The sequence below is a fragment of the Amblyraja radiata genome, chromosome 1 (genome assembly GCF_010909765.2).
Source record: "Amblyraja radiata isolate CabotCenter1 chromosome 1, sAmbRad1.1.pri, whole genome shotgun sequence".
Classification (NCBI taxonomy): Eukaryota; Metazoa; Chordata; class Chondrichthyes; order Rajiformes; family Rajidae; genus Amblyraja; species Amblyraja radiata.
Window position 1 is genome coordinate 106985254 of NC_045956.1, and position 288358 is coordinate 107273611.

Sequence of the window (288358 nt, forward strand, 5' to 3'; positions counted from 1 at the left end):
CACAGTCTTCTCGGTCCTAGATGCCAAGAGCTCTTTTTGGCAGATCCCTCTGGATGAACGTTCATCCTTCCTGACCACCTTCAGCACACCTTTCGGCAGGTTCCGTTTTCTCCGCATGCCCTTTGGGATCAACTCAGCAAGCGAGGTTTTCCAGCGGACCATGGAACAGCTGTTTGCCGGGTTGCCGTGCGCTATTATTGTTGATGACATTTTGGTATACGGGAGGGACGTCGCTGAGCACGACCTGCACCTCCGCCAAGTCCTGGACAGGGCTCGTGAGATCAATCTCAAGCTTAACCCGAAGAAGTGTCGGTTCCGCGTTCAGGAAGTCACGTACGTAGGCCACGTATTCACGGCCAGGGGACTAAAGCCAGACCCCCAGAAGACTGCTGCGGTCACCGAAATGCCCGCTCCCACAGACGTGCCCGGCCTGCAGCGCTTTCTGGGCATGGTCAACTACCTGGGTAAGTTCATACCCGACCTCAGCGAACTGAGTGCTCCCCTGAGGGAGCTGATCAAAAAGGACAATGCCTGGGTCTGGCTACCGCATCACCAGTCGGCATTCGTAGCCCTGAAGTCCAAGCTCGCACGCACCCCGACTTTAACGTACTTTGACCTGAACAGGCCAATCGTCCTCACCTGCGATGCATCTCGGTTCGGACTCGGTGCTGCCTGCCTGCAGCTCCATGACGATCGGCAGCTGCCTGTTTCCTATGCCTCTCGCACCATGACCCCTGCTGAGCAGCGCTACGCTCAGATCGAGAAGGAGCTCCTTGCCGTGGTTTTCGCATGCTCCAAATTCAAAGACTACATTCTGGGCAACACTTTCACCATTAAAACTGACCACCAGCCGCTGGTCTCTATCTTGAACAAGCCCATCCATGCGGCCTCCTCACGGTTGCAGCGAATGATGCTGCAGCTCCAACGATTCACGTTCAACATTGTGTACCGCAAGGGCAAGGAAATGTTCGTGGCCGACACATTGTCCCGTGCGCCGCTCCCTTCCGTTGCCCGCCATCCATACGAATCGTCTGACCTGATGGTACTGAACGTTAACATTGTTCCTTCTTGGCAGATGCAGTCCCTGGTCAAACACACTGCCGCTGATCCTGCCCTGCAACAGCTTGCGGGCGTCATCCGCCGTGGCTGGCCTGACCGACGCTCTTCCCTACCGGCCGGTGCCGTGCCCTACTTCCTGGTTCGGGACGAATTGGTGCTGCACAACGGCGTGGTGGTGAAGGGTCACAAGGTCGTGGTGCCGGACGCGCTGCGTGATCACTACTTCCAAACCGCACACAACGGTCACCCCGGGGTGGAGGCCACTTTGTCCCAGGCCCAAGCCCAGTTTTTCTGGCCGGGCATGGTTCAGGAGATTCGGGACAGGGTCTCCGCCTGTGCTGCCTGCAACAGTCTCCTGCCTCATCAACAACGCCAACCTCTCATGCAGCAGCCGGCTCCCGAGTTGCCGTGGATGGCTGTCGCCACTGACATCTTCGAATGGCGTGGCAAACACTTCCTGGTCCTGGTGGACTCCTACTCCAGCTGGTTCGAGGTGGACCAGCTGCCTTCCCTCACGTCTGCTGCCGGCATCGGGAAGCTTCGCCGCCACTTTTCTACCTTTGGTTCCCCGGTGACTCTCCAATCCGACAACGGCGGACAGTTTACCAGCGCAGAGTTTGCCGCCTTCGCCACCCAATGGAACTTTCGCCACATCACCAGCAGCCCCGAGTACCCGCAGAGCAACAGCCTCGCGGAGCGCGCTGTCCGCAGCGCCAAGGAGCTGCTGGAACATTGTCGTCTTGCCCATTCGGACTTCTACCTTGCCCTCCTCAACCTCCGCAACATTTCCCGGGACCCCGCACTTGGTTCGCCTGCCCAGCGCCTCATGTCCCGCACCACTAGACCCCTTCTCCCGGTTTCTCAGCAATCTCTAAAGCCCGCTGTCCGCAGCCCTGCCGCTGTCCAGGAGCGCATCATCGAGAAACAGGCCATCCAAAAGCGCTCCTTTGACAAATCTTCCCGACTGCTTCCCCGTCTGTTCCCAGGCCAGGTTGTCCGGATGATGTCCAGCTCCGGTCATCACCGGCTGGCCGTTGTCGTCGGCAATGCCGACTCTCCCCGGTCCTACCTGGTTGATTACGAGGGCACCGTGTACCGTCGGACACGCCAGCACCTGCTGCTTGTCAACGAGCCTGCTCCGCCTCCCGCGGACCCTTATTCGCCGCCTGTCCATTCACCGCCGCCTGTAACTCCTCCTGCCCCTGTCACTCCTCGCATGCCACGGACTCTTCCTTCTCAGCTCATGGTGCCCAGCCCACGCGAGCCTCTTTCTCCTGCTTCACCTGCTGAGGTACCCGTTCCTTCCCCCCGTTCTCCTCCTTCCCTTGGGCGTTTGTCTCCCGGTTCTCCCATCTCTGTCCCTGCCCCCGTTCCTGTAGCTCCTGCGGTTGAAGGGGAAGGCGGGTTGCGCACCCGCTCTGGGCGTTTGGTCAAGCCGCCTGTCCGGTACGGAGTGTGCGAGTAGTCTGCGTCATAATGTTTTATAACTGTTTCTGGTTTGCCTCTAGCGTATGAGCCGTGGTCGCTTTGTTTCCAAGAGGAAGGATGTAGATCAGTGCATGCTCCTTTAACATAGTGACCTCACCACTACTAACCACTCCCCATTGTCTCCTGTATAATTGTAGCTTCCCCGCCTCTAGCTCTCTCTCTAGTCCCAGTGATGACCACGGACAGCTAGAGCACAATGTGTGTAGTGACTTTAATAAAGATACTTAGTAAGAGACTTTGTGTGTCGAACAAGTCCTTTTACATTATGTAGGGAAGAGTGTTCAAGGTTGTTCAAATAGTTATTAGTAGAGCCAGGATGTTTAGGCACTAAAAAACTCCGAAATAGGCATGCAAAAAAGGCATAAAATTACAAAAAAAGGCACGAAACAGGCATTTATTGACCAAAAAAGGCATAAAAAGGCATGTATTTCCACCACCAATATATGACAAAAAAATGATAATATAAAGGTATACTACATTAAATGACCAAAGTTGCCTGGTTGCACATAATTACTAGTATTTTTTTCAACTTATCTGGTGTTAAACTATGCTGTCTGACAGACAGAATGTGCTTCAGTTGTGAAAAACTTCTTTCTACCTCAGCTGAGGTCACTGGTCCATACCCGAAACAAGCTACAGACTCTATATTCATGTCGATATCTTGCGCATTACAACTACCTTTGAGAACTTTAGCTATGTTTTGTATTTCTTCAAGATCTTTGTTAGCTAAAATCACTCTCACATTTTCCTTGTATGTCTTTACCTACATCGCCAAGAACATTACGAATATCATCAGTTACTTTGTTGAAAATCTGCAAGTTATTCACTAATGTTTTGCCACATTTCTCAAGGGAAGTGATAGCTTGTGGGAAGTTTGCAAAATTGGAAGCAATAAACACAAGATTGTGGTGGAGGGACCTTTTCTGCATGATTTCACTGACGAGGCTGACTGCAGCAGATTCTTCTTCTTCAAAACAGTTGATAATTTATTTTATCTTTTCAAAATTTGCAGCATAGTAGAGTACTGCAGAGAGCTATGTAGCCCACTTAGTCAAAACAGGCTGAGGAGGTAGCGTAATCTCGGGTGCCATTTCCTTCAACAACTGCAAATGTGACGGTGCTTTGAGGAAGATTTTCTTGACATTGGAAACAAGCTACGTATGTGCTTGGCCATTTTATGAAGACCTTGAGCTAAGCATGTCTAATGCAACATTTTGGGGAATAAAACTCTAAGAGCATGAGCAGTTTTTTTATGTCCGGAGCTGCATCAGTCACAAACAGAAGAACATTCTCGTGTTTTATACCTTCTGGCCAAGTACAGCAAGTGAAGATGTAAACTGTAATAGTTGAGCTGTTTGACTTCTCCAATACTTCCGATCTCAATAAATACTCCTTTGATGGTTGACCTGCCTCCAATGTACCGATGACCACATTGGCAACATATCTCCCCATAGCATCGGTTGTCTCGTCTATTGAAATCCATATTTTGTTGCTTGCAACTTCATCTCTAATTTTCTACACACCAATGTTGAAGTTGCTGTCAACATAATTTTTCAGTAATGATGACTCACTTGGTATATGTTCTTCTGTGTATTTCTCTAAAAAACCTGAGAGATTTGTTTTCCAATTTCCACAGTGGAATTCCAGCATCAATGAATGCCTTGCACAGATCACTCGAAAACTCAGATTTGCGACTGGAGCCAGCAGTAAATGTAGTGAGGAGACAAGCTTTGTTATTTCGTTTGGGTAGTCTACACCCCAGCGGTATCAACATTGACTTCTCTAATTTTAGATAGCCCTTGTCTTCTCCCCTCTGCCCTTTCCCTTCCCAGCTCTCCTTCTAGTCCTACTGTCTCCGCCTCTTGCTTTCTTTTTCCCGCCCCTCCACATCAGTCTGAAGAAGGGTCTCGACCTGAAACGTCGCCTATTCCTTCTATCCATAGATGCTGCCTCACCCGATGAGTCTCCAGCATTTTTTGTCTACCTTCGATCTTGGAAAGGCACATGGCATTTATGGCAAAATCCTGGCTCTAGTCATTAGCCAGCAATTTGGCTCACCCACCAGCCACTCATGTTTACCAGTTATCCACATTCACCAAGTAATATTGCAAATCAAAAAACTGCAGATGCAATATTTATCACTTATGTTGCACAGATCTTGTGCAGGCATTATACTGAATGAGGCCAGCTCCAAACTAAGCCTTCTGCTTGCAAATTGTATAACGTGGAGAGGGCCTGAACAATATCCTATCTTCAAAAAAGTGGAGACATTTTGACAGCCAACTAGTTACAGATCTTCATTTAATATTGGCAAAACAAGAAATATTTTGATATTCAAAAACCCTTAGAAGTTATTATAAATATTCAAACATTGAAAGAATAAAGAAATAACACAAAATAAACAACGCATAAATTAAACATAAATTGTTTAAAATAATTTTAAAAAGTCAACAGTTGCTTTCAATTCAAATGAATGCAAATGCTGGAATTAGTGAGGAATTTCTGCAAATTTGCACTCAACTCTTGCACTCCACCAGCAATACATTGTTGAAGAAATGTTGGAGACCTAATAAAACTATATACAATCATGAAAGGCATAGATAGGGTAGACAGTCAGAACTTTTTTCCTGAGAGTGTGAATGGCAAAAGCTAGAGTGCATAGCTTTGTGATGAGAGGGGGAAAGTTTATGGAGATGTGCAGAAGCTTTTTTTACACATATAGAATTCTGGAATTCACTGCCAGTAGTTAGAAAGACAGATATGATAATGGCGCTTAAGAAGCCTTTAGTTAGGCACGTGGATGTGAGGGAAACGAGGGATATGGATCATGCGCAGGAAGAGATTAGTTTAACCTAGCATAATAGTAGCATGGACATTGTGAGCTGAGGGGTTGTTCCTGTGCTGTTCTGTTCCATGTAGTAATCACAGAATCTTAGTGAACAGCTGCCAGGAATGCCAGGGATATTGAGGCCATGTCAACAAGATTCTTAGGGAAAATTCTGCTTATATTTCCAGATTTTGGACAAAAAAAATTGTTAATTTGTTGATAGAGGATGAGTTAAGTAGGATAGTAGTGAGATGGAGCTGAGTATCAGCAATTGCCATGTGGCAATTAATGCCATTGAGGCAAAATGTAACAAAGAAATATAAGGGAGGCAAAGATATTTCTGCAGGAGGCATCAGAGTCCATGATATTCGTGTTTCTTTTCTTCTGGAGGAAATTCTCCAGCCCCCAAAATGAGAAAATAAGGACAAATTAATGTAACTGCCTTCCAATGCAACTGGACAACAATGGAGAGTCCCTGGAGGAGAATGGTGTGGTAAATCATCTCAAAAGTTGCATAGGTAAGGAATTATGGAGTTCTGGAATCAATATAAACAATTCTACTTGTAAACCATTTTTATCAATTAATATTAATTTTGCACACTATTCTCAGCTGCAGTAGGGCTGAAATTAAATAGAAAAATTCTGACAGAGGCTCCTGGCTTGCTGAAACAAAGCAAAATTAAAAGACTGAATAAGATTCGTCAAATGTTGCTCGCATCCACCTAGGCTGGATTCTGAGGGCTGAGTGAACTGATTCTAACACTTGGGATGTGTCCAGGGAACATACTGAGGTCTGAGCAGCTACTTGGCCTCAGGCTGGGTACGGCTGAGGCCCAATGGTGGCAGCACTTGTCAGGAGAAATGCTGTGGACTGACCCTCGCCCTCTGTAAGCTGTCAAGTTCTTAAATATGTTTGACATTCAAAGACCCTTAAAAGCTACTTGGATTGTGTAAATATTAATCTAAAATAACTGTAAAAAATAAAAGATGCACACTGAGAAATAATTTAAAACATTTAAATGAAATAATGTAAAAATTAAAATGACTTACCTTTGTCACTAAATCTTCAGTCTGCTGCCTGCAGCTCTGCCTAATATGTCAAATTGTTGGCCTTTAATCAAAACTGAAAACAGTTGTAATACATTTTCAACCAAATGGCAGAAAGAAATGATCGGAGGAGATAAAGTATGACAGAGAAAGATAAGGGGATGGAAGAGAAGGATAGGGGGTTGTTTACTGAAAAACAAATGGTAAGGTCTTTGATTGTCAAGGATCAGTGATAGTGAATTAAATGGGAAAAAAATGAAGTGTAACGGTAATGTGGCAAAATTTGAGTATTTTGTCTGCAACATGACTGGACTCCTTTGGTCTTTTGTTAATTATCTGCATATACACAATCTTTACATGCTTGCTACTTTGAATTTAATTGCACAAATTAAAACACCAGTAATAACCAACTATTTTCATGATTTCGCTTTTTTGCTTGCTTAACAATTAATAGATGCCATTAATCTGCCAAATCTGTATATTGTGCGGCTCTTGATGGTGGTTGTCAATTCCATGGTATAATCTGTGCTGGGTGACTTCATATTCAACAAAGCAATATCCCACAACATGACAGGCAAGAAATCAGAAATTGGTGGAGTTGGAGATCTCTTTGAAACTTTAAATATTTGTCACAAAAAATGGACTAATCAATTAAGTCAATTAATACTATAAAAAGTCGATCGGCATCTGAAATTTAAACAAAAATGTATATATGACAAAAAAAGGCTGTGGGGCGAGGAGCTTTTTCGTTCAAGTTTGTGACCTAACTCATGGAACTACCTGAATTTTTAACATATTGTGTAAAAATATTATGGAAATCATACCTGAAACTTGTCAAGAACAAAACCTGCATTTTAAAAAAATAATTTTTATTGGACTCCATAACTGTCCAATCAATGCACGTTTGACATTGAGGTCGGACGCAAATTGACCAATCCCGCGCTCTGTTTCATGGTCGCTTGGCAGCGAGGACCCTGGGATCATGGCTGCCTCTTCATTACATCAAAACAATAGCAAGGTTTCCAAGGAATAAAGGCAATGCTAACCTTGCTGATAATTTTGTTTTTCAATTGATTTATCTTTATAAAGTTATGATGTGAACTGTTAAATAAAAACGATAAATAACAAATGTAGAGCTAGGGTTAGGGTTTGGGTTAGGGTCAGAGTTAGGGTCAGTCGGTCTGTCGGTCGGGCTTGTCGGTAGGCCGATGAATGCTGTGGAGGATCGGTCGGGCTGTCGGGCCGCCGGTGGGTCGTGAGAGTGTTCAGTCCGCCGGTGGATGGTGAGAGTGGCTGGGCCGCCAGTGGGTGCTGCGAGGGGTCGGTCGGGCTGTCGGTATAAACATACATAGAAACATAGAAAATAGGTGCATTCGGCCCTTCGAGCCTGCACCGCCATTCAATATGATATAGGCCGGTGTTGCAGTGAGCGAGCGGGCGGTCTGACGGAGCCAGCGCTATGGTGGTGCTGAAGGCGGCCCAAGCGGCGTGCAGGGCAGTGCTGCTCCCCATCATCATCACCACGATGATCGAGAAGGGCATGCTGGCCGAGGTGGACATGCTGCAGGGCCACACGTATGGAGCCCGCAGCCAGTACCAAAGCGGGTCCAGCCGTGGGCAGCTCTAGAAGGGGGGCGAGTTAGGGTTAGGCATTTTCCTGTCAGTGGTAGACGCCTTAGTCTTCCCCCAGCCTGGCACTGCCTCAGTCCCACTATGGTCATGACCCCCCACTCTGCACACTGGCAGTCAGTGGGGTTCAGTAAATGGGGGAACGCAGAAGATCCGCCCTCACCCATTAATTAGGCTGGTTCAGGAGTCGGACCTCTGCGGCAGTCTCGTTCAAAAAACACACTCACAATCATATTAATTATTATTTTTATATACTATAATTATATATGATTAGTCATATTCACGAGTCACATATATATATTCCGTGTTTCAGTCTATTTAAACCATATATTATTATATATTATATTATATATGGTATATACACGCGGAAATAGGCTCCCCATGGTGTAATATGGGCATTGGACACTATATGGCACTTACTTTTTTGATCTCATTTTCTAATTAGTTTAATTAATTAATGTGCAACTTTTGGCACCGACGAGTTATAGAAACAAAGAAACATAGAAAATGGGTGCAGGAGTAGGCCATTCGCTGATCATCCAACTCAGTATCCTGTACTTGCCTTCTCCCCATACCCTCTGATCCCTTTAGCCACAAGGGCCACATCTAACTCCCTCTTAAATATAGCCAAATGAACTGGCCTTAACTACATTCTGCGGGAGAGAATTCCAGAGATTCACCACTGTGTGAAAAATGTTTTTCTCATCTCGGTCCTAAAAGATTTCCCCCTTATCCTTAAACTGTGACCCCTTGTTCTGGACTTCCCCAACATCGGGAACAATCTTCCTGCATCTAGCCTGTCCAACCCCCCAATAATTTTGTAAGTTTCTATAAGATCCCCCCTCAATCTTCCAAATTCTAGCGAGTATAAGCCGAGTCTATCCAGTCTTTCTTCATATGAAAGTCCTGACATCCCAGGAATCATTCTGGTGAACCTTCTCTGTACTCCCTCCATGGCAAGAATGTCCTTCCTCAGATTAGGAGACCAAAACTGGATGCAATACTCCAGGTGTGGTCTCACCAAGACCCTGTACAACTGCAGTAGAACCTCCCTGCTCCTATACTCAAATCCTTTTGCTATGAATGCTAACATACCATTCGCTTTCTTCACTGCCTGCTGCACCTGCATGCCTACTTTCAATGACTGGTGTACCATGACACCCAGGTCTCGTTGCATCTCCCCTTTTCCTAATCGGCCACCATTCAGATAATAGTCTACTTTCCTGTTTTTTCCACCAAAGTGGATAACCTCACATTTATCCACATTATACTGCATCTGCCATGCATTTGCCCACTCACCCAGCCTATCCAAGTCACCTTGCAGCCTCCTAGCATCCTCCTCACAGCTAACACTGCCCCCCAGCTTTGTGTCATCCGCAAACTTGGAGATGTTGCATTCAATTCCCTCATCCAGATCATTAATATATATTGTAAATAGCTGGGGTCCCAGCACTGAGCCTTGCGGTACCCCACTAGTCACTGCCTGCCATTCTGAAAAGGACCCGTTTACTCTTTGCTTCCTTTCTGCCAGCCAGTTCTCTATCCACATCAATATGGAACCCCCAATTATGATTTCCTTCTCAATTATATTTTATCTAAATGTGCAAAATTTCATGTAGTTCAGAGACATGGGTCACGAAAGTTGATTTCTAGACACATTTTTGGTGCTCAGCCCACAGCCTAATAAAAATTTATGTTTACATCTTAACTTGCATATGAGCAGCATTACAGAGGAATCCCAAAACAACCGTCACAAGATAAGAATGTTCAAACCTATATACAAGATGAGAAAGTTGCCTTGAATAATTAAGCCAATCTACCAACCCAAAACTATTGTTCCTGGAACACCAAATAGAAATTCATAGTACCAATCAGACATGTGTTAAATCTACAATTTTCAGGATGAAACAACCATCTTTTCTTTATAGTTTCTACTTGTTTTCCAATTAAATATACTTGCACGAAAATAATTTTTCTCTTTGAAGCAGTTCCTCAGAATGATAATTAATCAGCTCACTGTATATTATGTGGTCCTTGGTGATGGTTGCATATATCCCTATGTTTTAATCCATACTGGGTGACTTAATATTCAACAAAATTACTGACGTGCAATGCTATTGAGGTAAATTAAATTTGAATCAATCACCACTTGTTTAAGTGTACTGTATATAACAATATATGCACACAATTCCAGTTACCATAACTCATGATTAAATATTTGTAAATAATTACATTTAAATTGCCTGTACATAAAGTGAGAGATATGACTAAACCAGTTATGTGAAACTAGATCTTTGTGGCCGATAAGTATATTACTGTGTTATGAAAACTTCTTCCAACATTGTTACCATCGCCAGGATTCACTATCAAAGTAATAGCAAAGCTATTATTGGTGCTTACGCCATTAGGTGCTGGTTGCTATTTATAATAAATACAATAATGAGGGGCAGAGTATTATTTAAATGTGAATGTACCCGATATATACGGGTCCAAGTTGTACTGCTCCACCAGCAGCGTTGCAAATTACAGTTCTAGCCTTAGACTCCCTTTAACCTTTAGGAACATTACATTTGCTGATTAATCCCAAGGATAAGAACCATCTCAACAAATTCCCAGTCAATTTCTGAAGCACATAAAATAAACATAGATCTTATTCAATAAAATGAGCAAAACGAGACAAAAGTAGTAAAAAAATGACAAGAATGGTAAAAAAAAACGGAATATTTTCCCAAAAGTTTCAAACACAAAGTTAATGAGTTTCTGCACCATTAAAAATCCTGTTCACTCTGTTTCAAGACATAATTTCTATGATTACATCAGTATCAGTTTGTGACTCCAGAACGTTATGACCAAGAGATCTTTTGAACTAAAGTTGCTAGAATAGTCTAACTCATGCTATCAGATTCTTCTTCTTATCGGGTCCACACACAAGATTAGAAGTTGTTCAGCCAGAGCTGAACACACTTCTCGGCATCTGCACAATGGTGTCTGTCTTGCGCTTCTTGTGCGTCTTGTGCGTGGTGGTGGAAAGATTGGTTGAAACAGGGCCGTGACGTGAACGCTCTTTCCTTGACCCCATGCTATCAGATATCAAGACACAACAAATATTGAGTCAGGGCCAATTAAAAATAAAATCAACATGACTGGAAAATTTCATGGGCAAATTTCTAGCAACTAGTAAAAACAAAGATATCATGATTAGAAATAGAGAGCTGTCCACGTCCATTATAGGTACTACTGAGAGCTTGCAGTTTACTCTATACATTGTTTTATAGACCTGATGTTGAGATAAACCTCTTGGATATGTATGTGGTCATATTACGAGCAAAACAGCTTATGGCACAGAGGCCAAGTAGCATGAGAGGCATACAATTGCAAATCTTACCAAATATGTTCAGCAATATTCTTGGGTTGAGTGTAATAACTCAAATTTTAAACGTTCTTTCATGAACTGTCTCAGAACTTTAACAAAAATACATGGAGTAAAAACAAAATCAGCACAGTAAACTCGGATACATTGCGGAATTTCAGATGCTGATTTTACACCATAAACAATATAAAATAGATTTATTTTTCAAAACATAACTCCAATTCCGTATTGTTATATAAAAGCAATTAATGTAAAAATTGTGGAAAGTGTTCAATAAATCTAATATGACTGGAGTAAAATAAAAAAGTTTGTAAAATTCCACTTAGTCTTTCCAGAACTGATCTATTAAATTGACATTTACATCACAGCTCTCTCTCAGCCCTCTGGCTCCTCCTCTTCCTTTCTTCTTCCCGCCCCCCCCCCATCCTACATCAGTCTGAAGAAGGGTTTCGGCCCGAAACGTTACCTATTTCCTTCGCTCCATAGATGCTGCCGCACCCGCTGAGTTTCTCCAGCACTTTTGTCCACCATTGAAAAATAAATGTTTTATTACACATCTATCTATCTATCTATCTATCTATCTATCTATCTATCTATCTATCTATCTATCTATCTATCTATCTATCTATCTATCTATCTATCTATCTATCTATCTATCTATCTATCTATCTATCTATCTATTATATAAAACTCTCGCCCCATGCGTCCGGCTGGCGTCCGGATCCCTTCCTGCCTTTCGATTCGTTCCCGCCGTGCGATGTCACAATGCCCGATGCCTGGAATGTCAGAACTTTCATATGAAGAAAGACTGGATAGACTCGCCTTGTACTCGCTAGATTTTAGAAGATTAAGGGGGTATCTTATAGAAACGTATAAAATTCTTAAGGGGTTGGACGGGCTAGATGCAGAAAGATTGTTCCGGATGTTGGGGAAGACCAGAACAAGGGGTCAAAGTTTAAGGATAAGGGGGAAAGCAGAATCGCCGACATCTTTTCCATTTCAGTAGAGATTTCACTTTTCTTTCAAAGTATCCGCACCTCATTACATTTTGTCGTGTTTAAGTACACGTTTTAATCAATTCCTTCTCCCCCCCCCCCCCCCCCCCCCCCCCCCCCCCAGTTTTTCCAAAAAAAAACTGGCTTCTCACCCATACAAGCAGCCATTTCGGTAGACATTTCACTTTCCCTTCCAGCTATCCACTCCTCATTACATTTCGTTATGTTTATGTCCATTTTTTTCATTAAAACCTTCTCCCCCCCCCCCACTCATGTTGTCGCCTCCTGCTGGTCAGCGACCATAACGGCTGCTGGCGCCCGCAGCACAACCTCAAGCGACGCTATTTAAAAACGGCCTTTCGGGAACGGCTCTACTTCGAGGACCACGTCTCCCGTGGGGGCTGTGGGTAGGCAACGTCTGCGTTGGGGCATTACACTTTTAAGGCTCTGTGTGTGGGGATGCTTCGTGTGTGTGATGCCGCCCCGCCACCCCCCCCCACCCCCCGCGTTGCCGAGACGGACCCGACTTCGACGACTTCAAGATACGCTATTTTAAGACGGCCGGGACCCGACTTCGACGACCACGTCTCCGCTGGGGGCTACAGGTAGGGAATGGTGTTTATACACTTTTCCAACTCTGTGTGTGGGGGTGGTTAGTGTGTGTGATGCCGCCCCCCCCCCCCCCCCAGTGGGGGCTACGGGTAGGGAACGGCTGCGTTGGCTAAAGGGATCAGGGGGTATGGAGAGAAGGCATGTACATCACTCCCCCTACCCCTCCCTCACTCCCCACTCTTCCACTTCTCTCCCTCCCCCTTCCCCTCCACTCTCCCTCCCCACTCTTTCCCCTCTCTCCCCCACCCCTCTCCCTTTCCCTCCCTCCTCCCCATCTACCCCATCCCCCCTCCCCCACATCTCTCTCCCCATCTCTCACCCCCTACCCCGCTCTCCTTTCCCTCCCAAATCTATCCCGTTTCCTCCTCCTCCTCCTCCTCTCCCCTCCCTCCCCTCTTCTCACACCCCCCCCCCCCCCTGCAAACGCCGTTGGGGAAGCAGACCCAATGGGTCTGCACTTGGTCTAGTTAATATATAAAACTCTCGTCCCATCCGTCCGGCTGGCGTCCGGATCCCTTTCTGCCTTTCGATTCATTCCCGCCGTGCGATGTCACAATGCCCGATGCTCGCAGATGTCCAATCGCAATGCCCGACGCTCGCAGACGTCCAATCGGAATGGATCCATTTACATGTACGGCTTCCGGCCGCATTTCTTCCTTTGATTCCCTGCAACTCCGAAACCAGACGCAGAATCGCTGACATCTTTTCCATTTCGGTAGAGATTTCACTTTTCTTTCTAAGTATCCGCACCTCATTACATTTCGTCGTGTTTAAGTACACGTTTTTAATCAAATCCTTCACCCCCCCCCCCCCAATATTTCAAAACTAAACTGGCTTCTCACCCATAGAATCAGCACCAGCCCCAGCCCCTGCTGAACGTTGCCCAATGCTCAAAGATATCGTTGCCATAGAGAGGGAGTACAGAGAAGGTTCACCAGACTGATTCCTGGGATGTCAGGATTTTCATATGAAGAAAGACTGGATAGACTCGCCTTGTACTCGCTAGATTTTAGAAGATTAAGGGGGTATTTTATAGAAACGTATAAAATTCTTAAGGGGTTGGACAGGCTAGATGCAGGAAGATTGTTCCGGATGTTGGAGAAGACCAGAACAAGGGGTCAAAGTTTAAGGATAAGGGGGAAAGCAGAATCACCGATATCTTTTCCATTTCGGTAGAGATTTCACTTTTCTTTCTAAGTATCCGCTCCTCATTACATTTCTTCGTGTTTAAGTGCACGTTTTTAATCAAATCCTGCTCCCCCCCCCCCCCCCCCCCCCCAATATTTCAAAAATAAACTGGCTTCTCACCCATAGAAGCAGCACCAGCCCCCACCCCGATGAACGTTCCATCGTGTGATGTCACAATGCCCGATGCTCACAGATGTCCAATCGGAATGGATTCATTTACATATGCCTTTGCAGGAGCACAAGCATTTGGTGAACGTTCCATCGTGTGATGTCACAATGCCCAATGTTCAAATACATTGTTTCCATAGAGAGGGAGTACAGAGAAGGTTCACCAGACTGATTCCTGGGATGTCAGGACTTTCATATGACGAAAGACTGGATAGACTCGGCTTGTACATGCTAGAATTTAGAAAATTGAGGGGGTATCTTATAGAAACGTACAAAATTCTTAAGGGGTTGGACAGGCTAGATGCAGGAAGATTGTTCCAGATGTTGGGGAAGTCCAGAACAAGGGGTCACAGTTTAAGGATAAGGGGTAAATCTTTTAGGACCGAGATGAGAAAAACATTTTTCACACAGAGAGTGGTGAATCTCTGGAATTCACTGGCACAGAAGGTTGTTGAGGCCTGTTCATTGGCTGTATTTAAGAGGGAGTTAGATGTGGCCCTTGTGGCTAAAGGGATCAGCGGGTATGGAGAGAAGGCAGGTGCAGGATAATGAGTTGGATGATCAGCCACGATCATATTGAATGGTGGTGCAGGCTCGAAGGGCCAAATGGCCTACTCCTGCACTTAATTTCAATGTTTCTGTTTCCCTCTCCACACCCCTCTCCCTCTCCCACCCATCCCTCTCTCCCCCACCCCTCTTCCCTCTCTACGCCACCCCCTTTCCTCTCTCCACCCGCCCCCTTCCTCCTACCCCTCTGTCCCTCTTCCATCACTCCCCCTACTCCTCTCCACCTCCCTCCCCACTCTTCCACCTCTCCCCTTCCCCCTCCACTCTCCCTCCCCACTCTTTCCCCTCTCTCCCCCTCCCTCCATCCTCCCCTACCTCCCCATCCTCCCCCTCCCCCACATCTCTCTCCCCATCCCCCTCTCTCACCCCCTACCCCGCTCTCCTTTCCCTCCCAAATCTGTTCCGTTTCCTCCACCTCCTCAACCCTCCCTCCCCTCTTCACACCCCCCTCCCCCAACCTGTGTGTTTGGGGGGTGGTTAACGTGAGTTTGATACCGCAGCCCCCCCTCCCCCCCGCAAAACGCCGTTGGGGAAACAGACCCAACGGGTCTGCACTTGGTCTAGTTAATATATAAAACTCTCGTCCCATCCGTCCGGCTGGCGTCCGGATCCCTTTCTGCCTTTCGATTCGTTCCCGCCGTGCGATCACACAATGCCCGATGCTCGCAGACGTCCAATCGCGATGCCCCACGCTCGCAGACGTCCAATCGGAATGGATCCATTTACATGTACGGCTTCCGGCCGCATTTCTTCCTTTGATTCCCTGCAACTCCGAAACCGGACGCAGAATCGCCGACGTCTTTTCCATTTCGGTAGAGATTTCACTTTTCTTTCTAAGTATCCACATCTCATTACATTTCGTTGTGTTTAAGTACACGTTTTTAATCAAATCCTTACCCCCCCCCCCCCCCTCCCCAATATTTCAAAACTAAACTGGCTTCACACCCTCAGAAGCTTCACCAGCCCCAGCCCCTGCTGAACGTTCCATCGTGTGATGTCACAATGCCCAATGTTCACATATTTCCAATCGGAATGGATTCATTTACATATGCCTATGCAGGAGCCCCAGCCAATGGTGAACGTTCCATCGTGTGATGTCACAATGCCCAATGCTCAAAGACATCGTTGCAATAGAGAGGGAGTACAGAGAAGGTTCACCAGACTGATTCCTGGGATGTCAGGATTTTCATATGAAGAAAGACTGGATAGACTCGCCTTGTACTCGCTAGATTTTAGAAGATTAAGGGGGTATTTTATAGAAACGTATAAAATTCTTAAGGGGTTGGACGGGCTAGATGCAGGAAGATTGTTCCGGATGTTGGAGAAGACCAGAACAAGGGGTCAAAGTTTAAGGATAAGGGGGAAAGCAGAATCACCGACATCTTTTCCATTTCGGTAGAGATTTCACTTTTCTTTCTAAGTATCCGCGCCTCATTTCATTCCGTCGGGTTTAAGTGCACGTTTTTAATCAAATCCTGCTCCCCCCCCCCCCCCCCCCCCCCAATATTTCAAAAATAAACTGTCTTCTCACCCATAGAAGCAGCACCAGCCCCTGGTGAACGTTCCATCTTGTGATGTCACAATGCCCGATGCTCACAGATGTCCAATCGGAATGGATTCATTTACATATGCCTTTGCAGGAGCACAAGCATTTGGTGAACGTTCCATCGTGTGATGTCACAATGCCCAATGTTCAAATACATTGTTGCCATAGAGGGAGTACAGAGAAGGTTCACCAGACTGATTCCTGGGATGTCAGGATTTTCATATGACGAAACACTTGATAGACTCGGCATGTACATGCTAGAATTTGGAAGATTGAGGGGGTATCTTATAGAAACGTACAAAATTCTTAAGGGGTTGGACAGGCTAGATGCAGGAAGATTGTGCCAGATGTTGGGGAAGTCCAGAACAAGGGGTCACAGTTTAAGGATAAGGGGTAAATCTTTTAGGACCGAGATGAGAAAAACATTTTTCACACAGAGAGTGGTGAATCTCTGGAATTCACTGGCACAGAAGGTAGTTGAGGCCTGTTCATTGGCTGTATTTAAGAGGGAGTTAGATGTGGCCCTTGTGGCTAAAGGGATCAGGGGGTATGGAGAGAAGGCAGGTACAGGATACTGAGTTGGATGATCAGCCATGATCATATTGAATGGTGGTGCAGGCTTGAAGGGCCGAATGGCCTACTCCTACACTTAATTTCTATGCTTCTATGTTTCCCTCTCCACACCCCTCTCCCTCTCCCACCTATTCCTCTCTCCCCCACCCCCCTTCCCTCACTACCACCACCCCCTTCCCCCTACCGCTCTGTCCCTCTTTCACCACTCCCCCTACCCCTCCCTCCCCACTCTTCCACTTCTATCCCCTTACCCCACTCCTCTCCCACCCCCACCCCTCTCTCTTCCCCTCCCTTCCCCTCTCTCCCGCACCTCTTTCCCTACCCCTCTGTCCCTCTTCCACCACACCCCGTCTCTCTTCCTCCACTCCCGTTACCCCTCTACCCCTCCCTCCCTCCCCTCGTCTTCCGCTTCTCTCCCCCTTCTCTCCTCCCCCTCTCCCTCTCCTCACCCCTCTCCCTCTCCCACCCTCTCTCCCCTTCCCTCTCTACCCCACCCCCTTCCCTCTCCCCCCCACCCCTTCCCCTATCCCTCTTCCATCACTCCCCCTACCCCTCTCCTCCTCCCTCCCCACTCTACCACTTCTCTCCCCATCCCCTCCACTCTCCCTCCCCACTCTTTCCCCTCTCTCCCCCACCCCTCTCCCCCTCCCTCCCTCCTCCCAATCTTCCCCATCCCCCCTCCCCCACAACTCTCTCCCCATCTCTCACCCCCTACCCCGCTCTACTTTCCCTCCCAAATCTATCCCGTTTCCTCCTCCTCCTCTCCCCTCCCTCCCCTCTTCTCACCTCCCCCCCCCCCCCCGCAAACGCCTTTGGGGAAACACACCCAACGGGTCTGCACTTGGTCTAGTCGATTAATATATAAAACTCTCGCCCCATCCATCCGGCTGGCGTCCGGATCCCTTTCTGCCTTTCGATTCGTTCCCGCCGTGCGATGTCACAATGCCCGATGCTCGCAGATGTCCAATCGCAATGCCCGACGCTCGCAGACGTCCAATCGGAATGGATCCATTTACATGGACGGCTTCCGGCTGCATTTCTTCCTTTGATTCCCTGCAACTCCGAAACCAGACGCAGAATCGCCGACATCTTTTCCATTTCGGTAGAGATTTCACTTTTCTTTCTAAGTATCCACACCTCATTACATTTCGTCGTGTTTAAGTGCACGTTTTTAATCAAATCTTTCCCCCCCCCCAATATTTCAAAACTAAACTGGCTTCTCACCCATAGAATCAGCACCAGCCCCAGCCCCTGCTGAACGTTCCATCGTGTGATGTCACAATGCCCGATGTTCACATATGTCCAATCGGAATGGATTCATTTACATATGCCTATGCAGGAGCCCCAGCCAATGGTGAACGTTCCATCGTGTGATGTCACAATTCCCAATGCTCAAAGACATCGTTGCCATAGAGAGGGAGTACAGAGAATTTAGAAGATTGAGGGGTTATCTTATAGAAACGTACAAAATTCTTAAGGGGTTGGACAGGCTAGATGCAGGAAGATTGTTCCAGATGTTGGCTAAAGGATCAGTGGGTATGGAGAGAAGGCAGGTACAGGATACTGAGTTGAATGATCAGCCATGATCATATTGAATGGTTGTGCAGCCTCAAAGGGCCGAATGACCTATCCTGCACTTAATTTCTATGTTTCTATGTTTCCCTCTCGTCACCTCTCCCTCTCCCACCCATCCCTCTCTCCCCACCCCCCTTCCCTCTCTGCCCCACCCCCTTCCCTCTCTCCACCCACCCCCTTCCTCCTACCCCTCTGTCCCTGTTCCATCACTCCCCCTACCCCTCTCCTCCTCCCTCGCCACTCTTCCACCTCTCCCCCTTCACTCTCCCTCCCCACTCTTTCCCCTCTCTCCCCCCACCCCTCTCCCCCTCCCTCCCCATCCCCCCTCCCTTACATCTCTCTCCCCATCCCCCTCTCTCACCCCCTACTCCGCTCTCCTTTCCCTCCCAAATCTGTCCCGTTTCTTCTTCTTCTTCTTCCTCCTCCTCCTCCTCCTCCTCCTCCTCCTCCTCCTCCTCCTCCTCCTCCTCCTCCTCCTCCTCCTCCTCCTCCTCCTCCTCCTCCTCCTCCTCCTCCTCCTCCTCCTCCTCCTCCTCCTCCTCCTCCTCCTCCTCCTCCTCCTCCTCCTCCTCCTCCTCCTCCTCCTCCTCCTCCTCCTCCTCCTCCTCTTCCTCCTCCTCCTCCTCCTCCTCCTCCTCCTCCTCCTCCTCCTCCTCCTCCTCCTCCTCCTCCTCCTCCTCTCCCTCCCTCTTCTCATCCCCCTCCCCCCACCTGTGTGTTTGGGGGGTGGTTAATGTGAGTGTGATGCCGCAGCCCCCCTCCCCGCATACGGCATTGGGGATACAGACCCAACGGGTCTGTACTTGGTCTAGTTAATATATAAAACTGTGTGCCTGCCGCCTGCCGTCCGGCTGCCTTTCTGCCTTTTGATTCGTTCCATCGTGTGATGTCACAATGACCAATACTCGCAGATGTCCAATCGGAATGGACCCATTTACATGGACGGCTGCCGGCCGCCTTTCTTCCTTTGATTCCCTGCAACTCCGAAACCAGATGCAGAATCGCCGTTATCTTTTCCATTTCGGTAGAGATTTCACTTTTCTTTCTAAGTATCCGCTCCTCATTACATTTCGTCGTGTTTAAGTACACATTTTAAATCAAATCCTTCTCCCCCCCAATATTTCAAAAATAAACTGGTTTCTAACCCAGAGAAGCAGCACCAGCCCCAGCCCCTGATGACACAATGTGTGGTGTCACAATGCCCAATGTTCACATTTGTCCAATCGGAATGGATTCATTTACATATGCCTTTGCAGGAGCCCCAGCCCCTGGTGAACGTTCCATCGTGTGATGTCACAATGCCCAATGCTCAAAGACATTGTTGCCATAGAGGGAGAACAGAGAAGGTTCACCAGACTGATTCCTGGGATGTCAGGACTTTCATATGAAGAAAGACTGGATAGACTCGGCTTGTACACGCTAGAATTTAGAAGATTGAGGGCGGATCTTATAGAAACGTACAAAATTCTTAAGGAGTTGGACAGGCTAAATGCAGGAAGATTGTTCCAGATGTTGGGGAAGTCCAGAACAAAGGGTCACAGTTTAAAGATAAGGGGGAAATCCTTTAGGACAGAGATGAGAAAAACATTTATCACACAGAGAACGGTGAATCTCTGGAATTCTCTGCCACAGAAGGTAGTTGAGGCCAGTTCATTGGCTATATTTAAGAGGGAATTAGATGTGGCCCTTGTGGCTAAAGGGATCAGGGGGTATGGAGAGAAGGCAGGTAGAGGATACTGAGTTGGATGATCACCCACGATCATATTGAATGGTGGTGCAGGCTCGAAGGGCCGAATGGCCTACTCCTGCACTTAATTTCTATGGTTCTGTTTCCCTCTCACCCCTCTCCCTCCCATCCCTCTCTCCCCCACCCCCCTTCCCTCTCTATGCCACCCCCTTCCCTCTCTCCACCCGCCCTCTTCCTCCTACCCCTCTGTCCCTCTTCCATCACTCCCCCTACCACTCTCCTCCTCCCTCCCCACTCTCCCACCTCTCCCCTTCCCCCTCCACTCTCCCTGCCCACTCTTTCCCCTCTCTCCCCCTCCCTCCCTCCACCCCATCTCTCTCCCCATCCCCCTTGCTCACCCCCTACCCCGGTCTCCTTTCCCTCTCAAATCTGTCCCGTTTCCTCCTCCTCCTCTCCCCTCCCTCCCCTCTTCTCACCCCCCCTCCCCCCACCTGTGTGTTTGGGGGGTGGTTAATGTGAGTTTGATGCCGCAGTCCCCCCCCCCCCCCCCACACAAACGCCGTTGGGGAAACAGACCCATCGGGTCTGCACTTGGTCTAGTATAATATTAAAACTGTGTGCCTGCTGGCTGGCTGGCTTTCTGCCTGACTTGTGGTTGCCAGCTTGCCTTTGATTCGTTGCTACGCCAACGTCAGACCCAGAAACGCCGACTTTTTTTCCATTTCGGTAGATTTCACTTTTCATTCCAAGTATCCACTCCTCATTAAATGTTGTCGTGTTTATCTACACAATTTTTAATAAAATCCTTCTTCCCGCCCCCCCCCCCCCAACACCCCCACTCACTCATTTTGTCGCCTCCTGCTGGCCAGTGACCAAAACGGCTGCTGGCACCCGCATCTCGCCTCAAATACGCCACACTGCTGATTCCTGAGCCGCTTGAGTTGGTGGACCACGTCTCCCGTGGGGGCTACGGGTAGGCAACGGCTGCGTTGGGGGAGCAGACCCAACGGGTCTGCACTTGGTCTAGCTCCACTTAAAAGTTTCATCTGCTGTAATAGCTGATGTCCTTTGATCTATTTAAATTGTTTTTGTTGGAGTTTCTCAGATTGCTACATCTTCTTCAGTCATGGTTTATATAATTAAATATGTAGCTTCCTCATTATAAAAAGTGTAAGGTCCTTTATGAGATGATATGCACGTATTGTGTTTATTTTTTACAGATGAGGGCACCAACGGCGAGCCAGCACCTATTGCCCTTTCCCAACTGTGCCTGATAAGGTTATGGTGCACCACCTTCTTTCATCTTTACAGCTTTTTCTGCTTGAGATTCCCAAAGTAGTTTTGGGTCGGGAGTAGCTGGAATTAGTGCAAATAAATGAAGGGATTGTGATGTATTTCCAAGTTAGGAGGCTGTGCAATTTGGAAGGAACTTGTAAATGTTGATGTTCCTTGTGCTTGCTCCCCTTGGCGATAGAGGTAGCACCGTACTTCAAAAATGACTGCATTTTTAAATGTACTTCATAAGGTGGAAGGCACCCCGAGGGACTGAGAGGTCATAAAAGGTACTTTTGGCTCAGAATAAGATGATGTACCTTCAAAATGGACATGAGGAGGAATTCCTTTAGCTAGCGGGAGGTAAATCTGTGGAATTCATTGCCACAGATGCATGTGGAGGCCAAGACATTGGGCATTTTTAAGACAGCGAATCATAGGTTCATGATAAGGAAGGGTGTCAAAGATTACGAGAAGGCAGGAGAATGGTGTTGAGGGGCAAAAATAGATCAGCAATGATTGAATGCCGGTGTAGATTCGATGGCCTGAATGGCCCAATTCTATTCCTGTTTTATAGAGTTAAATATCCAAGCCCATTTTAACATTTCTAAAGTGATAGCAAATGTACACATTAAGGATCTAGAAGATGAAATATGATAATAATCAAATTTTGCAAAGTTAAATGGACTAAAATTTGTGAATTTTAGTCCATTTAAAAAAAAAATTTTTAAACGTTTGCACCAAATTTCACAAAGTACAAAGGTCTCCGTTTTGTTGTTGAGACCTTGGTTCCAGTTTAGGTATTCCCCAGATGTGGTTTAATCATAAAGTCACTGTTCTTATTGAATAGAAATATGACCTCATATGCAATGATATTTGAAATTACTGCCTTCTGGGCAAAAATAAAATCCACTGGTATAGACATGTTTACAACAAAATGAAACAATTATTATTATAAGGAGTTAAAGTCCTGTTGTTTTGCTCACATGCAGTCAGGGGATATGATTCTATACTTCAGCAAAAAAAAGAAAGTGGGTCTATAGACATTAGACAATAGGTGCAGGAGTAGGCCATTCGAGCCAGCACTGCCATTCACTGTGATCATCCACAATCAGTACCCCGTTCCTGCCTTCTCCCCATATCCCTTGACTCCACTATCTTTAAGAGCTCTAACTCTCTCTTGAAAGCATCCAGAGAATTGGCCTCCACTGCCTTCTGGCACAGAATTCCACAGATTCACAACTCTCTATGTGAAAAAGTGTTTCCTCATAACCATATAACAATTACAGCACGGAAACAGGCCATCTAGGCCCTACAAGTCCGTGCCGAACATCTCTGTTCTAAATGGCCTACGCCTTAGTCTTAAACTGTGGCCCCTGGTTCTGGACTCCCCCAACATTGGGAACATGTTTCCTGCCCCTAGCGTGTCCAATCTCTGTCCGTCCATCCATCCATCTCTGATTTTGTTATCTTCCAGTTTGGTTGCCTTATATTTGCGCAAAAACAGTTTGCGATTGTGCTACAATTTTTCGGCAGTTCACTCGCCATTCTCCTGTGCTGCGAGTCCACCAAGTTTCATTCCGATCGGTTAAATGTCGTAAAAGTTAGCGAGGTTTAAAAATCTTAAAAACCGCGAGTGCGCAGATCGATCTCTTCTGCCATTAGGCGCCGTGCGGATTAGTCTCTTTCCCTGTCACTCCCCAGGACAGTCTGCCCCTTTGTGCGCCATCGCGGCGGAGGTTTCCAACCGGACTTTCGGAGGGACCCAAATCAGTCCAGCCCCAAGCAGCAGCCCCGCCCCACCCCTCTCATCCTTCTAAATTGCAGTGTATACAATCAGTCGCTCCATTCTTTCAACATATGACAATCACGCAATCCCGGGAATTAACCTTGTGAGCCTATGCTGCACTCCCTCAATAGTAAGAATGTCCTTCCTCCAATTTGGAGACCAAAACTGCACACAATACTCCAGGTGTGGTCTCACTAGGGCCCTATGTTCCTATACTCAACTCCTCGTTATATTAGCTTTCTTCACTGCCTGCTGTACCTGCATGCTTACTTTCAGTGATTGACGAACAAGGACCCCGAGATCTCGTTATACTTCCTTTTTTCCCCAACTTGACACCATTCAGATAATAATTGGCCACCAAAGTGGATAACCTCACATTTATCCACATTAAACTGTCTGCCATGCATCTGCCCACTCACCCAACCTGTCCAAGTCACCCTGCATCCTCATAGCATCCTCCTCACAGTTCACATTGCCACCCAATCTTAATGAATATTGAGGAACATAGACCTTGGTAAAAAAAATCCAACAATCCCTGAAGGTGGCAGCACAGGTAGATAAAGTGGATAAAATGACACATGGATTATTTGCCTTCTTCTGACAGATGGGTCATAGAATACAAGACCAGGGAGGTTATGGTGCAATTCGATAAAACATTGTTATTGGCCATAAACTGATTCTAGGCAATTCCAATTATATCAATTTCTTGGCAACCCATTTTACCCCAAAACGCAACTTTCAGCCTCATATCCTTTCACGACTACCTCCTTCTTTCAACTATGGTCCATCAGCACCTCCTTCCAAAGATAGTGTCCTCCATAATGTTTGGGACAAGGACCAATCATTTATTTATTTGTCCCTATACTCCACAATTTGAGATTTGTAATAGAAAAAAAATCACATGTGGTTAAAGTGCACATTGTCAGATTTTAATAAAGGCCACTTTAGTTTCACCATGTAGAAATTACAGATGTTTATAAATAGTCCCCCCCCCCCCACCCATTTCAGGGCACCATATTGTTTGGGACACAGCAATGTAATGTAAATGAAAGTAGTCATGTTTAGTATTTTGTTGCATATCCTTTGCATGCAATGACTGCTTGAAGTCTGCGATTCATGGACATCACCAGTTGCTGGGTGTCGTCTCTGATGATGCTCTGCCAGGCCTGTATTGCAGACATCTGCAACTTAAGCTTATTTGGGGGGCTAGCCCCTTCAGTTTTCCCTTTAGCATATAAAAGGCATGCTCAATTGGGTTCAGATCGGGTGATTGACTTGGCCACTCAAGAATTTACTATTTTTTAATTTGAAAAACTCCTTTGTTGCTTTAGCAGTATGTTTGGGATCATTGTCTTGCTGTAGAATGAACTGCCGGCGAATGAGTTTTGAGGCATTTGTTTGAAGAGCAGATAGGATGTGTCTATGCACTTCAGAGTTCATTATGCTACTACCATCAGCAGTTGTATCATCAATGAAGATAAGTGAGTCAGTTCCTTCAGTAGCCATACATGCCCAGGGCATAACATCCCCACCATCGTGTTTCACAGATGAGATGGTATGCTTTGGATCTTGGGCAGTTCCTTCTCTCCTCTATACTTTGGTCTTGCCATCACTCTGATATGTTAATCTTCGTCTCATCTGTTCACAAGGCCTTTTTTCCCATAACTGTGGTTGTTCTTTTAAGTACTTCTTTGCAAACTGTAACCTGGCCATCCTATTTTTGCGGCTAACCAGTGGTTTGCGTCTTGAAGTGTAGCCTCTGTATTTCTGTCCATGAGGTCTTCTGCGGACAGTGGCCATTGACAAATCCACACCTGACTCCTGAAGAGTGTTTCTGATCTGCTGGACAGGTGTTTGGGGATTTGTCTTTATTATAGAGAGAATTCTTCTGTCATCAGATGTGGAGGTCTTCCTTGGCCTGCCAGTGCCTTTGCGATTAGTAAGCTCACCAGTGCTCTCTTTCTTCTTAATGATGTTCCAAACAGTTGATTTTGGTAAGCCTAAGGTTTGGCTGATGTTCTATTCTTGTTTCTCAGTCTCATAATGGCTTCTTTGACTTTCATTGGCACAACTTTGATCCTCATGTTGATAAACAGCAATAAAAGTTTCCAAATACGTTGGAAAGACTGGGTGCCGAGAGCTCTCTGCATTAAGGAGGCAATTAAACACACCTGAGCAATTACAAACACCTGTGAAACCATGTGTCCCAAACATTATGGTGCCCTGAAATGGGGGGGACTATGTATAAACACAGTTGTAATTTCTACAAGGTGAAACCAAAATGTATAAAAATGGCCTTTATTAAAATTTCACAATGTGCACTTTAACGACATGTGATTTTTTTCTATTACAAACCTCAAATTGTGGAGTACAGAGGCAAATAAATAAATGATAGGTCTTTGTCCCAAACATTATGGAGGGCACTGTATGCTCTTGATTTGCTGAAGAGAATCCAAACCAAGATGAAGTCATATTAGGGATTATTTCACTGTGGGCATTGCTGTAAAACTGTAAGGTAGTGCTAATTCTACAAAAAAAAATCAAAGGATTAGTAAAAACATCAAACAAATTAAACGATTCTTCAGTATTTTTAGGGGTTACATCATTCGCAGTGTTGTGTTGTAAAACTGGAGCTTATAATTCCAGTAGATAGAAAAAACAATCAAACCCCAAGCCTGGTTAAGCACTGGAATTTGTTTATTGATTGCTGTTAATTAACAAGTTTGATTAAATAGGAAGTCTTATCCAAAGATTTTTTTTAACCAAATTTAGTATTTGTATGGGTTGTACTCGGGAGACTGTAACAAATGTGCCAAGATCACTTAATAAACATTTTCCAGTATTCCGAATACATAGTTTAAATTTAGGTGATGATACCCTACAAAGAACTTCAATGAACAAGTTCGGAAAGTGGAAAAAATTGATTTTATAAATTAAAAACTGAAAGTGGCTTGCAATTCTTGATAACTTCACAACATATTTCTCATTCAATCTTCGTAAGTCAAGAAAATTGCATCCAAATATGAGAAAACCTATTAACACACCTCAAGGTAAAATCCTTCATGGCTGTACAAGTTCAAAAAAAGCTTTAGTTTCTTAACAGAATCAAGTACAGAAATTAGTACTTAGTAATTAGTAGATAGAACGCTCAGACATTTATAAAGCTCTCCTTCCTCATGGTCTGCAATGACACCTAATCTAAATGCACAAGGAAACTGATTACATTGCAAAGGATCTTTACGCCACTTTTCTAGTAAATTGATTATCTTCAGTTTTATTCTGCAGAACAAAAGTTACTCAGTACAGTGGAAAAGATTACTGCTATAAATCCAAAACAAATAAATCACATATCAATTAAAAATAAGGTAACATTTAGCAGAATGCCATTAAATTCCAGTTCAGGGCATACAATATGACTCACAATATAAACCATTTGAGTTTTCCTTGATTAAATACCCTCAATGCTTTATTTGATGTTTACCAGTAATTTCCTGCAGAAATTACAAATTTACAGTCTGCTTTTAGGCAATTTTTGAATTATTTTTAAATTAATGGTATATTCAAATTACTAATTAAAAAGTAAATAGAACTACATAACCAATGTATCAAAATACAAAGTTTAACACTGATCTAAAAGACAAAATCTACTTTTGGATGGTGAAACAAAGGTCATGATAAATTGGTAGTTTGCCAACATGGGCATACATGTTAAATGATTACATGCTTGAAAAATACCATCCATGTTTCAAAGCTTTTTATTTTTCATGTTGTTGTTGTATTTTGATCATTCAAAGCACTGTGCGAACTGTGCAAAAGAATCCCAACTATTCGTTTGATCTCAAATCACAACGATAATTCAAGGAGTGATTATCAATTTACAGATTTTTAGTTGGCTTGGGTCATCTACGTTGACAATAATTATTTTTGATTGCACTTGCACTGAACAGTAAACAGAAAGAATGAAAAATAAAAATGCTATATTAGCCAAAAAAAACAAAGTGGATATTTTAAATTGGCCAGTCTAAATACAGATTCTCAGAGGAAGAAATAAAATAAACAGCTGTAATATAATTTATATAAGTAGCCTTTTTTGCAACAAATTTAATTTCCATATGTGTAGCAATATGATCCAGACGCTTGCTCAAGATTTCAATGAAATTTTATCACAACATATCTAAGTAGACAAAAAATGTTACCTCAGCTTTCATACAAATTCAAGTTAAGAACTATCACATGCATTAATCATTTTTAACATTATGAATGCTGATATTTTCAAATCTTTGTAGGGTTTGAGGAAATTTGAGTTAAAAAAATCCTTGCATGGGATTCATCCTTCTGTAATTTTTGAAAAAGTTCTTAAATAGATATTTCTGCCTCCTAATTATCTATGGCCATACCATTACTTTTTATCTTATCAATTGAGTTGCAATAGATAAAATGCAAGCATTGCCAGAACAATTCCACAGATAGGGATCATCAGATATTTCCTGTACTTCTGCCAAGCCGTCTCTTTCGTCTCTACTGCATCCCGTCTCTTGTTCTTCTTACGACGGCCTTTTAGTCTTTTCTCAAAGGCTTCTAATTCCACCTGGGTAAAATGCCAGACAAAACAAAATTTACTTTGAAATAAAATTTAAATGTTGAAGATACCTTGTAGGAGAGATAAAACAAGTATACATTTCAGGTTAATCACTTTTAGAGAGCTTATCCATGGGCAACATACAAAATATAACAAAGCGAAATAGCCCTGCCAATTATTTGGTTGCAATAGAAGAGTTTAGAATAGGTGCACCTGTCTCAGCTGGAAGGACTGCCAGAGGGCGGAGGTACAGGGAAATGTGTTACATCTCCTGCAGTTGCAGGGGAAAGTACTCAGGGTGGTTTGGGTGGGAAGGGCTGAGTGAACTAAGGAGATGAAGGAAGAGAGGCGGAGATGGGAAGATCAAGGTTTCAAGGTCAGTTTATTGTCACATGTACCAATTAAGGTGGGTTCACATTGAAGACAGCAGTCACGCAAGAGAACGACGTGTTTGCTGCTTTGTACCCCACCTGGGGGAAACATTTCTCCCCTCCCCAATTCACACTTCTATCCTTTTGTCTTTTCAGCATTACCTTTGTCCAACCATTTTCCTATGAAAACACATGACACGCCAGGCCAGTCTCTTCCAGCTTCCACCCCCCCCCCCCCCTTCTGCCCCCATGATCACCGAAGAAAGGCTCCGATCCAAAATGCCACCCTATCCATGTTCTCCAGAGATGCTACCTGATCCACCGAGTTAATCCAGCACTTTGTGTCTTTTTTTGAAAGCCAGCAACTGGAGTTCCTGTTTCTCAGGCAGAATAGTGTTGGTGACAATAAAAATGTCATCAGTACCCTTTGATTTCCAAGGTTAAAGAAAAGCTAGCCCAAGATTTTCACTTGAGCATCGTCCAATGATTTTACTGAATGTGTGCAAACTTACCACTTTGGCAAAAAGGAATAGAAATATGCTCTGCTATTAGACCTGCCAGAGTGAAAATGATTCAGAGGATATTACCTTTACTTCCCTTTTAAATTACAGCCAGAAAACTGATTTGACTGAGTTGCTAGAAAGATTAGATAACAAAACACGATTTTAGGAATATGACAATCATCCAGCATTGACCCTAGCCTTTAAATTTAGACGTACGTGGGTGAGTTTTTAATTTTCCATCATTCACTGATTACTCAAACTGTAAATATCACGATGACATTACTGGAATTGGTTTTCAGGGCAAATGCTCAACAATTGAGATACAGAATCAGAGATAGACCAGACATCATAGTTTTTTTTTACTGGAAATGGGAACTAGACAAAAATATGGTTTTTATATACAATATCGTTGAATAAACAATAAATAATGTTCATCAGCAAAAGGGGGGGGGGGGGGGGGGGATTACAATGCCGTTTTCTCCTGCCTGTCCCGAGATATATTTTCTCAGGCTACTACCTAATGCTGAATAATCGTTCCGACTGCTGTTCTGTGAATTATTTTTTTTAAACCGCGGGACAATTTAATGGCTGGAGTAAAATAAAAAAGCGACTTCTAACGCCGTCAACGGGACGGATCTCCCGTACGGGACAAAACATAAGGTAAGTCATTTATTTTACATATAAACTTGCTTCTTAGGATTACTTTAATCAAAATCAGCGAAAATGTGATTATGTAAATATACGAACCGGCAGTGTTTTTCCTGCCGATATGGGGTTTAAATTCACTGCAAACCGCAACGTTCCAATCGATCGCGTTCCACAAAACTCACTCGCAAGATGATTAAAATGGCCATTAATTTATGGGAATTAAACACTAAATTGCTTCCATTTGGCCTATAAATTCATGACAATAAGATTTAAAAATCATGTTATATTGTGAATTCTTGTGTGAATGTTATTTGGACACTTAGGCTATTTAACCTTTTCTTAAGAAATGGATAGATGTTTAGATCTAGTAATTGAATTTTGTAATTAGCTACAATTAGGTAACTAACTAAATTATGCTTTAATTTCAGGTCATCCAAGTAAGATTGTTTCATATTTGTTTCAGAATGCTTCAATCCATAATAACTGAACATTTCATTCAGTTCTCTTAATTTTTAAGAAAGTTATGGGCTTTTGACTGTCCTCGATCACAGCTTTTGAGTTAAGTCAATGGAAAAGCAATAGGGAACAAGATGCTAATTTCAGTATGAAAATGGCCATAACTTTTTTAATACTGAAGATATGTCAAATTAAACTTATTTTTATGCTTAATCTGTTGGGATAAATTGCAGACTTAAAATGTTGTAACATTGCTATATTTAGCACACAAAGAGCCAGTGGTGATAATTACGTTTCCTTTCTTGGAGTTTATTGTGTAATTGTATTATTTGGCTATGCACAATCCATGCTGTTTTAAAATGTATATAATAACTATGTTAAATAGGTTGAAGGCCAAGAGCAAAGTCAGTAACACCGCCATCATGGAGCTTCAGTACGCGGATGACTGCGCCATTGCAACACACTCTGCAGAAGACATCCAGGGCATCCTGAATGCCTTTGCCAAGGCATACAGAGCCATGGGCCTAGCCTTAAATATCAAGAAGATCCTGGTCCTACATCAACCTCCACCCAACCAGCCGTCTACCCAGCCCACTATAAAAGCGGACAACACCACTCTTGAAAATGTTGACCACTTCCCCAACCTTGGCAGCATTCTTTCCTCAAAAGCTGACATCGACTGGGAGGTCAACCATCGCCTGAGTTGTGCCAGCGGAGCCCATGCCAGACTCAGGAAAAGAGTCTTTGAAGACCGAGACATAAAGGCTGTAACAAAACTGCTGGTCTACAGAGCTGTTGTCCTCTCCACCCTGTTGTATGGAGCCGAGTCATGGACCATCTACAGCAGGCACCTGAGAGCCCTGGAACAATACCATGAAAGATCCTTACAAAGATTCTGAGGATCAGCTGGGAGGACAAACGCACCAACATCAGCGTTTTGGAGGAAGCCAACATGACCGGCATCACCACCACAATATTGCAGCACCAACTTTGATGGACTGGCCATGTCATCCGCGTGTCTAACACACGTCTCCCTAAACATATCCTGCACTCTCAACTGAAGGAAGGTCGACGAGCCACCGGTGGGCCAAAGAAACGCTTCAAGGTCAACATCAAAAACAGTTTGAAGAAATTCCACATCACATCGAGCAACTGAGAGCAAATTGCACTCGACAAGCGCTCCTGGAGGAAATCCGTGCAGGAAGGAGCTGCACGTCATGAAACGGAGCTGCGCTGTGTTGCAGAGACAAAGCGACAGCACCGTGAGAGAGAGGAGGCCTGACAACTACCAACCACCACCAGTCTCCACTGCCCACTTCACACTAAGGTGTGTGGATCACAGATCGGCCTTTACAGACATCTGCAGATCCATAAGTAGACGATCCTATGGAGAGGAGAGGACAGTCATACTTGTTTCGAGTGATCGCCAATGATGATAACTATGTTAAAACGTAACTAATTTGACAATTTTATTTTGCTCCATACCTCGCAATTGGTTCATATTAGCCTAGATTATTAAGCCAGCAGTATGAAACCACCTGCATTTTACTAAATTTTACACAAATTGCTGCACGTCCCAAGCCCTGCAGAAATATAGACAGGGAATGTCAAGTGTTTTCAAGATCCCCAAAACAACAAATATATTTGTAATGGTCCTAGTTGAAAATAATAGAGCAGGAAACCAGGAAAACATGTTGTTCTTCAAATACTGATGTGGGATCTTTTCAATTCACTGAACAGGCAGTCAGAGTCAAGAGTCAAGTCAAGTTCAAGTGAGTTTATTGTCATGAGTGTTCTATTGGCTTATTACCCGAAACAGAACAAGAAATTCTTATTTGCAAAAGTACAATAGATATGTAAACGTAAAAGTACTCTCTAAACACAATAATAAACACGCCTCTAACAATCCCCTGCTCTCTTTATTCTCAATTAACTATCAAACCAGATAACGTTTACTTTTACTTCGGGCCACAATATTCAGATGCATTAAAGAACAATTGCCAGATCTCTCTTTGATTAAAAATATGCCAAACTGACTGCTCAGTTGAAACGCAGATGAATTAATGAAATTCATTTCCGACTGAATTACGTTGACGCACTTGTAGATTATTTCAGTCAACACATCAGATAAGGATGTGACTATAGATTTCATTTTGTGTTCATCTGCCAGTGATTTCTGCTCTTAATATTCTGGATTTTGCAGATAAGTTACCAACATTTCCCCCAAGTGCATGCCAAGAAAAAAACTCATGAATGAATTTGGACTTTTTAAACTTGCTAGTCACTGCCTAGCACCATTCCTCTCACCACAATCTGATGTCAGCACGGGACCATGCCAACATTTGCGTTGGGGCAACTGCTTGAACAGCTATGCGATTTTGGTCTTGACACCTGAACCTTAGTCCACATGGTCTAAGGGACGTCTTATTTAATTTACATTTTGAATTGCTCAAATTTGTTATTTTAATTTTCATATGAGCACATGTAATTGTTTGGCATAATGGTTCAGTTTTGAATATTAATAAACAACTTATTAATTGCTAAATTAGTTCATATTTCTGAATACTTTTAATGGATGTAAATTATCATAGACTTCAAACAACATCAAATGCACGGTTTAGCTCACAATAAAATAATTTAAGAGGCTCTATGCACCAGCTGCCTGCAACTGATTGAACATAATCAAAGCTATTCCTGCAGTTCATGAGGAGGCATTCACTGCCTACATGCACTGCAGGCAGTCATTCCAAAGCTTTAGGAGACTACACTGTAGAAAAGAAAACCAGGAATGAAAACTAGTAACTCAGATTCAGCACAATAGCAGAAGAGATGGAGACCAGGAGTAGACCTATTAATTTTGTGAACTGAAGACTGCCAGAGGGATTGACAACAGGATCAATGCCCCAAGGACATGGGTGCAGAGCTGGAAGTTTAATCGCAAAGTCATTGAACACATCATCAAATCACAGAAACCAACAGCTGCATCACGATGCTTGGATACTACTCAATGCATTCCACCGCCATTACTTATCACCATACAAATATAACCAACACACAAGTTAACCATCAGACACCTAGATAGTTGCCAGTGCTACATGCACGTCAATACAGTGTCCTCCATAATGTTTGGGACAAAGACCCATCATTTATTTATTTGTCTCTGTACTCCATAATTTGAGATTTGTAATAGAAACAAAAACCACATGTGGTTAAACTGCACATTGTCAGATTTTATTATTTTTATACATTTTGGTTTCACCATGTAGAATTCTACAGCTGTGTTTATGCAGAAATTCCCCATTTTAGGGCACCATAATGTTTGGGACACATGGCTTCACAGGTGTTTGTAATTGCTCAGGTGTGTTTAATTGCCTCCTTAATGCAGGTATAAGAGAACTCTCAGCACCTAGTCTTTCCTCCAGTCTTTCCATCACCTTTGGAAACTTTTATTGCTGTTTATCAACATGAGGACCAAAGTTATGCCAATGAAAGTCAAAGAAGCCATTATGAGACGGAGAAACAAGAATAAAACTGTTAGAGACATCAGCCAAACCTTAGGCTTATCAAAATCAACTGTTTGGAACATCATTAAGAAGAAAGAGAGCATTGCTGAGCTTACTAATTGCAAAGGGACTGACAGGCCAAGGAAGACCTCCACAGCTGATGACAGAGGAAATCTCTCTACAATAAAGAAAAATCACCAAACACCTGTCCGACAGATCAGAAACACTCGTCAGGAGTCAGGTGTGGATTTGTCAATGACCACCGTCTGCAGAAGACTTCATGAACAGAAATACAGAGGCTACACTGCAAGATGCCAACCACTGGTTATCCGCTAAAATAGAATGTCCAGGTTACAGTTTGCCAAGAAGAACTTAAAAGAGCAACCACAGTTCTGGAAAAAGGTCTTGTGGGCAAATGAGACGAAGATTAATTCATATCAGAGTGATGGCAAGAGCAAAGTATGGAGGAGAGAAGGAGCTGCCCAACATCCAAAGCATACCACCTCATCTGTGAAACACGATGGTGATGGTGTTATGGCCTGGGCATGTATTGAAGGTACTGGCTCACTTATCTTCATTGATGATACAACTGGTGATGGTAGTAGCATAATGAACTCTGAAGTGTATAGACACATCCTATCTGCTCAAGTTCAAACAATTGCTTCAAAACTCATTGGCCGGCTGTTCATTCTTCAGCAAGATAATGATCCCAAACATACCGCTAAAGCAACAAAGAAAGCTAAAAAATGGTCAATTCTTGAGTGACCATGTCAATCACCTGATCTGAAAACAATTGAGCATGCCTTTTATATGCTGAAGAGAAAACTGAAGAGGACTAGCCCCCAAAACAAGCATTAGCTAAAGATGGCTGCAATACAGGCCTGGCAGAGCATCACCAGCGAAGACACCCAGCAACTGGTGATGCCCATGAATCGCAGACTTTAAGAAGTGCTTGCATGATAAGGATATGCAACAAAATACTAAACATGACTACTTTCATTTACATGACATTGCTGTGTCCCAAACATTATAACAATAGACAATAGGCAATAGACATTAGGTGCAGGAGTAGGCCATTTGGCCCTTCGAGCCAGCACCGCCATTCAATGTGATCATGGCTGATCATACCCAATCAGTACCCCGTTCTTGCCTTCTCCCCATATCCCCTAACTCCGCTATTTTTAAGCCCTATCTAGCTCTCTCTTGAAAGCATCCAGAGAATCTGCCTCCACCGCCCTCTGAGGCAGAGAATTCCACAGACTCACCACTCTCTGTGAGAAAAAGTGTTTCCTCATCTCCGTTCTAAATGGCTTACTCCTTATTCTTAAACTGTGGCCCCTGGTTCTGGACTCGCCCAACATCGGGAACATGTTTCCTGCCTCTAGCGTAACAATCTTATATGTTTCAATGAGATACCCTCTCATCCTTCTAAACTCCAGAGTGTACAAGCCCAGCTGCTCCTTTCTCTCAGCATATGACAGTCCCGCCATCCAGGGAATTAAGCTTGTAAACCTACGCTGCACTCCCTCAATAGCAAGAATGTCCTTCCTCAAATGAGGGGACCAAAACTGCACACAATACTCCAGGTGTGGTCTCACTAGGGCTCTGTACAACTGCAGAAGGACCTCTTTGCTCCTATATTCGATTCCTCGTTATAAAGGCCAACATGCCATTCACTTTCTTCACTGCCTGCTGTACCTGCATGCTTACTTTCATAGACTGATGTAGAAGGATCCCCAGATCCCGTTGTACTTCCCCTTTTCCCAACGACGCCATTTAGATAGTAATCTGCCTTCTTGTTTTTGCTACCAAAGTGGATAACCTCACATTTATCCGCATTAAACTTCATCTGCCATGCATCTGCCCACTCCCCCAACCTGTCCAAGTCACCCTGCATTCTCATAGCATCGTCCTCACAGATCACACTGCCACCCAGCTTTGTGTCATCTGCAAATTTGCTAATGTTACTTTGAATCCCTTCATCCAAATTATTGATGTATATTGTAAATAGCTGTGGTCCCAGCACCGAGCCTTGTGGTACCCCTAAGGGCGGAAAACCTTGAGAGGTGGAGGACATCCCCCCCCAAGCTTTTGTCATCCGGATTTTAAAATCTTCGCTTTCTGCAAGACAGTGGAGGTGGGACTGCTGATCGAGGGTGCCGATTGGACGAGAGAGACGTCAGTCGGCAGGCAATGGGGACGGGACATAATGATTCAGCGCAATGATTGGAGGAGGAGTGGGGGGGTGGGACTGAGGATAGAGTGCGGTGATTGGAGGAGGGAGACGTGGCACAGACCTGCGCCTAATCCGTAGCCAGGATCGATCCCGGCCGGCTCTCCAGTGTTGTCCCGTCCCCACCCGAGTGCCCCACCCCCCCCTCCCACGGGTGGCCAGAGACGTCGGCAGTCAGACGGGAGATGTACCCCCAGGCCTACAGCCAGCGCAGAAAAGCAACGCTAAACCCAGCTCAACGCTGCCTGTCCCGCCAGGTTAACCTGCCTGGGCTTGCAGGAAATATGGCCATCGTGGAGAAGCAGCGCTGGTATCCCGTCAGTCCAGTCAGGGCTTGTAGGTTAACCCGGCGAGACAGGCAGAGTTGAGCTGCATTTAGTGCTGGATTGAGACTCCGAAGCCTCGCGCATGTGTGTGTGAGTGTGCGCAGGCGTGCGCAACCGCCAAAAATTTGTGTCCCCCCTGTCTCCTCCATATTTTGATAGCGAGTTCCGTGCCTGGGTACCCCACTGGGTCTGCCATTCTGAAAGGGACCCGTTAATCCCTACTCTTTGTTTCCTGTCTGCCAACCACTTCTCTATCCATGTCAGCACTCTACCATGTGCCCTAATTTTGTCCACTCATCTCCTATGTGGGACCTTATCAAATGCTTTCTGAATGTCCAGGTACACTACATCCACTGGCTCTCCCTTGCCCATTTTCCTAGTTACATCTTCAAAAGATTCCAGAAGATTAGTCAAGCATGATTTCCCCTTCGTAAATCCATGCTGACTCGGACCGATCCTGTTACTGCTATCCAAATGTGCGGCTATCTCATCTTTTATAATTGACTCCAGCATCTTTCCCACCACCGATGTCAGGTTAATTGGTCTATAATTCCCTGTTTACTCTCTCCCGCCTTTCTTAAAAAGTGGGATAACATTAGCTACCCTCCAATCCACAGGAACTGATCCTGAGTCTATAGAACATTGGAAAATTATCACCAATGCATCCACGATTTCTAGAGCCACTTTCTTAAGTACCCTGGGATGCAGACCATCAGGCCCTAGGGATTTATCAGCCTTCAGTCCCATCAGTCTATCCAACACCATTTCCTGCCTAATGTGGATTTCCTTCAGTTCCTCTGTCAACCCAGATCCTCTGGCCACTACTATATCAGGAAGATAGTTTGTGTCCTCCTTAATGAAAACAGATCAAAAGTAACTGTTCAACTCATCTGCCATTTATTTCCTTGTTCCCCATAATAAATTCACCCTTTTCAGTCTTCAAGGGTCCAACTTTGGTCTTAACTAATGTTTTCCTCTTAATATACCTAAAGAAGCTTTTACTATCCAGCTTTATATTCTTGGCTAGCTTACCTTTGTACCTCATCTTTTCTCCCCGTATTGTCTTTTTGGTTATCTTCTGTTGTTCTTTAAACATTACCCAATCCTCTTGCTTCCCGCTCATCTTTGCTACATTGTACTTCTTCGCTTTTATTTTTATACTGTCCCTGACGTCCCTTGTCAGCTATGGTCGTCCCTTTCTCTCCTTGGAATCTTTCTTCCTCCTAGGAATGAACTGATCCTACACCTTCTGTATTATTCCTAGAAACACCTGCTATTTTTGTTCCACTGTCATCCCTGCTAGTGCATCTTTCCAGTCAACTTTGGCCATCTCCTCCCTCATGGCCCCATAGTCCCCTTTATTCAACTGCAACACTGACACCTCCGATCTACCCTTCTCCCTCTCCAATTGTAGATTAAACCTGACCTTGTTAAGGTCACTGCCTCCTAATGGCTCATTAACCTCGAGATCCTTTATCAAATCCGGTTCATTACATAACTAAATCCAGAATTGCCTTCTCCCTGGTAGGCTCCAATACAAGCTGTTCAAAGAATCCTATCTCCAGGCTACTGATTGGGGGCCTGTAGATTAGTCCCATTAGGGTCTTTTTACCCTTACAATTCCTTAATTTCTATCCATACTGACTCCACATCTCCTGTTTCAATGTCACCCCTTGCAAGGGACTGAATTTCATTCCTCACCAACAGGGCAACCCCACCCCCTCTGCCCACCTGTCTGTCTTTTCGATAGGAGGTATACCCTTGAATATTCAGTTCCCAGCCCTGGCCCTCTTGCAGCCATGTCTCAGTAATTCCCACAACATCATACTTGCCAGTTTCTAACTGAGCCTCAAGCTCGGCCACTTTATTCCTTATACTTCGCGCATTCAAATACAGTATTTTGACCTCCGTATTCACTTCCCCCCTCGCAATTGGCCCTGACCTTACTCTGTTGTCCATTCTCAAGCTTTCCTTCCCATTAATTCGATAATCTTTTGTAATTTTTCCTGTAGCCACTTCCCCTTCAACTCCATCTTTATACACCCAAGTTGTCAATCCCTCCCCCCCACTATTTAGTTTAAACCCACACGTGTAGAACTAGCAAACCTGCCTGCCAGAATGTCGGACCCCCTCCAGTTAAGGTGTAACCCGTCCCTTTTGTACAGATCACCCCTACCCTAGAAGAGATCCCAGTGGTCTATAAATCTAAATCCTTGCTCCCTGCTCCAGCCCCTCAGCCACACATTCAGATCCCCTATCTCCCTGTTCCTGTCCTCACTAGCACGAGGTACTGGAAGCAATCTAGAGATAATCACCCTAGAAGTCCGGCATTTCAGTCTTCTTCCCAACTCTCTGAAGTCATGTTGAAGAACCTCCTTCCTCTTCTTCCCGATGTCGTTTGTGCCTACATGCACAACTACTGCCGGCTGTTCACCTTCTCTCTCAAGGATGTTCAGAATTCGGCTCGTGACATCCTGAATCCTGGCACCAGGGAGGCAACAGACCATCCTTGCATCTCGTCTGCTGCCACAGAATCTCCTGTCCACTCCTCGGATAATGGAGTCACCTACCACTAGGGCTCTGCCCGACGTCGGTCTCGCCGGTCGAGTCATCTCCAGGATCGGAACCACTGGCGTGTCCGCCGCTCGGACTGGAAACATCGTCTCCCCGGACAGTTCCCTAGAGGGTGTACCTGTTTACATTAGGCACAGCCACCTGAGTCTTCTGCACTCCACGATTTCCACCCTTTCTCTCCGTCACACACCCTGGTTCTTCCCGTAACCTCGGCGTGACTATCTCACTGTAGGTCCTGTCCAGGAAACGCTCGTTTTCCCGGATGGCCCTGAGGTCATCCAGCTGCTTCTCCAGTGCCCCAACACGGTCCTTTAGGAGCTGAAGCTGGACGCACTTGCCACAGTTGTAGCAGCCAGAGGCTCCATCTGTGTCCCTGAGCTCCCACATTCTGCAAGCCTCACACTGTCTCATCTGCCCCGACATCTGTTGACCACGCACAGTCCTCTCGAGCTTTAAGCGTAGCTTCCTCGCTGAAGACTCTTGAGCCAAAGACTCACATTTTACTCACAAGGCCGCTCCCTCACTGCCGCGCCCTAAGAGCAGTCTTGCTTATAGTGCCTGATAAATTGCCTAATTTACAAACCAAATTCCTCAGTTTTAAACATTCCCCCTCTGACTCACTTCTAACTCTCCTCCCACTCGGGCTAGAGCCAATCAGTGCTTTTTCCTGCTTCTCTTTGTTGCTGTTTCTTCAAAATCCACGGTGGTGCCCTAAAATGGAGGGACTATGTATGAACACTGCTGTAATTTCTACACAGTGAAACCAAAATGTATAAACATGGCCTTTATTAAAATGACCGTTATTAAAATCTGACAATGTGCACTTTAACCACATGGGATTATTTTCTATTAGAAATCTCAAATTGTGGAGTACAGAGACAAATAAATAAATGATGGGTCTTATAATAATGTCCCAAACATTATGAAGGGCACTGTACCTGTACACCGTTTAGCAGTTACATACTGCCTGCTGCTCAACCATGACATGGACATGGCAAAACAATGTTTATGACAAAGAGAATTGCTGCCAGAGACTGTGGCCAGTGGCATAGTTGAGATCGCTGAAAGGAGTATATCTATTCCACATTCAACATTAACAACCATTTTCCCAAGTCATCCCACAATTTGTTCTTGTTTGCATAATGCAGATGACTTAAACATGCCCCACACTTTGCTAGTTGCCTATTCTCCTTACAAACACCGTAATAGGCATCGTTCTCTCTTCAGATACTGAAAAAATCCTATCTACCAGTCGAGCAAGATGAAATTTATGGGAGGGCATCTCGTCACTCAATCTGATATTTGCTGACACCAGCTCAGATCTTGGAACACTTCGTCAAAGGATAGTTTGGAGAGAATATCTAATATATAAAAGTCTGTGCCTGTCGCCTGCCGTCCGTCCGGCTGCCTTTCTGCCTTTTGATTCGTTTCCATCGTGTGATGTCACACTGCCCAATGCTCGCAGATGTCCAATCACAATGCCCAATGCTCGCAGATGTCCAATCGGAATGGATCCATTTACATGTACGGCTGCCGGCTGCATTTCTTCCTTTGATTCCCTGCAACTCCGAAACCAGACGAAGAATCCCCGACATCTTTTCCATTTCGGTAGAGATTTCACTTTTCTTTCTAAGTATCCGCTCCTCATTACATTTCGTCGTGTTTAAGTACACGTTTTTAATCAAATCCTCCCCCCCCCCCCCCCCCCCCCAATATTTCAAAAATAAACTGGCTTCTCACCCATAGAATCAGCACCAGACCCAGCCCCTGGTGAACGTTCCATCGTGTGATGTCACAATGCCCGATGCTCACAGATGTCCAATCAGAATGGATTCATTTACATATGCCTTTGCAGGAGCCCCAGCCCCTGGTGAACGTTCCATCGTGTGATGTCACAATGCCCAATGCTCAAATACATTGTTGCCATAGAGGGAGTACAGAGAAGGTTCACCAGACTGATTCCTGGGATGTCAGGATTTTCATATGAAGAAAGACTGGATAGACTCGCCTTGTACTCGCTAGATTTTAGAAGATTGAGGGGGTATCTTATAGAAACGTATAAAATTCTTAAGGGGTTGGACAGGCTAGATGCAGGAAGATTGTTCCGGATGTTGGGGAAGACCAGAACAAGGGGTCACAGTTTAAGGATAAGGGGGAAATCCTTTAGTACTGAGATGAGGAAAACATTTTTCACACAGACAGTGGTGAATCTCTGGAATTCTCTGCCACAGAAGGTATTTGAGGTCAGTTCATTGGCTATATTTAAGAGGGAGTTAGATGTGGCCCTTGCGGCTAAAGGGATCAGGGGGTAAGGAGAGAAGGCAGGTACAGGATACTGAGTTGGATGATCAGCCATGATCATATTGAATGGTGGTGCAGGCTAGAAGGGCCGAATGGCCTACTCCTGCACTTAATTTCTGTTTCAATGTTTCCCTCTCATCACCCCTCTCCCTCTCCCACCCATCCCTCTCTCCCCCACCCCCCTTCCCTCTCTACCCCACCCCCTTCCCTCTCTCCCCCGCCCCCTTCCCCTACCCCTCTGTCCCTCTTCCACCAGTCCTTCTACCCCTCCCTCCCCACTCTTCCACTTCTCTCCCCTTACTCCACCCCTCTCCCTCCCTCACCCCTCTCTCTTCCCCTCCCTGTCCCACCCCTTCCCCTCTGTCCCTCTTCCACCACTCCCCCGTCCCTCTTCCACCACTCCCGCTACCCCTCCCTCCCTCCCCACTCTTCCACTTCTCTCCCCTTCTCTCCTCCCCCTCTCCCTCTCCTCACCCCTCTTCCATCCCTCTCTCCCCCACCCCTTCCCTCCCTACCCCACCCCCTTCCCTCTCTCCCCCGCCCCCTTCCCCTCTGTCCCTCTTCCACCAGTCCCCCTACCCCTCCCTCTCCCACTTCTCTTCCCTTACCCCACCCCTCTCCCTCCCTCACCCCCCCTCCCTTCCCCTCTCTCCCCCATCCCTTCCCCTACCCCTCTGTCCCGCTTCCACCACTCCCCTGTCCCTCTTCCACCACTCCTGCTACCCCTCTCCCCCTCCCTCCCTCCCCTCTCTTCCACTTCTCTCTCCCCCCACCCCTCTCCCCCTCCAATCCCACTCTCCCCCTCCCTCCACACTCTTCCCCCTCTCCCTCCTCATTCCCTTACCGTGCACAGTCTCTGTCTTTAAGAAGGAACTACAGATGCTGGAAAATCGAAGGTAGACATAAAAAAAGCTGGATAAACTCAGCGGGTGCGGCAGCATCTATGGAGCGAATGGAATGGTCAACGTTTTTGGCCGAAACCCGGAAGAAGGGTTTCGGCCAAAAACGTTACCCTTTTCCTTCGGTCCATAGATGCTGCTGCACCCGCTGAGTTTATCCAGCTTTTTTGTTGTTGTACCAGCCTCTCTCTCTCTCTGCCCATTTCTCTTCTCTCGACTCATGCACGCCCGCTCCAACCCCTCCCCCCCCTTCACCTCTCTCTCCCATCCTCTCCTCCCCCCCCCCCCCTCTCCCTCTCCACCCTCCTCCTCCCCTTCCTCACAAAATATTTTTGTGGAGGCGGCCACGCGCTCTCCATTCAAGAAGACGCTCATCTGTTTGTGGAGGCGCGTGCTTAGTATGTGACCAAAGATCTTATAGCGGAGCTCTCCGCTACAAGATCTTTGTGTGTGACGACACACACTCCCCCCCCCCCCCCCCCCCCCTTTGGTGCAGGAGGCGCGCGCAGCATCTGAACGCTCAGCGAATGTTCGAATTCTTCACTAATCGTCATTCTGACTTTGCTTGTGAAGTCAAAAGTCCTGAATTGCATTTGTCTGATGCAGGAAGATTGTTCCCGATGTTGGGGAAGTCCAGGACAAGCGGGTCACAGTTTAAGGATAAAGGGGAAATCCTTTAGTACTGAATGAGGAAAACATTTTTCACACAGATAGTGGTGAGTCTCTGGAACTCTCTGCCACAGAAGGTAGTTGAGGCCAGTTCATTGGCTATATTTAAGAGGGAGTTAGATGTGGCCCTTGTGGCTAAAGGGATCAGGGGGTATGGAGAGAAGGCAGGTACAGGATACTGAGTTGGATGATCAGCCATGATCATATTGAATGGTGGTGCAGGCTCGAAGGGCCGAATGGCCTACTCCTGCACTTAATTTCTATGCTTCTATGTTTCCCTCTCTTCACCCCTCTCCCTCTCCCACCCATCCCTCTCTCCCCCACCCCCTTCCCTCTCTACCACCACCCCCTTCCCCTCTGTCCCTCTTTCACCACTCCCCCTACCCCTCCCTCCCCACTCTTCCACTTCTATCCCCTTACCCCACGCCTCTCCCACCCCCACCCCTCTCTTCCCCTCCCTTCCTCTCTCGCCCACCCCTTCCCCTACCCCTGTCCCTCTTCCACCACTCCCCCGTCTCTCTTCCTCCACTCCCGCTACCCCTCTACCCCTCCCTCCCTCCCCACTCTTCCACTTCTCTCCCCTTTCTCTCCTCCCCCTCTCCTCACCCCTCTCCCTCTCCCATCCCTCTCTACCCCACCCCCTTCCCTCTCTACCCAACCCCCTTCCCTCTCCCCCCCCACCCCTTCCCCCTATCCCTCTGTCCCTCTTCCATCACTCATCCTCTCCTCCTCCCTCCCCACTCTTCCACTTCTCTCCCCCTTCCCCTCCACTCTCCCTCCCCACTCTTTCCCCTGTCTCCCCCACCCCTCTCCCCCTCCCTCCCTCCTCCCCCACATCTCTCTCCCCATCTCACCCCCTACCCCGCTCTCCTTTCCCTCCCAAATCTATCCCGTTTCCTCCTCCTCCTCTCCCCTCCCTCCCCTCTTCTCACCCCCCCCCCCCGCAAACGCCGTTGGGGAAACAGACCCAACGGGTCTGCACTTGGTCTAGTCTACATATAATGGTCGCAAGGGACCTGCAGGCAAACACGGATACTTTACACTAAGACTTGCTTGTGAATCAGCTCCCTGCACACGTCCTTATGCTATTTCCCTTCTGCAAGACATGGATCATGCTATGGCGAGAAACCCTAGAATAATAATTGTAGACACATCCAGGTGTTTGGGGCAGAATTAAGTCTTTCTAAAAACTGAAGCTTAGGGAAAGCCAATGTTATATCTGGAACCCATTCTTTGTAGTGCAGAAATAGCATCCATCTCCATTTCAACACTTGGGTCCAAACCAATGTGGCAGTATTTGATGGATAAGGCCCTGCTTCCACTATAGCATGGGCAGAAGCCAAGTAGTGTCAGAGCTATGAAACTTAAAATGCTGCCAATAAAATTTTATATATCAGTATTTTCAAAAGTGTTTTGAGGTAATAAAACTCCAGAAATCTGTCCTCACTCTCCATGGCTAGTGCAACCTTCTCTATGAGGAGATCTGCAGAGAATCGTATAGGAAGGCTAAGGAATGCAAAATACAAGAAATTAAGTACTTGCACAAGAGTAATTTGTCAATTACTGTGATTTTGGTCGTAATCAGACATAAGATATTGCTACTTTGCTTGGCTTGTGCTGAACATATACGATTAGCAGAAAAGCTATGGAGACCTCTGTCAGTATGAAGAATCAGGTTCTTGTTTTCACATCTACTACACTCAGTGAATTCACCATAGCAGTGCTAAAAGACCACAATGGATTACAAATTCTGCAGTGAGGTGCACAACTGATGACTTTACAAGAAGAATTTCAATCATATATTGTATACACGTTAAGGTTGCTAAGTAACATTTTCCAAGATTATCGGTCCAAACATATCAAAACAGCATTCTGGACAAGTCGTACTGTTGACTGCTAGCCTCATCCTAAGTGTTCAATGTGTGTGCATTAAACAAAATGGAAGACAACAATTGTCCAGGCTTTCTTGGCAGCACAAAGAAAAGTTCAATCTCTCCCATCCAAAAGGAAGGATGTGGGTATCAATTATTTAGTTTGAAGCATCTGAGATGTGGTCCCCAAGGCACACATTATATGTAATCACAATTTCTAAATGTGTAGAAGACACACAATTTAGCAGTACTGTGAACTGCAAAGAGTACAGTGATAGATGGCAGCAGGATACAAACATATTGGTGGAATGGGCAGGTGCAAGGCAGGTTAAATTTAATGCAGATAAATGAGAGATGAAGAATTTTGGAAGTAAGAATGAACAGAGTCAATATAGAATAAAGGATATTGTTTTAAAAGTGGTACAGACAGAGAGACCTTGGAGTATGTATGCAGATGTTTGTGAAAGTGGCTGGGCAAGTTTAGAAAGTTGTTAATGCAGCAAATACATTTCTGGGTTTTATCAACAAAGGCACAGAGTATGGAATTTATGCTGAATAGTCTAGTGTCAAATTTTCCTAAATTTTATGCTCTTCTTCTGTAAAGGGCTATTGCTGTTTATCATGGTAACTCAGAGTTTTAAGTTTATGTATTCTTGGACCATCATTACTCCACTCTATGTAGTAATCAAACAGAACTGGTTATTGAATAGCAGCAAGTTTATAATGAACAAAATGATGTACACAAATATACAGACACCAAGAAGAAAACAAACTTACAAACAAAATGCAATCCCATCATTGTAAAAGAATGCAATATCACCAATACTTGCCTGACAATAGTGTAAGCATATCCTTGATACCCTGAAAATCGAATTTAATTGTTCTGAACCAAAGTAGTGATTGAACTACTTTTTGAAAAAAAAAATGTCTTCTAGTCTCAATCATGAATGGCTGACTGCTAGCTCCAGACATGCCAAGAAGGGGAAACATCATCCCCGCATCTACTCTTGTTCAAACACTTGAGAATTTTGTCTGTTTTAGTGAGATCATCTAATTCTTCTAAATAGAGGTTCAATTCATTTACGTTCTTCTCAAAAGACAAACCCATCATGCCCATAATTGATCTGACAAACCTTTGTTGCACTTGCTCTCTCAGAAGTCTATCCTTCCTTAGATAGGGAGATCAGACAATTAAACAGGATTTCAAATGTGGTCTCACGTTACATAATTCTGGTGAGTTAGCTTTCCCTTTTGATTAACCTATATGCATAAGGTTGCATGGTAATTAGCAAAAAAGGATCGCAGTTCTACTAACAGCCAGGATAAATTCAATGACAAAAAGTAATTCTCTTCTGCAAGGGCTGAAAACCTTCTGAACCATACTCTTCAGCTTAGTAGTAGCAAGGGTCCATCAAATTCAATGTGGTTTTTCCAAGGAAGTCAGCTCACCATGTAACCATGAAATGGAACATTATTTCAAGAATATGCAAAGAGGAAAGAAAAATTCACATCACAGGAAACCATTAGAACAGAGAATTTATAAAATATTTTTCATCATTTAAAAGCATCTTTCAAAACTACCCCGTTCCTGCCTTCTCCCCATATCCCCTAATTCTGCTATCTTCAAGAGCACTATATCTAACAGCTTACCTGCTGTTTCAATTTTTCTTTTTCAAAAGCTGCTTTTTCTTCAGCTTCTTTCATCTAGAATTACAAGTTTAAAATATGTATTTAATTTGTCGCTAATAATATAGAAATAATTTTACTCTTTTTTCCTGCATTTTGAAAAGTTGCATTCAATTAATTTACTTAATAATATAGAAACAACATTTCAAAAAAGCACATTACTGTTATGTAGCTATTTGCAATTTTTTTACCCTTGAAACTTGCAAATCAGATCTGACCCTTTTAATTAGATGTACTGTTTGGGGAAAATAAAATCATCAATATTTTCTCAGTAATCTGAAAAATTACTGCACGTTTATTTCATTAAATCACTAGCCATTACTAAAGTTTAAATAATTTTATATTCTCACCACCTAAATGGTTTAATTTTTTTCCACAGATGAAATTCCACAGACCATCATCAGACATGTAGTCAGCATCCAGCTTACAAAAGCTGGAAGAGGAAATCTAAATTGCCCCATTTAAAACATAATTTTTCTGTTGGTCTAAAGGTAAAGGGAGCAAAATGAAATTGGAGTCGATCCATGATAAATCTAAGCCACCTGGCCAATTCTAATGAACTTGTCCCATATAATGAACACAATTCTGCATGTAACTTAATATAGTTCTTGAGCCTCTTTAATTTAAAATCCTGTCTTTGTGATGAAACACTAGTTCCATAATGGCAACATGATTACAAATTCCTCTCCTGCATTTAGATTAATACTACAGTTATTCAATTTAACAGTAATTAGTTGACTTCATTTCCAGCACACGCTATTATTTCACTATTTTCTCTATTGCCTAGTTGTCAGTTGCAGGGAAGCTTTAAATCTGAAACAAATTAATGTTTCGATACCCAATGAATTGTCAAAGGTACAAACACCATCACCAGAATGTGACGCAGTGGTAGAGTTGGTGCTGCCTTACAGCATTTGCAGCGCCAGATACCCAGGTTCGATCCTGACTATAGGTGCTGTCTGTACGGAGTTTGTACATTCTCTCCGAGATCTTCGATTTCCTCTCACACTCCAAAGATGTACATGTTTGTAGGTTAATTAGCTTTGAAACGTGTAAATTGTCCCTAGTGTGTATAGGATAGTGTTAATGTGTGGGGATTGCTGGTCGGTGTGGACTCGGTGGGCCGAAGGGCCTTTTTCCGTGCTGTATCTCTAAACTAAAGAAAATTAGGTTTCAGCAAGAAATAGTCTCCATTTCTCCAGGATCCCTTTATTCCTGCAATTCCGACCTTTCATCAACTCTTCCATTCTTTAAAATATTCCTAATTCCCACAATTTCAAACCAAGGTTCTGGCCATTTTACACTAGTAACTCGTGGCAGTGTGTCATATTAAAGATCTTGTGAAGTACTTGGGAATGATTCATTATATTAAAAGCATCGCGTAAATACAAGCTATTAATAACGAATGTTGTCAGATAATATTGTTCGTCCAAACAATCTTTGTTTTAGCTCTAATTAGAGCAAATATCAATTTGTGACACATTCCCAATGTTCAAATTGGGAGTATATGTGGCAAATTCAGCAATTTAAACTATTTTCAAATTCATATATTTTATATTCAGGGTATAATAGACAGATGAAACCGGATCAGGCAGTGCTGTAACCTTTACCAGGCATCATTGCTTCAGATCCATGTAAAATGCATTTAATTTTATCCCAACTACTTCTTGATGAACAAGGCTATTATTGAAATTCTCTGATCAATTTGAGACGACAAATATCATACTTGAATTATTGAATTTTAAAATATAGGAGGACTGTATAGCTATGCTAACTTTCTGAAACAATTTTAAATGTTTGTTCTCATTTCTCTGCTCTTTTAACCACACTAATCAAACAGGATATGGAGGTTTTGGAGAGGGCATAGAAGATGTTTATGAGGATGCTGCCTGGATTAGAGGATTATGCTGCAGGGAGAGGTTGGACAAACTTTGACTGTTTTCTCTGGCGCATCAAAGGCTGAGGAGAGACCTGAATTTTATAAAATCAGTGGTGCACAGATAGGGCAGTCAGAATATTTTTCCCAGAATGGAAATGTCAAATATTAGAGAGCATAGCTTTAGGTCAGAGGAGGAAAGTTTAATGGAGGTGTGTGGGTCAAGTCATAGGTGTCTGGAACACACTGGCAGAGGTGATGGTGGAGGGAGATATGATAGTGGTGTTTAGGAGGCTTTTAGATCATCTATGGCAGAAGAGATTATTTCAATTTGGCATTTTGGGTGGGGTTCTAAGCACGTTTCATTTTTTCCCCCAAACCTTTATATTCTCATTTAAATGTTGCATGGACCCTGCTTTTACAAGGAATTCCGTTGGCGATAGCAATCTTGATTAAATATCCTGTGAGCAATTTGATATGACATGCGCGTTATAGTAGCTTAATTTGCTGAATACCTTATTCATAACAGTTCTACAGGAGAGTTCATTAGTTTGCAAAGTCTGTTCCTTGTACCCCACTTTCTAGGAAAACTGTGAGAGTATAATGTAACAATTCAGGAGACATTACCTCAGATGCCTTTTGCTTCATTTCCTGACAGACATCATCACATTCCACCAGGACCTGCTCCTCAGTCACCACCATGCACAGTATTTCCTTACAGAATACAGAAAGCGTCTGGTGTTAATTCTTCAAAGAATGTTGTGTTAATTTAAAAGGAAACAATCTATTATGCAAGAAGGATGTAGTTGATGTTTTGAAATTAAATCAAACATTTCCTTGAATGTGCACACTTAACAATTGGTCACTTGACTTTTGGTCGTTGCACAATAATTGAATAATGAGATTTTTCATGTAACAAAGATGCTCCAGTGGAGGTTATACTCATGCATGGTTATTTTTCTGGCATTTTAAGCAAGTAGAATATAGTTGAATCTTGCTGAACAAAGTACAAGACTGAATTACAATAGAGACATAATTCCACAGCTAAATTTAAATAGTTTTTCCCTGCATGCACATAAACAAACTAATTGGAAGTAAAAACAAGGATTATTTTTCTTTACTAATTACATGTAGAAAATATTCTTGGATCAAATAATATTATATTTCATACATAATCACCAGAATTTAAATTCCTCAAATTAATCTTATTTGCCGTGAGGAATGTATCATTATTTTGGAAGCCTATGTTTCCTTCTATCACATCATAGTCTGACTAAAACCTCTTCAGATGCAAACCATTTCAGTAGAATCAATCTTCACACTATCAATCACTACATTCTGATATTTTCATTTGTCTTTTTTGTATTTCCTTTCCTCAGAGAAGGGGGTCATTCTGCCCATCTTGTCTATGCTAACTTTCAAAACCATCCCACCAACCCCAATCTCCATCTATTTTTCCTGCAATTCTATCTCAATGCCCACCCCTTCTGCTAGTTCTCACCAACACTACTATAGCCAATTAATCTACCAACTGCACATCTTTAGTATGTGGAAGCAAACTCAAGCTCCGAGGGGAAAGCTGTGTGGTCATAAGGGGATGAGTAAGCTTCATAAGACAGCACCAGAGGTCACAATAGAATCCCGTTCACCGGAATTGAGGCAGCAGCTCCAACTTCTGTGCCACTCTCTGGATCTCTTTAATTCGATGTACTTTGCATTTGCTGCAAAGTATTGACAGAAACTAAATCTGAAAACAATGAGTACCCAAATATTCATAAGTAAAGCAGTAATCTTCCTATCAACCTTCTATTAGGAATGTCAAATATCTATACACATGGATTATTGACATTGCTGAGGAATACATTTTGACATCACATTAATGCAGTGAAAGAATGGGCCAGAATGCAGGGACCTTCAGCCGTGAACCATTGGCTAACTGCTTTGCACTGGAAAACCAGTCTGTCTTCCACATCTGTGCACAGAATGTGGAAATCCGAAATAAGCTGGCATCTGACTTCCTGCCACTCGACTGGATTCAGCATCATGCCCAAATGCAGAGGACAAGCTTCCACTTCCAGCTTTCCAAAGTTGAGCTTCCAGAAGCTGAAGCATGACCCCATTTGAATTGCAGGGCTGCCAACTCTCACGCTTTGAGCATGAGAATCACGCATTTGAGCAAATTCTCACGGCCTCACGCTGATGACAGAATTCTCACGCTGTCTTCAGTCCCTGCACAGCAAAGATCCTATAGCGGAGGTGAGTAAAAACCATGAGGGTGAATGCATAGTCTTTTTCCTGGGATATGTGATTCAAGAACTAGAGGGCATTGGTTTAAAGCAGGGCTGTCAAACTACCGGCCTGCAGGATGATTTTTGGGGAAAAAAAGTAGTTTAGTTTCTCCCGTGCAGATGGTGTGATAGGTGAGACATGGTGGTGGTTCCAGCACCAACCCCCCCCCCCCTCCCCTCCGGAGCCAGGAGCGGACCAGGTGAGTGGGGGAGTCGATGCCGCCTCCTGAGCCACGGAGATGAATCTCGGCTAAGGCTCTGCTCCGATGCCCGACCCCCGGGTCATTGACCCTCACCTCTCCCGAACTCCAGCTGGACAAGGAACACCTGGGCCGGCACGCATTCCCGGGGGGGGGGGGGGAACACTTCCTGGGCGTTGCCAAATATCCGCTCACTCCAGATGTTGTCGCCACTTCACTGACACACACTCTCACGCACACACAAGGTTTAAAGGGATATAGGCCAAATGCGGATAAATGGGACTAGTTTAGATGGGGCATCTTGATCTGCATGGACAAGCTGGGATGAAGGGCCTGTTTCCATGCTGTAAGACTATGACACGTTGTAGAAAGGGTGCAATTGCTGTGGAGAGGATCAAGGGGCGATTTTATGAAGATGTTGGCTGGGCTGAATTTTTTTTTTCATTTTGAAGAAAGATTTGATAACTGGGATTGTATTCTCTGCAGCAATGGAGGTGAAGAATAAACTCAGTTGAGGTGAATAATATTATGTGAATAGGACCTGTTTTAGTTAACAAATAGTGTAGGAAGGAATTGCAGATGCTGGTTTAAACTGAAGATAGACATTAAAAACTAGAAAAAAATCAGCAGGACAGGCAGCATCTCTGGAGAGAAAGAATGGATGATGTTTCGGGTTGAGACCTTCAGACTGAAGAGGTTGAAAACCAGCCATAAAACACAATGACTGGAGATGTGTGTTATCTAACCAAGGGCAGAAATCAGAATCATGTGTTCATCTTTATTGACGTGACACCATAATAAATATATTCCAGAAAAAAAGATTTAATGGGGTGGCACGGTGGCGCAGCGGTAAAGTTGCTGCCTTACTACCACATGGGTTTACTCTGGATATTCTGGTATCTCCCTTATCCGAAAGAAGTGCAGGTTTGTAGGTTAAATGGTTTCTGTAAATTGTCCCTGGCGTGATGGATGGAACTGGTGTATGATAGATTGCTGGTCGGTGTGGACTTGGTGGGCTGAAGGGCCTGTTTCCATATATATTTTTTACATATATATCGTAATTTCATTGAACCATATATGATTGAATATGTGGCATTATTTTCATTTTGTTTCTATAGTCAAAGGGTAAGGTTGATTGATTTATTTGTGCAGAACAGTGATGGAAGTCCAACTCTTGCCTTGTTTCCCTGTGTTTTTCTCTCTATATATGCATAACAGCATGAATTATAATCTGGTGGCCATACATGAATATAGTCATTCATGTGCGGCACCTGTTGATCAGAGCCTGGCTCTACTGTGGAATGTAATTAGGAATGTAATTTAGCCTTATTGTCAAAAAGGGTAAATTAAAATGGAAATATTGAAATTTAATGTTTAAAATATTTTTAATTCGGAATGTAATTTAGCCTAACCTTATTCATATCTAATCCAATTTAAAGCATAAATGTTCAAGTGTAAATTAAAAGACTCGCTACAGTATGCACCAGATTGCACAATTGCAAGCTGAAAAACGCAAAAACTCCCTGCCTCCCTAAGGGGACACCCCCTCCCCCCCCCCCCCCCCCCCAGTCGCTACGCTCCGTCGCAATTTCTCACTCTCAACTCTCACCCAATGTTGGCAGCCCTGGAATTGGATCACTTTTATAAATAATGATTACAATTTAATCATTTGGATTATTTTATAAAAATCACTCAAAGGCATTTGAGAGAAGCAAGTTGTTGAAAGTCCATCAAGATCCACTGTAGATCCATCAGGATCTCCCTTCTTTGACTTTATTCTTTCTTCCCCATGGTCAGTCACTCCTCACATATCTGTGACACCCCGATACCCTCTGTCACCTTGAGTCTTAACTTTCATAACTGAAAAACTGAAAATGTGGCACATGCTGGAAACCTGACAGAAAACAGAACATGCTGCAAATACTCAGAACGGGATAAATGCCTCATGTTGAAGATCCCTCATCAGAATTCAGAAAGCGAGGAAAGGTGCAAGTTTTACAGTGAAGACAGCGCAGAGAGGGGGGAGGGGGGGGGGGGGTGGATATGACACAATATAAATTGATACAATGTACAATAATTAAGCTTTACCTTCTTTAACCGCTTACAGGGGCATTTCATCTTCACTTTCTGGTTGCAGCCCTCTGGACAGTTACCAGGGTGGCAGGTTGCTTTGCACCGATGTCCACATAACAACTGGTTAAAATGAGAGGGATGAATAGAGAATTTTGTTCAATAAATAAAAAACATAAAATGAAAAAAGTGATGAGCAACCTAATTCTTATTTAAAATTGTCCAATTTGCCCACAAACAAATGTTCTCGTGTTTTCATCTGAATTAGCCAACCACCATCACAACAGTCAGAACAAATAATAGATAGGAAGGGTTACAGATGTGATAGGATCTGAAAATAAAAATGAGAATTTACACCAAAAAAGGGAGAAAAAAAAGAACCGAGACATTTCTGACTTGGAATCCATTGCCAATCATTCTTGTTATTGCTGATCTGCAAACATAACTTCAGGCTGACAGCACTCACTTTCAAGGAAAGATTTGGACTGGAGATGAGTGACTGCAGAGGCTGGAATCTGGGGCATCAACTAATCTATTGGAAGAACTCAGCAGGTCAAGCAGCGTCTGTGGGGGAAGGAGTGGATGGAATCGTTGATGTTTCGGTCAAAACCTTGCTCGACTCATTGACCTCCTTTATCAAGATCTGGGCTGGGCAAGCTGGCCATTTGTATTTTTGAATAAAGTCTGGAAGTGATGAGGCATGGATGAGAGTTTTGACACCAGTCGACATAATGCAAGGATGGAGGTTGTGAGAACATTGAGGCAGACCTAGGTGGCCTTGATGTGATCCAAATTCAAGTTGGGTTCAAATATGGCACCAAGGTGACAAACAGTCTAATTTGAGAAAATTCACCGAGAGGTAGAATTGAGGGTGAGTAAATTGAGCGCAAAAAACAAAAGAATTATGGCTTTCATTTACTGTAGCCAATACTTGATTGAAACACATTTCTGCTCACCTACTTTTGTTATCAGGCAAGCATTCCAACAATTTAGTCTAAGAGGGATCACTCATCGTTGTGATAAAATAGTCCAGGGCATTACATGTGGAAACGGTCTTTTCTGAAAGTCAGCAACTCCATTTTCAGCTGACACTGAATGGCATTGTGTCGACAAGGAACTGACCATGGATACATTTATACAGGGTACTGGATGGTACATATATGGGAGAAACTAGATAGCTAAGTTTAGAACCGATTGTAGTCCCTTCTAGATGAGCCAGCGTAGAGGCAATATAAAGATATTAAGTCTGATGAAAGGACAAGTGAAACATGGAGGATAGCTTTGTCGTCGCCACATTGTTTGCCAGTGGTAAACTTTGATATCCCTTTCAGTATCCGGGAAAGAGTGGAAGCACCTCAGGAACACCTCATCCAAGTGATTTAGCAGCAAAGGATCCTGATTTAAATAAATATAAGCTAAGATTTTTCCCCATGAAAATGCATGTTGGAATACTTGTCTGATTACAAATGCATTTTCATTTAGTTCCCACACTTGGCTTCCGCATCAAATGATAAAAGTTAAAGCACCATCCAACTGATTTTCCAGTCCTATAAAGTGCACACCACCTGTTCATTTCCGGGTTCAAATTATCTACAAAAGCCAAATACAGCACAGGACCTAGCAACTGGAAGCACGGGAGGAAAGTCAATCATGGTCAAAACGTCCCAGAAGCTCAAAGCAGCAGGAATGCATTGTAAGAGTAATCTGGCGGCTAACCAACTTCCTCACTCGCCCACTTTTCCAGAGGCATTTTATCCCTCAGGATAAAGTAGAGAAATTTCAAGGCACTACAAAAGTGGGGAAGAAAGGGCGAGACCCAACATCATGATTCCACACACTTCCATTACTTTATGTGTGAGCAAAAGGAGAAATCTGCCAATACTCAGTACAGGTCTGAAATAAAAAATTAAAAAATTAAGCTCTGTGATTTCATTCACTAACATATTCTGATATAACCGTGAACTACATGATTCAGGATATGGCTGAGCAATTCTTCAATTTTGGTGAGTGGACGTATGTGTGATTATAAAAGGCATAGAATTAAAAGCATAGAAACAGGCACTTTGGCCAAATGCACCAACTATGCTAGTCCCACCAACCCGTGTTTGGCCCATATTCCTCTGAACCTTTCCTCTCCATGGGGCCTGTCCAAAATGTTGTTATAGTACCTGCCTCAACTACCTCCTCTTGCAGCTCATTCCACATACCTACCACACATGTGGAAAGGTTGTCAATCAGGTCCCTATCAAATCGTCCCCCTCTCATCTTAAACCTATGTCCTCTAGTTGATTCTGGGTTAAAAAAACTGCATTTACCCTGTCTATTCCCCTCACGATCTTATACGCCTCTACAAGATCACCCCTCAATTTCCTGCGCTCCAAGGAATAAAGTCCTGACCTATCCCACCTCTCCATCAGCCTAAGTCCTCGAGTCCTGGCAACATCCTTGTAAATCTTCTCTGCACGCTTTCCAGCTTAACTATACCTTTCCAATAGCAGGGTGACCAAAGCTGAACACAATAATCCAAATGCGGCCTCACCAACGTCTTGTACATTGTTCCAATTTCAATTCCAAATACCTTGACCGATGAAGGCCTATGTACCGAAAGCCTTCTTGACAACCCTATTTACTTGTGACGCCACTTTGGAGGAAGTACGTACCTTCACTCCCAGATCCCTCTGCTCTATAACACTCCCCAGGGTCCTGTTATTCACTGTGAATGTGCTGCCCTGGTGTGACTACCCAAAATGCAACACCTGCATTAAACTCCACTACCCGTTTCTCAGCCCACTTGCCCAACTGATCGAGATCCTGCTGCAATTTTTGATAACCATCTTCCCTATCCAACTTCTCTAAGCCAATTCTCTATCCAGTCGGCTAGCTCTCCCTGGATGCCATGCGATCTTAGCTTCCAGAGCAGCCCGTCATGCAGAATCTTACCTACAATGTTAGACTCAGTAGTCTAGAGTTCCTAGACTTTTCCTTGCAGACCCTCTTAAATAGAGGTACAACATTAGCCACATTCCAGTCTTCCGACACCTCACCCATGTATAATGATGATTCATACAATTCAGCCAGGGCGTTTGCAATTTCTTCACTATCTTCCCACTGGGTCCTCAGATCAGGCCCACGAGATGTATCTACATTCATACATCTTATAACGTCCAGCACCTCCTCAACTGTAATACAATCAGTCCTCAAGACATCTCCATTAACTGTCTCAAGTTCCCCAGTCTTCATGTCTTTCTCCATGGTTAAAACAGGAGAAATACTCACTGAAGACCTTTCCCATCTCCAACAGAGATGACTGCCTTGGTTTCTGAGGGCCCCTATTCCCCTTTTGGTTATATTCATTTTGCAGGACCTCATCCTCTGCCTGACATTGCCCTTCCCCACTGTGCCTCAGAGCCAGGCTCAGTGCCACAAACCTGACTGCGACTACTGCCCACACCTGACAGGTCATTGCCTTCAACATTATCCAAAAGGATATACAAGTTTTGAAGGGGAATGGCCACAAGGGTCACCTGCACTCTCTGTCTACTCCCTTTCCTCATGGTCCCCCACTTACTCTCTTCCTGTCCCTTAGGCATGACCATCTTACTACAACTATCTATGAAGCTCTCATTCTCCCGGATGCTACTGAGGTAGTCCAGCCGCAGCTCCATTTCCCTAAGGCAGTGTGTAAGGAGCTGCACCAGAATATAATTTCCACAGGTGTAAACATCAGGGACACCAGCAGTTCCCCATACCCCACATCCTGCAGGAGGGACATTGCACCAGTCTACCACCCACCACAACTGCACTAAACCAAGAGAGAAATAAACACAACAATCAGACACAAAAAACAGCACACTGTACCTTTACCTCCCGTCTCTCTCTCCATCAGCCTTCACACCAGAGCCTCATGAGCCAAAGCCTCTCACTTACCCTCACAAAGCCCTTAAAAGTCTTGAGCTGAAGCCTCACACTTACCCTGCACACAGCACTTCACCATCACCCAGCCACTCTCCCAACACAACCACTCCACTACATCTTGCCTTATTTTTATTTACTCCTCAATTAGCCAATAGTGATGACTCAACCAATGCAACGGTAACCTTCTGAAATCTCTCGCTGCTGCTCAGACATTGAAATAGACTGACTCAACCAATCCAATGGCTGCCGCATGTCAGTATTTCCAAGATAGCTAAAGTCATTTGCTTCTTTTATCATTAAGATGTATAACTGTTGAGATTGTGAGCAGATCCCTGTTTCTGGGCACCCACATTAGCAATTCCAGGTTAAAAACTGCACAGTCTAAAGTGTTAAACGTCCCATGATACTGTCCTTTACGAAACAATGGAATATTTCCCCCTATTAACCACATGTACTTGCAACGTGCATTTATGGTAAGTATCACTGGGCACTATAATGGTGTGATCTGCAGTCAATAAGAAAATGTTCAACTTAAGAATTTCACAGTAACGGAATAAAATGAAGACTAACATTTGGAATTCCCCGACAAAACAGGTGGTCCTACATAAGTCTGCAAATTGTGTTGATGTTGTCCACACAGAAATCCAACCCATCTGTCAATTTGCCAAAGCATTGAGTTTGGGACGCTTCAGGACAACAAACGGGTCATTGATCTGGGCAATGTATGGGAGATTGGTGGTAATTACCACAGGCAGCATTTCAGAGGGTGGGCTCTGACCCAAAAGAAAATGCTGTTCCCAGATAGATGTAACATTTGACAATTAAAATAAATTACTGCTTCTTCCTTGGGACAATTGACCAATCGTTTAAACTACAGGACTGTCTTTACTGCTGAAAATTCTTCCATCGTACTTTGACATAATCTCCTGCATATCAGGTTCATCATGCATCCATAAATGTAAAACACGGTTGAAAAGTGAAATAGTAAATTTGATCAACAAAAACTGCTAATACTTTAGACACATGCTTCACTGTTTTCAGCTTTTTCACCATGGATAATAGTTTTTATGTCACTTCCCAGCACATTGCATGTTGACATTTGTTTTGTACTCTTCAAAATAATCCAACAGACTGAAGGGGCAGAACACCCTGACCAGAAAGTTTGAAAATAAATTGCCAGCTGGTACCGATTAGGGTAATGAGGCTGAGTGGAGCTCCACAGCATGTTAAACAGACATTGCACAATTCAGCAGATAATTACACAAGCATTTTTCAAATTTGCCATTCCAATCTAATTTTAGCCTCTTAATATTAACCTCAATTTAATGCAGATTTCCTGAAATGTTAATATAATCCTATTAAGTGTTAAAGTCTTTTAATGTTAGAATTTTAATTTTATTAGTTCCAAGAATATCCTTATTAGTTCTAATATAAAGTACAAAAATAAGTACATTTTCAAGTTATTGCCATTTATCAAGATTCAATATCATCCAATTAAAGTAACAAAAAGGTAACTGTGCTGCAACGCATCAGAACAATTGCAGAATATATCACATGTGAATGATATAATGTATAGAGCCAATTTCATATTCTCACTTATTTATAAGACTGTTCTGATAAGTATTTCCACTCTCACTTTCTGCCTTCTGAGAAAAAGAGCTGGTGAAGGGTTTGGCAAAGGAATGAAACACCAATGTAACCCATTAAATTTAGGAAATTTAAAGACTTTGCATCATAGTTAGCATATGGCTCTTCACATTTGAGTGAATGATACCTAAAAATCTCCCTTGACAGCTGCTGTTATATTAAGTGATGAGACAGACAGCATGCTTAAAAGAGAAAAAAGTCAAACATATAAGTAATTTTTAATACATGGTATCTGGTAACAGAATAGCTGAATATTCAATTTCTTAACAGACAAACTCTTTGTTCACTTCTAAAGGACTTTGTTTGAACATACCTGCTTAGGACATTGATTTTTGCAGGAATTAAGGCAAATTTTAGTTTTAGCATCAGCTGTAGTCATTTTTCTAAAAGAAGAAATAACATATATGATGTTGACAGAAAAATGTAGTATAACAATAGCCTTCAACAAGATTAGTTCACAAAGCAATAGGTTTGAGGGTTATATATGTTTGTCTTTCCAGAATATTAATCAAACCTTTTTCCAAAAGCAGCTCCTTAAATAAACATTCATTATTCACTTCCTGCCCTTCAACATAATTACCACAAAGGTAGGCAGACATCACACTCCTGGGCTTATTCTAAATTAGTTTTATGCCCCATTTTTAAGGTTTCTTAACTTAGCAATGTGTTCTTAAATTATTTAAACATATCGATGTCATGAATATATCGTACAAATTTTATAATAACAGCAATTGCAATTCTTTCCAAAATACATTAGTTAAAATAAAAGATCCAAAGAATATAGTTTGCAACAGTCAAGCCATAATTTTCTATCAAATTCGCAGCATTTAAAGTAAGTATTCACTAGAGTCCCCAGCTGTGCCTCTTTTTACCTTGCCAAGTAGGTTTTTAAGGTTTCTTAACTTAGCAATGTGTTCTTAAATTATTTAAACATATCGATGTCATGAATATCGATGGCTATCACAATTAAACTTTGCCAATCATTCTCCAGGATGTCAACAGTGAGGAACTTACTATGTGGGACATGATAATTTATGTTGTTATTTGCACCAGTTGGCCATTATCGAAGCAGAGTTAATAGTTCAGACAACAGGAAGATTGGAAAAGGGGCTGTGGTTGCTGAAATTGGATAAATGGAACACAGCTTTAAATTTGCATGGAATGGCAATGATACTACATGTACTGAGAATGCAAGACATGATATGTGGAATGTACAGATGGCCAAAAGCAAAGGAATTGAAAGTGGTAGAGAGGTGATTGAAAGAAAATCGCTGTGGGTGGATGATTAAAGTAATGTGATTGAAGAAAGGAAAAGCAAGTACAACAAGGGTAATAAGGATGGGATGGGTTTTTTTCCAGTTTAGAGACAGCAAAAATGGGAAAAGACAATGGATTCTCATGAATTTGCTTTTCGGCCATTTCTGAATTTGAATTAGCACGTAATTCAAAATAAGGAATTTTGATGGCACTTAATATAATTTGTAATCTAAATAAAAACTATTTACATTTGACTATAATAAACAAAAGACAAGAGAAGGAAAAATATGTATTTAAAGAAGTTGGGAGTCCAGAGGATGGAAATCAAACAAGGGAGCAGAATTGCTCTGTTTTGTGAATGAGCACATTAATGTGTGGCTGTTGAAGTCAAACAATGAGGTTTTACAAGTGAAGTGAAGAAACAAGGAGTCTGAGTGAGAGGGATCTGGATGGAAAGAACCCAGGTTGTGGTTGAAATTAAGGTAGTTATTCAATTGTGCCAATTTGGAAAAGACAAGATAAAGATCAGGAAGTATATTTAAGGAGGGGTTGGGAGGGGGGAGGGGGGAGTTGTGCACTGATAAACCATGCAGAATATCATACCCACAACTACTGATACAGTCATTATTCCTAAGAAAGTAAATACTCTCGATGAAGGGGAAGGGACAACGGGATAAAGAAGGTGGGGGTGACATGAAAGGCTAATGGTTGTTATCTAGATTTAATCAGCATCACCCAAGCAAAAAAACATTCAGAATGGCCTAGTTTATTTAGCTAATAGTTCTCTGTCCTTGGAACAATATAAGTAATTTAGTTTCAACATACGTGCATTCCACATAAAGGGTTGCCATCTTGCAATAACATTTTGTTCGGATCATCTGTGAACATGGGGCACATGTATCTTCGTGACATGGCTGAGTGCACGGATGAACGCAACCAGGTGGCCGAGGATGGCTACACACTTCTTCACACATCTGACATTCTTTACCAGCCTATTCAAAATAGAAAAAAAGTGTCATGCAACATTCATGAATTCACTATAATTACAGGCACAAGTGCAGAAGTTCAACCTAATTAAAATGTGATCAGTTATTATGTATTAATCAATAATACTAAATGGATTGATAGCATCAGTTTGTTCAGATAGGATGTAATAGATTAGTCAGAACTTCAACATTATTTGTGGGAGAGTACAGAAGAAAAGATTTCAGCATATTAAGATCATTGGGATGTCTAATTAAAACACTTGAAGAGCGATATCTCTCCTCTCGACTGAGACTGGGCTTGCCAGTGAAATCAATCAATCAGTTCCTATCCAGTTTCCAAATAGGGAGTAGTCCTTTGCCTTCCAATAATCCTGCCGCTTTCTAGCAAAAAAAAGTTGCAGACTGTTGTGTTCATGCACTCCAGCAGAGTTTTACATTACACTAATGAGTCAATGATCTTATTAAACAGCATGATAATAGTTTGCCAATTCTACAAAGCTGTCAACCCCTGAAGAGAGGAAAACAATTATTTCTATGGCCAAATCTCTTCTCCAAATGGAAATTTTCAAATGTAAAATGACATCAGGTTTATATCAATTTTAAATTTAATGTTAATTTAATTTTAATCTAAAAAAACATATCTAGATTTCATTAAATTAGCAAATTAATGTAATTTTACCATTATTACATTACTATAACTGTGACCATGTTAACTAGATACATATGGCGACAGAGACGCAGGTTGATTTTAAGCAGAAATTGTAACATTTACCAATCAATGAAAGTAAATGTGCTTGCCATCTAAATTTTAACACTATAATTTAGTCATAATTGAATTGAATTGAATTTCTTTATTTGTTATTCAAAAACAAGATTGAACCAAATTTCGTTACCATGCAGTCATAACAGTAAAAAAGCAACAAAACACACAATTAAACACAATTTAACACAAACATCCATCACAGTGACTCTCCTCCAGGCACCTCCTCACTGTGATGGAAGATAAAAAAAGTCTTATTTCTTCCTTGCTTCTTCTCAGGCAGTCAAACTGCTGCGTCGAGGCGATAGAGGCTCCCAATATTAAAGCCCCTGCCGGGCGATGGAAGATCCTGCGGCTGATTTTAAGCCGCGCTGGGCGATGAATGGCCCTATGAACGAGCCAATTACGATTCGGGGCGGACGAAGCTGCTGTTGCTGGAGCTCCCGAAAATCGGTCGCCGACTAGGGACCTGAGAGCTCCCGATGTTACAGTCCACAAGCCTCCGAAGTCGAGTCGCAGCCACAATCGCAGTGCCACCACAGCCACCAAAAGTCCGATGGTAAGTCCACAGGCTCTACGACCGGAGCCCTCAAGGTCGATTCCAGTTAGAGGCCGCCAGCTTCTCGATGTTAGGCAGCAGCGCGAACGGAGATACGACACGGAAAAAGATCGCATCTCCGTTGAAGGTAGAGATAAGAAAAAGTTTCCCCACCCCCCACATAATACACAACTAAAAATAGACTAAAACATACATCTAACATTAACAATAAGGCAAAAAAGAAAAACAGACGGACTGCAGGCGAGCAGCAGCTACAAACGCAGCGCCACCACAATTATGAAATACAGGTAGTTCTGCTATAACACATTATATCCTTAACACTCATTGGATATAATGTAAGTGATGAATTAGGGAATACTATTTGTATTACAGTCCTCCATATGGTTTGGGACAAAGAACCATCATTTTTTATTTGTCTCTGTACGCCACAATTTGAGATTTGTAATAGAAAAAAATCACACGTAGTTAAAGTGCACATTGTCAGATTTTAATAAAGGCCATTTTTATACATTTTGGTTTCACCATGTAGAAATTACAGCAGTGTTTATATGTAGTACGTTTGGGATCATTGTCTTGCTGTAGAACCGCCGGCCGATGTGTTTTGAGGCATTTGTTTGAACTTGAGCAGATAGGATGTGTCTATACACTTCAAAATTCATTGTGCTACTCCCATCAGCAGTTGTATCATCAATGAAGATAAGTGAGCCAGTACCTTCAGCAGCCATACATGCCCAGGCCATAACACCCCCACTACCATGTTTCACAGAAGAGGTGGTATGCTTTGGATCTTGGGCATTTCCATCGCTCCTCCATACTTTGTTCTTGTCATCCCTCTGATACAAGTTAATCGTCGTCTCATCTGTCCACAAGACCTTTTTCCAGAACTGTGGTTGCTCTTTTAAGTACTTCTTGGCAAACAGTAACCCGGCCATCCTATTTTTGCGGCTAACCAGTGGTTTGCATCTTGCAGTGTAGCCTCTGTATTTCTGTCCATGAGGTCCTCTGCGGACAGTGTTTCAGATCTGTCGGACAGATGTTTGGGGATTTTTCTTTATTATAGAGAGAATTCTTCTGGCTTCAGTTGTGGAGGGCTTCCTTGGCCTGTCGGTCCATTTGCGATTAGTAAGCTCACCAGTGCTCTCTTTCTTCTTAATGATGTTCCAAACAGTTGATTTTGGTAAGCCTAAGGTTTGGCTGATGTTTCTAACAGTTTTATTCGTGTTTCTCAGTCTCATAATGGCTTCTGACGTTCAGTGGCACAACTTTAGTCCTCATGTTGATAAACAGCAATAAAAGTTTCCAAAGGTGATGGAAAGGCTGGAGCAAAGACTAGGTGCTGAGAGCTCTCTAATACCTGCATTAAGGAGGCAATTAAACACACCTGAGCAATTACAAACGCCTGTGAAGCCATGTGTCCCAAACATTATGGTGCCCTGAAATGGGGGAGCTATGTATAAACACAGCTGTAATTTCCACATGGTGAAACCAAAATGTATAAAAATACTCTTTATTAAAATCTGACAATGTGCACTTTAACGACATGTGATTTCTTCTATTACAAATCTCAAATTGTGGAGTACAGAGGAAAATTTAAAAAATGATAGGTCTTTGTCCCAAACATTATGGAGGGCACTGTATGGTGTCCAAATTAGTTTTTACTGTAATTTTGATCTGGTAGTAGAAAACCACTTTGCAAATTGACAAGAAGAAAAAATGTCACAGATCTAAACAGTATAGGGGTGAAAAAAATCCTGTTTCTATATAACCTCCCCAATATAATCAGACATACATCGTCTCTTAAGATTGATTAATAGGACTGGGTGTTACATTCCCTAACATTTCACTACAATTGACATTCTTGGGTATGACCACTAGGTGAATTTGCTAACAATCACACATCTTCAGTTGTGTACCTCAACGTCACTGGGTGTTTCGGCCTTTTATCACAAGACACCCTCAGTCGAGGCAGGCCCACCGCAGGTTGATCAGACCTGGGTGTGTGTCTTATTGTTAGCCTCTAGATGGTCACGTGGCAGCCCAGACAGCATGTTTCCTCTTCAGCCACAGCCAGTGACTGCTCCGTTCGGCGGCATTGGCAAGTTATTTTATTGCCCTCCTTTGTGCCTGCCCTATGACTCCTACTTCCCTCAGGAGCCTTGCGGTGGAACTGGCTACAAAGCCCCTGCACCCCACCTCCACTGGACACACCCTTACACTCCAATTCTCTCCTCTGCCTCTGCTGCTAGGTTTAAATATCAAAGCTTTTTCCTTTCATAAGCCTCGTCCACAGCCTCCTCCCATGGGACCGTCAACACAGATGCTCCTTCACAAATTTAATTAAAATGTAACACATTCATACCCCTCTTGATCAGTATTGTGTCTCTGTTGTTTTACACTGATGCTTTCCCTAGGTCCAGATTCCATATTTCACCCCTTTTCCTTCCTCTAAACACCAACCTGCACAAACTTTACTTTTTTTTTTTTTTAAATGCCATCAGCGTCGATTGTGCACTGCTCTGGTGAGAATCTCCCGCAAAGCCCTGCCCTCCCAACTGCTGCAAGCTGCTGTGCTGGAAGCTAGGTGAGAATCTCCATCCTCTGCTGGGACTACGAGGACCCAGGGCTGCACCATGGTTAGCACAGGCTTATGTGGGGACTGGCTATGCTCCATGTATCCAACTGTGCCTCTCATGACCTCACATTGGATGTGATGGAACCCAGCTAGAGATTTATTTATGACCACGTCGCACCCTTTACTTATGCCTGCCAAACACCAGCCCTCACAAACAGCCTCTCCACACCAAGCCTGGTAATGATTCATCAACACCAAAATCAGTAGAGTTGAACCAGGTTCCAGGCACCCACATTCCTGTATAGCAGCTGTAACACGCCAGGTTACTGATACAGCAGCACTGACAGTAACATCTCGCTTTCTCCTTTTCTCTTGCCATGACCCTCACCTATCCAAATTTTTTTTTTTAAATGGTCTATATTTATAACCTATTTTTAAACTCTGGGCATTTTATTTTTCTAAAACAGATTATATCTACAGCCTAGATTCAATGTCTCTTGTCTTTTGGAAGAGAAAGGGGAAAATAAAACGAGAGGAAGTGTCATTCTCCCTCTCTTCACTGCCTTTCATGGCTCAACAAAATTGCATTATTAGGCCAGAGCCCCAGAGGAAGAACAGTGAACACTTTCCCAGCAGGCCAGAACTGTTGAGAGTGGATCATAGGTCAGAAGAGACCAAGGCAGGATGAGCATTTAAATTTAATTTGATGTTTTCTTGTAGGTCAGACACAGCACAAATATACTGTAGCTCCAGGCCCTGTTAGACTGGTATTGAGCACTTTTTTTGCATCAGGAGCAGTCTTGTAATTTTGTGTTAAGCAATTTCTGTCTTTGTAATGATCTGTCAAAAAACTTGTAAGTTGACAAGAAACTTTCCAGACTCCACATCCATGCATCAAAATAAAGACATTTATTAAACAGCCACAAGACCTATTTTCTTAAAATAACTATTAAGCAAAGTTCATCTTCTCATAACATCATGGAGACCAAAACCACACTTTTTGTTTGGAGATCAGAATCAGAAGATACAAAGCTGATCAATAAAGTGGTTCCGAGGCACAGTATCAGCAATGATCAAATTGAATGGCTGAACAGGTATATAAACCCAAAAAGAGAAACTTGAATATTATTCATCCTTCACAACATAGGCTTGAGCGGTCAATTTATCTTTCCACTTCGTAAAAATATATTTTATACATTAATTTTGAATTATCTGCAAGATACCGTTAAAAATATTGAATGTTTTATCTGTGGAATCTACTTAGTAAAATCAGAACTCTGAATTTTTAAAAGACTTAATGAGAATAAAGATAAAGTGCGCATGCAATAAAGTGAAGGAATTGTCCCGAAACAATAAATAGATTTTTAATAAAACATATCACAAAGTAGAAGTGACAGTATTGTACATGTGAATATATGCTATAAAGAGAACTGATGTGCATTGGAAAGAAGTTCATAACAGAATGAGAGATTACTATTACATTAAGAAGCTTACTACAAAGGTGTAGTAGTAAATTCTGGATAAAGTGAAAAGAAAGGAGCATGATTTAAGAGACGTAGTGAAGAGGAAGTTACACAAGAATGAATCACATGGATTTTATGACATCATTTCCATAAATATAACACCATATGGATAAATATTAAACACTAGAACCCTCTTTCAAGAGCTCAAAATTCCACTCTCGAATACCTTTTGTTCATCACCTCCATCCGCTGTAGTGACTGCATGGCATTCTATTGCACAGGTGTGATTTCCACATGACAAGTGCTGTCCACAAGGTCTTTTACAGGAATATGGCCTTGCCGCATGACAAGGTAAAGGGCTTATCTGAAATGAAGAATTAATCATACATCAAAACTGTCTTAGTATAAAGTACTAAAATTTAAATTAAGTAACGCTTAAGGAAAAAGAACATTCATTTTTATCTTAAAGTCAGAGTTATACAGGACAGAAGCAGACCCTTCAGCCCAACGCGTCTTTGCCGATCAAGATCTATATCTCAGCAAATCACATTTTTGCGTCCATGTTCATGTAGAAACATAGAAAATAGGTGCAGGAGTAGGCCATTCGGCCCTTCCAGCCTGCACCGCCATTCAATATGATCATGGCTGATCATCCAACTCAGTATCCCGTACTTGCCTTCTCTCCATACCCCCTGATCCCCTTAGCCACAAGGGCCACATCTAACTCCCTCTTAAATATAGCCAATGAACTGGCCTCGACTACCTTCTGTGGCAGAGAATTCCACAGATTTACCACTCTCTGTGTAAAAAATGATTTTTTCATCTCGGTCCTAAAAGACTTCCCTCTTATCCTTAAACTGTGACCCCTTGTTCTGGACTTCCTCAACATCGGGAATAATCTTCCTGCATCTAGCCTGTCCAACTCCTTAAGAATTTTGTAAGTTTCTATAAGATCACCCCTCAATCTTCTAAATTCTAGCGAGTACAAGCCGAGTCGATCCAGTCTTTCTTCATATGAAAGTCCTGCCATCCCAAGAATCAGTCTTGTGAACCTTGTCTTGTAAACATTGTAATTGTCCCCACCTATACCGTTTCCTCTGACAGCTCAAGTTCAAATTTATTGCCACATGCACCAATTAAGGTACAGTGGAATTTGACTTACAATGTAGCCATACAATCAAAAAGAGCACAATACACAATAGAATACAACATGAACATCCACCACAGTGGAATCAACATTCTTCACTGTGGTGCAAGGCAATGACGTTTGTTCATCTGTAATCGGGGCCATGAACATTATATATACTCACTATCCTTTGTATCAAAAAATATAATTTCCATCTGAAGATTAATTCATACAGGTTTCCATATATTCAGAAATTACTGCTGCATGGCTATGGAGGTTAACTTGAAAACATGGGCCAGATGTTAGGAGCATGGTGGGCTTCCAGGCAGAACCAGCAACTGGTATGCAGCTAGCTGGTGGCCAGGGAAGAAGTGAATGAGTTGGCCCAGCTTTATCTTTGCATCAAAGTATTAATTCACATTTAGCCGCTTGAAGCCAGTGTAATAGCTGAGTGCAACATCTACCCTAATGAAAACCCCATTCAGGCAATTATTGTCCCTTGGGTGAAGTTCTGAACAGGGAATATCAGTACTCTCATGGACAATCTCTACAGCAATAGACCTGAATGCCACTTGCTCTCATAGCTTGGGAATTCAGATGCTATTGTTGTTCCACCGAGTGATCTACATTTGGCAGCTGGCAGCCATTTTAAAGAACAAAGCTGTGGGTATATATTCTTCTGTAGGTGATACCAAAGTAGGTATGCTGGAATAAACTGCATAATCAAGAATGAGTCAATCTCCTGTCTCATACAGAATCAGACTCTCCCATTAGAATTAGCAAATTCCTTATGAGCCTCTGGTTTACTCCAGCACATTGCAGTCCCAGTACCTGGGTCCCAGCCCTGAAAGTTTCAGATGAATTATGCTCTGACCCCAGATCTCATTCCAAAGGTAAACAAACTGATCCTGACAAATGGCTATTCCCAGACAACTTCAATATATGGGCAGAAATGGATGCAACCCTCTAAACACGTGTAACAGACAAGAGGGAAGACTTAAGGGCCTGTCCCACTTAGGTGATTTTTTAGGTGACTGTCATAGTGGTAGCAGGTCGCCAAAAAACTGGTGACTGGACCCCCCTACGACAATGTCTACGATAAGCTACAACAACCTACCACCTAGTCGACGACAACCCATTAGGACATCCACCTACGACCACAACTTCGACAACCTACGACAACCGAAGTCAACCTACGTCCACCCGCAACAAGCTATGACAAGCTACGACCCTGTCGGCGACAACTGAAGACAATTCAGTCGCCGCTACCTGTCACCGTTTTACGTAGGTAGTCGCCAATGGAATTCACCGAAGTGAGCATCGGCGACAACCTACATCAGAAGTCAAGCTACGCAGATTGGCGTCAACCCACTGTCGCCAAAAATTTTTGACCATGTTGAAAATCCAGCGACAACCAGAAAGACGCTACGACTCTTTGGGCGACTGAGGAGACTACTCACATCCATACAGGCGACACCCTGGCGACTATGTGGCAACAGCCTAGTCCCCTATAGTCGCCTAAAAAAAGCCTAAGTGGGACAGGCTCTTTACTCTAATTGTACCCTTCTCTTGACAAAATGATTGAAGTGTGGACTTGGCTTCATGAATACTGTATTTCATCAGAAGGGTAAGCTCAAGATGTCATGGCAATACTTTGGTCCAATTATACCATCATCTAATCAACGAACCACAGGTGTTCACCAAGACAGGCACTAATGAATACTGGACAAACCACTGCTTAACCAGTTCTATTTTCTCCATCAACCTAACCCTAAAACAACAGCATCGACAAAAATAGTGCCATGAGAAGATCAATACTGAAACTCTCAAGGATCCCACGAAGACAGCTCTTCTCAGACATCTGGTCACAGCCAACTTGTGAAATTCAGAGCAAGTGATGCAAGGAGCACATCACCTCCTAAACTACTGAAACAGAATCATCCTTAATCCTCTGAGAAAGATTTTTTTAAAGGAAAAGAACACAATAGTGTTTTTGTTCATCATGCCTCAATGTCTGTACAATATCTCATTTGTATCCAATTTTGCCAATACATACTCAAATTATAGTTACAATTTTCTCATTTATTCTCCTTCCTTAGAGTTTTTGACAACAGGGGAAAAAATTAATACCATGTTGAACCATCTATAATGAAAACCGTTTAGACACTGGAATGTAAGATCCCAATTTAACAAATTTTTATACAATTCACATACTTCCAGCATCTAAGACAAAATAAAAATCACCAATAATTCTTCCATTCTTTACATAATTCTGATCTCACCTCAAATAGTTTCATCCAACATAAACATGGAAACAAATTATCTTGTCAGGTCCCTACTCTAGCTGTAGTTTACAGTAGCCAACTGACCTACTAATCAACATGGTTTTAGAATCAAGGAGAAAATGGAGCATTTGGGAAAAGTCCACAGTAATCGTATGAATGTGTATTCTCCAAACAATACTTTAAGACCTATAACTCACTTTCTAAAAGTTACCCTGAAATGAAAAAAAACAGATATTGTATTCTCCCCACCCCTATAATAATCACAACCTACGTTGTGGGATTATATACTGTATCGCAATCTATCCCAAATGTTATAAGAGGCAATAAAATTTTGAAATCTGTACCACTAGGAAGTGGTCATTCGAACAATGAAATCCCTTTGGATTATGCCGTGCCAAGGTGTTAAATCCAAACAGTAAATTTCCAAAGGTTCAGCTGCTTTTCAGATTTTAAATACCCGTAGTTTCTCATTTTTTCCCCATTTACTAATGTCTTCAATGGTATCATTCCTTCCTGTAATAAGTAAATGACATTTGGTACTACAGCAGTATATTAAAAATATTGGAATTATTGTCACATGGCAAATGCATAAGTTGATTGAAAAAAATTCAGTTCATTTGACAAAAATAAAGCAACAACTTACAATTAACAACAAATTAAGTGAACATCACTGATAACGTGCATGTAAGGAATTCAGACAACAAAGAAAGCTCCAGTTATAATTTTAATATTGGTTAAGGAAGGGGTGCCATGTAGATTGACTAGAATGAAACCTGGTTCCAAGAGTTAAATTTGAAGAATATATTACAAGAATTAGAGTTCTACTTTCTGTAACCGAGTAGGTTAAATCATAATTCAATTGAAATTTAAGATGTCAAGGGGAATTGAAAGCATAGCCGTTTGCGGCTTATGCTGGTTGGATCTTGGGGATGAAGAAATGTAACCTTAAATTAGGAAATGCATTTACAGGCAAAGAGTGGTAGATATGTTGAAAATATTTCTGTAAATGCCAATTAATACACATTTATTGTTATCAAATAGACCATGCAGTTACGGTGGAATATGGTCACTGAATCGGGGGGAAATTGACAAAGGATGAAAGCTTTCACTTCCAGTTTCTGTTCTCATTACTAGCGCCGACAGGTCTGGTGAGAAATTGCTTAAGTGGCTAATGGAAAATACAGGGTAGTGATGCTGAAGATCATCAAATGCTGCAACAGTGTTGGGGACAGACAAAGAGAGAAAAGGGAGACAGAGAAAGAGAGAAAATGGAGAGGAAGAGGAATCAAGAAAAGGGAAATAGAGGAAAGGAACAAAAAAAGGCAAAGAGGTGAACAAAAGAGGGAGAGGAGAGAAAATAAGGAAGGGAGAGAAGGGAGAAAAAGTGGAGAAAGACCAGAATGGAAGCAAACTACAGAATTCAACTCTGACTAAACAAGGAAAATGCAGAAAATTGGGATAGATTAGATGACTGCTTCATGGTTGTGTTTAGCACATTGATATAATCACGAAGACAGCACACTAACGCCTCTACTTCCCTAGCTTAAAGAGATTCAGCATGTCACCAAATACTCTCCTGACTGGTGGAACCATGGCCTGAAAATGCAATTTTAACGTACAGGAATGCCAGAAGCTGCAGAGTGGTATGCTCAGCCCAGTCGGTCACAAGCACAGCCCTCTCCACATTCAAAAGTATCTAAAGGAGGTGCTGCCACAAAAAGACAGCATCTATCATCAGCACGTAGTCCATGCCCGATACTGCCAATGGGCATGAGGTACAGAAACCTGAAGTTGCACATTATCCGATTCTTGGAACAGCTACTTTCCTACGACTGTCAGGTTCTTGAACAAACCTATACAACCCTGAAACTACCTCAACAATGGAACACTAACTACGGACCATCTCTTCCACTACTATGGACTTTTTTTTCCTAATTGTGCTTTGCATTAATGTCTACGTTTTTGCAGTCTTTTTCTTTTTACTGTCTTGCAGTCTCATGCATTTCATACATATGCAGAATTTAAGTATATTTTTTGTTTTTGTGTGTTTTTTTAGTATATTTGCCCATGATGCTGCTGCAAGTATTACTTTCATGTAATTGTACCTCACTGTCCATGTACATATGACAATGAATTCAACGACTTCAAATCTACATTCAGTACATTAATGTAATCACAATTCTTCAATTTGCCTTTTATTATAATTCTCCACTTCATTCCCACTGACCTCTTTTTCCTTTACCTCACAGTTGCAATAAAAAATAAGTGAGGATCAGTGCCCCATTATATGATCAAGCATCTTGGAGACTTGGTTCCTTTTTTCCCCCCAACAAAGCAGCTTTTGATATTTTCTACATGATCTTGGCTTACACCATCATTCTTTGCTACTCATGTCTTCCAAATTGAATTGAATTGAAAGATACAGCATGGAAACAGGCCCTTCGGCCCACTGAGTCCACACTGACCACCGATCACCCGTTCACACTAATTCTATGTTATCCCACTTCCTCATCCACTCTCTACACACTAGGGGCAATTTACAGAGACCAATTAACCTGCAAACCTACGTGTCTTTGGGATGTGGGAGGAAACTGGAGGAAACCCACATGGTTAGATGGAGAATGTGCAAATGCCACACAAACTGCACGCAAGGTCAGGATAAAATCAAAGTCTCTGGTTCTGTGAGGCAGCAGCTCTACCAGCTGCACCACTGTGTCGATTGATGAAGACCTTTCTGTTTTGTCCTTTCCATTACTTCCAAATTTCTCTGTCCCATACTTAATTAAAATCTGTCCCATCCTCCATTCTAATTCACAAACAGAAATGTAGGTAATTAAACAATTATGAGGATGTAAACATAAATGGTTTGCAACAAGGAGCTAAATTGATTTTGAATTAAGGTTTTGATAAATATTCTTGGTAGACTATGGAATCCAGTTAACATTGGTGGCTTGTCTTCAGTGCAGACAAAATGGAAACACTTTAATGACAAGAAGAAACTGCAGATGCTGGAAAATCGAAGTCTGAAGAACGGTTTCGACCCAAAACGTTGCCTATTTCCTTCGCTCCATAGATGCTGACTCACCCGCTGAGTTTCTCCAGCATTTTTGTCTACACTTTAATGACATCAGCCTGGGAGGCATATTGCCTCTTTTATTATCCTGGAGTTCCACATCCATGGATAGGTCAAACATGCTGTATCCAGTTCCTCCTTCACTTAGGGCTGCCCCATGAAATTCATTGGAACTAAAGAACTAAATCTCCACTTCAAAGAAATATTATTTTTAAAAGAGCGCCTTAAATATTTAAATTAACTGGCAAAGTGAACTACTTATAAATTACACAATACTTATAATAATAATAATGGATGGGATTTATATAGCGCCTTTCTAATACTCAAGGCGCTTTACATCGCATTATTCATTCAATCCTCAGTCACACTCGGTGGTGGTAAGCTACTTCTGTAGCCACAGATGCCCTGGGGAAGACTGACGGAAGCGTGGCTGCCAATCTGCGCCTACGGCCCCTCCGACCACCACCAATCACTCACACACATTCACACACAGGCAAAGGTGGGTGAAGTGTCTTGCCCAAGGACACAACGACAGTATGCACTCCAAGCGGGATTCGAACCGGCTACCTTCCGGTCGCCAGCCGAACACTTAGCCCATTGTGCCATCTGTCGTCCCAATACTTGTACTGATCTCTTCATTTCAAAGGTTATTGAAAATAAATTTAAAATATTAAACTGCGTATCTATATTTTGAACCTAACTGGAAGTTGTGTGGTTTAAGAATAAGGAGTAAGCCATTTAGAACGGAAACGAGGAAACACTTTTTCTCACAGAGAGTGGTGAGTCTGTGGAATTCTCTGCCTCAGAGGGTGGTGGAGGCAGGTTCTCTGGATGCTTTCAAGAGAGAGCTAGATAGGGCTCTTAAAAATAGCGGAGTCAGCGGATATGGGGAGAAGGCAGGAACGGGGTACTGATTGGGGATGATCAGCCATGATCACATTGAATGGCGGTGCTGGCTCGAAGGGCCGAATGGCCTACTCCTGCACCTATTGTCATATTAATGGTTAGAAATCCACGCATTTTGACTAAAATCCAATCAGACAAATTCAAGTCTATCCTTGACAGCTGGGGAATTTGAATTCTAAATGAAATAATCTGGAATTAGAAGGAAATTAATATGGGTATGCAGAGCATGGCTATCAAAAAACACACGAGTCATTACTGTATTTCTAAGGAGGAAATCTGCCATCCTTGCTCTATCTGACCACAAGTACAAACTACAAACTTAAGGCAATATGGCAAACGTAATGCCCCTCTGAATGACCTTACAGGTCACTGGATTTCATCAAACTGCTACATCAAAATGTACGAATAACTATAAAAGGTTGTTACCGCTTTCAGCGGCAGATACAAACACAACTGATCCTGCAAAACCTTCCTTACATCAGAACATCTGCCTAAATTGGGAGCGCTATTCTAATAACTGCTAAAGCAACGGTTTGACACAGTCATACTCCGAGAAACATGACATAATGCCAAAATGTCATGACTCCTCTACTACACACACACACTTCCCCACTCTCTAGTGTTGAACATTTCCATCCTGAGTGAAAGGTTTTGACTGCCTACCCTATCTATGCCTCTCATAATTTTGTATACTTCAAGTCCCCTCAACCTCCAACATTTCAGAGTAAAACCATCCATCTATCCAACCTTTTCCTGCAGTTGAAACCCTCTAATCAAGGCAATGTTCTGGTCAGCCGCCTCTGCACTCTCTCCAAAGACTCCACTATTTTCCTGTAATGGGGTGAAGAGAACTGCAAGCAATAATCCATAAGCAACCTATCCAAGGTCCAATAGAACATAGAATGTACTCAGGCTGACCATCAACATCTATCACCAACAGTGATTTGGTAGCACCATCATTGAATAAGATGCTCCCGATGCAGATTGAACCGTGTGCATGTGACTGATGGAAGAAAATTAAGGGGAATAAACTTACTAACTTCATCATTACCATTTGATCTGATGTAGGTATGTCTGTCAATGACAAAATTCATAGAGAAAAACATCAACTTGTCCTAACTGAAAAATCAGCTAATGAGCAAGTGGCCACATTGTTGTGGGTGTGGAAGCAAAAAATATCCAGAACCACTTTCATCTGCGAAGGATGTTATTGAACCATATAAGTTTGTAAACTGATGAATGATGATGATAACTATTACGAATGGTGGATTTACATTCTTATTTATCTAATTACTTTAAATTTAAGATCCTTAATTGCCATGATAGGATTTGGAAAAAATGAGCTCTTTAGGTAAATTCCCACTTCCCAGTTCTTGTTCCACGGCTTTTTAAATGCTTATTCAGGCATCTTTTAAATGTGCAATTCTGCCTCCACCTTGTCTGGATAGAGATAAAGGTTTTCACGGGGTGTCATTACATCTTTAAAAAAGTAGGCAAGAAATTAGACTATGCTGAACAAGAGATTAAATATTTCTAAAAGACTGGAAAAGGTACAAACAAGTGGAGTGCTTAAATTTTACTCTCAGCAAAATGTTGGTTCAAGTATTTCATTAGCATGATTCAATATAACAATATATAAATTAATATTGCATTGCATGAACTAAAACATATCTGACCAGTAGAGAGAAAGTAATTTCCAAAACCTGTTGGTAATTCAAGGGTTAATATTTCATCAGACTAAACAAAGCCAAAAATCACAGCCTTTGTGTAATATATTCACCAATCCAATTCAGAACATCAAAAAAAAAAAAAAGAATTCCCTTATGTGATCAAAAACACTAAAATGTTCTCACCAAAAAAAAATCAAAAGGCCATATTGAAAAATAATTATCTGCAATAATCCCCTGGATAAATCAGGTAATGGTAATATCATTTTGCACTATATCCCTCAGTCAGCATTTCTGCAAAAATGTGACAAAGAGTAATTGTTGAAAAAAATGTGCATTCAAAGTACTCAGTGACCCAATAGAGACGTTTACTTATGTATCTGGGGCCTTATTCCATAACTAAATAATCAATTAAGTTTCAAATAAGACGAATCTTCAGCACAAGATTTTTAATGCACATACCAAGACCAACATTTTCTTGGTAGACAACATTTCCTAAAATTACTTGAAGATTATAAAATAAGTATGCCCATGCAATATTATAAGTTATGTGCCGTACCATCTCCAGGTTTCAAAATCTGTGGCAGCGATAAATCTGACATTTGAAGAATGGCTGATTACAGATGCCACATTGACAGACTTCAAAGGAGCATTTACTATAACTGAATAACTGACCTTTGCAACACCAAAGGCAAACGAGACATGTCACACTATCTCTTGGCTGTCAGCTTGAACCTGTCTGTTGCAAATGCAAGCAAAACAAAAGGGACCAATTTCTATGAACATTTTAGATAATGACCTTGGTTTTGTACCCGTCATGACATTTTACTTGAGAGATTGGCAAACTATGATTAAAAAGACATTTATGAAATTGTCACTTTAAAATTTACATCTGTCAAAGTAAATGTTGCTTTCAAGATGCATATTTTGAATGAGGAACTAATACATTTATATTATCAATAAATTTAATTAATGAAGCCCTCACAGTAGGCTGGTCACTTGGAATCAAAATGAGTTGATAAATTGAATGCAAAATTGGCTTGGTCATCGAAGACAGAGGTTGGTGATAGAGGGAATATTTCTTACATAGGCAGACAGTGAAGTTCTGCAAATATCAGTGCTGGGATTTTGTTGTTTGTAATGTCTATTAATGCTTTGGATGAAAAAGTAGGTGTTCTGATTAGTAAATTTGCAGATTACATAATAAACAGCAATGTTGTGGATAGCAAGGAAGGATTCAGCTGGATATAGATCAGATGGATTATATGGGCGTAGAAATTGCAGATGGAATTTAATTTAGGCAAGTATGAGGTGTTAAACTTTGGGAAGTCAAATGCAAGAGGAAAGTGTATAGTAAATAGCAGAATCTTTAGCAGCATTGATATAGAAAGGGACCATGGGGTGCAAATCTATAGATCTCTGAAAGTGGAAACACAAGTGGATAGGGTGGTAAAGAAAGCATATGACATGCTTGCCTACAATGGTCAGGGCATTGCATCAAACGTTGGCGAATTATGCTGCAGCTGTTTAAAGTTTGGTTCGGTCACATTTAGAACGTTGTGTGCAGTTCAGGCTGCCATATTATAGCTAGGATATGGAGGCTTGGTGTATATTAGCTATTGGGACAGATTGGACAAACTTGGATGGTTTTCTCTGGAGTGTCATAGGCTGAGGAGCGAACTGATGGAAATATGGAAAATTTTTGGAGGCATGGATTGCGTCGACAGAATCTTTTTCGCTGGGAGAAAATGTCAAACACTAGGGGCATACGTGTAAGGCAAGAGGGGGAAAGTTTAAAGAAGATTTGAGAGCTACGGTTATTTTTAAACAGAGGTGCAAATGCCCTGATCGGCTTGGTTCCTCCAGTGCTTAGTCTCTGCACAAGATTCCAGCACCTGCAATTTCTTGTGTCTCCAAATCTTTTTATTTGCTGGTTCAAAATTACAATGCTTCTTGGATGAGTTGATAGGTTCATAACAACTATTTCTTTAAACTTACACACACACACAACTATGTATTCACGGTTAATATTTGCATCTGGTGTCATTTTATGGATTTATCAAATTCATTTGCAATACTGTTTAATACAGATACAAATATTGATTTCATTTTTTTATGATAACTTATGTCTTTACCTACTTAAATTCAGTATGGGTGTTAATCTATCTATACATAACTAAAACTCTGATCTTGTGCTCTTCCGGTTTGCGTGGTTTTCCTATTTGCGCAAAAAAGGTACACGATACCGGTACGATTTTTCGCCACCTTACTAACCATTCTCCTGTGCTCAAATGCAACGTTTTGTTCCGATCGATGGTATAGTATAAAAGTTATTAAGGTTTAAAAATCTTTAAAACCGCGCATGCGCAGAATGGTCTCCTCTCCTGTCAGTCATTCGGGGCGGCAACGCCCCTTCCGGTGCAACATCGCCGCACAGATTGGCCGGGTCCTCTGTCACAAACTGGTGGGGAGACTAAAGCTGAAGGAACGGAGTGAGCAGAGTTTGTGCATCACCGCCGGCTGGAGCGCGGCAAGAGCCTGGCCAACTCCAAGGCCGACTGCTGCAACCTTGAGATCCTGATGAGGAGAGGTGAGGAGGGAGAGTGGGGAGATTGAGGGAGGGGAGGGACTAGGGAGGGTGAGGGGGGAAAGTGGGGGAGATGAGGATGGAGAGTGGGGGAGGAGGGGGGAATAGATGGAGAGGAGGGGGGAGTGGGGGAGGTAGGGAGTGGGTAATAGAGGGTGAGGAGGGCAGAGGAGGAGGTCAGGAGGGATAGTGGGGAGGACAGGGGTGGTGAGGAGTGGAGGAGGTGGGGATAGATGGATAGGAGGGGGGTAGGGAGGGGAGATGAGTTATGGAGGGAGGGAGGGAGGCAGTGACTGAGGGTAGGGGAAAGGAAAAGGAGATGAGGAAGGGATTGAAGGAGGGGAGGAGGAGAGGAGATAGAAGAGGGAGGATGTGGGAGGGAGTGCTGGGGATGAGGGGAAATGTGCCGCACCTGCGCAGTTAGGGGCTTTCGGTGAGTGGTGGAATATTGCGTTGGGGGAACGGGTGAGTGGTGGAATATTGCGTTGGGGAACGGGTTGCTTTGGGGGACCAGGCCTTCCGTGTGACTGGGGTCCCACTTAGTCCAGTAGCTGCTAAAATCAATGCACAAAGATCTAAGAAATCTCAATCAATCAGCAATTTCTACACTTGATGGAACAAAGAATAGCAGTAATAGAGCAGAAAATCTCAGGTAACAAATAGTGATGGGCAGCTGTAGATAATAGGTGGTAATGTTAAGACGACCATGCCCAGATAGCCAACTTAAGTGACTGAAACTAAGTTTGTTGTCAGCTGAAGTAATTATTCGTAAAGTCAGAGTCATAGGACACGGAAACTTCCCCGTGCCGACCAAGATGTCCCATCAATGCTAGTCTCTCTGGCCTGCATTTGGCCCATATCCGTCTAAACATTTTATATCAATAATTCACTTCTGTAATAAAAATTAACTGGAACCAAAGTATATAATTGTGTACTAAAATTACAGATTGAAAATTTAAAATGGTACTGATTGATCCTCTGATTCAGACAGTTGCAATCTGCTAATTAATTCCAGTAACCATTCTGGTTGTTCAGAGACATTTAGGTTAATTTCTCACATCAACAACATTCTGATAAAGTCAACAGGAAAAGAATCTTAAAGGGCCTGTCCCACTTAGGCTATTTTTAGGTGACTGTCATAGTCGTCGAAAAACCAGCGACTGGACCCCCCTTCAACATAAAATTTGAAAGAGAATCATTACTTTAACAACAAAAAAAACAAAGTCAGCACCGGCGACAACCTACGTTAACCTGGCGACAACTACGATAGCACCTACGTCAGGAGAAGTCAAGCTACGCTCGTTGGCGTCAAACCCACTGTCGCCGACTATCTCCGAAAATGTTTCAACATGTTGAAAATCCAGCGGCGACCAGAAAGATGCTAAGACTCTTTGGGCGACTGTGGAGACTACTCATGACCATACAGGCGACACCCCGGCGACAGCCTAGTCGCCTGTAGTCGCCTAAAAAATAGCCTAAGTGGGACAGGCCCTTAACTCTGAAAAGTGGTGCAGTAGAAGTGTCACTCATATTGACAATAAATACTCTTGCGAAAATATATTTTACCTTAAATCTTTTAAAGTAAATTTGCAGATTGCACAATAAACAGCATTATTGCGGATGACAAGGAAGGATTCTTTGTCTGAACTATGCAGAGCAAAATACTATTTTATATAGGCTGTTGATATTTAAAAGCTGCCTAGCTATGCTATAATGGTGAAAATACGATTCAAACTGGATTGCAAGTTGCGTTCAAGGATTAAAACTGAACTTATCACAAATCTGTCAAAGTATCTTTAAAATAAAATGCAATAAACTCCATCAAAATGTCAACAAGTATTAAAATCCAACAGCTTTAGCTGGGGCATTTTCAACCTGATTTTCCAGAAAGTCACAATGAGCATTAATAATCAACCTAATTATACATTTTACTGCAATTGCTCTACTTGTACCCACCTCATGTTTTCCCAGGCAAGACCTGCAAGACAAAATAATGAATTTTATTGAAGAATTAAATAACCAAACAAAAATACAAAGATATGAGTACATTTTATACTGATGAATCACATGTATGAAATTATTCCAAATGTTCATACAATAAGCATTCGTCTGGTTATCCAAACCATTCACAAATAACTCAAAAGGAAATGAAAATAAGAAGAGCATTGTTTATTTACTTTCCTGCACTATTTTAACACAATTGGTGAAAAGGAGAAAAAGACCTTTACTTATCTTGCTAACGAAAACAAAACTTCACTTTGTCAATAAATTCCTTCTGAAAATTTAAAGTTTTATGTGCAGTTACATTTTTTGAAAAATGTAACTGAACTATTCTTTAGTAGGGACATTTGTCAGCAGACGTTTCTCCAAGTCTGTTCTCCATTCCCAGTAAGCTACCTCCATCTTTGAGGACAACGTTGCATGGGCAATAAATGTTGGCTTTGTTATCGATGTTCAGATTCAAATAAACAGATTTTTAACTTTAATATCTCTCTTCAACAAATCAATCATTCTTTGGCCTAATGGACCCTCGCTCCATCTTTCTCAAAATTCCCCTTTCAAAATCCACCGATCTCACTTCCAAATTAAAAATCCTCATCTTACCTGCTAAATTCGACCTTCACATCTAACTGTCTAATCACAATTTTCTTCTTCAAGTTGATATCAATGTGTTAATGAAGTTCAATGTTTCCACTAATATTGCAAAGCTTTTTTGGCATTAAATTGTAAACATGAAATGAAAATGGTATTACATGCATTGTTATGAAAAAATACTCTTGATTATCTGTTATCTGATTACATGGAAATGTTGATGCTTTAGCATCGGGTCTACGGATCAATGTGGAGTCGAAGCTGTAGGTCCAGAGTGCAGGCCAGATGTGTGGCCAGGCTTCAGAACATGAGCCTCCAAAGTTTCCGTCACCTCCAACGAGATCCTACTACTAGCCATATTTTCCCATCTCCACCCCTTTCCGTCTTCCGCAGAGACCGTTCCCTCCGCAACTCCCTGGTTAACTCATCCCTTCCCATTACAAGGGTGTTATTTCAAACCACCCCCACCCCAGTACCTTACCCTGCAACCGCATAAAATGGAACACCTGTCGCTATACCCCCTCCCTCGACTCTGTCCAGGGACCCCGACAGTCCTTTCAGATTACGCACCTCCTCCAACCGCATCTACTGTATCCGTTGTTCAAGATGTAGACTCTTATACCTCGACGAGACCAAACGTAGACTGGGTGATCGTTTCGCGGAACACCTTCGCTCAGCCCCCCTGAACCTACCCGATCTCCCGATTGCCGGACATTTTAATTCTCCTTCCCATTCCTACAGACCTTTCTGTCCTAGGTCTCCTCCATTGTCAGAGTGAGGCTAAACGCAAATTGGAGGAAAAGCATCTCATATTTCACTTGGGCAGATAACAGCCCAGTGGTATAAGTATTGATTTATCTCACTCCAGGTAGCTCCGGCAATCCCTCTTTCTCTATCCCTCCCCCACTTAAGTCGCATTAGCTTCTCGTTTTCACCCTACAAACAGCTAACAATGGCCTGTTTCCTTTTATGCATTCATTGTTTTTTATCTCTACACATCATCGTCTATATCTCTTGTTTCCCTTATCCCTAACCAGTCTGAAGAAGGTTCTCGAACCGAAACGTCATCCATTCCTTCTCTCCAGAGATGCTGCCTGTCCCGCTGAGTTACTCCAGCATTTTGTGTCCATCACCAGTACATGAGGGGTCAGTCAGTGGAAACGTACAAGCTGAAACACACTAGACTCTACTTTCTATTCCCTTTAAACTCACTGGGTTCTCTGAAAGATCTATTATTGTGTAACAAGCAAAAAAAGGACATTGTGTTGGGATGTCTGTAGGAGTTGCATCCAGTAGTTTAGATTAACTCTAGGGTGCAAGATTATTTGAGTTTTACTGTACCTATTACTGTTATTTCAAAAACTGGGAGATTGACAAAAGAGCACCTTAATATATTGGAATCAAAGTTATGATACTATTGTATAGACAAAACAGTTACGGAAATAAATTTTCATGAGTACCGTGGAAATTAAATCATTAAAGTTAATAATCAATAACAGCATAGTTCATAACTAATTGAATATGCAGTGCCCTCCATAATGTTTGGGACAAAGACCCATAATTTATTTAATTGCCTCTGTACACAATTTGAGATTTGTAATACAAAAATAATCACATGTGTTAAAGTGCACTTTGTCAGATTTTAATAAAGGCCATTTTTACACATTTTGGTTTCACCGTGTAAAAATTACAGCAGTGTTTATACATAGTCCCCCCCCATTTCAGGGCACCATACTGTTTGGGACACAGCAACGTCATGTAAATGAAAGTAGTCATCTTTAATATTTTGTTGCATATCCTTTGCATGCAATGACTGCTTGAAGTCTGCGAGTCATGGACATCACCAGTTGCTGGGTGTCTTCTCTGGTGGTGCTCTGCCAGGCCTGAATTGCAGTCATCTTTAGCTTATGCTTGTTTTGGGGGCTAGTCCCCTTCAGTTTTCTCTTCAGCATATAAAAGGAATGCTCAATTGGGTTCATATCGGGTGATTGACTTGGCCACTCAAGAATTTACCATTTTTTAGCTTTGAAAAACTACTTTGCTGCTTTGGAAGTATGTTTGGGATCATTGTCTTGCTGTAGAATGAACTGCCGGCCAATGAGTTTTGAGGCAATTATCTAAACTTGAGCAGATAGGATGTGTCTATACACTTCAGAATTCATTATGCTACTACCATCAGCAGTTGTATCAATGAAGATAAGTGAGCCAGTTCCTTCAGCAGTCATACATGCCTAGGCCATAACACCATCACCACCGTGTTTCAGATGAGGTGGTATGCTTTGGATCATGGGCAGTTCCTTCTCTCCTCCATACTTTGCTTTTGCCATCACTCTGATATAAATTAATATTCGTCTCAGCTGTCCACAAGAACTTTTTCCAGAACTGTGGTTGCACTTGTAAGTACTTCTTGACAAACTGTAACCTGGCCATTCTATTTTTGCAGTGAACCAGTGTTTTGCATCATGCAGTGTAGCCTCTGTATTTCTGTTCATGAAGCATTCAACACCATTGTGCCTGAGCTACTACACTCCAAACTTTCCGAGTTGACTGTGCCTGAACCCCTCTGTCAGTGGATCACCAACTTCCTGACAGACAGGAAGCAGCATGTGAGGCTGGGAAAGCACATCTAGGACCCGCAAATGCTCAGCATAGGAGCACCGCAAGGCTGCGTATTCTCTCCTCTCCTCTCTCTACACCAACGACTGCACCTCCAGACACACCTGTCAAGCTTCTCAAGTTTGCGGATAACACAACGCTGATTGGACTGATCCAGGATGGGGAGGAATCTTCCTACAGACAGGAAGTGTCACAGCTGGCGTCCTGGTGCCATAACAACAACCTAGAGCTCAATGCTCTTAAGACAGTGGAATTGATTGTAGACTTTAGGAGAGCTCCCCCTCCCCTCATCGCACTCTCCATCAACAACACCACAGTCACATCTGTGTACTCTTTTAAGTTCCTGGGAACCATCATCTCCAAGGATCTTAAGTGCGGGGCTACCATCGACTCCACAGTCAAAAAGGCCCAACAGAGGATGTACTTCCTGCTGCAGCTGAGGAAACACAATCTGCCACAGGCAATGATGGTCCAATTCTACACGACCATCATAGAGTCTGTCCTCACCTTCTCTATCATGGTCTTGTTTGGCTCAGCCACCAAGCACCACCTGGAGGCTGCAGCGAATCGTCCGATCAGCAGAGAACGTTATTGGCTGCAACCTTCCCTCCATTGATGAACTGTACACCGCAAAGGCCAGGAAGCGAGCGGGTAAGATCATATCTGACCCCTCTCACCCTGGCCACAAACTCTTTGAATCACTTCCCTCTGGAAGGCGACTCCAGACTGTCAAAGCTGCCACAGCTGGACATAAAAAGTTTTTATCCACGAGTAGTTGCTCTACTCAACAGCCAAAATCTGTAGTCTCCCTTTGATCTGGTATTTTGTTGGTTCACATGCTTGATCAATGGTGTTTTATCATTAATGTCTTATTATTATTGTTTAGTGTTTTCTGCGTCATTCGTAATTGTCACTGTATGTCATGTTGTTACTTGTGAGCGGAGCACCAAGGCAAATTCCTTGTATGTGAATACTTGGCCAATAAACGTACTTACTTTCTTAAACTTACTTACTTCTGCGGACAGTCGTCATTGACAAATCCACACCTGACTCCTGAAGAGTGTTTCTGATCTGTCGGACAGGTGTTTGGGGATGTTCCTTTATTATAGAGAGAATTCTTCTGTCATCGGCTGTGGAGGTCTTCCTTGGCCTTCCAGTCCCTTTGCGATTAGTAAGCTCAGCAATGCTCTCTTTCTTCTTTATGATGTTCCAAACAGTTGATTTTGGTAAGGCTAGAGCTTGGCTGATGTTTCTAACAGTTTTATTCTTGTTTCTCAGTCTCATAATGCCTTCTTTGACTTTCATTGGCACAATTTTGGTCTTCATGTTGATAAATAGCAATAAAAGTTTCCAAAGGTGATGGACTGGAGGAAAGACGAGGTGCTGAGAGCTCTCTTATACCTGCATTATGGAGGCATTTAAACACACCTGAGCAATTACAACACCTGTGAAGCCATGTGTCCCAAACATTATGGTGCACTAAAATGGGGGGGGACTATGCATAAACACAGCTGTAATTTCTACATGATGAAACCAAAATGTATAAAAATGGCCTCTATTAAAATCTGGCAATGTGCACTTTAACCACATGTGATTTTTTTCTATTAAAATCATTTTAAAATGTAACGAATGAATTTGAGAAATCACTGAACAGCATTTTTTTTCAAAATTAGCTGCAGCATTAAAATACTGATTTCACAACCAGTCAGAGTCAAAGACTCTTACTTACGTGGGAATAGGAACCATACAGGATGGGCAAGGGATCGTAGTTAGAATGAAGGCTGGTTCAGAACGTCGTTCCCAAGGACCAGTGGGTTGGCACTAAGAGGACATAAAGGTCATCATAAACAACGTATTACAACATGCTAGAAAACCTTTTAGTAACTTTTCAGATAACTTTTGCTAAAGAGCTTTGACCATTTGCTCATGGCACATGGCACACTGAACATAAATCTTTGAATTAATTTCAATTTTACTTTCAGTTTCTTTCTTTACTGCTCTGAAGTTGGAACTATGTAACAATGTACCTACTGCTTACTGATCTTAAATCAAGGTTTCAGAACATCAAAATAGGAGCTAAATTTGCGCAAGGTGCACGGGGCAGGGATTTAGATTCTTAGATCACTGGGATCTGTTTTGGGGTAAGGGGGAATTGTACAAAAGGGACGGATTGCATCTTAACAGGTGTGGGACCAGCATTCTGGCAGGCAGGTTTGCCACTGCTACACAGGTGGTTTTAAACTGAATAAGGGGGGTGGGATGTCGAATGGGATAGTGGAGGATGGCGTTAAAGGGAAAGGGTTTATTAAATGTGTGAGCGTAGAGACAGAGGGGTGTAAAATGAGGGTAGAAGCAATAGGTAGCAAGGTGAAAAGTAAAAGCGGCAGGCCAGCAAATCCAGGGCAAAAATCAAAAAGGCCCACTTTTCAACATAATTGTATAAGGGGTAAGAGTGTTGTAAAAACAAGCCTGAAGGCTTTGTGTCTCAATGCAAGGAGCATTCGTAATAAGGTGGATGAGTTGAATGTGCAGATAGCTATTAATGACTATGATATAGTTGGGATCACGGAGACATGGCTCCAGGGTGACCAAGGCTGGGAGCTGAACATCCAGGGATATTCAATATTCAGGAGGGGTAGAGAGAAAGGAAAAGGAGGTGGGGTAGCGTTGCTGATTAGAGAGGAGATTAACGCAATGGAAAGGAAGGACATTAGTTTGGAGGATGTGGAATCGGTATGGGTAGAGCTGCGAAACACTAAGGGGCAGAAAATGCTGGTGAGTGTTGTGTACAGGCCATCTAACCGAGATGGGAAGAACTTTTTTCACAGAGAGTGGTGAATCTCTGAAACTCTCTGCCACAGAGGGTAGTCGAGGCCAGTTCATTGGCTATATTTAAGAGGGAGTTAGATGTGGCCCTTGTGGCTAAGGGGATCAGAGGGTATGGAGAGAAGGCAGGTACGGGATACTGAGTTGGATGATCAGCCATGATCATATTGAATGGCGGTGCAGGCTCGAAGGGCCGAATGGCCTACTCCTGCACCTAATTTCTATGTTTCTATGTTTCTAAGACAAAACAAAATGTGTTTTGTGATGAAAAAAATAAATGTAACCACCAAACAAGAGCATTAATGCAATAGACAATAGACAATAGGTGCAGGAGTAGGCCATTCGGCACTTCGAGCCAGCACCGCCATTCAATGTGATCATGGCTGATCATCCCAATCAGTACCCCGTTCCTGCCTTCTCCCAATATCCCCCGACTCTGCTATCTATAAGAGCCCTATCTAGCTCTCTCTTGAAAGTATCCAGAGAACCGGCCTCCACCGCACTCCAAGGCAGAGAATTCTGCAAACTCACAACTCTCTGTGAGAAAAAGTGTTTCCTCGTCTCCGTTCTAAATGGCTTACCCCTTATTCTTAAACTGTGGCCCCTGGTTCTGGACTCCCCCAACATTGGGAACATGTTTCCTGCCTCTAGCGTGTCCAAACCCTTAACAATCTTATATTCAATAAGGCCCTCTCATCCTTCTAAACTCCAGAGTGCACAAGCCCAGCAGTTTTAATTAATTCCTACTCCCACCCACCATTTATTGGCTTTGACATAGAACAGTATAGCACAGGAACAGCCCCTTCAGCCCACAATATCTCTGATGAACACAATGCCAAGACCAACTGTTATCTACATGCATATAATCTATACCTCTCCATTCCTTGCATATTCATGTGCTTATCCAAATGTCTTTTAAATGCCACTATCATATCTGCCTCACCCTTGACAGCACATTGCAGGTATTCACCACCATATGTGTTAAAATTATTGCCTGTATATCTATCTATCTTCTATGTAACAACAATTCTGATCTTGTGCTCTTCCGGTTTGGGTGGTCTTTCTATTTGCGCAAAAACGGTACGCGACAGCGGTACGATTTTTCGCCAGCTCACTCGCCGTTCTCCTGTGCTCGAGTGCACCAAGTTACGTTCCGATCGGCGGTCTGTTTTAAAAGACAGCTAGGTTTAAAAATCTTAAAAACCACGCGTGCGCAGATCGATCTCCTCTCCTGCCAGTCAGCGCCGCGCAGATTGGTCGCTTCTCCTGTCACTCCGCGGGCAGGACGATCCGCCCCTTCCTGCGCCACTCCGTCTTTACTGGAGCCGAGGATGGCCGCTGGAGGTTTCCAACTGGACACAATTTTCGGAGGGACCGGAATTGGCCCAGCCCGGCGCAGGAGATGTCGCCAAACGGAAAGTGGAGACTGATGCCGGAGGAGAACGTTTAGCACAAACTGTGAGTCCCCAACACTCTAGCCCCTTGCCCTCTGGTCCCCCTCGCTGTCTCCTGCCGTCCCTCCCCCGTGATACCCCCTCTCCCCCCACAACAACAGTCTTTTCTCCAAGCTCTCGCACCCCCCATCCAAACACCCTCTCCCCCCCACAACCCCCGCATACCCTTCTCTCCCGCCCGTCCACACCCCCTCTCCCCCCACAACCCCCCCCCCCCTCCACCAGGCCCACACACCGCACTCCACCCACACCCCCCCTCCTCCCACACCCCCCGCCCACACACACCCTCTCCCCACAACCCCCCCACCACCCCTCCCCCCGCCCCCACACCACTCCTGCCCACATACACACCTCCCCTCCCACCCCACCCCCTCCACACAACCCCCCTCCCCCACACCCCCTCCCCCCACGCCATGCTCTCCCCATCTCCTACACCCCCTGCCCACACACACCCCATTCTTCCCATCCCACCCCACACCCCCCTTCCCTCCCCGCCCACACATGAAGGCAGAGGGAGTGTTCGGGGATGAGGGGAAATGAGCCGCGCCTGTACAGTTAGGGCTATGGGTGAGTGGTGGAATATTGCGTTGGGGAAATGGGTGTGTGGTGGCATATTGCATTGGGGAATGGGTTGCGTTGGAGGACCAGGCCTCCCATGTGACTGGGACCCAATGGGTCCCACTTAGTCTGGTCTCCTTTAAACTTTGCCCTACTCATGTTAAACCTATGCCATCCAGCATTTGACATTGCCACCATGGGCGAAAGATTCTGACTGTCTACCCTATCTATGCCGATTAATGTTATATACTTATCAGGTCTCCCCCATAACCTCTAGAATTCCAGAGAAAATAATCCAAGTCTGTCTAACTTCTCCCTGCAGACAATACCCTCTCAAGGCATTATTCTGGTAAAGCTCCTCTGCACCCTTTTCAAAGCTCCACATCCTTCCTGTAATGAGGTGACTAGAACTGCACCCAATACTCCAATTTACCTTGGTTATTTTTAATATAAAGAAATCAAATGCTTGAAATTATTTGTTACATCTTGAGAAAGCAACACAAAAATGATTGTTCCTTCTTCAATGCAATACTAAAATACAACAATAATTAGAATCTGGGAAGCATTTAGTAACAAGCTGTTTTATAATACAAGCATTTTCTTTATTCCTTTTTATCCATTAGCAGTTTAGTTTATTTGTCAGATTGTCTTTTTTTCCCCATCTCAAGAGCACAGCAGAAATAATAGCAAATGACTGGAGTCAACCATGCAACAGGATTTGAAAATTGGTTGGTAGGCAGGCAGGAGACAAAATGAAGATAGTGAGGATTCTAGTTGGTAGCTTTCTGATTAATACTGAACAGGCAATAAAAGATAAAAAGACAGTCAAGACTGTCCTTAGGAATAAGCGAGTTCTGTATTCCGAAAAACGCAAGGATTCATGGGATTTGTGAAAGGTCATTCGCCATAAAAAAAAGCGAACGAAACGCTGGCTGAATAAACTGTGTATAAATGCTTATCTTTATTCATAATTTATGTGTAAAAATATATTTAATCTGAGGAACGGGGTTACCAGGTAGCGTGAGAGCAGGGTGTAACAGCGAGAGAGAGGGGGCAGATGCGAGTGGGAGACAGGGGAGACCGCGCACAGACCCGCGCCTCATCCGCTGCCGGGGCGACCCCGGAGCAGCGGCCCACATGCCTGCGGCCGGCATGCCCCTGCTCTAGCCCAGCCCCGCTCCTACTCCCGAGGAACCTGCTCCCTGCCGGGCCAGAACAGCCGGCCGCGCCCCCATTGCACCCAGCGGCCGCCGGCGTGGTCCGATCGCCGGCCGTCGGCGGGGATGCGCGCGGGGTGTTGCAGCGGCTCGGTTGGACAGGCAGCATCCCCGGAGATAAGGAAAGGGTGACGATTCGGGTCGAGACCCTTCTCCGGAGATGTTGTCTGGCCCGCTGTGCCACTGCATGTGCATCCCGCCGGTGGCCGGCGCTCGGACCCTGCCGCCACGAAACCTCTCCATCTGAGTCTCTGCCTCAGAGAGCGGTGGAGGCCGGTTCTCTGGATACTTTCAAGAGAGAGCTAGATAAGGCTCTTAAAGATAGCGGAGTCGGGGGATATGGGGAGAAGGCAGGAACGGGGTACTGATTGGGGATGATCAGCCATGATCACATTGAATGGCAGTGCTGGCTCAAAGGGCCAAAAGGCCTACTCCTGCACATCGACGACATCCTGTACATCGACGACTGCTTTGGTGCTACCTCCTGCACAATACACACAACTAACTGACTTCATCCGCTTCACCACTAACTTCCATCCGGCACTCAAATACACCTGGACGATTTCCGACACTTCCCTCCATTTCTTGACCTCACTATCTCCATCACAGGTGATAGACTTCTGACCGACAGCCACTATAAACCCACTGACTCCCATGGCTATCTAGACTACCCTGCTTCCTGTAAGGACTCCATCCCCTACTCCCAATTCCTCCATCTACGCTGCATCAGCTCCCAGGATGAGGTGTTCCACACCAGGGCATCGGAAATGTCCTCATTCTTCATGGAACGGGAGTTCAGATTCAGATTCAGAAAACTTTATTGTCTGTCGCAACAGAAAATCTTCTTTGACGCGGCTCCACATACAAACATACGGGAGCAACGCGCCGCGAGTCGCTCACAGAGTAGCGCCCCGCCCCTTGGGTTGTCAGCAGCGATACAATAATAAAGAACACACAAAATGCAACACAAACATCCACCACAGCATTCATCACTGTGGTGGAAGGCACAAAAATTTGGCCAGTCCTCCTCCACTTCCCCCCCCGTGGACAGGACCAGAGTCCAGAGTCAGTCCAGGATCGGCTCTTCCTCACCGGAGACCGCGGCTTTAAGTTGTTGTAGGCCGCAGGCCGGCGGTCAAGATTTAAAGTCCCCGCCGCAGCCAGAAGCACCGTAGACTGCAGGGCCGGCGGTCGAAGCTCCCCTCCAGGGGTGATGGTAAGTCCATGCTGGCCCCGCGGTAGAAGTCGGCCGCGGGCCGGCAGTGATGGCTTCTTCTTCCCCCGGGTCCCCCACGAGGGATCACGGGCTGTAGACGCCGCACCAGCTGGAGCTCTGCAGACCGCGGCTTCAGGCTGCGACTTCAGGCTGCCGGCTGCCTCGGGCCAGCGAAATGGAGCACTCCCCTCCAGCGAGCCCCAGCGAGGGCTCACCCGCTCCACATCGAGAGTCCACGCTGCGCCCGCCACTGAAGCCCCGGGCGCGTCTCCGGGAAAGGCCGCGCCGATCCTTGATGTTAGGCCACGGGGGAGGCGACCTGGAAAAAGTCGCCTCTCCATGGAGGAGGCGACCGAAGCGGTTTCCCCCTTACCCCCCCACACCACCCCCCACACAAAACACACCGAGGAACACAAAATACATACTCTAAAACACACTAAAAATAAGAAAAAGTTGAAAGAAACTGACGCGCTGCTGACAAGGCAGCCGTCAGAGCAGCGCCCCCACCCCCTATAGTTCCCCTCCCCACTATAGATGAGGCTCGCACCAGGGTCACTTCCATACCCCGTAACACTGCTCTCTCTCCCCATCCCCCCCACTCGTAACAAGGGCAGAGTCCCCCTCGTCATCACCTTTCACCCCACTAGCCGTCACATAAAACAAATAGTCCTCCGTCATTTTCGCCACCTCCAACGTGACCCCACCACTCGCCACATCTTCCAATCTCCCCACCTGTCTGCTTTCCGCAAAGACTGCTCCCTCCGTAACTCCCTTGTCAATTCTTCCCTTCCCTCCGGCACCACCCCCTCCCCTAGCACTTCCCCTTGCAACCGCAAGAGATGCTACACTTGTTGCTTTACCTCCCCCCTCAACTCCATTCAAGGACCCAAGCAGTCGTTCCAGGTGCGACAGAGGTTCACCTGCATCTCCTCCAACCTCATCTATTGCATCCGCTGCTCTAGATGTCAGCTGATCTACATCGGTGAGACCAAGAGTAGGCTTGGCGATCGTTTCACCGAACACCTCCGCTCGGTCCGCCTTAACCAACCTGACCTCCCGGTGGCTCAGCACTTCAACTCCCCCTCCCATTCCGAATCCGACCTCTCTGTCCTGGGCCTCCTCCATGGCCAGAGTGAGCAACACTGGAAATTGGAGGAGCAGCACCTCATATTCCGCTTGGGCAGTCTGCACCCTAGTGGCATAAACATTGAATTCTCCAATTTCCGGTAGCCCTTGCTGTCTCCTCCCCGTCTCAGCTCTCCATCACCCATCCTTCCCCCCCTCGCCCCTCTACCACCCCCTTAGCCTACCCCCGTCTCCCCTTCACCCTCCCCGCTCTCCTCCCCTCCCCCCCATCCTCACCCCCTCTCTCTCCCCCTTTCCCTCCCCTCTCCTCCCCCTTCACTCCCATCTCCTCCCCCTCCCCACTCTCTCCCCCTCCCCCACCTCTCCATTTGTGTGTGTGTTGGGGGGGGGTTGGTTAGTGTGTTGGGGGGTGGTGGTGTGTGTGTGTGTGTGTGTGTGTGTGTGTGTGTGTGTGTGTGTGTGTGTGTGTGTGTGTGTGTGCGGTTGGTGGTTAGTGTGTGTGTGTGTGGGGGGTGGTGGTTAGTGTGTGTGTGTGTGGGGGGTGGTAGTTAGTGTGTATGACGCCGCAACCTCCCCACCCCACCCCCTCAACCGTGCGTTGAATGGACGGGACCCTCTCCCCTTCCCCTCCCCACTATCGCCCCCCTTCCCCGCCCCCCTTCCCCTCTGCCCCCCTCACCCCTCCCCCCCACTCTCCTCCTCCTCACCTCCAACCCTCACTCCCCTCCTCCAACCCCCTCTCCCCTCCTCCAATCCCCTCTCCCCTCCTCCAATCCCCTCTCCCCTCTACCCACCTCCCTTCCCCCCATCTCTCCCCACTCCTCCTCCTCTCTTTCCCCTCATCTCTCTCCCCCCCCCCCCCCCCATTTCCCTCTCCCTCCCCTCCCACTCCGTCTCCCCTACCCCCCTCTACCGTGTGTGTGTGTGGGGTGGGGAGTGTGCGTGAGAAGCTGCATCACCTGCCCTGTCCCCCCCCCCCCCCCACCCCTCCGCGCGTTCCGGGAACAGACCCAGCGGGTCTGCACCTGGTCTAGTATACTTTAACGTGTGTGTGTGTGTGTGTGTGTGTGTGTGTGTGTGTGTGTGTGTGTGTGTGTGTGTGTCTATGTGTGTGTGTGTCATTTTGCATGTGAAACGTATCTCCTCGAAAACCAGACGCTGAAATGGGAAAAAATTTACATATTTCAGTAGAGATTTTCCTTGCGAGTTTAGAAATCCACTCCTCTGTACCGTTGGTACATTATTTTCCTGGCTATAATTAAAATTGTTGACCAATTTTTTTTAAAATCTGACCGCTGCCAAGCTGCTGACGTTACAATAACAGTGAAATTTTTACATCTTCTGGTAGAAAATGTCCTTATGATTTCAAATATCCAATCCTCTATAAATTTTGTTGATTATTTCCAGAGATATTTCCTAAAATTTATCGCAATCTGACATTTAAAAAAAATATTAAGTTTGCCCAGCTGCTGACCTCACAATGCCTTTGCACCTGGCCCAACTGCTTCCTGGCCCCGCCCGGCCTGGCCTCCAGCCTGCCAGGTTGTTGATTCCATTGTTTTTCATTGAATTGAATTATTTCCCACTTAACATCACTAATTCTTAACATTAACTTTGAATTTCAAAGAACGTTTAAAAAAAAGAGAGAGAGAGAGAGAGAGAGAGAGTGTGTGTGTGTGTGTGTGTGGTTCCCATGACTTCCATAGAGCTGCCGACAGCTTTCGTGCATGAGACGCGGACGCTTCATTCCAGAACATTCTGAACGCGTGACGCACAGTTGCATTTCGCTCTGTCTCTTCCCCTCACTCTCTCTCTCCCCACATCTCTTTATCTCCCATCTCTCTCCCCCCCCTCTCGCCCCCCTTCCTCTTCCCCCTCTCTCTCTCTCCCACCGTCTCGCCCCCCTTCCTCTCCCCCACCCCCCTGCCTTCCTCCACCCTCCCTCCCTAAACCCCCTTCCCCCCCTCCCCTACCCTTCCCCGCCACCTCTCTCCTCCATTTCCCCCCTCACCCCCCCCTCTCTCATCTCACCTCTCTCACCCCTCCTCCCCCACCTCTCTCACCCCTCCTCCCCCACCCTCCCCCCTCACCTACCCTCCCTCTCCTCCTCCTCTCCACCCCCCTCTCCCTCTATCTCTTGCCCTTCTGTCTCTGCCCCTTTCTCTGTCTCTCCCCATTCTCTCTCTGCCCTCACTCTACCCCCCCTCCCTCTCTAAACGCGCCTGCGAGTTGGGGGCTCTGCGTCAGTGTATAGGGCAGTTATGGGGTAAAAGGAGCAAATTAATAATACAATACAATACAATACAATACCTTTTATTGTCATTTGAACCTCACATGAGGTTCAAACGAAATTTGGTTTCTGCAGCCATACAAGAAAAGAACCAAGACACACACCAACACAATTCAATTCACATAAACATCCATCACAGTGAGTCCTCCTCACTGTGATGGAAGGCAAAACTTAAACATATCTCTCCCCTGCACTCCCCTCTCCCCCCCCATGTCAGAGTCAAAGACAGAGTCAAAGCACCCGGCGGGCGATGTTAAATGTCCCGCAGCCATTAAAGCCACGCTGGGTGATGCAAGGCCACGCACCGGGTCTTGGTGTTGGAGCCCCGGCGGGCTCTTGGTGTTGGAGCCCCGGCGGGCGCTCACAAAGTCCCGCGGCCATTCCAAGCCGCGCGGGGCGGTGATGTAGGCCCCGCTCCAGGTAATCTTCAACCCCGCAACTCAGGCGGGAGAAGTCGCCGTTGCGGAAGCCCCGAAAAGCGGTCTCCCACCAGGGACCCGCGGGCTCCCGGTATTACTGTCCAGACCTGTGGTAAGAGCCTCCGAATCTCCGGGTGTCGGGTCACAGCAGCGCTCCACCACAGCTCCACCCGCTCCGGACTCGGCCAGCTCCGTGATGGTGAGTAAATCCGCAGCTCCGCGACTGGAGCCCCAGGTCATTCCTGTTGGAGGCCGCTCCACGTTGCAGCCCCAACGACAACGGAGACCCGACAAAGAAAAGGTCGGGTCTCCCGTGCAGGGGAAAGACCTTAAAGTTCCCCCACCTCACCCACCCCCACACACATACCCCGACAAAAAAAACAATAAAAACTACATAGAACAAGACAGAAAACAATAAAAAGACAGACGGACTGCAGAGGCCGCTGCTGACAAGAGTCGCGCCGCCCACTAGTATATTATAGTATAGTACGGTATAATATTAATATATCAAAGGGGGTAGTTAGCGTGTGTGCGGGGGGTAGTTAGTGTGTGTGACGTTGCATGCCGCCGCCCCCTCCCCTACCCCACAACCACACGTTGGGGGAACAGGTTGATGATTCCATTGTTTTTCATTGAATCGAATTGAATTATTTCTCACTTAACATCACTAATTCTTAACATAAACTTTTAATTTCAAAAACAGTTGTTAAAAAATAAATTTGCTGTCTTCATTGAGTGTGTGTGTGTGCGTGTGCGTGTGCCCTCCCCGGCGGTGGGGGGGGGGGGTCCTCCCTTCAATTCCATAGAGCTGCTGACAGCTTTTGTGCATGAGACGCGGACGCTTCATTTCCAGAACATTCTGAACGCGTGACGCACGGTTGCATTTCGCACTCTGTCTCCCACTCTCTCCCCATCTCTCTCTTCCCATCTCTCTCTCTTTCTCCCCCTCCTCTCTCTCTCCCCCTCCCTCTCTCTCCCCCCTTCCTCTCCCCCACCCTCCCTTAAACTCCCTTCCCCCCTCCACTACCCCCTTCCCTCCACCCTATCCCCTCCCCACGCTCCCTCCCCCTCCCTTTCCCCCATCCCCCCCTTCCCCCCTCTCTCCTCCCCCCTCTCTCTCCTCCCATCTCTCTCACCCCTCCTCCCCCACCCTTCACCCTCACCCACCCTCCCTCTCCTCCTCCCCGCCACCCCATCTCCCTCGGTCTCTTACCCTTCTGTCTCTGCCCCTTTCTCTCTGTCTCTCCCCATTCTCTCTCTGCCCTCACTCTCTACCCCCTCCCCCCTCTCTAGACGCGCCTGCGAGTTGTGGGCTATGCGATAGTGGATAGGGTGGTTATGGGGTAAAAGGAGCAAATTAATAATATTAATATATCAAGGGGGGTAGTTAGCGTTTGTGCGGGGGGTAGTTAGTGTGTGTGACGCTGCATGCCGCCCCCCCCCCCAGCCCCCCCTCCCCCGCAACCACACATTGGGGGAACAGACCCAACGCGTTTGCACTTGATCTGTAAAGCAATTAAAACGACAAAATCATCGTAGCTTTATACAAAGGAACAATAAATACAGCTAATTCAGTTTGAAAGCCGTATTTTCATACCTAGAAGAATCAAAGCTGGAAAATACGGATGAAACGAAGGTCTGATAACTCACAGCAGATCCGTACCCGATAATGTTTATGGCAAGTGACCTATGACCTGGGCATGCGCCGTCGGAATACCGAACTCGCTTATGGAGGCAATGACACACCAATGACTGGGGCAAGCAGGCTGTTAACTGTTTGGCATAAAGCCACATAGTCCATCAAGTCAAATGGCATTTCAAGGGCTAACCAAGATGAAAAGGTGGCAACACTGGAAGGAGACGAGGACCAACAAGAGGCTTAAATTTCTGCTCCTCTGAGCAACAACATAGCCAATACAACTGAAGAACCTGCACCCAGAACAAAGAAACAAAACAGATAAGCTGCAGTAAAAATTACAACTTAGCTAGAGCCAAATGTGATGATGATCAAAGATTTTTTGAGACAAGAAAGAAAAGGGCTTAAATCATCAGGGAGAATGGAAAAATAGCTGTAGACTATTTCTCTAATACATTACAATGTAATTAATAGAAATATCAGAAATTAGACTTTTTCTGTTATAGCTTTGGCGCAAATAAGCAAATTAACAGCTTGCATGCAAAACTATTATGGAACCTTCAGTTTTATTCATTACCAAAATTCTGTGAGACATGAATTTGCTTTGACAATGCCGATTTGGGTATGTTATGTTCTGGAGCATGGATTAGAAGAAAACTAATAAATCAGTGATTAAGCTCAAACACACACAGAAATCTTTCAATTAAACAAATCAATGCCCACCTTTTCCTCAAAAGGAAGCTGCATTGATTGTTTCCTGATTAATCACAAGCTGCACAAAAATTTACCTCAAGATATATTTGATGATAAAAACTATGTATTCTTACAAGATTTTCTTGTTTAACCAGCACTTCATCGTGACATGGTTTAGGGCAAAGATGAGCACATGTGGTTTGTGCATTTTGGCAGGACTGCTTGCATGGAGGGCAAGGACCAAAGTGGCATCGGTGTTTCTCTCTACTCGGATGATGACATGTGGATGGCTTCCTGGAGATAAAAATAACGTCTTCAGTTAGATGGGGTCACAAGAAACTGAAGATGCTAGTGTTAAAGTCCGATTCGCTTCAACAGAAAACACAATTAAGTTAGTATTAAACCAATGACCTTTTTATTTCGCATGCGGAAGTGGGGAGATAAGACAATAGACAATAGGCAATAGGTGCAGGATTAGGCCAGTCGGCGCTTCGAGCCAGCACCGCCATTCAATTTGATCATGGCTGATCATCCCCAATCAGTACCCCGTACCTGCCTTTTCCCCATATCCCTATCTTTAAGAGCCCTATCTAGCTCTCTCTTGAAAGTACCCAGAGGCAGAGAATTCCACAGACTCACAACTCTGTGTGAAAAAGTGCTTCATCATCTCCGTTCTAAATGGCTTACCCCTTATTCTTAAACTGTGGCCCCTGGTTCTGGACTCCCCCAGCATCTGGAACACGTTTCCTGCCTCTAGCATGTTCAAAACCTTAATAATCTTATATGTTTCAATGATCCCCTCTCATCCATCTAAATTCCAGAGTATACAAGCCCAGCCGCTCCAATCTCTCAGCATATGACAGTGCCGCCATCCCAAGAAATTAACCTTGTAAACCTACGCTGCACTCCCTCAATAAGGATTTGAGTATAGGAGCAGGGAGGTTCTACTGCAGTTGTACAGTGTATTGGTGAGACCACACCTGGAGTATTGTGTACAGTTTTGGTCTCCAAATCTGAGGAAAGACATTCTTGCCTTAGAGGGAGTACAGAGACGGTTCACCAGACTGATTCCTGGGATGTCAGGACTTTCATATGAAGAAAGACTGGATAGACTCGGCTTGTACTCGCTAGAATTTAGAAGATTGAGGGGGGATCTTATAGAAACTTACAAAATTATTAGGGGGTTGGACAGGCTAGATGCAAGAAGATTGTTCCCGATGTTGGGGAAGTCCAGGACAAGGGGTCACAAGGGGAATAAAGGGGAAATCCTTTAGGACCGAGATGAGAAAAACATTTTTCACGCAGAGTGGTGAGTCTCTGGAACTCTCTGCCACAGAAGGTAGTTGAGGCCAGTTCATTTGGCTATATTTAAGAGGGAGTTAGATGTGGCCCTTGTGGCTAAAGGGATCAGGGGGTATGGAGAGAAGGCAGGTACAGGATACTGAGTTGGATGATCAGCCATATTGAATGGCGGTGCAAGCTCGAAGGGCCGAATGGCCTACTCCTGCACCTATTTTCTATGTTTCTATGAATAGCAAGAATGTCCTTCCTCAAATTAGGGGATCAAAACAGCACACAATACTCCAGGTGTGGTCTCACTAGGGCCCAATACAACTGCAGAAGGACGTCTTTGCTCCTATACTCAACTCCTCTTGTTATGAAGGTCAACATGACATTTGCTTTATTCACTGCCTGCTGTACCTGCATGCTTACTTTCATTTATCCGGTAGGCGGCGCGACTCTCGTCAGCAGCGGCCTCTGCAGTCCGTCTGCGTTTTTATTATTTTATGTCTATGTTTTTATGTAGTTTTTGTTATTTTTGTTGGGGTATGTGTGTGGGGGGGTGGGGGTGGTGTGGGGGGTTGGGGGTAACTTTTAAATCTCTCCCTGCACGGGAGACCCGACCTTTTCTTTGTCGGGTCTCCGTTGTCGTTGGGGCTGCAACGAGGAGCGGCCTCCAACAGGAAGACCGGGGGCTCTGGTGCCGACTACTCACCTCACCGTCGCGGAGCTGGCCGAGTCCAGAGCGGGTGGAGCTGTGGTGGACGCTGCTGCGACCCGACCCCCGGAGATTCGGTGGCTGCAACTGCGGGTTTGGCGGACGGTGACACCGGGAGCCCGCGTTTCCCTGGAGGGAGACCGCTTTTCGGGGCTTCCGCAGCGGCGACTTCTCCCGCCCGAGTTGCGGGGTTGAAGAGCTCCTGGAGCGGGGCCTTACAGCACCGCCCCGCGCGGCTTGAAATGGCGGCGGGACTGCTAGCGCACGACGGGGGCTCTAACACCAAGACCCGGTGTGCGACCCTGCATCACCCGGCGTGGCTTTAATGGCCACGGGACAATCGCCATCGCCCGCCGGGGGCTTTGACTTTGACTTTGACTCTGACATCGGGGGGGAGAGTGCAGTGGAGAGAGAAGTTTTTTTGGCCTTCCATCACAGCAATGTGATGGATGTTTATGTAAATTATGTTGTGTCTTGGGTCTATTTGTTTGTAATGTATGGCTGCAGAAACGGCATTTCGTTTGGACCTCAAGGGGTCCAAATGACAATAAATTGAATTGTATTGTATTGTATTGTATTGACTGATGAACAAGGCCCCACAGATCCCGTTGTACTTCCCCTTTTCCCAACCTGGCACCATTTAGATAATCTTCCTTTCTGTTTTTGCTACCTAAGTGGATAACCTCACATTTATCCACATTAAACTGCATCTGCCATGCATCTGCCCACTCACCCAACCTGTCCAAGTCACCCTGCATTCTCATAGCATCCTCCTCACGGTTCACACTGCCACCCAGCTTTGTGTCAACTGCAAATTTGCTTATGTTACTTTGAATCCCTTCATCTAAATAATTGATGTATACTTCTAAAACTACAAGCAGAGTGTTCATTTTGTAACCTACGTAACATAATTATTTTAACTCTTTCACTAGATTCTGAACTATAAATAATGTGCTAGAGGAATTCAGTAGGTCAGGCAACATCTGTGGAGGGAATGAACAGCTGTTTCAGGTCAGAAACATTCTGTTCATTCCTTCCAGATACTGCCTAACCTGCTGAATTCCTCCAGGACTTTGTCTTTTGCTCAAGTCTTCAGTTAGAATCCTTAGAATAGATTTTTTTAAATTGGCAATCATCAAAAAATTATTTTAATGAAGATAATGCAACACTGATAGATGTTGTTTGGTTGATAGATTTGTAATACTAAGAATTTCTGATGGATAAAAATAATAAACTGATTGGAAGGGGTTGTGCCCTGCAACCATTGCATTGGTAATACCAATCTGGAACTGTTGGATCTGGAACTGTTTTGTAACAGGAGAAAAATAGGGAGAGGAAGTGGTAGATGGGATAAGAAGGTGGGGTGGGGGGGGAGGAGGAATGAGTCACTTTAAATGATCCAGGACATTACAAATTGTAGAGAGCAAACAGCATGAATTCAAGTTCATGGATTAGATTACGCCTCCTTATAAAACATCAAACGCACAGTAAATTAAAGTGTCATCCATATAAATTATCCTCAAATAAACATCTGTGAAATTTACTTTCCTTAATTTCAGGTAACATGAGTAAATCAAAATTAAACTTTTTTTTAAACTGACTAATACAATATATGACATGTTTCATAGTTTAAGCAGCACTACCTCTTGTATGAAATGTTTATATAATGGAACAGGATGTTTACATATCTCAAACTGTTATATTTTCAAAAATTGTTCAGTTTCATGCAAGACCGCCATCCTCTTCTTTATGTAATGTGACTGAATGCTGAACTAAAGTGGCAAAGTACTCAGAACCACAAAACACACGCAGTTTTAACTTGACACTGTCTGCATCAAAAACCTTTTTCACAAGGTCCCACCAAGATCTTGGTTACCTGAAAATTAACAGACTTTTTTGTGCAAGCTATACCACCATATTGCTCCAAACCATGCAAACCCTATCCTTAATTTACTAGAGCACCACTTCACAAGGCTGGTTTACAAATATATCCTAGCTGTCCTGCAAGGTTTAACATTTCTTATCCGATAGGTTGAACGTCATTATATACAAATTACATCTTCATTGTTAAAGTCAATTTCCAATATATTGCAGACTTACTTGCATTGCTCTTTACACCTTGGAGGCTTGGTAGTACGTTCTCTGCCACAAGGTACAATTATAACAGTTGCACTGCAATTACATTTAACTTCTACAGTCTCTGGACAAGGGTAGCAAGTACCTAGGAATTTGAAGAAAAAAAAATTAAACAGGGCCACGGTGGCGCAGTAGTAGAGTTGCGGCCTCACAGTGCTTGCAGCGCTGGAGACCCGGGTTCGATCCTGACTACGAGTGCTGTCTGTACGGAGTTTGTATGTTTCCCCGTGACCACGTGGGTTTTCTCTGAGATCTTCGGTTTCCTCCCACACTCCGAAGAGGTACAGGTATGTAGGTTAATTGGCTTGGTGTATGTGTAAATTGTTCCTAGTGTGTGTAGGATAGTGTTAATGTTCGGGGATCGTTGGTCGATGCGGACTCGGTGGGCCGAAGGGCCTGTTTCCGCGCTGTATCTCTAAACTTAAACTAAACTATATAAATTCAATTTACACAGTAACTTAAATAGCAGATTTAATTCCATAGTATTTTAATCAAGTAACTTGAATTAAGATTAATATATATTTTCTGCCTCACTTTTAACTCCGTTCAAGTTGCTCACTCTGCCACCTCTAGATTAAAAAATTGTGAAGGGCACTAACATTTAACACATTTAAGGCATGGAATTATTTTTTATAATCAGGAGTTCCTGTTATCACTCAGCATTAAGAGCACAAAAAGGTGGTTGGGGGATGGGGGATAGAATGTGCCTGGACTGGAAGTATGCTTTGCAACATAAAACTGGATCAGCAGACATGTTGTGTTATGATTAATTCTTAGAAATATAGCCATTTCTCTTCAAGTCTTTTCATATTTCTCAGAAGGAACTGCGTTTAAAAAATATGCCGTCAAATCATCAACAAAGTATAGGCGGCTTCTACATTATGGCTGTTCGAGTAACGGAAATTCAGTGTTACAGAATTCACAAATCTGCAAAAATTTGAGATGTTGAATAAAATCCATTCTTACATAATATGTGAATAAAATGTAAACAAATAAACAATTTTTTTCACCATGTGGTTCTTGACGAACACACAATTAGGACGGTTTTGCTTTAAAAAGATATGGACGATTTTTTTTTAACAATGTACCACCATTCCCCCTGTCCCTCCACAGTGCGGGATTCACCTATACTGGTGAAAATGTTAGATTTTTTTAAGTCCTACAAAATCAAGTAAATAATTGAAGGCAAGACTTGTGGTGTAGGATACAAGATACATTTATTTGTCACATGTGCCAGATGGCACAGTGAAATGTGATTACATACAACCATATAATAAAAATAAAGAACACAACACACGATAGAGTTCAACATAAAAACATCCCCACACAGCAGAATCAAAGTTTCCCACTGTGAGGGAAGGCACCAAAGTCAGTCCTCTTCCTCTAATGTTCCCCAATGTTCACCCGTGGTCGGTGCCTCCCCGAGCCCTCCGCAGTCGCCTCTAGGGGCGGCCCGATGTTCAGGCCCGCTCGCCGGGTTGATGTAAGTCCGACGTCGGGGTTGGGGGACATCCTCAGCGGCCTAAACAACAGTCGGCCACCTCCTACCGGAGTCCGTGGCTCCCAAAGTCCGCAGGCCGCGCTGGGCGGAGATGCAACACTGGCGGCCCTCGGCAAAGGGCCCCAGGACTCCGCGATGACGGTCAGCACCGCCCGCGTTGGAAGCTCTCCCAAACCGCAGCTCCACGATGTTGGAGCAGCGGCCCAACGCTCCGGAGCTCCAAACGGCGATCCAGTTAGGCATCGCCCGGTCCGCGGTGAATTCAGCGCTGCGCCGCAGCTGTTGTAACTCTGGTCCGGTTCCCGGTCCCCGGCAGGAAAGGCCGCTCCGATCCAGGTGGTAGGCAGCGAGGAGGGGGCCGAGGACGCGACTCCAAGAAATAGTCGCGTCCCCGCCAGGAAGCGACTGAGAAACAGTTTCCCCCTTACCCAACCCGCCTCCCCCACATAGAAAAGTTAAAGTTTCCCCCAAAACCAGACTTTAAACTAAATAAAAATTAAAAAAAGATTGAAAAGACAAACAGGCTGTAGGCAGAGGCTGCCGTCAATGCAGCTAATAGATCTTCTGGACTATTGGATATCTTTCCTCTTCATATTCCCGCGCATTTCTAATTCACTTAATTTTTTTTAAATGTTACACCACAGTTCATGAATTTTCCAATGAACCCAATCAATTTCATGGGAGCAGGGGAACTGAGGCTCCAGTATACCATGTAGCAAACCATTAGGATTTTAAAAAAACGGATCGTCAGAGTTTCAAGGTGAATGTATAGCTATACAGAAGGTACAGATAAGATATTGAGGCTGTCAAGAAAGGAGAACTTCAGTCACCAGGAAAAGTTGATTCGTCAAAGGTGGAAAGTACATTTAAATGAGATGTAAAATTAAGAGGTTAATTTGGAGTGGATAGTACAGACCCAATTTCCTCAGCGGAGATGTCAATAAATTAGTTAGGTTAGATTAAGAATATTTAGTGCTAGTGCTAAAGGGGAATAGAGGAAATACAATATTCACCCAGCGTGCGGTTGGGATCTGGTACTCACTGCCTCAATGAGCAGTAGAGGGCATTATCCTTCATTGCATTAAAAAAAATAATAATGTACTACAACATAACAAGCTGCTATCTTAAACATTACAAAATGGTACAAGCAAGATGACAATATTTTGCCCAGCATGAACAAAGTGCTCTGATGGGCTTTTGTTTTGTAAATTTGCATAGTGAAATTCACCTTCAATGTGCAATCAGCTTTTGACTGAGAAAATTTGCATCTGAAGATCAAGATCCAAATCATGGCACAAAGCTCATGATCTATCATCCAAAAGAAATCCATGCAATTTTATATGCATGCAGTAGCTCAAAAGGACTGAAGAGATACCATCAATGCTCAGCAAAATTCTCCAAGTATGTTGGTAGGATATCTGTGATCAGAACCTTAAAATGGATCCAGCACACAAATACCATAGCTGAGTTTCTGTTCTTTTAATGGCACAGAGTCTAAATCCTGAATCTCCACGCCCAACAACACTCTTGGGATACCAGCAGCCCAAGGACTGGAGCAAGGTTTGCACCATCAGTCAAGGACAATTTGGGAATGCAATATAAGCTACAGGCTTGCCAGCATACTCATATTCTGTTATCTATATAATCAAAAGTCTCATTTTGACCACTTCCTGTCTGCGCTGTATATTGAATTTAGAAAAAACGCTACCATATATCGCCATGATTTTTGGCCATCTTACTCACAATCCTCTTCCGCTGAGCAGGCCTCGAGGATTTTTTCCAACAATGAGTGTGAGTGTAGTCTCAGTGACTGAGCTGTCAGCCAAAGAATCCGTTCGGCCCACAATGCCCATACTAGCCCTCTGGAAACCAGTCCCTTCGGCGCACAACACCATGCTGGCGCTCCAGAAAGCCCCCCCCCCCCTCCCCCACCACTGGCCAGCAATATTGGAATTGGTGGAGAGGTGGAATATTGCATTGGGGGACCAGCCCTCCCGTGTGAAGCTGGGTCCCAACGGGTCCCACTTAGTCTAGTTAAAGATAACAGCAAAACATCCGTGGATGTTGTTTACCAAGAATTTCAGAAAGCCTTTGAAAAGGTGCCACACGTGAGGCTGCTAGGGAAAATGAGAGCCCATGGTATCAAAGGGCATATACTACCATGGATAGCAGGTTGGCTGGATGGCAGAAGGCAAAGAGTGACAATAAAGAGGGCTTTTTCTGCTTGGCTTACAGTGACTAGCGGAGTTCCGCAGGGGTTGGTTCTGGGGCTGCTACTCTTCACGTTGTATATTAATGATTTGGATGAGGGGATTGAAGGTTTTGTGACCAAGTTTGCAGATGATACGAAAATAGGTGGAGGGGCAGATAGTGTAGAGAAAGCAGGGTCTCTGCAGAAGGACTTGGACAGGTTGGGGGAGTGGGCAGAGAAGTGGCAGATGGAATATAGTGTAGCAAAGTGTGGAATCATGCATTTTGGTAGTAGGAATAAAGGCGTAGACTATTTTCGTAATGGGGAGAGAATCCAGAAATCGGAGGTGCAAAGGGACTTAGGAGTGCTGGTGCAGGATTCCCAAAAAGGTAATCTGCAAGTCGAATCGGTAGTAAAGAAGACAAATGCAATGCTAGCATTTATTTCAAGAGGGCTAGAATACAAAAACAAGGATGTAATGCTGAGGCTCTATAAGGCACTGGTCAGGCCACAATTGGAGTATTGTGACCAATTTTGGGCACCATATCTGAGGAAGGATGTGCTGGCCCTGGAGAGGATCCAGAGGAGATTTTTACAAGAATGATCCAAGAATTAATGGGTTAACATGTGATGAGTATTTGACGACACTGGACCTGTACTCGTGGAGTTTAGAAGAATGAGGGGGGACCTCATTGAAATGTACCGAAAAGGCTTGGATAGAGTGGATGTGGAGAAGATGTTTCCACTCGTGGGGGTCTACGACTAGAGGTCATAGCCTCAAAATTAAAGCACGTTCCTTTAGGAAGGTGATGAGGAGGAATTTCTTTAGTCAGAGGGTGGTGAATCTGTGGAATACTTTGCCACAGAAGGCTGTGGAGGCCAAGTCAATGGATAATTTTTCAGCAGTGATAAAATTATGATTCTTGATTAGTACGGGTGCCAGGGATTATGGGGAGGCAGGAGAATTTGGGGTTAGGAGGGAGAGATATATCAGCCATGATTGAATGGTGGAGTAGACTTGATGGGCCAAATGGTCTCATTCTGCTCCTATCACTTATGACAATCTTAATTCAAAGCTTTTGGGAAACGAAAATCAAATGCAGAATTACAACCACATTTTTGGCACAGCATCCCTTTGGAATGGGATAATGTGCAAATAGTCTTCAAATTCCACCACACCAGACTGAAAATGGTGCTTTTGTTATCATGTTTAAAAGGGAAATGGTGATTATGAAAACGTTATTCAATTGCGGCATTTTTTAGAATACATAAAATTCACCTCCATCAACACTTTCTATATGTGGCATTTTTCACATCTGATCATCTATACAAATGCTGAACAAGAGCATTCTTCACAAGAAGTAACCTTTACCTCCACGTTCAATCAGATTTTGCAAAGAGCAGGTTTTAAAATCAAAAATAAGGTCACTAGAATTAATTACATTTAATAAAGGTACAAACAGATAGTAAAAGCAGAATTTTTCCATTTGACATTATAGAAATGTGAAATGTATTGCAAAGCTACCTTTGTACTGGAATCCTTTCGTATCAGAAAGCTTTGCACTCTGTTAAATTATCTAGCTCCATAACTCCATTCTCACCTCCAACAATGTAAATGCCTGAAAACAACTTATTTGTCATCAAGGCCAAGACCATTTGTGTCCCCCTAGACACTTTGCTCCCCCCTAGCTCAGACCAATGTGTATGGCTTCTCTTGGCTCCAACCCCAAATTCAGATATGTTTATTGTCATATATACCAAGATGCAATGACATTTCTTGTTCATGTGAAGCTCAGAGAAATCGGTATACAGTTATGATAAATATAACATTACAATGACGAGTGCTAAACAGTAGAATGGTGCAAGGTTGTAGAGCAAAATCAGAGTCATGTAAAATAATTTGCACTATAATGGAATTTGTACAATAATGGAATAAATGTATGAGGTAGAGTTAAAAGCAAGAGTACAGTGTGTGTGGCAGCATCCCTAGGAAGGGAGTGTGAAAGAGCTGATTGATTTGGGAGTCTCACAGCAATGGGGAAGAGGCTATTCTTAAATCTGGAATTCAGAGCATTCAAGCTCCTGTATCTAATCTCAAAAGGTAGAAGGGAGAAAAGGGAATGATCAGGATGACATACTTCCTTGATAATACTTTGGGTCTTCCTGATGAACACACTGTGAAGATGGACTGGATCAAAGGAAGTGACAAGCCTGTGATGAACTTGGCTGTGTGTTCTTCAGATTCAGCCAGTCAAAAGGTTTATAGTGCATCTTCTGCAGAAGCTCTCTTCTTAGGTACACAAAATTGCTGGGGAAACTCAGCGGGTGCAGCAGCATCTATGGAGCGAAGGAAATAGGCGACGTTTCGGGCCGAAACCCTTCTTCACGAAGCTCTCTTCTTAGGTACCAGCCTCTCATCACTTTTCTCAAAAATTCCAATCTTTTGACACACGGTTCTTGCATGCAGCCTCATCGCCTCCCGTTTGACTATCATTTTTGTGAAAGCCCAATTTCCATATAAATCGATCTTGAGCTTTTTCAGAATTCCTAGTCTAAACCTATCAATGTAGTTTGCAACCATACCACATCTCTGAAACAGCCCTTATTAAAGTAAATAACAAATAATCAATAAAAATATTACATGATGGTTAAATACTGGCCAGGACCCTCATGATAATGTCCCTGCCTCGCTTTACATCCATGCTGTGGGATATTTTATGTCACCCAAACAAAGCTTATGAATAAAAGCCGTTTAAGACAGGGAATCATATTGTAGATTTTCTTTCTGGCCTGGCCCAGCCTTGACAGCGAAGATCATAATAGTCCAGTAACAATTAGCTCCTATTCTATTGTTTCAGTTCAGATAAACCCCAGTGACATTCTTGTATGGCAATCTAGAATTCCATCCAGGTATTTGCAAACACTGTACCATGGACTTAGAAATGTAGTTGTAATTCAAGATTCATATTATTCAGTATATCAATAGCATTTGTGTTGCTAATTTCAGTTTGATAACCTATTGTTGTCTTGAGATGTTAACTTCATTTGTCTCTTCACGGATATTTCCTTACTGAAATGTTACCAATTTTTAATTCAAATTTCCAGCATCTGCAGTATTTTACACTTGGAGGTTGAGGCAAGCAAGATTTGTGGAGAGATTTGTGAAGTGTACCAATTAAAGAAGTTCTGCAAGTTTAAATGTTTTCAAAGATGACTGTAATTTCTTCAAGCAAAAAAAAGAAAAAGCAAGACAAATTTACTTCAATAACCGAGTACAAATGACCAAGAGATAAAGCATTCCTTATTTGGAACCTTATTGCATGCTTATCTGCAATAAGATGACCACAAACTCAGAAGCATTTTTCACATAAATAATTTCATGTTTATGAAAACTAAAGGCATTATCTATAAACTCACAGCACTACATAAATTTTTGAATTCTAAAAGTAAGAAATCAGGAGCAAAGTTTTCAATGGAATTGTTATAATTCCAGAGGTTATAGAATATTAGAATAATCTAAAAATATTAGATTTCCGCCATGAATTCTTTGTCAAAAATGTAATACCGAAGATCTTGAGTCATTGTTCAGAATGGAAACAGGCCCTTTGGCCCATCTTGACTTAGTCCCATTGCTTGCTTTTGACGCACTCTGTCCATATATCTGTCCAAATGTCTTAAAAGCCACATCTGCTTCTAGTTTCCTCTGGCACCTTATTCCGGGTCTAGACTACCTCCGGTGAAAAAGTTTCCCTTGATATCCCTCTTAAACCTTCCCCTCACACCTTTTAAAAATCAAGTTGAGATGCTGTTGTGATGAAAAAACCCTGACTGTAATTGATCTTCCATGACTAGGTAAGAGCTCTAATGCACATGAAGAAAATTATGCTCCAAATGTAAAAATGCTGATCACAATTCAATGTGCAATATCTGTGAAAGCTATTATCTTGCTGCTTGGTAACAATCTAAACATAAACTAGACTGTTAATAAAATAACTTTAAATCTTTGATACAACAAAATTATACTATCTTCATTGATGTAAACAACAATTGATGTACAGTGCATTCAGAAAGTACTTTGTGGAGGCAGCTTTGGCAGCGATTACAGCCTCAAGTCTTTTTGGGTATGACGCTACAAGCTTGGCACACCTGTATTTGGGTAATTACTCTGCAGATCCTCTCAAGCTCTGTCAGGTTGGATGGGGAGCATCGATACACAGCTATTTTCAGGTCCCTCCAGAGATGTTCGATCGGGTTCAAGTCCCGTCTTTGACTGGGCCACTCAAGGACATACCGACTTGTCACGAAGCCATTCCTGTATTGTCTTGGCTGTGCGCTTAGGGTCGTTGTCCTGTTGAAGGTGAACCTCCGCCCCAGTCTGAGGTCCAGAATGCTCTGGAGCAGGTTTTCATCAAGGATCTCTCTGTACTTTGATCCGTTCAACTAGTGGACTGGTGCGGCAAAAATAATCTAGAATTAAATGTCGACAAAACAAAGGAGATGGTTGTCGACTTCAGGAGGGCGCAGCCAAAGCATACACCCCTCAACATCAGTGGCACCACAGTGGAGAGAGTGAAGAGCATAAAGTTCCTCGGTGTGCAAATTACAGACAGCCTCACCTGGTCCAGGAACACCACTGGGACCATCAAACGGGCCCATCAGCGACTGCGCTTCCTGAGGAAACTAAAACAGGCCTCACTCCCCACCAACATCCTCAGGACTTTCTACAGGGGTACGGTGGAGTCTGTACTCACGTACTGCATAAATACGTGGTACTCCACCTGCAACTGCTCGGACAGGAAGGCTCTGCAGAGGGTAGTGAGGGGAGCAGAGAGGATCATTGGCGTCTCCCTACCCTCGGTACAAGAACTGTTCCAGAGCCGCTGTCTGAAAAAAAGCTCGGAGAATTGCTAAGGACAAACTGCACCCCCTCCACATACACCTGGATCTCCTGCCATCAGGCAAGAGATATCACAGCAACTACAAGACTGCTAAACAGCTTCCTGCCACAGGCTGTGAGGCTGCTAAACAGTCACTCTGTACTCACAGTCACCTGATTCTGCGGCTTGGCACGGACACTTTAATAACTGGCACTGGCCACTCAAATCAGCTGCACCGGACATTTTTATGATTGGTTTTACTGTATTTTAATGTTGTTGTTTTTACCTGTTTTTAACTATTTATACTGTTCCATCAGGGACAGGACTGTTTTTAGTGTTATTATGTGTGAAATGTTTTAAATTTCATGTGCGATGCACTGTACAACTGTTGCTTGCAAGATGACAATAAAGGTTGATTGATTCATCTTTCCCTCGATCCTGCCTAGTCTCCCAGTTCCTGCCACTGAAAAACATCCCCACAGCATGACGTTGCCACCACCATGCTTCACCGTAGGTATGGTATTGGCAAGGTGATGTGCAGTGCCTGGTTTCCTCCAGACGTGACACTTGGCATTCAGGCAAAATAGTTCAGTCTTGTTTCTCATGGTCTGAGAGTCCTTTAGGTGCCTTATGGCAAACTCCAATGTGCCGTTTACTGAGTGGCGGCTTCCGTCTGGTCACTCTATCATAAAGGCCTGATATAGTCCTTCTGGAAGGTTCTCCCATCTCCACAGAGGAACTCTGGAGCTCTGTCAGAGTGACCATCGGGTTCTTGGTCACCTCCCTGATCAAGGCCCTTCTCCCCCGATTGTTCAGTTTGGCCGGGCGGCCAGCTCTATGAAGAGTCCTCATGGTTCCATTCAAGAATGACGGAGGCCACTGTGCTATTCGGGATCTGCAATGCTGCAGAAATTGTTTTATACCCTACCCTAGATCTGTGTCCTGACACAATCCTGTCTCGGAGGTCGACCGACAATTCCTTCGTCTTCATGGCTTGGTTTTTGCTCTGACATGCACTGTCAACTGTGAGACCTTATATAGACAGGTGTGTGTCTTTCCAAATCATGTCAAATTAATTTAATTTACCACTGGTGGATTCCAATCAAGTTGTAGAAACATCAAGGATAAACAACGGAAACAGGAAGCTCAATCTTGAGTGTCATAGCAAAGGGTCTGAACACTTATGTAATGTGACATTTCATTTATTTATTTTTAATTACTTTGCAAAAAATTCTAAACAACTGTTTTTGCTTCTTCATTCTGGTGTATTGTGTGTAGATTGATGAATTTAATCCATTTTAAAATAAGGCTGTAACGTAATAAAATGTGGAAAAAGTGAAGCGGTCTGAATAATTTCTGAATGTACTGTAAATCACCATGTTTGGTACACACTTCGTTCTCCTCATGTTAAAAAATGTTTAAAGAAGTAATTCCTTCATAGTTTATGAACATATTGGACCAAATTACAAGATACAGTAAAATTCAAAAATAATTATTTCCTGATCAAAGTACATAATGGATCGTTTATGGACTGCGACGGTGTCAGCTTATCTGGAACACTTTCCAGGGCCGTGCAGCCCACGGCCAGGCCCAAGCAGTCGCCACCGACGGCGGGTGAGGTTCAGTACCGTGCAGCACAGGCCCGGCAACCGCCACCAACGACAGCCGAGTCTCCAGCCCGGCCGCAAGAGACGGCCGCGAGCAGAGTCAGCCCGGCCGTGAGTAGAGAAAGCCCGGGCCGTGAGTAGAGCCGACCCGGCCGCGAGAAAAGCGGGACACGGCAAAGCAGCAAAAGCCAGCAACAGCCGGGCCAGCCGCGAAGCAAGCTGGTGTGTGTGTGTGTGTGTGTGTCTGTGTCTGTGTCTGTGTCTGTGTCTGTGTGTGTGTGTGTGTGTGTGTGTGTGTGTGTGTGTGTGTGTGTGTGTGTGTGTGTGTGTGTGTCTGAGGGGAGAAGGAGAGAAGGGAGAGAAGAAGGGAAGGGAGGGAGGAAAGGGAGAGGTCCAGCGGCGGGAACGGATGCCTGGGTCCGGGCGTGAGCTGAGTCCGAGGTTTGTAAACGTTGCTGCAACCCCCGGCCCGGCCCTCCGTGTATTGTTCACCGCGTCTTCCTGGAGAGAGGGGGGAGGGCGGGAGCCGGGGCTTGGTGCGTGAAGCACGGCGACTAGAGGGACGGGAGAGCTGCCCCGGGAGCGTGAGGGCACCTCCCCCTTCTCCATTCCCCCTCACACCCCCCTCCCCATCTACCCCTTTCTTCCCCCTCTACCTTTCTACTCTCTCTCGGCCCGCAGCGATCTGCCGGACATGCTGTGTGTGTGTGTGTGTGTGTGTGTGTGTGTGTGTGTGTGTGTGTGTGTTTGTTTGGCGGAGTCTGAGGGGAGAAACGCCGGCACTAAGAGCGAGCGAACGCGCGGACAGAACGGACAAAAGCAACGATCATAGGTCGGAATAGGTGACCAAAGATCTTTGTAGGTGACATTTCGGGTCGAGACCCCTCTTCTGACTGACTCAGGGGAAAGAGGAGCACGAGCTATGGAAGGTACTAAGGACAAGTGAATGGAAGATATGCCGATATCTCCCGTTTCCCTTTCCATTGACTATCAGTCTGAAGAAGGGTCTCGACCCGAAATGTCTACCAAACGCCGCTCTAGGAACGTTGCTTTCGTCCATCTGTCCACGCTTTCGCTCGCTCTTGGTGCCGGCGCTTCTCCCCTCATGGCAGCTATTGAAAAAGTCGACCCGAAATATCACCTATTTCCTCCTATTATCACGTATTCCTCATCAGAGATGCAGCCTGATCCGCTGATTTACTCCAGCCTTTTGTGTCTGTCTTCGGTTTAATCAGCATCTGCAGTATGTGCCATTTAAAAAGTACAAGGCATGTGCCGTTTAAAAAGGAAGTGATAAAAAACATTTAAAACATTTAACAACACCTAAACTGTTCCCCCGCAACGCTGCGAGAGGCATAACTGAAGTCGGGTCGGGGTTACTGAAATGACGGAGGTTACCCTCCGGTGCGGACTACGCGTCAGTTCATTGTATTTCGCAGGAGTGGACCATCTTGCGCTATAAGATCTTTGCTCCAATTGATTTGATTACTCTAGCGCGGGGCCCCCTTAGGCGCGGGGCCCAATTGGGAGAAATAGGTCCTATCGGCTAAAGGCCGGCCCTGACCAGGTAACTGCCGGGATCGAGGCGCAAACTCGCGACCTTGCGGCCACGAGCCGAGCACGCCACCACTGAGCCACATGTTAAAATCTACGCTAAAAACCGAAAAATCCCGAAATCCGAGAAGTGTCTGGTCCCAAGGCTTTCGGATAAAAGGTTGTGCACCTGTAACATGAAATGTTGGTTTATTAGTATAAATCTATTATTATAAGAATTAGTAATAGTAAGTGGGCTGGATAACTTCTTAGTGTGTAAAAGGATTAAGTCCAGGGCAGAGAACACAGTGAGAGAACAGAACATAGCAACAGGGTAGCATGGCTACTTTAATTGTAAGAAATGTGCCACAGTTAGATATGGGGTATAATTTTGAGAAATGGACCGAAGTCTTGGAGGCTTGGTTTATTTTCAATGATATCACTGCGGAGGAGAAGAGAGATTGGTTCATTGTAGGCTTTGGAAGCAAGGGTTATCACACCTTACATGTGTTGCTGCATCCAGCAATGCCCACGAGTAAAACGTACGAGGCATGTAAGGAGGCATTAATGGCTCATTTCTCGCCAAAACCTCCAAGAGCATCCAGAGACATGTAGCCTGAACTAAAGAAGGCATGGAGTCCCTCAAGGGCATCCAGAGACAAGATTCACAACTCCAAGAAGTGTTGGAGATGTGGAGGCAGCCATGAGCTGGCGATGTGTAAAGTCAGAGATAGTAGGTGTTTCAGGTGCTCACACCAAAAGCTAGTGTGATGCTGTTAGAGCTTACCAACAGCAGTACAGGGCACATGTACTGGACAGAAGTCAAATGCAAAGGGACAGAAGTCAAATGCAAAGGGTCATTGCCATCCAGAGGGCAACCCTAACTATTCAAGCTGCCTTCAGGGGTATGAAGGTACGGAGAGAGACCCGGGACAAACAGAAGGCAGCAATGGTAATACAAGCAGCATTTAGAATGCACAGAGTATACCGTCCATACAGGGCAATGAGATTGGCAGCTATAATAGTACAAACCCATTATAGGGCACACCTTCAAATGAAAACTGATCGCAAAACGTACGTGAAGGTACACAGCAGCGTTGTGCTGATTCAGGCTGCCTACCGAGGAATGGTTGTTCGAAAGCATTTGCCATGCATGCACAAATCTGCCAAGGTCATACAGACTTATTAACAAATGCATAAACAGCGCCAGTATTTCAAGAAACTCCGCTGGTCCGCCACTGCTGTACAGCAACGATACAGGGCTTGGCAGATAAGAGATGTCCACGTGATACATTATAATAGTTTGAGAAAAGCAGTGGTTTGTATTCAGGCCTACTACCGCGGGGTCAAAGCCAGAGAATTGGTTGAGAAAATCAAGGCAGCACGCCAGATTAAGTCATTCTTAATGATGTGTATTCTACAAGTAAACATTTCTTGATTCAAAAGGCGGCTGTAGTCACTTTGCAAGCTGCATAACGTGGTTACCGATCAAGGGTACACTACAGAGCTATGCGTCAAGCAGTCATTTCGATCCAGAGATGGTACAAAGCATGCAAAATAGGGCATTCCCAGTTTGTGCAATATCAGTCAATGAGGTATGCAACCATTACCATTCAGGCTGCCTACAAGGGTATTGTGGTTAGGCAGTGGGTTAAGCAAAAGAGGGCTGCTGTAAAAGTTCAGTCAGTACTCCGTATGAGTCGGTATAGGAAAGACTTCTGCAAACTGAAATATACAGCAATTGTAGTGCAGTCTCACTACCTTGCTTATGAAGCAAGAAAACTATACAGAGCACAAATCAAAGCCACTGTTGTATTGCAAAGACAATATAGATCCTACTTCTTGATGAAGAACCAGAAATGTGACAATGAGACAAATAGATGAACAACAGAAAAGGCTTAAACAATACAAAGAACGGTTAAATAAATGTGTGACAATGAGTAAAAAGCTGCTAATAGAAAAGTCTAAACAAGAGAGGCTTGTCGATCGAGACAAAAGTACGCAGAACCGATTGCGACTAGGACACTTCACTACAATCCAGCATGGAGCCTCCTTACAAAATAAACACTAAGTACAACAATTATTGGAAGCATAATGAAAAAATAATTAACCTGAAACATTAATACTCTCTTTCCCGAAATATGCCACTTGCTTTGTATTTTGTGTATCCGTGATGATGAAGTGCTTAGAGAGGTTGGTTACGGGGAAAATCATCTCCAGCCTCAGCAAGAACCTGGGCCCATAACAAATTGCCTATCACCACAATAGACTGACCGGTGATGCGATCGTGCCGGCTCTCCACTCTGTAGTGGATGCTCTCATTTCACTCCTGCCATCGGGAAGAAGATATAGCAGTCTGAAAATTGCAATGTCCAGGTTCAGGAACAGCTTCTTTCCAACAACCATCAGGCAATTGAACACTACGAAGTCCAATCAAACTGAAATTATGAACTGCCGGGGTTGCACTAGAGATTTTGGTCTTTATTTTGTTTTTGCACTATATATGTTTTTTTTTTAATTTATTGAAAATATTTAAAAATTGTTTGTCATGTTATTTATTGAGTACTGTATAGCAAACGTGTGGTGCTGCTGCAAGTAAGAATGCCAAAGTTACACCGAGGGACATACAACAATAAAACACTGTTGACTTTATTTCCAACCTTCAGCAATATATAAATAAATTACTGCATAGCTGGGAAGAAACATAATGTCTGACTTCTTGAAATTTTGCTCCCTAATACCAGGTTAGGGATTCCAGATTTCCCAGGTGGAAGCAAAATCCATCATAACATTTTAAAAACAAATGGATATAGCTTAGAGATAACCAATTTTTGTTGCATGATTTAATGTTATGATGTTGACGTTTGATGTTGATGTTTACCTCGACGGAGATGCGATTTTTTTCCATATCGTATCTCAGTCCACACTGCGGCCTAACATCGGGGAGTTGGCGGCATTTGCTGGAGACCGACTTCGGGAGCACCAACCACGGGATCCTGTGGACAACATCGTGGAGCTGGCTGTCCCTGACTTTGGAGCTCCAACGATGGGAGCCTGTGGACTTTAACATTGTGGAACTCACGGTCCCTGGTTCGAGACCGACTTCGGGAGCTCCAAGCCGCAGGAGCTTCAACTGCCCTGACGCAGGAACTTCGACCGCCCTGACGCGGGGGCTCCGACCGCCCCGACGCGTGAACTTCGACCGCCCCGACGCGGGGGCTTCGATCGCTGACTGCGGGAGCTTTGGTTGCCCTGACTGCAGATGGTTCAACTGCCCCGACCACGGGAGAATAAAGAGGAAGAAGTTTGAACTTTATTGCCTTCCATCACAGTGAGGAATGTGGGGAATCCGCTGTGGTGGATGTTTATGTTAACTTTTATGCAGTTGTGTGTCTTGTTGCTTTTTTTTTTTTTAAGTATGGCTGTATGGTAATTCGAGTTTCACTGTACCTTAATTGGCACATGTGACAATAAACTGACTTTTGAACCTTTATTGCATTAAAAAAAAAACCTTATCAAATTTGTGAAAATTACCTCTGTGACAGGCTGATGGGCACTTGTGATTTCTACAGCCAAGAGTTCGACCACAGCTTTGGTCACAAGGAGGGCAATTGCCAGAACAGCACTAGAAGCAAACAATACAAGAGGATTACTTTTGCTTTGTGTCTTTTTAATAGGTGGTTAAAACACAATTAAATAAAAACTTCAAAATTAAGCATAGCAAAATCTTCAAGTCTTAAAAATTCTTAACTTTAATTAGTTTGAAAGCATTAAGCTGTATAGGATGAAGTATTATAATCACAGTAATACCATTTCCAAAATTGTACAAATACCAAAATAAAGACAGTTTAATCTTGCAATTTCCCATTCCAATATTTATCCACAGAGACTAATATTAGAAAAAAACAAGCAATTGCAATACTGACACCTTCTGCTTTTGATTTTAAATCAGCACGCAATGTGTGATTTAATGTTTCTTCAACATATGGACAAATCCAAGTAAACACATTACAATACTTGTCACTTAAACACTTTTGGTTATTATATGCTATGTTTATCTTATAAAAATGTTTAGAATGTTACAGCACAATAATAATGTTTGCCAAACACCCGCCCAAATTATTTAATTAAAAAATGTGGTGACCCAAGGATGAAGAAAGGAAAAAAATATTTGCTAAAACCCACCAAGAGCTAATTATGGATGTTTGTGTACCCGACTATTCAATCAACAGGAGCATCCTGCAGGGGATCTTTGGTCAAAAGTACATTATGGGAATTCAAATTGTATACCAGTTAGAATATCTTATATATAAATTCTGTTCATCCAATCACACAACACTGACATCTGGTGTAAGGTAAGCCAAATGACAGGTGTACACAAATTAGTGTAAAATATTAACTGGACAACTATTGTAAGCAAAAAAACAAAAAGGCTGCTGAAAATACTCAGTATATTATTTTTACCATTTACCAAATACCATTTTTGAAATACTGATTCAGGAAAGAAAATTAGTGAAAACATCAGAAAATATTTTCTTCAAATAATGGCATAAGATCACAAAGATTTTTGTGTGTGTAAATGAAAGGGGCACTCGATGATAATAGGATTGTATTGGATTGGTACGACAGTAGCCTTATCCCCAAGAATTTATCCTGCCGATATTCATCCTAACCCCAATCTTAAACTGCAGGGTAAATAGTTACTTGGGGGACGGTACTATATAGTAACAAACTAGATGGAACAACCCTTCTTTACAAGATTCTGACTTCATAGAAATGTGATCATTAGATTCATTTTATTTTTAAGTTTAATGTTTTGTCAATACTTCCATAAATTTATAATTACACCATGAGAAGTTTATATTAGCAAATTCTTGGAATAGAATTAGGCTATTCGGCCCATCGAGTCTACTCTACCATTCAATCATGGCTGATCTCTGCCTGCTAACCCCATTTTCCTGCCTTCTCCCCATAGCCCTCGACACCCGTTCTAATCAAGAATTGGTCTAACTGCCTTAAAAATATCCACTGACTTGGCTTCCACAGTCCTCTGTGTTAATGAGTTCCACAGATTAACTACCTTCTGACAAAAGAAGTTCCTCCTAACCTTTCTCTAAAGAGCGCCCTTTAATTATAGAAACATAGAAATTAGGTGCAGGAGTAGGCCATTCGGCCCTTCGAGCCTGCACCGCCATTCAATATGATCATGGCTGATCATGAGTTATGACCTCTGGTCCTAGACTCTCCCACCAGTGGAAACATCCTTTCCACATCAACCCTATCTATGCCTTTCATTATTCTGTAAGTTTCAATGAGGTTCCCCCCTCCACCTAAACTCCAGCGAGTAGAGGGCCAGTGCTGTCAAACGCTCATCATACGCTAACCCACTCATTCCTGGAATCATTCCTGGAAACCTCCTGTGGACCCTCTCCAGAGACAGCACATCCTTCCACAGATAAGGGGCCCGATTTGCTCATAGTACTCCAAATGCAGCCTGACCAGCACCTTATAGAGCCTCAACATTACATCTTTGTTTTTGTATTCCAGTTCTCTTGATATAAATTTGCTTTCCTTACTACCGATTCGACTTGCAAATTAACTTTTTGGGAGACCTGCACCAGCCCTCCCAAGTCCCTTTGCACCTCCGACTTCTGGATTCTCTCTCCATTAGAAAATAATCTACTCCTTTATTCTTATTACCAAAATGCATGAATCCGCACTTCGCTGTACTGAATTTCATCTGCCACTTCTCTGTCCACTCTCCAAACATGTCCAAGTCCTTCTACGGAGTCTTTGCTTCCACTACACTGCCATCCCCTCCACCTATCTTAACATCATCTGCAAACTTGGCCACAAAGCCTTCAATTCCCTTATCCAAATCATTAATGTACAACGTGAAGAGAAGCGGCCTCAGCACCGACCCTTGCAGAACTCCACTAGTCACTGGCAGCCAACCTGAAAAAGCGCCTTTTATTGCAATTTTGTCTTCACGTGCAGCCTCACAAGCGGCATCTTATCGAAGGCCTTCTGAAAATCTAGGTAAACAACATCTACAAACTCCCCTCTGTCTGTCCTGCTATTAACTTCCTCAAAGGTTCGTCAGGCAAGATCTTCCCTTTGCAAAACCATGCTGGCTTCAGCCTATTTTATCATGAACTTCCAAGTATTGCGTAACCTCATCCTTTATAAGTGACTCTAAAATTTTACCGACCACCAAAGGCAGGCTAACCAGCCTATAGTTTCTGCTCTTCTGCTGTGCTCCCTTCTTGTACAGCGGGACTGATATTCACAATTTCCCAATCTTCATTAACAATTTCATTTACAGGGAACTCAGAAGAAGGTTCCTTATCTAAAGAGTGATGAAAGTATCTAATTTACTACCATAGGGAGTGGTCAAAGCCTATAACATTAATATATTTAAGGGGCAACTCTAGGGCATCAGAAGTTGCTCTGAGATTTAGATAAGGAAAAAGAAAAGGAGGATTGAGTGGAGCATAAATATTGGCATATTCTGGTCTGTTTCTATCCTATGTAAACTTAGATGAAAACAATCAATTCCATCCTTTTCATTCAAATCAATCATTCATGGTTATGCACATCAACTGCTGCTTTAGTAAGGACCTGGACCTACTCCAATAAGCGAGTTCGGTATTCCTAAAAATGCAAGGAATCATGGGATTTGTCAAAGGTCGTAAGCTATAACAGTAAATAGATGTCAGCGCAATAGCTACAGTGAGTATACTTTTGGTCTGCTTTTTTGTCATTTTTCAGTGGGAGACCGGGCGGGGTGGGGGGTGAGACCGGGCGGGGGCGAGACCCGCAAGCGCTGCTGAACCGCCACTGGACCGTCCCCGGTCTCTCCACCCCCCCCACTCGAGACGTCCGGACCGACGGGACACCGGCCCCCAGGCCCAACGCCGTGCAGCGCCAACCCCAACACCAACCAGCGGCCTACAGAACCAACAGCCAGCGCCAACTCCAGCCCAACCCCGCTCACACCACAGACTTCTGTCACTATGGTACCCGTTGCCACTTCATCCACAACCCCGAGGAGCGAGGGCCACGGCAGCGCCTGCGCCAGAGCGCCAGCCTGGGCTCAGCCTCCTCCAGCCCGGCGTTAGACTGGACCACTCTGCAGGCGGCCTTCAGCCCCAACCTGGAGTTGGAGCTGGCCTGGACTCTGGGCTTGGGGCTGGGCAAGAGAGCGGGAGGAGGTTGCTGCTGCCGCCAGCACCACCAACAGCACCAGCAGCTCCAGCGGGCGCCCGGCCTGCCCATGGCCAGCAGGAGCCCGTCCGCAGACTCTCTCTCCAACCAGGATTTCTCCAGCAGCAGCGGCTCCGAGTCACCCGGCGGTTGCCCATCTTCAGCAGGATCTCGGTGTCGGATTGAGGGGAGGAGGGTGGAGGTGGAGAGCTGCCGAGGCCAACCCGGTGAGAAAGGCAGAGCCGAGCTGGAGCCAGCGGCTGCAAGTCCATGGCTGCCCCGCCAGCCCAGGGCTACCCCGGACACCTCCAGACAGGGATGGGACAATGGGGAGAGGACGGGGTGGCCCAACAGCACCCGCAGCGTCGGAGAGCCAACCCCGACCCCGACCCCGAACGAAGCACAAGCCTGCACACAATGCAGCACCACCGTTGCCAAGACTGGTTTACAGCTAATGACCTATGACCTGGGCATGCGCAGTCAGAATACCAAACTCACTTATCGCCAACTGCCACAGTTGATCAAGAGGTGAAACGATCTTGCTAGGATAGCTCCCCATTTTGCACTGGATCACTTGAACAAGAACACATACATCAGGCTGTTGTTCATCAACTAGTTCCACAATCATCACAATATTCCCCTTAAACTCAGAAAATTGATGTATTTGCTCGTCCCTCCTTAATGGATCCTCAACTTCCTCACCCACCTCTTATAGACAATAGGTGCAGGAGTTGGCCAGTCAGCCCTTCGAGCCAGCACCGCCATTCAATATGATCATGGCTGATCATCCCCAATCAGTAGCCCTTTCCTGCCTTCTCCCCATAGCCCCTGACTCCATTATCTTTAAGAGCCCTATCTAGCTCTCTCTTGAAAGTATCCAGAGAACCGGTCTCCACCACCCTCTGAGGCAGAGAATTCCACATACTCACAACTCTCTGTGAGAAAAAGTGTTTCTTCGTCTCCAAATGACTTACCCCATATTCTTAAACTGTGGCCCCTGGTTCTCCCCCAACATCGGGAACATGTTTCCTGCATCTAGCGTGTCCAAACCCTTAATAATCTTAGGTACACAAAAATGCTGGAGAAACTCAGCGGGTGCAGCAGCATCTATGGAGCGAAGGAGATAGGTAACGTTTCGGGCCGAAACCCTTCTTCAGACTGATAGGGGGTGGAGGGGAGAAGGAAGGGAAAAGGGAGGAGGAGGAGCCCGAGGGCAGGGGGATGGGAGGAGACAGCTCGAGGGCTAAGGAAGGGGAGGAGATAGCAAAGGCCAACAAAATTGGGAGAATTCAATGTTCATGCCCGCCGGATGCAGGCTCCCCAAGCGGAATATGAGGTGCTGTTCCTCCAATTTCCGGTGTTACTCACTCTGGCAATGGAGGAGACCCAGGACAGAGAGGTCGGATTGGGAATGGGAGGGGGAGTTGAAGTGCTGAGCCACCGGGAGGTCAGGTAGGTTCTTGCGGACCGAGCGGAGGTGTTCGGCGAAACGATCGCCCAACCTCCGCTTAGTCTCACCGATGTAGATCAGCTGACATCTAGAGCAGCGGATGCAGTAGATGAGGTTGGAGGATATACGTTACCTATCTCCTTCGCTCCATAGATGCTGCTGCACCCGCTGAGTTTCTCCAGCATTTTTGTGTACCTTCGATTTTCCAGCATCTGCAGTTCCTTCTTGAACCCTTAATAATCTTATATGTTTCAATAAGATTCCCTCTCATCCTTCTAAACTCCAGAGTATACTTAGCACACAGAGTTGCTGTGCTCTGGTGCCAACCACATTCAGCACAAATCGACAACATTTCCTCCTCGATAACATCAAGGTTGTGCATTGAGTCCCTTGCTCTACTCGCTCTGTACCCATAACTACGTAGCCATTTTTTAATTTGCCAACGATACCATCACTGTTGGAATAATAAGTAATGATGAGTCCGAGTACAGGAGGGAGATTGAAAATCTCATTGAATGGGGCCTGATCGACAATCTTGTTTTCATTGTTAACAAAACAACGGAGCTGATTTGTGAAGGGAAACCCAGGGATCCATGATCCTGTCTTCATCAATGCGGCAAAGGAGAGAGACAGCATTTCATAGTTCCATTGCTGGGTACTTATGACAATTAAACACACTTTACTCTTTTTTCTGGCAATCAAGGATGAATCTGTTTACAATTTTGGTATCAACAATGATGAGCTTCTCACTATAAATCATCTAAATCCTAAAAATCATGTCATTTTATTTCATCCTGCTCCATAAAATGTTAAAATTGTACTTTAGTCTTACTTTCTTTTTACACTGATGCCTTTGGCAATCCCGCAATTTGGCACATTTTGTTTCACACAGATATTCCTTATGACAAGACAACATCTTCACATGCTTCCCACAGCGACATTGCTTTTCAACTTCCTGGAAATAAAAAAAGCATGGATATGCAAGAATTCTGATTTACAAAACTTGTTATTTTACTACACAGAAAATATCTCATAGCCATTTTCTTTCCCAAACATCATCACAGTAATGTAGAGAAAGTTATATATTTATTCAGGTAAAAGATCCTTAGTTGCATGATCTAATTTTTTTTTAAATACTTCTGAATGTTGTACCTGAGAAATAAACGGACTGGTAACATTATACTTAATTATGCAAGTAAACCATAGAATGCCTATTTTCTTTGAACATTAGAAATGCAATTTTTATGCGGTCTTGTGATTTTCTTCAAAGAACCCAAAATAATCCTTAATTCAAACACACTAACACGCTTGTTCAAAATTATCCATTTTAAGGCTTCTACTCTATTCCAATCAAGCTCAATGCAAGGAACAAGGCCTCATTGAGTCAGTCATACAACACGGAAACACACACTTTGGCCCAACTCATCCACACCAATCAAGGTGCCCATCTACGCTAGTCCCATTTGCCTGCATTTGGTCCATATCTATCCAAAAATTTTCTAACCATGCACCTGTCCAAAGTAGACAAAAAAATGCTGGAGAAACTCAGCGGGTGAGGCAGCAGCTATGGAGAGAAGGAATAGGCCTGTCCCATTGCGGCGACCTAATTTGCGAGTTTAGAAGGGTTTGCCCTCGACTCGTGCCCGTCCCACTTAGGAAACCTGAACGGAAACCTCTGGTGACCTTGCCCGCGACCCCCCAAGGTTTCCATGAGGTCGCCGGAGGTTTTGGTCACTCGCCTGGAAAGCCTCGCCCTGGATCGGGGGGAGACGGGGGGGGGGGGGGGTGAGACATGGGGGGTGAGACATGGGGGGGGTGAGACATGGGGGGGTGAGACATGGGGGGGGTGAGACATGGGGGGGTGAGACATGGGGGGGGTGAGACATGGGGGGGTGAGACATGGGGGGGGTGAGACATGGGGGGGTGAGACATGGGGGGGTGAGACATGGGGGGGTGAGACATGGGGGGGGTGAGACATGGGGGGGTGAGACATGGGGGGGTGAGACGGGGGGGAGGTGAGACGGGGGGGGGGTGAGACGGGGGGGGGTGAGACGGGGGGGGGTGAGACATGGGGGGGTGAGACGGGGGGAGGTGAGACGACGGGGGGGAGGTGAGAACGGGGGGGGGAGGGGACGACGGGGGGGGGGGGGGAGAGGGGGGGGGGGGGGAGGGAGGGGGGGGGGGAGACGGGGGGGGGGGAGAGACGGGGGGGGGGAGACAGACGGGGGGGGAGACGGAGGGGGGGGAGACGGGGGGGGGAGAGAGACGGGGGGGGGAGAGAAGGGGGGGGGGAGGAGAGGGGGGGAGAGGGCGGGGGGGAGGAGAGAGAGACGGGGGGGGGAGAGAAGGGGGGGGGGAGAGACGGAGGGGGGGGAGAGAGAAGGGGGGGGGAGAGAGACGGGGGGGGAGAGAGGGGGGGGAGAGACGGGGGGGGAGAGAGACGGGGGGGAGAGAGACGGGGGGGAGAGAGACGGGGGGGGGAGAGACGGGGGGAGAGAGACGGGGGGGAGAGAGAAGGGGGGGGGAGAGAGAAGGGGGGGAGAGAGAGGGGGGGGGGAGAGAGACGGGGGGGAGATAGACGGGGGGGGGAGAGAAGGTGGGACGGGGGGGAGAGAAGGTGGGACGGGGGGGAGAGAAGGTGGGACGGGGGGGAGAGAAGGTGGGACGGGGGGGAGAGAAGGGGGGGGGGAGAGAGAGAAGGGGGGGAGAGAGAAGGGGGGGGGAGAGAGACGGGGGGGGGGGGAGGAGAAGGGGGGGGGGAGAGAGGGGGGGAGAGAAGGGGGGGGGGAGAGAAGGGGGGGGGGGGAGGGAGGGGGGGGGAGAGAGGGGGGGGGGGGGGGGGGGGGGGAGAGAAGGGGGGGGGGGGGAGAGAGAAGGGGGGGGGGGAGAGGGAGGGGGGGGGGGAGAGACGGGGGGGGAGAGAGAAAGGGGGGGGGAGAGAAGGGGGGGGGGGGAGAGAGGGGGGGGGGAGAGAGGGGGGGGGGGGGAGAGACGGGGGGGGGGGGGGAGAGAAGGAGGGGGGGAGGGGGAAGAGAGGGGGGGGGGGAGAGAGGGGGGGGGGAGAGAGAGGGGGGGGGGGAGAGAAGGGGGGGGGGAGAGAAGGGGGGGGGGAGAGAGGGGGGGGGGAGGAAGGGGGGGGAAGAGAAGGGGGGGGGGAGAGAGGGGGGGGGGGAGAGGGGGAGGGGGGGAGACGGGGGGGGAGAGAGAAGGGGGGGGGAGAGAGGGGGGGGGAGAGAGGGGGGGGGGGGGGGAGAGAAGGGGGGGGGGAGAGACGGGGGGGGGAGAGAAGGGGGGGGGGAGACGGGGGGGGAGAGAAGACGGGGGGGAGAGAGACGGGGGGGAGAGAGACGGGGGGGAGAGACGGACGGGGGAGAGAAGGACGGGGGGAGACGGGGGGGGGAGAGAGGGGGGGGGGGAGAGACGGGGGGGGAGAGACGGGGGGGGAGAGAAGGGGGGGGGAGAGACGGGGGGGGGAGAGAGAGAGGGGGGGGAGAGAGACGGGGGGGGGGAGAGACGGGGGGGGGGAGAGAGACGGGGGGGGAGAAGGAGGAAGGGGGGAGACGAGACGGGAGGGGGTAGAGAGACGGGGGGGAGACAGACGGGGGGGGAGAGAGAAGGGGGGGGAGAGACGGGGGGGGAGACAGACGGGGGGGGGAGAGAGACGGGGGGGAGAGAGAAGGGGGGGAGAGAGACGGTGGGGGAGAGACGGTGGGAGAGACGGGGGGGAGAGACGGGGGGGGAGAGACGGGGGGGAGAGAGACGGGGGGAGAGAGACGGGGGGGAGAGAGACGACGGGGGGGGAGAGACAGACGGGGGGAGAGACAGACGGGGGGAGAGAGAGCAGACGGGGGGGGAGAGAGACGGGGGACGGGGGGGAGAGAGACGGGGGGAGAGAGACGGGGGGGGAGAGAGACGGGGGGGGGACGGTGGGGGAGACGGGTGGGTATAAGACGTTGGTGAGCCGCATTTAGAATATTGTGTTCAGTTCTAGGCACCATGTTAAAGGAAAGATATTATCAAGCTTGAAAGTGTTCAGAAAAGATTTACAAGGATGGTGCCAGGACTAGAGGGTGTAAGCATTTGGGAGAGTTTGAGTAGGCTGGGTCTCTATTCCATGGAGCGTAGGAGAATGAGGGGAGATCTTACAGAGGTATACAAAATTATGAGAGAAATAGATCGGGTAGGTGCAGAGTCTTTTGCCCAGAGAAGGGGAATCCAGGACCAGAGGACATAGGTTCAAGGTGAAGGGGAAAAGATTTAATAGGAATCCAAGGGGTAACTTTTTCACACGAAGGGAGGTGGGTGTATGGAACAAGCTGCCAGAGGAGGTAGTTGAGGCTGGGACTATCCCATAGTTTAAGTAAGAGTTAGACCGGTACATGGACAGGACAGGTTCAGAGGGATATGGACCAAGCGCAGGCAAGTGGGACTAGTGTAGCTGGGACATGTTGGCCGGTGTGTGTGAGTTTGGCCGAAGGGCCTGTTTCCACATTGTATCACTCTATGACTCGAGAGAGGCATTCCTGGCCAAAATCATTGATGAACGTTATACAGTTATAAATGTGATTCCAGCTTAGCAAATGTCTCAATCATCATGAATGTCAAGAATCACTGATCAAGAATCAATAATTAAAATAGACTTGTGTGCATATTTTATCAAATTACTTTTGAAGCAAAAAGTTTAGTTGGGCAAGTGGATATCAATTAATCTTACATCCTATAACATTAGAATACTCAAATGGACAATCTGCTCCATCCATTATTTATTTGCGAGGCAATGTGTGCTTCCTGGACTTTTTTCAGTGACTATAAATATATTTTTACACCAGTCATAGTGATAAGAGTTTTAAATTTCCCCACCCAAATAACAGGGATAAATTATTAACCAAGCAGATGTTTAAGACTTCCTAATTCACAGACTCCCAGTTATTATGCTTCTTTCCACAACATACTTTATCAATAATCAGGAACATTTACAACTTTTCAACTAATAACTTAGAAGAAACCAAAATCAAAACCAAAAGTGTAGAAGTGCGTTTTGTGCTTTTCTCACTACCCTGGTACACTTTTAGTTTAGGTTTTAATAGTCAGGTGGGGTAAAGAATGACTCTTTTGAAAACAGAAGAAATAAAATCAGATCATTTTAACTCCTTTCACTTAAATTGCAAAAACAGGTCAACTCTGGGATATGTGGATGGCATGAATTATATGAATGAATTTGACATTTTTTTCCAAATCTATGTTTTATTTTAAAATAAGTAATTAGGGCAGAACACTACGAAACTAATACATCCTCTCACCTGTCGGCAGATCTCACAGGGGGCTCGATGGCAGCGCATTGAACATCTATGTAGGCCACACTCTAATTGTCTGTCACATGTATCACCACAGGTTGGTACATCCTCTGTGCAGGGCAGTGCAGATTCTGGATGAATAGTTAATAAACGACTTCAATTCAGCGAGAACCTTCATTGTTTGCCCAAGATTTGCCCAAAAAAGAGCAAACCATTTAAATCACCCTTTAAGGCAATTAAAAATTATTTAAAAATACGATTCAATAATCATGTAGATTCCTAATTTGCTCATGATAGCATCTTGCAGTTTGACATGTAATGGCATTTTTTTTTTTAAACAAAATGTGAAAGTACACATTCAGTCGAAGTGATCTAAAGTCTAATAAGGGAAGACTTAAGATGACATTGGAGAGCGGCAACACTTTACATAAAGCTCCTCTTAAAACAGTTAAAATGCCCATTGGAATCGTACTTCCTTAATATCTATCCTTTTGAGCTCTACGAAAGTAATTACTTCCAATACTGATACTCTCCGAACAATGATTTTTCAAAGGAACTCTTGGATCTACTGATCTTTATTGATAAAGATGTGGGTTCCTGGTAACGTTCAATCACTTGAGTGTAATCTTGAAGATCTTATAGCAAAACTACGGTTTGAAAAACGAGATCACTGAAACATGGCTCAGCCCCAACTCTCCTGGCCCTGCCATACAACGCAAGAGTTTCTCTGCTTATTGTACAGAATCTTCAGGCAAGGAGATAGGCAGCAGAGTCTGCTGTCTGATCAACGCTTCTTGGTCCAGTCAAGTCAAGTCACATTTATTTATATAGCACATTTAAAAAACAACTCTTGTTGGCCAAAGTGCTTTACATTTGTTATAAGAATAGTATAGACAAACAAACCACATACATATATACATATAACCCTCGCTCAGTGGACGTCAGGAAAGGCTTGGGAGTATAGATAAGATTTTAGTCTTGACTTAAAGGAGTCGATGGAGGGGGCAGTTCTGATGGGAAGGGGGATGCTGTTCCACAGTCTAGGAGCTGCAACCGCAAAGGTGCGGTCGCCCCTAAGCTTATGCCTAGACCGCGGGATATTCAGCAGCCCCAAGTTGGCCGATCTGAGGGACCTGGAGGTGGAGTGGTGGGTGATAAGACTTTTAATGTAGGTGGGGGCAAGCCCATTGAGGGCTTTGTAGACATAGAGGAGGGTCTTGAAATGTATACGGAACCGCACAGGGAGCCAGTGGGAGAGAGGCCAGGATCGGGGTGATGTGGTCCCTTTTTCGGGTGCCCGTCAGGAGTCTCGCTGCGGCGTTTTGGACCAGTTGCAGGCGGGACAGGGAAGATTAGCTGATGCCAGTGTAAAGAGAGTTGCAGTAATCTAGGTGGGAGGAGATAAATGTGTGGATGATCTTTTCGAGGTCATCAAAGTGGAGGAATTTTATTTTAGCTATCGTCCGAAGCTGAAAGAAGCTAGCTTTTAACACGGCATTGACTTGTTTGTCAAATTTCAGTGCTGAGTCAAATATCACGCCGAGGTTTTTGACGTGAGGTTTGAGTAGTGGGGTAAGGCTTCCAAGACTGCCTGCTATCGTTTTGATTGAGTCCGAGGGGCCGAGAAGGATGACCTCAGACTTACTCTCATTTAGTTGGAGGAAGTTCTGGGCCATCTGGGTAATGTGACAGTCTTACTTCAATTCCACACCCTTGACCTGGAATACTTGTTTATAAAATTCTGTCGCTTTTATCAACTGAGGAGATTCACGGGCAATCTACATATCGCCCCAAGCCAACACCAAGGAGACACCGGACGAATTATATCTGTTGATTCTGTTGAGATAGAAAATCCTGGCCCTATTCCCCAAGTACACCAGCATGCCACCCCCATGCGGGATGTTAACACTCTTTCCAACAATCAAGTATACCTAATTTTAACCAGTCTGATCATCTGTTGGTGCTTCTCCTGCCAGCTTGTGGACAGATTGAAGTGCGAGTCACCAACGAAGAGAGCAACAGCAGGACTGCTCTGAGTCAGTGGAGTGGAACATGCTCAAGAGAATTTCATTAGCCTGAATGAGTATACCTCGGCCATCATTGGTTTCATCTAGATATTCGGTGACGACTGCTTTCCAACAAAGACAATTCCAATCTATTCTAACCAAAAACCAAAGTCCAGATCTGAGGCTTTCAAGGAGTATAATCCCACACAGGACAAGAAGGCCAAGGATGATCTCCGCAAGATCGTCAGGAATGGCAAGCGATAATTCCAAAACAGTTGGAATCACAATTCAATCAAGAGGATGCCAGGCAACTGCAGCAAAAGCTGAATACCATCACAAGCTAAAAACCGAAATGAGAGGCGATCTCTGGCAAACAACACATCTCTACCAGATGAGCTCAATGCCTTTTAAGCAAGATTTGTGTAGGCAAACAAAGTTCCGGTTTGGCATGTGTGTCCCTACAGCTTGGTGGCAGGTCAGTTCTGCTTTCACGAGGGTAAACTTATGAAAGCCGTTGCCTGGATGGCATCCCTGGACCTCTTCAACCTCTCACTTCAATAGTGTACTACCACCACCTTCAAGGAAACCTCAAATTCCAGTCCCCAAGAAAAATAAAGTTACCTGCCTCAGTGACGATCATCCAGTAGCTCTAGCATTGATTATAATGAAGTGCTTTGAATGATTGGTAGTGCCCTACATCTGTGCTAATCTTATAGACAATCTAGACCCTTTACAATTTGCATAGGGGAAAAATGCAATTTCTCATGCATCACATTCGGCTCTGAATAACTTTAATAATTCACGGACTACAACTCAGCCTTCAAGAACATAATACCAATTAAGATCATCCCTAAATATCTGGACCTTGGCCCGAGGACCTCCATATGCAGCTGACTTCTGGACTTCATGACCAGCGGACCTCAGTAGGTTAGAATTGGCCTTAACATTTCTTCCTGACCTTAAATCTTGGTGCCTTCAAGTTTGTGTGCTCAGTCGCTTGGCCCACAACTGTGTGGCCAAGAATAATGCCAACTTGATTTTTAATTTCGACAATTATTCGCTAGATCAACAACAACGTTGAGGTGAAGTACATGTGATATGTTTTCAGGACAACAACCTAACAATTAATATCAGGAAGAAGAGTTATTTGTTGACCTAAGGAAACAAGGGGGAAACAAGTCCTCGTCAATGGAACTGCTGTAGAGATATTTACTAGCTTCAAACATATCCATTTCATCAGCAATCTAGCCTGCTCCCTTCACACTGTTGTGGTGATCAAAAAACGCATCAGCGTCTTTACTTTCATCGGCATCCAAAAAGATTCAGCATGTCCGAACAAACCACACAGAAAAAACGAGGATAGAAAAAAATCAAATCAAGGAACAACAGCAATATTTCCCCCATTATCTAACAGCTGTTTATTGTACTTGAAAGCATCACATCAAAACAGCAATTTGCAATTCTATAGATGTATTAAAGCAGCAAATGTCTAAAACCTAAAGAAAATTGACTCAAATTGGGAAGAACCAGGCCACGCATATCTTGTTCTACAAACTGTCTGTCTTCTGCTCTTTTCCAATTTATGAGTTTAGACCATTAAAAGTAAGGAAAAATTCCAGGTGGAACATGATTCCAGTGGCTACATTCCAAAGTACAATCCAATCATCATGGCTTTTACTTGATGTTCACAATTGAAAATACGAATTAGGAGTGGAGGTAGGAGAAATTACATCCTCTACTTTCCCCAAAGTAGACAGAACGCCCTGGCAATTCCATCCCAGCTCAAAAGCAGTAATGCTAACCAGGAATTCAGCCAACTAGAGTCAATATAGGTCCTGTAATAACTTCAAGCAGCACAGATTAGGAGAAGAGGGTGAAGCACAAGCGGCTATAACAAAGGGAGTTTACTTGAAATTGTATAGACACAAGGACAGGAAATAGCTACACAAAAAATGTCAAAGAGAAGCAAGATGTTCTAGATTGGAAACGTAAATATAATAGGTAAATAAATGACACAAGTATACATACTTGATTTTCCACATGGACAAACCCTGAATCCTGATCGTGGGCATTTTCCACAAGCCCCACGGTGACAGACCAGCTCACATGTATGATGACCACAAGGTAAAGTTTTTCTGCACACCTAAGTGACAATAAATTTGCGTTACATATACCTTTTGTTAATCCAAATATTCTAAAAAATATTATTGTTATACTGAACCATATGCAAATACACAACAGAAAATGATAAACACCAAATCCTATCAACCAGCAAAATGATATGCCAATATGGTTATTTTAAAAACTACTTTTTTTTGTCTACAAAAGTCAGGAACAGACATGGTAGAATAGAAGGAAATCTGAAAGGTATACAAGGAGAGGTCATGCAAGACAGCACACATGTCAATGTCGACCATATCAGGCAGGAAAATCGCACTTGTAAGAGAGAAGAGTCAAGAGTGTTTTATTGTCATATGCCCCAGATAGAACAATGACATTCTTACTTGCTGCAGCACAACAGAGTATGTAAACATAGTACATAACGGGATAAAAAACAGTTCAGTGTGTATATATACATATGCACACATTCTCAATAAACAAACAATTATAGTGCAATAATAACAATAGTCTATTGTAGTTCAGTGCTTATTTGTTGTAGTGTTTAATAGCCTGATGGCTGAAAGGAAGAAGGTGTTCCTGAACTTGGACGTTACAGTTTTCAGGCTCCTGTACCTTCTTCCCAATGGCAGTGGCGAAATGAGTGTGTGGCCAGGATGGTGTGGGTCTTTGATAATGTTGGCTGCCTTTTTGAGGCAGTGAATTTGGTAAATCCCTTCGATGGTGGGGAGGTCAGAGCCGGTGATGGACTGGACAGCGGTCACAACTTTTTGAAGTCTTTTCCGCTCCTGGACGTTCAAGTTGCCGAACCAGGCCACAATGCAAGCAGTCAACTGTGCACCTGTACAGGGTTCTCGCTTAACTTTTTTTCCCTGTTGCCAGCCGGGCAACCTTGGCAGCTTTTTAGGTTGTCAAATGACAGTTTAGGTGGTCATTTAAGATGGCTTGCATGACGCGTGCGATAATGTGCTCGGACAAAGTGCGTAGTTACCAGTCGGAATTATACTCAAAGAAGCATTCACATATTATTTCTGCTTCAAATAAAGTCACAAACTAAACATTCACCAATCAAGACATGATATATCCCACAATGACAAGCAGCAAAATTATAAGACAGTATCTCAACTCTTTTTACACATTGCAATTAATGCAATTTCTATTAGTTCTTTCCACTTCCAAACAAAATTGTGGTTGGATTATTCAGCGTATGATCAACCTGTGTCAATAGATCCTGGACCACGGTAACATATATGCATACGTATAGTTCTGACTGTTGCTCATTAAATAACTACAGTACTGATACTCCATATTAAGAGCATTGATTTGCCGTTAAAATGAATAATGAAATAACGTGTCAACGGTAGCAGTGACAATCGAAGACTGCGGTTTTAATGTTTCACGTCTTCACAATATAATTAATCCATCTTTATAGATTAAAACAAATATGAACATTGGGAATTAAAACGGGAGAGGGAGAGGGAGAGGGAGAGGGAGAGGGAGAGGGAGAGGGAGAGAGAGAGAGAGGAAGGAGGGTCAGCGCTCCTCGGACAACATCGCCCCGCTGCCTTGGCCGTTGGGAACTCCTCGCCACCGCCTCCCTCCTCCGCCAGCCAACAGCAAGGTGCGGGGCCACTCAAAGATCCTATAGCTATAGGATCTATGGTGCAGCTGCTTTAGAAGTGTCGGGGCGAATGACGGGTCCCGCACAGCAGCAGCAGCGGCTCCATTTCCTCCTCCTCCCTGATAGCAGCCGCTGCTTGCAAACCTGCTAACGGCGATAACCGCTTTAAAAACAAACCCTCCCACACGCCGAGGCCTCCCTCTCCCTCCTCCCGGTCTCGGCGTGCGGGAGTTATTTTTTTTTTAAAGTGCCGTTAGCGGGTTTGCAAGCAACGGCCCTTATCAGGGCGGGCGGGGGGTGGGAGGAGGAGGAGATGGAGCCGCTGCTGCTGCTGTTCGGGGCTCGTCATTCGCTGCGACCCTTCGTCACCCCGCACCAAGTATCTTTCCCACGCAATACAGCCGTCACCGCCGACACAAAACGTTGCGTTCCTTTTCTCCTGAGATGCTGCCTGACCCGCGGAGTTACTCCAGTTTTTCGGTACAAACCAATATCTGGTTGCCAAGCCGGGCAAAATGACTCGATGTTTAGGTTGCCCAGCGGCGCTTTGATGGTCAATGGCACCCGGGCAACCGTTAATTTCGAGCCCTGCTGTAGATGTTCAAGAGAATCCTCTTTGACATACCGAATCTCCATAATCTTCTCAGGAAGTAGAGGCGCTGATATGCTTTCTTTATAATTGGATCAGTGTGCTGGGTCCAGGAATGATCTTCGGTAATATGCACGCCCAGGAATTTGAAGTTTTTGACACTCACCACCATTGTCCAATTGACATAAATAGGATTGTGGGACCTTATCCTTCCTTTCCAAAGTCCACAATCAGTTCCTTGGTTTTACTGATGTTGAGAGCCAGATTGTTGTGCTGGCACCATTTGGTCAGTCGGTCGATCTCACTTCTATACTCTGACTCACCACCATCTGTGATTAGTCCAACAACAGTGGTGTCGTCGGCGAACTTGAAGATGGGGTTCGCACTGTGTCCAGCTACACAGTCATGAGTATAGAGCAGGGGGCTGAGCACGCAGCCTTGAGGTACTCCCGTACTGATTGTTACTAAATATTAAGTATTTCTTCCAATTCGAACAGACTGTGGTCTGTGGATGAGGAAGTCGAGGATCCAATTGCAGAGGGATGCGCAGAGACCCAGTTCCGTAAGCTTGGTAACCAGCTTGGAGGGGATGATAATAATGAACGTCAAGCTGTGGTCTATAAACAACAGCCTGACGTAAGTGTTTTTATTGTCCAAGTGGTCCAGTGAGATCGCATCCTCCGTTGACCTGTTGTGGCAGTATGTGAACTGTAGTGGGTCGAGGTTCTTGTCGAGGTAGGAGTTGATGTGCACCATAACCAACCTCTCAAAGCACTTCTAATCACCACAGACATAAGTGCCACTGGTCGATAGTCGTTGAGGCACGTCATCTTACTCTTCTTGGGCACCGGTATTATTGATGACCTCTTAAAGCAGGTGGGAACCTCAGACCTCAGAAGTGAGAGGTTAAAAATGGCCGCAAAAACTCCAGCCAGTTGGTCTACACAGGTTTTGAGAACATGACCGGGTATACCATCAGGTCCAAGCGCTTTCCGAGGGTTCACCCCCCCTGAAGGATCTTCTGACTGTGACTGTAATACCATCAGGGCGAATGGGGCTCGGGAAGGCACATCAGTGTTCTCCCTATCAAATCGTGCGTAGAACGCATTGAGCTCGTCATGGAATGATGCTTCGCTGTCGTTTGAGCTGCCTCCTGATTTCGCCTTGTAGGAGGTGAAGGCATTCAAGCCCTGCCACAGTTGTTGAACATCCGCCTCATCCTCCAGCTTAGAGTAGAAGCCTCTTTTGGCCTTTTTGATGGCCTTGTCAAGGTCGTATCTAGACTTATAGACTTCTGCGTCACCAGACCTGAATGCCCGGGATCTGGTCTTCTGAAGAATGTGGATCTCATGGTTCATCCAAGGCTTCTGGTTAGGAAACAATCAGAAGGTTTTTGTTGGAACACAGACCTCCACACATTTCCTTATGAAGTCTGTAACAACTGTGGCATATTCATTCAGGTCCGATGCCGAGTCCTTGAACATTGCCCAGTCTACAGACTCCAAGCAGTCCTGTAGTTGTTCCTCTGCCTCCCCAAACACATTGGAGCACAGTATTTTTGTTTGCAAGGGGGGCTAGGTTTACAACCTAAATCACTTCCAGGATAGCTTTTTTTTACAAGCCATTTAGAAAGATTAAAATGCCTTGCTATTTTGTTTCAAAAAACTCGCTGTTTACACCTTCCTTCCAAATATTTCTCATTCCTCTGGCTAGACACTGGACAAATGTCATCTAGTTCCAACTCACGTCCACCTCATCCAACGTCAATAACCATTGTACATCACGTACATATGCCCATCTCTAATATGAGCAAAAAATGGGCAGGAAGCTATTGTTGGAATGATGATTCCAGGAACTTTACAACTTACAAAGCATGCAACAGCTCTTTAAGAGATCTTCAGGCATATATCTTCAGGTATTCAGGGTTATAGGGACAGATCTATGCCCCCTAGTGCAGTAAATGTTCACCTAGACTTGGATTTTGGCCTAACAGAAAAAAAAATCATGACAGCGATTTGAACCCAACTCTACCCTGCAGCCATCGCAGTGCTTCTCTTAACCCTTAATTTCCTTTATTCTTTTTTTAATTTTTTTAATGTTGCATTTCTTTCCCTACCAATATACACATGATTTATATAACCAATTATTTAATACAATTTAAATACTTAAACAAAAAAGGTTAACTTGCAATTTGATATCCAATTTTTCCTATTTCGAATGAAAAATCATTCGTCAAGTCGTCAATTTTATTTCTATAGCACATTTAATAACAACTCTCATTGACCAAAGTGCTTTACATTAGTGCAGGTACTAACTTGCTACAAACAGTGGTACATAGATCAACAATACATACATAAATACATACACCGCTCTCTCAGAGGACCTCAAGAAAGGCTTGATAGTAGAAATAAGTTTTAAGTCTAGACTTAAAAGAGTTGGCGGAGGGTGCAGTTCTGATGGGAAGCAGGATGCTGTTCCATAGTCTAGGTGCTGCAACCGCAAAAGCGCAGTCGCCCCTGAACTTATGCCTAGACCGCGGGATGGTCAGTAACCCCAAGTCGGATGATCTGAGGGACCTGGAAGTGGTATTGTGGGAAAGCAGATTTTTGATGTAGGTGGGGGCGAACTCATTAAGGGCTTTGTAAACAAAAAGGAGCTTGAAATTGATTCGGAACCGCACTGGGAGCCAGTGGAGAGAGGCCAGAATCGGGGTGATGTGGTCCCTTTTTCGGGTGCCCGTCGGGAGTCTCGCTGCGGCGTTTTGGATCAATTACAGGCAGGACAGGGATGATTGGCTGATGCCAGTGTAAAGGGAGTTGCAGTAATCAAGACAGGAGGAGATAAATGAGTGGATGATCTTTTCGAGGTCGTCAAATCGGAGGAAAGGTGTTATCTTTGCTATTGTTAGAAGCTGGAAGCTAGCTTTTACCACGGCATTGACTTGTTTGTCAAATTTCAACGCGCCGTCAAATATCACAAGGAGGTTTTTGACGTGAGGTTTGAGTAATGGGGTAAGGTTAGCAAGGTTGCCTGCTATCGTTTTGATGGATTCTGAGGGGCCGAGTAGGATGACCTCAGACTTACTCTCGTTTAGTTGGAGGAAGTTCTGGGCCATCCAACACTTTATATCCTCGAGGCATTGACCAGAAACATTCAATTCTGTTTCTCTCTTCACAAAAGCTGCCCGACTTGATAAGTATTTCCAGTCGGTTAGAGTTTTATTTGTTGTTAATTTTTTTTTTTAAAAGACATTCCTTCATTATTACCACATCAATTCAGGAACTCCCAAGCTAACATTGCTGCAGGAATATTTCCATCAACAATGACCTCAATGACTCTTTTCCAATGGCACCTAAAAATCAGCATTACATGTCAACTAAGCACAGAATTCAACATATATGAATATTAAAACCATCACTACCCTTCTGTTTCAAATTATCCAAAGGTAACAAATTATTTGATCTAATGTCATAATTGAGTTCAGTTTACCTCTTCACATTGCCATTGAGGACTAGCACATAGCTGCTCGGCTGTTTTCCTGCCACACAAACATCGTTGCCAGCTGACACGAGGACACTCTGGACAATTGCCTATAAAAAGCAACCAAAGGCAATTTTTGATATTTTTAATTTCAAACCACAGCATTTAATTTTTTATTTAGTCACAATCACGATAGAGCTGAATTTTCATTTATGTCAGGCATAGGCCATTATTTTAACATTTCCTCAAATGAATTATCTAATTCTAATAAATTATGTACAGGGGCAGGCATCTATATAATCGTGTTTTGATGAGCAGAATAAAAAGCAAATTTTAAATTACTCAACTTGTATGCTTTTTTATTTTTAAGCCACAAGAATTCATCAAGATAGGATTTGGAAATATGTAGAAGTGGGTTACGTTCGGTCAAATACATTTTCTGGCCATTTCCTCCCCACCCCTCCTGCCACACCATCTTACTTGACACTTTCAAGAGAGAGTTAGATTTAGCTCAAAGCTAAGGGAATCAAGGGATATGGGGAAAAAGCCGGAACAGGGTACTGATTTTCGATGATCAGCCATGATCATATTGAATGGAGGTGCTGGCTCGAAGGGCCGAATGGCTTACTCCTGCACCTATTTTCTATGTTTATATTTCATCTTTTTCCCTCAAGAGTGGAAGGAGCGCGAGTACGTGATGGACACGTGAACTATCCATTGTTGTTTCCTCACAACAAATAAGGAGGCCATTCATCAACGATTGTGTCCATACCACTGGCAACTTTAGACCTATGCACCTCCACCAGTGCTGTTCAGTCCAGGGTCATGGTGGAATGCAAAGATATCTACTTTCTTTGATGAACTGCCAAATATCTCTCCAGCTCCTCTATTCTCATTTGCATTACCATGCAAATAATTTACAGATTTATTTATACCTAATTAATCAGCTATCTGAGAAATACTTGCCTGAATCCTTTCAATCAGGTTTCCACCCATGCCACAATAGCAACATGGCACCAATAAAAGTCTGTACTTTTATAAGCCTCCAGGTTCATCTTGTCTACAATCAATGATGCAGTCAATCAAAGCATCCTTCTCTGCTATATCTCCTGGCTCAGCCAGCAAAATGGATTATATTTCTTTATTTCTATTCATATCTATCCAGTTTTATCCAGAGAATCATCCTCCCCCTACCTCTGTGTTATCTCAGTGTAGCCCAGAATCGATCCTTAACCTTCACACAAGAGCTGTCCTTCTGCAACAGCACTGAAAAGCAGTTTCCATGATTGCTGATGTTACAGTTTTACCTCACCTTTTCAACATTTCATATTGCTGTTCTCTTATTACCAAATGTTGGCAGCCATCCTTTCATCTGCGCGAGTCCAAAGCTGTGAAATTCTTCCTAAAGCACTCCACCTCATCCTCCACCTTCAGGATTATGCTGGTGAGCTTCTACAGGTCAGCCATTGAGTCAGTTCTTACATACTGCATCACAGTATGGTACTCTGGCTGTACCGCAGAGAACAGGAAAGCTCTCCAACGCGTCATTAAGACTGCTGAGAGGATCACTGGCACCCAGCTCCCCAGTCTGGAGGACATCTACCGGACCCGCTGCATCCGGAGGGTCAAGGGCATCATTAGAGACAGCACACACCCTGGACACTGTCTCTTCACCCTCCTGCCCTCAGGAAGACGATACAGGACACTGAGCGCCCGCACGACAAGACTGAAAAACAGCTTCTACCATAGAGCTGTGACACTACTGAACTCTATCCCCCTCCCACACTGATCCCCCCCCTCTCTCTCACACACCCGCCAATACTCCTGTATGTTTATGGTTATAGTTAAATTTTTTAATAGTTCTTTTTTTAAATTGTATTTTTATACTTATATTCCTGTGCAGCTGGAGGACTGCTCCAACAGAATTTCGTTGTCTTGTACAATGACAATAAAGATTATCTTATCTTATCTTATTCTTAAAACCTACCAAATTAGTCTTAACTGATGCTTTATCATTAAGAATCTATAGCAGGATAACCTATCCTTCATACTCATCCATGGGAAAGCCCAATTGCAATTTAACCCGTGTCAGGTGGTTGGGAAAATATTGAAAACAGAGACGTAAGATTTACCTTGCTGAGATTAAATGGCATCTCTGAATAATAGATATCACTTAAAATGTCCCTATGTATTTGGTTTCCAAACGCAAGGTCCATAGAAATCGAGATATGATCAGTTATCGTTTTACATCTATGCCCCATTTAGGTCAGGCATTAATACTATACGATATAACTTTATTTATCCCAGGAGAGAAATTGGACAAAGGACACAAAGGACAAAGGACATTTATTGTCACATACCACCAATTGGTGCAGTGAAATTTGAGTTACCATGCAGCACACAAATAAGATAAACACACTATAGAATTTAACATAAAACATGAAACATCTGCCACAGAGGAATCAACGTTTCCCACTGTGAGGGAAGGCAATAAAAGTTCAGTCCTCTTCCTCTCGTTCACCCGTGGTCGGAGCCTATTGTGGCCTACACAGTCGCCGCTACGGACGGCCCGATGTTTCAGGCCCTCTCGCCGGAAGAACACTATCAGCGGCTTGGAGTTTCCGAATCTGCCGCTTCCTACCGGAGACCCCGGCTCCCGATGTCTACAGGCGACCTTGGCGAAAGATCCCAGGCCTCTGCAATGTTAAAGTGAGCGCCGCCCGCGGCTGGAGGCTCCACAGACCACAGTGTTAAAAGTCGGCATTCCCAGCACTCCGGAGCTTCCAACACGGTGGCCCTAGTAAGGCATCGGCCGCTCCGCACTTCAGTGCTGCGCCGCCGCTACTGAAACTGATGCTCTGGCTGGTCTCCGGCAGGAAAGGCCGCCCCAATCCAGATGGTAGGGGGCCAAGAGGGAAAGACGCATCCTCGACCCAAATAGCGACTGTGAAAAACAGTTTCCCCCTCCCCCCCACATAAAAAGACTAAAAGACCTCTACAACAAAACCTTTGACGGACTAAAAATAAAAAAGAGGATGAAAGTACGAATAGCTGCAGGCGAGGCTGCCACACTCGATGGCGCCACCACTCGGAGAGTGATCTGCCAACAATCAGAAAACACAAGATACATGAAATGAAAGTGACAAGTGAAAAGGATTGGGGATGTGCAAAGATTGGGGGGGGGGGGGGGGGGGGGGGGAGTCAGTCTACCTCACGACAGAAGGGGGAGGAGTTGTACAGTTTGATAGCCACAAGGAAAAAGGATCTCCTGTGGCGTTCTGTACTGCATCTTGATAGAACCAGTCTGTTGCTGAAGGCACTCCTCAGGTTGGCCAGTGTGTCATGGAGGGAGTGAGCTGTATTGTCCAAGATACTCCGCAGTTTGAGGTTCCTCCCCTCCAAGATCATCTCCCATGAATCCAACTCCACCCCCAGGACGGAGCCAGCCTTCCTGATGAGCTTGTTAATCCTGTTGGTGTCCACGGCCTTCGTCCTGCTGCCCCAGCACACGACAGCGAAGAAGATGGCACTGGCTACCACCGATTGGTAGAACATCTGCAGCATCTTACTGCAGACATTGAAGGAGCGGAACCTTCTGAAAAAGTACAGCCGGCTCTATCCCCTCTTGTAAAGGACCTCAGCGTTCCTGGACCAGTCCAGTTTACTGTCCAGGTAAACTCCAAGATATTTGTACTCCTTGGTAAACACCACATCCACACCATTGATGGAGACAGGGGACAGGGGTGTTCCTCTCCTCCTAAAGTCCACCACTAACTTCTTAGTCTTGTCGGTGTTAAGCTGCAAGTGATTCAGCCCACACCACTCAACAAAAATACAAATATATGTCAAAAATTAAAATATCACGTTATTTTCAGTTAAAATTAAAGCAGATGGATTCAAATTGAGCACAATGCTTTGCCTATACTAGTATATATATGTTATATTATGTTTACTGAAAATTACACACAGGAGTTTATGCCACAGACTAACCTGCATGACATAAATGTTCACATTTATGCTGTCCACAAGATAACAAACGAACACACGGCTGTTGACAGGACCATCCCTTAGCACTACATCGCCTGGATAGTGCTTTAGCCTTTTCACAGTAGCACGTTATAGAGACCATCTTTGGACAAGGTGGGCAGGGACCTAAATTAGAAACACAAACATCATTCTTAATTATGACTAGGTTTATTAAGACCGTGCAAAAAACAATTAGCCTAATCTAAATTACTTTACCAGGATGGCATAAAAGAAGACACTTGTGTCCACATAAAGGCTTAAATTCTTTGTCACAAACTTGGCCACAGGAATGTGGGACAAGCCAAGGGTCTTGTGGTGGATCTTCAACTTTTCGACAGTAACAGTAGTATCTTGTCGGAGTTTGAGATTGTTCATACTGATGCCTACATTTAGGACTAAATAGAAAATCCAACATTAATTTCCTGAACTGCCAGAAATATTGTATACATTGATTTCTACTTACAATTGTTTCTAAAAAAATAAACTACAGTATCCAGCATTTTGCACATAAAAATGGTTTGTATTGTGGTACCCAATATAATGGATAATATAGCAAAGTTATTTAAAATATGATTATTCAAAGCCCACATATTAATTAAAATATTTTATTAAATGTTTTTTTTTTAAACAGTTATAAGAATTATCTCCAACAGAATCCAGTAACATGTTTCATAAGATTGTTGGAAAATATATAATTGAATGTTGATTCACAAATATCTGCATAGTCAATAAAAGTCCTGAGTGACTGGTCCACACTTAATGAATTTTGCATAATGGAAGCTATGTGGAGACAACGCTAGTAAGAGCTTCTGCCTCAATTCTTTAGCAACCTGGATTAAATCCCAATCTCCAGAGCTGTCTAGGTGGAGTTTGCAAGTTCTGCCTTTACCTGCTGGAGTTTTCTGCAGGTTTCTTCCCACAAGCCAAATATGAACAGATTGGTGTGCTGGAGACACAAGAAACTGCAGGTGCTGGATTCCTAACAAAAATCAACATGCTGGGGGAACTCAGTGGGTCAGACAGCCTGGGTCAGAAGGGAATGAGCAGATGATGTTTTGGTCTAGATACTTTTACAGACAAATGGGTTGATGTGTTGATTGTCACTGTAAATTATACCTGGTGCGTGAGTGGTAGAATCTGTGGAGAGTTTAGGAGCACGTAGGGAGAACAAAATAGAACTCACATAGGATTAGTGCAATATGGGCTAAAAATGGTTAACATGACAAAAATAAATAAATATGGAGATTTCAGGGTAACAATAGGATCCAAATGATTATATATTTTTTATTTTTTTATTTACTTTTTATTAGAAGCAATTGTACAAAGATAAAACATTCGGCATCTAGAATTATACAATGATTGTACAGCTTCATTTTTAACCTTATAACCTAAATTATAATAATGAAAGAAAGAGAAAGCAAGAAAGGAAGAAAGGAAAAAGTGAAAGGATAAAGTAGAGAACAAGGAAAAAGTCCCTTAAACTACCAAAGCAGTGTAGGTATGTTGCAAAGCCTACCTGAAGCGTCGCTGAAAATCTGTCGCTGCGGGTGTGCGCGATTTTGGCGCCGTTTAGAGGGGGGCGGGTTTTAAAACGCGATTTTCTCTAGGCTGTTCAAATCGAAGATGTTCAGCCTTGTTAATTATTAACGAAAAATCGCTGGAAGACCCCGTCGCAAAAGCTATTATTAGTTTTAAAGGCCTTGGATAATAGTTATAGTAGTTTAAAAATCAATCTCTAAACCCGCGACCACCGACAGCCGTCAGGGTCTCATAGAGCAAACCACAGAAGGTATGTAGCTTATTTTTACATTAAAAAGGGCTTCTTAAGATCCCTTTATACAAAGTTTAATATTGCGAGTAGCTCATTTTGGCCCCATTATATCCCGCAGTATTTTTCTGGGCATTTGAGGGCACAAATCTACCGCAATGTGAACGTTCTAAACCAGCGCGTTCACAGGAACCCACTAGAAAGCTGATTTAAAATGGACTTTAATTTACAGCAATTGAACACTAAATTCCTTCCATTTGGCCTATAAATTAATGTAAATGAGATTTTAAAATCATGTTTTATTGTGAATTATTTATGAATATTATTTGCACACTTAGGCTATTTAAAAATGTTAATCATTTATTAAGAAATGGATAGATGTTTAGATCTAGTAATTGAAGTTTGAAATTAGCTACACTTGGGTAACTAACTAATTATATGCTTTAATTTCAGGTCATCCAAGTAAGATTATTTTATATTTGTTTCAGAATGGTTCAATCTATGATAACTGAAAATTTCATTCAGTTCTCTTAATTTTTAAGAAAGTTATGGGCTTTTGACTGTCCACGATCACAGCTTTTTTGTTACGTCCATAGAAATCAATAGGGAACAAGATGCTAATTTCCAAGTATGAAAATGGCCATAACATTTTAAATACATGAGATATGAAAGTGAATTAGGTGTCAAATTAAACTTCTTTTTATGCTTTATATGATGGGATAAATTACAGACTTGATTTTTTAAATCTCAAAATTTTGTAACATTGCTAAACAGTGTAGCAGAAAAATAGAGGAATAAGGAAAAAATGGAGATATACCTTGCCCCTTGCCCCTCCCCCCCCCCCCCCCCCCCCCCTCCCCCCAGCCTCACCTAACATAGCATCGGATTTAAATTTAATTTTGTGTTTCACCATACTATTGTTGTAAAAATTCAGTAAAGGGTGTCCATGTCTTAAGAAATTGATCTGGTTTTTCCGCCAAGACAAGCCTAATGTTTTCCAAACGTAGTGTCTCGGACATATCTGTGATCCACATCTTCACTGTGGGGACTGTTGTCTGTTTCCAAAATTTAAGTGTTAATTTTTTCGCCGTTATTAGGCCATAGTTGAGGAAACGTCTTTGAAATATCGTTAGCTTAGAACAAGTCTCTGACATACCTAATGTGATCAGTTTTATCTCGGGGTCCAATTTAGTTTTAAGTATTTTGGAAAAGGTATCAAAAATTCCCCTCCAGAAGTTTTGTAACTTTGTGCAGGAAGCAAAAGAGTGGGTTATAGTCGCTTCTTGGAGGAGACATTTATCACAAATAGGAGACATTTGGGAGAATCTTGTTAAATTTAGACTTTGAGTAATAAAGTCTGTGCAGTATTTTAAATTGTATCAGGGTGTGCCTAACATTAAGAGAACAGTAATGTATATATAAAAGGCTATCCTCCCAACTATCCTTTGAAATTGCTAAACCCAATTCGTCTTCCCATGCTCGCCTAATTATTTCCGAAGATGGGATATGTGCAGTTAAAAGGGTATTGTAAATATAGGATATTAACTTACTTGTATCCGCCTTTCTATTCATGCATTCGTCTAATATATCTGGGCCCATAGAGTGACAGTCTTGCGTGTGTGTTTTCACATAGTCTCGGATTTGAAGATATCTAAAAAAATTACTAACTTTCAAATGATATTTCACCTGTAATTCTTGAAACGAGAGGAAGATCCCCTTCTCATAAAGATCTCCCAGCTTTTTAATTCCTAGACTTTCCCATTGTGCAAACACCTTATCTAAAGTAGACAGTTTAAACGAGGCGATTGGTAAGAGGAGAGAGAAATTTCTCAATTTCAGGGTTGATTTCAACTGTTTCCAAATTCGTAGGGTGCTATGAATTATCGGATTTTTCTCATACATTGATTTCTTCAGATGTATTGGAGAAGAATCGCGCCTATATTGAAAGGCGAACAATCTTCCCTCGCCATTTTTAACCAGTTTACTTGTTGACATGCATCTTCCATCCAGTAAATTAAATTTTTAATATTAGTTGCCCAGTAATAGAAAATAAAATTAGGGAGAGCCAGTCCACCGATTTCTTTAGGTTTGCATAAATGTCGTTTATGAATTCTATGAGTTTTATAATCCCAGGTAAAGTTTGTAATCACAGTCAAGTTTTTTAAAAAAAAGTTTTTAGGGAGGTAAATCGGTATTGATTCAAACAGGTAAAGGGTCCAAATTAAAGAAGGGCTGTGCGGACTAGATGACAAATTATCCTAGACCTGCAGGTGACTATTAACATTGGACTCCTAATTAACTGAGTTAGTCACTAATTCACAACTTTATAACGTGCAATAAATATACGATATTGAAACAAAGACCATCAGTTGAGTAAATATCCAATGATTACCATGGCCATGGATGATCCTTTTTTCCAAAATCATCATCCAGCACTGAGGATACAAGGAAAATGCTGTCTTTTGCCCACTTTTGAATACATGGCATGTGAAATATGCAATAACAACGAAAACAACTCCAAACCTAGAGGAAACAAATGGAATCTTTAATTTAAAATAAAAATCTGAATTTTAAATAAGATGTTTGAACAGTGAATGAACACAGATATATTTGCATATTTGAAACCATGGTCACTCTCAAGGGAATTGTTTGATTAATAAGCTCTCAAAAAATAAAATAAATATTAATTCATAAACACTGTCAACAAACTTGCCAATAAAGGAGGCAATGAGTAAATAAAATAAGATGTGTGCACAGGTCAAGTCAATGGATATTTTTAAGGCAGAGATAGATTTTTGATTAGTACAGATGTCAGAGGTTATGGGGAGAAGGCAGGAGAATGGCGTTAGGAGGGGAGATAGATCAGCCATGATTGAATGGCTGTAGACTTGATGGGCCGAATGGCCTAATTCTACTCCTATCACATGATCTTTGAAAAAAAATTATCAGGTTATTTTTAGGAAACCGTTGACATTCCCAAATCAAGTCACAGATCTTCAGCTTATCATGTCTTCCGAAAGTCAATCACAATTTGATCATTAGGACCAACAAAAAGATATGAAAAAAATATCTAAAATTAAGAACACATAAATTTGTGGTATAATATTTCACAGTACTCAAAGGATTATCTACAGAATAGGATTGACATTGTAAAAACATACTTCAATATAACTTTTGAGATTTTAACTGTTACAATACTTACAGCTTGGTTCCTCTTTACAGAGGCAATGCAGATGAGACATGTTTGAGCCCCCGACTGAAATGCGTCATTCAAATATTGTTTTGTACGTTCCAGTTCTCTGGAAGACTCCTCACCTTTATAAAATCAAAGAATCAATTAATGAAACAAGGTAGTTTTAAGTTTTGCAATCCATCTGGTATTAAGAGATGTTTTAATTTGTAAATGTTGATACATGCAATATTGATTCCTCCATTTTAACCAAACATGAGAATGTAACTACGTCTTTTACAATGCATGCACCCCACAAATCAGCATAAATTGTGCACTACATTGTGCAGATCAAGGTAATGCCAAGACTATACTTAGCCATTGCATTTTCAAAATCATTTAGAAATTCTCACAAGGTGTATTTGATCCATTTTTAACAAACAAATCATTTTATGTTAATGTTTCAGGATTCAAAGTTCACACTGAACAATAAGCATATTTATAATTTATGATCCTTATTTTCACACATTGTGCATTAACCATTATTAAGTACATTTGTTTTATCTCACCTATATGATCTGAATATGAGGTAAATGTTGATGCAACAATTTTCCCTCGCTGATTCTCAAAATCATCTCCTCCTTCTTCCTCAGAGGAAGTGTCTTCATCAGCAAACCTGTGAACTGCAGCTTGATTAACCTTACGGATTTCTTCAAATCTTTTCAGTGATGATAGCTCTACCAAAAAAAAATATTATTATTAGAACTTAAATTGCAAGTGTTGCATCAATCATAGGAACTTCCATTCACTCTTTTGATAATGCTGTGGTGCGTAGGTCTCGAAACGAAAGAGAGGCGTCAGGTATTTCGAGAGGCACCTTTATTTGTGTTCCTCCCGGTTGTAGGGAAGTCCACACGAGAGAAGGATGGCACCCAAACCCCTGCCTTTAAACCCTCTGGTTAAGGGCCGCCTCCGGACTGAACCACTCCTGTGCCGAGGGGTTCAACAGTTAGGATGGCCCGACCCTTGGCATGAAACGCACCGGCGGGCGCACAACCCGGCCGGCCCACTTGCGGAAGTCAGCCGATCGTGGGGCTGGCGGAGGCATAGGTGGAGGGACAGGTCGAGAGACCGGCGGGAGGACAGGTGGAGTGACAGGCGGAGGGAGCCGTGAAGGGGGGCGCCCTCGAGGCCGAGGTTGGGCAACCAGCACCGGCTGGTCAATGTCCAGGTGTGCCGGCTTCAACCGGTCAATCAACACGGCCTCCGGCCGGCCCCCCATGTCCAGCACAAAGGTCGTCGGCCCGTGTTCCAGCACCCGGAACGGGCCCTCGTACGGCCTCTGGAGTGGCGTCCGGTGGGCATCACGGCGCAGGAAAATGTATGGGCAGTCCCGGAGGGCTGATGGCACATGCGGGCGAAATGTCCCATGGCGGGACATCGGTTTAAGGTGGATTAGGGCGTCCCCTGCTGCCCCAGCGCCGACGGCATGAATCCCCGAGCACCGTGAGTGGCGACCCGTACACGAGCTCCGCTGATGATGAGGCCAAGTCCTCTTTAGGAGCAGTCCGAATGCCCAGCATGACCCACGGCAACTCGTCCATCCAGTCCGGGCCGGAGAGTCGCACCTTCAGCACTGCCTTGAGCTGCCGGTGGAACCTCTCCACCAGACCATTAGCTTGCGGGTGATAAGCCGTGGTGTGGTGCAGCCGCACCCCGAGCAAGCGAGCCATGGCCGACCACAGCTCGGAGGTGAACTGTGGCCCCCGGTCCAAGATGTGCGCCGGCACCCCGAAGCGAGCAACCCAGTGCACGGACAACGCACGTGCGCACGTAGCTGTTGAAGTGTTGGCCAGCGGAATGGCCTCCGGCCACTGCGTGAAGCGGTCCACCATCGTGAGGTGGGTGATGCCCCGGGACGGCGGAAGAGGCCCCACAATGTCCACGTGGAGATGGTCGAATCGCCGGTGAGGTAGACCGAACTCCTGGAGAGGCACCCGGACATGGCGCTGGATCTTCGCCGTCTGGCACGGAATGTAGGTGCGAGCCCAGTGGCCAACCTGCTTGCGCAGACCGTGCCATATGAAACGAGCGGCCACTAGTGCCGTTGTCGCCCGGATTGATGGGTGAGACAGTCCGTGAATAACCTTGAAAACCAGGCGGCAGGGACGATGGGGCGCGGCTGACCGGACGATACATCGCACAGGATCGTCACTCCTCCAGGACCGAGAGGGACATCCTCGAGGCGGAGGCCAGAGATTCAAGATGGCGGCGCTGGCTTAACAGCTGCGGCCCACCTGCAGTCCGTCTGTTTTTTTTCTTTCTTTTTGTTCCTTTGTCATGTTTTAGTTAATTTTGTTTTATTAAGTTGTGTATGTGTGTGGGTGGGGTGGGAGAAACATGTTTCGGTCTCTTCCTTCGGGGGATGCGACTATTTTTCTGTCGTATTCCCCGTTCCCGTCTCCGTCTGCGCCGAGGCCTAATGGCGGAGCTGGCGGCCTCGGAGCTGTGGCGGCGGCTGCGGCAGCGGAGACCCGACTCGGCCTCGGAGCTGTGGCGGCAGCACCAGCGGCAGCGGAGATCCGACTCGGCCCCGGAGCTGTGGCAGCAGCAGCGGCGGCGGCAGCGGAGACCCGACTCGGATCCAGAGCTGTGGCGGCGGCAGCAGCAGCAGCGGAGACCCGACTCAGCCTCAGAGCTGTGGCGGCGGCAGCGGAAACCCAACCCGGCCCCGGAGCTGTGGCGGCGGCAGCAGCAGCAGCGGCAGCGGAGACCCGACTCGGCCCGGAGCTGTGGTGGTGGCAGCAGCGGCAGCGGAGACCCGACTCGGCCTCAGAGCTGTGGCGGCGGCGGCGGCAGCGGAGACCCGACTCGGCACCGGAGTTGTGGCGGCGGCAGCGGCAGCGGAGACCCGACCCGGCCCCGGAGCTGTGGCGGCGGCAGCAGCGGCAGCAGAGAACCGACTTGGCCCCGAAGCTGTGGCGGAGGCAGCGGCAGCGGAGACCCGACTCGGCCTCAGAGCTGTGGCGGTGGCGGCGGCAGCGGCAACGGAGACCCGACTCGGCCCCGGAACCGTGGCGGTGGCAGCGGAGACCCGACTCGGCCTCGGAGCTGTGGCGGCGGCAGCGACCACCCGCAGAGTTTGAACCGACCCGTTCGCAGAGCACGGTTGTGCCTCGGGATTTACCATCACCCGGTGGGGTCACAACATCTGGAGCCTGGATCGCCTGGGCATCTCACCGTTGGTGAGCTGTGCCTCCGCCAGGGCAGAATAATCAATCCTGGGCGCCACCTCGAAAACGGCGTCGATAGCGGGCGGGACAATGCGTCAGCCACCCGGTTCTCTTTCCCCTCGACGTAGCGGATGGATGTGGTATATTCAGAAATGTAGGCCAATTGCCGCTGCTGTCGTGCGGACCAGGGCCACCTCCGGACTGAACCACTCCCGTGCCGAGGGGTTCGACAGTTAGGATGGCCCGACCCTTGGGAGCCGCCACAATGTGTTCAAAATAAACCACCGGTGGTTTGAGAAACATCTACAAATGTTATAGCTTTGTAAAACAAAATTATGAAAGCCATTATACTAATTGAAAGGTTAACACAGCAAGTTCAATTAACTTTTCACCCAGAGAGTTGTGAATGTGGAATTCTCTGCCACAGTAGGCAATGAATGCCAATTCACTGGATGTTTTCATTCTGTTTTGTAGTTTTTTTGCACAATCCGCAAGCATTGCCACTTTTCATTTCACTGCATCACAGGCGACAGAAAAAAAAACTTTAGAATGTAATTTCTTAGTTTTAATCTGGTGGAAAACAATTATGTTCCATTTTCATAAACTTTAGTTTCATTATTAACCACTACCAATTTCCATCCTGCACTCAAATTCACTTGGTCCATCACTGACATCTCCCTTCCGTTTCTTGATCTCACTGTCTCCATCAGAGGAGATAGACTAACGATGACAACCTACTGACTCCCACAGCTATCTAGACTACACTTATTCCCACCATGCCTCCTGCAAAGACTCTATCCTCCACTCATAATAAGTCCATACTAGTACGTCTGAGATATCCTAATTTGTTAGGGAACAGAAGTTCCCCTCTTCCATCATAGCTGAGGCACTCACAAGGGTCTCCTCGATATCACGCAGCTCCGCTCTTGTTCCCATTTCCCCCAGTCGCAACAGGGCCAGAGCCCCCTAGTCCTCACCTTTCACCCCATCAGCCGTCACATACAGCACATAATCCTCCGACATGTTTGTCACCTCCAACGGGATCCCACCACTAGCCGCATCTTCCCATCTCCACCCTTTTCCATTGTCCGCAGACTGTTCCCTCTGCAATTCGCTGGTTAACTCATCCCTTCCCACCCAAACCACCCCTTCCCCAGGTACTTTCCCTTGCAACCACAGGAGATGCAACACCTGTCCCTATACCTCCTCCCTCGACTCTGTCTAAAGACCCCGACAGTCCTTTCAGGTGAGGCAGAGGTTCACTTGCACCTCCTCCAACCTCATCTACACTATCCGCTGTTTCAGGTGTGTGCTCCTACATATCGGCAAGACCAAGCGCAGGCTCGGTGCTCGTTTCGCTGAACACCTTAGCTCAGTCCGCCCCGGTTTTCGCGATCACCCGGTGGCCAAACACTTTAACTTCCCCTCCCATTCCCATACTGACCTTTCTGACCTCGACCTCCTCCACTGTCAGAGTAAGGTTCAACGCAAATTGGAGGAAAAGACCCTCATATTTCTCTTGGGCAGCTTACAACCCAGCGGTATGATATTGATTTCTCTAACTTCAAGTAACCCTTGCGTTCTCTCTTTCTCTGTCCCTCCTCCACCCTACTTCCCCGACTAGTTTCACTGTACTACTGATTAATTTTACTAATTGTATGCCTCGTTCTCACCTTCGCCGTAGCTTACAATGAACTATTCTATATTTACTTGAGCAGCATCTGCTTTGATATGTCGTTTTCACATTACCCTTCCGTATCTCTAATCTCCCTCTCCCCTGACGCTCAGTCTGAAGAAGGGGTCTCAACCCAAATCATCACCCATTCCTACTCTCTGGAGAAGCTGCCTCTGTCAGCTCCAGCCAGGCAGAAGTTCTAAAGCCCTGGCGGCAGGAGGCAAATTCGACCCGTCAATCAGTCGCAGAAGTCCTGATGAGATCAAAAGATCAGCCGCCTCATCTGACCTGGTCACCAGATTTTCTGGGGACCTCCTGGGGAGATTTCAAGTTCACTCTCCTGATTTTGATGGGATTAAAGGAGGCACCAGACAATCAGTTGCCATAAAATCAGTGGTGGACCAGGCTGTAGTATGCTTTCTTACCACTCCTTTATGCTGGTTATCTGCCCTCTGTTGTTCTAGTCTCGATGAAGGGTCCAGACCCAATATTGTACCTGTCCATTTCAATCCACAGATACTGCCTGACATAGAGTTCCACCTCATTTTATGCTCCAAATTCCAGCATTTTTCTTCTTTTCCATTTTATCCATTTATGGATACTATCAGGTACGATGTATACAAATACTCCCAAGAGTCTGCAACTACTCCGTACTTTAACGCAACCTCCCAAAATGACAGTTCTCCAGATTAAACTTTATCTGACATTCTTCCATCCGTATTTCCAACTGAGCTAGATTGTGCTGGGCACAACTCCGTTGAAGTGGCAGGCAGTGCACGGGATTATTTACCATTGCTTGCGTCAGGCTGACTCCTTGACCTGGTGATGGCGGCGGTGCTGAGACTGCAGCCCCTTCCATTTGCGGGCCTGACATCGCTCCTGCCGGCCTGCGATGCTCCTTTGGTCCCGGGCACTTGGTCGGCGCTTGTTTTGCCTCTCCCACGTCCTCGCCCGCGGCCCCGACCAGCCTGTCGCCAGGCGGGCTCCATGGCCCCTCTCCCTCGCCTCTACAACTGCAGCGTCCCCACACTGGCCACCGGACCCTCCATCCAGGTCCCAGCACCACCAACTGCGCATGCCCGGCAGACACGCGGCATCGATTCACTGCGCATGTCCGCTGCTAACCCGGTGCATTGCGGGGATTGTAGTTCACATTCGCCAACGTCCATCCAACGACGTGCGGGGCGACGGAGTTGCGGTGGGCGTGCGCGCGAGAGCGTCAGGGGGCGGGGTTGGGCGACAGGGTGCGCGTGCGTGCGGGCGGGCGGTGAGCGCGCCAAGGGGCGGGGGTGCGCGTGCGTGCGGGCGTGCGCGCGGGTGGGGGCGAGCGTGCGCGTGCGTGCGGGTGGGGGCGGGCGTGCGTGCGCGCGGGTGGGGGCGGGCGTGCGCGTGCGTGTGGGTGTGCGCGTGCGTGTAGGGGCGGGGGTGGGGAGGGGGAGACTGTCGGCGCGTCTCCTTCAGCGGACTCGCATGACTTCCCCTGACACCAACGTCGCTGTCAGGCTGCTTGCACGCTCCCCAGCCAGTCTGAAGCGGTGAGTGAGTGTCCGCCCGCCCGCCCTTAGTTACCGAGCCGCGACTGCACCAGCACCACAGGGCCCGGCCACCCCGAGCGGGGCCTCGCCTGTCTGCAGCCCGGCCGGCCGGCTGCAGTTACCGGGGTCTGGCCCTGCTGAGTTTCGTGCGGACAGCGTTTATTTTACTTTCCTGTTGCGGGAATCTCTCAGTTTTCTTCTTGCAAATTTCTGAATTTGCTGCAATTGCGGTCATTTCCGCATTCTTCACAGTGTTAAATTAATAAATTCGGAGCACTTGGCAGCGTCAATACTAATGAAATGCCGGTTGATGTTCAATTAATTGTGAATTGTCAATAGTTAATCACACCACTTCAAATGTGCAACGGTTCTTGTCTATTTATGCATATAACCTATATTTTCAGTTCAATCAATCGGATGCCAGGTGACTGTGGCATCATTGATTAACCTCTCACTTCAACAGACTTCGGCTTTAAGGAAGCCTCCATTATTTCAGTACCCAAGAAAATAAGAGATTTGTCTCAATGCCAACCAATAGCTCTAACAACCAACCATAATGAAAGAATTTTAATGACCCACCAGTGGTCCGGCCAATCTAGACCCCTTTCAAATTTGCGTACACGAAAAATAGGTCTACAGAGAACACCATTGCCCTTGCACACCATTGAGCTCTGGATCATCTTGACAATAAGAACACTTATGTTAGTATAATATTCACTGATAACAACGTGGCCTTCAGGACAATAATACTGAATAAGCTCTTGTCTAAACTCCTAGATCTTGGTCTTAGGACCTCCATCTACAACTGGCTTCTGGATTTCCTAACCAGCAGACATCACCCTCTACTTCCACTATTGTGTGGTCACGTGTAGCACCAACCCGATGTAGGTTGGCAATAATACCACTGGTGTTGGCTGGATTAACAATAACGATGAGACAGAACACAGGAAAGAAGATCAAGAACCTGCTGTCATGGTGTCAGAAGAATAATATAGCCCTTAACATTAGCATGAAGAAAAAGTTTGGAGTTGGCAGTTAACCAAAGGAACCATGGAGTGAGAGGGAGAACACAATCATGTCATCAATGTAGCCTTTATAGAGATGGTTAACTTCTTCAAGTGCCTCGGCATCCATATTATTAGCATTTGATCTTTTCACACTGATGTAATGTTCAAAAAAGTAGATAAGTTTATAAAATGTTGGAGTACTCAGTGGGTCAGGCAGCATTTCTGGAGAATATAAATAGGTGATGGTTCAGATCTGGACCCTTCTTCAGACCCCTTCTTGAGTTTGAAGAAGAGTCCCAACCCCAAACACTACCAATACTGCCTGATCTGCTGAGTTGTTCCAGCACTTTTTGGTAAACCAACACTTCTTCGTGTCTCCACCTTGAGCAAATTACTTCAGCGTCTGAGAGATTTGGTGTGAGCATGAGGATTTTCTGGAACATGTGCAGCTGCACTGCAGAAAGTTTCTGATGGGATACATCTCAGCCTGGTATGACAACCACGCTGCTCTTAACTGTCCGAACCTACAGAAAGTGGTGAATACAGAACATAACAGGCTCGTAACTTCTTTCAACCCAGTCCATCTTAATGGTGCATTACATCAGCAAGATTGGAAGTTTTGTCAAAGATGTCAGCTATCTTGGCCATTCCTTTTTCTCCCTTCTACTTTCTGGGAGAAAGTACAGGAACTTGAACAGCCAGACGTCCATACTTAAGAACAGCTTCTGCCTCACGACTGTCAGCCCCCTGAATTTATCAACTTTCAAATTTCCTTCACAGAGGTGCTGCCAGCCTGCCACTTACACTTGCTCTTCTTAACTCTCTCTAATTCCTTGTTGTACTCTCGTATTTTTTGAAATACTACAGACTGAAGAAGGGTCTCGACCCGAAACGTTGCTTATTTCCTTCGCTCCATAAATGCCGCCTCACCCGCTGAGTTTCTCCAGCATTTTTGTCTACCTTCGATTTTCCAGCATCTACAGTTCCTTCTTAAACATTTTGTCTACCCCACTGCAAAATCTCCTCAAGGTATGCCTACTTTGAAGAAGTTCTCCTCTCTCCAAAATGAAGAAGGGTCTCGACCCGAAACGTTCCCTATTTCCTTCGCTCCATAGATGCTGCCTCACCCGCTGTGTTTCTCCAACATTTTTGTCTACCAGAGATTCCATTACAATCTTTGCACCATTTTGCCTATTGCATTTATTGATTTTATTACTTTATCATCATGTATGCTGTGTACTCTTTATGTGAACAAGGAATTATGTTGCATCCTTGTTTATATGATAATAAACTAACCTGAACCTGAATCCATTCACATTGTTTTCTAATGGTCTTGTTCAGGAAAAGTGATTTGCAATTCATATGATGCAGCGCCTCGACCCAAAATACAAATTATCCCTTTGGCTCAACAGATGTTGCTTGATCCATTAAATTTCTTTGCAGTTTGTTTTTTGCTCCAGATTTCAATGCTTGCAGTCTCTCGCATCTCTGTGTATGCATTTCACTGGCTCTTTTCGCAGACTGGAACTTACTTTGTGTATTGTGACTGATTAGGAGGTTCTATCTAAATTCTGTTAATCCAAAAAAACTGCATATGCTGGAAATCTGAAATAAAATTGGAAAACAGTTAAAGTTCACTGCATGGTATGCAGCAACAATGGTAAGATAGTTTTTGCACAGAGGATATCTGGCCACCTGATTGTTTCTAGAATTTTCTGTATTTCATGTCTACTTTTGATAGGAGCAATTAGTTGAATAAAACAATCAACCTATTTGTTTTTGGGGAAAGAACCATAATCATGTAATTAAGTTGTCTGTGGACTGTTTACCTGAGCTTAGTTGTTTATGTCACATTTCACAATTGTTTTTTCCCACCAAAGACATATCCCTTGATGTATTAGAATTAGTAGTTAAAATCCAGGATGTGATTGCTATGGGATTGCATAGTAATACTTCAGTATGTGGTTGAGGAGGCCTGAGATCAACAGATGTACAGTGCCCTCCATAATATTTGGGACAAAGACCCATCATTTATTTATTTGCCTCTGTACTACACAATTTGAGATTTGAAAAGGGGGAGTACAACGGGATCTGGGGGGTGCTTGTTCATCAGTCAATGAAAGTAAGCGTGCAGGTGCAGCAGGCAGTGAAGAAAGCGAATGGCATGTTGGCCTTCATAACAAGAGGAGTTGAGTATGGGAGCAAAGAGGTCCTTCTGCAGTTGTACAGGGCCCTAGTGAGACCACACCTGGAGTATTGTGTGCAATTTTGGTCCACTAATTTTAGGATGGACATTCTTGCTATTGAGGGAGTGCAGTGTAGGTTTACAAGGTTAATTCCCAGGATGGCGGAACTGTCATATGCTGAAAGAATGGAGCAGCTGGGCTTGTATACTCTGGAATTTAGAAGTATGAAAGGGGATGTTATTGAAACATATAAGATTATTAAGGATTTGGACACGCTAGAGGCAGGAAACATGTTCCCGATGTTGGGGGAGTCCAGAACCAGGGGCCACAGTTTAAGAATAAGGGGTAAGCCATTTAGAACGGAGATGAGGAAACACTTTTTCTCACAGAGAGTTGTGAGTCTGTGGAATTCTCTGCCTCAGAGGGCCCTGGAGGCCGGTTCTCTGGATACTTTCAAGAGAGAGCCAGATAGGGCTCTTAAAGATAGCGGAGTCAGAGGATATGGGGAGAAGGCAGGAACGGAATACTGATTGGGGATGATCAGCCATGATAATATTGAATAGGGGTGCTGGTTTGATGGGCAGAATGGCCTACTCCTACACCTATTGTCTATTGTTTATTATCTATTGTAATACAAAAAATCGCGTGGTTAACGTGCACATTGTCAGATTTTAATAAAGGCCATTTTTAAACATTTTGGTTTCACCGTGTAGAAATTACAGCAGTGTTTATATATATATATATATACACACATAGTCCCCCCATTTCAGGGCACCATAATGTTTGGGACTGCAATGTCATGTAAATGAAAGTAGTCATGTTTAGTATTTTGTTGCATATCCTTTGCATGCAATGACTGCTTGAAGTCTGCGATTCATGGACATCACCAGTTGCTGGGTGTCTTCTCTGGTGATGCTCTGCCAGGCCTGTATTGCAGCCATCTTTAGCTTATGCTTGTTTTGGGGGCTAATTTTCTCTTCAGCATATAAAAGGCATGCTCAATTAAGTTCAAATTGGGTGATTGACTTGGCCACTCAAGAATTGACCATTTTTTAGCTTTGAAAAACTCCTCTATTGTTTTAGCAGTATGTTTGGGATCATTGTCTTGCTGTAGAATGAACTGCCGGCCAAAAATTATGGAGGACACTGTAACTGAATGAATGTAAGACCCAAATGTAAGTTGCACAATTTGCACATTAGGTTGGACCTCAATATAATACATTTTTAAAATATTGCCATGTGATTTTGTGCAGGCAGTTAAGAAGGAAGTAGAGGTTTTGTTGTTTGCCTAAAGGAAAATATGGCATCTACAACTGTACACATTTTGTGATATGTACTTGTCATATCCCATTGCACAGATGAGTTCAGGATGTAAATGAAAATTGTGCATAGTCAACATGTAACATTGCACAACAGGATTTATATTATGCTGGTTACGATAGTAGCAATTTATTCTGCTGCCCTCAACCTTTCTGACACACTCAGCTGTCCTGCTGGGGTCAGCTATTTGCAGCTCGTGTTTTAAGCTACCACGCATGTGCAGCCAAATGTGGAAGTGGGATACGGGGTGAAGTTAAGACAATGTTGCATCTGATCTCTGCTCAACTTACTATTGAGTAGTGGAGAGCTATTGTTGACGAGAGAGGGCAGATGCATTTTGCATGCAAATCTTCAGTTTTATATCAAGGAGGACCATGGAAGAAAGTAGAATAATCTGTGGATATAGGAAAACATTTTACTCTGAGTTAATGTTTTCTTCAGTATTCATTTATTTCTTCAGGTGTGTGTAATTGCATTTAAATTTTACATGTGTAATTTTGTAAATGTATTTAAATATATTTGGATTGCTTGCAAATTTCTTTGACTATCAGAGGTGTTTAATATCTGTCCAAAAGCATTTGATTGAAACTGCTCGAAACTATCAGAGCAATCTGCTGCTGGTGGAGACTGAGGAAAATTAGGGCTTTAGTGTAAATTCGCAATTGGATACATATTGGAGGCTGCCCTGTCTCACACGGAAACATCTTGGGTGCACAGAGTCAGCTTGTTCAATTCTGCATCCAGAAAATAAAAGTTGTCTTCATGGTGAGTGCACATGATGGGTTGGGTCGAGCATCATCTGCTTGTCCTGGGATTTTGCTTTGATTAATGTTTGATATTTTGTAAGCGATTCCTGTAAAGTTTTATTTTCAGCTTTCTCTAAGAACAGGCAAACTTTACAAGAAATATTAACAACACTCAGTCCGTTTGGCTCAACTTCAGTGATGTAAGGCAAGCTATTATTTTGAATATGCGTATGCCAGCAGAAATAACCATATAGAAATAGAATAATCTAATGGGTTCTTGGATCTCATGGAAAAACCTTGAACTTTGTTTGCAAATAAAATAATTGCAAATTGAGGAATTTTATTTGAATTGTTATATAAAATGTTATCACTCAGTAGTTCATAATGATTCATCTGCACTGAAAACAGTGAATACTTAGTGTTAAGTAAATTCACATGTAAATGATTTAAAGTAATGAAATAAAACATATAATCAATAAATGGGAGACTTTAACACTAACCAAAACAACTTTTTATTTCTTATAGGAAACGTGAAGTTGCCAAACAATTGATTGAAGGTTACTACTGTCAGTTAACAAAAGGCTGTGGAAATGAGTTCTGTGCAAATGGCAACTGTGCTTCCTGCCCAGGGTTCAAGCAGTTGGACAATAATCAAGCTGCGGCCAGAGCTCTGGAGTTATATCGGACCAGGGCAGAGTTATGTGTAGGTTGGCCGACTAAAAAGCTGAGATCATTGCTTTGTCAAAATATTTCACACGACAAGTTTAAACATAAAGATCTCAAATCTGTTGCGGAAAATGACACTGACGTAATCTGCAGTGAGAAACAGAAGCAAGACAGCTTTCAAGGTATAGTTTTTTCTTGTAGAGTACATGCTAATTGAGAAAAGTTGTTCTTTTAAAAATTGAGTTACTATTCTGCTTATCTTAAAACATTAATGCTAAATAAGAATCAATTTTTAATATATCTATTTTGTCTATGTACATTTAAATCATTGCTGCTTCATTGAGAGGCAACTCCAATAGTGTCTCGTCCTCTCGTGCTTTTATCAAGCACTCTTGTTGCTGAATGCTACCACCCCGATCTCCTTTTTGCTCAGCCCACTAAAACCATTGTTGTGCTGCTGTGTTGACAAAAAAAAGCCACATCTCTAATTTTCAAAACATTTCAAAGATTAAAAAATGACCAAAATTGGTTTTAACGTGAGGTTCAAACAATTTAGAAGATTATAAAATATTAATGGTTTATCAAATTCCCCCCAACACCTCTTCCCCATTCACTTCCACTAAAATGTAATGCAAAGCACCCATGTCAAGCCTAAAGTGTAAGTTATAGGGAATTTGCTCTAAATTCGTGCAATGCTCACTGCATTGGAATGCAAACTGCAAAATGACTAACTGCTGATCAGAATAAGATTTCAACATTTGTTAACGTGTGAAAATCATTAAGATGTAAACATTTACACAGGAAAAAAAATCACGTGCCGTTAAACGATAGGATCTAGCATGTGTTTTTAAGACATAATAAAACACCTATTATTTTCCATATGTCACATTTCATATTTTTGTGTGACATATAAGGAGACCATTTGGCCCATTCAGTCTGCTTGTCTTGGAGAGTCCCATCAATCTCATTTCCCTGCTTACTTTCTTTGTCCTGTTTGCTCTCACTTGCCCTTCAACTCTACATTGATTCTTCGCCAATCTGCTTACATTGGGGCAATTTACAATGGCTGTTTAAGTCACCAACGAGCATGTCTTGGAAAATAGGAGGAAACTTGAGCATCTGGGGAAAGCTTAACATACACAGGAATAAATTGACAACTCCAGACAGCACCCTAGGTCAGGATTGACCCTAAGTCACTGGAGGCATGTTGCAGCAGTTTACCTGCCAATATTAGAGAAAAAATAAATTAGAAACATGTAAAAGTTACTTTAGTTATTTCACGAGAACCAGAATTAAGTTTTTTTTCCCTTTATAAAGGTTTTTCTCAAAATGTTGTCATTTGCATATCAGAGCACGGTGAAATAAGGTGCTGATCTACTCCATTGTTTCCCAATGATTGTAAAGTAACTGGTGATAATTATTTCTTATTGACAATCATATAGTTCTGATAAAGTTCTGATATAGTTCTGATGGCTTCTTTTATGAAAAGTGAAATGTCTACAAACGTAGATTGATTAGGTCAACATTGTATTGTAGTTATTTATGTTGAGATAATCAGATATCTTTCCATCTATGTCCTCTGATTTCTGAATAATTTACTTTAATTTCTAGACATAAGCTACCTTACTGAAGAAAAAGTAAATGAAATTCTTAATGTTTGCAATGAAACTGGAGACTTTTCACTTCTGGTGCGTGTTATTGGTCGGATATTCTCCAGTGCGGAAAAGCTTGTTAAGAGCTTTAGGAAACCAGAAATGCAGAAAACATGCTTGAACTGTCTACCAAAAAACACACCAGCTGATGTGGAAAAAGGTGATAAAACAATAACCGTGTTTGGAAGCGAAGATTCAGTACCTTGCTGCTCTCAACAGAAATCATGTGATTGTCTTGCACAATCAGTTAAGCCAGAAGATGTAACTGTTGATGTGAAATCTGTTCGGAGAGTGTACAGAAAACTACTTTTACATAACCGGATTGAAACTGCACTGATTAATGCTTTGATGTATCTGTCACCAGACGTGGAATGTGATTTAAGTTATCATAATGCTTACAACAGAGATTCAAACTACCTAAATGTATTCATAATTGTCATGGAAAATCATAACCTTCATAGCCCTGAGTATCTGGAATCAGCCTTACCTATGTTCTGCAAAGCAATGTGCAAGCTTCCGCTGTCAGCACAAGCCAATCTAATTCAACTGTGGTCAACATACAGCTCGAATGATACCCGCAGAATGATTGAGGTCTTTCAGCAGCTTATTACATACAAAGTTATAAGCAATGATTATAGTTCTCGAAATTTGGTGAATGAAGATGATGTCGTAGTTGCAGCAACTAAGTGTCTGAAATTGGTGTACTATGCAAATTTGCTGGGTGGAGTGTTGACCTTAGAGAATGATGACGAAGAGTCCTCACAAGAAACCAGAGAGAGGAATTTGCAACAGAATCTTTTAATCGAGGACACCAATTACAAGAAAGGTCCCCGGGTGGACCCGTTGGAAAAAATACTTAATTTTAAGACTATTGACTGCTGTCGACCAGTCGTACCTTATGATGAATTTGTTAATGAATCATTAAATAATGTCCTTGCAGTGGATAAAGACTACATATTTTTTAAAGTGGATAGCGAGAAGAAATTTTCTTTCTTGACTTGTCCATTCCTCCTTACTCCCTATACAAAAAGTCAAGGCCTCTATTATGACAACAGAATCCGAATGTTCAGTGAACGCCGCATAACTGTGCTGTACAACTTGGTACAAGGACAGCAAGTTCAACCTTATCTTCGACTAAAAGTAAGACGTGATCATATGATTGATGATGCACTTGTACGGGTATGTACTTTTTTTTTGTGCTAAGCTATCTTTTCTAATTGCCAATGCCAAAGAAATGTAATTATATTTGTTAATAGATTTAATTTAAATTCCCTACAATCACTAGCTTAGTTTGGAGATACATCGTGGAAACAGGTCCTTCGGCCCACCGAGACTGCGCCAACCAATGATTACCAGAAGCCAATTAACCTACAAACCTGCTTGGCTTTGGAATGTGGGAGGAAACCGGAGCACCCAAAAAAAACCAGGCGGCAATCACAGGGAGAACGTACAAATTCCGCCCAGACAGCATCCGTAGTCAGGATTCATCTCTACCACTGTGCCGCCAACTAAATGGCTAAAGAATCATTTTATTTCGAATAAAACACATCTTTAAATTAATTTCTATTGTTTTGGGTAATATCATAAAAGCAAAAAAAAAAAACAGATTTGGAATATAAACAAAGTATTAGAAAAAACTATAGAAAAGGCAGTATGTGGGGAGAGAAACAGAGGTGTAAATGCCAGTTTTTGGCAGCATTTTCAGAATCAGAATCACACTTTATTCGCCAAGTATGTTTTACAACATACGAGGAATTTCATTGGCTAGGTCAGTCATACAATTAAAAGCAACAAATCACTCAAAAACACATTTTAACATGAACATCCACCACAGTGACCCCTACACATTCCTCACTGTGATGGAAGGCGAAATAAAGTTCAAGTCCATCCTAATGTTCTTCCTCGGTCGGGGGCCTCGAGCCCTCCTTTGATGGGATGATCTTGACTCCCGTAGCCGGCGGCGTTCGGGCCCTCCGCATTGAGGCGTTCAGCTCCTGCATTAGGGGAAGGTCGGCACCCCCGCACTGGACGATCGAACTTCACGTCGGGGCTGGTCAAGCCTTCCACGATGTTGGAGCTCCTGACTAGCCTCTACCGAGACTGCGAGCCCTTGATGGTAAGTCCGCGGTGGGGCGATCCCAGGCAAGGGATTCGCTCCGATGTTAAGTCTGCGCCCCGCGGTGGGGCTCACCACAGTCCGAGGAGGCTTCCAGCTCCATCGATGGTAGGCCGCAGAACCCGGAGAATGTGATCCGAAAATTGATCACATCTCTGGGAAGGTAAGAACTTGAAAATAAGATTTCCCCGATCCCCTCCCCCCTCCCCCCACATAAAACAAACCGAAGAACGTTAAAACAAACTTTTAACAAACTAAAAAATAACAAATAGAAAGAAAAAACGAACAGACTGCCTGCAGGGCTGCCATCTTCCCGGCGCCCCTGGTGGTCTTTTAATTCTATTTGACCCCTTGCAAACATTTAGTCATTATTCTTGGTTCTTTCCAGCCTGCAGTCACATTATCTGGACTTTAAAAAGTGGTGTTGGTGATTTACATGACTTTGCATTCCGTATCAAGCATTCCGGATTAGGAAGGCACAGTGGCTCAGCTGGAAGAGCTGCTGTCTCACAGAGCCAGCAACCCGGATACGATCCTTACCTCGGATACTGTCTGTGGAGTCACTCCGTATGTTTTCACCCACATCTCGTGTGGGTTTTCATTCACATTCCAAACACGTGCGAGTTTGTAGGTTAATTGGCTTCTGAAAATTGCCCCTAGTGTGTAAGGAATGGATGCAAAAGTGGGATAACATAGTACTTGTGAGAATAACTCATTGATGAAAGGTGTGGACTTGGTGGGCTGAAATTCCACTATTAAAAATAGTTTAAAATATTTAATAATAATATGAGAAACACTAGTCTGGGTTTGTTTTCTTTGGAACTGAAAAGGCTGATAGTTTGCATGATTGAAGTGTATACAATTCTGAGATCATAGGGTAGATAGAACCTTTTTTTTTCGATTGGTAAGGGTGTCGAGGATATGGTTTTAAAATAAAGATTAGGAAATTTGAAGAATTCTTTCTTTTCGAAGGTGATTGAAACTAGGACCTCCATGTCTGAGGCCACGTTGTAGGCAGGTACTCTCTCAACATTTGAGTTGGTGTACATTTTAAACAGCAAAGCACCAAAGATTATGGCTAGTGCTGACAAATGGTTTAGTCGTGATGGCTGGCACAGACATGGTGTCTGTTTCTGTGATATATAATTCTTAACTCTATGACCAATAGAATAATAATTTACTTCTCGGGCAACCTGAAATATTAACTATTTATAGACACAAAACGCTGATGTAACTCAGCGGGACAGGCAGCATCTCTGAAAATGAGAGATCTCTCATTTTCACACCTTACCCTTCCATGTCGCTGTGTCTCCCTCTCCCCTGACTATCAGTCTGAAGAAGGGTCTCAACCCAAAACGTCACCCATTCCTTCTATCCAGAGATACTGCCTGTCCCGTTGAGTTACTCCAGCATTTTATGTCTATCTTTGGTGTAAACCAGCATCTGCTGTTCCTTCCTACATATTAACTGTTTATGTCCATGGATTCTACTTAATCTGCTGAGTGTTTCCAGCATTTTTTGTTTTAATTTCAGATTTTGAGTTCCAATATTTTTATTTTATAATATTGTCAATAATGTATTTTTAATGTAGATTTAGACTAGATATGGCGATAACATTTGCTTTCTCCTGCTATTCCTTAGCTGTAATCACGGAGCAGTACATAAATAGACAATTGGTTCACCCACTGAAATTATATTTCATTGCACTATTGCTGTATGCTATTCAGCCCTATCAATCTGAACTATGTTTAATAATAATATGCTGCTGTTAGTTTTGGCAAATTTCGGCTCGTTCATTTGAAAGTAACTTGATTTTTAGCTTTCTCTTCCACTGCTATTTATCACAGTTTTGTTCTAAAATAGTTGGTGATTTAAGTGATGCCGATTGTGCATGTTACCACGGAGGTTGATCCTGAAGTAGGCTTGAACTTTCACTGTAGGGCCACCAAATTTTGATTCACTGGTCACCAAAATGAGTATGGAAAAAAGACAAATTGTTAAGTGGACAAACGCAACCTTCAACCTCCTGCATTTGTAGCAAAATGGCCATTGGATTAGGGAAGCCCCTAAATTACAAATTTGAGATCTTTCAGTACGTATGATGTAATTTTTTACATTGAACCACCTTTAAAATAAGGTTCTAATGTGTCTGAAGAAGGGTCTCGACCCGAAACATCACCCATTCCTTCTCTCCAGAGATGTTGCCTGTCCCGCTGAGTTACTCCAGCTTTTTGTGTCTATCTAATGTGTTTGCAGACTTTGATCAGAAACTCAACTGTGTAAGAGCAGGTCAGGAACTGGCCATCCTATAGAGAGTGACTCTTTTCCTTACACCCCAAAGCTTTTTCATCATTCACAAAGCACTAGTCAGAAGTGGTAACATACCTGATTGTGCTTCTTTAGATCACATACGTAATTTGTCCTGTGCCTTTTATCATTCTTTTAAATGATGGAACCATGTTGGGGCACAGTGAGACTTCTGTTGCTTGAATTCCTAAAGTCCCACGGTCATGATATTTATTCCCTCAGGAGCATGTTAGAGTAATATTATGAAGCGCATGTGAAGTTTATTATTTCAGTTGCCTTATTTATATCATTTGCAGTTGGAAATGATTGCCACAGAGAATCCATCAGATTTGAAAAAGCAACTGTACGTGGAATTTGAGGGTGAACAAGGAGTGGATGAAGGTGGCGTTTCCAAGGAATTCTTTCAGCTGGTTGTTGAAGAGATTTTTAATCCTGATATAGGTATTATTTTTCCAACATTCGGACATTGATTATTTCAGTAATCTATGATTGCAGATTTCTTGGACTTAATAGTCATGGTATGAAAGGAAGAAATAAAATGTGTTGAAGGCATCATCCTTGGATTATAACATTGATAGTTCAAAATGTTTTTCGAAAGAAATTCTGGGAAATCGGGCATGATTCAAATGTGATGATATTTGTAATTCAGTGTACTGAAAATCCAATTTCAAACATTTGCCATGTTTCTTTTGTGCTTGGAAATTGCCACTAATCTCAGTTTAGATGATGCATTTCTGTAATTAAAAATGAACTAGTAAAAAGGGATGAAGGAAGAGAAGAATGTATCATGTTCAGTAGAGGATTAGTGCACAGCTCTTGACAGAAAATTCCATGTTGAAGATTACATATTATAAACCTGTATAGGAAGAGAACGAAAGATGGATGCCAAAAGACCAATGCATCAAGCATTCTCCTAAGTGGTTAGATTATTGAAATTGTCTTATTCCAATGGCCACATTTTTGATTTTTTTTCTTCCCGTAGGAATGTTTACTTATGATAGCTATACAAAACAATTTTGGTTCAACCCTACCTCTTTTGAGAATGATGGACAATTCACACTAATTGGAATAGTGCTGGGTCTAGCAATATACAATCACTGCATTCTTGATGTCCACTTCCCTATGGTGGTTTACAGAAAATTGATGGGCAAGAAGGGAACTTTGGAAGATCTTGCTGATTCGCATCCAGTAAGTTAATCCTGTAATTACTATGTTAAGGTTAATTTTCATCATCTTTAATTAAATACATATTGCAATATAAAATAATAAATCAACATAAAATTATTTGTGAATCAACAGGTGATTTGATAGCAAATGGATTTCAGCAAACAAAGCTATTGTATAGTTGGATGGATCAAGTGCACAGTGGTTCAGCTTGCAGAGCTGCTGCCTCAAAGTTTTAGAGACTGATTCAATCCTGGTCTTGGGTAGTGCCAATGTCGAGTTTGACTGAGTTTCATCTGGGTGTCCCGGTTTCCTCAATCATCCCAAAGACATGGGTTGGTGGATTAATTATCCATTGTAAATTATCCCCCGTGAGTAGGTAAATGGTAAAAACAGGGGAGTTGATAAAAATGTGGGAAGAATAAGATAGGATTAATGTAGGATTAGTGTAAATGAATGGTTGGTGATTTGCATGGATTTTGTGGGTTAAAGGGCCTGCTTTCGAGTTAACGAAACTTCCTTCATCTTGGAAATGTAGGTATTCTAAAACAATCCTCTCCTCAACACATCTCTTCCAGTAATTTGGACCCAGGCTGCATAATGGACCAACGGCATCAGCTTTCTATAATCCTCAGTATAAATTGTAATCTACAATTTATAATATCTGTAATCTATGTGTTTAATATTTGTAAGAGAGAGACCTTTTACAAATTAGAAGACAGGTTATGGCCAACCACAGAAATTGACTGGAAGTTGTCAAGAAAAGGTTGGTGAATTGTTAAAAGGGGCCACAATCCATAGAAGTATTCAGTGTAACTTTGTAAATGTGTTATTTGCAGAGCTTGAGCTGTTGAACAGTATCGCTTATTAGGAATATCATTCTTAAAGTGACTTGATGAACAACCATAGCAATTGTGAAAATGTCTAGTTAGTGCTGAGTTGGTCAGCATGAGACAACTTTTATTGTGTCTAAGTCATAAAGGGAAAACGGGTCACATTTTTGTTCCTGAGTGTGATCTTGCAATCCTTACAGAAACTTTGACTGGGGACATTGCCAGGTTTGATTACAAAATTGATGCCATTGGTGTATTGGGCAACCCGTGTCAATGTCCAAATTATTGAACGAGGTGGAAAATGAGTTGAGCAGAATTTTTTGGAATACCTTTATTTCTAAGCACAATGAAGCTTCAAGTTAACTTGTATTAGTGCGTGTTTCAGGGGTTAGAAGGCAGGAGAATGGGGTTAGGAGAGATAGATCAGCCATGGTTGAATGGCGGAGTGGACTTGATGGGCCGAATGGCCTAATTCTGCTCCTATCACTCATGACCTTAAATTGAGTTAACCATTTAAAATCTAAGTCTGAAGAAGGGTCTCGACCCAAAATGTCACCCATTCCTTCTCTCCAGAGATGCTGCCTGCCCCGTTGAGTTACTCCAGCAATTTGTGTCTACCTAAAATGTAAGTGAAGCATACAAATGCACTTTTGGGTCATAATTAGAAAAAATGCATTTTTGCAATACTGGCACACAATAATGTAACAAAGGGGGTCAAATTTCAAATTCCTTCAAAAAAGTTGTCAAGCACTTTATTTGGTTCATGACTAACATAGTATCAACAAAAAATATAAGTAAAGGTAGCACATTGATGACAAGTTTCCGAAAATGGCATCAGAATACACAAATACATTTTGTGTACGAGTTGGCGCGTGGTGACCACCAGTGACCTGGTTGGCACAGTAAGTGCACGTATTTCTTATTCCTTTCTTTGTTTATGAATACCACATGGAACAATAAAATTACAAACACCATTTCCACTTCATTCACCTGATCATGTAGTAGAATACTGCATCCATCTGAGTGGACACCGCAACGCGCGTTACACGATCATACACACGTTGCGGTGGACCCGCAAAGGTTTGGTGTCCCAGAAAACGAAAATTACATTATTAGAGCAAACTAAATTATATCCGTAGTTAGAAAAAAATGGTACATTACCTTGTGGATTTGAGCTATATCGATGGCCGATCATTCGTTGGAAGGTTTTATTTGGGATGATTTTTAGTAAATTAAATGTCTCCATAACGGTCGTTGTGGAGATTCCGGAGGTTGACACGAAGGATTGAAGTTAGCGACTTGGTCCGTACGAAAGGTAAACAAGAGACAGTGTGTTGCCAAATTGAAGATCGGCTCAGTTTCTTCGTTTTGATGACCAATTTATGCACAAAAAATGTTTTATTGACTAAAAATAAGTCAGAAAATATATTATAAACGGTCGTCGTGTTTTTTACACCACGATGTTTTTAATATATTAAATGTGAATATAAGAAAAATAATTTACTCGCCCAAAAATCACTACTACCATAGGATGATGAAAATTTGTTTAAGAAGGAACTGCAGATGCTGGAAAATCGAAGGTACACAAAAATGCTGGAGAAACTCAGCGGGTGCAGCAGCATCTATGGAGCGAAGGAAATAGGCGACGTTTCGGGCCAAAACGGTCTGAGGAAGGGTTTCGGCCCGAAACGATGATGAAAATTTGTCTGTTATGAAAAAAGTTTTTGACGTTCAGTTTTGAAGTTATCTAATTTATATCTGTTATTTGTGCGGTTTCACATGATGGGTAGATTTTTGTTAAGAACAGTGTATTGGTGTAAAAACCTGAATTATAATCTAATTCCTCAAAATCTCTCCAGTATTGTAAAAATACTCAAATACATACATATTCATTTCAGCAAATAACATATACATTCAAGAGGTTGGAATGGAATTATTTACCATCAACAATTTATACTGATTATGGGATTGGATAGAATTAGACTAACATACATACAGATTGTATTTGAGGGACCATTTTTGATATATTATACATTGATTATATGAAACTAATTTTTTGCAGGTACTATATCGAAGCTTAAAAGATGTCCTGGAATATGAAGGGAATCTCGAAGAAGATATGATGATCACTTTTAAAGTATCGTACAATGATTTATTCGGAGTGCCAATAACTCATAACCTAAAAGAAAGCAGTGAGGACATTCCAGTAACAAACCAGAATAAGAAAGTTAGCATCACATTGATCTTATTTGTCAAATATATAGTCATTAAGATGCATAGAATGAAGCAGTTATGTTGTGTTCCAAAGCATGTCTAGGCATATGGGATGAGGTTGGTTCCCATTATTTTTTTTAAAAAGCCTACAGTCAGAAAGTGGAGAGACAGTGCTGATGTGTAAGTTATATCTCCGTTATCTTGCACATTACTCCACAACTTGTTTGAAAGTTAATGGCTGTGTGCAATAAAATATTGAAAAGTGCTGGCAGACACAGGGTAATAAGAAACAATTTCTAACTTCTGAAAATTGAAGCCATCGGTTGTTTTTGTTTCAATAATTTGATTTCAGCTCTTGAAAGTATAACTGCAAAGAAGTGCTTCAGAAGTAAAATTGATGGATTCCCAAATACATTTGCACATGGATTGATGTAGTCTAGAGTTCCTTTGCTTCTAGCTGACCAGATACATTTGACATTGAATGATTACATTTGCTCTATATCATCGATACCAAAATATCTGAAATAAAATTAAAATAAAATTGGCTCCAATTAATGTTTTACAATGTACTCACTGTTTTTGTGAATAAACATGGTCAATTCAAATTGGCAAGTAGCAACGATAAAGCAGTTGGATTTTTTTGAAGAATAAATTTGAGTCAGAAAATTGAGAGTTCCTTGACCTTCAAGAATTATTTAATATCCACTTGAATGGATTCTAATCCAAAAGATGACCGCGTAAATGTTCATACTTTCCCCAATTCTCCAATGTTTACTCATGACAATAAATTGAATTGAATTGAATTGAACTTTGCACGTAATAGTATTTATTCTCGCCAAATTGTATGTGTTGTGTTATATTTCAAACATTAACTGTCTGATTTAATTTCTCTCATGCAGGAATTTGTTCAACTATATACAAATTATATTCTGAACCAGTCAGTGGAAAAACAATTCAGAGCATTCAATCGGGGTTTCCATATGGTTACAAATGAGTCCCCCTTGAAATACCTTTTCAGACCAGAAGAAATTGAACAGCTAATCTGTGGCAGCAAAGTAAGTACTGTTTAAATTATTCTAAATCTGGATGCCACCAGGTGAATATTTTTCTTATGTTTATCTGTTGAAACTAGTGACATAGTATGTTGTTAACACAATATGTTTGGCTTTGAGACCAGGAAAAGATGGTCCACTTCGGGAGCCTTCTCTTAGCAAAGGCAGATGTTAATGAAATACACCACCACTTTCAATGCTCCCACAGAGCCTTTGATCTATCATCAAAAATATAATCAAAAAGAGGATTTGAAGTTCAACACATGAATCAGCACTGATACATATCCTTCTAGATGCTTCTGAGACCTAGACAACCATAGCACCATCTTAAGGCACTGGAAAAATATCACCAATGCTGTCTTCACAAAATTCATTAAATTCTACAAAAGAGTAAGCGCAGCAATGCCCTCATCCTTTCTCAGAACAATATCCTCAGGATTAAAGCTGCAGTGGATGCATTGGGTGGGCCATATCAGTTGCAAGGCCAACACCAGTTTTGTCAAATAGATACTCTGATATGAGCTGTGTGTGCAAAACAAATATACAAATATTTCCTCAAAGCTTTCTTGAAGAAATGCAACCATCCTTCTGACTTGTCGGTGGGGGCGCTGCGAGACGGCTGCCCTGCCACCTGCGGCCTACGTCATCCTGAAGCCGCGGTTTCCGGTAGGGAAGCACCGATTCGGGACTTACCTTCCAGACGAGAGGGCCTGTCATCTGGCCGCCCGTAGCGGCGACTGCGGAGGTTATGGCCCCCACCACGGGGGGAAAATGGAGGAGGACTGACTATACTTTCTGCCTTCCACCACAGTGAAGAATGCTGTGGTGGATGTTTGTGTTAAATTTTTTATTGTGTATTGTGCATGTGGCGTCACACACACTATCTACCACCCCGCACACACACGCTAACTACCCCCTTGATATTATATTAAGGGGGGAAGGGAGAGAGAGGGGGATGAGGATGGGGGGAGGGGAGGAGAGCAGGGAGGGTGAAGGGGAGACAGGGGTAGGGGGAAGGGGGTGGTAGAGGGGGGAGGGGGGTTGAGAGGGGGAGGGGGGTAGAGAGGGGTGAGGGGAGGGAGGTGTGGGAGAAGAGGGGAGAGGCGAGGGGGAGGAAGAAGGGGAGGGGAGAGAGTGGAGGGGGAGAGGGAGAGAGAGAAAGGGGAGGGAGAGAAGGGGGAGTGGGGGAAAGGCACGGGGGTGGGAGGGGGAGAGATCTCCCACCCCTGTCCCATTGTGATATCATATGTAAATGAGATCCATTGTGATTGTACATCTGTGAGGTGGCACTGACTCATGCAGCAGTTTGATTTTAGCGGGACCACGTGAAGGTTCCAATCTACCACCGCTGTCGCATTGTGATGTCATATATGTATATGAGATCCATTTGATTGGACATCTGTGAGGTGGCACTGTGATTCATGCAGCTGTTTGATTTTTTAATTTGCCTCGATAGTTTCCTTTGACAGTTCAATCTAGATACGACTAGCCTCAAGTGAGAAAGTTGCCTGTAAGGTCCCTTTACAATTTCTCACCTCTCAGCTTAATCCTATGCCATCTAATGTTAGAATCTTCTACCCTGGGAAAAAGATTGCGAGCGTTCACCTTATCCAATAAGGTCACCCCTCAGCTTTCTACACTCTAAAGAATAAATATTTCCCTGTAAGTTAAGCCTACAGGCCCAGGTAACATCCTGGTGAATCTCTTTTGGGCAATCTTCAAATTAATAACATCTTTCCTATAGTTGGGTGTCAGAAGTGTGGTCTCACCAACGACTCGCACAACTGCATCATAATGTCCCAACGTTTGTATTTGATACCCTTGCCAATGAAGGCAAACATACCAAATGCCTTCACCATACTGTCCACCTAACTCTCCAGTTCTATGTCCTAATCGAACACTATCGTCTTCATTTAATCAGGACAATTATCACCTCTGCTCTTCTTACAAAATGCCAATTTTCTCCCATTTCAGATTGCATTGGTTTATTGTACTTAAAGTTATTCTAAGATCTACATCCTTGTCTTAATTCTTCAATTTTATCACTTTATTCTAACTCCACTGTTTTTCCTCAGCATTATGACCTAGCCTCAAACTTCTGCTCTTCAGTGCTCCATTACTGATTTATTTCTCAAGTCAATGTTTTTTTTGGTGGATGTTTCTACCCAAACCATTATTGCCTTTCCTTCTTGCTTTCAAAACACTTTCAAAATGTTATTTCTTGATGTGTTTGATTTCTCCCCTATTCTCATTCAATCTTACGTCCTTGTTAATACCCTTTCTTACACCTTGTAGAAAATGTATCTGAAGAGCATAATAAAATAGCAGGAGTAAGTCATTTAGCCCCTCTTGCTTGTTTCACCATTTAGTGAAATCATTTTTGACTATCAGCCTGATACCACTTTCTTATAGTAATGCTACTGTCCCTGCAAACCTGCACTGTCCCTGCCTGCTTCAAAATCTCCACTATTGTTCCTGTACCCAAAAAGCCAAGGATTACTGGTCCTAATGACTACAGGCCTGTCGCACTGACCTCTGTAATCATGAAGACATTTGAAAGACTTGTGCTGGCCCACCTGAAAAATATCACAAACCCCCTGCTGGACCCCCTGCAGTTTGCATACCGGGCACTTAGATCTGTGGATGACGCAGTCAACCTAGGCCTGCACTTCATCCTCCAGCACCTGGACCGTCAGGGGACCTATGCAAGGATTTTGTTTGTGGATTTTAGCTCAGCATTCAACACCATTGTGCCAGAGCTACTACACTCAAAACTCCCAGTTGACTGTGTCTGAACCCCTCTGTCAGTGGATCATCAACTTCCTGACAGACAGGAAGCAGCATGTGAGGCTGGGAAAGCACATCTTGGACCCTCAGCATAGGAGCACCTCAAGGCTGCGTACTCTCCCCTCTCCTTACTCTCTCTACACCAATGACTGTACCTCCACAGACTCCTCTGTCAAGCTTCTCAAGTTTGCGGACGACACAATCCTGATTGGACTGATCCAGGATGGGGAGGAATCTGCCTACAGACAGGAAGTGACATATGTCCTGGTGCCATCGCAACAACCTGGAGCTCAATGCTCTTAAGACAGTGGAATTGATTGTAGACTTTGGGAGAGCTCTCCCTCCCCTCACCCCACTCACCATCAACAACACCACAGTCACATCTGTGAAGTCTTTTAAGTTCCTTAGAAAAATCATATCCAGGGACCTTAAATGGGTGGCCACCACTGACTCCACAGTCAAAATGGCCCAACGGAGGATGTATTTTCTGCAGCAGCTGAGAAAACACAATCTGCCGCAGGCAATGATGGTCCAGTTTTATTCTGCCATCATAAAGTCTGTCCTCACCTTCTCCATCATGGTCTGGTTTGGCTCAGCCACCAAGCATGATATCCTGAGGCTGCAGCGCATCGTTCGATCAGCTGAGAGGTTGTTGGCTGCAACCTTCCCCCATCAACGAACTGTACACTGCAAGGGCCAAGAAGCGAGTGAGTAAGATCATCTCTGACCCCTCTCACCCGGGCCACAAACTCTGAAGCACTTCCCTCTGGAAGGCGACTCCGAACTGTCAAAGCTGCCGCAGCCAGACATAAAAACTGCTTTTTTTCCACGAGCAGTAGCTCTACTCAACAGCCAAAAGTCTGTAGCCTCCTTTTGCTCTGGTATTTTATTTCATGCTTCACATGTTTAAATTATAGTGTTTTATTTTTAATTGTCTACTGTATATCGTGTTATTACTTGCGAGCAAAGCACCAAGGTAAATTCCTTGTATGTATACATATTTGGCTCATAAAATGTATTCAATTCAATTCAATTCAGCCCTTGATGTCCAAAAATCTGTCAAACACTACTGTCAATAAATTCAGTGACTGAGCTTCCCCAACCCAGTTAAAGTAGGGCATTCCACAGTTTAACTAGTGTGCTCTGTATGGATAAAACATGTTCATGTTCTGAATAGACGTTTTTATTTTGAGAAGGTGACTCCAGCTTCTAAACATTCCAACCAGAATCATCATCCTTATAACTCACCTTGTAACACACACAAATTTAGTACGTTTCGATTAATTACCTCTCGTTCTTCTGAACTCATGAAGAGTTATGCTATGTTTAATTTCTCATACGAAAGTAGCATCCACCTCAGGAATGAATCTGGAGAACCTAAAGCATTGCAAGTATTTCCTTCCATTGGGAAACCAGACCTATACACAATGTTATAAGTTCATTCTCACCAGGGCCCCTTATAATTTCAGTAGGATGTCTTAATTCCTGTACTCAAATCCTTTTGCAGTAAAGGCCAACATTCAATTTGCCTTTCTAGTTGCTCACTCTACCTGGCATGTTCAATGATATCTGTAAAAGTCCACAAAGTTTCCAGTCACCGCCAACACAATTTAATATTTAAGTTTGTTTTTAACTATTTTATTCTACCAAAGATTTTTCCACATTATATTCCAAATCCTATATATTCATCAATTCATATAGCATATCTATCTCCTTCAAAACCTCTCTGTCAACCTTCAAAAAACATAGCAAATTTGTTTAACAGATTTTTCTTTTTCATGAGTCCATGCTCACTCTGCCCAATCTTATTATTATTTTTTGGGGGTCTTGTTAATAAACTGTTAACAAATTCCAAATATTAGATTCCAGCATTTTCCTACCACTGATGTCAGATGATCTAGTCTTTAGTTCCCTGTTTTCTCCCTCCCTTATTTTGCCCAATAGTAAAGCCACATTTGTTAAATTTAAATCTGTTGGAATCATTCGAGAATCTACAGAATTTCGGAACATGACAACCAATGCATCCAGTATCTTTGGACCGTACACTTTTCAAAACCTTGGGATGTGGTTAATCTGGTCTTGTGGATTTATTAGCTTTCAATCTCAATATTATTTACTCATGTTAATTGTGTTCAATTCCTTATTCTCTTCAGATCTGTTGTTTCACACTTTTCCTTCTTGGATGAAGATACACACAAAATATGTGTTTACTTCCTCAATATAATTTCTTCAGTGTTAGTTTGAAATGTGGCCACATTAACTTTAGCTCATCTCTTTTATGCTTATTATTAATTAAATCTTTTACAGACAGCTTTTATATTTTTTGTTTGCCTATCATATTCTATCTTCTTTTACCTGTTCAATGCCTTGGTTTTCTTTCGCTCACTTCTAATATTTTTCTTTGGCTTACTACTCTTTGGCAACATAAGCCTTTTTCTTGTGTCTAATTTTGTCTTTCATTTAGCTTCATGTTAACCATGCATGGACAAGTGTACCAGTTGTGTGTTTATACCTTATAGGTATTTTTAAATGTTAGCCATTGCTCATTTATGCAAACGTTTGATGTTTAGTTTAGTTTAGAGATACAGCACGGAAACAGGCCCTTTCGGCCCACCGGGTCTGAGCCGACCAGCGATCCCCGCACATTAACACTATCCTATACCCACTAGGGACAACGTTTTTTTACATTTACCAAGCCAATTAACCTACAAACCTGTACGTCTTTGGAGTGTGGGAGGAAACAGAAGAGCTCGGAGAAAACCCACACAGGTCACAGGGAGAACGTACAAACTCCGTACAGCCAGCACCCGTAGTCGGGATCGAACCCGGGACTCCGGCGCTGCATTCGCTGTAAGACAGCAACTCTACCGTTGCACCACCGTGCTGCCCTATCTCCTGTAGCCTATCTCCTCTGCTCCCTACCCGCAGATTCTTCCACTCATTTACAATCTGCACTGGCCACTTAATCTCCCAACCTACACACCTTTGTGATGTGGGAGGAAATCAGAGCACCTGGAGGAAACCCAGCTGCTCAAAGGAAGAATGTGCAAACGCCACACAGACCGCACCCAAGTCAGGATTGAATCTGGATCTCTGGCGCTGAGAATCAGTGGTTCTACTACTTGCTCCACAATATCATTTAGTCTGAAACCAGTATCTTAAATCTGAATAAAGTAAATATGAAGCTAGAATTGGCTATGGGAGTTGATGAGAATGCAGGGAAAATTAAACATATTTTAACTAACCCTTTTTCATAGTAAAGTGCTTGATCTAAAATAGCCTGTTACCTTGTCCATTCTTTACTATACTGATCTGTAGGTATGTTGCAAAACGTACCTGAAGCGTCGCTGAAAATCTGTCCCAGCCCGTGGGCGCGATTTTGGCGCCGTTTAGAGGGGGGCGGGTTTAAAACGCAATTTTCCCTAGGCTGTTCAAATCGAGGTTTTTCAGCCTAGTTAATTATTAACGAAAAATCGCTGGAAGATTCCCTCGCTTGAGCTATTATTAGTTTTAAGGGCGTTATTTAATTGTTATAGTAGGTTAAAAATTAACCTCTAAACCCCCGACCGCCGACAACGGGCCAGATTTCATACAGGGGAAAACGGAAGGTAGGCTGTTTATTTTTACGTTAAAAAGGGCTTCTTAAGATCCCTTTATACAAAGTTTAATGTTGCGAGTAGCTAATTTTGGGCCCATTATATCCCGCAGTATTTTTCTGGGCATTTGAGGGTACAATTCTACCGCAATGTGAACGTTCTAAACCAGCGCGTTCACAGGATCCCACTAGAAAGCTGATTTAAATGGACTTTAATTTACAGCAATTAAACACTAAATTCCTTCCATTTGGCCTATAAATTAATGTAAATGAGATTTAAAAATCATGTTTTATTGTGAATTATTTGTGAATATTATTTGGACACTTTGGCTATTTAAAAATGTTAATCATTTATTAAGAAATGGATAGATGTTTAGATCTAGTAATTGAAGTTTGGAATTAGCTACAATTGGGTAACTAACTAATTATATGCTTTAATTTCAGGTAATCCAAGTAAGATTATTTTATATTTGTTTCAGAATGCTTCAATCTATGATAACTGAAAATTTCATTCAGTTCTCTTAATTTTTAAGAAAGTTATGGGCTTTTGACTGTCCACGATCACAGCTTTTTTGTTATGTCCATAGAAAATCAATAGGGAACAAGATGCTAATTTCCGAGTATGAAAATGACCATAACTTTTTAAATAATTGAGATATGAAAGTGAATTAGGTGTCAAATTAAACTTATTTTTATGCTTTATCTGATGGGATAAATTGCAGACTTGATTTTTAAAATCTCAAAATTTTGTAACATTGCTATGATCTGGCGATCTATTTATTGCATTTCTCAAAAACTCACTGGTTTTGTTCTTCATACTATTATTGTACATTGATTTTAAATCTCCCCATAATTATTGTATTCCCCTTGTAACATTTGCCTCCAATTTCCTAATATGCTTTATGGTTTTGGAGCCTAAAAGCAACACCCCCATTATGTTGCTCTGCACTACCCAAAATTAATCTACTTTTTGATTTTCCAAACTCAAATTATTTTTCTCCATTGACTTTATTCCATTTATTTTTAAATCGGGCCACCTCTCCTTTTCTATTTTACCTGTTTCTCTTGCACATTAATTACCCAGGAATATTTAATTCCCAGAATTGATCACTTTACCAAACCTTCATGACTATTAGATCATACCCATTCATTTTTATTTGTACTGTTAATGTTAATTTACGGTCTTATTACAAATGCTGCATGTATTCAGATAAACAGACTTAAATTTTGCCTTTACTGTTTTCCCTGCTGTGCTGTGACTCTAATTGGAGGAATACTAGTTATATCTCTTGTCAAGTGGGGGCGCCGTCGAGTATGGCTGCCCTGCCTGCAGCTGTTTGTCCTTTCAACCTTTTTTTTATTTTTAGTGTGTTAGTGTGTTTTATTTTGGAGGTCTTCTAGTCTTTTTTGGAACTATGGGGGAAGGGGGCAACTGTATTTCTCAGTCCCTACATGGTCGGAGATGCGGCTTTCCTCCGAGCCGCATCTTCACCCCTTCCTCGCTGCCTACCAACGGGACTGGAGCGGCGTTTCCTGCCAGGACCGGCCAGAACTTCATCTCCGACGGCGGCGCAGCGCTGAAGCACCATCGCGGAGCGGGCGATGCCTTACCAAGGGTCGCCGTGTGGTAAACTCCGGAGTGCTGTGACCGCCGACTCCTACATCGCGGAGCTGTGGTTGCGGAGCTTCCAGCTGCAGGCAGCGCTGACTCTGAACACCGCGGAGCCTGGGATCTTTCGCTGAGATCGCCAGTGTTGGAGCTCCAACCTGCGCGGCCTGTGGACTTCGGGAGCCGCGGTCACGGGTAGGAAGCGTCCGTTCCAGACACTCCAAGCCGCTGAGAGTGTTCTCCCGACGCTGGAGCTCCATCATCCGGCAAGAGGGCCTGAAACATCGGCCCGCCGTTGCAACGACTGTGGAGGCCTCAATAGGCCCGACAATGGGTGAACAAGAGGAAGAGGACTGGGCTTTGTTGCCTTCCCTCACAGTGGGAACCATTGTGGGAGGATGTTTTTATGTTCAATGTTAAATTCTTTAATGTAGTGTTTTCCGTTTAGTAGTGTGCTGCAAATGGCAACTCAAATTTCACTACACCAATTGGTGTACGTGACAATAAATGTCCTTTGTCCCTTCATTATAAGCTTCAGTTATTGTCCACAATTTTGCTGTGCATTTTTTTCTCTTTAACTAAGAAATTTCCTCTAATCAGAACACTTGGTCATTCTGTCCGTCCCCCTCCCAACTATTCCTTGTTAGTTGATTTGCTATGACTGATTTGGGTGTTCCAGTGGAACAATATTAAGTGCTCTATCTCTATTTCCTGCAGCAGATTGAAGTGGTATCTTACATTCTAATTATTATTTACAATTTCATTGCATTCCAGAATCTGGATTTCCATGCACTGGAAGAAGCTACAGAGTATGATGGAGGATTCACAAAAGAATCTAGGATAGTAAGGTATCTGCCTTTTCTTCGTGTTAATCTACAATTTGAGAGGGAGACGGGTAAATCGGAGGTGTCAGTATTAGTTGAACAAAGGGGACTATGGAGCCATGAGGGAGGAACTGCCAAAGTTGACTGGAAAGATACCCTAGCAGGGATGACTGGAACAACAATGGCAGGTATTTCTGGGAATATTACAGAAGGTGCAGGATCAGTTCATTTCAACCAGGAAGAAAGATTCCAAGGGGCTACAAGGGAAGTCAATGACAGTATAAAAATAAAAGAGAAAAAGCACAACATAGCAAAGATGAGTGGGAAGTCAGAGGATTGGGTAATGTTTAAAGAGCAACAGAAGGTAACTAAAAAGGCAATACGGGGGGAAAAGATGAGGTACGAAGGTAAGCTAGCCAAGAATATAAAGGAGGATAGTAAAAGCTTCTTTAGGTATGTGAAGACGAAAAAAATAGTTAAGACCAAAGTTGGACCCTTGAAGACCGATAAAGGTGAATTTATTATGGGGAACAAGGAAATGGCAGAAGAGTTGGACAGGTACTTTGGATCCGTCTTCACTAAGGAAGATACAAACAATCTTCCTGATGTACTGGTGGCCAGAGGATCAGGGGTGACAAAGGAACTGAAGGAAATCCACATTAGGCAGGAAATGGCGTAGGGTAAACTGATGGGACTGAAGGCTGATAAATCCCCAGGGCCTGATGGTCTGCAACCCAGGGTACTTAAGGAAGTGGCTCTAGAAATCATGGACGCATTGGTGATCATTTTCCAATGTTCTATAGATTTAGGATCAGTTCCTGTGGATTGGAGGATAGCTAATGTTATCCCACTTTTTAAGAAAGGCAGGAGAGGGAATACAAGGAATTATAGACCAGTTAGCCTGACATCGGTGGTGGGGAAGATGCTGGAGTCAATCATAAAAGATGAAATAGCTGCACATTTGGATAGCAGTAACAGGATCGGACAGAGTCAGCATGGATTTACGAAGGGGAAATCATGCTTGACTAATCTTCTGGAATTTTTTGAGGATGTAACTCGTAAAATGGACAAGGGAGAGCCAATGGATGTAGTGTACCTGGACTTTCAGAAAGCATTCGATAAGGTACCACATAGGAGATTAGTGGGCAAGATTAGAGCACATGGTATAGGGGGTAGGTTACTGACAAGAGTAGGGATTAACAGGCCCCTTTCAGAATGGCAGGCAGTGACTAGTGGGGTACCGCAAGGCTCGGTGCTGGGACCGCAGCTATTTACAATATTTATCAATGATTTAGATGAAGGGATTCAAAGTAACATTAGCAAATTTGAAGATGACACAAATGGCAGTGTGAACTGTGAGGAGGATACTACGAGAGTGCAGGGTGAATTGGACAGGTTGGGTGAGTGGGTAGATGCATGGCAGATGCAATATAATGTGGATAAATCTGAGGTTATCCACTTTGGTATCAAAAACAGGAAAATTAACTGAATGGTGTCAAGTTGGGAAAAGGGGAAGTACAAAGCAATTTGGGGGTCCTTGTTCATCAGTCACTGAAACTAAGCATGCAGGTACAGCAGGCAGTGAAGACAGCTAATGGCATGTTGGCCTTCATAACAAGAGGATTTGAGTATAGGAGCAAAGAGGTCATTTGCCAGTTGTACAGGGTCCTAGTGAGACCACACCTGGAGTATTGTGTGCAGTTTTGGTTTAATAATTTGAGGAAGGACATTCTTGCTATTGAGGGAGTGTAGCATATGTTCACAAGGTTAATTTCCAGGATGGTGGGACTGTCAAAATTAGGGCACATGGTATTGGGGGTAGAGTGCTGACATGGATAGAAAATTGGTTGGCAGACAGGAAACAAAGTGTAGGGATTAACAGGTCCCTTTCAGAATGGCAGGCAGTGACTAGTGGGGTACCGCAAGGCTCGGTGCTGGGTCCGCAGCTATTTACAATATATATTAATGATTTAGATGAAGGGATTACAAGTAACATTAATAAATTTGCAGGTGACACAAAGCTGGGTGGCAGTGTGAACTGTGAGGAGGATGCTATGAGAATGCAGGGTGACTTGGACAGGTTGGGTGAGTGGGCAGATGCATGGCAGATGCCGTTTAATGTGGATAAATGTGAGGTTATCCACTTTGGTAGCAAAAACAGGAAGGCAGATTATATCTAAATGGTGTCAAGTTGGTGAAAAGGGGAAGTACAATGGGATCTGGGGGTCCTTTTTCATCAGTAAGCATGCAGGTACAGCAGGCAGTGAAGAAAGCGAATGGCATGTTGGCCTTCATAACAAGAGGAGTGGAGTATAGGAGCAGAGAGATCATTCTGCAATTGTACAGGGCCCTAGTGAGACCACACCTGGAGTATTGTGTGCAGTTTTGGTCTCCGAGTTTGAGGAAGGACATTCTTGCTATTGAGGGAGTGCACATAGGTTCACAAGGTTAATTCCTGGGATGGCGGGACTGTCATATGCTAAAAGAATGGAGCAGCTGGGCTTGTATACTCTGGAATTTAGAAGGATGAGAAGGGATCATATTGAAGGCTTTCGAGACTTTCAGAAGGCTTTCGACAAGGTCCCACATAAGAGATTAGTATACAAACTTAAAGCACATGGTATTGGGGGTTCAGTATTGATGTGGATGGCAGAGGAGGTTCTACTGCAGTTGTACAGGGTCTTGGTGAGACCACACCTGGAGTATTGCGTACAGTTTTGGTCTCCTAATCTGAGGAAAGACATTCTTGCCATAGAGGGAGTACAGAGAAGGTTCACCAGACTGATTCCTGGGATGTCAGGACTTTCATATGAAGAAAGACTGGATAGACTCGGCTTGTACTCGCTAGAATTTAGAAGATTGAGGGGGGATCTTATAGAAACTTACAAAATTCTTAAGGGGTTAGACAGGCTAGATGCAGTAAGATTGTTCCCGATGTTGAGGATGTCCAGAACAAGGGGTCACAGTTTAAGGATAAGGGGGAAATCTTTTAGGACCGAGATGAGAAAAACATTTTTCACACAGAGAGTGGTGAATCTCTGGAATTCTCTGCCACAGAAAGTAGTTGAGGCCAATTCATTGACTATATTTAAGAGGGAGTTAGATGTGGCCCTTGTGGCTAAAGGGATCAGGGGGTATGGAGATAAGGCAGGTACAGGATACTGAGTTGGATGATCAGCCATGATCATATTGAATGGCAGTGCAGGCTCGAAGGGCCGAATGGCCTACTCCTGCACCTATTTTCTATGTTTCTATGAAACATATAAGATTATTAAGGGTTTGGACACGCTAGAGGCCCAATGTTGGGGCAGTCCAGAACCCGGGGCCACAGTTTAAGAATAATGGGTAAGCCATTTAGAACGGAGATGAGGAAACAAATTTTCACACAGTTGTGAGTCTGGAATTCTCTGCCTCAGGGCGGTGGAGGCCGGTTCTCTGGATACTTTCAAGAGAGAGCTAGATAGGGCTCTTAAAGATAGGGGAGTCAGGGGATATGGGGAGGAGGCAGGAATGAGGTACTGATATTGGTTGATCGGCCATGAAGGGCCGAATGGCCTACTCCTGCACCTATTGTCTATTGTCTATTCACCAACCTACAGCATTCTTTGCACTCCCCATATCCAATGTCTACATCACCCATTAAGAAATGCAGCAGGTTAAAATACAGTGGCAGTGCATTCATCTTAAATACACCCAGGTCTTTAAAAATATTACGTAATTGCTTTATTATGAAGCATTAAAACATTTTTAGATTCAGGTTTAGTATTTGTTTTATTCTCGGTTGAGTTGAGTAGGACACTCACAGAAGAAAACGTAGCGCTGCCATTTAGATGCAATTTGTTTCAAAAGCATCTTCCTCATCTGACTTCTATGAAGATGTTTTATTTTTCCTGCGTGACTGGAGCAACAACAATGTCATGTTTCTCCTTTGTTTTTACCATGGAGAAAGACAGGAGGACTGGAGATATTGGGTTAGTCACTGGAAGTGTCTTGAGAGCAGTCAGTATTATGGTCACAGAAGTGCTGAAGGTCCTGACATGTATGAAGATTAACAAATTTCCCAGGCCTGATCAGATATATCCGAGGACTCTGGGAAGCGAGAGAGGAATTTGCAGGTCGGAAAGTTACTAGAGAGTATTCTGAGGGATAGGATATATATGCACTTAGATGGACATGAGTTGTTTAGGGATAGCCAACATGGCTTTGTACATGGGAGGTTGTGCCACACATCTGATTGAATTTTTGGAAGATTTTTTGAAGATATGACCAAAAATGCCGATGAAGCCAGAGCTGTAGATGTTGTATACATGGATTTTAGTAAGGCATTTGACAAGGTTCCACACTGTAGGCTGCTCTGGATTCCATGGGACTCAAGGAGAGATAGCTGAATGGATAGAAAATTGGCTTCATGGAAGGAAGCAGAGGGTGATGGTGAAAGGTTACTTTTCGGACTGGAGGCTTGTGGTGTGCCTCATGGTTATGTGCTGGACCCATTGCTGTTTGTCATCTATATCAATGATTTGGATGAGAATATACATGTTATGGTTAGCATGTTTGCAGATGACACTTGAGTGGGTGATATTGTAGATAGTGAAGATGGTTGTCTAAAATTGCAACAATATTTTCATTGTTTGGGCATGTGGGATGAGGTGTGGATGAAGGAACTGCGGATGCTGGTTTAAACTGAAGATAGATCCAAAATGCTGGAGTAACTCAGCAGGACTGGCAACATGCCATTCCTTCTCTCCAGAGATGCTCCCTGTTCCGCTGAGTTACTCCATCATTTGCCGTCTACAGGTGGGCTGAAGAATGGTTGATGGAATTTAATACAGAAATGTGAGGTGTTGCATTTTGGGAGTACTAACATGGGCAGAACCTACAGTGAACTACACAGTAGGGCTCTGGGTAGTGTTGCAGAGCAGAGGGATCTAGGAGTACAGGTGCTTTGTTTCTTTGAAAGTGGCATCACCGGTAGATACGGTGGTCAAAAAGGCTTTGGCGCATTGGCCTTCATTGGTCAGAGCATTGAGTATAGGAGTTGAGAAGTCATGCTGTAGTCATAAAAGATGTTGGTGAGGCCGCATTTAGAGTATTGTGTTCAGTTTTTGTATGGGATTTTGTATGTTATAGGAAATATGTTGTCAAGCTGGAAAAGGTGCAGCCAAGATTTACGAGGAAGCTGCCAGGACTAGAGGGCCTGAGCTACGAGAAGAAGTTGAGCCAGCTAAGACTCTATTCTTTGGAGCGCAGGAGGATGAGGGGTGATCTTATAGAGTGTATATTATCATGAGAGGAATAAATCGGGTAGATGCACAGTCTCTTGCCCAGAGCAGGGGAATCGAGACCAGAGGACCTAGGTTTAAGGTGAGAGGGGTAAAATTGAAGAGGAAATCGAAGGGCAACTTTTTCACACAAAGCGTGGTGGATATAAGGAACAAGCTGCCAGAGGAGATAGTTGAGGCATGTACAATGACAACATTTAAAAGATATTTGGGCAGATATATAGATAGGAAAGGTTTAGAGGGATCTGGGCCAAACGCAGGTAATTGGGACTAGTGTAGATGGGACATGTTGGCTAATGAGAGCAAGTTTCCATGCTGTAAGACTCTATGACTATGTATAATATTCCCAGAGAATTGGTTTCTGAAATCATTTTTGTTTTTTACTTGGACCATTTCCGACATCTACCTACCGTTTCTTGATCACACCGTCTCCATCACAGGAGGCAAACTATTCACTGACATCTATTATAAACCCATTGGCTCCCATAGCTATCTGGACTACACTTTTTCCCACCCTGCTTCCTGTAAAAACTCTATTCCATACTCCCAATTCCTCTGTCTGCGCCCCATCAGCTCCCAAGATGAGGCGTTCCATACCAGGTCATCGGAGATGTCCTCATTCTTTAGAGAACGGTGTTCCCTCTTCCATTATAGATGAGGCTCTCACTAGGGTCTCCTCAATATCCAGCATCTCTGCTCTTGCTCCCCCTTCCTCCTCATTCGTAATTGGGACATTTTCCTCACCTTCCACCCCACCAGCCGTCGCACACAGCACATCATCCTCTGACATTTTTGCCACCTCCAACGGATCCCTTTACTTCCCATCTCCACCCCTTTCCGCAGAGACCATTCCCTCGGCAACTCCCTGGTCAACTCTTCCCTTCCCACCCAAACCATCCCCTCCCCAGTACTTTCCCCTGCAACCGCAGGAGATGCAACACCTGTCCCTATAGCTCCCCCCCTCGACTATGTCCAAGGACCTCAAAAGTCTTTTCAGGTGAGGCTGAGATTCACTTGCACCTCCTCCAAACTCATTGACTGTATCCATTGTTCCAGGTGTAGACTGCTGTATATCAGCGAGACCAAGTGCAGGCTCGGCGATCGTTTCTCTGAACACCTCTGGTCAGCCCGTCTAAACCTACCTGATCTCCCGGTTGCTCAACACTTTAAGTCCCCCTCCAATTCCCACACTGACCTTTCTGTCCTGGGCCTCTTCCATTGTCAGAGTGAGGCCCAGCGCAAATTGGAGGAACAGCACCTCATATTTCGCATGGGCATTTTACACCCCAGCGGTATGAACATTGAATTCTCTAACTTCCCAGTTTTCTGACCAGTCTTACTGTCTCTGACTACATTTTATTGCTGTTTGCTTTGTTACTACCTTCTCCCAACTAACTATGATCTATTCTATATTTTCCTTGAAAGTAAGCATGCAGGTACAGCAGGCAGTGAAGAAAGCTAATGGCATGTTGGCCTTCATAGGGAGAGGATTTGAGTTTAGGAGCAAGGAGGTCCTACTGCAGTTGTACCTTATGAGACCGCACCTGGAGTATTGTGCGCAATTTTGGTCTCTTAATTTGAGGAAGGACATTATTGCTATTGAGGTAGTGCAGTGTAGGTTCTCCAGGTTACTTCCTGGGATGGCGGGACTGACATGATGAAAGAATGGCTTGTATTCACTGGAATTAGAAGGATGAGAGGAGATCTTATAGAAACATATAAATTTCTTAAAGGACTGGACAGGCTAGATGCAGGAAAAATGTTCCCGATCTTGCGGGAGTCCAGAACACAGGCCACAGTTTAAGAATAAAGGGTAGGCCATTTAGGACTGAGATGAGGAAAATCTTTTTCACCCAGAGAGTTGTGAAACTGTGGAATTCTCTGCCACAGAAGGCAGTGGGGGCCAATTCACTGGATGTTTTCAAGAGAGAGTTAGATTTAGCTCTTAAGGCTAAAGGAATCAAGGGATATTGGGGAAAAAGCAGGAACGGGGTACTGATTTTAGATGATCAGCCATGATCATATTGAATGGTGGTGTTAGCTCAAAGGGCTGAATGGCCTCCTCCTGCACCTTATTTTCTATATTTCTATGATCTCCATTGCCTTTGTCCTGTTTTCACACACTACACATCCTTATCGATACACTTCCTAATCCATGTACCGCCCACTCCAATGACATCCGTCTGAAGGGTCTAGACTCGAAACATCATCCATTCCTTCTCTCCAGAGATGCTGCCTGTCCTGCTGAGTTACTCCAGCTTTTTGTGTCTATCTTTGTTTTTCATATTTGTTTTTTATTCTATTATTAAAATTGTTGTTAATTACTGTAAAATTAGCATTTTAATATTTTAACATGTGCACTTGGTTAAAAATGTATTGCTTGGTTTGTTTAAATTTACCCCTCAGTAATCTAGCTCATGGTGAACTTCAAAGTAAGCTAAAGAATGGCATGAGTCACAATGTATTGCTGCAAATCACCACACAAAGTATTGGGCAGCACTGAAATTTTTTCTTTTTCAACCTAATTTTACTTTTTGTTTCCTCTATCCTCCTTTTATCATGAACACCTTTCAAGAGATTTCTGGGGTATAACTCACAGTCTTCCAGAGGAACAGAAGCGTCAGTTCTTGCAGTTCACCACAGGCTCTGATCGCGCCCCAGTCGGCGGCCTTGGCAAAATTAAGTTAATCATAACCAAGAACGGACCAGATTCAGACAGGTATGTTTTAAGATAACTTTTTTTGTGAATAATTTATTTATCTTTAACTTGTTGGACTGACTATATGATAAGATATGCAAACAAGCTAATGGAGAAAATGCAAGTCATATTCTTTAATTTGGATGTAATCTAAAACATCAAAGTAAGCAATTGATGGAACTGATCAATGTTTGTGTACGTACATCACACAAGAACCTTCTCACTGTATGGAGTATTTTCCAGTAATTGATTAAACCCTAGTCATGTACATGTTTTCTTTAAATTAACTCCTGGGATCAGACTATTCATAAGGAGGATGGGTAAGATTAAAAGATGGTCACTTGGCTTATATTTTACATTTTTAAACTTTTTAAAAGAAATCAAGTGTTGAAATTGTGCACATATGATACCTTGAAATTAACTATTTTAATCAACAACTGCCCTATCTGCAACCTCTTAAAATTCGGTAAGCATACGGATAAAGCAGCAACCAGCAGCACAGGCATAGAGATTCAATACAGCAAAGCACAGACAGATTTAGGAAGTCAGGAGGTAGGTATAAATAGGAAATTATGAAGGCAAAGATAATGTGCAATAAAAGATTGGCAGCTAAAATCAAGGGAAACATAAGAATATGTAAGACATACATAAGGGATAATAGACAATAGGTGCAGGAGTAAGCCATTCGACCCTTTGAGCCAGCACCACCATTCAATGTGATCATGGCTGATCATCCCCAATCAGTACCCTGTTCCTGCCTTCTCCCCATATCCCTTGACTCCGCTATTTCTAAGAGCCCTATCTAGCTCTCTCTTGAAAGCATCCAGAGAACCTGCCTCCACCGCCCTCTGAGGCAGAGAATTCCACAGACTCACCACTCTCTGTGAGAAAAAGCGTTTCCTCATCTCCGTTCTAAATGGCTTACTCAAGATAAGAGGTTAACAAATAAAAAAGGTTTGTCTCTTGGAGACCTATAAGGAAATGGTGAGAACAAAAGAGCATGAGCTGGCATACTCTATATAGCCCCAAATGTCTTCATTATTGAAGAAGATAATATTGATCTGACCTTAGCTTTGGAAATAGAAGACTTTAGTATGTGAATATTTAGTCTGTCTTCAAAGGAAAAGGACTATATAAGCATTGTGGTTTAGCATCTTCGAAAGTAGCTGTATCATCAGGCCAGAAAATATATATCTACGATGTTATGAGATGCAAAAGGAAGAAGATAGTGGGGATTCTGATAAACATTTTCCAGGTCCCTTTGCCTCAGGGACAGAGTTGCAGGGCATATAGGAGATCATATACAGCACATTCAGCCTGACATTGTAATGGGAAAATTACTGCAAAAAGAAGACGCATTTGCCTATTGCTATAACATTCTTCCACACCCTGCAATCATTTAAAGCAATGGTTGAAGGATTAGAAGGTGGTTGAAAATACTCTTAACCCAGTGGTGAAAATAAATACATGAAAGGGTGGAAAAGATAAAAGCTTTCAATAGATTCAAAGATAATTTAGATTAGCAGGTAATGTGTCATAGACGACAGGGCATCAGAGATGAACCATACAGTTAATCTAAACAGCTTCTTCTAACAGCAGGTATGGACACCATAGACCAAATGACCTCCAATGATATTTCAGTGTTTCTTTTCTCCTGGCAGACTACCAACAACACATACGTGCTTCAATGTACTGCTACTTCCAGACTACTCTACCAAGGACAAGCTGAAGGAAAGGCTTCTTAAGGCAATCACGTACTCAAAAGGATTTGGCATGCTATAATTACGTTTTGGCCATAGAAGTGTTGTAAATTCAATTGGAAAAAGCAATCACCTTTCAAAATATAGATCAGCCAATTGTATTTTTAATTTGATTTCAAAGTTTAATTTTGACATCGAGTTAACCAGAACAGCTTTCAACCCTTTGCAGGTTGTGAGATATCACAAACAATCATAATATTGCTTGATTTCACAATGAAGTACCAAACTTCAAGAACATTTGTCAGAGTGTTTGTAATTTGAAAATCGCTTACTTTTCGAGAGGTCACTTAAATGTTAGCCATCTCGATTTCTTTCATCATTACACATTCAAAAATCAATTGATGGAAAGAGGGAATGGTGCACATTTACAGAAGAAAATATTTTCTAAACGTTCCCTGCAGCTTTGCTTTTCCCTCACGATTCACCTACTATTTCAAAAAACAATGTGGTGACGGAAGATCTTTTTGCTCATTTGACATGACTTCATAATTTGGGGTAGGAGTTGTGGGACCTCCAACCTAAGGAAGAAGGAGATTGGAATGGGAGCATTACTAACGGTGCTTTCTTTAAACCAAACTCATGAAACCTTTCCGTAGCTCAGGGTTTCTCTTAACCTAATTTCTTCGGATATTTTGAGTAAAAGCAGCCACTTTGTTTTGTACGATTTTCAACTGACTCCTGAAGAGGATCAGTGCCAAGCCACTTAACTAGAGAGTGCTTCTAGTGCATGTAATGACTCTTGTTTCATAGTGACTACTATGACGCGATGTACAATAAAACATCAAAATATTGTAACTTTAAAAATACTTGGATTGTCAATATTTATTCTCTATTAAATGAAAATCATGTCTCTAAAAGAAACAGCTGTTTAAATTTAATGTATAAATTCAATTAACAGCCAGGTGTATAGTTGTTATGTGACATACTTTGATTTGGGGTGTATTTAAAATTAAGTATTAATCTGTATTATTGGAATTAAAAGGCATTCAAGTTTACATCTTGTCTTTAATCTCTAATCCTGTTAACATAAGGGGGGGAGGAAGAGAGCGAGGGAATGTAAAGTCACATTGTTAGTATTTACTGCAATCCAAAACTGTTTTTCTTTCATTTTTCACATAGGCAAAAATCAATCTGTCGGTAAATTATCCTTTTATGGTTGATTCTACTACATATTCTCTTCCACATACGTAAAAGATTTAGTCTCCAAAATTAGTATCACAGATTTTGGTAACATTATTAATGAATTTTACTTCGGAGTCACGTGAGTGACTACGCGAAGAAGGCCGTCCAGGCGCACGCGCGTCATCTCGTCAGACGCATTGCGCTGTGACCGCGGTAGGAGGTGCGGAACCTCCAAGCGGTGAGTGAAAGAAAACCTGAACGTAAGTATTTTACTTTCATTTTCAGGCTGCTTTTCTCCGTGGAGACTGCGTTCAGAGACACAGGCAAGTCTTAATATATGGAGAAAGGTGGGAGGAATAATGGTAAGCGCACCGCAGTAAGCACTCAATAAGACAAAATGTCTGAGAGTAGCGGGCGCCCGACTAAAAAGTCGATGGTAAAGAAACAACTATTTTTACACGGGAGAAAAAGTCCCGTTGAAACTCCCACAGGGAGCAAGGCCATAAAGAAAATAATAGGCCTGTAGACTCGGAGGAGTATGAACTATAAATCATGTCAGATAGAGTTATCAACTGAAATTCCTCATGGGTAAAATATTGATAAAGCAAACTCCAGAAGGAGTATAAAAAACGCGGGCCTAAAGAGCCAGCGCATGGAACACCCAGAAGAGGTCCTGGGAAACGTTGGAGATTAATATGTATGTAGGCCTAGCACTGAGCCAGCAACAGAAATGTCTGAAAGACAATACAGACGTTGGTCTACAGGAGACCAGAATGGAGCAGCACCTAAAAGTGGGCTGTCAGTATACGGCTCTATGAAGAGCTTGAGATACCCCAAAGATGGTCAAAGAAGCGTAGGCTTATCAAGCCAGCGCATGAAATACCTGATGAAAAATACCAGGTGAAACCCATTATGAGGAGGAATATCCAGAATATTCTGACAATGAATCATATAAGGACCAGAGCCCACACAAAAAAGAAATGTACCAGGGCTGGCCCATAAGTTCTCTAGTCCCAGAAAAAAGGGACAACCTCTAAAAGAGGATATAGCAGAAGTATAAATACCTGCTTTCCCATCATTCGGAAGAACCAACGATGGATGAGATTAAGAACAAATATGAAATCCCGCAGAATTGCGCTCTGCTAGTAGTCCCATCTGTCAACAGTGAAGTGTGGAGTTATGGGCACTGCAGTATGCGTTCAAGAAATGAGGTTACAGCGGGTACTAAGATTAATGTGGTCAAGCATCACGGCATTTGCCAGAGACCTGGAAGAGGAAATGTGACAACGGCACATCAGGATGTTATGGGAATGATGTGTAATGCACAATTTGAAATAAACTGTATTCATAAAAATGCGATAAGACCTAACATACATCCTAAGTTTGCAGGGCTCTGTAAACCATCTAATATACAATTGCCATAACGAAGACACTATCCATACCAAAGGGTGGCTGGAACTGGTGAAGGAACAAGTCGCTCGTATTCACCTCCGGTGGGCGGCGCGACTCACGTCGCAGCGGCCTCTGCAGTCCGTCTGTCTTTTTATTATTTTTTGTCTCGTTTCAATGTAGGTTTTATTTTTTTGACGGGGTATGTGTGTGTGGGGGGGGCGGGGGGTGGTGGGGAAACTTTTAAAATCTTTCCCCTGCACGGAGAACCCGACCTTCTCCCTGTCGGGTCTCCGTTGTCGTTAGGGCCTAGCACCGTGGAGCGGCCTCCGGCAGGAACGACCTAGGGCTCCAGTCCCGGAGCTGCGGAGCTACTCACCATCGTAGAGCTGGCCGAGTTCGGAGCGGTGGTGGCGCTTGGCTGCGACCCGACCCCCGGAGATTCGGAGGCTTACCGCAGGTCTGGTGGACAGTAATACCGGGAGCCTGCTGGGAAACCGCTTTTCGGGGCTTCCGCAACGGCGACTTCACCCGCCCGAGTTGCGGGGTCGAAGAATACCTGGAGCGGGGCCTTACATCACTGCCCCATGCGGCTTGAAATGGCTGCGAGACTTTGCTAGCGCACGCCGGGGGCTCCAACAATAAGACCCGGAGCGTGGCCTTGCATCGCGCGGCGTTAATGGCCGCGGGACAATTACCATCGCCCGCTGGGGGCTTTGACTCTGACATCGGGAGGGGAATGGGGAGTGCAGGGGAGAGATAAGTTTTTGCCTTCCATCACAACGAGGAGGAGATGCGCTGTGATGGATGTCTGTGTAAATTGTGTTGTGTCCTGGGTCTTTTTCTTGTGTGTATGACTGCAGAAACAACATTTCATTTGAACCTCGAGGTTAAATGACAAATAAAATTGTATTGTATATCGTACCCGCATACACGATATTGGCGTACGACCCCAGGACGTGGAGGACATGGTTATTCCCACAAGGGGCAAGGTACAAAAAGTGACACCAGCAAATCCTGAGGTAGGTGGTTCTGGTTCTGAGACAAACATATCAGATGTGTCCTATTCACAAATTTGGGGAAAATTACAATTCTTCCTAAAAGAAGGGCAACAAATAACATCTGATGCTTATATACTGTGCAGTATAATGGGGTTTAGAATTGAATGCTACCAAAAAAATGAAAATTCCCCTACTCAACATATTCCAAGACAAATACATGTTCTCTAAAGAAGAGATTAGAATTATTCAAGTAGAACTTGACATATTGAGTTAAAAAAAAGGGGTAATTGAGAAAACAACTTATCAAAACCACCAGTTCATATCTAGTATTTTCTCTATACCTAAAAAAGGATGGTGGCAGTACAATCATTTAGAACTTACAAGTCTCAACCCTTTTGTACAGTATAAACATTTCAAAATGGAGACATTTACTAATGCTTTGCAGTTAAATTCAACAGAATGCTATATGGCAAGCATAGATCTCCAAGATGCGTATTACTCTGTGGCCATGCATGGTAAAGATCGTAGATATTTGAAATTTATCTGGATGCATCAGTGGTGGCAATTCAAAGCATTGCTTAATGGTTTAACCTCAGCCCCTAGATTGTTTACTAAATTGCTAAAACCAATCTTAGCATTGTTAAGAGCCCAAGGCCATTTGATAATGGTTTATTTGGTTGACATTTTAGTTGTGGGAGACTGAAGCCATAACGACGGCATCAGTTTAAAAAGTCAAACTAACATTCAAAATCTGGGCTTCTTTATCTATCCAGATAAATCTAGATTGACACCTAACAAAATAATTGATTACTTGGGGTTCACTATTAATTCAGAGCACATGACAGTGACCTTACCCAAGGACTAAAAGCTGCAGTGAATTGAGGGTTGTAAGGAACTAATTGCAGGCAAACAACCATCAATCAGGCAAGTGGCAAGCCTAATTGGCAAACTAATTGCTTCTTTTCCAGCTGTTCAGCTTGGCCCACTGCATTACCAACAACTGCAGCGAGGTATTAGTATTTAAAAGACATTCCGGGTATTTGATAGACCCATGCAACTACCAAACACAGCAATTAATGATATAAAATTGCGGATTAAAAATGTTGATTGGTCTTACAGAAAAAATTCTGGTTGAATCACCAGCTATCAGCCTACAAACCGATGCAGGTGCACTAGGTTGGGGAGATGCTGATACCATCTCAAGCTGTGGAGGTAGATCGAATTCAGAGGAAGAACCTTTGCTCGAGACACATGGCATTAATTATCTTGAATTACTAAGTGTATTTCATGGGCTTAAAGCCCTTTGCCGCAAGGTACAAAATTTGCATGTACACGTTCAGATTGACAACACTACGGCAGTAGCATATGTCAATCATATGGGTGGAATCAAATCTGAAGCATTTGACAGATTAGCAAAGATGAATTGGCACTGGTGCATTAAGAGAGACATTTGGTTTCTGCAATTTACCTACCAGGTAAATTCAATATAATTACAGACACTAGGTCACGCAAATTTAATGACAATACAGAATGGATGTTAAATCGTGACATTTTCCATAAGATTGTGAAAAAATTTGGGAAACCAGAAATTGACTTTTTGCATCCAGATTGAACCACCAGTTACCTCAATATGTTTCGTGGGAACCAGACCTAGGTGCAACAGGAGTAGATGCGTTTACGTTAAATTGGGGTGGAATGTTTTAATATGCATTTCCTCCCTTTTGTCTGATCAGTAGAGTCTACAGAAGATCAAACAAGATAATGCTTCAGAATTGTTGGTTCCAGACTGGCCACACAACCATGGTATCAACTAGTGTTAAAAAAAAAATGATGACAGAACCTATAATGCATGTCTCAAGACAAGAAAACCTACTCGTGCATCCTGTAACTGGTGATTTCATGTTTTACATGATCGTATTGATTTGCAGATTCAAAGAAGGCCATATGTTGGAAGAAGACTAACAGATCGCAGTATGGATGTAATTACAGGATCCTGGAGGGATAGTACCCAGAAGCAGCACATCTCTTACATTAAGAAATGGGAGCAGTTTTGTTCAACACAAAATATTTCTTACCACACTGCAGCAAGTCAGATGTAGAATTCTTGTGAACATTACATTTTGATGCAAATTTAAGTTATAGTGCGATCAATGCTGCAAGGAGTGCCCTCTCTGCATATGTATCGAGAGCATCTGAACAACAAGTTCTAGGATCACACCCCTTGATTTGTAGATACATGAAGGGCATCTTTAATGCTAAACCTCCCAGACCGAGATATACGGAATGTGGAATGTGAGGGATGTACTCACACTACTTAGGGATTGGAGTCCCATCTTAAATTTGTCTTTAGACAAAATCACTGAAAGTAGTCATGTTAATGGCTTTAGTCTCAGCCCAAAGAGTACAAACTTTACACAAGTTACGGGTAAACAGAATGGGAATGACAGCAGAGGAAATTACATTCTATGTCTATGACCTGCTAAAACAGAGCAGACCAGGAGTCTCGGGGTGTAAATTGTTTTTTTCAGTATATCCTACAGATCAAAGATTATGTGTAGTTACATATTTGAAACACTACATTGAGACCACCAAGCACCTTAGAGGTGTAGAATCCGCATTATTTATCAACCATAAAAAAACACACAAAAAAGTGACAACACAAACAATTTCAAGATGGCTGAAGAAGGTGCTATTGGATTCAGGAATTGATACTGACAAATTTTAATCTTATTCCACCAAGACGGTGGCAACATCGGCGGCCAAGGATTTGGACGTTCCAATAGACCATATCCTCACGGCCGCAGGATGGTCAAATGAAAGGATGTTTTACAAGTATTACCACAAAGAGATTGCAGACCCTGATGTATTTGGTGGTACTGTTTTGGATTCAGTATTAAATGTTCCCAGTGATTAAAATGGGACACATAATGTTTATCATAAAACAAACCATTAACTGATTAACAAATGTTATGGTTGCATGTTAATGAGCATTTTCACTCATAGAGTCAATCAAAATGCAGTGATACGCCGGAATTGAATCTACGGCCTGAAATCACAGAAGCTTTAATATCTTCACGTAGTCACTCACGTGACTCCGAAGTAAAATAGTAAGATTAAACGAGAACTTACCAGTTTGAAGTTTGATCTTTATTTTATGAGGAGTTACGTCGAGGGACTACGTGCCCTCCGCTCCCACCCTAATAAAGATCAAAGGTAAGTTAAGTTTTGTATCACGTAGCTTACTATTATGCTTCGGTATATATCATCTGTGATTTCACCGCTGCTTTGAAGTTTGACACGCGTGCGCCTGGACGGCCTTCTTCACGTAGTCCCTCGACGTAACTCCTCATAAAATAAAGATCAAACTTCAAACTGGTAAGTTCTCGTTTAATCCCCCCCCCCAACACCACAGCTGCAGCACCTCCTATGCCGGCATCTCCTCAACTGTTCTTCACGGCGGACGAGGTGAGAGCTGAGCTGAGGAGGTTGCGCCCTGGTAAAGCAGCTGGCCCTGATGGTGTATGTCCCAGGCTACTAAAAGACTGTGCGGCTCAGCTGGCGGAGCCGCTCCAGACCATTTTCTACCTGAGCCTCCAGTCAGGGAGGGTACCAGGTCTGTGGAAAACATCATGTCTCGTGCCGGTTCCCAAAGCAGGGCGGCCGACCGAGATCAACGACTACAGACCGGTGGCCCTTACATCCCATATTATGAAAACAATGGAGCGGCTACTCATTCATCTCCTGAGACCACAAGTCCAGCACGCACTCGACCCACTACAGTTTGCATACCAGGAGAACATTGGGGTGGATGACGCAGTCCTCTACATGCTGCACCGGATCTACTCCTTTTTGGACAAACCCGGTGGCTATGTGAGGATTATGTTCTTCGACTTTTCAAGTGCGTTCAACACCATCCAACCCCTGATTCTGAATGACAAGCTTAAGAAGATGGGGGTGGATTCCACATTTATCTCCTGGATATACGACTACCTGACGGGTCGACCACAGTTTGTCAAGCTGGGGGACAGTGTGTCTGGCACAGTGGTGTGCAATGTTGGAGCCCCACAGGGAACGGTTCTGGCCCCGTTCCTCTTCACCCTGTACACAGCAGACTTTAACTATAAGTCTGACACATGCCACGTACAGAAATACTCAGATGATACAGCGATTGTGGCATGTGTAAGGAACGGGCAGGAGGAGGAATACAGGAACTTGACCAGTGCCTTTTGTGCCTGGAGTGAAGAGAACTGTCTCACCCTGAACACAACAAAGACTAAAGAGATGGTGGTTAACTTTGGCAGGTCCAAGCTCCCCCTTCAGCCGGTCAACGCTGCAGGGGCTGACATTGAGGTGGTGCAGACATATAAATACCTTGGAGTGCACCTTGACAACAAACTGGACTGGTCTGTCAACTCTGACTCCCTCTACAAAAAATGCCAGAGCAGACTCTTTTTCCTCAGAAGGCTCAAATCCTTCAATGTGTGTAAGGATATGCTGCACATGTTTTACAACACAGTGGTCACAAGCGTTATTTTCTACGCTGTTGTCTGCTGGGGCAACAGCATTAGTGCAAAAAACAATAGGAAGCTGGTCAAACTGGTTAAACGAGCTAGCTCAGTGCTGGAGGGGAGAGTAGACTCTGGGATGGAGGTACTTGAGAGGCGTATGAGGCACAAGGTGCAGGTCATCCTGAAAAACCCCGGGCATCCCCTCCATATAATTCTGGAGAGTCAAAAGAGCACTCGGAACAACAACCGGCTCCTCTCCCTGCCCTGTAGAACGGAGCGGTTCAGGAGATCCTTCACCCCTGCAGCCATTAGATTTTATAATTCGGACCGCTAGGCTGTAGGGGGATGCATTTTGCAATTATTAATTTTTAACTGTTAATTATTGGTCTTTTTAAGTATTTATTGCTCTCAGGTAGTGTCCACATTGTATTCTATGTATTTTCTGTCTGCGTTCGTTTTGAATCTGTGGGTTTGTTGGTTGGGAGCTTCTGGACATCTGAATTTCCCTGAGGGGATCAATAAAGTATTTATTATTATTATTATTATTATTATTATTAATCTTACTAGTGTAGTGCATAATTTACACTTGTTTCATGTTTCAGCTAACAATACTATTATGGTAAAAAGTGAACCTTATTGGATTGGGAAAACCTATAACATAACATTGGATGGACATTTACATTGAATATGTTTAAAGGGCTCTCCACACACATTACCAAGCTTAAATTTGGCAGAAGGCTCAGTGGTCATCAATGACTTTAGATTTCTAATGTGGTTAGTCACAACGATAAGTCAGCCTGCTGTTTCTCTTTGTCTCTCTTTATGTCTCTGTCGTTCCATGTTTATCTTATATGACTGACTTAGTTATTATATTTTATTTGGAGGATTGTGAAATCTCATAACAATCACAAATTATATTTATTTCAGTTCAATTACATGAAAATAATCTTCATAATATCTAAGGCATCAAACTTGAAATAGTTTTTCCCTATTCTTTCCTTTATTTGCAGACTTTCCCAAGCTAAGCATAAAACCCCTCTTATAATGATACTTGTTTCCCCTCTATCTTGAGACCATACATTTAGCAAATGACAGTGCATTGGAGGGAGACTTACCAAAGTTACTGTGTTCCAATAGCTCAAGTCGCAGAACTGCTCACCTTGTTATGAGTCCAGTATTTGCAAGCAAACTGAGGGAGCCTGTAACTCTTAACAATAAGACTATATGTGAATACATTTTAATTATCACATTTAGCATTATCAATCAATACAAAATATGGATGTGTATGATTTGGTCTAAATAGTCCCCTGGATTCCAAATATTGCAAGAGCATATGAGCCCCATCAATTTTATTGACCTTTGTTGGAACTAGATTACCTCCACATAACACCCCTCTGAGCAAAATGAAAAATAAACACCTCAACAATTAATCAGTGCACGTAACACCAGACAAAGAATTCCCAGTTTAAATTTGTGAAGGAAGGAACTGCAGGTGCTGGTTAAAATCGAAGATAGACACAAAATGCTGGAGTAACTCAGCGGGATAGGCAGCATCTTGAGAGAAGGAATGGGGTGATGTTTTTGATCGAGACCCCTTCTTCAGACCAATTTCAATTCCTAGTTAGTAGATATCTAAAATTTTTATGACTGAATTTATTAAATATTTAATCCCTTTGGCGAGTAAGACTATTGATCGTCCTTGATCAATGAGTTTTGGGCTATATATCCAATTTGCATTTCAGAGGTACCTGGTTCAAGGGATTTAATTGTGTTAGGTACTCAAACCACAATTTATTTCATTCTTGCTTCAGATTTTTGCCTGTTTCTACACTGCACCTATGATTGCACTATCTAAGTGAAAGTGAGAGGGAAACTAATCCCATCAGAAATCTGTCCGAAAAGTGCTTCCAATGTAATAATAATCCTGATTAAAGTTTTTGCCCACACCTATTTCACCTTGGCTTGTGGAATCTTTGACATCCTGTTTCACAATTTTAAAGATTCGGATGTGCTCAAATTTGCATTATGGATTGGATAAGCAATGTTTACTCCAGGTGCCAATAGTAATTCTATGCTTCAAGGTATTTAACTGGTAAATAAACCTAAATATTAATGTTACATCGCTTTATTACAAAGTGATAGTTAGCTAGGAAAGCAAAGATGAACATTTTAAACTGCTGCATTATTGGCTTTGGCAGTCCTTAAAGAATACATTTCTAAACTGTAAACTCAATAATGATTTAATGCCTATTATTTTTTTCAAACTTTGAATAGGGTTAAAAAAAAAATCCTCATCAAATTTCTCGATCTCTCACTCACTCACCCTGTCGTTTCGGCATTCCCGGAATCATTGATGTTTTGCGGTGACGGCTGCATCTGCGGTTCCTTTCTGTTGGGGGGGGGGGGAAGAGTCCTGGCCCATGGCGACTCCTGGTCCGTTCCCTCCGCGGGTGCCGCCTTGCCCGCTGAGTTCCGCCAGCACTCTGTGTTTTTTGTTTGGCTCTGGATTTGAAGGTGGACATGGGCTGTGGTGGCTCAGCGGGATGAGCAGGGGCTCTGGGGAGAGGGTTGCGTTTCTGGTCGAGACCCTTCTTCAAACAATCACAAGTACTCTCAGCGACGAGAGTTCAGTTCAGTCTGAAGAAGGGTCTTCTCTCCAGAGTCGCTGCGCTGCCTGTCCTGCTAAGTTACTCCAGCTTTTGTCTATCTTCAATTTCAGAGTTAGATTAAATTTCTCATGGGGGGCTTAATAGCGTCTACCCCTCCTCCCCCAACCCCCACCCCCTTCCTTCCATACATCAACCTCACGGACCTTCTTTCGAGAGGGAGGGAGAGAGCGAAAGACAAAAGCGGCTGTAAAAGAGCGCTGCTGGGGGGGGAAAGAGTTCCTTTCACAGAGTGTGAGTAGTCTGGCCAGGAGTAAAGTTGTGGGGGAGGGCAGGAGTGTTGAGAAGGAGGGGGTAGTGGATCATGCCAGCATCCAGCTCGAGAGCGGGTCAGCGGGCGATGGATAACAGGACAGCGGGCTGTGGAGCTTACTCCATATGTCAGTAACCTCAATTGGTCCCTTGTTCGCGCTGACATAGGAGTAAGCTCCACTGCCCGCTGTCCTGTTATCCATTACCCGCTGACCCACTCCGCTCTATGATCTTTGCTCTTGAGCTGGTCTCCTCACTGTTCAGATGGAGATCATTGCCAGAGGTGAGCGGGCCAGCAGAAGGTGCTGAGATGGCAGTCGGTTCCGCAGTCTGGTCCCGACGGCCACTTGTAGCCATGCGAGCTGCTTCCCTCCCCGGCCACAATGTGGTGGCTCCACGCCTGGAGCGCCGTGGCAGCGGTGAGTGAGTGGGTTACTGGCATGATCCCCGACCCCCTCCTTCTCAACGCTCCTCTCCCCGCAACTTTACCCCTGGCCAGACTCTCCACACGCTGTGAAACGAACACTCCCCCCAATTGGTCCCTTGAACTAGTGTTGTCATTCAATAAGATCACAACTGATTCAACTTGTCCCGGTGTGCTCCTGTTTTTCCCACCATCTCGCCACCTGCCGTCACTGTCCACCCCCCCCCCCCCCCCCCCCCCCCCCACCCATTCAGTAATTCAGAAAGAAAGAGATTTGGAAGCCTTGGGCAAATTGAATTGTTACTTTTTTTTTTTTTTTTACGGTGAGGAGAACAATCTGCACATGTGCGGTTTAAGATTTTTTAAAAGCCGACTGACTGCCTACCCTGAGTAATTACTCACGGCATGCGCGTGAATATTTATAATTATATTTATATGAAAATTTTTCCCAATTGGGCCCCGCACCTCCTAAGGCCGGCCCTGCTAGAACTAGTCACTAGCCGACTGGCTGGGACATCTTACAATGTTCACATTCTCAGAATGCACCTAGGCCAAACTCTTTGTTTCAGATGAACCCAAGATTATCTTGAGGTTTAAATCTTTGTTTAAAATTGTAATCTGTGCTCCATGAGGGAGAGTGTGTCAGTAACTTTGTGTAGCTTCACTTATATCTTGCTAATCTTTGCAGCAGCGTTTCTAGCAAGAGAATCTGTTTCAACTCTGGAGCCATGACAATGGCTTCACTGGCTGTGCCTCTCTTAGTTTGATTAAACAAAAGCTGGCCACAAAAGTATCATTATATTTATGGTGTGGATTTCATCCCCTTTATTATTTCTTCCTTTTGATCCCAATTCTAGGAGCTCTCTGATGCTTACGAACTGGTTTTAGAAATCAAACTGAACAGGCTATATTTGACTAATTTTAAATTAATCAACAGGATCTATAGATAGGAAATATAGACTGAAATGCACTGCTGAGGTTTAAGGTGTTGAAATTTCACACTTTAACAAATAATTCTGAAAAATATACACTTTTTATATTGATCGAGAGAATGACAATCCACACTTTTTATGGAATGAAATAAGTGAAGCAGTGAAGCAGTAATGCTTACCATTTAAAAACACATATCACCTGCATTATGTAATCAGACTTTACAGTGCAAATGTAGTCAGTACTGTAAACTGCTCTAAACTAAACTGTAAAAGGGTGCTAAACCACACTAGTGAAGCAATGAGGAACCTTTACATTTTAACTACATGTAAAAACTCTGGCATGTAGAAGTCGCAGAAAAATAATGATGAATGGCATAGTTTTACTGTTATTTTTCACCACAGTATCTGAGCCTGCATGCTTTGAGGTCATCGTTTTGAAAAATAAGTTCAGATTACATGCGCAAGCTAATGACAGTCAACTGCAACAATTACATGATGACTGCTCAGCTGGCAGACAATTCAAATGAGCAATCATTTTCTTTGGTTAAAATTTGGCTTCCATTACCAAAATATTCATCTTTCCTTTGTCAATGTGAAGCTGAACCCAACCTGTGGGCCACCCTCCTCCCCACAAAATATTACCTTGTTACCTGCATGTGGATAATTATAGATAACTAGACTAAGTGGAACCCGTTGGGTCCCATGTTCACACGGGAGGGATGGTCCCCCGACGCAATATTCGACCTCTCCACCAATTCCAATATTGGTGGCCAGTAGGGGGGCTTTCTGGAGCGCTGGTATGGGTTCTTGGGGTGGCAGCTCAGTCCCTCAAGCCTGATCTGCTGGCAGCTCACTCATGGCTGGTGGGCTGGCAGTTGACTCATAACTATTCCTTGAAATTCCATTTCAAGCAGGGTGCAAGGCCACCAAATTCAAATCCATTTTCCTACCATTTCAAGCAGGGTGCAAGGCTACCAAATTCAAGTGCAATTTCTTACCACTTTGAGCAGGATGCAAGGCCACTAAATTCAAGTGCAGTTTCCTACCACTTCAAGCAGGGTGCAAGGCCACCGAATTCAAGTGCAGTTTCCAACCACTTCAAGCAGGGTGCAAGGCCACCGAATTCAAGTGCAGTTTCCAACCACTTCAAGCTGGATCCACGGCCACCAAATTCAAGTGCAGTTTCATACCACTTTCATCAGGGTGCAAGGCCACCAAATTCAGTGCAGTTTCATACCACTTCAAGCAGGATGCAATGCCGCCAAATTCAAGTGCAGTTTCATTCCACTTCAAGCAGGGTGCAAGGCCACCAAATTCAAATGCAGCTTCATACCATTTCATGCAGGGTGAAACCACCATAAAACCACACAAAACACCAAACTCACACTTCAGTAGACATTCAGTGTGTTCAGATGATTCACAGCTCAGACAGAGTCATGACCTCTCCCTCCCCCATCATGCAGAGACTGAGCCACACCCACACTTCCAAGTTTTTTAACCCCTCCCCACCGGAAAAGGTGTGGCTTTCATGGCGTGATTGACAGGAGAGAGATTCTCAACATTTAAAAAAAACTAATAACACTTTTATTTTTCATTGATGGGAAGAATTCTCTGCACCTGCTCAGCGGAGGGGGACTGGGTAAGATGGCCAGAAATCACAGCCGTAAGTGGTAGCGTTTTATCTAAAATCAATATACAGTGCAAACAGGAAGTAAGTGCATTTGCAGTAGTGCCTTTCAACTTCAAGCCAAAGCACCCAAGCCACCATTTGCAGTAAGTAGTGCCTTTCAACTTCAAGCCAAAGCACCCAAGCCACCATTTGCAGTTAGTGCCTTTCAACTTCAAGCCAAAGCACCCAAGCCACCATTTGCAGTAAATAGTGCCTTTCAACTTCAAGCCAAAGCACCCAAGCCACCATTTGCAGTAAGTAGTGCCTTTCACCATCAAGCCAAAGCAACCAAGCCACCATTTGCAGTAGGTAGTGCCTTTCAACTTCAAGCCAAAGCTCCCAAGCCACCATTTGCAGTAAGTAGTGCCTTTCAACTTCAAGCCAAAGCACCCAAGCCACCATTTGCAGTTAGTGCCTTTCAACTTCAAGCCAAAGCTCCCAAGCCACCATTTGCAGTAAGTAGTGCCTTTCAACTTCAAGCCAAAGCACCCAAGCCACCATTTGCAGTTAGTAGTGCCTTTCAACTTCAAGCCAAAGCACTCAAGCCACCATTTGCAGTAAGTAGTGCTTCAACTTCAAGCCAAAGCACCCAAGCCACCATTTGCAGTAAGTAGTGCCTTTCAACTATATGCCAAAGCACCCAAGCCACTTGCAGTAAGTAGTGCCTTTCAACTTCATGCCAAAGCTCCCAAGCCACCATTTGCAGTAAGTAGTCCCTTTCAACTTCAAACCAATGCTCCCAAGCCACCATTTGCAGTAAGTAGTGCCTTTCAACTTCAAGCCAAAGCACCCAAGCCACCATTTGCAGTAAGTAGTGCCTTTCAACTTCATGCCACCATTTGCAGTAAGTAGCGCCTTTCAACTTCAAGCCAATGCACTCACGCCACAATTTGCAGTAAGTAATGCCTTTTAACTTCAAGCCATTGCACCCAAGCCACCATTTGCAGTAAGTAGTGCCTTTCAACTTCAAGCCAAAGCACCCAAGCCACCATTTGCAGTTAGTGCCTTTCAACTTCAAGCCAAAGCACCCAAGCCACCATTTGCAGTAAATAGTGCCTTTCAACTTCAAGCCAAAGCACCCAAGCCACCATTTGCAGTAAGTAGTGCCTTTCACCATCAAGCCAAAGCACCCAAGCCACCATTTGCAGTAAGTAGTGCCTCTCAACTTCAAGCCAAAGCTCCCAAGCCACCATTTGCAGTAAGTAGTGCCTTTCAACTTCAAGCCAAAGCACCCAAGCCACCATTTGCAGTTAGTGCCTTTCAACTTCAAGCCAAAGCACCCAAGCCACCATTTGCAGTAAATAGTGCCTTTCAACTTCAAGCCAAAGCACCCAAGCCACCATTTGCAGTAAGTAGTGCCTTTCACCATCAAGCCAAAGCACCCAAGCCACCATTTGCAGTAAGTAGTGCCTTTCAACTTCAAGCCAAAGCTCCCAAGCCACCATTTGCAGTAAATAGTGCCTTTCAACTTCAAGCCAAAGCACCCAAGCCACCATTTGCAGTAAGTAGTGCCTTTCAACTTCAAGCCAAAGCACCCAAGCCACCATTTGCAGTAAGTAGTGCTTCAACTTCAAGCCAAAGCACCCAAGCCACCATTTGCAGTTAGTAGTGCCTTTCAACTATATGCCAAAGCACCCAAGCCACTTGCAGTAAGTAGTGCCTTTCAACTTCATGCCAAAGCTCCCAAGCCACCATTTGCAGTAAGTAGTCCCTTTCAACTTCAAACCAATGCTCCCAAGCCACCATTTGCAGTAAGTAGTGCCTTTCAACTTCAAGCCAAAGCACCCAAGCCACCATTTGCAGTAAGTAGTGCCTTTCAACTTCATGCCACCATTTGCAGTAAGTAGCGCCTTTCAACTTCAAGCCAATGCACTCACGCCACAATTTGCAGTAAGTAATGCCTTTTAACTTCAAGCCATTGCACCCAAGCCACCATTTGCAGTAAGTAGTGCCTTTCAACTTCAAGCCACACCCAAGCCACCATTAGCAGTGTAGTGCCTTTCAACTTCGTCAAAGCTCCCAATCCACCATTTGCAGTAAGTAGTGCCTTTCAACTTCAAGCCAAAGCAACCAAGCCACCATTTGCAGTAATACTGCCTTTCAACTTCAAGCCAAAGCTCCCAAGCCACCATTTGCAGTAAGTAGTGCCATTCAACTTCAAGCCAAAGCACCCAAGCCACCATTTGCAGCAGGTAGTGCCTTTCAACTTCAAGCCATTGCACCCAAGCCACCATTTGCAGTAGGTAGTGCCTTTCAACTTCAAGCCAAAGCTCCCAAGCCACAATTTGCAGTAAGTAGTGCCTTTCAACTCCATGCCACCATTTGCAATAAGTAGTGCCTTTCAACTTCAAGCCAATGCACCCACGCCACCATTTGCAGTAAGTAATGCCTTTTAACTTCAAGCCATTGCACTCAAGCCACCATTTGCAGTAAGTAGTGCTTTTCAACTTCAAGTCAAAGCTCCCAAGTCACCATTTGCAGTAAGTAGTGCCTTTCAACTCCATGCCACCATTTGCAGTAAGTAGTGCCTTTCAACTTCAAGCCAATGCACTAACGCCACCATTTGCAGTATGTAGTGCCTTTCAACTTCAAGCCAAAGCACCCAAACCACCATTTGCAGTAAGTAGTGCCTTTCAACTTCAAGCCAAAGCACCCAAGCCACCATTTGCAGTAAGTAGTGCCTTTCAACTTCAAGCCAAAGCTCCCAAGCCACCATTTGCAGTAAGTAGTGCCTTTCAACCTCATGCCACCATTGCAGTAAGTAGTGCCTTTCAACTTCAAGCCAATGCACCCACGCCACCATTTGCAGTTAGTACCTTTCAACTTCAAGCCAAAGCACCCAAGCCACCATTTGCAGTAAGTAATGCCTTTCAACCTCAAGCCAAAGCACCCAAGCCACCATTTGCAGTAAGTAGTGTCTTTCAACTTCAAGCCAAAGCACCCAAGCCACCATTTGCAGTAAGTAGTGCCTTTCAACTATATTCCAAAGCACCCAAGCCACCATTTGCAGTAAGTAATGCCTTTCAACTTCATGCCAAAGCTCCCAAGCCACCATTTGCAGTACGTAGTGCCTTTCAACTTCAAACCAATGCTCCCAAGCCACCATTTGCAGTAAGTAGTGCCTTTCAACTTCAAGCCAAAGCACCCAAGCCACCATTTGCAGTAAGTAGTGCCTTTCAACTTCAAGCCACACCCAAGCCACCATTAGCAGTGTAGTGCCTTTCAACTTCAAGTCAAAGCTCCCAAGCCACAATTTGCAGTAAGTAGTGCCTTTCAACTTCAAGCCAAAGCAACCAAGCCACCATTTGCAGTAGGTAGTGCCTTTGAACTTCAAGCCATTGCACCCAAGCCACCATTTGCAGTAGGTAGTGCCTTTCAACTTCAAGCCAAAGCTCCCAAGCCACAATTTGCAGTAAGTAATGCCTTTCAACTTCATGCCACCATTTGCAATAAGTAGTGCCTTTCAACTTCAAGCCAAAGCACCCATGCCACCATTTGCAGTAAGTAATGCCTTTTCACTTCGTCATTGCACCCAAGCCACCATTTGCAGTAAGTAGTGCCTTTCAACTTCAAGTCAAAGCTCCCAAGCCACCATTTGCAGTAAGTAGTGCCTTTCAACGTCATGCCACCATTTGCAGTAAGTAGTGCCTTTCAACTTCAAGGCAATGCACTAACCCCACCATTTGCAGTAAGTAGTGCCTTTCAACTTCAAGCCAAAGCACCCAAGCCACCATTTGCAGTAAGTGGTGCCTTTTCTACTTCAAGCCAAAGCTCCCACCACCATTTGCTGTAAGTAGTGCCTTTAAACTTCAAGCCAAAGCAACCAAGCCACCATTTGCAGTAAGAAGTGCCTTTCAACCAAGCCAAAGCTCCCAAGCCATCATTTGCAGTAAGTAGTGCATTTCAACTTCAAGCCAAAGCAATCAAGCCACCATTTGCAGTAAGTAGTGCCTTTCAACTTCAAGCCAAAGTACCCAAACAACCATTTGCAGGCAGTGCCTTTTTACTTCAAACAAACCATATTTTCATTTTCAAACCACATTAAGGGGACTCACAGTTGTGTGGACATTTGTTCAGTGTTATTCAGAGCTCAGAGAGACATGACCCTTGAATTCATCCATCTTGAAGAGACTGAGTGAGGCACACCACTTCTTGGTTTTATAGTCCCTCCCCCTCCCTCCAGCAGGGGCAGCAGAGAGAATGGTGAATTTAAAAAAAAAATTAATATCTCTCTGATTTGTCATCGTTGGGAAAAATCCTCTGCTCCCTTAAGGCGGAGGGGGGCTCTGGGCGAGGTGGCCGAAAATGATGGCTGTAGGTGGCCGAAAATGATGGCTGTAGGTGGCGGCGTTCTGTCAGAATTCGCAGCACAGTGGGCCAAAAGCGGTCAAGATCAGTGTTTTAGTAATATAGATAGGAACATTCTAAAACAAAAATGCAGTGTTGAATAGAACATTGAATTTTAGGTTTATTATCGTCACATGTACCAAAGTACAATGGAAAGCTTTGTTTTGCGTGTCCAATCAGATCATACTATACATAAATACAATGTCAAGTCAAACTCAAGTATAATAGGTAGAGCAAAGAGGAAGATACTGATTGCAGAATATGCTGTAGTTCTCAAAGTTGTAGTGCAACAGTTCCATCAACAAAGTTCAATGTCCACGACGGGGTAGAGGTGAATGAGAAAGTGCCCCAGTTTATGGAAGGATTGTTCAGAAACCAGATAACTGAGGGGAAGAAACTGTTTTTGAGTCTAATGGTGCACACTTTCAGAGTTCTGTGGCTTTTGCCTAATGTGACCAGGAAGAAGAAGAAATGACTGGCGTGGGACGGGCTTTTCATTATGTTGGCTGCTTTACATAGGCAGAAGGAGTCAGTGGTCTGGTCTGTGTGATTAACATCCACAACTCTGCAATTTCTCAAGGTATTGGGTGAAGACTGGTGCTGTAGACCGAGAGGTTTCAGTGACTTGCTCTTCTAATTTGCTGATACCATCCAACCCTTTGGTAGCCCTTTCAGCAATGTGCCATTTCCATTTAACCATTAGACATAAGACATAGGAGCAGAATTAGGCCATTCAGCCAACCCAGTCAGAGTAGATAATGGCTGATTTACTGCAATGTCATGCAATAATGGCTGATTTACTTTTTCCTCTCGACCCCATTCTCCTGCCTTCTCCCCATAACTTTTGATGCCCTTCCTAATCAAGAACCTATCAATATCCCCTTTAAAAATACCCAATGCCATGGCCTCTACAGCCATCTGTGGCAACAAATTCCAGATTCACCACCCACTGGCTAAATAAATTTCTCCTCAAATCCATTCTGAAGGTACGTCCTTTTATTCTGAGTCTGTTCCCACTAGGTATTGTTTCTCCCATTAACAATATAACTTTGTTATACCCTTCCAATACATAGGTGAGGGTCTCTGAGGGGATCCATGTCATGATAGGAAGGTCCGCTCACAGTAGGACTTTTTGACCCCTGCCTGTCCTAGTTTTACTAGTTCAGGACAGCAGTCGATTACAGGCATGTAGCAAATGGCTGCATCAGGGGCACGGAGGCACTATTTAGCCATTTTGTCGGCCAAAATTGGGTCTTTGTATCTTGTTTGGGTTAATCTCCCAGTCTCGAAATTTCATATGTTCTACTAAAGTGATTAGAGCTTCTGAGACATCTTTCTTGATTGGTCCTTGTAACAATATGTCATCAATATAGTGAGCCACCTTAATGTCAGGGGGCTAGGGAGCATTTGTCTAGGTGTGTGGCCACTACTCCATGACATAATATGGGGTTGTTTATATACCCCTGCAGTAAACGGCAAAGGTGTGCTGCTTCCCTTTCCAAGTGAAGACAAACTGATCTTGGGATTTGTCAGCAATAGGAATAGAGTGCAAGGCATTGGCCATCAGATACTGTGACTGTTAAAAGGGGTGCATTCTTATTTGACTGGCAATAGTTGACTGTTGTTCACCAGTTGCCATCAGTTTTCTTAACCAGCCATACTGGCCTATTATAGCTGGAAACTGCAGTTCGATTGATTTCCACCTGTATGTGCCCGACTATTTTTTCTCTGATTTCTTTATGGCTTCTCAGTATGCCGTTATGGGAATATGGACAGGTTCCCATTTAGCATTGCCCACCCCCACTATCATACTCCGTATCCAAAACAGGGATTTTCCCAAAAGGGGCTGTATGGTGGATCCCCTTAAACAGATCCATGCCTTGTATGTTTTCAGGTACATCTGGATTGCTTTGGGCAGTAATACTGGGGTCTCAACCTAAGAAAATGTACGGTTATGCTTATGCAAACCTGCAAATTCTGATGGTGCATTTCTTAAAAAGGTGATTTTATATTTTGTGTGTTGTATATTAATAATCACATAAATGCAATAAATGTTCTTTGAATACAACCTTCTTTTTTTTTAAACGTTGAGGAATTCTGAAGAATTTCTAATTTCTATATAAATATAAATACAACTTTCCTTATTCATACCGATGCTGTATGGGCTACAGCAGAAAACATTATTGACAAATACACAACATAGCTATTTTACTTTGGGGACTGAAAGAAACAAAAAAGATCACTAACAATAATATGCAATAAAATTTCCAATAAAGTCCCAATAATGAGTTGGCATCTATTTTGCATCAATATTTACAGCATCATAGAACACTCAAGAAATCCGTTCAGCCCATCAATGGTAGAGTAATCTGCAAGTCATGTTTACCCAGACTCTGTAAATTACTTTCCTCAAGTGAGTTCTAATCCACTTTTGAAATAGTCATTGAATTTTGATTCAAATCTTCATAGGTAATAAGTTCCAAGTCGTAGTTACTCTCTGTGTAAAATGCTTGTCTTCATATTGCCCCTTCTACCATTTGGCCAACACTTTAAATCTGTGCTGACTGGTCCTTGAACCACCTGCTAATAGGTACAGCTTCTATTGTACGTCTATGTATAAAATTTGCCATCAGCACATTAAAATGTTTTTTTTCATAACATTTCAATTTTTCTGTGAATCTTCTTCCTGAGATGTATCTCAATCACGTTAAAAACATTAAAATTGTATTATTAATTTCCATGTTTATACTATTCTTTTTTAATCTCTTCATCTTCGGCCTTTACTTCAACATCTATCAGTCCTGAATAATCAAACTGTACTCCTGATTGTTTTATTTTGTTCTCAATCTTCATCACTCTTTCTTTTAGCTTCTGTTGTGCAGCATTGTATTCGGCCAGAAGGCGAGCAAATTTGGTCTGCAGATGCTCAATTGCAAGGTCCAGTCTTGTCACTTTATCCTCTATATCCTTTGGATCAGCTCCAAGCAGGGCAATATCCAGATCCAGAAGACCATCCTTCAAGAGAATCTGTTTCCCCTTTTCCTCCAGCATAGCTTTTGCATCTGGATACTCTGTGAGGGCTTCCATGAGGTCATCCTTCGAGAGGCAGAACAAATCTGAGTAGCCTATACTCTTAATGTTTGCTGTTCTTCTGTTCCCAGCTTTGCTACCTTTGATGTTCAGAATACTAATTTCACCAAAGTAGCTGCCATCACTGAGAACCACAAACTGAGTAATTCCATCATCAGCAACGACTGCCAGCTTCCCTTCTTTGATGATGTACATCTCTCTACCAATGTCTCCTTTGCGACATATATAATCGCCGGGGCTATACACTTGGGGTCTTAGCTTCAATACCAACTCAACTAGCAGACCAGCTTCACAATCTGCAAAGATGCGAACTTTCTTCAGTGTATCCAGATGGACGTTGATTGCAATCTCTGCTCTGAGCTTATCTGGAAGATACTTCAAGACCTCTCTTTCATCTACAGCTTTTTTGTTTGACCACAAGTAGTCAAACCATTTGATAACTCTCTTCTCCAAATCTTTGCTGACTTTTCGGAAGCGCATGTACTGTTTGATGCCATCAATCCTTGATTGAAACTCTGCACGAGCTGCATTCATGTTGGAAATCATGGAACCAACATTACCAACAATGGTGGCAAAAATCAACACTCCAACCAAGAAATCGCCCACCACAAAAAAGTATTCTGAATCCAATACTGGAGGAGGGGTTTCCCCAATGGTGGTCAGTGTCAGTGTTGACCAATAGAGGCTGTATATATACTTCCTAGCAAGCCGAGAAAATTCTGGAATGGTTACATCTGGATATACCCATGTGTCCGTTCCAAACCCTATAGCCTTTGAAATTGAATAGTACACGCAAGCATTCCAATGGATGATAATTACGATGTACATGACAAGATTGGATATTCTGAAAATATTCGGGTAGTTTGTTCTTGTTTCAGTTCTTGACACAAACTCAAACATTCGACTGATCCGAGTCAAACGATTTAATCTAATTTCTGGATATTTTAGTCCCAAAAGGAAATACAGAATATCAGTTGGTATGAGTGAGAAAATGTCTAATTTAAACTGCAGTGTAGTAAAATAATTTTCTCTGAGCTTCTTTTCATCATGGACTAAGAGACCTTGTTCCAGATAACCTGTAAGGGGCAAATAAAGTATTAAAGATATTAGAAAACATTTTCTGCAAGGATGCACACTGTGCAATATGGAACAGGATGCTGCAATGGACACTATCTAAACTTAAAGAAAGCACAATTGAAACATACTATATTAAAATAATAGCAATAAATATCTTGTGTAAAGCTTCTGTGTAAATCTATACAAAAGCAGTCAAAAGCAGTCAAATAACATGGATCTCTGGATTTTTTTCAAACCTTTACCTTTATCAAAACAAGGAGTCTTGCTTTTCATGGCCACATCGAAACGTTAAATAAAACAATAATGTAGTTTTTGTTATGCAGATCCTTTATGGACCATTATTTACTTAAGCATTTTGCTGGGATCTGATTATCCCAATTATAATATTGAAATGAGGCTCGTGCCTGAAACAGGAAGATACCTGGGGCACTGAGTATTTTCAGATTTTCAGGTTGCCAACGCTTTGTTTCAGCCAAGTGGATCAATTAAAAATTGTCCTCATGCAGATAAAAAATAACTCCACAAAACAATAAAACGCACACCCACCTGTCCTTGTCCTTAACAACATGTCAATGATGTAAATAACATCTGATGCATAATCAAGGATGAACCATGCGATCAAGTAATCTGCTTGGAGTTCATCAAAACATGCTCTAAACAGGAAATGGGAAAACACGCGTTCATTCAATTAAATATGGTTATATTTTCTACAGTAAAACGTTCAACTAATTATCATATTCAAGAGGATCAGCAGTGTCTTTTTTTAAATTATGAGTTTTTCATTATTGAATTTCAATAACAGCACTTTTCCTTCTAGGATTTGTAAAGGCATGATAATTCATGGTTTAGCTAGACTCTCAGGCTTCGGCATAATATTCATTTCTTCTAACTTACAGTTAAAGTAAGTCAGCAACACATTTATTTGTCTACCCACTGAGATTTCTAAAATAATTCCCATGAAAGATATTAGCACTTTGAATACAACCTCTCAAATGCTCTGTCAATGCACCACTGTATGTTAACAAATGACAACGATTCCTGCCCCAACCTACCTTGCTATGACCAATGTCCAGTTATACATCACTGGCATAGTAATTATCATGAGCCAAGTGTAGTACACGTTTCCTGCTGGGTCCAAAACGGGTATCCTTTTTGTCCATCTAAACAAACTGCACAGAAGTTAAATCTCCATTATGGTAAAATTATATTACATTTAAAAAATATAATCATTATGAGTGATTGAATGAATGAAGAACAACTACATTGAACAACAAAGAATCTAGAACAGTACAGAAATAGACCCTTTGACCCACAATTTCTGTGTCGAACATGATGCCAAGATAAATTAATATCATCTGCTTCACATGATCCACTGTATATACCTGCATATCGCAAACTATCCATAAGCCTCTTAAATGTCACTATCATATCTGACTCCACCACTACCCCTGGCAGCATATTCAGGCCCTCACCACCCTCTGTGTAAAAATATTTGTACCTCACAACTCATAGAGTCATACAGTGTGGAAACAGGCCCTTCAGCTCAATTTGCCCACATCGACCAACATGTCCCTCCTACACTAATACCACCTGCCTGCATTTGGCCCATATCCCTCTAAGCCTTTTCTATCCATGTACCCATCTAATTGTTTCTTAAACATTGCAATAGTCCCAGCCTCAACTAACTCCTCTGGCTGCTCGTTCCATATACCCTTTGTGTGAAAAAGTTAGCTCTCAGATTCCTATTAGATCTTTCCCCCTTCACCTTAAACCTATCTCCTCTGGTTCTCAATTCCCCTACTCTGGGCAAGGGACTGTATGTCTACCCGATCTATTCCTCTCGTGATTTTATACACCTCTATAAGATCACCCCTATACATCCTGTGCTCCCAGCCTGCCTAAAGTTCTTCTGGAGCTCAGACCCGCGAGTCCTGGCAACATCCTTGTAAATCTTCGCTGTACCCTTTCCAACTTGACATCTTTCCTATTCCCAGAACTCCTTTAAACATTGCCCCTCTCACATAAAGCTGTGCTCTCTAGTCTTTAATATTCCCACCCATGGAAAAAGGTTCTGACTGTCTACCCTATGTATGCCTCTCATAGTTTCATATACTTCTGTCAGGTCAACTTCAACCTCTGACGTTCCAAAGAAAACAATCCAAGTTTGACCAACCTCTCCTAATATCCAAATTATTCTCCTATTTCAGGCATCATCTTGGTAAACCGCTCTGCAGCTATTTCAGAGCCTCCATACCCTTCCTGTATTGGGGTGACCACAACTGCACACAACATCCCAAATTTATATTGGCTGAAAAAGTATATTATGTGTTACAGCTTTCTAGGTGAAAACGGCAATTCAATTCCAAAATAAGTAACCATTGAACAGAAACATTCCAAATCTTAGACTTAGGCTTTACACCAATTAATCAAGTCAAGGGAGTTTATTGTCATGTGTCCCAGATAGAACAATGAAATTCTTGCTTGCTGCAGCACAACAGAATATTGTAGGCATAAATACAGATCAGATCAGTGTGACCACATACCATGGAATATATATATATACACACATAAATAAACAAATAAAGTGCAATAGGCTGTTATAGTTCAGAGGTAGACAAAAGTGCTGGAGAAACTCAGCGGGTGCAGCAGCACCTATGGAACGAAGGAAATAGGCAACTTTTTGAGCCAAAACCCTTCTTCAGACTGATGTAGGGTGGGGAGAAGAAAAGAGAAAGGAAGAGGAGGAGCCCGAGGGCTGAGGGAGAGCTGAGATGGGGAGGAAGGGAGGAGACAGCAAGGGCTACCGGAAATTGGAGAAGTCAATGTTTATGCCGCTAGGGTGCAAACTGCCCAAGCGGAATATGAGGTGCTGCTCCTCCAATTTCCGGTGGAGCTCACTCTGGCCATGGAGGAGGCCCAGGACAGAAAGGTCGGATTCGGAATGGGAGGGGGAGTTGAAATGTTGAAATGTTGAGCCACCGGGAAATCAGGTTGGTTAATGCGGACCGAGCGGAGTTTGTTTGAAGTTGTATTTAATAGTCTGATGGCTGTGGGGAAGTAGCTGTTCCTGAATCTGGATGTTGCAGATTTCAGGCTCCTGTACCTTCTACCTGATGGCATCGGAGAGATAAGTATGTGACCAGGATGGTGTGGGTCCTTGATGATGCTGGCATCCATTTTGAGGCAGCGCCTGCGATAGATCCCCTCGATGGTGGGGAGGTCAGAGCCGATGATGGACTGGGCAGTGTTTACAACTTTTTGCAGCCTTTTCCGCTCCTGGACGCTCAGGTTGCCGTACCAAGCCACGATGCAACCAGTCAGCATACTCTCCGTTGTGCACCTGTAGAAGTTCGAGAGAGCCCTCCTTACCGACTCTCCGTAATCTTATCAGGAAGTAGAGGCACTGATGTGCTTTCTTTACGATTTCATCAGTGTTCTGGGACCAGGAAAGATCTTCGGAAATATGCACGCCCAGGAATTTGAAGTTCTTAACCTTTTCCACCATATAAATGGAACGTTGGGTCTCCATCCTACCCCTTCCGAAGTCCACAATCAGTTCCTAGGTTTTGCTGGTGTTGAGAGCCATGTTATTGTGCTGGCACCAATCGGTCGATCACTCTTCTATACTCTGACTCGTCCCCATCAGTGATGTGTCCACAACAGTGGTGTCATCGACGAACTTGATGATGGAGTTTGCACTATGTCCGGCTACGCAGTCATGAGTATAGAGTATGTACAGCAGGGGGTTGAGCACGCAGCCTTGAGGTGCTCCCATGCTAATTGTTATCGAGGATGACACATTTCCACCAATACAGACAGACTGTGGTCTGTGAATTAGGAAATCAAGGATCCAATTGCAGATGGATGCGCAGAGACCCAGATCTGAGTGCTTGGTAACCAGCTTGGAGCAGATGATGGTAATAAATGCCGAGCTGTAGTCAATGAATAATAGCCTGACATGAGTTTTTGTTGTCCAAGTGGTCCAGAGCGGAGTGGAGGGCCAGCGAGATCGCATCCATTGTTGATCTGTTGTGGCGGTAAGCGAACTGCAGTGGGTCCAGGTTTTTGTCGAGGTAGGAGTTGATTTGTGCCATAATCAACCTGTCAAAGCACTTCATCACCACAGATGTTAGTGCTACTGGTCGATAGCCATGAAACCTACTACCTGCCCCCTCGAAACTGTCCCCTCTGCCCTCCTAAAGGACGTCATTACAACAGCTGGTCCCAGCATCCTCGCCATCTTCAACAGCTCTCTGGCCACTGGCACTGTACCTACCTGCTTCAAGCATGCGGTGGTCCAACCACTCCTGAAAAAACCTAACCTCAACCCCACCTTGCCAGGCAACTACAGACCCATTTCTAAACTGCCTTTCCTCTCAAAAACCCTTGATAAGGTAATCAACTTATACCTTACCTTCACCAAAACACTATCTTGGAAACTTTCCAATCAGGTTTCAGGGCCCACCATAGCACAGAGTCTGCCTTGTTGAAGGTACATAATGTCCTACTCCTCACCGTTGACTCTGGCGACTGTGCAATTCTGCTCCTTCTTGACCTCAGCGCAGCATTTGACACAGTCGACCACAACATCCTAATTGACCGTCTCCGGTACGGGGTTGGTATTGATGACACTGCCCTGAGATGGTTCATCTCCTACCTCGAAAGTAGGAGTTTCTCTACTAACATAGGCAACTCATGCTCCTCCCCAGCTAATCTCTGCTGTGGGGTTCCACAAGGTTCCATCCTTGGCCCCATTCGCTTCTCCCTGTATATGCTCCCCTTAGGCCAAGTCATTCAAAGGCACGGCATTTCCTTCCATTGCTACACAGACGATACACAACTCTATCTCCCCCTGAAGCCCGACAACCAATCAAATCTGTTTAACCTTACCCACTGCCTCGAGGATATAAAGTGTTGGATGGCCCAGAACTTCCTCCAACTAAACGAGAGTAAGTCTGAGGTCATCCTTCTCGGCCCCTCGGACTCAATCAAAACGATAGCAGGCAGCCTTGGAAACCTTACCCCATTACTCAAACCTCACGTCAAAAACCTTGGCGTGATATTTGACTCAGCACTGAAATTTGACAAACAAATCAATGCCGTGGTAAAAGCTAGCTTCTTTCAGCTTCGGATGATAGCTAAAATATAACAATTCCTCCAGTTTGATGACCTGGAAAAGATCATTCACACATTCATCTCCTCCCGCCTAGATTACTGCAACTCCCTTTACACTGGCATCAGCCAATCTTCCCTGTCCCGCCTGCAACTGGTCCAAAACGCCGCAACGAGACTCCTGACGGGCACCCGAAAAAGGGACCACATCACCCCGATCCTGGCCTCTCTCCACTGGCTCCCTGTGCGGTTCCGTATAAACTTCAAAATACTCCTCCATGTCTACAAAGCCCTCAATGGGCTTGCTCCCACCTACATAAAAAGTCTTCTCACCCACCACTCCACCTCCAGGCCCCTCAGATCTGCCGACTTGGGGTTGCTGAATATCCCGCGGTCTAGGCATAAGCTCAGGGGCGACCGCGCCTTTACGGTTGCAGCCCCTAGACTGTGGAACAGCATCCCCCTTCCCATCAGAACTGCCCCCTCCATCGACTCTTTTAAGTCAAGACTAAAGACTTATCTATACTCACAAGCCTTTCCTGACGTCCTCTGAGTGAGGGCTACATGTATATATATATGTAGTCTGTTTTGTTGTGCTATTCTTATAACAAATGTAAAGCACTTTGGCCAACGAGAGTTGTTTTTTAAATGTGCTATATAAATAAATGTGACGACTTGACTTGATAGTCATTGAGGGGTGTGTGGGCGGGGGGAGGGGTGTGGGGGGAGGGGTGTGGTGAGGAGGGGGAATTGTGGGGGGAGGGGTGTGAGGGCAGGTAGGTTATGGGGGAGGGGATGCGTGGGCTGGGGGTTGGATTGTGGGGGGAGTGGTTTGGGGGGTGTTAGGGGAGAGGGCTGTGGGCGGGGGGTTTGTGGGAGGTGGGGTGTGTGGGAGGGGGCTGGGTGGGTGGGTGGGGAGGGAGGTGTGGGATGGGGGTGTGTGGGAGGGGGGTATGTGTGTGGGGGGTGTGTGGGTGGGGGTATGTGTGTGGGCGGGGGGGGTGTGGCGGGGGGTGGGTGTGTGGTTGTGGGGGGAGGGGGGTGTGTGGGCGGGTAGGGGATTGTGGGTGTGGGTGGGGATTGTGGGTGTGGGTGGGGGGGATGGGGTGGGAGGGGAGGTGTGTATGTGGGCGGGAAGGGTGTGGGAGAGGGGAGGGGTGTGTGGGAGGGGGTTGTGTGTGATGGAGTGGTGGGAGGGGTGTGTGTAGGGGAGGGTGGTGTATGTGGGCGGAGGGTTGTGGATGGAGGGGTGCGCGGTGGAGGGGTGTGTGGGCGGGGGAGGGGTATGTGGGGGAAGGCGGTGGTTGTGGGTCTCCGACGCTGTGCTGGTTCGGGCTGGGCTGGTTCGGGCTGCCTCAGGTCCCTCCGAAAATTATGTCCGGTTGGAGACCTCCGCCGGCCATCCTCAGATCCAGTAAAGTCGCGATGGCGCAGGAAGGGGCGGACCGTCCCGGGGAGTGATAGGAGAAGAGATCGATCTGCGCACGCGCGGTTTTAAAGATTTTTAAACCTCACTAACTTTTACAACATTCAACAAATGGAACGAAACTTGGTTTACTCGCAGCACTGGAGAAAGGCGAGTGAGCTCGCGAAAAATCATAGCGCTATTGCGCAAATAGAGAGACTGTGCAAACCGGAAGATAACAAGATCAGAGTTTTAGTTATGTATAGATTTTCATTCAATTTCTTGAAATTAATTTTCCCACTGGCCATGGAGTGATCCCAATTTTTGTCTCCATGATCCAGAACTTTAGCAACTAGTCCATTAACATAAGGAATGCACAACCATACCCTTAGCAAGGATTGCTATCAATTCTACTATAATACTATAAATTAATTGCATCCCTTGAGTCTCCATGTTTATAAACATAAAATAAAAGCATGTCCAAAACTTAAATCCCCACACCGTATACACTTTATTGAACGGGATAAAATCCAAGGACACTTACTCCGCCAGGCTTATCTTGCCGTCGTTCTTCTCGTCATTCTTCTCGTCGTTCTTCTCATCTTTCTTCTCATCTTTCTTCTCATCTTTCTTCTCTACCTTCCCTTTTTCTTCCTCTTTATTTTTATTATTCTCTTTGTCCTTTTTCTTCTCTTTATCCTTTTTCTTTTCTTTTTTGCCATCAGATTTACTGTAACATAGATTGATATTTGACACTTGTTCAATGTGAAAAATGGTTTCAACAGAATATACTTTCCACTCACCCTTTTTCTTTTTTATTCTTTTTGGATTCTTTCTTTTTTTCTTTTTCTCTGAAAGTGAAGATCATATGTATTACTAGTGTTCAAGAAGGAACTGCAGATGCTGGAAGATCAAAGGTACACAAAAATGCTGGAGAAACTCAGCGGGTGCAGCAGCATCTATGGAGCGAAGGAAATAGGCGACGGATGTAGTATGTATTACTATGTAGTATGTAGTATGTATTACTATGTAGTATGTAGTATGTATTACTAGACCAGGAGCTAGACCACTGGGCCCAAGGCATTATTCCAACACTGATCCATAGCCCCCAACAGCGCAGGCATGGCTGAAGGGTTCCAGTTGTGACGCCAGAGAACTCCGTTGTGACATCAGTCACGACAACCCTCCCCAACTGTGCAGGCGTGGCCGCCAAGTGGGATCGTGACCGCGACGTTTTTAAAGTTCAAAATGGCAATAACCTGTAAAATATAAGATCAATGTGAACGCATCTCACTCTCCCTCTTCACTCCCCTATTCCCCTCTTCCATTATCCTCCCTCTCCCCACCCTCCACCAACCCTCCTCTGTTTCCTCCCATAACCTCCTCCCTCCCCTCCTCCCTCTTCACCCCCACCTCCTCCATTTCCTCACCATCCCACTTCCTACCCCTATCCTCCTCCATTCCCCCTCATCCCCAGCACTCCCTCCTCTTCACCCTCCCTCTTCTTTCCCCGCTCCTCCTCCCCTCCCCCACTCCCTCCCTCACCTCTCCCTCCCTCTCCTTTACCCTACCCTCAGTCACACCGTCTCTCCCTCCATAACCCCTCTCTCCTCCATACCCCCTCCCCTCCCCCCTAACCCTTTTAATGCAATTCTCAATAAAGTAACCTCAACACAATGTTAGCTGTTAATGAAAACGGATCCCATTGTGACGTCGAAAGCGGCTGACGGGCAGGGCAAGTGGAAAAATAGTTTTGTAAAGTGTTTTTTTCTAAAGTTTAAAATGTGAATAACTTATAAAATATACCATTAATCTGAACGAAGCGTGGCTAAAGCACACCCCAGGACAATGGTGAGTAAGGTGGGCCAAAAATTGTAGCGCTATCGTGTACCGTTTTGGTGCAGTTCCGGGAGCACATGGACAGACACAGACAGAATCACAGGCATAGAAACAAACAAGATGAGAATTTTAGTAATATATAGATTCTGTATGCCATAATTAATATTTATAAACCCATCATTCACCGTAATTGAGGCTTTCACAATGTGGCATATTTAAATTCTGATGTTATTGAAATGTTTCTATTTTAATAGGACGGTCCAAAAGTTAATAGGAGATTAAGTAACAATTGAGTTTACATAGCCCTTTTCCGAAGCTCGGGATAACTCAATTCGCTTTATAATTAATAAAGTAATTCTGAAGTGTAGTCACTGCTGTAATGTGGCAACCAATCTTTGTATTCTCTCTAACACAAATGAATAAATGACAACATTATACAGTATGTTGCCCATGTTGATTGCGCATGGTTAAATGTTAACCATGGACAAACTATCTATATCTGAAGGGGCAGATGGACTTCACATTTCATATGAATGAATGCTGAAGTCAGTACTCCTTCAGCACTTAATTGAAATGCCAGTCCATATTATGTTCTCAAATGCTTGAAATAGGGTTTGAATCTTCTGATTCAATGGAGAGGATGCCACTCTGCCTCATATATATGATACGTGCATGTTTTTTGAAAGAATCTTATGAAATGTACAGTGACAATTCATAATTTCAGAAATACAACTGAATACTTACTCATCATTGTTATTACAGTTGTTAACGTTGGACAGCTCCAACTCAGAAGCTTGGGGTTGATTCCTAAGAGACAGCAAACCGGTTGGAAATATTGTTAACTTAAAACAAAATTCATAAATGGAGTATTTTTGAGAAGACATTGATCTGAAATAACTTTGCATTGATGAATATGATACATCCCAGTCTTAAAATGCAGCAGAAATTGGCATGTAAAGGATATTAATTAGATTTTACAGTACAGAGGTTATACATCTTTGGCAAGATTGTCAGTGATTTCATCTTTCTCTTGTGTTCAGAACAAAAGCAGATTTTCCAGGAGAGAGTTTGTGTGATACCGTTGTCTTCATGGAACTCCTGAACATCCATCTGACAGCTGAGTGTAAATGTGCAGGACTTATTGTCAGAATCATGGTGCCCATGGAAGTAATGTGCTTACCAATCACAAATTTGATTGATGATAGATAAGGTAACAATTGTTTTATTCCCCTGAGAAGCAGCATTATAAATGTTCTATTTCATAAATTGCTAGACATAAAGACAATCATTTGTTCCACATAGCATTTATTATTTTGTGAAATAAACAGCCAGAACATTTCATTATCAAGTAGGTTTGCCTGTGCCACTCAGGAGGGTTTAAACTAGATTGGCCGAAGAGAGGGTTTCTGAACAAAAACAAAGAAGCTGAGAAGTTGGGGCAAATACAGAAGTCAAAGGGACACACGACGAGGAGATGCACACAAAGAGATGGGAAAGACCACTGATTTAAAATTAATTTATTTCATGCTAGAGGCTTAACAGGTAATGGCCGGTTCTCACGGTGCGACCTGACGCAAGATGTCACAAGAGTGAAGTGGTCGTGGTCCAGCACGAGTTCCGCACGATATAACGGGGGGTAGATAAAGAGTTCCCACGGTACTCGGCAATTCTGTCATTTGTGCGAGTGACTTGTCCGTCTCCCGATCTTTCCCGTTAATCGTGAATGAACATCGTGGACTGTAGTGTAGTTAATCACGTGGCACAAATGATGTCATTTTTTTCACACACTATATAAATATCCTCCGTTCGTAGAATTGGCTCATTTGCAGACATGCCTATACAAAGTTGGTTCGAGTACAGGCTGGTTGTTATTTTCATTGATGCGCTGTATGCATTAGCGCAACATGTGCATCGAAAACGCTTGCGTGAAGGCAGAAGGGTGAGATTAATTAAAAAGAGAATTAAGAGGAAGTCTCACTGGGTTAAGCCCATGTTTCAACGGAGACCTCAATTTGGACAATATGAGCAACTGCTTAATGTGCTGTGCGAAGAGGATAAAAGTGCATTCAAAAACTTTGTCAGAATTTCACCCGAGCTCTTTAATGAGTTAAAGAATAATTTGGGACCTCTGCTGAAGAAGACTGACACTGTAATGAGAAAGGCACTGGAACCAGGGTTGCGCATAGCAATCACCCTCCGCTACTTGGCCTCAGGCGATTCTTATAAAAGTCTGTCTTACAACTTTCTTGTCGCCACCAATAGCATCTGTGGTATTGTCCGAGAAACCTGTGAGGCGATCATCCAATTTTATTCAGCTGAAGTGATGGAATGCCCCAGTACACCAGATGCGTGGAAGAGAGTTGCACTGGGGTTTGAAAACAGGTGGAACTTTGCTCACACATGTGGGGCTTTGGATGGCAAGCATGTGGCAATTCGTAAACCGCCCGGAGGTGGCTCAAATTATTTCAATTACAAGAAATTCCACTCAATTGTACTCATGGCGGTGGTTGATTATAACTACAACTTCCTGTATGTGGATGTGGGCACACCTGGAAGTGTTGGTGATGGCCGGATTTGGAAAGAAACCTGGCTTGGAAAGAAAATGGAAGGTGGAACAGCAGGCATGCCTGATCCAGAACCTCTGTCAGGAGAAGACAGCCCGGACATCCCATATGCGATGGTTGCTGATGAAGCCTTTGCACTACAGCCCCTGGATTATGAAGCCATATCCACAGAGGAATCTAACTAGGAACAGAGGATCTTCAATTACAGGCTGTCAAGGGCCAGGAGGGTAGTAGAAAATTATTTTGGCATCTTGGCAAACAGATTTAGATGCTTGCTCAAGACAATGGAGCAGAGGCCCAAGAATGTGGAGAGTATAGTATATGCAGCATGTGTTCTGCACAACCTGATCCGAATGAGAAGTGCAGCTGCTGGATCAGCAACATCCATCCAGGACGGTGACATAGTGGACAGTGACACAGGGGAAGTAACACTAGGTGCTTGGAGAAGTGGTGCGAACAAGTTGAAAATGGTCTCACTGCAGCGTTTGAAAGGTAATTCGGGCACATCCAGTGTGAAAGAGCAAAGAGACCATCTCTGCGCTTACTACAATTCACAATTGGGGAGTGTGTCGTGGCAGGACAGCTATATTGATGGGTAGCCGACCACAGGAACACTACTGCATGTTATAAGCTGATTTCCTAGTGTTGTCCTCTGAAAAGTCCTTCCTATAAGATGTTCGTCCGTAAAACCTGCCGTTTAGAACATTGCATTGTCCCTTTAAATGCCTGAGTTAACGCTTGTAGCGGAGGTTGATGGATATAATGTGTTTTAAATAATCTCGCGTGCCTCATTTGTTGTATTTCGTGTTTGCGAGGCCCTTTTACAGACAAATGTTTTGTGTGATGCATCTCCTCTCACTATGTGACAGAATTCGTCTTCTTATATTGTCAAATAGGAATAAAGACTTTGTATCACATTTACCGTGCTGATTGTCTTATTTCATTTTCTACCAAGAGGTGAAGAATACGTTTAAATAGCTGAACATTTCAGGGTCCTGCACACTCAAAAATGTAAATGAGTGAAAATGTGATTATATTACCTCCATTAAGGTATTTTGTGTTTCAGCATGAGAGGGATTATAACATTAGAGACATTCATCTTGTAGTGATGTATTAATGATGATTTGCAGACATCAAGCTGATAGTAAAAAATAAATTTATTTAGCAGTGAGGTAAACAAGCAATGACAATCAAAATGCTGAGGTAAAAGCTTTATCACACTTCAGGATATAATAAAATGTGGATCCACCAACATGAGCATCACATCACCACTCACATGAGCACCCGGGATACTCCACAGCCTTCGTCTCCAGCAGGTTGCGCTTTCTCTCCCTATTTCTATAATCCTCTCTGGATTTGTCAAAGAGAATCTCATTGCATTGGTACCCCTCCACCAGTTCCCCCTCTTGTTCCCTGTTGAAGTTATATGGCCTTACCTTCTGCCATCTTCCCTTTATGTTATCGTCTGCTGAGGCTATTGGGGAGGCAACAGCTACTGGGGAGGCAATCTCAAATCCACCTTGATCACCCTCTCCCTGCTCCAAGGAGCCCACAGGCAGTGGTATCTCTGGCATCTCCTCTTGCCTCTCCACCTGTCTCTCTTGCTGAGTCTCCTCCTCATTTACCTGCATGGCTAAAAACTTTCTGACTTTCTTTGGCCCCTTTCTTTGCGCTTTTCTGAGAGGCATCTCTGCAAGTCTTACTGTGAAAAAGATTCTCAAACAATGACAATTAGGTGGGACGTCCTCGATGGACACATGGTCCATTGGCGATACTGAGACCACCTTTTTTACTCACCTTATGTCCCCTCTGTCAAGCTTCCGGGTTTACCGTTCGCAGGAGTTCCCACGGTACCCGCAAGAGTCATTACAGATATCGCACGGATATCGCACTGGCATCTGCGTTCATACAATGTTGCAACGCTGCTCAAGTCACTCTTGGAGAAATTCAAAAAATTTTGAATTTTCTCCCGACCTTACAAAGTTACACGACTACCTGCCGTTAGCGCCACGGAGGTCCTCGGTGGACAACGAATGCCGTACTGCTATCGCAGAAGGTTCCCACGATGTTAAACTCTTGTTAAGTCTTGCTTCAGGTCGCACCGTGAGAAAGCCCTTTAAGGCTGACAATCCCACAGCATGGAATTGCTTAGGGGATTGGGATATTATAGTCATAACAGAAACATGGTTAAGAGAAGGGCCGGATTGGCAGCTCAAGCTTCCAGGCGTGATAGAGAGGAAGAGGAGGTTGCCTTTTTGGAAAACAAGGGCATAACTACAGTGCTCAGAGACGTCATTCTTGAGGGATCATCCAGAAGGCTATATAAGTAGAACTTAGAAACAGGAAGGGAATGATCACTTTGATGGGACTGTATGAGAGCCCCCCAATAATCAGTGAGAATTAGAAGAGCAGCTGTTTACGGAGGTTACAGATAGCTGTAAGAATAATAGAGAATAATAGAGTAGTATTGGTGGGAGTTTTCAACTTCCCTAATATTAACTGGGTCTCACCTAGTGCAAAGGGCTTAGATGGAATGGAATTTGTTAAACATGTCCAAGAAAATGACTTTAATCAATATACAGAGGGCCCTAGTAGAGAAGATGCAACACTAGGGTTTCTCTTTGGGAACTAGGAAGGGCAAGTGACTGAAGTGTCAATGGGCGAGCACTTTGGGATAGATAGGGACAAAAGCCAATTTTGGAGACACTAGGCAAGAGCTTGCAGAGGTTGATTGGGTGAATCTGTTTGCCGGTAAGGGGGTGACAGGCAAGTGGGAGGCTTTCAAAAGTGAGCAGCAAGAGCAAAAGGGGAACATGTTCCTGTTAGGATTAGTACAAGACTGAGAAAGACAGGGAATCCCGATTAATGAGAGATATTATGGTCAGGAAATAGGATGCATACAGTTGGGATCAAGCAAATCCCTTGGTGAGTATAAGTGGAGGAGTATGCTTAATGAGGCAATCAGGAGTTAAATAGAGGACATGATATGGATTTGGCAGGCAAGGTACAAGAAAATCTAAAGACATTCCACAGGTATATTAGTAGTATTAAGAATCACTTAAAAATCAGCATGGCTATCTTTGTGTAGAGCCACCAGAGCTGGAGGAGTTATTAAATGAATATTCCTTATCAGTTTTTATGGAAGTTAAGAATTGAAATATATGTTGTAATGTCTTAGACCATGTATGAATTCTGAAGAGAGACTTTAGTGGTTTTAAAGTGTGTTAAGGTTAATACATCCACATGGCCTGGGGTGGAAGATTGCAACCTTGACGTGGTCCACCCTGTTCGACAAATGCAATCAACCCGATATGCACGAACATTACAAAAAGGTCTACAACTTTAGGCCATACGCAAGAAGAAGAAGATCCACATGGCTTGACCAAGTGCAGCCTTGGACCTGTGGGAAGACCTCTTTAGCGAGAGGTTAAGTTCTGGAAAACTGGAGGAGAGCTTAATTTTATTTTAGAAGGTCAGCAAAGAAAAGCCAGGGAACTACAAGCTGCTGAGCCAGACGTCAGTGGTGGGAAAGTTGTTGGAGAATTCTGAGGGACAGCATACAGTATATCAGCATTTGGATAGGAAAGGACTGTTAAAAGCTAATCAGCATGGCTTTGTGCATGAAAATTGTATTTTGTTAAATCTTCTGAAGGGGTCATCAAGAAGGTTGATGAGGCTAGGGTGGAAAGGGTGTAAAGAAATTCGCCACAATGCTACTGGGTCTTGCGGGAGGCTGGATAAGCTGGGACTTTCTTTTAGCATAGGAGACTGAGGGACAACCTAATTTAATTTTATATTATAATGAGGGGCATGCGTAAAGTGAACGCTCACAGCTTTTTCCCCCCAAGTTAGAGGATTCTAAGACTAGAGGACATAATTCAGTTTCAGTTTAGGTTAGTTTATTGTCACATGCACCAAGGTACAGTGAAAAGCTTTTGTTGTGTGCTAATCAGTCAGCAGAACGAAAATACATGATTACAATCGATCCACTTACAGTGTACAGATCATGATAAGGGCATAACGTCTAGTGCAAGGTTATGCCAGCAAAGTCCAATCAAGGATTTTACATGAATTATCCCAGGATTGAGTAGGTTAACCAATGATGAACGTTTGTCAGCACTGGGCCTGGAGTTTAGAAGAATGAGGGCGGTCCTCATTGAAACATACACAATAGTGAAAGGCTTGGATTGAGTGGATGTGGAGAGGATGTTTCCACTAGTGGGAGAGTCGAGGACTAGAGGTCATAGCCTCAGAATTAAAGGATGTTCTTTTAGGATGAAGAGAAATGTATTTAGGCAGAGGATGTTGAATCTGTTGAATTCTTTGCCGTAGAAGGCTGGGGAGGCCATCAGTGGATATTTTTTCGGCAGAGATTAGTGATTAGTACAGGTGTCAGAGGTTATAGGGAGAAGGCAGGAGAATGGGGTTAGGAGGGAGAGATAAATCAGCCATGATTGAATAGCAGAGTAGACTTGATAGGCCAAAAGAAGTAGTTAGTAGTTCAGCACTGCTCTCTGGTTGAAGTAGGATGATTCAGTTGCCTGATAACAGCTGGGAAGAAACTGTTCCCGAATCTGGCGGTGTGTATTTTCACACTTCTATATCTTTTGCCTGATGGGAGAGGGGAGAAGAGGGAGTGGCTGATTCTTAATTATGCTGCTGGCTTTGCCGAGGCAGTGTGAGGTATAAATGGAGTCAATAGATGGGAGGTTGGTTTGTGTCTTGGTCTGGGCTACGTCCACAAATCACTGCAATTTCTTGTGGTCTTGGGTGGAGCTGTTCCCAAACCAAGGTGTAATGCTTGGGTGGGCAACCTACAGCCCCTGGGCCGAATGCAGCCCCTAACCCGAAATCATCTAACTCGCAGGCGGTTTTTTTTTCCCGTAATTATCCGGCCCGCAGACTTCCTCCCGGGCCTGAGACCGCGGTGCCCAGGCACATTGACGCAAGGAGGCAAGGAGGCAAGGAGGCCTGTGCTGGCAGCGGCAACGGCGGAGCTGCCGAGCGGATGTTGATCTTAAATTGTCTTTAAGATTAGCACAATTTAAGTGGAGTGGAGTTGGCCGACAAATGCCACTCTCGTAGCGATTGCTCCGCGGAACCTGCCATGCCTTCGACCCTGGATCTGTGTGAAATGAGGAGCGGCTGTAAATGGACAGCGCTGCTGGGGGGGAGGGGGGTAGAGAGTTCCTTTCCAGAGCGTGTGGGGAGTCTGGCCCGGGTCAGCACGTCTGGGCTGCACAAAGTAGTAAACTTGGCTGGGTCGCCAGGGGTAAAGTTGTGGGAAGGGCAGGAGCGTTGAGAAGGAGGGGGTCGGGATCATGCCAGCAACTCATTCACTCACTCAGCAGCTCTAGTGGCTGTGATTGGCCGCCGGGACCGGACAGCGGAACCGGCCGCCACCTCAGCGCCTTCTGCCGGCCCGCCTGCCATCGTTAGGCGCAGGCGCAACCAGTGGTGGTGGTTGGTGGGTAGCTACTGGGCAGAAGGCTGGCTGCTCCATCCTGGGCTCGCATTCTCGCTCTCTCTCTCTCTCTCTCTCTCTCCGCTCTCTCTCTCTCTCTCTCTCTCTCCCCGTTATGTGATCTCCCTGAGCCAGGAAGGCCCATCCCTCAGACCTGAACGGCACAACGCATTGTGGGACAGGCGAAGATGGAGGCTCCCCTGGTCCTCATTGCCTCCTTGAAGAATTTCACATTCTCCTTTCTACTGACTAAACCAAACCCATCAGCATTTTTACAAAATTTAGCAACTCAAAATGGGGTGTGTCTTCGTCACCGGGAAATACGGTAACTCAAATTACGGACATGACGTTGCCGGGGGGCGGGACTTGTTAGCGATTGGTCCCAGACCCCCACGTCCATCACATCACTGTGAAGGCATGAACATTGTCCCAAACCTCCACTCCACCCGACCCGCAGCGGGTGTCCCGAGCGATGCACACCTTCAGCCGCTTTCAACTTGGTGCTTGGGTTCAGGTTGCCCATTCACCTACGGCGTGCGGGAAAATGAACCCCACGTTCCCGTCTCCCCCCCTTCTCTCTCCCCTCTTCTCTCTCTCTCCCCCTCTCTCTCTCTCTCCCTTCTCTCTCTCTCTTCTCTCTCCTCCTCTCTCTCCCCTCTTCTCTCTCCTCCGTCTCTCCCCTCTTCTCTTTCTCCTCCTCTCTCTCCACTCTTCCTCTCTCCTCCTCTTCCTTCCCCTCCTCTCTCCCCCCCCCTTCTCTCTCTCCCCCTTATCTCTCTCCGCCTCCTCTCCCCCCCCCCCCCCACCTCTCCCTTCTCTCTCACCCCTTCTCTCCGCCTTGTCTCTCTCCTCTGTCTCCACCCGCAGGAGCGTCCCACAGTCACTGACCGCGATGCAACCGCCACCGACCCCAACCTCCACACCAGGGTGATTTCCCCCCTCCACACAGTGACCCAGCCGATGAGGCTGCTGTCACACAGTGACCCAACCGGTGGGACAATGTTCATGCTTTCACAGTGATGTGATGGACGCTGGGGTCTGAACCAATCGCTGACAAGTCCTGCCCCCACGGTAACGTCATGTCCGTTATTGGATGTTTCTGTTGAGCGGCAGTTGGTCATTTGGCCTGTAGGTGATGCGCCTTTCGGGTAGGTGGCATTTCGACAGAGCGGCCATTCGGTAAGTTTGCTTTTAGGCGACGCGGCTTTTCGGTTCGTTGGCTTTTAGGTGTCCCGCCCTTTCATTTAGTTTGCATTTAGTCGTCCCATCCTTTCGGTTAGTAGGCGTTTCGTCTTCGGACTCTTTCGGTTATTGACGTTTCAGCCTCGTTTCCATTTGGTTCTTTGGCTTCGACATTTGCTTCGGCTTCATGTCTGTCGGCGCCACGTCCGGGTACCAGTGATTTGGCCTCCACTGCCCTCTGTGGCAGGGAATTCCACAAATTCCCAACTCTCTGGGTGAAAAAGTTTTTCTCACAGTCTTAAATGGCCTCCCCTGTATTCTAAGACTGTGGCCCCTGGTTCTGGACTCGCCCAACATTGGGACCATTTTTCCTGCATCTAGCTTGTCCAGTCCTTTTATAATTTTATATGTTTCTATAAGGTCCCCCTCATCCTTCTAAACTCCAGTGAATACAAGCCTAGTCTTTCAATCTTTCCTCATATGACAGTACCCGCCATCCCAGGGATCAATCTCGTGAACCTACGCTGCACTGCCTCAATCTCAAGGATATCCTTCCTCAAATTAGAGACCAAAACTGTACATAATACTCCAGATGTGGTCTCACCAGAGCCCTATACAACTGCAGAACTTCATAACAAAACAATTGCTGACAAGGAAGGACGATATCTGGTCATGACAGGGGAAATACACAATACAACCTTAACTCTAGGTAATATATACGCACCCAATATAGACAACGCTTCATTATTCAAATGTCTTTGCCCTTATATCTGCTATATCTCAAATGAGCCTAATAATAAGAGGAGACTTTAACACTGTTTTGGATCCATATCTTGACAGATCATCCACCAAAAAGATCCCAAGGAACAATTCAAGCGAACTCCTAAATACGTTGCTCAAAAATATGAATCTTTCAGATGTATGGCGGATCGAGAACCCTGCTGGTAGAGACTACTCTTTTCACTCCTCAGGACATAACTCATACAGTAGAATCGATTACTCCTTGGTAGATACAAAATGAATGCCCTTTACAATAAATGATAAATATGACAATATTGGGATCTCAGATCACAGTCCTCTCACTTTTTTGCTGTACTTCGAAAACATGACCTCATCATATAGAACCTGGAGACTGAACCCGCAGCTACTAAACTGAAAAAGAGTTTTGTGAATATTTAAAAACCCTAATTAATATTTATTTTGAAACAAATGATATCCCAGAAACCACCCCTGCCACATTGTGGGAGCCATTTAATGCATATTTGAGGGGATGTGTAATCTCAATCGAAATTGCAAGAAAAAAAAACAATAAAATAAAAATAGAAGAATTAGAAAAACAGATCCAACAATTGGACAGGGAAAACGCACTCTCTCCCTCCCCTGATTTACATAGGAAAATAGCAAATTTGAGATATCAATATAATCAATAAATCTCTGCAAAAATAAGCAAGGCGTTTTTATACACCAAACAAGAATACTTCGAATTCAGAGACAGACCGCACAAATTATTGGCATGACAGCTAATAAAAATGAAGACCGCAATACATAAAATTAAGAGTAACAATGGAACAGCTCTAACAAAATCCAAAGACATAAATGATAGTTTCCTCCAGTTTTATTCCAGCCTATATATGCCCAGGTGCACCGCAAACTCCCCTGTCATGAATGACTTTCTTAATAAATGCAATCTCCCTAATTTGAGTGAAGAATAATGCAATGGTCTTAACTTTGATCTCCATGTTATAGAGATTCAAAAAGCCACCTCTCTTAAAACTGGTAAAGCACCAGGCCCAGATGGACTTCCAAGTGAATTATGCAAGAAATTTAATGATACTCTGACACTGTATATATATATAGAATGTATAGACAAGCACAATCGGACGGCACCCTATCACCAACACTAACTGAAGCAACAATTACAGTGATTCATAAGAAAGGAAAAGATGCCCAAGAAGCAAGTTCATATCGTCAGATCTCACTGCTAAATATCGATGGCAAGTATTTGCTAAAATCTTAGCCAATAGATTAAGCTCATTAATAAGTAAATTAATACACAAAATTCAAACGGGGTTCATACCTAATGGACAATCCACCTTTAACTTGAGACGTCTTTAATATCATGTACACAAAAAGAAAAGGAAACAACGACTTGGCTATACTAACGCTTGATGCAGAAAAAGCATTTGGACCAGATTGAATGGCCAGACTTATTCAAGCTCCTCAAGAGATGTAACTTGGGATACAACTTTATGGAATGGATTAAGCTTCTGTATAAAAATCCGACAGCACGAACTCTCACAAACCAAACCTTCTCATCTCCCTTTAATTTGTTCAGGGGATCAAGACAGGGCTGCCCCCTATCAGCATTAATATTTGCCCTTGCTATAGATCCTCTTGCTCAGAGTATTCGATTAGATCCCCGTATTCATGGTTACCACACGAAAGAGACTACAAATATAATATCTTTGTATGCGGATGATATCCTCCTGTACATAACGGAACCTCAAACCACTATTCCAGCGATACTGGAAAAAATTAATCTGTTTGGTACATTTTCAGGCTACAATATTAATTGGAATAAAAGTATACTGTTGCCAGTTCATACCATCCATCAGATACATTGGAGAATTTTCCTTTTTTTTTTAAAATTTGAAATATTTTTATTAGAAGTGTGTACAATAATAATAATATAAGACACGAATAACATATTACATTTCATGTACAACTTCTTATTTAAAATTTAATAGTAGAAAAAAAAAGGTAAGAAAAGCAAGAAATATAGAGAGAGAAAGTATTGTATAGCTCGAAAAAGAAAAGTAGCAGTGATGTGAACTCACCGAAAAGGAGTGGAAAAGAGAAAAGAGAGAGGAAAAAAAAGAAAGAAAAAGAAATTGAAAGGGATATGCCTCCTTCATATCTTTACCCACCTCTCACCCGGTTCTGAAAGACTTAATTTCTAAGGTTGTGTTGCACCACATGCTTGTAATAGATCGATAAATGGAGACCAAATCTTTATGAATTGGTCTGATTTGCCTGATAGGACGAATCTCATATCTTCAAGGTGTAACATTTCCGTCATGTTTGAGATCCACATTTTGAGCGTCGGTGTGGATGCGTTTTTCCAAAATTTAAGTATACGTTTTTTTGCCGTTATTAAGCCATAATTAAGTAGAGATTTTTGAAACGTAGTCAGCTTACATCCTTCTTCCGTTGCCCCAAAGATAATCAGTTCTGTATTGGGGTTCAATTTTATTTTAAATAATTTTGTGAAAATTCCAAAGATTTCCTTCCAAAATTTATGAAGTTTTATGCAAGAGACAAAAGAGTGTACTACTCTCTAGTGTACTTCCACTCTCTAGGCCCTCACCCCCTCATCTTCACCATGGGTGTCCAGTCACTCTACATCTCCATCCCCCACCAGGATGGCCTCAAAGCCCTCCGGTTCTTCCTCGACCAGAGGAGCAACCTATACCCAGCCACTGACTCTCTCCTCCGCCTAGCAGAGTTGGTCCTCACCCTCAACAACTTTACGTTTGACTCCTCCCATTTCCTCCAAACACAAGGCGTAGCTATGGGCACACGCATGGGCCCCAGCTACACCTGCCTCTTTGTCGGGTACGTTGAACAATCCTTGTTCAATACGTACCAGGGCCGCATCCCCGACCTCTACCTCCATTACATTGACGACTGGTCCACTTCACCACCAACTTCCATCCGGCACTCCAATACACCTGGACCATTTCCGACACTTCCCTACCATTCCTTGACCTCACCATCTCCATCGCAGGGGACAGACATCTGACCGACATACACTACAAACCAACTGACTCACATGGCTATCTGGACCACATGTCTTCCCACCCTGCCCCTTGTAAAGACTCCATCCCCAACTCCCAATTCCTCCGCCTACGCCGCATCTGTTCCCAGGATGAGACGTTCCACACCAGGGCATCGGAAATGTCCTCGTTCTTCAGGGAACGGGGATTCCCCTCCGCCACCATAGATGAGGCTCGCACCAGTGTCTCATCCATACCCCGCAACACTGCTCTCTCTCCCCATCCCCGCACTCGCAACAAGGGCAGAGTCCCCCTAGTCCTCACCTTTCACCCCACCAGCCGGCAAATACAACAAATAATCCTCCGCCATTTCCGCCACCTCCAACGTGACCCCCACCACTCGCCACATCTTCCCATCTCCCCCTATGTCTGCCTTCCGCAAAGACCGCTCCCTCCGCAACTCCCTTGTCAATTCTTCCCTTCCCTCCCGTACCACCCCCTCCCTGGGCACTTTCCGTTGCAACCGCAAGAAATGCAACACCTGTCCCTTCACCTCCCCCCTCGACTCCATTCAAGGACCCAAGCAGTCGTTCCAGGTGCGACAAAGGTTCACCTGTATCTCCTCCAACCTCATCTACTGCATCCGCTGCTCTAGATGTCAGCTGATTTACATCGGGGAGACTAAGCGGAGGTTGGGCGATTGTTTCGCCGAACACCTCCGCTCAGTCCGCAATAACCTACCTGAACTCCCGGTGGCTCAGCACTTCAACTCCCCCTCCCATTCCCAATCCGACCTCTCTGTCCTAGGTCTCCTCCATTGCCAGAGTGAGCAACACCGGAAATTGGAGGAACAGCACCTCATATTCCGCCTGGGTTGCTTGTGGCCGGTTGGCATGAACATTGAATTCTCCCAATTTTGCTAGCCCTTGCTGTCTCCTCCCCTTCCTTAACCCTCGAGCTGTCTCCTCCCATCCCCCCGCCTTCGGGCTCCTCCTCCTCCCTTTTTCCTTCCTTCTCCCCCCCACCCCCCATCAGTCTGAAGAAGGGTTTCGGCCCGAAACGTCGCCTATTTCCTTCGCTCCATAGATGCTGCTGCATCCGCTGAGTTTCTCCAGCATTTTTGTGTACCTTCGATCTTCCAGCATCTGCACTTCCTTCTTGAATACTATAGTAGCATTTTGAGATAGGCATTTATCACAGATGGGAGAAACATTTGTAAAACATTTATTCAGTTTGGTTTTCGAGTAATATAATCTGTGTAAAATTTATAATTGAATTAAGTTATGTCTTACATTAATCGGGTATTTATGTACATATAGCAAGTGTTTTTCCCATTTGTCTTTCGGAATTTTTACAGATAATTCTTGTTCCCAGTCTCTTTTAATTGTTTCTGTCGATGGTATTTCTATATTTAAAATAATGTTATACAAATATCATATTAGATTACTTGATTCCACATTTCTGTTCATTCCTTCATCTAATATATCTGCGGTTAGAGTTTGATATTCGTGTGTATTTTTTCAGATAATCTCGGATTTGAAGGCATTTGAAATATTGATTACTTTTCAGGTTATATTTTAATTGTAGTTGTTGAAATGATAAGAGGTTTCCAATTTCGTAAATGTCTCCAAGCATTTTGATTCCTATTTTTCCCCAATGGGTAAACGTTTTATCAATAATAGATGGTTTAAATGACGGATTACTTACTATTGGAGAGAGGAGCGATAGATTTCTTAATTTGAGAGTTAATTTTATTTGTTTCCAAATTCGTATTGAACTATGAATAATTGGATTCTTCTTGTATATTATATTGTTCAGTTTTATTAGGGAGAAAAGGATCGTTCCTATATTAAAAGGGGAGCAATCCTCTTTCTCCATTATTATCCAGTCTACTTGTTGAGCAGAGTTGTCCAACCAATGAATTACATTTTTAATATTCACTGCCCAATAGTAGTACAGAAAATTGGGAATTTTCCTTTCAGAGTAGCAACAGATAAATTTACCTATCTAGGGATTGGGGTTACAAAGTGTTACTCTTCCCTTCTACAGGACAATTTCCTTCCCTTATTAGAAAACTTAAAAAGCAAAATCCAATTCTGGAAAACTCTTCCAATTTCCTTACTCGGAAGAGTGAATACCATTAAAATGACCTTCTTACCCCAACTACTATATCTAATTCAGAACATTCCTATTTCTCTTACAAAAACATTTTTTAAGAGATTAAACTCAATAATAATACCTTTCTTGTGGAATTACAAAACTCATAGGATAAACAAAAATCAGCTCTACAAATCAAAAACTAAGGGCGGGCTTGCTCTTCCAAATTTCAGATTATATTACTGGGCCTCTGCCATCAAGTCCTTTGCTTTCTGGCTTGACACCTCAAACATCCCTCTGAATTGGCTAAAAATAGAACCTTGAAGATTGTCACCCATATTCAATAGGTGCCATCCCACTAGCTCCTACTTCAATTGATAAATCATATTATGGATTTAATCCTGTTATACACAATTTGATATGTATATGGAAGCGAATCAGAACCCATTTTGAACTTAAACCTACATCTCTCGCTTTGCCCAAAGCAAACAACCCCACATTCAAACCATCTAGTTTAGATAAGACTTTTTCTACATGGAGTGAATTAGGAATCCACAGTGTCAGAGACCTATATATCGATGGTACGTTTGCCACCTTTACACAGCTACGAAAGATACTTGAACTCCCAAATAGTAACTTCTTCAGATACTTGCAAATTGGGGATTATATACGAAAGCATCTGTCAGGATTTGAAGTTGAGAGGCAGTCTCAAATAGATGACTGCCTTAAAACATCACCATATAAAGACAAATTAATCTCCTATATGTATGATGTCCTTCTATCAATAACCTCTCCATTCTCTAGCAAGTATAAGATCAATTGGGAAAAAGACATAAATGTGCAAATACCAGATGAAATATGGGAGGAAAGCCTTAAACCTATACATAGGTGCTCAAACAATGCGAGACACTGCCTCAAACAGTTCAAAATTATACATATACTTCACTACTACAAGGCAAAAATATACAGTATATATCCAAATGTTTCTCCTACTTGTGATAAATGTCACTCCTCAGATGCTACTCTTTTTCATAAATTTGTATCGTGTCCTAAACTCACCTCTTTCTGGTCTGATATATTTAAGAATATCTCAGACATTCTTAACATCCCATTAAACCCAGAGCCCTTATTAATCATCTTTGGGGTATCTGAAACATCAAGGCAACTCACAACTGTTCAACGACAATTCCTCTCCTACTGTCTCATTACGGCAAAGAAACTACTGCTCATGTCATGGAAAAAATACAACAGCTCCCAATTCTAGAATGCGGCTTCATGACTTGACCAGTACATTACATTTAGAAAGAATAAGATATGTTCTAAAGGATAAAGTCAACCAATTTAATAAAATCTGGCAACCATTTATGTCATTTATTGCACAGAAGAATATTGACACATAACACAAACCTATCTACACTCTAAACCATCCATTTTAATGAAATTATGATAGAAGACAAGAGAGTTAGAAGCTTTGAAACAAGAGTCTTTACAAATAATTATTGCACTGAACTGCTCCCTATGTACTGTAATCGCCTTCTGCACTTTACTTATGTATTTATTTATTTTTATTTTTATTATTTCCCTTTTTCCTCACCCATTATTTATTTTTTTATTTTTTTATTTTTTTAAATCATGTTGTTTTTATAAACATGCCCGTCCATATTGTTTGTATAATACTCAAATGTTCTGTTTTGATATGTACATTCGGAAAAAATGAGCTTGGATATGGCAACATAATCTGTACCCATTTTTTGATCGCTCAATAAAAATCTAAATTAAAATATAAATAAATGGGGGAGGAATTTTCAATGGGGAATACCAATGTTTTCCTTAGGTCCTGCTGAAATTACTTTTCAACATTTGGAACAGCTTTCTCATTTAAAACAAACCAAACAGACCGACTGAAAGTCAAATGAGCCGCCAAGAAGCAGATGAAGAGTCAGTTCAACTTTGGGTGGAAATCAAGGTGGTTGGATAACATGGAGGAGGGAATGGGACTGCATTTTGTGGGAGCGAAACATGACGGTAAAACTGATAGTTCGGCTATCTCACAGCTCCAGGGACTTAGGCTTGATCATAAACATGTGCGCTGTCTGCATGTAATTCACACATACTCTGTGACTAGACACACAGTGCAGAAATAGGCTTTTTGGCCCACCATATCCATGCTAATCCTTTTGTCCATTTGCTCTTATGCCATCGGTTGGGTGCACCAGTTACCTCCCAAAGGTCTCAAAGATGTGCAGGTTGGTTAATTGTTAATTGCAAATTATCCCCTAGTCTAGGTGGAAGAAGAATCACAGTGTAGCTATTGGAAGGTGAGAAAGAATAAACCAGGGAAAGTATGGAGTATGGGTGGAATGGAAATGATGGGATTGCTCAGCTGGGAGCTGCCATGGACCTAATGGACTGAATGGTCTCCTTATAATTGATAATAAGTAATACTTAAAAAGTAAGGTCCTTTTGCACGGTGTTTAAAATGTAACTCGTAGGCCAGAGTTTCGATTTATACCACACATCTATTTCTTCGTACAACTATTTATTTTCAGGCAGACAAACAAATCATTTGAGAATGTAACAAGAGTTATTACTATTGCGGTCACTCAAGCTATGCAAGTTATATTGACTTGTTTTTAGGTTGGTAATATGCTGTAATATTAACTTCAACAGACTTTGGTCCAGGATACAGGTATAACTTTTACAAGACTTTGGAATCCTAGTTGCACTTAGCCACATGTTTGGGAAAATTGCAGTGACTCTGGAGAGGCATTTTCATTTCCCAAGGAGATGCTTAACATTTTCATGTTAGAAAGAGAGGGAGTGCTGCAATAACATAACTTTTCCTTCACTTATGGAGCCAATGCTATAATACCCAAATTAGATTTTAGGCATTCAATTTGAGAACAATTCAAATTAGATAATTGTGACCAGTGCTTGTATCTAATAATTAAGATACAACATTAAGACATCTTAAATTGAATTGATTTTACCACACTGTACCTGCTTTGTCCATTCTCCATCTGTTCGACTTCATCGCTTGCAGGGTGAACTGACACCTGGGGAATGCGGAATCCGGTGGTCCGGTGTGTATTAATCACAGCCGCCATTTTTATGAAAAAATGTATTCCTAAAAAGAAGCAAAGCAACAAACAATTTGAAATGGTGCTCAAGCCATGAATGTAGCACTCATAACTTTCAAGTCCACTCAATTGAGATGCATGACTGAGAGCTCTTCATTATAAAAAGCACCTGTTAGAATTTTTTGCACATGTATGGCATGCTGATGACACTGGCCTATATGTATGCAGTAGAAGAAGCAATATGCCATGGACAGCCATCTACTCACAGTCTTCAGATCAGAACTCTGCAGTTTTGACAAATCTGATCATGTGCAGTGGTAAATAATGAATTAATAAGAGTCAGAGGTGGATCCATGAACATTACCAGCTTCAATGATGTTGGATCTCTGCACTTGAGTGCAAAAGATAGGACTGAGAAATGGAAACTACTTTCCCCCAAGAATACTTAATAATTAATTTATCATCTAAGAAGATGCCTTAACTTGAAGCGATCCTTTCATACCTGCTTTGTCCATTCTACATCTGTGTGATTTCATCACCTGCGGGATGCTATGACACCTGGAGAATGCATAGGTAGCTCCAGCAAGTATTGTTCACACCTGCCACCTTGATAACAAGATTGATTCACCCTCGGCCTCCCTCTTGAGATCTTTACCATTGCACAATTTAATTCAGACAATTCATTTCAATTCACATCACATCAAGGAACAGATCAGTTTATTGCGTTCAACCAAGTGTAAGGGGTCCAGCCAGATTCTGGGTATCAGCCAGAATGTTTCTTGACAGCTACATTACTAACATTTCCCTGAGAGTGAGGAATGCCCATGTGTGCTGTTCAGGACAAATTCAATCTGGCCAGTGATTTTTCATGAGCCTACAATCAACCATCCAAAAATATTAGAAGATGTCATCTATAATGATGCCAAATGGAACTTAATCATCATTAACCTGCTCACCCGTGAACAATTATGCAGGTTAGGCTATTGACTTAATTACATCTTTGGTCGAAATCTGCACAAAAGAGCTGAATTCCATAGGTGAAATGAAGTAGACAATTCTCTACTTTTAGGCAGGGTGTGCCCCGAGTAAAATTGTTAATCATGCAGGAATCACATTAAACGCTCCAGTGACTTGAATCAATCATACTTAACACAAACAAAAATAGCTGGAGTAGTTCAATCATCAGAAAGACAAGATAACAGTTCTCATGGCAGTTTCCTGGCACTGAGCATCTTCAACTGTTCACAAAATACCATTAATTATTCCCATATATGTTTAATATATAAAAAAATAGTTGATGTCACAAAATTTATATTTACATTCAATTAAGACTGGAACTTTCCAATTCACTGCACTTTTATCAATCCAGTTATTGGAACAATTTTAGTTCACACCTTTATGTTTACATTGGGTTAAGAAGAACATTTTCTGGTTACACAAAACAGAAAATTATGGAAATAGTCAGCAGGACAGGCAGTATCTGCAATGAGAGAAACATAATTAACATGAGATTGATAACCTTTCATCAGTTTTGATTTTAAAAAGTTATTGAACTGAACCATTGATCAGTACTGTGAGGAAGGTCATTAACCTGAAACATTAACTATCTCCACGGATGTTGCCTGACCTGTTGAGTGTTTTCAGCAATTTAAATTTTATTTTATTTACAGGATTTGTTTTTTTTTGCTTTTTGCTCTTTTCTGCATTTTCTGGTTGTCTGTCTTGATGACATTGGTCTGCTCACGGTGTATTGGTAAAAATAATGGTGCATGAAGACATCTTTTTTAAACGAATGAGTGCTCCTAGGTATTCAACATGACGTCCATGCTGTGCACTTACAGTTGAGGAGCAAGTCATAACAGATATCATATTGGCGTTAGCATTTTCCCACATCCAGTGAATGATGGTCAGTAGTTTGCCGAGTAAGATATCTGTCAGTTTGCTTTGTTGAACTGACACTACTATTGCCATTTTGGAGTTCAGCCCTGTCTTTATTTCCCTTCCCTCTTATCCTCCACTGCTGAACACTATTGAAATTGACCATCCTTATAGGTTAGTTGCTGATTAATTTCTTCTGACTGCTGCTATGATCCTTTAGGTGTTGATCTAGCCGTCTCAAATTGCAAGTCTACAGTGTCTGGTGCGACATTTGTTCCTGAATCTTTACTCGACTCAGCCATTAGTGCCGAATCACTAATGCATAAACTACTCCCTGTGGAATATATCATGGCTGTGCAAAGGAGGGGAAGGCACACAGACCAGCACTGCTGTTAGATGAGGTGAGAGGAGAGAGGTAAATGTTCTGTGGGAAATTCAACATTTTGACTCAGCAATGGCCAACCTGGCTGGAAAAAATTCTAAGGACCGGATTCATTTGCATTTGGAAAAGTTGCAATTAATCAAAGATTAATTCATGGTTTTCTCAGGAGGAAATTCTGTTTGATCAATTTAGAAACACAGAAACATGGAAACATAGAAAATAGGTGCCATTCAACCCTTCAAGCCATTCAACCCTTCAAGCCAGCACCACCATTTAATATGATCATGGTTGATCATCCAGAATCAGTACCCCATTCCTGCTTTCTTCCCATATCCCTTGATTGCATAAGCCCAAAGAGCTATATCTAACTCTCTGCTGAATACATCAAAATTTGAATGATTTTTTTTGAGGAGATAACAAATTGTACTGACCAAAAGGTTTGAGTCCATGGGATCGGGAACAAGTTAAAATTTTGTGTCCAGAATTGACTTACTGATAGGAGGCAGACAATGATGATGAAGGTTTGTTCTTGTGATTAGAAGCCTGTTTGTGTACACATTAATAGTCTTATTACAATGTATGGACTATGGGATCCTTACTGTTTGTGTACACATTAATAGTCTTATTACAATGTATGGACTATGATTATTGAGTTAGCAGATACTATTAAAAAATGATAATGTTTTTGACAGTTAGACGAATAGTTGCAGGCTTCAGTTGATCTAAAAAACTTTAAAAAACTAAACAAACTAACTAATCATTTTGTCAGATGGGTAGAGTAATGACAGGGAAATTTAATCCTATTTTTTGCAAGATGGTGCATTTTGAAAACACGAATAAAAGTAGGACATACACAATGTAAGGTGGGTTCTTAGAAATAACTGAGAAACAGAAGAAGTTTGTTGTACAGGGTCAAGGAGCTCTGAAAGTAGACGAGATTGTAAAGAAAGCATATGAGATCCTTGAGCAAATAGTAAGCCACTGGAGGAATAATGGGTCAGGCAGCATCTATGGAGGGAATAATCAGATGATTTTTCAGGTCAGGTGGGTATATCATGGACGACCTGACTGTCACCACTGAATCAGTGCCAGGAGGCACGTGGATCCTGCAGGGGTTGGAGAAACTGATTGGATGGGCAAGGATGAGGTTTAAGCCAGGATAATCAAGGTCACTGGTGCTGAAGAAGGGCAAAGTCATGGACAGGTTCCGCTTCAGCATCGAAGGGTCACCAATCCCAACTGTCTCCGAAAGGCCAGTGAAGAGTCTTGGCAAGGTGTTTAACAGCAGCCTGAAGGATACAGCATCTGGCCAGGCAACCTGTCAGGAGTTGGGGAGCTGATTGAGAGCGGTGGACCGTTTGGGGCTTCCCGGCAAGTTCAAGGCATGGATTTACCAGCATGGTATCCTGCCAAGAATACTCTGGCCACTGCTTGTCTACGAAGTCCCAATCTCCATCGTAGAGAGATTGGAGAGGAAAGTCAGCTGCTTTCTCAGAAGGTGGCTGGGACTGCCCAGGAGCCTTAGCAGCATCGCCCTTTACGGAAATAACACCAAGCTCCAGCTGTCCCTGAAGTCCCTGGAGGAGGAGTTCAAGGTGACTCGGGCCAGAGAGGTGATGATGTACAGGGACTCCAGCGACCCCAAGGTGGCTCAAGCAGGGGTGGAGGTGAAAACTTGGAGGAAGTGGAGAGCCGGCGGAGTCATGCTGCAAGCAGAGCCTCGGATAGGCTACAGAGTCCAGGTGGGGGGAGTGACTCGGGAAAGAGCTGGTCTGGGAATCTTCCCATCTCCCCAGTTTGACAAGGCCAAGGGGAAGGAGAGGCGCAGGCTGGTCCAGGAGGAAGTGGGGGCAGTGGTGGAGGAGTGGAGGTCTACCAGAGTTGTTGGCCTGAGGCAGCAGGGAGCCTGGACAAGGTGAGAGCAGGCCATGGACCGAAAAGTCACATGGACTGAGCTCTGGCAGGTTTAACCACAGTGTATCAAGTTCCTGGTCCAGGCAGTGTATGATGTCCTGCCCAGCCCATCGAACCTCTTCATCTGGGGCAAAGCGGAATCTCCAGATTGCCCGCAATGCTCAGGCAAGGGGACGTTGGAACACATCCTGAGCTGTTGCCCAAAGGCACTTGGGCAGGGCCGGTACACCTGGCGTCACGACCAGGTTCTCAAACCCATTGCAGAAGCCATCAGCATGGGGATCAGCAGCTGTAGACGAGAACGCCCCACCACCCAGATGATCACCTTCGTGAAGGCCAGAATGCAGCTGCCAAGAACCACAGAAGCCAGGAATCTGGCAGGAAGCCTGGTGACTGCGCAGGACTGGCAGCTTTCCGTAGACCTGGTGAAACAGCTGAAGTTCCCACAGCACATTGCCACGACCACCCTGAGGCCAGATATCCTCCTGGTCTCAGAGGCGACCAAAAACATCATCTTGTTGGAACTGACAGTTTCATGGGAGAACCGTCTAGAGGAGGCTCACGAGAGGAAGTATGAAGAGCTGATCATAGACTGCCGTAAGCAGGGCTGGAAGGCAAGATGTATGCCCATCGAGGTTTGCTGCAGTGGTTTTACAGGGCAATCGCTCTACAAAGCTTTGAATGTATTGGGCATCAATGGGATGAAGAGGAGAAAGGCCATAAAGAACACCACAGAGGCAGCAGAGAAGTCCTCAAGATGGCTCTGGATCAGGAGAGGAGGTCCATGGGGAGGAGCGAATGCCACCTGAACACAAGTCGTGGTCTGATCAACCACGGCTGGGTCACCTGGGTGAGGGTGTCTGATGTTGAAAGACCCGAAACACCCAATGACTCCAGCTTACATCATTGATTATGTGTTCAGGAACCAATAGATGTATTTTTTATCAATATCCAAATATCATTTAAAAATAATGTAATTGTATATACGTTTCTTTGTATGATATCCATTTTATACTGTGGGAGAGATTTGTCATCATAATCATAATCATAATCATGCTTTATTAGCCAATTATGTTTTGCAACATACGAGGAATTTGATTTGCCTTACAGTCATACCGATAATAAGCAACAAAACACAAAAATACATTTTAACATAAACATCCACCACAGTGACTCCTCCACATTCCTCAATGTGATGGAAGACGAAAAAAAAGCTAAATCTCTCCGTTGATGGGACGATCATAGCTCCCGTAGTCTCTACCCGAGACTGCGAGCTCCTCGATGGTGAAATCCGCAGGCCACGGTTGGAGCGTCGATCCCAGGCAAGGGATCGTGGCTCCGATGGTAAGTCCTCGGCCCCGCGGTGGGGCTCAAAGTCAGTCTCGAGCAAGGCTGCCAGCTCCATGATGTTAGCCGGCAGAGCGACAGGAGATACGATCCGGAAAACAATCGCATCTCCGGCAAGGTAAGAGATTGAAAAAAAAAGTTTACCATCGACCTCCCCCCCCCCCCCCCCCCCCCCTCCACATAAAACAAACCAGAGAACATTAACACATACTTTTAAAACACACTAAAAATAACAAAAAAGACAGAAAGACAGACAGACTGTTGGCGAGGCTGCCATCGCCATAGAGTATCATGTAGTCATTTTGGGTGAAGCAGTGGTCCTGTTTAAAAAGGAACGTATAAGTTGTGAGCCTGGTTGTGAAGGTTGCAGCAGTGCTAAACATGTGAGAATATATTGGGCACACATGCCTGTGAGGTATGAGTTCAAATTGCTTAAGCCAATTAATAGGAATGTGTTGGCAATGCAATGAATTAGAGTCATAGAGTGATACAGTGTGGAAACAGGCCCTTCAGCCCAACTTGCCCACACCGGCCATCATGTCTCAGTTACACTAGACCCACTTGCCTGCTTGTGTTTGGTCTATATCCCTCCAAACCAGTCCTATCCAAGTGCCTGTCTAAATGGCCTGTCCCACTAACGCGACTTTTCAGCGACTGTCTTCGACCTTCAAGCTCGAAGGCACTCGCCTGAAAAACTTCGAGCTGGATCGATCGTCAGCGATGAAACCGCGAGCTGGATCAACCGACCGCAGATACACACACAAGCACATCGCAAAGGTGGGGGCCAGGGAAAGCGGGGAACGCTGTCTGAAATTCACACCCGCGATGAACAGGGAGGTAAAAGACGGCTTGCACAGTTACAATAAGTCCTTTAGAGAGCGCGGGGGGGGGGGGGGGGAGAGAAAGGAAGAGAGGAGAAGAGAGGGGAAGAGAAAGGGGGAGAGAAGGGGGGGGGAGAAGGAGTGGAGACACTTTTAAGAAGCCAGACAACTTTTAATAAAGTTTATCGGGCATTTAACATTACCGGTCGTTTTTTCTTGGTTCTGAAACTACAATGAGCCAATTAAAATGCTTGGTCAGCAAAGGAGATTGCCTACGGCTACCCTAAACTGCCTGTAACTAAATAGCGACCCAACTCCACTGCATTACGAGATCAAAAGAACCATGCCGACCAACTTTTACTCGCGGAAAATTTTTCAGCATGCTGAAAGATTTTCCTCGACCAAACTGAGGCCGCGAGTATGCGGGAACTTCCCTTGAGCATGAAGGAGAGTTAAGGGGCTGTCCCACTGCGGCGACCTAATCTGCAAGTTTAGAAGAGTTTGCCCTCGACTCAAACTCGCAGCATGGTCGACACGTGGTCCTAGGAGGTCCTATGAGGTCACTGGAACTCTCCTTCATGCTCGAGGGATGTTCCCGCAGATAAATAATTAAGTCCAACAAATGTTAAATAAAAAATGATGCAGTTTTACAATTTGGCAGGAACTCTATCCACAATGAACGTGTGCAAAATTTAAAATCCAAAATTGGATGCTGGAGACACCAAACTAGTAGCATAGTCTCATCAGAGCATGGAGCCAGAAAGCTATCAAGGTTCAAGGTTCAAGGTTTGTTTATTGTCACATGTACCAATTAAGGTACAGTGGAATTCATAATGCCATACAGCCATGCCAATAAAGAGCAACAAGACACCCAAATACATTTTAACATAAGCATCCACCACAGCGACTCCCCCACATTCCTCACGGTGATGGAAGGCAAAAAAAGTACAATCTTCTTCCCTTCTTTGTTCTCCCGCAGTCGGGGCACTCGAACCTTCTGTTGTCGGGGGCGATCTTGGCTCCCGCAACTGGTGGTTGAGCCCTCCGCATTCGGGCGATCAAGCTCCCGCATCGGGGGATCTCAGTTCCCCGCGCCGGGTGATTGGACTCCAGAGTCGGGGCTGGTCGAACCTCCTGCGACTTGGAGCTTCCCGACATTAAGCTCTACGCGATATTGTGAGTTCCTTAATGTTGAAATCCGCAGGCCCCACCAGTTGGAGCATCGATCCCAGGCAAGGTAAATCCACGGCCCCACCAGTGGGGTTTAAAGTCAGTCTCGAGCAAGGCCGCCAGCTCCATAATGTTAGGCCGCAGAGCAACTGGAGTTTCGATCCAGAAAACACTCGCATCTCCGGCAAAGTAAGAGATTCAGGCTTTGGGATCACCAATTTCAGGCAATTGATCTACAAAACAACCCACTCCATGCCTCCCCCTCCTCCCCTCAGCCTTTGTCCCCCTCTCCTCCCTGTGTCCCACATAAATACGCACCCACTTCACCCTTTCCCCGTCACTCCATCCCCTTCCACCTATATTACTTCCTCTGACTTCACATTTCGCGCCTCTTCTATGCTTATCTCACACTTTGTGTCTTTTCATCTTTGGCCTTTGTCCAACCATCTGTCAATCAACCCCCAGCCCCCCCCCCCTCCCTCCCCCCACCTTGTATTCATCAATCACTTGCCAGACTTTGTTCCGTCCCTCATCTTTCTTCCAGCTTCCTCTCCATCCCCCAAACCCCCGATTACTATCAGCCTGAAGAATGGTCCCAACCCAAAACATCACCTATCCATATTCTCCATCGATGCTACCTGATCTAGTGTGTTACTGCAGAACTTTGTGTCCATTTTTAAGTGTCCATGTGCATTTTCTGCTATTGCAATATGTTCCTTTTAAGGGGCTGTCCCACTGCGACGACCTAATCTGCGAGTTTAGAAGAGTTTGCCATCGACTCAAACTCGCAGCATGGTCGACACGTGGTCTTAGGAGGTCCTATGAGGTCACTGGAACTCTCCTTCATGCTCGAGGGAAGTTCCCAAATACTCGCGGCCTCAGCTAAATCACAGAAAATTTTGCAGCATGTTGAAAAATTTTCCGCAAGTAAAAATTGGTCGGCATGGTTCTTTTTAACTCGTAGTGCAGTGGAGTGGGGTCGCTATTTAGTTACAGGCAGGCGAGGGCAGCCGTAGGCAATCTCCTTTAATGAGCTCATTGGAGTTTTCAGGACCAAGGAAAACCGACCGGTAGGTAAAATGCCCGCTAAACTTTATTATACCCTTCTTCCCCCCCCCCCTTCTTCCCCTCCCCCCCTTCTCTCCCCTTCTCTCCCCTTCTCTCCCCTCCCCCTCCACGCTCTCTAAAGAACTTACCGTACACTTTGCAGCCGTCTTTTACCTTGCTCTTCATTGCGGGTGTGAATTTCAGACAGCGCTCCCCCGCTTTCCCTGGCCCCCGCCTTTGCGATGTGTTTGTGAGTGTGTGTATGTGCGGTCGGTCGATCCAGCTCGCGGTTTCATCGCTGACGGTCGATCCAGATCAAGGTTTTCCAGGCGAGTGCCCTCGAGCTTGAAGGTCGAAGACACTCTTCTGAACTCGCAGACAGCCCCTTTAGCACAGATTCCTCACCTAGATTGTTTTATTCTCTTTGTAGACCAACAGTTTTGTTTAAGAAATTTGCGTTCAATGTTCAATCTTCAAGACCAGAGCTCGTTTAGTTAAACAATTCAAAAGCAAAATATTTAGAATGCTATCAATCTGAAATAAAGAATAAATTCAAGTCAATGTAAGATCAGTGAACTAAAACATTAGTTCTCTCCACCTTTTCATGGATGCTGCTTGATGTACTCACACTTTTTAGTCCTTTAACTAAATGAAATAAATGTTCCACTTCGTAATGATCCTGCAACTTAAATGGAGACTATCGGGACTCCCAGAAAAATAGCAGAAGCTGGTGTTTTCTGTCACTGCTGGTGTTTCTCTGTAAAAGTAGTCCTAAGTTATTTTGGTTGGATGACGAGGAATGTTCATTTAGCCCATTTAATTCACAATCTTGAATATCTTAGAAATCAAATATAATACTGCAGATATTATAGATCTAAAATAAAAACAGATGGCATGTAGCCTGAAATGTAAACTCTCTCTCTTGTCCAATAGATGCTGCCTGACTCATTGAGTGTTTGCAGCATTTTCAGAACTTCTGGAATTGACTATGGTACATTTGTGGAACAACTCGGGTAGAATTGAAAGGAATCTCCACATGTTCACAGATATATTCCCACATACTCTTAGCTGACTCCTCCAATCGTTCTTGACAGATTTAATTCATAGCACGAGGAGTAATAATTACCCTGATGTTTACCCAAATAAGCACAAACCTTTACAAGAGATCAAACTGGGAAATAAATTAGTAACTTTCAATATTGTGATCATGTTTAGTATAAGTTCTAATCATGTTTTTTTATTCTACTGCTGAAGTTCAAAATGCTTTAGACCAGTGAAATTGGTTCTTCACATATTGTATCAGTTGGGGACTTGTCCAGCAAGATGTGGGACATTGTCTCCTTGTGTATCTCAATGTCAAAAGTTCATTGACAGATCTTACTGTATTAATAACTCTCTCTCTCTCTCATCACGTCCCATTGTGATGTCATTGTGGCACTCGGCAGCTTGAGAGCCAATTGTGATTGGTGCACTGTGAGTGGCATTGTGACATCATCACTGCAAGCTGCTGGGAAAAGGCAGTCTGTGAGAAGCAGTTTTTGGCTTTTTTAAAATCTTTAATCGTGAATAACTTGTGAAATATAGGATGAAATCGTAAGTGAACCTGAGTATGGCGTGGAGGGGGAAAATGTGAGTTCGAATATGTAAAAATTTAAGTGCTAGCGAGTAGCGTTTTGAGGAAGATACAAGACATACAGACAGACACACAAGAGACTTTTATAGGTATATAGATAGATGATCCATGATGGACATCCCTGTTTTCATTTCAAAGTCTAAAACATTGCTCAGTGATTTAGTTTATTGTCACGTGTACCGATGTACAGTGAAAAGCGTAGGAAGGAACTGCAGATGCTAATAAAGATAGACACAAAATGCTGGAGTAACTCAGATGTCTGGAGAGAAGGAATGGATGATGTTTCAGGTCGAGACTCTTCTTCAGACAAAAAGATTTTGATCTAATGGAACATTCACTGTTTTAGTCTACAAAGTAGTGCTTCTTGATGTAATACTAAAATTAAAATGTGGCTCGTGTTCTGAATATCGATTGATGGAAGTGATGACATAGATTTTCCAGTTAGGCATGCCTTATTAAATGGCAATTTCTAAATCAATATCAGGGCATAATCTCTGTGGACATGGAATCTATAAAAACTTAAGACACTAAACAGCTGAACTTTTACATCAACTGTCCTCCAGTCTAAGTGACATTCCCACATGTCACTTTATCTGGTATTCAAAAATCTTAGTATCATTCATAACAAACAACTTAGCATCCCATGGAATAAAACAAGTCCAAAACTCATGTTTCTCTGAGCTAAGAAATGTCTGCTTATGCCTGTTTAAAAAGCCAATCCTTTACTTGAATCTATAAAATTTAATTCCAAAATATCCAGATAGGGAAACAGTCTTGAAGCATCTAATTTTTGAAACCTTCAAAGGATTGTATACATTTTAAGAACGCTTTTCATCTTTCAAAACTCCAGAGAATTTAAGCCTATATCTCCTAACAATGGAATTTCCCAAGGAATCAATCTAATGTGCTATATTTCCACCTCCTAAGGCAACAATAACATTATTTATCTATAGAGACTAAACAGTGCCTAGATATGTTCTCATCAACGCTCTTTATGATTGCAGAAATACTTTCATATACACCAAACCCTTGCAGTGAAGGCTAGAATAACATTTTCCTGAATAATTGCAGTCCCTAGGTATTAACTTTTTGTTATTCATTGTAACATCGCCTCCTCCCTCGAATGCTGCTCTGATCCCTATCATTGGTTGACTGGCCAGGAGAAGCCAATCCCCAGCATCATTGGTAACAGCTGAGACCAATTAGCTGATATTGGTTGGTCACTTGAATCTCGTCAGCCTACCACCTAAACAACCCAAGCATTCTAGTCAAAGGGAAGAAAGCAGATGGTGAGAGAAGATGCAGCCGACAGAGACAGACGCACACGCATACACACACACAAAAAGGGAAGAAAGAAAGAAGGATGAAATAAGGGGAAGGGAGAGAAAGTGGTTGCCTCCCTGCTTGCTGTGTGCCCTGTTGCAGGTTTGAGGAAGACTGAACCACTGAACAAACCTGAGACCACCAACACCACTGTGTGGTCGACTGGACCAAAGATCCTATAGCGGAGCAAGATAGGCTACTCCTGCGAAATGCAATGGGCTGACGTGTAGTACGCTATGGAGGGAATCATGGGCATTTTTCCACGCCCACGCTATAGGATCTTTGGACTGGGCTGCCAGGAAGTCTAGTCTCAGTGAGTGGGGAAAAACCTGGCAGATGACATTCAATACAACCAAATGTCATACCATGCATGTCTCACACAAGATCAGACCACTTTTATCAGAATAGAATGTGGGTAGCCTTACATTGCTTGGTCGACGATCAACCAAATCTAGGAGTTAAATTAAGCAAAGATTTAAGTTGGGCGACACATATTAGTCAAGTGTCCAACAGAGGAAATAGAACTCTCAGCCTTCTTAAAAGAGATTTTCACGCATGTAGTACATCCGTCAAAGAGAATGCCTACAAGTCCTTGGTCAGGCCCAAATTGGAGTATTGTGGAGCCGTGTGGGATCCTTTCAACAACATCAACAAGATCACCCTGGAGAAAGTACAACGCCGATCAGCCCGCTTTGTATGTAATGACTACAAGCGCAAATCAAGCGTGAATAATATACTGACTTCTCTCGGATGGGATATCCTAGAGCTCCGCAGAATCAGGCTAAGACTTATTGCAATTTACAAGGAGATTCGCAAATTCACGCCATCAAATCTCCCGTCACCCCAGAGCACCAACTACCATGAAACAAGGCAAAATAACGGTCCCAACATCATCAACTCGCTAAATTTCAATAAACTTTGCTACCAATATTCCCTTTACCCAAGGACGATAAGGGAATGGAATATGTTATCACCCAACACACGTGCTGCTCCCGATGTTAAGTCATTTAAAAAGGGGATTGAGCAACTCCTCAAATTGGTCACAAAGGCCCACTTCAAAATTGAATCACTATTCTACTCACTCCGACCTGCGCCAGATAACCACTGATGGGGTGTTTGCGCAGTAATCAACCAGAACAAGAACCAGAAGAAATCCTAGATAGCCAGTGCCTCTACTTAGGCTAAGATTGAGTGGCTGAGACAACCTGAGATGCCAGTACCTCTTACTGCCCACAGACAAAGTGGGACTGTGCCCATACAGAGGCAAAGACAGAGCCACCAAGATAATCCAGAGATTGCCAGCACCACCTGTTCAAGCCCATAGCTGAGCTGCCAGGATAAACCTGCAACCGCCAGTGCCCCCTCTTGAGGCAATGGTGAACTGCAGGGAAAAGCCAGAGACCGCCACATCTCCTCCGTCGAGACCAGAACTAAGAAGTCAGGACACGCCTGAGATTGCCAGCACACATGCATCCTGATAGTGAGGGACAGCACTCCTAAGAAGTCCTAGACTTTCTTACCACTGTGAATAAAATATATACATGAGTTCACCCTATTGCGAGCGTTGGTGTGGTCACTGCCAAACCTGGTGTCATCCCGATGCTACATCTTTCATAAAGCCTGCCAAATTCATCTGAATGCCAATATTAACCAGTCTTGTATCTTTAAAAATATATTCTGCTTTCTATCTTTCCTCATAAAGTGGACGTTTCACATTCGTCTTGCATTGGAGACCATCTGCCACAGCCTTTCCTAACCACTTACTCGTCTGCATCCTCCTCCCATCTTCCTTTGACCAGCTTTGCTTTGCATAGGCAATGGACTTGGAGATTTTTGGCTCTGCCATCTCATCTGTGTGCAGGTACCACATACTTAAAAATTGCAGACTTTCCTGAATACTAAACATAACACTGAAAGAATCCAGCAGGTCAAGCAGCTTCTGCAGAGGCAAATGGTATGTCAATATTTCAGGTTAAGACCCTGGCTCAGGACCGAGAAGGAATGGAAAAGGCTGGCAGATTGGTGGAAAAGAATGGGAGGATTATGGTGTCATAGAGACTGATAGATGGAATGAGATTGGGAGGGGTCGATGGGTAGATGGAACCAAGTTGGGTTGGGTGGTGGGATAGTGACTGGGGCTGAAGGATTTGAGCATAGGAGCAGGGAGGTTCTACTGCAGTTGTACAGGGTATTGGTAAGACTACACCTGGAGTACTGTGTACAGTTTTGGTCTCCAAATCCGAGGGAAGACATTCTTGCCATAGAGGGAGTACAGAGAAAGTTCACCAAACTGATTCCTGGGATGTCAGGACTTTCATATGAAGAAAGACTGGATAGACTCGGCTTGTACTCACTAGAATTTAGAAGATTGAGGGGGGATCTTATAGAAACTTACAAAATTCTTAAGGGGTTGGACAGGCTAGATGCAGGAAGATTGTTCCCGATGTTGGGGAAGTCCAGGACAAGGGGTCACAGTTTAAGGATAAAGGGGATATCCTTTAGGACCGAAATGAGAAAAAACATTTTTCACGCAGAGAGTGGTGAATCTCTGGAACTCTCTGCCACAGAAGGTAGTTGAGGCCAGTTCATTGGCCATATTTAAGAGGGAGTTAGATGTGGCCCTTGTGGCTAAAGGGATCAGGGGGTATGGAGAGAAGGCAGGTACAGGATACTGAGTTGGATGATCAGCCATGATCATATTGAATGGCTCGAAAGGCCGAATGGCCTACTCCTGCACCTATTTTCTATGTTTCTATGTTTCTATAGGTAGAGCCAGATGGGGCAAGCTTTTGGGCAGATGAAAAGGTAGAGGGAGGGAGGAACAAAGAGAGATTAACTGGGTGGATCAGTGAGCCCGTGAGAGAGGAAAACACCAGAAGTGTGGGATACCTGAAATTAGAAAAATTAATATTCAACCATTAGATTGTAAACTACCCGTGTAATATGAGAGGTTGTTCCTCCAGTTTGTGTTGACCTTTCTGTAACGAAGAAGGATGAGAACATTCAGGATGGTGTGGGAGTGGGGAAGATATGCAACTGGAAGCTTCAAATAGCCATGACAGCAGACACAGCACGTGCTCCGTAAAGCAGTTACTTACTTATGCTTGGCATTGCTAACATAGAGGAGGCTACATCGCATGCAACAAATGCAGTAGACCAGATCCATTTTTGCCTTGCCTGGAAGGGCTATTTAGATCCCTGGCTGGGGGTGAAGGTGGGTGAGATTAATGGATCGGGCATTACATCTCCTTTGGTTGTAGAGGAAAGTGCCATGGATAGGAAGGAATGGCGTCATAGACAACGCAGTCCCCATGGAAAGCAAAAAGGAGGGGGAGGGGAAGATGTGTCTGGTGGGGGGATCAAGTGGAAGCTACTGGAAATGTGCAGGCTGATATGTTGGATGCACAGTCTGATGGGTTGATTAATGAGGACCAAGGGAACTCTATTGCTGTTCTGCCTAGGGGCAAGGTGAATGGGGTGTCAGAGCAGGTGTGTAGGAAATGGTGAAAATGCATCTGAGGGCTGCAACAATAACAGCAGAGGAGAAACCACAATTCCATAAGAAAAAACATATTTCAGAAGTTGTAGACGTCATCATGGGAACAGATGGGAACGCAAACAGAAACATTGAGAAAATTGATGGCACCCTTACAGGAGGCACAGTCTAGGTAGCTGTGGGTAGGTTTACAGACAATACCAGTGGCAAGTCTATCTTGTGAGATGGAATAGGCTTTGAACAAACACTGTTCCATGTAGCTGTTCCAACTACTGCCTTGAAACCAACCGTAGACAAGACAACCGTTTTGCAGAGCACCTGCACTCTACCTAAAAACAGCCAATGTAGACATCCAGTTACATATCATTTTGACTCTCTTTTCCACTCCCACATTAACCTATCTGCTCTCATCCATCTCAATTGCAATGGAGAGGCCAAACACAAAATGAAAGAGCAACATCTCCTATTCTGATTGCATTGGAACAGGTGAAAGTCAATCTCTGCCTCACCTGGAAGGGATGTTTAGATCTCTGGCTGAGGGTGAGGGAGATGATGGGATGGGCAGGTATTGCTCATTGGTATGAATGGCCATTTTTGAATTTCAGGCAACCCATACCTCTGGTGTTTTCTTCTCATATAGCTGAAAAATATCACGATTCCCCTGCTGGACCCTATGCAGTTTGCATATCGGGCCAATAGATTTGTGGACGATGCAGTCAAACTGGGCCTGCACTTCATCCTACAGCACCTGGACCGCCAGGGGACCTATGCGAGGATCCTGTTTGTTGATTTTAGCTCTGCATTCAACACCATTGTGCCAGAGCTACTACACTCCAAACTTTCCGAGTTGACTGTGCCTGAACCCCTTCTTCTTCTTGCATATGACGTGCAAAGCCTAAAGTTGTAGGACAACTTGTTCTATTTGATCTTATTTGATTGTGCACACCAGGTTGATTGCATTCGTCGAAACAGGGCGAACCACGTGAAGGTTGCAATCTCCCACCCTCCTGAACCCCTCTGTCGGTGGATCACCAGCTTTCTGACAGACAGGAAGCAGCATATGAGGCAGGGAAAGCACATCTCGGACCCGCAAACGCTCAGCATAGGAGCACCACAAGGCTGCGTACTCTCTCCTCGTCTCTACACTAATACACCAACGACTGCACCTCCACAGACACCTCTGTCAAGCTTCTCAAGATTGCGGATGACACAACCCTGATTGGACTGATCGAGGATGGGGAGGAATCTGCCTACGGACAGGAAGTGTCACAGCTGGCGTCCTGGTGCCGTCGCAACAATCTAGAGCTCAATGCTCTTAAGACAGTGGAATTGGTTGTAGACTTTAGGAGAGCCCCCCCTCCCCTCACCCCACTCACCAACAACAACACTACAGTCACATCTGTGGAGTCTTTTAAGTTCCTGGTAACCATCATCTCCAAGGACCTTAAGTGGGGGGGCGACCATCAACTCCACAATCAAAAAGGCACAACAAAGGATGTACTTCCTACGGCAGCTGAGGAAGCACAATCTGCCACAGGCAATGATGGTCCAATTCTACACGGCCATCGTAGAGTCTGTTCTCACCTTCTCCATCATGGTCTGGTTTGGCTCAGCCACCAAGCACGACACCTGGAGGCTGCAGCGAATCGTCCGATCAGCTGAGATGGTTATTGGCTGCAACCTTCCCTCCATTGATGAACTGCACACTGCAAGGGCCAGGAAGTGAGCGGGCAAGATCATCTCTGACCCCCTCTCACCCTGGCCACAAACTCTTTGAATCACTTCCCTCTGGAAGGCGACTCCGGACAGTCCGAGCTGCCATGGCCTGACATAAAAACAGTTTTTATCCACGAGTAGATGCTCTACTCAACAGCCAAAAACCTGTAGCCTCCCTTTGATCTGGTATTTTGTTGGTTCACATGCTTGATCAATGGTGTTTTATCATTAATGTTTTATTATTCTTATTAATGTTTAGTGTTTTCCGAGTCATTCGTAACTGTCACTGTATGTCATGTTGTTACTTGTGGGCGGGGCACCAAGGCAAATTCCTTGTATGTGAATACTTGACCAATAAACTTACTTACTTATACATTCACCAGGTCCACCCAGTGTTCTTCTCTCTTTTGCACCTGCTTCCATCTGCCCATCATCCCCTCCCCTTCTGCTTTCACCTTTTATCTACCAGCCTCTATTCAAACCCTCCCTTCCCCCTACCCCCATCCTGCCCCGCTCCCCACCTCCCCCAACCCCAAACTGCTATGCATGGGAAATCTTTCCTGTTTACCTCTTAGGCCTGTTGTAATTGTTCAACACCAAACGTTGCTTCCAAATATACTGTTTGATCTGCTGAGTTCCTCCAGCACTTTGTTTCTAGATTCTAGCAGCTACAGTCTGTTCTGTCTCCGTCATTGTCCTCCTAAACAACACTATTGGCAGAAGAGGCCTGTTCTTCCTAATCGCATCATTATGAGATGGGATAGTTGTTAAATAGTACCAAGTACCAAGGAGGATATTTACAGAAGTCAACAATGTTAAGGTAAGTATATTTTAGGCTGCTACATATGCTCTTCAATTTTATCAGTTTACAGTGGAACAAAGAAGTTCAATTATTTTAATAATTTATATCATCTCGATTTTCTGGTGGCGATTCCCTTAACCTGGGAATCTGAAAGTAAAACAAGCCAATCTATCTACCATGTCCACATCTGTGGAAACAGATGCGCTTATCTTATGTCGGTAGATAGTTGGTGTGGTGTCTGATGAAGGTTGCAATAAGAGCAGACCAGTCATACCAGACTCAAGATTTTGTTAGTCCTTGCTATCTCCTCCCCTTCCTCAGTCCCCCTGCTGTCTCCTCCCATCCCCCAGCCTTCGGGCTCCTCCTCCTTTTTCCTTTCTTCTCCCCGCCCCCCCACCCCCGATCAGTCTGAAGAAGGGTTTCGGCCCGAAACGTTGCCTTTTTCCTTCGCTCCATAGATGCTGCTGCACCCGCTGAGTTTCTCCAGCTTTTTTGTGTACCTTCAAGATATGTTAATCCCTGAGTAACCATAGTTGGCTTTGTTTAGAGGAGCAATACAAAGCAAAGCACTTCACACCTTCACACTTTCATTGATATTACTCAATGGAAGTGTGAATGTTGATCAAAAGCTGGCATTGTCTGATTTGTCACATCTAACAAGCTGTCATGTGCTATATATGCAGGCCATGGTATATTGAATTGGCAATAGGTGTTTGAAAACGTGTGATTTGAAAGCATAACCATATGGATAGCCAAAATGATGTTGGACACTAGCAGAATGATGTTGGACACAAAGATGTGAAACCATGTTTCAGACCACAGCTGACCTGAAATTTGGTTTCACATCTTTGCTGATACTCTAAGACTCTGACATTACATCAACCTTATGCAGAACCAGTATATAGAATCAAAGAACTGCAGATGTTGGTTCATACCAGACATAGACACAAAGTGCTGGAGTAACTGTTGAGAAAAAGGATGGATGACGATTTGGGTCGGGACTTGGGTCATCATCACACTGGAAGTAGGGGGGGGGGGGGGGGGGGATTGAAGTGTTGGAGGTGAGAAAAGACCTGAACCAATCAGGGCCAGTCACAAATGACCTCAGGCAGGGTGTTGTTGTGGGAGGCCCATTGTTGGCATGGGGAGGTGTGATTTCAAGAGAAAAACAAGATGGAGAGCAGTGGAACTGGTTAAACGACTAGGGTGAACAACCACCTCTCTTTCAATGCTCAGAAAATTAAACTACATCATTACTTTCCTACAAATACCATATTTAGCCTTTGAGATTCCTTCCTTGTCATTTCTGCCGTTTCCTTTTTTGATGTTGTCCAATACTACATTGGATCCTTTCTGTACGGATCTAGAATGAATTTCTTACCATTATGACTTTGCTATTATGGATTGTTTGTTCTTTTAAATGTCACTGATACACCGACTTTCACCACTACTACTCATTCAAATATTTTCTTTTAGCCCCACAAATCCAAAATTGCAGCATCGGCAGCATGTTTGATATTCTCCCACTTATGTGGGTCCAGGATTTTCCGATGTTGGGTCTTATTATCTGTGATCCTTTCAAACAGGCAAGAATTACATGTCCAAGCGACTCCACCTGGTATCATCCGTCTAATCTTCACGTTGAGACGTGGGTCACTCCAATGATGAACTAATTTGGGAACTAACTCTGATTGTCATGTATAGCTACTAATGCAATGTGACAATAAGAACTTGTTCTGATGCTCTGCTCGGGTGTTAAAATCACAGATTGCACTGTGTTAATGGGCTTGGCAGCCATATCAATTTTTAATCTACTCCACATGTGCTGAGAAACAATGGGAAATAATTGCCCTAAAACAGTCCTGAATGCCCATGAACATCTAAAAGAAGTTAAAGAAATCATCAACCTTTTTAAAAGCTTGTTACCTCACGTTGTTGATTGTTACCAATTAAGAGAAAGAAAGATTTATAACTAAATTCCGTCTATTATTACAAAGGCATCAAATAAATAGATAATCAATCAAATAACTTTCACAGCTCACATGTGTCAGGATTAATAATGTGCAATGTAATTTGCCTTTAGATTGGTGTAGAGATACATTGCGGAAACAGGCCCACCGAGTCAGCATCGAGTCAGCACCGAGTCAGCACCGATTCAGCACCGAGCAGCGATCACCGTACACTTGCACTATCCTACACAATAGGGAGAATTTACAATCTTTACTGAAGCCAATTAACCTACCAAACGTGTACGTCTTTAGAGGATGGGTGGATACCGGAGCACCCGGAAAAAATACACACGGTCACGGGGAGAAAATACAAACTCCGTGCAGTCAGCACCCGAGGTCAGGGTCGAACCCAGGACTCTGCCTCTGTAAGGCAGCAAGTCTACCGTGCCACCTGTAAATTTATATGCAGTAGTGAAATAATCAGTGATATTAAACCAATTGATGCAAATATTTTGAGTTATTGAACTTGAAATACTTTCATAATATACAACTGAGTACTTGGTATTGGGATTTTTTCTGAAAAATATTAATGCAGAAAAATGTCAGAACTGAATAATATTTTTGTTATTGCGTTACTCAGGATGGCCAGCATTATTAATACAATATTCATTATTCAATCTTATTCTTGTCAAGGCTTACACCTTTTTGATTGTGTATTTCTGTTTCTAGTTGGTTTAGAGTCATAGATAGAGTCATAGATTAATACAGTGTGGAAACAGGCCCTTCGGCCCAACAATGTCCCAGCTACCCTAGTCCCACTTGTCTGCGCTTGGTCCATAACCCTCCAAATCTGTCCTATCCATGTACCTGTCCAACTGTTTCCTAAACGATAGGATAGTCCCAGCCTCAACTATCTCCTCAGGCAGCTTGTTCCATACACCCACCACCCTCTGTGTGAAAAAGTTACGTCTCGGATTCCTATTAAATTTTTCCCCTTCACCTTAAACCTATGACCTCTGGTCCTCGATTTCCCTACTCTGGGTAAATGACTCTGTGCATCTACCTGATCTATTCCTCTCATGATTTTGTACACCTCTATAAGATCTCCGCTCATCCTCCTATGCTCCATGGAATAGACACCCAGCCTCCTCAAACTCTCCCCATAGCTCACACCCTCTAGTCCTGGCAACATCCTCGTAAATCTTTTCTGAACCCTTTCAAGCTTGACAATAACGTTCCTATAACATGGTGCCCAGAACTGAACACAATATTCTAAATGCGGTCTCACCAACGTCTTATACAACTGCAACATGATCTCCTAATTTCTATACTCAATATTCTGACTGATGAAGGCCAAAGTGCCAAAAGCCTTTTTAACCACCTTATCTCCCTGCAACTTGACCTGCAAGGAACCATGCACTTGTACTCCTCAATCCCTCTGCTCTACAACACTACCCAGAGGCCTACTATTTACTGTGTAGGCCCTCCCCTTGTTCAGCGTCCTTGTCTTCACTAATTTATTTGTAAGGGCGGCACGGTGGTGCAGCGGTGGAGTTGCTGCTTTACAGCGATTGCAGCACCAGGGACCCGGGTTCGAACCCGACTACGGATGCTGTCTTTATGGAGTTTGTACGTCCTCCCCGTGACCTGCGTGAGTTTTCTCCGAGATCTTCAGTTTCCTCCCACACTACAAAGACTTACAGGTTTGTAGGTTAATTGGCTTGGGTTTGTATAATTGGTATAAGTGTAAATGGCTAGTAAAGTATGTGTGTAGTGTGTTGGCTTGTGTTAATGTGTGGGGATCGCTGGTCGTTGCAGACTCAGTGGGCCTAAGGGCCTGTTTCCACGCTGTATCTCTAAACTAAACTAAACGTATTGGCCCATACCATTCCCGCCTAAGTTATTTATCCCCTTTACAAGTATTTTCCAACTGATCTCCACCAAGAGTATTTATTTTATTGTGTTCCTTTTTTTCCTCTTTTACCCTCTTCCATATTTCCTCGCCAAATTCCACACAAAAACATCTTTCTTATAATAATGCAATTGTACACAAATATCTTCATAACAGTGCTGAACAATGCAGCAATAAAAATATACTGTACCACTCTCAGCAGCACTGTGGCAATATTTTGGTCTGAGATGCTGGAGGAAATCATAGACCAACTAAGCAGAGTTTCAAATTGATAGTTTGTCAAATGATTCAGCACAAGTTAATTTTTTTACAATCCTCGATATGCTGAATTAAAAGCTTGGGCTAATCCAGCCCTCTCGTATTCAACGAGCTTGTTCATCTGCAAGTGCTCATTTAAAAAAATCAATATGCCTGTCTATGCCATCTAGCAAACAAAAACTTACCACAATGAGGTGGGCCTCCGGGCTCACGTAAGGTGTCTACATTTATGTTGGATCCAAGTAGAAAGATAAGGCTGTCGGTAGTAAGCCTGAGCCAATGCCTTCATTCAACAGCAACAACAATCCTCAGGCATGTTGAAAACCGCAGAATAAATGAATCAATCATCTGTAGTTACGACAAAAGACCAGTAAATCTTCAGTGCCACAACTTCAATATCTTTTTCAATGTGTAGCTGGTATCAGTTACACTGACTTCAGCTGATTATCAGACTCTGCCCACTCGCTATAATACGGAACATTATGACTTAATCTCCTCTTCTTATGTTAGCACCACTAATCCATTTTGTTTTTGATTTTAATTTCCCAGTGCATGGATATAAACATAGGCTTCAAATTGATGTTATTGGCCCAGGTGGTAAGCTAAATTTTAATAGGAAAAATAATATCAAATGATGATACATGTACGAAATAGAACTGTGAAGATTTAACTGAGGTTTAGTCATTATTACAATCCAGGGCGACATGGCAACAAGTTTATTTACAGCTAAATCTCACACTTGTGAATGAGATAAACTACATTATAATTAGTTTTTATGATATTGCTTTAGGGATAAATACGGGCCTACAGATTAGGATCAACTAATCATTACCCAAACTCACTTTTAGTTACTTGTCTAATTTATCAATTTACAATTTCAAGGCAATAGGAAGCAAAATTTCACACAATGCCTGAGATATTCATTTAATTTTTCTATTTTATTCTCGTAGACAACAGTTAATTGTTAATGTTAATACCAAGCGCAGGCTCGGCGATCATTTCGCTGAACACCTCTGCTCAGCCCATCTTAACCTGAAGGCCCAGCACTTCAGCTCCCCCTCCCATTCTCAATCTGACCTTTCTGTCCTGGGCCTCCTCTATTGTCAGAGTGAGGCCCAGCGCTAATTGGAGGAACTGCACCTCATATTTCACTTGGGTAGTTTACACCCCAGCGGTATGAACATTGACTTCTCTAATTTCAGATAGCCCTTGTTTTCTCTTCCCCTTCCCAGTTCTCCCACTAGTCTTACTGTCTCCACCTACATTCTATCTTTATCCCGCCCCCTCCCCTGACATCAGTCTGAAGAAGGGTCTCGACCCGAAACATCGCCCATTCCTTCTCTCCTGAGATGATGCCTCACCTGCTGAGTTACTCCAGATTTTTTTGTCTGCATTTAATTGTTAATCCTTGATTAATATGTGTTTCCACAGAAAATACAGTCCCATCAATATTAATTTATTAAAGGCAAATTGTAAAAAGGTTTGAAATTCGACAATTACTCTTCTTCTTTCCAACATACATCATGTCACACTATCATTATATTAAATTATAGTTGATGAATATCTGCCCATTTCACTGGATTTCTGACTAGGTTTTATTTTCGCATTATGTATTGTTAATCTATATATTACTAAAAGTCTGTTCTTGACCGGTTTTGGTCATCTGTGCTGCGATTTCCGAGAGAACGCCGCCACCTACGGCCGTCATTTTTGGCCACCTCGCTCAGAGCCCCCCTCCGCCGCATGTGTACTGAGGATTTTTCCCGTCGATGAAAAATGACAGAGATATGAATGATTTTACAAAATTCCCCATTCTCTCTGCTGCCCCCGCTGGCGGCAGGGGGGATGGACTATAAAACCAGGAAGTGGTGTGCCTCAATTAGTCTGCAAGCTGGAGGAAGGCAGAGGGTCATGTTTCTCTGAGCTGTGAATAACACTGAACACATGTTCACACAACTGTGAGTAAGTTCCCTTAATGTGGTTTGAAAATGAAAATGAAAATATGGTTAAAGTAAAAAAGCACTGCCTGCAAATTGTTGTTTGGGGGGTTTGGGTTGAAATAAAAAAGCACTCTCTCTCCCCCCCTCTCCTCTCCGCTCCCCCCCTCTCCTCTCCCCCCCTCTCCTCTTCCCCCCCCCCCTCTCCTCTCCCCCCCCCCTCTCCTCTCCCCCCCCCCCTCTCCTCTCCCCCCCCTCTCCTCTCCCCCCCCTCTCTTCTCCCCCCCCTCTCCTCTCCCCCCCTCTCCTCTCCCCCCTCTCCTCTCCCCCCCTCTCCTCTCCCCCCCTCTCCTCTCCCCCCCCTCTCCTCTCCCCCCCCTCTCCTCTCCCCCCCTCTCCTCTCCCCCCCTCTCCACTCCCCCCCCACTCCCCCCCCTCCACTCCCCCCCCTCCACTCCCCCCCTCTTCTCTCCCCCCCCTCCTCTTCCCCCCTCCTCTTCCCCCCTCTCCTCTTCCCCCCCCTCTCCTCTTCCCCCCCTCTCCTCTTCCCCCCCCTCTCCTCTCCCCCCCTATCCTCTCCCCCCCTCTTCCTCACTCTCACCCTCTCTCTCTCCTCCCCTCCACCCCCACCTTTCCCCTCTCACCCACCCTCCCTCTTCTCCTCCTCACCACCCCCCTCTCCCTCTTGCCCCTCTTTCTGTGTCTCTGCCCCTTCTCTCTCTGCCCTCACTCTCTACCCCCCTCCCCCCCTCTCTAGATGTGACTGCAAGTTGGGGGCTGTGCGTCAGTAGATAGGGTGGTTATGGGGTAAAAGGAGCAAATTAATAATATTAATATAATATCAAGGGGGGTAATTAGCGTGAGTGCGGGGGGGGGGGGGTGGGATAGTTAGTGTGTGTGACGCTGCATGCTGCCTCCCCCCCCACAACCGCACGTTGGGGGAACAGACCCAACGGGCCTGCACTTGGTCTAGTAGATATATATATATGTGGAATGGCATTAAATTTCAACAGTGAACTTGCAGATAGTGACAACATTTTGCAGCTGTGATATATGTTTCATACTATAAAAAGATAGTTGAAAATACAGGTAAGAAATTAAGCAGACAGTCAGTAACAATGGCAACATTTATATCCATGATATAAATAGAAATTTTGTAGGCCACTCTCGGTCATGACTGGCCATGGATGATACATCCTGGTCGGATGCAAGCCTGGGCGATGTCATATGGAGGACAGGCTGTTGCCATGCAGCATGTCCCCCCTCTCCATGTCGCTGATCGATCCAAAGGAACAGCAGGGCCGTTACAGTTTGGCACCAGCGCCGTCGCAGGAGCGGCCAGAGCGAGGTTGTAGACAACGACAAACTACCTTAGGGACTCCGACTCCGGGTTTTCTTGAAGTTTACTCCAGGAGCTTATTCCATGAATGGATATGGCCACAAGGCAGTGGTGGTTTTAAATCAGAGTTTTCCCTCTCCTAGATGGACTGCCTTCCCAGGCTGACGAGCCCCATCTGCCTGAGACTCATGGGGGTGGGAGTGTCTACCTTCCCGTGCAGGTCTATAGCACCTGCCCACTGCCCACAATGGAATATTTTGTTTCATTTTGTTTAGTTTCTTGTCACGGGATACAGTGAAAAGCTTTTGTTGTGTGCTAACCAGTCAGCGGATACATGATTACAATCGAGCCATTCACAGTTTACAGATACATGATAAAGGGAATAATGAATAACGTTTAGTGCAAGATAAAGCCAGTAAATTCCGATCAAAGATAGTCCGAGGGTCTCCAATGAGGTAGATAGTAGTTTAGGACTGCTCTCTAGATGTAGTTGGATGGGTTCAGTTGCTTGATAACAGTTCATATTGAGATACAAAAATGGCTAATGGATAATTTAAAATCCCGTAATTTCATTCAAAACGACAGTAACAATAAACAACTGTTTCTCGATACCTCACAGGGTGACTGAGTAAAAGGACAAGTTTGTTTGGATTTATATTAATGACGGATAAACAGGACATAATTTCAAATATTGCTGTTGGCACAAAACTCCGAATTGTAGTAAACAGAGGAATGTGTCAGGGAATGGAATGGGCAGAAACCTACAAGATGACATTTAACTGTGAGAGTTATGGCATGATGCATTTTGGAAAGAAGAGTCAACCTAGGGTAAAGGGGTAAGTTTAAAAGGAGTACAAGAAGAGGCAGACCATTTTGTTAAAGGAATTAAAGTACTCTGATATTTTCCATTTATATTTATCCTTAAACATTGTACTATGCTTTTTGATTATTGTGATGTGTTATTTTGCATTCGTATAATCTCCCAATACAAGTGACCTGCTGTTAAAATTAGTACTATAGTTGTACAGTATATATCTGAAATATTTATTTTAGTAATATTTCTTTTAGTAATATTTCTAATATCTGGCAACAATTAAGTGAGCTTTCCACTTCTTCTTTTTAATTTGTTTCTTTATCAATTTCCTGTACCAGATCCAGAGCATATTCAGTTCAAATAGATAACCTTGAGCAATGGGTAATGTGGTACTGAGATTTTCCTTTTACTAGGCTAGTTTTAATCTTGTACCAAATGCTGCTTCGTCAGCTTTGTATAATTCTTCAAATCCTATTAGAACCAGCCACATCCATAAGCCCTAATCTGCATAAAAATAGATTTCATGCAATCAGTGAAAGCATAAAAAATAAGAGCAGATAAGATAGAGGTGGGAACTAAATATTCTAAAATACTTTGTACATTATTATGTTAATGCATGGAACCCACAATAAGTGTGGTTAGCCAGCTGGATGCTGGTACATGTCAATTGACTTGCAGCACACACACCCTAACTTTGATTAAGATTAAAGTAGACATCATGTAATACAGGCAGCCTATGCAGCAATGCTATATCTAAATATGACCTGAGTAACAATTTAGATGGTAAAGTTTGCAATGTTGTGCAAATGGGTCAAGCTTGGCATAGTGGTGCAGCTGGTAGAACAGCTAGCTCCCATGACCTGGGTTCAATCCAAACCTCTCGTGCCTTTGTGGAGTTTGCAGTTACTCACTGTGAATGTGCGGATTTTTCCATGGAGCTCCGGTTTCTGTCCATATTCCAAAAAAGTGTGCTTTGTTAGGGTAAATGACCACTCGGAGAATCTGAGGGGATTTAATGGGAACGTGGAGAGAATAATGTGGGAATACTGTAAAATTAATATAATTGTGTGTTCAATGGTCAGCATGGACTCAGTAGACCTAAAGGCCTGTTTCTGTGATGCATGATTCTATGACTCTATAATTTGAATGTCTAAATATTACCCAATACAAACATCCACCTCAAGTCACAGTCAAGTCAAGTCACATTTATTTATATAGCACATTTAAAAAACAACTCTCGTTGACCAAAGTGCTTTACATTTGTTATAAGAATAGTATAAACAAGCAAACTACATACATATACACATAAAGTCCTTGCTCAGAGGACGTCAGGAAAGGCTTGGGTATACAGCTAAGTTTTTAGTTTTTAGTCTAGACTTAAAGGAGTCGATGGAGGGGGCAGTTTTGATAGGAAGCGGGATGCTGTTCCACAGTCTAGGAACTGCAACCGCAAAGGCGCGGTCGCCCCTGAGCTTATGCCTAGACCATGGGACATTCAGCAACCCCAAGTCGGCCGATCTGAGGGACCTGGAGGTGGTGTGGTGGATGAGAAGACGTTTAATGTAGGTGGGTGCAAGCCCATTGAGGGCTTTGTAGACATGGAGGATGGTCTTGACATTTATACGGAACCGCACAGGGAGCCAGTGGAGAGAGGCCAGGAGGCCTCAGAACATGGTGGTCATTGCCAGGAGATGAAGAAACTAGTCTGATTTCACAATATGCAATTAGGCCAACATGTTTGAGGACAGAAACCAAAAACAAAACTGTAAATCACAATATCTTATTGATCTTGAGCTCCCCACAAAGACACTGTGACAATCTGTGCTTTTTCAATCTGACTCGGTTTGGAACACTTTATTCATTACTGAGCAAGACTATAGGGTTAAGTGCTGGATGTAACTCAGCAGGTCAGGCAGCATCTGTGGAGAACATGTATTCATTCAATTCCTATTTCACTTCGGAGTCACGTGAGTGACTACGTGAAGACCCTGCCAGCACGCGTGCGCGTCATTGCGTCTCACGCAGTGCAACAGCGACGGGCGGGGGTGGAGCGCTCCCGCGGGAAAAATTCAAACGGACCTACACAGGTAAGGAAAAACTGAAGTTGTATTCTTCCCCTTGCTGTGCTTTATGTTACAGCACGTTGGACAAGGGGAAGAAAAAACGGACCTGGACCGCAGGCTGCCGCGGGGAACCAGGCAGTTCCTGGCAGCCGACAGCCACGAGCTACCAGCGGCTCCGGAACCGCAGGCTGCGGGGAACCAGGTAGGTCCCGGCAGCCGACACAGAGACGTCCAGCGGCTCCAGGACCACAGGCTGCCGCGGGGAACAAGGCAGTTCCCGGCAGCCGACAACCAGAGACGTCCAGAGGCTCCAGGACCGCAGGCTGCGGGGAACTAGGGAAAGTTCCGACAGCCATGGGCAAACAGCGGCTCCAGGACCGCAGGCTGTGGGGAACTAGGAAGGTTCCGGCAGCCGACAGCCGGGTACAACACAGCGGGCTGCAGGCAGGCAGGAGTCGGTACGGCCGATAGACTCGGGGAGTCCGGCCAGAAGGACGCATTGCCCAAGGGCAGTGAAAGTGACCGTTGGCGTGGTTACTAAGGTCTACTTACCAAGCTGAATCCAGCGCCATGAGTCGTACAGCTCAAAGCAGCGCAGCAGGCTGGAGGCAAAGCCGAGCAGGATTCAGCCCGGCCGATCATACTCATCTGAGTCCGGCAGAAGGGGCGTGCTGCCCGAGTGCAGCAGAGGTCCGCCCATGACTTGCTCCGGGAGATGGAGCAAGCTCACTATGGGAGTCTTCGCACTCCCACAACAGCACCTTATCGAGGGCTGTAAAACAATGCATCTCCCTCGATAGAGGAATGCGTTGTGGACCAGGGCTGGGCTGGTCCGGAAGAAGGGGACGTGGCTGAAGAAAACGACAGTGTGCAGGGGGTGCAGAATCCTAAGGAGCTACTGGGAGTGATCACCAAAATTACGGATCAACGAAAAGTACCATTACAGACCAGGCTGGCGGCCAGCATTGACTACCTGTACTTCCATCTTCTGCAGGAACAGGCAACAAAATTACGCAGAAGTATAGGCCTCCTGTGAACTTTACTTCATTTTAAAAATGCCTGCAGCAAACAATGCGATCTGGGGGTACAATGGGACTGGCACAAAAACCCAGGTCAAACTACAGAAGATTTCAAAACTTCTGACAGCGGGCATATCATTGGTTGCTCGCCCAGACGATGGTACAGAGAAAAGCTTGACAAAGAGATTAAAGCCGTCGGGCTCAAAACAGCGTCATCAGCAACGACAGCACCCCTATGCAACCACCAGCAGGTATCAACACGAGGACTCTGGTGAAAGCATGAGGGCCGCGCAGCACCACGAAGGTCCTTTCAGGCCAAGGCCCAGAGCGGCCCTCATGGAAAACGTGCCAACCCCGCACTCCGGCGCCTCTTCCGCAGAAGAGGCAGAAATTGAAGAAAGGGACGTACCACCGGCAACCAGGTAAGTAGGTGGATCTAGTTCCTTCCAGAACATAAAGGTGTATGACCTGTACTAACAGGGGGAATATTACACTTGTTTTGGGAGACATGGAGGGATCATTGTCGATACCTAACATTTAACTGGATGGGGCAACAATGGCAGGGCATAGCATTGTCTAATGGCCTAACTTCAGCCCCAAGACTTTTCACCAAGATATTAAAACGGGCCTTGGCAATATTAGAAACAAAAACATATTGTCATGGCATATCTTGATGATATATCAATTGTGGGGGGAAAACCCTAGATCTAGCTAAATCAGCAGTTTTAGCTACCAAACATTGGGTGAAACTCTGGGGTCATCTCCATCCAGATAAATCTAAGTCGATGGCATCCACAACTGGACTTTCTGGGATTTACAATTAACGTTATCCATATGTCTGTAACATTGCCAAAGAGTAAAGCAGACTTGGATAAACCTACAAAATAATTAATTACTAAAAACACTGGTGTTGGGTGCGTTTTATGGTATAAAAGCCTACTGCTAACAATGCACCATCTGCATGTCCGCCTACGAATTGATAATATCACAGTGGTGGCATATATTAATCATATGGGAGAAAAGATCGATACCATGTGTCAATCTGGCCAATATATTTGGTTATGGTGTGTTAACATACATATTTGACTATCAGCAAACTTACCTACCAGGTAAGCTCAATACTGAGCCACATACCAGGTCACGAAAATTCAATGACAGCATCGAATGGCTGTTGGACCACAAAAAAGTTGCTGATATTACCAAAAGAGGGACACCAGATATCGATCCATTTGCATCTAGACCCAATCACCAGTTACCAACATATGCCGCTTGTGAACCACACTTGGGGCAGCAGCAATGGACGTTACTTACTGAATGCGGAATAATTGTTTACAATGTTTTTTCCCTCCTGCCTCATAAGTCGGATCCTAAGCAAAAACACATATGGACTCAACATCAAGTGTCTTGAAAGTACCTGATTGGCCTACACAGCCATGGATCCCTGTAGTCTCTGACATAGTCTCTGAACCATAGTCCACAATGCTAGATCCGGGCTGGCGGACAGGGCCATGAGCTTGATCACGGCAGCCTATCAAGAATCAACAAGGGCTGGTGTAGCGTATAATACAGCTACAACCACCAATGTCCTGGGAATTCCTATCCAGCCTTCATGTAGATGAAGGACTGAGCTGCAGTGCTATAATTATGCAGGAGTGCCCTGTCAGCTTGCTGGTGGCAGGTGCCACAACAACTCTCCATGGGATCTCACCCTCTAGTTGTCAAACTTATGAGGATTATTTCAACACCAACCCTCCTAGAGGGAAGTACTCCCAGATATGGGACGTCAGTGTTGTACTAACATTGCTAGGGGCACCAGCAATGTCCCTGTCCCTGGGGGGGGGGGGGGGGGAGGGGGGGAGGGGGGGGTGAGGGGGGGGGGGGGGGTGGAGGGAGGGGGGGGGGAGGGGGGGGGGGACTGACATTTAAAAACAGTATGCTGATAGTACTGGTCTCAGCTCTAAGGGTCCAGTTTCTACATAAACTGAGACTGGGATAAATGATGGCATCTCCAGAAAAGATAACTTCGCATATTAGGGCTTGTTAAACAAGGTAGACCATGATCATCAGGACAAAATTTGGAATTCCAGGTATACCCAACTGACACCCGACTATGTGTAATGACACACATTCTATTATACCTTAAAACTACTAAAACTTAAGAGGAAGTAAATTAGCACTATGGGCAGCCATAAACAGCCTAATGGCCGGGTATCAGCACAAACCATCGCTAGATGGCTCAGACAGGTTTGGGAGCTGCTGTGGTGGATACTGACATCTTAAGTTTCTATCCACATGGGCAACAGCAACACCGGCAGCTGGAGACAAGGAAGTGCCTATGGACCATATCCTGGCTTCAGCAGGATGGTCAAGAGAAAGACCTTCCAATTCTTTATAATAAGCCAATAACCAAACCTGCGGTATTGCAGAATCGAGTTTGAATTCTGCAATATATTTAGCCCTAGGGAGGATTATTTTGTTAAAATACATTGTTATTGCCTGAATTGGATGCATGTCTGAATACAATAACATACTTCCTCCCTTGAATGACTTCGGCAGTGAGTGAAGCATGGACTGTTCCACGGCTTGAAATCACAGAGCTTTAAAATCTTCACGTAGTCACTCACATGACTCCGAAGTAAAATAGTAAGATTAAACGAGAACTTACCAGTTTGAAGTTTAATCTTTATTTTATGAGGAGTTACGATGAGGGATTACGTGCCCTCCGCTCCCGCCCTCAATTATAAAGGTCAACTGGTATCTTAGTTCTCCTTGTCTTTACTATGTTCACTTCAATTACTATTTCCTGTGATTCCACACCGTTGCTTTGAAGAATGTCGCGCACGCGTGCTGGCGGGGTCTTCACGTAATCCCTCATCGTAACTCCTCATAAAATAAAGATCAAACTTCAAACTGGTAAGTTCTCGTTTAATCTTACTATTTTTCCTCTCTTTAGGAAAAGGCTGTGTTCAACAATGGTGGAAGTGCTGAGAGGTGGACTAGGTCAGTCATCCAATCTATTAAACTCTCAAATACAATATTGATATTATCTGAGATAAAGCACATAATCAATGTGATGCATTAACTGAAATAATAGAAAGGAATATATCTCAGGGTAGTTTAATGATATCTTAACTAAGGAGACATGTTTTCAGCAAGTTTAAAACAGTGACCTAAATGTGGTGCTAAATGTGCTATTTACAATGTATTTCACAACATAAATCTGATTAACTATACACAGGTCCCCGGTGTTGCTCTTTCATCATGGTTACCAAAGGCTGCAATCTGAACATGTGTTCATGGGAGATATTGGAAATGTTGAGGAACCCACACCAATGCAGCCATCAATGTGATGGGAAATTAAATGAGGGTAAGAGCCTGAAAAAAGGGATGTTGCACATTTAATTTTCCCTATGGATGCCCAACGACTGCATCTCCACCAGAATAGCTTGTGGACTCTTTCCTTCTTCTTTGAACTGTTCTCACCATTGATACCATTATCCATTGGCTGAATGTTCACACATTGAAATATAAGTCCTTTCTCACTTCCTTCAGGTCTCACCAATGACTTGGAATTTCCATCAGATTCTTTTCCTATTTTACCAAATGATGGAGTTCATGTTTTGGCCAAAAACATCCCTTGACCATTGTGCTTTCCATTGTTTCCATCATTGTATCCACATTGAGAATCCATGGCACCCTTGCACTTAAACATAGAAACATAGAAACATAGACAATAGGTGCAGGAGTAGGCCATTCGGCCCTTTGAGCCTGCACCGCCATTCAATATGATCATGGCTGATCATCCAACTCAGTATCCCGTACCTGCCTTCTCTCCACACCCCCTGATACCTTTAGCCACAAGGGCCACATCTAACTCCCTCTTAAATATAGCCAATGAACTGGCCTCAACTACCTTCTGTGGCAGAGAATTCCAGAAATTCTCCACTCTCTGTGTGAAAAATGTTTTTCTCATCTCGGTCCTAAAAGATTTCCCCCTTATCCTTAAACTGTGACCCCTTGTTCTGGACTTCCCCAACATCGGGAACTTTGATACCTCTACAGATATGTGCTATAAAGTTTAAGAAGGAACTGCAGATGCCTGAAAAATCGAAGGCAGACAAAAATGCTGGAGAAACTCAGCAGGTGAGGAGCATCTATGGAGCGAAGGAATAGGTGACATTTCGGGTCAAGACACTTCTTCAGACTGATGTGGGGGTGGGGGGGGGGGGGCAGGAAGAAGAAAGGAAGAGGCAGAGACAATGGGCTGTGGGAGAGCTGGGAAGGGGAGGGGAGGGAGGGAGAAAGCAAGGACTACCTGAAATTGGAGAAGCCAATGTTCATACCGCTGGGGTATAAACTGCCCAAGCGAAATATGAGGTGCTGCTGCTCCAATTTGTGGTGGGACTCACTCTGGCCATGGAGGAGGCCCAGGACAGAAAGGTCGGATTCGGAATGGGAGATGGAGTTGAAATGCTGGGCCACCGGGAGATCAGGTTGGATATTGCGGACTGAGCAGATGTGTTGGGCGAAGCGATCGCCAAGCCTACGCTTGGTCCCACCGATGTAGAGCAGCTGACACCTAGAACAGCGGATGCAACAGATGAGGTTGGAGGAGGTGCAGGTGAACCTCTGCCGCATCTGGAAAGACTGCTTGGGTCCTTGAATGGAGTCAAGGGTCGAGGTAAAGCGACAAGTGTAGCATTTCCTGCGGTTGCAAGGGAAAGTACCAGGGGTTTGGGGAAGGGGACTCTGTCCTTGTTATGAGTGTGGGGATGGGGAGTGAGAGCAGAGCTACGAGATATAGAGGAGACCCTGGTGAGAACCTCATCTATAGTCAAAGATGGGTTCCCTAAAGAATGAGGACATCTCCGATGCCCTGGTCTGGAACACCTCATCCTGGGTGCAGATGCGGCGTAGACGGAGGAATTGGGAGCAGGGGATAGAGTTCTTAAAGGAAGTAGGGTGGGAAGAAGTGTAGTCCAGATAGCCATGGGAGTCAGTGGGTTTGTAGTAGATGTCGGTCAGTAGTCTGTTACCTGCTATAAAGTAATTACTTTGCTTAAAATTGTTGTCTGTGCTGCTCAAATTTTTTTATGTGTGTTTACATATCTGGTGTGGGTTCCTCCCGATGCCGAACAAGCCAAAGGAGGATCCTAAAAGCTACCGGCCCATCACACTCCTCTGCATCCCATACAAACTCCTTGAGAGGCTGATCCACGGGCGTATCAACCCCATCATAGACCCTCAACTACATCACAAGAAGACTGGTTTCCGCCATGGTAGAACAACTGCTGACCAGGTAACCTTCCTCACCCAAGACATCGAGGACTGTTTTGTGGCAAATGAGAAGGCAGGAGCTGTTCTTATAGAACTGACAGCAGCCTATGACACCATGTGGCACCAGGGACTAACTGCAAAGCTACTTCGGGTGCTGCCAGACAGGTGCATGATACACTACATCATGGAGCTGATATCCAGGCACAGAAATCGCTATCAAAATATGGAGGGGACAGGGGGGACACAATTTTTTGGCGGCCGCACGCGCATGCGCCCTTGCACACACATGCGCGAGCCTTCGGAGGCTCAATCCAGCGCTAAATGCAGCTCAACTCTGCCTGTCTCGCCGGGTTAACCTACAGCCCTGCCTGGACTGACAGAACACCAGCGCTGCTTCTCCGCGCTGGCAGTACACCTGGGCCATATTTCCCGCAAGCCCAGGCAGGGCTGTAGGTTAACCCGGCGGGACAGGCAGAGTTGAGCTGGGTTTAGCGCTGCTTCTCTGCACTGGCTGTGGGCCTGGGGGCACCGCGCCCATCTGACTCCCGTCGTCTCTGGCCATCCCCGGGCGTGCCCCCCCCCCCCGCACTCGGTTGGGGGTGGGACTACGCCGTAGAGCCGGGATCGATCCTGGCTGCGGATGAGGCGCAGGTCTGTGCTGAGAGTGTTTTGGCACGTCTCCCTCCTCCAATCACCGCGCTCTATCCTCAGTCCCACCCCCCCCCCCCCCCCACTCCTCCCTCCTCCAATGATCGCGCTGAATCATCATGTCCCGCCCCCATTGCCTGCTGACCGACGTCTCTCTCGTCCAATCGGCGCCCTCGATCAGCAGTCCCACCCCCACTCTCGCGGAAAGCGGAGATTTCACCGGGTTTTAAAATCCAGATGCTTTTCAACGTGTACATCCATGACCTCCCAGAGACCATCGCTGGAAAGTATGGGTATGCTGACGATCTAGCCATCCTGGTGAGACACATAGAGTGGAAGACAATCGAAAGCTCCTTGAGTCAAGACATGAGGGTTTTGGCAGTATACCTACGACAGTGGCATCTAAAGCTGAGCGAAAGCAAAACAGTGTCAACAGCATTCCATCTAAACATCAAGGAAGCTAAGCGAGAGCAAGCTGTCTCCGTTAACAACAGGCGCTTGGACTTCCAACAAACACCCACTTACCTCGGCGTAAATCAGGACAGGTCCCTTACATTTCGTCAACACCTGGCTGGTCTCCGCGACAAGGTCATGGCACGTAGTGGCCTCATCCGATGTTTGGCAGGAGCAAGTTTGGGAGCCAGCCCATCAACTCTTCACACCTCTGCCTTCGATCTTGTGTATGCTCCAGCTGAGTACTGCGCACCCATATTGAGTAGCAGCAGACATACTAGCCTGGTAGACATGAGCTTGAACAGCACCTTGTGAACCACCACTGGGTGCCTACAACCTACAGTCGAGCAGCTCCCTATACTTACTGGCATTCAGTCTGCAGGGATCCGAAGGCAAGCAGCAGGTCTTGTCGTGCCATGGACCCAGTTCGCCTCCTCCATCAGGCTATCAGCGGAGAGCATAAGCCACCCAGACTGAAGTCCCATCACCCGTTTCAATGCCAGCATGTGGAGATGGGGACTCCGCCAGAGCCCAGCCTGTGAATGCGGAGCAGAACTACAGAGCCAACCATGTCATCTCTGAGTCAGCTCTACCACCCACCAAATGGAGCTCAAGGCCTGGTAGACATTGACGCAGAGACAACAACCTAGTTGCTCAACACCTGGCTTGAGATCTAACTATTCCTTTGGTTTATTTATCTTTCATTCGCAAGAAGACTTATCTTTCTGTTTGACATCATGCATCATCTTCATTGTTAGTATACCTATGCTCTCCTCAAAGTGGACAACCATCAACAACCCTCCACATTGTACCTTAGGTCCACTTTTATGCTGATGCCACAACACATCATTCTCTTGAGCTAACTAAATAGACAAGAATTTTAAAGTCTTTAGCAATCTTGAAGATTTTGTTGGTTAGCCGATATAACCATTTTTTTATGACACAGATAAGACATAGGGTAGAGGCGGAAGACTGGAAGGTAGCTAATGTTGAATTGAATTGAATTTCCTTTATTGTCATTCAGACCTTTCAGTCTGAACGAAATTTCGTGCCTGCAGTCATACATACAATAATACAATAATAGACAACAGAACAGACAGTAAACACAAATTAACATCCACCACAGTGAGTCCACCAAGTACCTCCTCACTGTGATGGAGGCAAAAGTCTTAGGGCTGCAGTCTCTTCCCTCCTCTTCTCCCTCTGCGCTGAGGCGATAGCCCACCGGGCGATGGTAAATCAGTCCCGCGGCTCACCGAGCTCCGCGAACGGGCCAGTTCAAACACCGCGGCCCGGGGTGGTCGAAGCTGCCGCCCTCCAGTCCAGCGGATGCTGCTGTTGACGACGTCGTCCACTGGCCCGCGGCCGAACCCCGGACTCAGGTCACCGCTGCCAGAATGTCGTCTCAGCCACCGGAGCACCGTTCCAGCCCCGAGCCGGGTCGCCCTCACATAAGCGTCTCAGCCCCGCGCCAGGCAGCCCTCACGGGAGCGCCGTTTCTCTCGGGCTGGGCTGCCCCGATGGGAGCGCCGTTACCCTCGAGCTGGGCCACCCCGACGGGAGCGCCGTTTCCCTCGGACTGGGCCGCCCTCACGGGAGTGCCGCTACCCTCGGGCTGGGCCGCCCTCATGGGAGCGTCTCAGCCCCGCGCCAGGCCACCCTCACGGGAGCGTCAAAGCCCCTCACAGGAGCGCCATTCCAGCCCCGAGCCGGACCGCCCTCACGGGAGCGAGCCCAGGGTGAGTCCTCACAGGCGCTGCCTCCGGAGCCTCGAGGTCGCCTGCTCCGCCATTAGGCCTCAGCGCAGACGGAGGCAGAGAAGGGGGATACGACAAAAAAGTCGCATTCCCCCAAAGGAAGAGACAGCAAGCACTGTTTCAACCCCCCCCCCCCCCCCCACACATAAACACAACCTAAAAACCAAAAACTTAGCTACACAAAACGAAAAAAACAACACACAAAAAGTAAAAACAAAAGGACTGCAGGCGAGCCGCAGCCGTTCAACAGCACCGCCACTTCTGGATGATGTGGTGCCTTTATTTAAAAAAGGGCTGCAAAGAAAAATCTGGGCTCTATAGACCAGTAAAGCCTAATATCAGTGGACGGAAAGTTATTGGAGAGGTTTCTGAGGTCTAAACTATACATGCATTTGGAAAGACAGGAGTTGATTAGGGATAGTCAGCATGGTTTTGTGCGTGGAAGATTGGGTCTCACAAATTTGATTGACACTTTTGAAGAAGTAATCAAGAAGGTTATTGAGGACAGGGTCATCGACATTGTCTATATAGACTTCAGCAAGGCTTTTGATAAGGTTCTGATTGGTAAGCTGCTCTGGAAGGTTAGATTGCATGGGATCCAGGGAGCGTTGGCTGACTGGATAAGCAAGGAAGAATAGGGCGGAAAGATTTTAGACTGGAGATTTTTTTCAGACTGGAGATCCTTCAGGGGGGTGAACCCTCGGGAAGCGCTTGGACCTGATGGTATGCCCGGTCGAGTTCTCAAAACCTGTGCAGACCAACTGGCTGGAGTTTTTTGCAGACATTTTCAACCTCTCATTATTGAGGTCTGAGGTTCCCACCTGCTTTAAGTGGGCATCAATAATACCGGTGCCTAAGAAAAGTGAGATGACGTGCCTCAACGACTATCGACCAGTGGCGCTAACATCCGTGCAGATGAAGTGCTTTGAGAGGTTGGTTATGGCATATATCAACTCCTACCTCAACAAGAACCTCGACCCATTACAGTTCACCCACCGTCACAACAGATCAACGGAGGATGCAATCTCACTGGCTCTCCACTACACACTGGACCACTTGTACAATAGAAACACTTATGTCAGGCTGTTGCTTATAGACTACAGCTCGGCGTTCAATACCATCATCCCCTCCAAGCTGGTTACCACCAGAGAGAAGCCCCTGTCTTGGCGGAGGGCTCTTTGTGGTCCTTCTGCCCAAGAAGGACGACCTCCGCCTTCTAAAGAACTGGCGCCCGGTCTCCCTCCTCTTTACCGACTACAAGCTCTTTGCAAAGGCCAATGGCCAATCATCTGGGCCCTGTGCTGGCCCAAGTGATCACCAGGACCAGTCTTACACGGTCCCGGGCCGGTCCATCCAGGACAATATCCATCTGGTCTGGGACCTGGTCTACCTGTACCCACTGCCTTTCTCTCCCTCGATCAGGAGAAGGCTTTCGACAGCGTGGATCACGAGTATCTGTTGAGGACTCTGCAGGCGTTTGGGTTCGGACCGCACTTTGTGTCCCGGTTCCGGCTTTTTTTTTTTTTTTTTTTTTTTTTTTTTAATTATTTTTATTAGAAGTACGGTAAATTACAATAATACACAACACATATATCTTAATACATTTTTTGTACCGCTTCATTTTTTTGAGCTTTAAGAAAAATATAGAAGTAAGGAAAGTAAAGAAAGTGCGCAAGAGTCGTGAAGTGCAAGAGAGTGTTGGGAAAAGAAAGCCCCTTAGAAAAGAAGTTAGAGAAGGAAGTAAAGTAAGAAAGTAGACCCTAGAAAAGAAAGAAAAAGAAAGTAGGAACAATCGCTCTATTATAACATTAAACTCCGCAGAAAGAGGACTACCAACCAAGTCTGTTTTTGTTGTTTTACCTCCCATTGCCAGGTCCTGATACCATTTATTTATTTATTTATTTTTTAAATTAGTATTGCACCTCATGCTTGTAATAGGTCCATAAACGTAGACCACGTCTTTTGGAATTGGACTGCTTTACCTGCTAAGAGGAATCTCATCTCTTCCAGATGTAATGTGTCAAACATATTTGATGTCCACATTTTTATTGTTGGTGTGGGCGCATTTTTCCAGAATTTAAGTATGAGCTTTTTTCTCATTATTAGCCCGTAATTGAATAAATTCTTCTGATACACGTTTAATTCAGGGATACCTTCCGATATTCCAAAAATGATCCATTCTGGTTTTGGTACCAGTTTTATTTTAATTAATTTTGAAAAAATATCAAATATTCCATACCAGAATTTTTGGATTTTTGTACAAAAAACAAAAGAATGCGCTATGGTAGCTTCTTGACACAGACATTTATCACAGATTGGTGAAACATTAGGAAAGATTTTATTTAATTTAGTTTTTGAATAATATAGTCTATGTAATGTTTTGAATTGGATGAGCGTATGTCGTACGTTGATCGAACATTTATGCACCTGTAGTAAATGATTATCCCAGCTCTCTTTTGAAATTTTTATAGCTAATTCTTGTTCCCAGTCTCTTCTAATTCCATCTGTTGTGGGTATTTCTATGTTTAAAATGATATTATATAAGTACGATATTAGATTAGCTGATTCCGCCTTTGTCTTTATTGCTTCATCCAGTAAGTCGGAAGGCATATTATGATAGTCTTTTGTGTATTTTTTCAGATAATCACGAATTTGAAGATATTTAAAATATTGGTTATTTTTCAAATTATATTTCAGTTGTAGTTGTTGAAATGATAGTAATTTTCCCAATTCATACAGATCTTCGAGCGTTTTGATTCCCATTCTTTCCCATTGTATAAATGATTTGTCTATGATATCCGGATCCGGCTTTTATAAGCCACCGCAAAGTGCCACGTGAAAGTCAATGGATCCTTGACGGCCCCCGTTCCCTTCCGCAGAGGAGTACATCAGGGATGCCCCATGTTGGGCCAACTGTACGCCATCTGCGTGGAGCCACTCCTTAGTCTGCTTCGGAGGAAGTTGATGGGCATGGTTCTACGCGAGCCGGACATGGAGGTGGTCCTCTCGGTCTACGCCAATGATGTGCTCCTCATGGTCACCGACCCCGTCGACCTGCAGAGGATGCCTGAGTGCCAACGAGTCTTCTCGGCCTCCTCCGCTGCCAGGATCAACTGGGCGAAATGTTCTGGACTCTCGGTGGGTCCCTGGCAGGTGGACTCCCTCCCGGAGGAGATGAGGTCTTTCACGTGGAGTACCACGCACCTCTTCTACCTGGGAGTCTACCTGAGTCCCGGTGCGGAGACCTGGCTGGCGAACTGGTAGGAGCTGGAGGTGAAAGTCGTCACCCGGCTGGGGCGCTGGGAGGGTCTCATCAGAGTGCTTTCCTACCGGGGCAGGGTGTTGGTCATTAACCAACTCGTGGCCTCCATGCTCTGGTACAGATTGACCACATTGGTCCCATCAGCCACCTTTGCTGGGATCATCCAGAAGAAGTTGATGGACTTCTTCCGGGTCAACGGAAAGCACTGGGTCTCTGCAGCGGTCCTGAGTCTCCCGATCGAGGAGGGCGGTCAGTCGCTGGTGTGCATTCGCACCAAGTAGGCGGTTCTCCGCCTCAGGACCTTGCAGAGATACCTGTCCTCAGGGCATCCTCCCAGGTGGCACGTGCTGGCGACGCACTTTTTTCCAATGTGGCCGCTGCCTTCAAGGCGATATGCGGATCCCGATGGTGGGCGTCAGCCGAGCGGTCCTGATGGGGATGCCCGACTTCTACAGGGACTTGTTGAGAGTCTGGAACCTGGTTGCCATTGACCGGGCCCCCCCCTCCGCCGGCGGAGGGCAACGGCCCGGGCGTGAGAGCAGCCGGTGCTTGTCCCACCCCACCGGGTGACCTCAAATGTATGGAGTACCTGTGGTTGAGTAAACCCCCGCTCAGTTGGAAGTACTCGTCGCATCCTGGCACCGCAATCCTTCCCGGTAGCCCGATCCCACACAATTTGAGCCGCCTTTCCTCGACACCCTTCAACTCCCTCCGAGACGCAGGGAGGTGTGTCCTGTACAGGCTCCTCCTCCACACCCTGCACTTCCTCGCCCTGGTCCACCGTCTGGACACCAAGTGGCGGTCGATGTTGCCTTCAGGTCACGAGGGGGCACCCTGGGGGGTGTCCCGCCATGCAGGGATTCTCCCCCTCTACATTGGGTACCTGAGGTGGAGGGTACTGCACCAAGGAGTCCCTAGAAACTTGTTTCTCCCACGGTCACAGACTCGCCAGCCACCTGCCACTTTCGCGGGCTGGAAGAGTCTGTGTACCACGTGTATATGGAGTGTGTGAGGTTGCAGCCCCTGTTCCATTATCTAAAGGGGCTGCTCCTTGCCTTCTGGCTGCATTTCTCACCCACCATCCTCATCTACCCTGTGCGTAGGGGAGAAGGTAGGGCCAAGGATGTCCTGGTTGGGTTGCTCCTGGGCCTGGCCAAGCTGGCCATCCGCGTGTCACGGCACCAGGCGGAAGAGGGCTCTGCCCGAGCTGGCTGCCTGCCCCTTTTTCCGGGGTTACGTCCGTGCCCGGGTGGTGATAGAGAGGGACTACGCGCTGACCACGGGCACCTTGAGGGAGTTCCGGGACCGCTGGGCACCGCGGGGGGTTGAATGCATCCTTGACAAGTATTGTAAGATAGTTGTATAATAGTTTATCGTTTGTCGTGTATTATGGTGGTGGGCTCTGTTTTTTTTTTTTTACTGTGCTGTATATATTATTTTAATATTTTAATAAATATTTTTGATTAAAAATGTTTTTTTTAAAAGCTGGTTTTCAAGCTCACGGAACTGGGTCTCTGCGCATTTAGAACGGCGATGAGGAAAAAATTTTTTGCAGAGAAGGTTGTGATCTGTGGAATTCTCTGCAGTGGAGGTCAATTCTCTGGATGCTTTCAAGAGAGCGTTAGATAGAGCTCTGAAAGATAGCGGAATCAGGGGATATGACGAGAAGGCAGGAACGGGGTGCTGATTCTGGGTGATCAGCCATGATCATATTGAATGGCGGTGCTGGCTCGAGGGGCCGAATGGCCTACTCCTGCACCTATAGTCTATTGTCTATTGTCCCTCGGCAATTGGATCCTTGACTTCCTCATCCACAGACCACAGTCTGTTCGAGTTGGCAAAAATACTTCATCTTCAGTAACAATCAGTACGGGAGCACTTCAAGGCTGTGTGCTCCACCCCCTGCTCTACTCACTCTATACTCATGACTGTGTCGCCGGACGCAGTGCGAACTCCACCTTCAATTTCGCCGACGACACCACCATTGTGGGATGAATTACAGATGGTAATGAGCCAGAGTATAGAAGTGAGATCGACCGATTGACCAAATGGTGCCAGCACAACAACCTGGCTCTCAACATCAGCAAAACCAAAGAACTGATTGTGGACTTTGGAAGAGGAAGGGTGACGAGGACTCACCATCCTCTTTATAGTGTGGTGGAGCGAGTCAAAAATGTCAAATTCCTGGGCCTGCATATTTCCGAAGATCTTTCCTGGACCCAGCACACTGAAGCAATTATAAATAAAGCACATCAACGCCTCTACTTCCTGAGAAGATTAAGGAGATTTGGTGTGTCAAAGAGGATTCTCTTGAACTTCTACAGGTGCACAGTAGAGAACATACTGACTGGTTGCATCATGGCCTGGTTCGGCAACTTGAACGTCCGGGAGCGGAAAAGACTGCAAAAAGTTGTGAACACTGCCCAGTCCATCACCGGCTCTGACCTCCCCACCATCAAAGGGATTTATCGGAGTCGCTGCCTCAAAAAGGCAGCCAGCATCATAAGAGGCCCACACCATCCTGGCCACTCACTCATTTCTTCCCTGCCACCAAGAAGGTACAGGAGCCTGAAAACTGTAACGTCCAGATTCAGGAACAGCTTCTTAACAGCCATCAGGTTATTAAACACTACAATAAGCTCTGAACTACAATAGACTATTATTATTATTATTATAATTATAATAATAATAATAATAATTATTATTATTATTATTATTATTATTATTATTATTATTATTATTATTATTATTATTATTATTATTATTATTATTATTATTATTATTACTATTGACTACTATTGTTTGTTTTTTAAGTATGTGTATGTATGTATAGATATATGTATGTGGATATATATTCTATATATATCTATATTTGTCAAGTCTTCTAATGTTTTTGCAGTTTCCCCGCTTGAAAGGGATTTGATTTATCTACCCCGAAATGATGAACTGGATTCACTCAGACCAAACACTTCTTTTCCACCTTTTATTTTCTCCTTCTTTTATTTTGGCAGATTAGTTTTTATCAGTTTTGGTCTTTATCAGTTTTGGTCTTTATCAGTTGAAAAACCGGCTGCCAATCGGGTCTGTAGAAAAATCAGTCCTGCTTGCCTTTTCTGGCTCTCGCGGCAGTCTTTTCGGACAGTCTTTTTGATTTACTGCTGGATTCACTGCTCGCAAGTTTCTTGTCTCTCCTTCCCTGGCTTCTGGTGCTCTGTGCCCTTTTGACCCCCAGGCAGAACTCGGCAGGCTGGGGTTCCGCCCACTCTAATCACTGTCTCGTGATTTCAATTGTAGCATTTCTCTGCTCGCAAGTTTTTTGCATTTCAGTTTGACTTGACACCTCCCACTCGATCTTCCAATGGAACCACTTGGGAGATCGACGCTTTAAAGTCAAACTTTGAATGGGGGTTTGAACTTAGTCACCTGATGCATTTTTGTCTTGTTCTTCTACTGGAAGTAAGACAACTCCCCAGACTTTGAGTTTTACCCTCTTCTTGACGTCATCGTGTACGTGGTAGGGTCCAAAGAGGTCTACTGTTGTAAACTCAAAAGGAGCAGCAGGTTCAGTTCTTTCAGGCGGCAGATCACTCATTACTTGTTGACATTTCTTTGCTTTTGCTTTCTTGCAGATTATGCAGTGATCAACAACTTTTTGAGCAATTCTCCTTCCTTTTATGACCCAAGCCTTTTTACTCATTTTAAGCAAGGTCCCAGCCACTCCGTCATGACTCTCCCTGTGAGCCTCCCGAGCTAGCAGCATGGACACCCCCAGGCATCAACGGGTAGGATGGGAACAGCAACTTTATCCTCTTCAAAGCTCTGCACTCTGCCACCACAAACCATCAGCCCAGAATCTTGGTCTTTATGGCTACCAGTCGATCTGTTGTGGTGCTTGGGAAAGTTGTGCCCAATTGCGCAGCACAAAAAATGTCTTTTAGAGCATTTTCTCGTTCTCTTACTGTAATGACTCCTGTCAAAGAGATGGCCTCCCACTTTGGATTGTTTAGGGCTTTCCACAAGATGATACCACTTCTCCACTTGAATTTGACTGTGTAGCTCAAATACTTCTTTAAACGTGAGGCGAACACTGCTCCACACATCTCTGCTTTAACAGCGTCTCCTCTGTGGTCCAAGGGAGTTAACTTGGCCTTGGATTCCACAAGTCTGACAATTGGGCCATGGTCCGAATCCCATCTCACGTACATCACTGCCCCGTAGGTGTGCTCACTTCTGTCAGAAAAGGTGATTCCCAAGGGTTCAGTTGCGGAGCAAGAGGGAGTCAGTGCCCTGACGAACTTGACTTTTCCAAGTTGTTCGTACTCTTCAAAGAGCTTAATTGCATCCTCCCTGAGTCCATCTGAGAGTGCCATGTTCCATGTGTCTCTGACCGAACAGCTTCCCTCTTTTGCTTCTTGGAAAGCTCTGCGTACTAGAATCGCTCCCTTTTGCTTAACAGGAGCCACTATGCCGATGGGGTCATATAGCCCTGCTACCTGGCTGAGAAGCTCTCTTCTTGTTAGGGGATTTGGCGTCTGAGTTTTGATTTGCTCTTGTAGAAGGCTTTGACCAAGCCGCATCTTTTTCTTTCTCTTGGAGAAATTGATTCCCACCATAACGTGGAGCATGTCCTCTTCAACAATGTAGCCCAGACCAAGTGCCTTGTTATCATCACCATGCATTTGGTTTGGTAGGATCATGCTTTTTGTTTTGCTTTTCTTTAAAGCATCATTGTCCTCCTTCCTCCCACTTTGGCCAGACAGAACCCAAGGCTTGAGCTCAAACCCACCAGCTTTTAGGATTCGTTCCACATTTGCTGTGATGATTCTCAACTGGTCAAGGCTGTTGTGAGATGTGAGGATGTCGTCAACATAGCTGTCTCTCTGGAGTACTTGCTGCTCATCCTTGAGGTGGGTAAAAGAAGGAAGATTAGCAGTCTCACGCATTGCCAACTGTGCAATGCACCCCGCAGGTTTGTCTCCGATGTTCACTCTTGTGATAGCATACTCTCCCAGCTCCTCGTCCTCGGAATCTCGCCAGAGGAATCTGTGTAAGTGTACTTCACGGTCCTCCAACCAGACTGAGTTATACATCTTCTTTATGTCTCCCAGAGCAGCATAGATTCCGCCTCTGAATCTGAGGAGGACGGCGCGAATTTGGTTGAGGACGTCTGGACCTTTCATCAGCAAATCATTTAAGCTGACACCATTGCACTTTTGGCTGCTGTTCCACACTAGTCTCACTGGGGTTGTGACAGAGTGGGGGTTTGGAGCAATAAGGTGACTTACATACCACACTGGTCCCTTCCAGTTTGCAATCATGTCTTCGGACAATTTGATTGCAGCCTTTCGGTCCACCATGTCGTGCACCTGAGCTGTGTAGGCACTTTTCCATTCAGGTTCTCTGGATAGCTGCCTCTCCGTCCTGAGAAATGTGGCTTCCACTGTCCTTTTATTATTTGGTAGAGAAGCTGGGTCTTCCAACCAAGGATAGCTAGCATGCCAATGTGGGTCTTTACTGTGACGGTCTCCTGTTACGTAGGTGAGGCCTTCCCTTACCACTTCGAGCTCTCTCTCTTCAGCAAGAGTCATTTCTTTTCCGCCTGGCTGGCAGTTTCCACAGCGGCAACCCCCGCACTTTGGCTCGCATGCTGCTCCAATGCTATCCCACTTCCACCAATCCAAGAAGTCCCGATTGGCGGTTGATGTGCGTGACTTCTGAACTTTGACGGCGACCTGTCCGTTTGGTGAAAGTTCCTCAGGGACTGGGGCAGTGAGCTCCTCATACTTTAAAGCAGCTGCTCTCATTGATCTTGCGAAGTGTGTTTTGGACATGTGGGCTGACATGGTAAGCTTCTCAAACAGCTCAGGATGACAACCTCCAACAGACTTTCCCAGTGGTCCATCCCACAGAATGAGATCTCCAACAGTTCTAATCCTCTGAGGCGCTAGCTGACCTTCTCTATGGCTTATGAGCAAATGTATCTCTTTTGGTCTCACAAGTTCCTCAAGTGGGACGTCTGGAAAGAACTTTTGCAGCTGCTGTGGTGTCACATGTTTGTGAACATCTGCGATGCTGTCCAACCCATAACAAACTAACTGGTGCGACTTGAGTGTGCCCTTGGGAGTCTTCACTCGGATCTTTAGAAGGTAGCGCATTGTCTCTACGTGGACCTTCATCCCCCCCAACTCCATGGACGATAAGCGTGATGTCTTCACTCCTAAGGTTCAGTCTACTCGCAGCCTTGTGAGTTATGTAGTTGGTATCTGAAGCCAAGTCAATTAATGTCCCAACCTTTTGTCCAGCATTTGCTTTGACCTCCAAAAGCATCATAATCACTGGATGCTCTTGCAGTCCACCTTCCTTTAGGAGGCTTGGCTGATGCTTTGCAGTGTTGAAGGCTCTTGATGCAGTGTTGGAGAACACATCTCGGCATTGTTTTGCCAACTCTGGTGGAAGTTTGCTGAAAAACTCCTCTTGGTCCACTGTATATTTCTTCTTGCTTTTATCTTCCTCTGGACCAAATTTACTCCTTCTCTGATCCACACTGCTTTTCCTCATCTCATAATTGGGGCACAGATAAAAATGATGCTCAGGAATCTGTTCATCCTTGCAGATTTGATTTTTACACAGATATGCAGGTTTGCAGTATGAACCATCATCATGAACTTCAAGACACTTTTTGCATGCTCCCAACTTCTTTACTGCAGCTCTTTTCTCTGTCAGCTTTAGCCCTCGAAACTGCTTGCAGAAGTACAGCTTCCTTTTATGCTTTATGTCACCACAGACTACACAACTTGTGTGGTCATTTTCTGACTTGGTAGACTTGGTTCTGGCATGTCTTGGTTCAGTCCGAGTTTCCTTTCTACTCGGCTCCTCGTCCCTCAGTTGCTCGAGCTGTTCGTATATGCTCTCCTGCTCTTTGAGAAATGACAAGAGACTGTCAAACCGTTTCTCTGGTGCCACAGCATTCCTCTTGTCAGCTACATAAACCAGCCATTCCTTTTTGAGGGTTTCTGGAAGCTTTGTTTCAATTGATTTTGTCATCAGTGGATTTTTAATGGCACCTGTGTCTCCGAGATCGCTCAAGTCATTAAGCGCCTTTTCCACAGCTTGAATTAATTCCACTATTTTACGTGGCTGATGTCCTCTGACAGGTGGGATTCCCTGAAGCTCCTCCACTATCTCAATAGCAATAGCTGTTTGATTTCCAAACCGGTTCTCTAGGACACGAAAGATATCATCTGCAGTGTTATAACTTGTGAGGCGGAGGTCTCTTGTAATTTTGTCCTCCAGACTGTCCAGCAATTGAACCTTCTTCACCTCATTTGATCCAGTGGGTTCACCTTGCTTTTGCAGTGCTTCCCAATCCTTCCTCCATCTATAAAAGTCACGCTTGTTTCCAGTAAACTTAGGAAGGGCCGTGGGCCTCAGTCTGATGGCTGGTGAAGGATAATTGAAAGCTTTCGCCGCTTGTGCTAATCCTTCAGCGTCCTTCTTTATTCTTGCCTGTATGAAGTCAGCCTTCCTGGAAACCAGCTTGGGGACGAGAAGCTCGAGTGTTCTTAGGTGTTTCTGGAAGCTCTCTTGCTCATCCAGAGGGACCCAACGTTTCCACCGACTGTACGTCTCCTTTGCAGTCTGTACCAGTTTCTGCAGGTGGTTAAGCATGAATTCATATGCTTCTTGGTTGCTATTTGATGGTGCGGTGGCAGCAGCAAGTTCACATGCACCATCTGCTGTCTGTAGTGAGGTGGATAATTCAACATTTCCAAAGTTTGACCATAGAGTGTCCTGGATGAGCCCTTTGACCTCTTTTAGTTTCGACTCACACTCCTTTGCATCTTTGCCAGGTCGGCATTTTGCTGTTCAGTTAACACAGTTTCTTCATCTGCGTCCAGCTCCGCCTCCAGCTCTGCAATGAGTCCAGCCTCCACATTGTCATTGGCTTCCATGACTTTTTCGGCCTCCTGCATGAGTTTGTTGAAATTGTTCCTGAGCTCCTCTTCAGACATTTCTTCATGGTTCCTAATGATGCTGTTAACAAGGCGAGAGAATGCCCGTTTTGCTGTTGTCCTCCTCAGCTTGAGCTGCTCAGCTGACTTTCCAGCAACTTCATCAGCCATGATTTATCTTGACTTAACTGTCTTTTTTCCAGGTTTCCAGATATCCTGGCCCCGCCCGGTTTTTCACTGTTAAGTCTTCTACTGTTTCCAGATCTCCTGGTCACAGCGGTTTTTCACTGTCAAGTCTTCTAATGTTTTTGCAGTTTCCCCGCTTGAAAGGGATTTGATTTATCTACCCCGAAATGATGAACTGGATTCACTCAGACCAAACACTTCTTTTCCACCTTTTATTTTCTCCTTCTTTTATTTTGGCAGATTAGTTTTTATCAGTTTTGGTCTTTATCAGTTTTGGTCTTTATCAGTTGAAAAACCGGCTGCCAATCGGGTCTGTAGAAAAATCAGTCCTGCTTGCCTTTTCTGGCTCTCGCGGCAGTCTTTTCGGACAGTCTTTTTGATTTACTGCTGGATTCACTGCTCGCAAGTTTCTTGTCTCTTCTTCCCTGGCTTCTGGTGCTCTGTGCCCTTTTGACCCCCAGGCAGAACTCGGCAGGCTGGGGTTCCGCCCACTCTAATCACTGTCTCGTGATTTCAATTGTAGCATTTCTCTGCTCGCAAGTTTTTTGCATTTCAGTTTGACTTGACAATATTACTAAAAGTCTGATCTTGACCACTTCCTGTTGTACTGTATATTGATTTTAGAAAAAACGCTGCAACTTACGGCTGTGATTTTTGGCCATCTTACTCAGAGTCCCCCTCCGCTGTGCAGGACAAGAGGATTTTTCCCATCGAATAAAAGAGTTATTAGTGTTTAAAAAATGTTGAGATTCTCTCTCCTGAAGGCCATGCCCCTTCCGGAGGGACGATAAAAACTGGAAGTGTTGAGTGCCTCGGTCAGTCTCTGCAAGATGGGGGAGCGAGAGGGTCACGTCTCTCAGTCTGAGCTGTGAATAACACTGAACACATGTGTACTAAACTGTGAGTGTGGTTTTACTGACCTTGAGTGCCCTTAATGTGGTTTGAAAATCAAAATGTGGTTGGTTTGAAATAAAGCACAGCAAATGGTTGGTGGTGGTTGGTTTCAACTAAAGCACAGCAAATGGTTGGTTGTGGTTGGTTGAAACTAAAGCACAGCAAATGGTTGCCGGTGATTGGTTTGAACTAAAGAATGATTAAAAGTCTAAACTTGACAAATTCCTGTTTGCACTGTATATTGATTTTAGATAAAACGCTACCACTTATGGCTGTGATTTTTGGCCATCTTGCTCAATCCCCCTCCACTCATCAGGTGCAGAGGATTCTTCCCTTCAATGAAAAATAAATGTTATTAGTGTTTAAAAAATGTTGAGAATCTCTCTTCTGTCAATCAAGCCATGAAGGCCACGCTCCTTCCGGTGGGATAGGGGGATTATAAAACCCGGAAGTGTGGGTGTGGCTCAGTCTCTGCAAGATGGGGGAGGGAGAATTCACGAATGTCTGAGCTATGAATCAACTGAACACACTGAATGTCTACTGAACTGTGAGTGTGGTGTTTATGTGGTGTTCTGTGAAGTTTTGTGTGGTTTTATGGTGATTTATGGTGGTTTCACCCTGCTTAAAATGGTATGAAACTGCATTTGAATGTGGTGGCCTTGCACCATGCATGAAATTGTATGAAACTGCACTTGAATTTGGTGGCCTTGCACCCTGCTTGAAGTGACATGAAACTGCTCTTGCATTTGGTGGTCTTGCACCCTGCTTGGTGGCATGAAACTGCACTTGAATTTGGTGGCCTTGCACCCTGCTTGAAATGGTAGGAAACTGCATTTGAATTTGGTGGACTTGCACCCTGCTTGAAATGGTAGGAACATGGATTTGAATTTGGTGGCCTTGCACCCTGCTTGAAATGGAATTTCAAGGAATAGCCGTGAGTCAACTGCCAGCCCACCAGCCGTGATTGAGATGCCAGCACATCAGCCTTGAGTGACTGAGCTGCCACCCCAAGAATCCATTTGGCCCACAATGTCCATCTAGCCCTCTGAAAACCAGTCCCTTCGGCCTACAACACCCATAATAGCTCTCTAGAAAGCCGCCCCCCCCCCCCCCCCCCCACTGGCCACCAATATTGGAATTGGTGAAGAGGTGGAATATTGCGTTGAGGGATCAGCCCTCCCGTGTGAACATGGGACCCAACGGGTCCCACTTAGTCTAGTGTATATATATCTATCTATCTATAATATATAAAAACTCTGTGTGTGTGTGTGTGTGTGTGTTTCTGCCTGGGTGTGTTTGTGCGTGCCAGATTCGGCCTTTGATTCCATGCTACGCCAGCACTCCGTCATTAAACTCTGTCATTTTTTCCGTCGCTAGCTCATTCACTTTTACATCCGATTTTGCATTCCTCGAAACATTTTTTCTATTTATGTACCCATTTTAAAAATAAAATAATACCCCCCCCCCCCCCCCCCCCACTTACTAATTTGTCGCCTCCTGCTGGCCAGCGACCATAACGGCTGCTGACGCCCGCACTGCCTCAAAGACACCGCCATTTTTCACAGCCGCTGTCAACGCCCGCCAGCAGTCTTTCTGTCTCTGCCCTCTCTGTCTCTCTCTCTGTCTCTCTCTCTCTCTGACTCTCTCTCTCTCGGTCTCTCTCTCTCTGTCTCTGTCTCTCTCTGTGTCTCTCTCTCGGTCTCTCTCTCTCTCTCTCTCTCTCTCTCTCTCTCTCTCTCTCTCTCTCTCTCTCTCTCTGTCTCTCCCTCTCTCTGTCACTCTCTCTGTCTCTCTCTCTGCCCTCATCCCCCCCCTCCCCCCCCCCCCCCCCCGCCCCAGAAAACAGACCTGGAATTGAAAGAGGCTGAGGATCACTCTGAGGCCGACGGCTGCTGGGCGGCAGTACCCCTCTCCTCCCTCCCTTCTCCCCTTTTCGCCTTCTATCCCCCCGCTCACCCCTTCACTCTTCCCATCCATACCCCCCTCTCACCCCTCCCCCTTCTCATCCCGTCCTCCCTCTCACCCCTCCCCTCTCTCACCCCCTCCCCTCCTCCCCATCCCTTTCCCCTACCTCTCCCCCTCCCTTACCCCCATCTCTCCCCCTCCCTTCCCCCCACCTCTCCCCCCACCTCTCCCCCTCTTTGTCTCACCCCTCCCTCTGTCCCCCCTCCCTCTCCCCCCCCCTCCCTCTCTGCCCCCCCTCCCTCTCCCCCATCCCTCTCCCCCCTCCCTCCCTCTCCCCCCTCCCTCCCCCGCCTCCCTCCCCCCCTCCCTCCCCCCCTCCCTCTCTCCCCCCTCTCTCCCCCCTCTCTCCCTCTCTCCCCCCTCTCTCCCTCTCTCCCCCCTCCCTCCCTCTCCCCCCCCCCTCTACCGCACGTTCGGGGAACAGATCCGACGGGTCTGCACTTGGTCTAGTATATATATATATATATATATATATATATATATATATATATATACTAGACTAAGTGGGACCCGTTGGGACCCATGTTCACACGGGAGGGCTGGTCCCCCGACGCAATATTCCACCTCTCCACCAATTCCAATATTGGTGGCCAGTAGGGGGGCTTTCTGGAGTGCTGGTATGGGTTCTTGGGGTGGCAGCTCAGTCCCTCAAGCCTGATCTGCTGGCAGCTCACTCACGGCTGGTGGGCAGGCAGTTGACTCATGACTATTCCTTGAAATTCCTTTTCAAGCAGGGTGCAAGGCCACCAAATTCAAGTGCAATTTCTTACCACTTTGAGCAGGGTGCAAGGCCACCAAATCCAAGTGCAGTTTCCTACCACTTCAAGCAGGGCGCAAGGCCACTGAATTCAAGTGCAGTTTCCTACCACTTCAAGCAGGGTGCAAGGCCACCGAATTCAAGTGCAGTTTCCTACCACTTCAAGCAGGGTGCAAGGCCACCGAATTCAAGTGCAGTTTCATACCACTTCATGCTGGATACAAGGCCACCAAATTCAAGTGCAGTTTCATACCACTTTCAGCAGGGTGCAAGGCCACCAAATCAAGTGCAGTTTCATACCACTTCAAGCAGGATGCAATGCCGCCAAATTCAAGTGCAGTTTTATTCCATTTCAAGCAGGGTGCAAGGCCACCAAATTCAAATGCAGCTTCATACCATTTCATGCAGGGTGAAACCACCATAAAACCACACAAAAGCCACCATTTTCAGTAAGTAGTGCCTTTCAACTTCAAGCCAAAGCAACCAAACTACCATTTGCAGTAAGTAGTGCCTTTCAACTTCAAGCCAAAGCTCCCAAGCCATCATTTGCAGTAAGTAGTGCCTTTCAACACTCAAACCAAAGCACCCAAGTCACCATTTGCAGTAAGTAGTGCCTTTCAACTTCAAGCCACAATTTGCAGTAAGTACTGCCTTTCAACTTCAAGCCAATGCACCCACGCCCCCCATTTGCAGTAAGTAATGCCTTTT

At 44.1% G+C, this 288358-nt stretch overlaps 3 protein-coding genes across 3 annotated transcripts; 1 reads left to right on the forward strand and 2 right to left on the reverse strand.

The window, feature by feature from the left end:
- Positions 1–26066: 26066 nt before the first annotated feature.
- Positions 26067–150414, reverse strand: nfxl1 (nuclear transcription factor, X-box binding like 1). Its single transcript, XM_033028165.1, has 22 exons — positions 150121–150414; positions 144992–145159; positions 144456–144568; positions 143646–143776; positions 139702–139880; positions 139450–139611; positions 135469–135569; positions 129680–129794; positions 125652–125776; positions 121184–121306; positions 115230–115320; positions 99951–100071; positions 95986–96145; positions 84186–84277; positions 79205–79226; positions 65831–65968; positions 60090–60256; positions 58321–58390; positions 52464–52568; positions 48515–48601; positions 45976–46029; positions 26067–27980 (listed from the first exon to the last, which is right to left on the reverse strand). Exons 1-22 carry the CDS (start codon positions 150317–150319, stop codon positions 27807–27809), a joined length of 2697 nt encoding a protein of 898 aa, XP_032884056.1. The 5' UTR covers positions 150320–150414; the 3' UTR covers positions 26067–27806.
- A 320-nt stretch (positions 150415–150734) lies between these two features.
- On the forward strand, positions 150735–187678 carry LOC116977599 (ubiquitin-protein ligase E3A-like). Its single transcript, XM_033028179.1, has 10 exons — positions 150735–150865; positions 156650–156972; positions 158402–159621; positions 163162–163306; positions 163848–164053; positions 166925–167089; positions 167976–168131; positions 176894–176967; positions 184801–184944; positions 186585–187678. Exons 1-10 carry the CDS (start codon positions 150801–150803, stop codon positions 186703–186705), a joined length of 2619 nt encoding a protein of 872 aa, XP_032884070.1. The 5' UTR covers positions 150735–150800; the 3' UTR covers positions 186706–187678.
- A 20063-nt stretch (positions 187679–207741) lies between these two features.
- cnga1 (cyclic nucleotide gated channel subunit alpha 1) lies at positions 207742–243179 on the reverse strand. Its single transcript, XM_033034140.1, has 7 exons — positions 243016–243179; positions 218261–218323; positions 216481–216528; positions 216222–216407; positions 210213–210320; positions 209707–209813; positions 207742–209159 (listed from the first exon to the last, which is right to left on the reverse strand). Exons 1-7 carry the CDS (start codon positions 243177–243179, stop codon positions 207742–207744), a joined length of 2094 nt encoding a protein of 697 aa, XP_032890031.1.
- Between the last annotated feature and the right edge of the window lie 45179 nt (positions 243180–288358).

What these genes read in the sequence shown, in the direction of transcription:
- nfxl1 (XM_033028165.1), bottom strand. Translation starts at nt 150,319, where the DNA reads ATGGAGCCCGCCTGGCGACAGGCTGGTCGGGGCCGCGGGCGAGGACGT. An exon ending in TGAACATTTATGTCATGCAG is followed by an intron (nt 135,570 to 139,449) that starts GTTAGTCTGTGG and finishes TGCTTTTTATAG; the next exon opens with GCAATTGTCCAGAGTGTCCT. An exon ending in AGGTGTAAAGAGCAATGCAA is followed by an intron (nt 96,146 to 99,950) that starts GTAAGTCTGCAA and finishes TTTTATCTCCAG; the next exon opens with GAAGCCATCCACATGTCATC.
- LOC116977599 (XM_033028179.1), top strand. Translation starts at nt 150,801, where the DNA reads ATGACTTCCCCTGACACCAACGTCGCTGTCAGGCTGCTTGCACGCTCC. An exon ending in GAAGCAAGACAGCTTTCAAG is followed by an intron (nt 156,973 to 158,401) that starts GTATAGTTTTTT and finishes TTTAATTTCTAG; the next exon opens with ACATAAGCTACCTTACTGAA. An exon ending in TAACAAACCAGAATAAGAAA is followed by an intron (nt 167,090 to 167,975) that starts GTTAGCATCACA and finishes TCTCTCATGCAG; the next exon opens with GAATTTGTTCAACTATATAC.
- cnga1 (XM_033034140.1), bottom strand. Translation starts at nt 243,179, where the DNA reads ATGTCGGGAAGCTCCAAGTCGCAGGAGGTTCGACCAGCCCCGACTCTG. An exon ending in AAGAATAAAAAAGAAAAAGG is followed by an intron (nt 216,408 to 216,480) that starts GTGAGTGGAAAG and finishes TCTATGTTACAG; the next exon opens with TAAATCTGATGGCAAAAAAG. An exon ending in TGGACATTGGTCATAGCAAG is followed by an intron (nt 209,814 to 210,212) that starts GTAGGTTGGGGC and finishes TTTCCTGTTTAG; the next exon opens with AGCATGTTTTGATGAACTCC.